The 288358-nt window shown below is 39.6% G+C and overlaps 3 protein-coding genes and 1 non-coding gene across 12 annotated transcripts; 3 read left to right on the top strand and 1 right to left on the bottom strand.

The window, feature by feature from the left end:
- Positions 1-49987: 49987 nt before the first annotated feature.
- On the top strand, positions 49988-50090 carry LOC132392041 (U6 spliceosomal RNA). Its single transcript, XR_009511419.1, has one exon. It is a non-coding gene; the product is annotated as a U6 spliceosomal RNA (small nuclear RNA).
- Positions 50091-62988: 12898 nt separating this feature from the next.
- On the top strand, positions 62989-174218 carry mtmr2 (myotubularin related protein 2). Of its 5 annotated transcripts, XM_059964643.1 has the most exons (15): positions 62989-63254; positions 77941-78040; positions 99818-99893; positions 105900-105994; positions 117224-117334; positions 126009-126110; positions 126565-126648; positions 130632-130781; positions 134517-134705; positions 141775-141960; positions 146439-146645; positions 151752-151844; positions 152869-152982; positions 157704-157880; positions 169278-174218. In XM_059964643.1, the coding sequence occupies exons 1-15, from the start codon at positions 63157-63159 to the stop codon at positions 169437-169439; spliced, it is 1944 nt and encodes a 647-aa protein (XP_059820626.1). In that variant the 5' UTR covers positions 62989-63156; the 3' UTR covers positions 169440-174218. The 5 variants fall into 5 exon arrangements, with proteins under 5 accessions (XP_059820626.1, XP_059820629.1, XP_059820628.1 ...); XM_059964646.1 differs by lacking the exon at positions 77941-78040; XM_059964645.1 differs by lacking the exon at positions 146439-146645.
- LOC132391442 (centrosomal protein of 57 kDa-like) lies at positions 173891-209150 on the bottom strand. Of its 4 annotated transcripts, XM_059964649.1 has the most exons (12): positions 208684-208995; positions 204146-204302; positions 197455-197634; positions 195925-196046; positions 194742-194858; positions 191588-191665; positions 191037-191150; positions 190564-190641; positions 185229-185473; positions 182385-182529; positions 177540-177677; positions 173891-174023 (listed from the first exon to the last, which is right to left on the bottom strand). In XM_059964649.1, the coding sequence occupies exons 1-12, from the start codon at positions 208708-208710 to the stop codon at positions 173973-173975; spliced, it is 1452 nt and encodes a 483-aa protein (XP_059820632.1). In that variant the 5' UTR covers positions 208711-208995; the 3' UTR covers positions 173891-173972. The 4 variants fall into 4 exon arrangements, with proteins under 4 accessions (XP_059820632.1, XP_059820633.1, XP_059820631.1 ...); XM_059964650.1 differs by lacking the exons at positions 173891-174023; positions 208684-208995 and adding an exon at positions 209021-209150 and having other exon boundaries at positions 174368-177677; XM_059964648.1 differs by lacking the exon at positions 173891-174023 and having other exon boundaries at positions 174368-177677; positions 208684-208990.
- Positions 209151-209250: 100 nt separating this feature from the next.
- Positions 209251-258270, top strand: fam76b (family with sequence similarity 76 member B). 2 transcript variants are annotated; one of them, XM_059964653.1, is made up of 10 exons: positions 209251-209512; positions 217233-217297; positions 217386-217440; positions 223935-224090; positions 225671-225834; positions 233741-233788; positions 238092-238175; positions 251183-251315; positions 251693-251794; positions 254971-258270. In XM_059964653.1, the coding sequence occupies exons 1-10, from the start codon at positions 209432-209434 to the stop codon at positions 255058-255060; spliced, it is 978 nt and encodes a 325-aa protein (XP_059820636.1). In that variant the 5' UTR covers positions 209251-209431; the 3' UTR covers positions 255061-258270. The 2 variants fall into 2 exon arrangements, with proteins under 2 accessions (XP_059820636.1, XP_059820635.1); XM_059964652.1 differs by having other exon boundaries at positions 223935-224099.
- The last annotated feature ends 30088 nt before the right edge of the window (positions 258271-288358 follow it).

The following is a 288358-nucleotide window of genomic DNA, read 5'->3' as shown; positions in this document are numbered from 1 at the left end:
GTCGGTTTAAGTACTTTGTGGACGGAGTTGGTTTAAATACTTTGTGGAAGGAGTCAGATTAAATACTTTGTGCAAGGAGTCGGTTTAAGTAATTTGTGGAAGGAGTCGGTTTAAGTACTTTGTGGAAGGAGTCGGTTTAAGTACTTTGTGGAAGGAGTCGGTTTAAGTACTTTGTGGAAGGAGTCGGTTTAAGTACTTTGTGGAAGGAGTCGGTTTAAGTACTTTGTGGAAGGAGTCGGTTTAAACACTTTGGGGAAGGAGTGGGTTTAAGTACTTTGAGAAAGCTGTCGGTTTAAATACTTTGTGGAAGGAGTCAGTTTCTTTGTGGAAGGAGTCGGTTTAAGTACTTTCTGGAAGGAGTCGGTTTAAATATTTTCTGAAAGGAGTCGGTTTAAGTACTTTGTGGAAGGAGTCGGTTTAAACACTTTGTGGAAGGACTCGCTTTAAGTACTTTGTGGAAGGAGTCGGTTTAAGTAATTTGTGGAAGGAGTCGGTTTAAGTACTTTGTGGAAGGAGTCGGTTTTAATACTTTGTGGAAGGAGTCGGTTTAAATACTTTGTGGAAGGAGTCGGTTTCAACACTTCGTGGAAGGAGTCGGTTTAAATACTTTGCGGAAGGACTCGCTTTAAATACTTTGTGGAAGGAGTCAGTTTCAACACTTCGTGGAAGGAGTCGGTTTAAATACTTTGTGGAAGGCATCGGTTTAACTAAGTTGTGAAAGGACAGTTTAAATAAATTGTGGAAGGAGTCAGTTTAAGTACTTTGCTGAAGGAGTCGGTTTAAGTAATTTGTGGAAGGAGTTGGTTTAAATACTTTGTGGAAGGAGTCGGTTTAAGTACTTTGTGGAAGGAGTCGGTTTAAGTAATTTGTGGAAGGAGTCGGTTTAAGTACTTTGTGGAAGGAGTCGGTTTAAGTACTTTGTGGAAGGAGTCGGTTTAAGTAATTTGTGGAAGGAGTCGGTTTAAGTACTTTGTGGACGGAGTTGGTTTAAATACTTTGTGGAAGGAGTCGGATTAAATACTTTGTGCAAGGAGTCGGTTTAAGTAATTTGTGGAAGGAAGCGGTTTAAGTACTTTGTGGAAGGAGTCGGTTTAAACACTTTGGGGAAGGAGTGGGTTTAAGTACTTTCAGAAAGCTGTCGGTTTAAATACTTTGTGGAAGGAGTCAGTTTCTTTGTGGAAGGAGTCGGTTTAAGTACTTTCTGGAAGGAGTTGGTTTAAATATTTTCTGGAAGGAGTCGGTTTAAGTACTTTGTGGAAGGAGTTGGTTTAAACACTTTGTGGAAGGACTGGCTTTAAGTACTTTGTGGAAGTAGTCGGTTTAAGTAATTTGTGGAAGGAGTTGGTTTAAGTACTTTGTGGAAGGAGTCGGTTTAAGTAATTTGTGGAAGGAGTCGATTTAACTACTTTGTGAAAGTACAGTTTAAATTCTTTGTGGACGGAGTCGGTTTAAATACTTTGGGGAAGGAGTGGGTTTAAGTACTTTGAGAAAGCTGTTGGTTTAAGTACTTTCTGGAAGGAGTCGGTTTAAATATTTTCTGGAAGGAGTCGGTTTAAGTACTTTGTGGAAGGAGTCGGTTTAAACACTTTGTGAAAGTACAGTTTAAATACTTTGTGGACGGAGTCGGTTTAAATACTTTGTGAAAGGAGTCGGTTTAAACACTTCGTGGAAGGAGTCGGTTTAAACACTTTGTGGAAGGAGTCGGTTTAAACACTTTGTGGAAGGGGTCGGTTTAAGTACTTTGTGGAAGGAGTCGTTTTAAATACTTTGTGGAAGGAGTCAGTTTAAATACTTTGTGGAATGTGTCGGTTTAAGTACTTTGTGGAAGCAGTCGGTTTCAACACTTCGTGGAAGGAGTCGGTTTAAATACTTTGTGGAAGGAGTCGATTTGACTACTTTGTGAAAGTACAGTTTAAATACTTTGTGGACGGAGTCGGTTTAAGTACTTTGTGGAAGGAGTCGGTTTAAGTAATTTGTCGAAGGAGTCGGTTTAAGTAATTTGTGGAAGGAGTTGGTTTAAATACTTTGTGAAAGCAGTCGGTTTAAGCACTGTGGAAGGAGGCGGTTTAAGTACTTTGTGGAAGGAGTCGGTTTAAGTAATTTGTGGAAGGAGTTGGTTTAAGTACTTTGTGGAAGGAGTCAGTTTAAATACTTTGTGGAAGGAGTCGGATTAAGTACTTTCAGGAAGGATTCAGTTTAAACACCTTCCGGAAGGAGTCGGTTTAGATACTTTGTGGAAGGAGTCGGTTTAAACACTTTGTGGAAGGAGTGGGTTTAAGTACTTTGTGGAAGGAGTCGGTTTAAATACTTTGTGGAAGGAGTCGGTTTAAGTACTTTGTGGAAGGAGTCGGTTTAAATTCTTTGTGGAAGGAGTCGGTTTAGATACTTTGTGGAAGGAGTCGGTTTAAATACTTTGTGGAAGGAGTCGGTTTAACTACTTTGTGAAAGGACAGTTTAAATACTTTGTGGAAGGAGTCGGATTAAGTACTTTGTGGAAGGAGTCGGTTTAAGTAAATTGTGGAAAGAGTTGGTTTAAGTACTTTGTAGAAGGAGTCGGTTTAAATACTTTGTGAAAGGAGTCGGTTTAAACACTGTGGAAGGAGTCGGTTTGAATACTTTGTGCAAGGAGTCGGTTTAAATACTTTGAGAAAGCTGTCGGTTTAAATACTTTGTGGAAGGAGTCAGTTTCTTTGTGGAAGGAGTCGGTTTAAGTACTTTGTGGAAGGAGTCGGTTTAAGTACTTTATGGAAGGAGTCGGTTTAAATACTTTGTGGAAGGAGTCGGTTTAAATACTTTGTGGAAGGAGTCGGTTTCAACACTTCGTGGAAGGAGTCGGTTTAAATACTTTGCGGAAGGACTCGCTTTAAATACTTTGTGGAAGGAGTCGGTTTCAACACTTCGTGGAAGGAGTCGGTTTAAATACTTTGTGGAAGGCATCGGTTTAACTACTTTGTGAAAGGACAGTTTAAATACTTTGTGGAAGGAGTCGGATTAAGTACTTTGTGGAAGGAGTCGGTTTAAGTAATTTGTGGAAGGAGTTGGTTTAAATACTTTGTGAAAGCAGTCGGTTTAAATACTTTCTGGAAGGAGTCGGTTTAAGTCCTTTGTGGAAGGAGTCGGTTTAAGTAATTTGTGGAAGGAGTCGGTTTAAGTACTTTGTGGACGGAGTTGGTTTAAATACTTTGTGGAAGGAGTCGGATTAAATACTTTGTGCAAGGAGTCGGTTTAAGTAATTTGTGGAAGGAGTCGGTTTAAGTACTTTGTGGAAGGAGTCGGTTTAAACACTTTGGGGAAGGAGTGGGTTTAAGTACTTTCAGAAAGCTGTCGGTTTAAATACTTTGTGGAAGGAGTCAGTTTCTTTGTGGAAGGAGTCGGTTTAAGTACTTTCTGGAAGGAGTCGGTTTAAATATTTTCTGGAAGGAGTCGGTTTAAGTACTTTGTGGAAGGAGTCGGTTTAAGTAATTTGTGGAAGGAGTCGGTTTAAGTAATTTGTGGAAGGAGTCGATTTTACTACTTTGTGAAAGTACAGTTTAAATTCTTTGTGGACGGAGTCGGTTTAAATACTTTGGGGAAGGAGTGGGTTTAAGTACTTTGAGAAAGCTGTCGGTTTAAATATTTTGTGGAAGGAGTCAGTTTCTTTGTGGAAGGAGTCGGTTTAAGTACTTTCTGGAAGGAGTCGGTTTAAATATTTTCTGGAAGGAGTCGGTTTAAGTACTTTGTGGAAGGAGTCGGTTTAAGTAATTTGTGGAAGGAGTCGATTTAACTACTTTGTGAAAGTACAGTTTAAATACTTTGTGGACGGAGTCGGTTTAAATACTTTGTGAAAGGAGTCGGTTTAAACACTGTGGAAGGAGTCGGTTTAAATACTTTGTGGAAGGAGTCGGTTTAAGTACTTTGTGCATGGAGTCGGTTTAAGTAATTTGTGGAAGGAGTCGGTTTAAGTAATTTGTGGACGGAGTCGGTTTAAGTACTTTGTGGAAGGATTTGGTTTAAATACTTTGTGAAAGGAGTCGGTTTAAACACTGTGGAAGGAGTCGGTTTAAATACTTTGTGGAAGGAGTCGGTTTAAGTACTTTGTGGAAGGAGTCGGTTTAAGTACTTTGTGGAAGGAGTCGGTTTAAATACTTTGTGGAAGGAGTCGGATTAAGTACTTTGTGGAAGGAGTCGGTTTAAGTACTTTGTGGAAGGAGTCGGTTTAAGTAGTTGGTGGAAGGAGTCGGTTTAAATACTTTGTGGAAGGAGACGGTTTAAGTACTTTGTGGAAGGAGTCGGTTTAAGTACTTTGTGGAAGGAGTCGGTTTAAGTAGTTGGTGGAAGGAGTCGGTTTAAGTAATTTGTGGAAGGACTCGCTTTAAATACTTTGTGAAAGCAGTTGGTTTAAACACTTTGTGGAAGGAGTGGGTTTAAATACTTTCTGGAAGGAGTCGGTTTAAGTACTGTGGAAGGACTCATTTAAGTACTTTCTGGAAGGAGTCGGTTTAAATATTTTCTGGAAGGAGTCGGTTTAAGTACTTTGTGGAAGGAGTCGGTTTAAACACTTTGTGGAAGGAGTCGGTTTAAACACTTTCTGGAAGGACTCGCTTTAAGTACGTTGTGGAAGGAGTCGGTTTAAGTAATTTGTGGAAGGAGTCGGTTTAAGTACTTTGTGGAAGGACACGCTTTAAATACTTTGTGAAAGCAGTCGGTTTAAACACTTTGTGGAAGGAGTGGGTTTAAGTACTTTGTGGAAGGAGTCGGTTTAAGCAATTTGTGAAAGGAGTCGGTTTAAGTCATTTGTGGTAGGAGTCAGTTTAAATACTTTGTAGAAGGACTCGCTGTAAATACTTTGTGGAAGGAGTCGGTTTAAACACTGTGGAAGGAGTCATTTTAAATAATTTGCGGATGGACTCACTTTAAATACTTTGTGGAAGTAGTCGGTTTATACACTTCGTGGAAGGAGTCGGTTTAAACACTTTGTGGAAGGAGTCGGTTTGAATACTTTGTGCAAGGAGTCGGTTTAAGTTCTTTGTGGAAGGAGTCGGTTCAAATACTTTGTGGAAGGAGTCGGTTTAAATACTTTGTGGAAGGACTCGGTTAAAGTACTTTGTGGAAGGAGTCGGTTTAAATATTTTCTGGAAGGAGTCGGTTTAAGTACTTTGTGGAAGGAGTCGGTTTAAACACTTTGTGGAAGGACTCGCTTTAAGTACTTTGTGGAAGGAGTCGGTTTAAGTAATTTGTGGAAGGAGTCGGTTTAAGTACTTTGTGGAAGGAGTCGGTTTAAGTAATTTGTGGAAGGAGTCGATTTAACTACTTTGTGAAAGTACAGTTTAAATACTTTGTGGACGGAGTCGGTTTAAGTACTTTGTGGAAGGAGTCAGTTTAAGTACTTTGTGGAAGAAGTCGGTTTAAGTAATTTGTGGAAGGAGTTGGTTTAAGTACTTTGTGGAAGGAGTCAGTTTAAATACATTGTGGTAGGAGTCGGTTTAGTACTTTGTGGAAGGACAGTTTAAATACTTTGTGGAAGGAGTCGGTTTAAGTACTTTGTGGAAGGAGTCGGTTTAAGTAATTTGTGGAAGGAGTTGGTTTAAGTACTTTGTGGAAAGAGTCAGTTTAAATACTTTGTGGAAGGAGTCGGATTAAGTACTTTCAGGAAGGATTCAGTTTAAACACCTTCTGGAAGGAGTCGGTTTAAACACTTTGTGGAAGGAGTCAGTTTAAATATTTTCTGGAAGGAGTCGCTTTAAGTACTTTGTGGAAGGAGTCGGTTTAAACACTTTGTGGAAGGACTCGCTTTAAGTACTTTGTGGAAGGAGTCGGTTTAAGTACTTTGTGGAAGGAGTCGGTTTAACTACTTTGTGAAAGTACAGTTTAAATACTTTGTGGACGGAGTCGGTTTAAATACTTTGTGGAAGTAGTCGGTTTAAACACTTCGTGGAAGGAGTCGGTTTAAACACTTTGTGGAAGGAGTCGGTTTAAATACTTTGTGGAAGGAGTCGGTTTCAACACTTTGTGGAAGGAGTCGGTTTAAACAATTTGTGGAAGGACTCGCTTTAAATACTTTGTGGAAGGAGTCGGATTAAGTACTTTGCGGAAGGAGTCGGTTTAAGTACTTTGTGGAAGGAGTCGGTTTAAATACTTTGTGGAAGGAGTCGGTTTATACACTTTCTGGAAGGAGTGGGTTTAAATACTTTGTGGAAGGACTCGGTTTAAGTACTTTGTGGAAGGAGTCGGTTTAAATACTTTGTGGAAGGAGTCGGTTTAAGTACTTTGTGGAAGGAGTCGGTTTAAGTACTTTGTGGAAGGAGTCGGTTTAAGTAATTTGTGGAAGGAGTCGGTTTAAGTACTTTGTGGAAGGAGTCGGTTTAAGTACTTTGTGGAAGGAGTCGGTTTAAATACTTTGTGGAAGGAGTCGGTTTAAGTACTTTGTGGAAGGAGTCGGTTTAAATACTTTGTGGAAGGAGTCGGTTTAAGTACTTTGTGGAAGGAGTCGGTTTAAGTAATTTGTGGAAGGAGTTGGTGTAAGTACTTTGTGGAAGGAGTCGGTTTAAACACTTTGTGGAAGGAGTCGGTTTAAATACTTTGTGGAAGGAGTCGGTTTAAGTACTTTGTGGAAGGAGTCGGTTTAAATACTTTGTGGAAGGAGTCGGTTTAAGTACTTTGTGGAAGGAGTCGGTTTAAATACTTTGTGGAAGGAGTCGGTTTAAACACTTTGTGGAAGGAGTGGGTTTAAATACTTTGTGGAAGGACTCAGTTTAAATACTTTGTGGTAGGAGTCGGTTTAAATACTTTGTGGAAGGAGTCGGTTTAAGTACTTTCTGGAAGGAGTCGGTTTAAATATTTTCTGGAAGGAGTCGGTTTATGTACTTTGTGGAAGGAGTCGGTTTAAACACTTTGTGGAAGGAGTCGGTTTAAACACTTTGTGGAAGGACTCGCTTTAAGTACTTTGTGGAAGGAGTCGGATTAAGTACTTTGCGGAAGGAGTCGGTTTAAGTACTTTGTGGAAGGAGTCGGTTTAAATACTTTGTGGAAGGAGTCGGTTTATACACTTTCTGGAAGGAGTGGGTTTAAATACTTTGTGGAAGTGCTCGGTTTAAGTACTTTGTGGAAGGAGTCGGTTTAAATACTTTGTGGAAGGAGTCGGTTTAAGTACTTTGTGGAAGGAGTCGGTTTAAGTACTTTGTGGAAGGAGTCGGTTTAAATACTTTGTGGAAGGAGTCGGTTTAAGTACTTTGTGGAAGGAGTCGGTTTAAATACTTTGTGGAAGGAGTCAGTTTAAACACTTTGTGGAAGGAGTGGGTTTAAATACTTTGTGGAAGGACTCAGTTTAAATACTTTGTGGAAGGAGTCGGTTTAAATACTTTGTGGAAGGAGTCAGTTTACGTATTTTCTGGAAGGAGTCGGTTTAAATATTTTCTGGAAGGAGTCGGTTTATGTACTTTGTGGAAGGAGTCGGTTTAAACACTTTGTGGAAGGACTCGCTTTAAGTACTTTGTGGAAGGAGTGGGTTTAAATACTTTGTGGAAAGACTCAGTTTAAATACTTTGTGGAAGGAGTCGGTTTAAATACTTTGTGGAAGGAGTCAGTTTACGTATTTTCTGGAAGGAGTCGGTTTAAATATTTTCTGGAAGGAGTCGGTTTATGTACTTTGTGGAAGGAGTCGGTTTAAACACTTTGTGGAAGGAGTCGGTTTAAACACTTTGTGGAAGGACTCGCTTTAAGTACTTTGTGGAAGGAGTCGGATTAAGTACTTTGTGGAAGGAGTCGGTTTAAGTAATTTGTGGAAGGAGTCGGTTTAAATACTTTGTGGAAGGAGTCGGTTTAAGTACTTTGTGGAAGGAGTCGGATTAAATACTTTGTGGAAGGAGTCGGTTTAAGTACTTTGTGGAAGGAGTCGGTTTAAATACTTTGTGGAAGGAGTCGGTTTAAGTACTTTGTGGAAGGAGTCGGTTTAAATACTTTGTGGAAGGAGTCGGTTTAAACACTTTGTGGAAGGAGTGGGTTTAAATACATTGTGGATGCACTCAGTTTAAGTACTTTGTGGAAGGAGTCGGTTTAAATACTTTGTGGAAGGAGTCGGTTTAAGTACTTTCTGGAAGGAGTCGGTTTAAATATTTTCTGGAAGGAGTCGGTTTATGTACTTTGTGGAAGGAGTCGGTTTAAACACTCTGTGGAAGGAGTCGGTTTAAACACTTTGTGGAAGGACTCGCTTTAAGTACTTTGTGGAAGGAGTCGGATTAAGTACTTTGTGGAAGGAGTCGGTTTATGTACTTTGTGGAAGGAGTCGGTTTAAATACTTTGTGGAAGGAGTCGGTTTATACACTTTCTGGAAGGAGTGGGTTTAAATACTTTGTGGAAGGACTCGGTTTAAGTACTTTGTGGAAGGAGTCGGTTTAAGTAATTTCTGGAAGGAGTCGGTTTAAGTACTTTGTGGAAGGAGTCGGTTTAAGTACTTTGTGGAAGGAGTCGGTTTAAATACTTTGTGGAAGGAGTCGGTTTAAGTACTTTGTGGAAGGAGTCGGTTTAAATACTTTGTGGAAGGAGTCGTTTTAAATACTTCGTGGAAGGAGTCGGTTTAAGTACTTTGTGGAAGGAGTCGGTTTAAATACTTTGTGGAAGGAGTCGGTTTAAACACTTTGTGGAAGGAGTGGGTTTAAATACTTTGTGGATGGACTCAGTTTAAGTACTTTGTGGAAGGAGTAGGTTTAAATACTTTGTGGAAGGAGTCGGTTTAAGTACTTTCTGGAAGGAGTCTGTTTAAATATTTTCTGGAAGGAGTCGGTTTATGTACTTTGTGGAAGGAGTCGGTTTAAACACTTTGTGGAAGGAGTCGGTTTAAACACTTTGTGGAAGGACTCGCTTTAAATACTTTGTGGAAGGAGTCGGTTTACGTACTTTCTGGAAGGAGTCGGTTTAAATATTTTCTGGAAGGAGTCGGTTTATGTACTTTGTGGAAGGAGTCGGTTTAAACACTTTGTTAAAGGAGTCGGTTTAAACACTTTGTGGAAGGACTCGCTTTAAATACTTTGTGGAAGGAGTCGGTTTTCGTACTTTCTGGAAGGAGTCGGTTTAAATATTTTCTGGAAGGAGTCGGTTTATGTACTTTGTGGAAGGAGTCGGTTTAAACACTTTGTGGAAGGAGTCGGTTTAAACACTTTGTGGAAGGACTCGCTTTAAATACTTTGTGGAAGGAGTCGGTTTACGTACTTTCTGGAAGGAGTCGGTTTAAATATTTTCTGGAAGGAGTCGGTTTATGTACTTTGTGGAAGGAGTCGGTTTAAACACTTTGTTAAAGGAGTCGGTTTAAACACTTTGTGGAAGGACTCGCTTTAAATACTTTGTGGAAGGAGTCGGTTTACGTACTTTCTGGAAGGAGTCGGTTTAAATATTTTCTGGAAGGAGTCGGTTTATGTACTTTGTGGAAGGAGTCGGTTTAAACACTTTGTGGAAGGAGTCGGTTTAAGTACTTTGTGGAAGGAGTCGGTTTAAATACTTTGTGGAAGGAGTCGGTTTAAGTACTTTGTGGAAGGAGTCGGTTTAAATACTTTGTGGAAGGAGTCGGTTTAAATACTTTGTGGAAGGAGTCGGTTTAAGTACTTTGTGGAAGGAGTCGGTTTAAATACTTTGTGGAAGGAGTCGGTTTAAACACTTTGTGGAAGGAGTGGGTTTAAATACTTTGTGGATGGACTCAGTTTAAGTACTTTGTGGAAGGAGTAGGTTTAAATACTTTGTGGAAGGAGTCGGTTTAAGTACTTTGTGGAAGGAGTCGGTTTAAATACTTTGTGGAAGGAGTCAGTTTAAACACTTTGTGGAAGGAGTGGGTTTAAATACTTTGTGGAAGGACTCAGTTTAATTACTTTGTGGAAGGAGTCGGTTTAAATACTTTGTGGAAGGAGTCGGTTTACGTACTTTCTGGAAGGAGTCGGTTTAAATATTTTCTGGAAGGAGTCGGTTTATGTACTTTGTGGAAGGAGTCGGTTTAAACACTTTGTGGAAGGAGTCGGTTTAAACACTTTGTGGAAGGACTCACTTTAAGTACTTTGTGGAAGGAGTCGGATTAAGTACTTTGTGGAAGGAGTCGGTTTAAGTACTTTGTGGAAGGAGTCGGTTTAAATACTTTGTGGAAGGAGTCGGTTTAAGTACTTTGTGGAAGGAGTCGGTTTAAATACTTTGTGGAAGGAGTCGGTTTAAGTACTTTGTGGAAGGAGTCGGTTTAAATACTTTGTGGAAGGAGTCGGTTTATACACTTTCTGGAAGGAGTGGGTTTAAATACTTTGTGGAAGGACTGGGTTTAAGTACTTTGTGGAAGGAGTCGGTTTAAGTAATTTCTGGAAGGAGTCGGTTTAAGTACTTTGTGGAAGGAGTCGGTTTAAGTAGTTTGTGGAAGGAGTCGGTTTAAGTAATTTGTGAAAGGAGTTGGTTTAAGTACTTTGTGGAAGGAGTCGGTTTAAGTACTTTGTGGAAGGAGTCGGTATAAGTACTTTGTGGAAGGAGTCGGTTTAAATACTTTGTGGAAGGAGTCGGTTTAAGTACTTTGTGGAAGGAGTCGGTTTAAATACTTTGTGGAAGGAGTCGGTTTAAGTACTTTGTGGAAGGAGTCGGTTTAAATACTTTGTGGAAGGAGTCGGTTTAAACACTTTGTGGAAGGAGTGGGTTTAAATACATTGTGGATGCACTCAGTTTAAGTACTTTGTGGAAGGAGTCGGTTTAAATACTTTGTGGAAGGAGTCGGTTTAAGTACTTTCTGGAAGGAGTCGGTTTAAATATTTTCTGGAAGGAGTCGGTTTATGTACTTTGTGGAAGGAGTCGGTTTAAACACTTTGTGGAAGGAGTCGGTTTAAACACTTTGTGGAAGGACTCGCTTTAAGTACTTTGTGGAAGGAGTCGGATTAAGTACTTTGTGGAAGGAGTCGGTTTAAGTACTTTGTGGAAGGAGTCGGTTTAAATACTTTGTGGAAGGAGTCGGTTTATACACTTTCTGGAAGGAGTGGGTTTAAATACTTTGTGGAAGGACTGGGTTTAAGTACTTTGTGGAAGGAGTCGGTTTAAGTAATTTCTGGAAGGAGTCGGTTTAAGTACTTTGTGGAAGGAGTCGGTTTAAGTAGTTTGTGGAAGGAGTCGGTTTAAGTAATTTGTGAAAGGAGTTGGTTTAAGTACTTTGTGGAAGGAGTCGGTTTAAGTACTTTGTGGAAGGAGTCGGTATAAGTACTTTGTGGAAGGAGTCGGTTTAAATACTTTGTGGAAGGAGTCGGTTTAAGTACTTTGTGGAAGGAGTCGGTTTAAATACTTTGTGGAAGGAGTCGGTTTAAGTACTTTGTGGAAGTAGTCGGTTTAAATACTTTGTGGAAGGAGTCAGTTTAAACACTTTGTGGAAGGAGTGGGTTTAAATACTTTGTGGAAGGACTCAGTTTAAATACTTTGTGGAAGGAGTCGGTTTAAATACTTTGTGGAAGGAGTTGGTTTAAGTACTTTGTGGAAGGAGTCGGTTTAAATATTTTCTGGAAGGAGTCGGTTTATGTACTTTGTGGAAGGAGTCGGTTTAAACACTTTGTGGAAGGAGTCGGTTTAAACACTTTGTGGAAGGACTCGCTTTAAGTACTTTGTGGAAGGAGTCGGATTAAGTACTTTGTGGAAGGAGTCGGTTTAAGTACTTTGTGGAAGGAGTCGGTTTAAATACTTTGTGGAAGGAGTCGGTTTAAGTACTTTGTGGAAGGAGTCGGTTTAAATACTTTGTGTAAGGAGTCGGTTTAAGTACTTTGTGGAAGGAGTCGGTTTAAATACTTTGTGGAAGGAGTCGGTTTAAGTACTTTGTGGAAGGAGTCGGTTTAAATACTTTGTGGAAGGAGTCGGTTTAAACACTTTGTGGAAGGAGTGGGTTTAAATACATTGTGGATGCACTCAGTTTAAGTACTTTGTGGAAAGAGTCGGTTTAAATACTTTGTGGAAGGAGTCGGTTTAAGTAATTTCTGGAAGGAGTCGGTTTAAGTACTTTGTGGAAGGAGTCGGTTTAAGTACTTTGTGGGAGTAGTCGGTTTAAGTAATTTGTGGAAGGAGTTGGTTTAAGTACTTTGTGGAAGGAGTCGGTTTAAGTACTTTGTGGAAGGAGTCGGTATAAGTACTTTGTGGAAGGAGTCGGTTTAAATACTTTGTGGAAGGAGTCGGTTTAAGTACTTTGTGGAAGGAGTCGGTTTAAATACTTTGTGGAAGGAGTCGGTTTAAGTACTTTGTGGAAGTAGTCGGTTTAAATACTTTGTGGAAGGAGTCCGTTTAAACACTTTGTGGAAGGAGTGGGTTTAAATACTTTGTGGAAGGACTCAGTTTAAATACTTTGTGGAAGGAGTCGGTTTAAATACTTTGTGGAAGGAGTCGGTTTAAGTACTTTGTGGAAGGAGTCGGTTTAAATATTTTCTGGAAGGAGTCGGTTTATGTACTTTGTGGAAGGAGTCGGTTTAAACACTTTGTGGAAGGAGTGGGTTTAAATACATTGTGGATGCACTCAGTTTAAGTACTTTGTGGAAGGAGTCGGTTTAAATACTTTGTGGAAGGAGTCGGTTTAAGTAATTTCTGGAAGGAGTCGGTTTAAGTACTTTGTGGAAGGAGTCGGTTTAAGTACTTTGTGGAAGGAGTCGGTTTAAGTAATTTGTGGAAGGAGTTGGTTTAAGTACTTTGTGGAAGGAGTCGGTTTAAGTACTTTGTGGAAGGAGTCGGTATAAGTACTTTGTGGAAGGAGTCGGTTTAAATACTTTGTGGAAGGAGTCGGTTTAAGTACTTTGTGGAAGGAGTCGGTTTAAATACTTTGTGGAAGGAGTCGGTTTAAGTACTTTGTGGAAGTAGTCGGTTTAAATACTTTGTGGAAGGAGTCAGTTTAAACACTTTGTGGAAGGATTGGGTTTAAATACTTTGTGGAAGGACTCAGTTTAAATACTTTGTGGAAGGAGTCGGTTTAAATACTTTGTGGAAGGAGTCGGTTTAAGTACTTTGTGGAAGGAGTCGGTTTAAATATTTTCTGGAAGGAGTCGTTTTATGTACTTTGTGGAAGGAGTCGGTTTAAACACTTTGTGGAAGGAGTCGGTTTAAACACGTTGTGGAAGGACTCGCTTTAAGTACTTTGTGGAAGGAGTCGGATTAAGTACTTTGTGGAAGGAGTCGGTTTAAGTACTTTGTGGAAGGAGGCGGTTTAAATACTTTGTGGAAGGAGTCGGTTTAAGTACTTTGTGGAAGGAGTCGGTTTAAATACTTTGTGTAAGGAGTCGGTTTAAGTACTTTGTGGAAGGAGTCGGTTTAAATACTTTGTGGAAGGAGTCGGTTTAAGTACTTTGTGGAAGGAGTCGGTTTAAATACTTTGTGGAAGGAGTCGGTTTAAACACTTTGTGGAAGGAGTGGGTTTAAATACTTTGTGGATGGACTCAGTTTAATTACTTTGTGGTAGGAGTCGGTTTAAATACTTTGTGGAAGGAGTCGGTTTAAGTACTTTCTGGAAGGAGTCGGTTTAAATATTTTCTGGAAGGAGTCGGTTTATGTACTTTGTGGAAGGAGTCTGTTTAAACACTTTGTGGAAGGAGTCGGTTTAAACACTTTGTGGAAGGACTCGCTTTAAGTACTTTGTGGAAGGAGTCGGATTAAGTACTTTGTGGAAGGAGTCGGTTTAAGTACTTTGTGGAAGGAGTCGGTTTAAATACTTTGTGGAAGGAGTCGGTTTATACACTTTCTGGAAGGAGTGGGTTTAAATACTTTGTGGAAGGACTCGGTTTAAGTACTTTGTGGAAGGAGTCGGTTTAAGTAATTTGTGGAAGGAGTTGGTTTAAGTACTTTGTGGAAGGAGTCGGTTTAAGTACTTTGTGGAAGGAGTCGGTTTAAATACTTTGTGGAAGGAGTCTGTTTAAGTACTTTGTGGAAGGAGTCGGTTTAAATACTTTGTGGAAGGAGTCGGTTTAAGTACTTTGTGGAAGGAGTCGGTTTAAATACTTTGTGGAAGGAGTCGGTTTAAACACTTTGTGGAAGGAGTGGGTTTAAGTACTTTGTGGAAGGACTCAGTTTAAGTACTTTGTGGAAGGAGTCGGTTTAAATACTTTGTGGAAGGAGTTGGTTTACGTACTTTCTGGAAGGAGTCGGTTTAAGTACTTTCTGGAAGGAGTCGGTTTATGTACTTTGTGGAAGGAGTCGGTTTAAACATTTTGTGGAAGGAGTCGGTTTAAACACTTTGTGGAAGGACTCGCTTTAAGTACTTTGTGGAAGGAGTCGGATTAAGTACTTTGTGGAAGGAGTCGGTTTAAGTAATTTCTGGAAGGAGTCGGTTTAAGTACTTTGTGGAAGGAGTCGGTTTAAGTACTTTGTGGAAGGAGTCGGTTTAAGTAATTTGTGGAAGGAGTTGGTTTAAGTAATTTGTGGAAGGAGTCGGTTTAAGTACTGTGTGGAAGGAGTCGGTTTAAGTAATTTGTGGAAGGAGTTGGTTTAAGTACTTTCTGGAAGGAGTCAGTTTAAATACTTTGTGGAAGGAGTTGGATTAAGTACTTTCAGGAAGGATTCAGTTTAAACACCTTCCGGAAGGAGTCGGTTTAGATACTTTGTGGAAGGAGTCGGTTTAAACACTTTGTGGAAGGAGTGGGTTTAAGTACTTTGTGGAAGGAGTCGGTTTAAGTACTTTGTGGAAGGAGTCGGTTTAAATACTTTGTGGAAGGAGTCGGTTTAAGTACTTTGTGGAAGGAGTCGGTTTAAATACTTTGTGGAAGGAGTCAGTTTAAACACTTTGTGGAAGGAGTGGGTTTAAATACTTTGTGGAAGGACTCAGTTTAAATACTTTGTGGAAGGAGTCGGTTTAAATACTTTGTGGAAGGAGTCGGTTTACGTACTTTCTGGAAGGAGTCGGTTTAAATATTTTCTGGAAGGAGTCGGTTTATGTACTTTGTGGAAGGAGTCGGTTTAAACACTTTGTGGAAGGAGTCGGTTTAAACACTTTGTGGAAGGACTCACTTTAAGTACTTTGTGGAAGGAGTCGGATTAAGTACTTTGTGGAAGGAGTCGGTTTAAGTACTTTGTGGAAGGAGTCGGTTTAAATAATTTGTGGAAGGAGTCGGTTTAAGTACTTTGTGGAAGGAGTCGGTTTAAATACTTTGTGGTAGGAGTCGGTTTAAGTACTTTGTGGAAGGAGTCGGTTTAAATATTTTCTGGAAGGAGTCGGTTTATGTACTTTGTGGAAGGAGTCGGTTTAAACACTTTGTGGAAGGAGTCGGTTTAAACACTTTGTGGAAGGACTCGCTTTAAGTACTTTGTGGAAGGAGTCGGTTTAAATACTTTGTGGAAGGAGTCGGTTTATACACTTTCTGGAAGGAGGGGGTTTAAATACTTTGTGGAAGGACTCGGTTTAAGTACTTTGTGGAAGGAGTCGGTTTAAGTAATTTCTGGAAGGAGTCGGTTTAATTACTTTGTGGAAGGAGTCGGTTTAAGTAGTTTGTGGAAGGAGTCGGTTTAAGTAATTTGTGGAAGGAGTTGGTTTAAGTACTTTGTGGAAGGAGTCGGTTTAAGTACTTTGTGGAAGGAGTCGGTATAAGTACTTTGTGGAAGGAGTCGGTTTAAATACTTTGTGGAAGGAGTCGGTTTAAGTACTTTGTGGAAGGAGTCGGTTTAAATACTTTGTGGAAGGAGTCGGTTTAAGTACTTTGTGGAAGGAGTCAGTTTAAACACTTTGTGGAAGGAGTGGGTTTAAATACTTTGTGGAAGGACTCAGTTTAAATACTTTGTGGAAGGAGTCGGTTTAAATACTTTGTGGAAGGAGTCGGTTTAAGTACTTTGTGGAAGGAGTCGGTTTAAATATTTTCTGGAAGGAGTCGGTTTATGTACTTTGTGGAAGGAGTCGGTTTAAACACTTTGTGGAAGGAGTCGGTTTAAACACTTTGTGGAAGGACTCGCTTTAAGTACTTTGTGGAAGGAGTCGGATTAAGTACTTTGTGGAAGGAGTCGGTTTAAGTACTTTGTGGAAGGAGTCGGTTTAAATACTTTGTGGAAGGAGTCGGTTTAAGTACTTTGTGGAAGGAGTCGGTTTAAATACTTTGTGTAAGGAGTCGGTTTAAGTACTTTGTGGAAGGAGTCGGTTTAAATACTTTGTGGAAGGAGTCGGTTTAAGTACTTTGTGGAAGGAGTCGGTTTAAATACTTTGTGGAAGGAGTCGGTTTAAACACTTTGTGGAAGGAGTGGGTTTAAATACATTGTGGATGCACTCAGTTTAAGTACTTTGTGGAAGGAGTCGGTTTAAATACTTTGTGGAAGGAGTCGGTTTAAGTAATTTCTGGAAGGAGTCGGTTTAAGTACTTTGTGGAAGGAGTCGGTTTAAGTACTTTGTGGAAGGAGTCGGTTTAAGTAATTTGTGGAAGGAGTTGGTTTAAGTACTTTGTGGAAGGAGTCGGTTTAAGTACTTTGTGGAAGGAGTCGGTATAAGTACTTTGTGGAAGGAGTCGGTTTAAATACTTTGTGGAAGGAGTCGGTTTAAGTACTTTGTGGAAGGAGTCGGTTTAAATACTTTGTGGAAGGAGTCGGTTTAAGTACTTTGTGGAAGTAGTCGGTTTAAATACTTTGTGGAAGGAGTCAGTTTAAACACTTTGTGGAAGGAGTGGGTTTAAATACTTTGTGGAAGGACTCAGTTTAAATACTTTGTGGAAGGAGTCGGTTTAAATACTTTGTGGAAGGAGTCGGTTTAAGTACTTTGTGGAAGGAGTCGGTTTAAATATTTTCTGGAAGGAGTCGGTTTATGTACTTTGTGGAAGGAGTCGGTTTAAACACTTTGTGGAAGGAGTCGGTTTAAACACGTTGTGGAAGGACTCGCTTTAAGTACTTTGTGGAAGGAGTCGGATTAAGTACCTTGTGGAAGGAGTCGGTTTAAGTACTTTGTGGAAGGAGTCGGTTTAAATACTTTGTGGAAGGAGTCGGTTTAAGTACTTTGTGGAAGGAGTCGGTTTAAATACTTTGTGTAAGGAGTCGGTTTAAGTACTTTGTGGAAGGAGTCGGTTTAAATACTTTGTGGAAGGAGTCGGTTTAAGTACTTTGTGGAAGGAGTCGGTTTAAATACTTTGTGGAAGGAGTCGGTTTAAACACTTTGTGGAAGGAGTGGGTTTAAATACTTTGTGGATGGACTCAGTTTAATTACTTTGTGGAAGGAGTCGGTTTAAATACTTTGTGGAAGGAGTCGGTTTAAGTACTTTCTGGAAGGAGTCGGTTTAAATATTTTCTGGAAGGAGTCGGTTTATGTACTTTGTGGAAGGAGTCTGTTTAAACACTTTGTGGAAGGAGTCGGTTTAAACACTTTGTGGAAGGACTCGCTTTAAGTACTTTGTGGAAGGAGTCGGATTAAGTACTTTGTGGAAGGAGTCGGTTTAAGTACTTTGTGGAAGGAGTCGGTTTAAATACTTTGTGGAAGGAGTCGGTTTATACACTTTCTGGAAGGAGTGGGTTTAAATACTTTGTGGAAGGACTCGGTTTAAGTACTTTGTGGAAGGAGTCGGTTTAAGTACTTTGTGGAAGGAGTCGGTTTAAATACTTTGTGGAAGGAGTCTGTTTAAGTACTTTGTGGAAGGATGTCGGTTTAAATACTTTGTGGAAGGAGTCGGTTTAAGTACTTTGTGGAAGGAGTCGGTTTAAATACTTTGTGGAAGGAGTCGGTTTAAACAGTTTGTGGAAGGAGTGGGTTTAAGTACTTTGTGGAAGGACTCAGTTTAAGTACTTTGTGGATGGAGTCGGTTTAAATACTTTGTGGATGGAGTTGGTTTACGTACTTTCTGGAAGGAGTCGGTTTAAATATTTTCTGGAAGGAGTCGGTTTATGTACTTTGTGGAAGGACTCGGTTTAAACACTTTGTGGAAGGAGTCGGTTTAAACACTTTGTGGAAGGACTCGCTTTAATTACTTTGTGGAAGGAGTCGGATTAAGTACTTTGTGGAAGGAGTCGGTTTAAGTAATTTGTGGAAGGAGTCGGTTTAAGTAATTTGCGGAAGGAGTCGGTTTAAGTACTTTGCGGAAGGAGTCGGATTAAGTACTTTGTGGAAGGAGTCGGTTTAAGTAATTTGTGGAAGGAGTCGGTTTAAGTACTTTGCGGAAGCAGTCGGATTAAGTACTTTGTGGAAGGAGTCGGTTTAAGTACTTTGTGGAAGGAGTCGGTTTAAACACTTCGTGGAAGGAGTCGGTTTAAACACTTTGTGGAAGGAGTCGGTTTAAACACTTTGTGGAAGGAGTCGGTTTAAATACTTTGTGGAAGGAGTCGGTTTAAGTAATTTGTGGAAGGAGTCGGTTTAAATACTTTGTGGAAGGAGTCGGTTTTTACACTTTCTGGAAGGAGTGGGTTTAAATACTTTGTGGAATGACTCGGTTTAAGTACTTTGTGGAAGGAGTCGGTTTAAATACCTTCTGGAAGGAGTCGGTTTAAACTCTTTGTTTCAGGAGTCGGTTTAAAAACTTTGTGGAAGGAGTCAGTTTAAATACTTTGTGGATGGAGTCAGTTTAAACACTTTGTGGAATGAGTCGGTTTCCACACTTCGTGGAAGGAGTCGGTTTAACTACTTTGTGAAAGGACAGTTTAAACACTGTGGACGGAGTCGGATTAAGTACTTTGTGGAAGGAGTCGGTTTAAATACTTAGTGGAAGGAGTCGGTTTAAACATTTTCTGGAAGGAGTGGGATTAAATACTTTGTGGAAGGAGTCGGTTAAATACTTTGTGGAAGGAGTCGGTTTAAGTACTTTGTGGAAGGAGTCGGTTTAAGTAATTTGTGGAAGGAGTTGGTTTAAGTACTTTGTGGAAGGAGTCTGTTTAAGTAATTTGTGGAAGGAGTCGGTTTAAATACTTTGTGGAAGGAGTCGGTTTAAGTACTTTGTGGAAGGAGTCGGTTTAAATACTTTGTGGAAGGTGTCGGTTTAAGTACTTTGTGGAAGGAGTCGGTTTAAATACTTTGTGGAAGGAGTCGGTTTAAACACTTTGTGCAAGAAGTGGGTTTAAATACTTTGTGGAAGGACTCAGTTTAAGTACTTTGTGGAAGGAGTCGGTTTAAGAAATTTGTGGAAGGAGTCGGTTTAAGTACTTTCTGGAAGGAGTCGGTTTCAACACTTCGTGGAAGGAGTCGGTTTAAACACTTTGTGGAAGGAGTTGTTTTAAGTACTTTGTGGAAGGACTTGCTTTAAATACTTTGTGAAAGCAGTCGGTTTAAACACTTTGTGGAAGGAGTGGGTTTAAATACTTTCTGGAAGGAGTCGGTTTATGTACTGTGGAAGGACTCACTTTAAATGCTTTGTGAAAGCAGTCGGTTTAAACACTTTGTGGAAGGAGTGGGTTTAAATACTTCGTGGAAGGACTCGGTTTAAGTACTTTGTGGAAGGAGTCGGTTTAAACACTTTTTGGAAGGAGTTGGTTTAAATAATTTGTGAAAGGAGTCGGTTTAACTACTTTGTGAAAGGACTGTTTAAACACTTTGTGGAAGGAGTCGGTTTAAATACTTAGTGGAAGGAGTCGGTTTAAACATTTTCTGGAAGGAGTGGGTTTAAATACTTTGTGGAAGGAGTCGGTTTAAATACTTTGTGGAAGGAGTCGGTTTAAGTACTTTGTGGAAGGAGTCGGTTTAAGTAATTTGTGGAAGGAGTCGGTTTAAGTACTTTGTGGAAGGACTCGCTTTAAATACTTTGTGGAAGGAGTCGGTTTAAACACTTTGTGGAAGGAGTCGGTTTAAGAAATTTGTGGAAGGAGTGGGTTTAAGTACTTTGTGGAAGGAGTCGGTTTCAACACTTCGTGGAAGGAGTCGGTTTAAACACTTTGTGGAAGGAGTCGGATTAAACACTTTCTGGAAGGAGTGGGTTTAAATACTTTGTGGAAGGACTCACTTTAAATACTTTGAGGAATGAGTCGGTTTAAGTACTTTGTGGAAGGAGTCGGTTTAAATACTTTGTGGAAGGAGTCGGTTTAAATACTTTGTGGAAGGACAGTTTAAGTACTTTGTGGAAGGACTCAGTTTAAATACTTTGTGGAAGGAGTCGGTTTAAATACTTTGTGGAAGGAGTCGGTTTAAGTACTTTGTGGAAGGTGTCGGTTTAAATACTTTGTGGAAGGAGTCGGTTTAAATACTTTGTGGAAGGAGTCAGTTTAAACACTTTGTAGAAGGTGTGGGTTTAAATACTTTTTGGAAGGAGTTGGTTTAAACACTTTGTGGAAGGAGTCGGTTTAAACACGTTGTGGAAGGACTCGCTTTAAGTACTTTGTGGAAGGAGTCGGATTAAGTACCTTGTGGAAGGAGTCGGTTTAAGTACTTTGTGGAAGGAGTCGGTTTAAATACTTTGTGGAAGGAGTCGGTTTAAGTACTTTGTGGAAGGAGTCGGTTTAAATACTTTGTGTAAGGAGTCGGTTTAAGTACTTTGTGGAAGGAGTCGGTTTAAATACTTTGTGGAAGGAGTCGGTTTAAGTACTTTGTGGAAGGAGTCGGTTTAAATACTTTGTGGAAGGAGTCGGTTTAAACACTTTGTGGAAGGAGTGGGTTTAAATACTTTGTGGATGGACTCAGTTTAATTACTTTGTGGAAGGAGTCGGTTTAAATACTTTGTGGAAGGAGTCGGTTTAAGTACTTTCTGGAAGGAGTCGGTTTAAATATTTTCTGGAAGGAGTCGGTTTATGTACTTTGTGGAAGGAGTCTGTTTAAACACTTTGTGGAAGGAGTCGGTTTAAACACTTTGTGGAAGGACTCGCTTTAAGTACTTTGTGGAAGGAGTCGGATTAAGTACTTTGTGGAAGGAGTCGGTTTAAGTACTTTGTGGAAGGAGTCGGTTTAAATACTTTGTGGAAGGAGTCGGTTTATACACTTTCTGGAAGGAGTGGGTTTAAATACTTTGTGGAAGGACTCGGTTTAAGTACTTTGTGGAAGGAGTCGGTTTAAGTACTTTGTGGAAGGAGTCGGTTTAAATACTTTGTGGAAGGAGTCTGTTTAAGTACTTTGTGGAAGGATGTCGGTTTAAATACTTTGTGGAAGGAGTCGGTTTAAGTACTTTGTGGAAGGAGTCGGTTTAAATACTTTGTGGAAGGAGTCGGTTTAAACAGTTTGTGGAAGGAGTGGGTTTAAGTACTTTGTGGAAGGACTCAGTTTAAGTACTTTGTGGATGGAGTCGGTTTAAATACTTTGTGGATGGAGTTGGTTTACGTACTTTCTGGAAGGAGTCGGTTTAAATATTTTCTGGAAGGAGTCGGTTTATGTACTTTGTGGAAGGACTCGGTTTAAACACTTTGTGGAAGGAGTCGGTTTAAACACTTTGTGGAAGGACTCGCTTTAATTACTTTGTGGAAGGAGTCGGATTAAGTACTTTGTGGAAGGAGTCGGTTTAAGTAATTTGTGGAAGGAGTCGGTTTAAGTAATTTGCGGAAGGAGTCGGTTTAAGTACTTTGCGGAAGGAGTCGGATTAAGTACTTTGTGGAAGGAGTCGGTTTAAGTAATTTGTGGAAGGAGTCGGTTTAAGTACTTTGCGGAAGCAGTCGGATTAAGTACTTTGTGGAAGGAGTCGGTTTAAGTACTTTGTGGAAGGAGTCGGTTTAAACACTTCGTGGAAGGAGTCGGTTTAAACACTTTGTGGAAGGAGTCGGTTTAAACACTTTGTGGAAGGAGTCGGTTTAAATACTTTGTGGAAGGAGTCGGTTTAAGTAATTTGTGGAAGGAGTCGGTTTAAATACTTTGTGGAAGGAGTCGGTTTTTACACTTTCTGGAAGGAGTGGGTTTAAATACTTTGTGGAATGACTCGGTTTAAGTACTTTGTGGAAGGAGTCGGTTTAAATACCTTCTGGAAGGAGTCGGTTTAAACTCTTTGTTTCAGGAGTCGGTTTAAAAACTTTGTGGAAGGAGTCAGTTTAAATACTTTGTGGATGGAGTCAGTTTAAACACTTTGTGGAATGAGTCGGTTTCCACACTTCGTGGAAGGAGTCGGTTTAACTACTTTGTGAAAGGACAGTTTAAACACTGTGGACGGAGTCGGATTAAGTACTTTGTGGAAGGAGTCGGTTTAAATACTTAGTGGAAGGAGTCGGTTTAAACATTTTCTGGAAGGAGTGGGATTAAATACTTTGTGGAAGGAGTCGGTTAAATACTTTGTGGAAGGAGTCGGTTTAAGTACTTTGTGGAAGGAGTCGGTTTAAGTAATTTGTGGAAGGAGTTGGTTTAAGTACTTTGTGGAAGGAGTCTGTTTAAGTAATTTGTGGAAGGAGTCGGTTTAAATACTTTGTGGAAGGAGTCGGTTTAAGTACTTTGTGGAAGGAGTCGGTTTAAATACTTTGTGGAAGGTGTCGGTTTAAGTACTTTGTGGAAGGAGTCGGTTTAAATACTTTGTGGAAGGAGTCGGTTTAAACACTTTGTGCAAGAAGTGGGTTTAAATACTTTGTGGAAGGACTCAGTTTAAGTACTTTGTGGAAGGAGTCGGTTTAAGAAATTTGTGGAAGGAGTCGGTTTAAGTACTTTCTGGAAGGAGTCGGTTTCAACACTTCGTGGAAGGAGTCGGTTTAAACACTTTGTGGAAGGAGTTGTTTTAAGTACTTTGTGGAAGGACTTGCTTTAAATACTTTGTGAAAGCAGTCGGTTTAAACACTTTGTGGAAGGAGTGGGTTTAAATACTTTCTGGAAGGAGTCGGTTTAAGTACTGTGGAAGGACTCACTTTAAATGCTTTGTGAAAGCAGTCGGTTTAAACACTTTGTGGAAGGAGTGGGTTTAAATACTTCGTGGAAGGACTCGGTTTAAGTACTTTGTGGAAGGAGTCGGTTTAAACACTTTTTGGAAGGAGTTGGTTTAAATAATTTGTGAAAGGAGTCGGTTTAACTACTTTGTGAAAGGACTGTTTAAACACTTTGTGGAAGGAGTCGGTTTAAATACTTAGTGGAAGGAGTCGGTTTAAACATTTTCTGGAAGGAGTGGGTTTAAATACTTTGTGGAAGGAGTCGGTTTAAATACTTTGTGGAAGGAGTCGGTTTAAGTACTTTGTGGAAGGAGTCGGTTTAAGTAATTTGTGGAAGGAGTCGGTTTAAGTACTTTGTGGAAGGACTCGCTTTAAATACTTTGTGGAAGGAGTCGGTTTAAACACTTTGTGGAAGGAGTCGGTTTAAGAAATTTGTGGAAGGAGTGGGTTTAAGTACTTTGTGGAAGGAGTCGGTTTCAACACTTCGTGGAAGGAGTCGGTTTAAACACTTTGTGGAAGGAGTCGGATTAAACACTTTCTGGAAGGAGTGGGTTTAAATACTTTGTGGAAGGACTCACTTTAAATACTTTGAGGAATGAGTCGGTTTAAGTACTTTGTGGAAGGAGTCGGTTTAAATACTTTGTGGAAGGAGTCGGTTTAAATACTTTGTGGAAGGACAGTTTAAGTACTTTGTGGAAGGACTCAGTTTAAATACTTTGTGGAAGGAGTCGGTTTAAATACTTTGTGGAAGGAGTCGGTTTAAGTACTTTGTGGAAGGTGTCGGTTTAAATACTTTGTGGAAGGAGTCGGTTTAAATACTTTGTGGAAGGAGTCAGTTTAAACACTTTGTAGAAGGTGTGGGTTTAAATACTTTTTGGAAGGAGTTGGTTTAAATACTTTGTGGAAGGAGTCGGTTTAAGTAATTTGTGGAAGGAGTCGGTTTAAGTACTTTGCGGAAGCAGTCGGATTAAGTACTTTGTGGAAGGAGTCGGTTTAAGTACTTTGTGGAAGGAGTCGGTTTAAACACTTCGTGGAAGGAGTCGGTTTAGACACTTTGTGGAAGGAGTCGGTTTAAACACTTTGTGGAAGGAGTCGGTTTAAATACTTTGTGGAAGGAGTCGGTTTAAGTAATTTGTGGAAGGAGTCGGTTTAAATACTTTGTGGAAGGAGTCGGTTTTTACACTTTCTGGAAGGAGTGGGTTTAAATACTTTGTGGAAGGACTCGGTTTAAGTACTTTGTGGAAGGAGTCGGTTTAAATACCTTCTGGAAGGAGTCGGTTTAAACTCTTTGTTTCAGGAGTCGGTTTAAAAACTTTGTGGAAGGAGTCAGTTTAAATACTTTGTGGATGGAGTCAGTTTAAACACTTTGTGGAATGAGTCGGTTTCCACACTTCGTGGAAGGAGTCGGTTTAACTACTTTGTGAAAGGACAGTTTAAACACTGTGGACGGAGTCGGATTAAGTACTTTGTGGAAGGAGTCGGTTTAAATACTTAGTGGAAGGAGTCGGTTTAAACATTTTCTGGAAGGAGTGGGATTAAATACTTTGTGGAAGGAGTCGGTTAAATACTTTGTGGAAGGAGTCGGTTTAAGTACTTTGTGGAAGGAGTCGGTTTAAGTAATTTGTGGAAGGAGTTGGTTTAAGTACTTTGTGGAAGGAGTCGGTTTAAGTAATTTGTGGAAGGAGTCGGTTTAAATACTTTGTGGAAGGAGTCGGTTTAAGTACTTTGTGGAAGGAGTCGGTTTAAATACTTTGTGGAAGGTGTCGGTTTAAGTACTTTGTGGAAGGAGTCGGTTTAAATACTTTGTGGAAGGAGTCGGTTTAAACACTTTGTGCAAGAAGTGGGTTTAAATACTTTGTGGAAGGACTCAGTTTAAGTACTTTGTGGAAGGAGTCGGTTTAAGAAATTTGTGGAAGGAGTCGGTTTAAGTACTTTCTGGAAGGAGTCGGTTTCAACACTTCGTGGAAGGAGTCGGTTTAAACACTTTGTGGAAGGAGTTGTTTTAAGTACTTTGTGGAAGGACTTGCTTTAAATACTTTGTGAAAGCAGTCGGTTTAAACACTTTGTGGAAGGAGTGGGTTTAAATACTTTCTGGAAGGAGTCGGTTTAAGTACTGTGGAAGGACTCACTTTAAATGCTTTGTGAAAGCAGTCGGTTTAAACACTTTGTGGAAGGAGTGGGTTTAAATACTTCGTGGAAGGACTCGGTTTAAGTACTTTGTGGAAGGAGTCGGTTTAAACACTTTTTGGAAGGAGTTGGTTTAAATAATTTGTGAAAGGAGTCGGTTTAACTACTTTGTGAAAGGACTGTTTAAACACTTTGTGGAAGGAGTCGGTTTAAATACTTAGTGGAAGGAGTCGGTTTAAACATTTTCTGGAAGGAGTGGGTTTAAATACTTTGTGGAAGGAGTCGGTTTAAATACTTTGTGGAAGGAGTCGGTTTAAGTACTTTGTGGAAGGAGTCGGTTTAAGTAATTTGTGGAAGGAGTCGGTTTAAGTACTTTGTGGAAGGACTCGCTTTAAATACTTTGTGGAAGGAGTCGGTTTAAACACTTTGTGGAAGGAGTCGGTTTAAGAAATTTGTGGAAGGAGTGGGTTTAAGTACTTTGTGGAAGGAGTCGGTTTCAACACTTCGTGGAAGGAGTCGGTTTAAACACTTTGTGGAAGGAGTCGGATTAAACACTTTCTGGAAGGAGTGGGTTTAAATACTTTGTGGAAGGACTCACTTTAAATACTTTGAGGAATGAGTCGGTTTAAGTACTTTGTGGAAGGAGTCGGTTTAAATACTTTGTGGAAGGAGTCGGTTTAAATACTTTGTGGAAGGACAGTTTAAGTACTTTGTGGAAGGACTCAGTTTAAATACTTTGTGGAAGGAGTCGGTTTAAATACTTTGTGGAAGGAGTCGGTTTAAGTACTTTGTGGAAGGTGTCGGTTTAAATACTTTGTGGAAGGAGTCGGTTTAAATACTTTGTGGAAGGAGTCAGTTTAAACACTTTGTAGAAGGTGTGGGTTTAAATACTTTTTGGAAGGAGTTGGTTTAAATACTTTGTGGAAGGAGTCGGTTTAAATACTTTGTGGAAGGAGTCGGTTTAAGTACTTTGTGGAAGGAGTCGGTTTAAGTAATTTGTGGAAGGAGTCGGTTTAAATACTTTGTGCAAGGAGTAGGTTTAAGTACTTTGTGGAAGGAGTCGGTTTAAATACTTTGTGGAAGGAGTCGGTTTAAGTACTTTGTGGAAGGAGTCGGTTTAAATACTTTGTGCAAGGAGTTGGTTTAAGTACTTTGTGGACGGACTCGCTTTAAATACTTTGTGAAAGCAGTCAGTTTAAAAACTTTGTGGAAGGAGTGGGTTTAAATACTTCGTGGAAGGACTCGGTTTAACTTCTTTGTGGAAGGAGTCAGTTTAAACACTTTTTGGAAGGATTTGGTTTAAATACTTTGTGGAAGGAGTCAGTTTAAGTACTTTGTGGAAGGAGTCGGTTTAAGTCATTTGTGGAAGGAGTTGGTTTATGTACTTTGTGGAAGGAGTCGGTTTAAACACTGTGGAAGGAGTCTGTTTAAATACTTTGCGGAAGGACTCGCTTTAAATACTTTGCGGAAGGAGTCGGTTTCAACACTTCGTGGAAGGAGTCGGTTTAAATACTTTGTGGAAGGCGTCGGTTTAACTACTTTGTGAAAGGACAGTTTAAATACTTTGTGGAAGGAGTCGGTTTAAGGACTTTGTGGAAGGAGTCGGTTTAAATACATTGTGGAAGGAGTCGTTTTAAGTAATTTGTAGAAGGAGTCAGTTTAAGTACTTTGTGGAAGGAGTCGGTTTAAGTAATTTGTGGAAGGAGTCGGTTTAAGTAATTTGTGGAAGGAGTCTGTTTAAGTACTTTGTGGAAGGAGTCGGTTTAAACACTTTGTGGAAGGAGTCGGTTTAAGTAATTTGTGGAAGGAGTCGGTTTAAGTACTTTGTGGATGGAGTCGGTTTAAGTAATTTGTGGAAGTAGTCGGTTTAAGTAATTTGTGGAAGGAGTCGGTTTAAGTACTTTGTGGAAGGAGTCGGTTTAAACACTTTGTGGAAGGAGTCGGTTTAAACACTTTGTGGAAGGAGTCGGTTTAAGTACTTCGTGGAAGGAGTCGGTTTAAATACTTTGTGGAAGCAGTCGGTTTAAGTACTTTGTGGAAGGAGTCGGTTTAAATACTTTGTGCAAGGAGTAGGTTTAAGTACTTAGTGGAAGGAGTCGGTTTAAGTACTTTGGAAGGAGTGGGTTTAAATACTTTGTGGAAGGAGTTGGTTTAAATACTTTGTGCAAGGAGTCGGTTTATGGACTTTGTGGAAGGAGTCGGTTTAAATACATTGTGGAAGGAGTCGGTTTAAGTAATTTGTGGAAGGAGTCAGTTTAAGTACTTTGTGGAAGGAGTCGGTTTAATTAATTTGTGGAAGGAGTCGGTTTAAGTAATTTGTGGAAGGAGTCGGTTTAAGTACTTTGTGGAAGGAGTCGGTTTAAACACTTTGTGGAAGGAGTCGGTTTAAGTAATTTGTGGAAGGAGTCGGTTTAACTACTTTGTGGAAGGATTCGGTTTAAGTAATTTGTGGAAGGAGTCGGTTTAAGTACTTTGTGGAAGGAGTCGGTTTAAACACTTTGTGGAAGGAGTCGGTTTAAACACTTTGTGGAAGGAGTCGGTTTAAGTACTTCGTGGAAGGAGTCGGTTTAAATACTTTGTGGAAGGAGTCGGTTTAAGTATGTTGTGGAAGGAGTCGGTTTAAATACTTTGTGCAAGGAGTAGGTTTAAGTACTTTGTGGAAGGAGTCTTTATAAGCAATTTGTGGAATGAGTCTGCTTAAGTACTTTGTGGACGGAGTCAGTTTAAATACTTTGTGGAAGGAGTCGGTTTAAGAACCTTGTGGAAGGAGTCGGTTTAAACACTTTGTGGAAGGAGTTGGTTTAAACACTTTGTTTAAGGAGTCGTTTTAAATACTTTGTGAAAGGAGTCGGTTTAAATACTTTGTGAAAGGAGTCGGTTTAAATACTTTGTGGAAGGAGTTGGTTTAAATACTTTGTGAAAGCAGTCGGTTTAAATACTTTGTGAAAGGAGTCGGTTTAAATACTTTGTGAAAGCAGTCGGTTTAAATACTTTGTGGAAGGAGTTGGTTTAAACACTTTGTTTAAGGAGTCGGTTTAAATACTTTGTGAAAGGAGTCGGTTTAAATACTTTGTGAAAGGAGTCGGTTTAAGTACTTTGTGGAAGGAGTCGGTTTAAGTACTTTGTGGACGGAGTCGGATTAAGTAATTTGTGGAAGGAGTCGGTTTAAGTACTTTGTGGAAGGAGTGGGTTTAAATACTTTGTGCAAGGAGTAGGTTTAAGTACTTTGTGGAAGGAGTCGGTTTAAGTACTTTGTGGAAGGAGTCGGTTTAAATACTTTGTGGAAGGAGTCGGTTTAAGTACTTTGTGGAAGGAGTCGGTTTAAATACTTTGTGCAAGGAGTTGGTTTAAGTACTTTGTGGAAGGACTCGCTTTAAATACTTTGTGAAAGCAGTCGGTTTAAACACTTTGTGGAAGGAGTGGGTTTAAATACTTCGTGGAAGGACTCGGTTTAAGTTCTTTGTGGAAGGAGTCAGTTTAAACACTTTTTGGAAGGAGTTGGTTTAAATACTTTGTGGAAGGAGTCAGTTTAAGTACTTTGTGGAAGGAGTCGGTTTAAGTCATTTGTGGAAGGAGTTGGTTTATGTACTTTGTGGAAGGAGTCGGTTTAAACACTGTGGAAGGAGTCTGTTTAAATACTTTGCGGAAGGGCTCGCTTTAAATACTTTGTGGAAGGAGTCGGTTTCAACACTTCGTGGAAGGAGTCGGTTTAAATACTTTGTGGAAGGCGTCGGTTTAACTACTTTGTGAAAGGACAGTTTAAATACTTTGTGGAAGGAGTCAGTTTAAGAACTTTGCGGAAGGAGTCGGTTTAAGTAATTTGTGGAAGGAGTCGGTTTAAGCACTTTGTGGAAGGAGTCGGTTTAAGTAATTTGTGGAAGGAGTTGGTTTAAATACTTTGTGAAAGGAGTCGGTTTAAACACTGTGGAAGGAATCACTTTAAATACTTTGTGGAAGGAGTCGGTTTAAGTACTTTGTTGAAGGACAGTTTAAATACTTTGTGGAAGGACTCGGTTTAAATACTTTGTGGAAGGAATCACTTTAAATACTTTGTGGAAAGAGTCGGTTTAAGCACTTTGTGGAAGGAGTCGGTTTAAATACTTTGTGGAAGGAGTCGGTTTAAACACCTTCTGGAAGGAGTCAGTTTAAACACCTTCTGGAAGGAGTCGGTTTAAACACTTTGTTTAAGGAGTCGGTTTAAAAACTTTGTGGAAGGAGTCGGTTTAAATACTTTGTGGAAGGAGTCGGTTTAAATACTTTGTGGAATGAGTCGGTTTAAGTACTTTGTGGAAGGAGTCGGTTTCAACACTTCGTGGAAGGAGTCGGTTTAAGTACTTTGTGGAAGGAGTCGGTTTAAGTAATTTGTGGAAGGAGTCGGTTTAAGAAATTTGTGGAAGGAGTCGGTTTAAATACTTTGTGGAAGGAGTCTGTTTAAGTACTTTGTGGAAGGAGTCGGTTTAAGTACTTTGTGGAAGGAGTCGGTTTAAGAAATTTGTGGAAGGAGTCGGTTTCAACACTTCGTGGAAGGAGTCGGTTTAAGAAATTTGTGGAAGGAGTCGGTTTAAGAAATTTGTGGAAGGAGTCAATTTCAACACTTCGTGGAAGGAGTCGGTTTAAACACTTTGTTTCAGGAGTCGGTTTAAAAACTTTGTGGAAGGAGTCGGTTTAAATACTTTGTGGAAGGAATCAGTTTAAACACTTTGTGGAATGAGTCAGTTTAAGTACTTTGTGGAAGGAGTCGGTTTCAACACTTCGTGGAAGGAGTCGGTTTAAGTACTTTGTGGAAGGAGTCGGTTTAAGTAATTTGTGGAAGGAGTCGGTTTAAGTACTTTCTGGAAGGAGTCGGTTTAAGTACTTTGTGGAAGGAGTCAGTTTAAGTAATTTGTGGAAGGAGTCGGTTTAAACACTTTGTGGAAGGAGTCGGTTTAAACACTTTGTGGAAGGACTCGCTTTAAGTACTTTGTGGAAAGAGTCGGTTTAAGTAATTTGTGGAAGGAGTCGGTTTAAGTACTTTGTGGAAGGAGTTGGTTTAAATACTTTGTGGACGGAGTCGGTTTAAATACTTTGTGGAAGGAGTCAGTTTAAATACTTTGTGGAAGGAGTCGGTTTAAGTACTTTGTGGAAGGAGTTGGTTTAAATACTTTGTGGACGGAGTCGGTTCAAATACTTTGTGAAAGGAGTCGGTTTAAACACTGTGGAAGGAGTCGGTTCAAATACTTTGTGGAAGGAGTCGGTTTAAGTACTTCGTGGAAGGAGTCGGTTTAAGTACTTTGTGGAAGGAGTCGGTTTAAGTAATTTGTGGAAGTAGTGGGTTTAAATACTTTGTGGAAGGAGTTGGTTTAAATACTTTGTGCAAGGAGTCGGTTTATGGACTTTGTGGAAGGAGTCGGTTTAAGGACTTTGTGGAAGGAGTCGGTTTAAATACATTGTGGAAGGAGTCGGTTTAAGTAATTTGTGGAAGCAGTCAGTTTAAGTACTTTGTGGAAGGAGTCGGTTTAAGTAATTTGTGGAAGGAGTCGGTTTAAGTAATTTGTGGAAGGAGTCGGTTTAAGTACTTTGTGGAAGGAGTCGGTTTAAACACTTTGTGGAAGGAGTCGGTTTAAGTAATTTGTGGAAGGAGTCGGTTTAAGTGCTTTGTGGAAGGAGTCGGTTTAAGTACTTTGTGGAAGGAGTCGGTTTAAGTAATTTGTGGAAGGAGTCGGTTTAAGTACTTTGTGGAAGGAGTCGGTGTAAACACTTTGTGGAAGGAGTCGGTTTAAATACTTTGTGGAAGGAGTCGGTTTAAGTACTTTGTGCAAGGAGTTGGTTTAAGTACTTTGTGGAAGGACTCGCTTTAAATACTTTGTGAAAGCAGTCAGTTTAAACACTTTGTGGAAGGAGTGGGTTTAAATACTTCGTGGAAGGACTCGGTTTAAGTTCTTTGTGGAAGGAGTCAGTTTAAACACTTTTTGGAAGGAGTTGGTTTAAATACTTTGTGGAAGGAGTCAGTTTAAGTACTTTGTGGAAGGAGTCGGTTTAAGTCATTTGTGGAAGGAGTTGGTTTATGTACTTTGTGGAAGGAGTCAGTTTAAACACTGTGGAAGGAGTCTGTTTAAATACTTTGCGGAAGGACTCGCTTTAAATACTTTGTGGAAGGAGTCGGTTTCAACACTTCGTGGAAGGAGTCGGTTTAAATACTTTGTGGAAGGAGTTGGTTTAAATACTTTGTGCAAGGAGTCGGTTTATGGACTTTGTGGAAGGAGTCGGTTTAAGGACTTTGTGAAAGGAGTCGGTTTAAACACTGTGGAAGGAATCACTTTAAATACTTTGTGGAAGGAGTCGGTTTAAGTACTTTGTTGAAGGACAGTTTAAATACTTTGTGGAAGGACTCGGTTTAAATACTGTGGAAGGAATCACTTTAAATACTTTGTGGAAAGTGTCGGTTTAAGCACTTTGTGGAAGGAGTCAGTTTAAATACTTTGTGGAAGGAGTCGGTTTAAACACCTTCTGGAAGGAGTCAGTTTAAACACCTTCTGGAAGGAGTCGGTTTAAACACTTTGTTTAAGGAGTCGGTTTAAAAACTTTGTGGAAGGAGTCGGTTTAAATCGTTTGTGGAAGGAGTCGGTTTAAATACTTTGTGGAAGGAGTTGGTTTCAACACTTCGTGGAAGGAGTCGGTTTAAGTACTTTGTGGAAGGAGTCGGTTTAAGTAATTTGTGGAAGGAGTCGGTTTAAGAAATTTGTGGAAGGAGTCGGTTTAAATACTTTGTGGAAGGAGTCGGTTTAAGTACTTTGTGGAAGGAGTCGGTTTAAATACTTTGTGGAAGGAGTCGGTTTAAGTACTTTGTGGAAGGAGTCGGTTTAAGAAATTTGTGGAAGGATTCGGTTTCAACACTTCGTGGAAGGAGTCGGTTTAAGAAATTTGTGGAAGGAGTCGGTTTAAGAAATTTGTGGAAGGAGTCGATTTCAACACTTCGTGGAAGGAGTCAGTTTAAACACTTTGTTTCAGGAGTCGGTTTAAAAACTTTGTGGAAGGAGTCGGTTTAAATACTTTGTGGAAGGAATCAGTTTAAACACTTTGTGGAATGAGTCAGTTTAAGTACTTTGTGGCAGGAGTCGGTTTCAACACTTCGTGGAAGGAGTCGGTTTAAGTACTTTGTGGAAGGAGTCGGTTTAAGTACTTCGTGGAAGGAGTCGGTTTAAATACTTTGTGCAAGGAGTAGGTTTAAGTACTTTGTGGAAGGAGTCTTTATAAGCAATTTGTGGAATGAGTCTGCTTAAGTACTTTGTGGACGGAGTCAGTTTAAATACTTTGTGGAAGGAGTCGGTTTTAGAACCTTGTGGAAGGAGTCGGTTTAAATACTTTGTGGAAGTAGTTGGTTTAAATACTTTGTGGAAGGAGTCGGTTTAAGTACTTTGTGGAAGGAGTTGGTTTAAATACTTTGTGGACGGAGTCGGTTTAAATACTTTGTGGAAGGAGTCGGTTTAAATACTTTGTGGAAGGAGTCGGTTTAAGTACTTTGTGGAAGGAGTTGGTTTAAATACTTTGTGGACGGAGTCGGTTTAAATTCTTTGTGAAAGGAGTCGGTTTAAACACTGTGGAAGGAGTCGGTTCAAATACTTTGTGGAAGGAGTCGGTTTAAGTACTTTGTGGAAGGACAGTTTAAATACTTTTTGGAAGGAGTCGGTTTAAGTACTTCGTGGAAGGACAGTTTAAATACTTTTTGGAAGGAGTCGGTTTAAGTACTTCGTGGAAGGAGTCGGTTTAAGTAATTTGTGGAAGGAGTCGGTTTAAGTACTTCGTGGAAGGAGTGGGTTTAAATACTTTGTGGAAGGAGTTGGTTTAAATACTTTGTGGAAGGAGTCGGTTTAAGGACTTTGTGGAAGGAGTCGGTTTAAATACATTGTGGAAGGAGTCGGTTTAAGTAATTTGTGGAAGGAGTCAGTTTAAGTACTTTGTGGAAGGAGTCGGTTTAAGTAATTTGTGGAAGGAGTCGGTTTATGTAATTTGTGGAAGGAGTCGGTTTAAGTACTTTGTGGAAGGAGTCGGTTTAAACACTTTGTGGAAGGAGTCGGTTTAAGTAATTTGTGGAAGGAGTTGGTTTAAGTACTTTGTGGAAGGAGTCGGTTTAAGTAATTTGTGGAAGTAGTCGGTTTAAGTACTTTGTGGAAGGAGTCGGTTTAAGTACTTTGTGGAAGGAGTCGGTTTAAACACCTTGTGGAAGGAGTCGGTTTAAACACTTTGTGGAAGGAGTCGGTTTAAGTACTTTGTGGAAGGAGTCGGTTTAAATACTTTGTGCAAGGAGTAGGTTTAAGTACTTTGTGGAAGGAGTCGGTTTAAGTACTTTGTGGAAGGAGTCTGTTTAAGTACTTTGTGGAAGGAGTCGGTTTAAGTACTTTGTGGAAGGAGTCGGTTTAAGAAATTTGTGGAAGGAGTCGGTTTCAACACTTCGTGGAAGGAGTCGGTTTAAGAAATTTGTGGAAGGAGTCGGTTTAAGAAATTTGTGGAAGGAGTCAATTTCAACACTTCGTGGAAGGAGTCGGTTTAAACACTTTGTTTCAGGAGTCGGTTTAAAAACTTTGTGGAAGGAGTCGGTTTAAATACTTTGTGGAAGGAATCAGTTTAAACACTTTGTGGAATGAGTCAGTTTAAGTACTTTGTGGAAGGAGTCGGTTTCAACACTTCGTGGAAGGAGTCGGTTTAAGTACTTTGTGGAAGGAGTCGGTTTAAGTAATTTGTGGAAGGAGTCGGTTTAAGTACTTTCTGGAAGGAGTCGGTTTAAGTACTTTGTGGAAGGAGTCAGTTTAAGTAATTTGTGGAAGGAGTCGGTTTAAACACTTTGTGGAAGGAGTCGGTTTAAACACTTTGTGGAAGGACTCGCTTTAAGTACTTTGTGGAAAGAGTCGGTTTAAGTAATTTGTGGAAGGAGTCGGTTTAAGTACTTTGTGGAAGGAGTTGGTTTAAATACTTTGTGGACGGAGTCGGTTTAAATACTTTGTGGAAGGAGTCAGTTTAAATACTTTGTGGAAGGAGTCGGTTTAAGTACTTTGTGGAAGGAGTTGGTTTAAATACTTTGTGGACGGAGTCGGTTCAAATACTTTGTGAAAGGAGTCGGTTTAAACACTGTGGAAGGAGTCGGTTCAAATACTTTGTGGAAGGAGTCGGTTTAAGTACTTCGTGGAAGGAGTCGGTTTAAGTACTTTGTGGAAGGAGTCGGTTTAAGTAATTTGTGGAAGGAGTGGGTTTAAATACTTTGTGGAAGGAGTTGGTTTAAATACTTTGTGCAAGGAGTCGGTTTATGGACTTTGTGGAAGGAGTCGGTTTAAGGACTTTGTGGAAGGAGTCGGTTTAAATACATTGTGGAAGGAGTCGGTTTAAGTAATTTGTGGAAGCAGTCAGTTTAAGTACTTTGTGGAAGGAGTCGGTTTAAGTAATTTGTGGAAGGAGTCGGTTTAAGTAATTTGTGGAAGGAGTCGGTTTAAGTACTTTGTGGAAGGAGTCGGTTTAAACACTTTGTGGAAGGAGTCGGTTTAAGTAATTTGTGGAAGGAGTCGGTTTAAGTGCTTTGTGGAAGGAGTCGGTTTAAGTACTTTGTGGAAGGAGTCGGTTTAAGTAATTTGTGGAAGGAGTCGGTTTAAGTACTTTGTGGAAGGAGTCGGTGTAAACACTTTGTGGAAGGAGTCGGTTTAAACACTTTGTGGAAGGAGTCGGTTTAAATACTTTGTGGAAGGAGTCGGTTTAAGTACTTTGTGCAAGGAGTTGGTTTAAGTACTTTGTGGAAGGACTCGCTTTAAATACTTTGTGAAAGCAGTCGGTTTAAACACTTTGTGGAAGGAGTGGGTTTAAATACTTCGTGGAAGGACTCGGTTTAAGTTCTTTGTGGAAGGAGTCAGTTTAAACACTTTTTGGAAGGAGTTGGTTTAAATACTTTGTGGAAGGAGTCAGTTTAAGTACTTTGTGGAAGGAGTCGGTTTAAGTCATTTGTGGAAGGAGTTGGTTTATGTACTTTGTGGAAGGAGTCAGTTTAAACACTGTGGAAGGAGTCTGTTTAAATACTTTGCGGAAGGACTCGCTTTAAATACTTTGTGGAAGGAGTCGGTTTCAACACTTCGTGGAAGGAGTCGGTTTAAATACTTTGTGGAAGGAGTTGGTTTAAATACTTTGTGCAAGGAGTCGGTTTATGGACTTTGTGGAAGGAGTCGGTTTAAGGACTTTGTGAAAGGAGTCGGTTTAAACACTGTGGAAGGAATCACTTTAAATACTTTGTGGAAGGAGTCGGTTTAAGTACTTTGTTGAAGGACAGTTTAAATACTTTGTGGAAGGACTCGGTTTAAATACTGTGGAAGGAATCACTTTAAATACTTTGTGGAAAGTGTCGGTTTAAGCACTTTGTGGAAGGAGTCAGTTTAAATACTTTGTGGAAGGAGTCGGTTTAAACACCTTCTGGAAGGAGTCAGTTTAAACACCTTCTGGAAGGAGTCGGTTTAAACACTTTGTTTAAGGAGTCGGTTTAAAAACTTTGTGGAAGGAGTCGGTTTAAATCGTTTGTGGAAGGAGTCGGTTTAAATACTTTGTGGAAGGAGTCGGTTTCAACACTTCGTGGAAGGAGTCGGTTTAAGTACTTTGTGGAAGGAGTCGGTTTAAGTAATTTGTGGAAGGAGTCGGTTTAAGAAATTTGTGGAAGGAGTCGGTTTAAATACTTTGTGGAAGGAGTCGGTTTAAGTACTTTGTGGAAGGAGTCGGTTTAAATACTTTGTGGAAGGAGTCGGTTTAAGTACTTTGTGGAAGGAGTCGGTTTAAGAAATTTGTGGAAGGATTCGGTTTCAACACTTCGTGGAAGGAGTCGGTTTAAGAAATTTGTGGAAGGAGTCGGTTTAAGAAATTTGTGGAAGGAGTCGATTTCAACACTTCGTGGAAGGAGTCAGTTTAAACACTTTGTTTCAGGAGTCGGTTTAAAAACTTTGTGGAAGGAGTCGGTTTAAGTACTTTGTGGAAGGAATCAGTTTAAACACTTTGTGGAATGAGTCAGTTTAAGTACTTTGTGGCAGGAGTCGGTTTCAACACTTCGTGGAAGGAGTCGGTTTAAGTACTTTGTGGAAGGAGTCGGTTTAAGTACTTCGTGGAAGGAGTCGGTTTAAATACTTTGTGCAAGGAGTAGGTTTAAGTACTTTGTGGAAGGAGTCTTTATAAGCAATTTGTGGAATGAGTCTGCTTAAGTACTTTGTGGACGGAGTCAGTTTAAATACTTTGTGGAAGGAGTCGGTTTTAGAACCTTGTGGAAGGAGTCGGTTTAAATACTTTGTGGAAGTAGTTGGTTTAAATACTTTGTGGAAGGAGTCGGTTTAAGTACTTTGTGGAAGGAGTTGGTTTAAATACTTTGTGGACGGAGTCGGTTTAAATACTTTGTGGAAGGAGTCGGTTTAAATACTTTGTGGAAGGAGTCGGTTTAAGTACTTTGTGGAAGGAGTTGGTTTAAATACTTTGTGGACGGAGTCGGTTTAAATTCTTTGTGAAAGGAGTCGGTTTAAACACTGTGGAAGGAGTCGGTTCAAATACTTTGTGGAAGGAGTCGGTTTAAGTACTTTGTGGAAGGACAGTTTAAATACTTTTTGGAAGGAGTCGGTTTAAGTACTTCGTGGAAGGACAGTTTAAATACTTTTTGGAAGGAGTCGGTTTAAGTACTTCGTGGAAGGAGTCGGTTTAAGTAATTTGTGGAAGGAGTCGGTTTAAGTACTTCGTGGAAGGAGTGGGTTTAAATACTTTGTGGAAGGAGTTGGTTTAAATACTTTGTGGAAGGAGTCGGTTTAAGGACTTTGTGGAAGGAGTCGGTTTAAATACATTGTGGAAGGAGTCGGTTTAAGTAATTTGTGGAAGGAGTCAGTTTAAGTACTTTGTGGAAGGAGTCGGTTTAAGTAATTTGTGGAAGGAGTCGGTTTATGTAATTTGTGGAAGGAGTCGGTTTAAGTACTTTGTGGAAGGAGTCGGTTTAAACACTTTGTGGAAGGAGTCGGTTTAAGTAATTTGTGGAAGGAGTTGGTTTAAGTACTTTGTGGAAGGAGTCGGTTTAAGTAATTTGTGGAAGTAGTCGGTTTAAGTACTTTGTGGAAGGAGTCGGTTTAAGTACTTTGTGGAAGGAGTCGGTTTAAACACCTTGTGGAAGGAGTCGGTTTAAACACTTTGTGGAAGGAGTCGGTTTAAGTACTTTGTGGAAGGAGTCGGTTTAAATACTTTGTGCAAGGAGTAGGTTTAAGTACTTTGTGGAAGGAGTCGGTTTAAGTACTTTGTGGAAGGATTTGGTTTAAATACTTTGTGGAAGGAGTTGGTTTAAATACTTTGTGCAAGGAGTCGGTTTATGGACTTTGTGGAAGGAGTCGGTTTAAGGACTTTGTGGAAGGAGTCGGTTTAAATACATTGTGGAAGGAGTAGGTTTAAGTAATTTGTGGAAGGAGTCAGTTTAAGTACTTTGTGGAAGGAGTCGGTTTAAGTAATTTGTGGAAGGAGTCGGTTTAAGTAATTTGTGGAAGGAGTCGGTTTAAGTACTTTGTGGAAGGAGTCGGTTTAAACACTTTGTGGAAGGAGTCGGTTTAAGTAATTTGTGGAAGGAGTCGGTTTAAGTACTTTGTGGAAGGAGTCGGTTTAAGTACTTTGTGGAAGGAGTCGGTTTAAGTAATTTGTGGAAGGAGTCGGTTTAAGTACTTTGTGGAAGGAGTCGGTTTAAACACTTTGTGGAAGGAGTCGGTTTAAACACTTTGTGGAAGGAGTCGGTTTAAGTACTTCGTGGAAGGAGTCGGTTTAAATACTTTGTGGAAGGAGTCGGTTTAAGTACTTTGTGGAAGGAGTGGGTTTAAATACTTTGTGCAAGGAGTCGGTTTAAGTACTTTGTGGAAGGAGTTGGTTTAAATACTTTGTGGACGGAGTCGGTTTAAATTCTTTGTGAAAGGAGTCGGTTTAAACACTGTGGAAGGAGTCGGTTCAAATACTTTGTGGAAGGAGTCGGTTTAAGTACTTTGTGGAAGGACAGTTTAAATACTTTTTGGAAGGAGTCGGTTTAAGTACTTCGTGGAAGGAGTCGGTTGAAGTACTTTGTGGAAGGAGTCGGTTTAAGTACTTTGTGGAAGGAGTGGGTTTAAATACTTTGTGGAAGGAGTTGGTTTAAATACTTTGTGCAAGGAGTCGGTTTATGGACTTTGTGGAAGGAGTCGGTTTAAGGACTTTGTGGAAGGAGTCGGTTTAAATACATTGTGGAAGGAGTCGGTTTAAGTAATTTGTGGAAGGAGTCAGTTTAAGTACTTTGTGGAAGGAGTCGGTTGAAGTAATTTGTGGAAGGAGTCGGTTTATGTAATTTGTGGAAGGAGTCGGTTTAAGTACTTTGTGGAAGGAGTCGGTTTAAACACTTTGTGGAAGGAGTCGGTTTAAGTAATTTGTGGAAGGAGTCGGTTTAAGTACTTTGTGGAAGGAGTCGGTTTAAGTAATTTGTGGAAGTAGTCGGTTTAAGTACTTTGTGGAAGGAGTCGGTTTAAGTACTTTGTGGAAGGAGTCGGTTTAAACACTTTGTGGAAGGAGTCGGTTTAAACACTTTGTGGAAGGAGTCGGTTTAAGTACTTTGTGGAAGGAGTCGGTTTAAATACTTTGTGCAAGGAGTAGGTTTAAGTACTTTGTGGAAGGAGTCGGTTTAAGTACTTTGTGGAAGGAGTGGGTTTAAATACTTTGTGGAAGGAGTTGGTTTAAATACTTTGTGCAAGGAGTCGGTTTATGGACTTTGTGGAAGGAGTCGGTTTAAGGACTTTGTGGAAGGAGTCGGTTTAAATACATTGTGGAAGGAGTAGGTTTAAGTAATTTGTGGAAGGAGTCAGTTTAATTACTTTGTGGAAGGAGTCGGTTTAAGTAATTTGTGGAAGGAGTCGGTTTAAGTACTTTGTGGAAGGAGTCGGTTTAAACACTTTGTGGAAGGAGTCGGTTTAAGTAATTTGTGGAAGGAGTCGGTTTAAGTACTTCGTGGAAGGAGTCGGTTTAAGTACTTTGTGGAAGGAGTCGGTTTAAGTAATTTGTGGAAGGAGTCGGTTTAAGTACTTTGTGGAAGGAGTCGGTTTAAACACTTTGTGGAAGGAGTCGGTTTAAGTAATTTGTGGAAGGAGTTGGTTTAAGTACTTTGTGGAAGGAGTCGGTTTAAGTAATTTGTGGAAGTAGTCGGTTTAAGTACTTTGTGGAAGGAGTCGGTTTAAGTACTTTGTGGAAGGAGTCGGTTTAAACACTTTGTGGAAGGAGTCGGTTTAAACACTTTGTGGAAGGAGTCGGTTTAAGTACTTTGTGGAAGGAGTCGGTTTAAATACTTTGTGCAAGGAGTAGGTTTAAGTACTTTGTGGAAGGAGTCGGTTTAAGTACTTTGTGGAAGGAGTGGGTTTAAATACTTTGTGGAAGGAGTTGGTTTAAATACTTTGTGCAAGGAGTCGGTTTATGGACTTTGTGGAAGGAGTCGGTTTAAGGACTTTGTGGAAGGAGTCGGTTTAAATACATTGTGGAAGGAGTAGGTTTAAGTAATTTGTGGAAGGAGTCAGTTTAAGTACTTTGTGGAAGGAGTCGGTTTAAGTAATTTGTGGAAGGAGTCGGTTTAAGTAATTTGTGGAAGGAGTCGGTTTAAGTACTTTGTGGAAGGAGTCGGTTTAAACACTTTGTGGAAGGAGTCGGTTTAAGTAATTTGTGGAAGGAGTCGGTTTAAGTACTTTGTGGAAGGAGTCGGTTTAAGTACTTTGTGGAAGGAGTCGGTTTAAGTAATTTGTGGAAGGAGTCGGTTTAAGTACTTTGTGGAAGGAGTCGGTTTAAACACTTTGTGGAAGGAGTCGGTTTAAACACTTTGTGGAAGGAGTCGGTTTAAGTACTTCGTGGAAGGAGTCGGTTTAAATACTTTGTGGAAGGAGTCGGTTTAAGTACTTTGTGGAAGGAGTGGGTTTAAATACTTTGTGCAAGGAGTCGGTTTAAGTACTTTGTGGAAGGAGTTGGTTTAAATACTTTGTGGACGGAGTCGGTTTAAATTCTTTGTGAAAGGAGTCGGTTTAAACACTGTGGAAGGAGTCGGTTCAAATACTTTGTGGAAGGAGTCGGTTTAAGTACTTTGTGGAAGGACAGTTTAAATACTTTTTGGAAGGAGTCGGTTTAAGTACTTCGTGGAAGGAGTCGGTTGAAGTACTTTGTGGAAGGAGTCGGTTTAAGTACTTTGTGGAAGGAGTGGGTTTAAATACTTTGTGGAAGGAGTTGGTTTAAATACTTTGTGCAAGGAGTCGGTTTATGGACTTTGTGGAAGGAGTCGGTTTAAGGACTTTGTGGAAGGAGTCGGTTTAAATACATTGTGGAAGGAGTCGGTTTAAGTAATTTGTGGAAGGAGTCAGTTTAAGTACTTTGTGGAAGGAGTCGGTTGAAGTAATTTGTGGAAGGAGTCGGTTTATGTAATTTGTGGAAGGAGTCGGTTTAAGTACTTTGTGGAAGGAGTCGGTTTAAACACTTTGTGGAAGGAGTCGGTTTAAGTAATTTGTGGAAGGAGTCGGTTTAAGTACTTTGTGGAAGGAGTCGGTTTAAGTAATTTGTGGAAGTAGTCGGTTTAAGTACTTTGTGGAAGGAGTCGGTTTAAGTACTTTGTGGAAGGAGTCGGTTTAAACACTTTGTGGAAGGAGTCGGTTTAAACACTTTGTGGAAGGAGTCGGTTTAAGTACTTTGTGGAAGGAGTCGGTTTAAATACTTTGTGCAAGGAGTAGGTTTAAGTACTTTGTGGAAGGAGTCGGTTTAAGTACTTTGTGGAAGGAGTGGGTTTAAATACTTTGTGGAAGGAGTTGGTTTAAATACTTTGTGCAAGGAGTCGGTTTATGGACTTTGTGGAAGGAGTCGGTTTAAGGACTTTGTGGAAGGAGTCGGTTTAAATACATTGTGGAAGGAGTAGGTTTAAGTAATTTGTGGAAGGAGTCAGTTTAAGTACTTTGTGGAAGGAGTCGGTTTAAGTAATTTGTGGAAGGAGTCGGTTTAAGTACTTTGTGGAAGGAGTCGGTTTAAACACTTTGTGGAAGGAGTCGGTTTAAGTAATTTGTGGAAGGAGTCGGTTTAAGTACTTCGTGGAAGGAGTCGGTTTAAGTACTTTGTGGAAGGAGTCGGTTTAAGTAATTTGTGGAAGGAGTCGGTTTAAGTACTTTGTGGAAGGAGTCGGTTTAAACACTTTGTGGAAGGAGTCGGTTTAAACACTTTGTGGAAGGAGTCGGTTTAAGTACTTCGTGGAAGGAGTCGGTTTAGATACTTTGTGGAAGGAGTCGGTTTAAGTACTTTGTGGAAGGAGTGGGTTTAAATACTTTGTGCAAGGAGTAGGTTTAAGTACTTTGTGGAAGGAGTCGGTTTAAGTACTTCGTGGAAGGAGTCGGTTTAAATACTTTGTGGAAGGAGTCGGTTTAAGTACTTTGTGGAAGGAGTCTTTATAAGCAATTTGTGGAATGAGTCTGCTTAAGTACTTTGTGGACGGAGTCAGTTTAAATACTTTGTGGAAGGAGTCGGTTTAAGAACCTTGTGGAAGGAGTCGGTTTAAATACTTTGTGGAAGGAGTTGGTTTAAACACTTTGTTTAAGGAGTCGGTTTAAATACTTTGTGGAAGGAGTCGCTTTAAATACTTTGTGAAAGGAGTCGGTTTAAGTACTTTGTGGAAGGAGTCGGTTTAAATACTTTTTGGAAGGATTCGGTGTAAATACTTTGTGGAAGGACTCGGTTTAACGACTTTGTGGAAGGAGTCGGTTTAAGTACTTTGTGGAAGGAGTTGGTTTAAATACTTTGTGGAAGGAGTCGGTTTAAGTACTTTGTGGAAGGAGTCGGTTTAAGTACTTTGTGGAAGGAGTCGGTTTAAGTACTTTGTGGAAGGAGTCGGTTTAAATACTTTGTGGAAGGAGTCGGTTTAAATACTTTCTGGAAGGAGTCGTTTTAAACACTTTGTGGAAGGACTTGGTTTAAACAATTTGTGGAAGTAGTCTGTTTAAATAGTTTGTGGAAGGAATCAGTTTAAATACTTTGTTGAAGGAGTCGGTTTAAGTACTTTGTGGAAGGAGTCGGTTGAAATACTTTGTTGAAGTAGTTGGTTTGAATACTTTGTGGAAGGAGTCGGTTTACGTACTTTGTGGAAGGACTCGGTTTAAATACTTTGTGGAAGGAGTCGGTTTAAATACTTTGTGGAAGGAGTCGGTTTAAGTACTTTGTGGAAGGAGTCTTTATAAGCAATTTGTGGAATGAGTCTGCTTAAGTACTTTGTGGACGGAGTCAGTTTAAATACTTTGTGGAAGGAGTCGGTTTAAGAACCTTGTGGAAGGAGTCGGTTTAAATACTTTGTGGAAGGAGTTGGTTTAAACACTTTGTTTAAGGAGTCGGTTTAAATACTTTGTGGAAGGAGTCGCTTTAAATACTTTGTGAAAGGAGTCGGTTTAAGTACTTTGTGGAAGGAGTCGGTTTAAATACTTTTTGGAAGGATTCGGTGTAAATACTTTGTGGAAGGACTCGGTTTAACGACTTTGTGGAAGGAGTCGGTTTAAGTACTTTGTGGAAGGAGTTGGTTTAAATACTTTGTGGAAGGAGTCGGTTTAAGTACTTTGTGGAAGGAGTCGGTTTAAGTACTTTGTGGAAGGAGTCGGTTTAAGTACTTTGTGGAAGGAGTCGGTTTAAATACTTTGTGGAAGGAGTCGGTTTAAATACTTTCTGGAAGGAGTCGTTTTAAACACTTTGTGGAAGGACTTGGTTTAAACAATTTGTGGAAGTAGTCTGTTTAAATAGTTTGTGGAAGGAATCAGTTTAAATACTTTGTTGAAGGAGTCGGTTTAAGTACTTTGTGGAAGGAGTCGGTTGAAATACTTTGTTGAAGTAGTTGGTTTGAATACTTTGTGGAAGGAGTCGGTTTACGTACTTTGTGGAAGGACTCGGTTTAAATACTTTGTGGAAGGAGTCGGTTTAAATATTTTCTGTAAGGACTCGGTTTAAGTACTTTGTGGAAGGAGTTGGTTTAAATACTTTGTGGAAGGAGTCAGTTGCCAAAACTGAAACAGTGAACAGCTTAAGTGCAGTAACAGAACGTGTTGCTTTGGAAAAATGTTGTGGTGCCAAGGAATGTGAATATCAAATTGTTGAAGGTTTTTGTCAACCCCACTGCTGAATGGATACTGACTGGCAAAAATCATGTAAAAGTTCAAAGTTGAGATGTTGGGATTGTAACTGAATGAAAATGCAGTACTGTATTGTGAACTAGGTCATGGAGAAACAATGATAGCATTCTATTCTCACTTGTGACATTAGCTTTATTTATTACATGTGATGCTTTGTGTCATCAACGAACACAGTCAGAGGATGTGCTGCGGACAGCTCTCATGTGTCACTCTGAGTCCTGGCCTGGGGTTGCGGCTCGAAACGTCAACTGTGCTCTTTTCCATAGGTGCTGCCTGGCCTGTTGAGTTCCTCCAGCATTTTTGTGTGTCGCCTTGCTTCCAGTGACAATGTAGCAAGCCCACAATTCACTAACCCTAACCCTAAACCATGGCTTTGGAACATGGGAGGAAACTGCAGTGCCCAGTGGAAACCCACGTGGTAACAGGGATAATGTACAAACTCCTTACAGACAGCAGCGGGAACTGAACTGCGGGCATCGTAGAGCGTTGTACTAACCGTTGCTCTCTTGTGCCAATGTGGGCAATATGAAATGTGAGCAGCAGCACGGACTCGAGGTCTAACTTCAAAATGCCCCTGCCTTCCTCAGTGCTGTCACTAAAGTGTTCCACATTGTTCACAGCATCACTGCTATTCTGAATTCTAACTAAACCATACCTATTATTCCCAGCACTGACTTTACATTAGCCCCAGCTGTTGCCAGCACTAATGTTACATCACATCCAATAGCCACAGCCCTTCCCATCACTGGAGTTACCGTGCCTACAATCACTGCATGTCACCATCTTCTGTTCCCAGCATTTGATCCACATTGATCCCAGCAGTGGCTGGCACTCTCTCTGCAGCATCACAGCTGCCCCGTTGCCTGTACCCACTCCAGCATTCTCCCACCTGTCCCCACAGGCCCTCAACTATTCCACCCATTAACTTCACGTTTTTTCCAGCTGGTCTGGACACCTAACACAGCTTTTCTGAGCAGTAATGTAGAAGTGCCTCTCCTGTTCTCAGCACTCTCTCTACGGTTGTTCCAAACGTGAATTTTCAAGCCCATCCTGTTCCCAGCATGGAGTGTATGGTGCTCCATCTGCTGACACAACCCAGTACCGAGCTGACTTTACAGCATCCCAGGTATTCCCAGCACTGATCCCACAGCACTGCCGGGTTGCTCTCAGCATTTTCTCCACCTTGCCCCAGCTGATGAGAGTGCTCCCTTTTATCTCCAGCACTACCCATAGCAGCACAGCTGTTCTGAACAATAACGTGAAAGCACCCCTCCTGTTTCCGTCATTGAGTTTCGAATGACCACATCTGCTCCCAGCACTGACTCCAGAATGTCTCCAGCATTCTTGTCAAGTCACCACCGTTGTTCCCACACTAAAGTGCCCTCCTATTCTGAGTGCCGACTCTAGCATGGCCAGCCTGGTGTTGTTCACCACACGTTGCTCCATCTGTTCCTGGCACTGACACCATGGCACACCCAGCTGTTCCCACTGCTTCGACCACACCCACAGTGTCTCTACACCACCACAGTTGCTCCAAGCACCAACTTCAAAACAGCCTCCCCTTCCCATTCTGCAGATTCACAGCCCACAGTTCAGCCAGATGTTCCCAATTCGGACTTGCCGTTGCCTGGTTCCAAAGTGATGCCAGCTGTTCCCAGTGCATCCACAAACCCCACATCTGTTCCCAGTATTCAGGTGGGTGTCAACAGCATCATTGTTGTTCCAAGCACTAAGCTCAGATTACCCTCCCTGACCCCTGCACTGCCTCCACAGTACCCCAGATGATCCTTGGACAGACTGGGGAGCAGCTTACATCCATCTCAGCACTGGCCATTGCATGCCCACAACTAATCTCAGCTACTAACCTCACAATATTGAACGAAGTACTGCGCAGATGCAATAGAAGGGTTCTTGCGCAGGTCCAGGAAAGAGCTTTAAAAACCCAGTCTCAATAGAGAGGTACCACCTAGCGCAGTGGTCATCATGGCAGTGGCTGTCGTCGGAGTTGTCTGAGTCAGAGTCGTAAGGCTTTGATTTAACAAGGCTTCGGTGGAAAAGGTGGAGGTAAGGTAAGTAGGTAAGTTCATTTCTTATTTCTTTTTTTCTGAATTAACTCTTGAGAGAATAGGGGGTATGTCTACAGAGCCGGTATTCTATTCTGGGTGTAGGATATGGAATTTCCAGGGAACTACCAGCCCCCCCCCACCCCCCGATGGCCACAGCTGCACCAGGTGCATGAAGATGCAGCTCCTTAGAAACCATGTTAGGGAACTGGAGCTGCTGCTCGATGACCTTTGGCTTGTTAGGGAAAGTGAAACAGTGATAGACGGGAGCTACAGGGAGGTATCCACCCCAGGACAACGTGAGTCAGATAAATGAGTGACTGTCAGGAGAGGGAAGGGAGAACATCAGATAGTGGGGAGCACCCCTGTATTTGAGTACTGTTTGGTGGAGGGGGGGGAACCTACCTGGGGGAAGCAACAGTAGCTGTGCCTTTGGCACTGTCTGACCCTGTGACTCAGGAGGGTAGGGTACTGAAGAGGATGGCAGCAGTAAAAGGGGATTCTATAGTTAGGGGAACAGATAGGAATTCTGTGGACGTGAAAAGGAAACACAGATGGTAGTTTGCCTCCCAGGTGCCAGAGTCCGTGACGTTTCTGAACACGTCTACAATATCCTGAAAAGGGAGGGTAAGCAGCCAGAGGTCATTGTACATATTGGTACCAAAGACATAGGAAGAAAAAGGGAGGAGGTCCTGAAAAACGAATGCAGGGAGTTAGGAAGGAAGCTGAGAAACAGGACCTCAGGGATAGTAATCTCAGGATTGCTGCCAGTGCCACGTGACAGTGAGAATAGGAATAGAATGAGGTGGCAGATAAATACACGTCTGAAGAATTGGATCAGGGGGCAGGGATTCAGATTTGTGGATAATTGGGGCCTCCTCCGGGGCAGGTGTGACCTGTACCAAAGGGACAGGTTGCACTTGAATCTGAGAGGGACCAATATTCTTGTGGGCAGGTTTATTAGAGCTGTTGGGAGGGGTTTAAACTAACATGGTAGGGGATGTGAACCAATGTATAGAGCAGAGAATGAGCCAACAGGTTTACGAGTAGATGATGGATGAATATAAGGAAGGACAAGCCAATGATTGGATACACATGGAGACAGAGCAAAGAGTTAAATTGTACCACAAAGGCAACATTCAAAAGGGCAAAGAATGCAGGACTGAAGGTGCTCTATTTAATGTGCATAGCGTTTGGAATAAGGCAGATGAATTCGTAGCCCAATTGAGAGATTGTTGGTATGATGTTGTAGGCATCACTGAGTTGTGGCCAAAAGAAGGCCATAGTTGGGGGCTTAACATCAAGGATATACTTTGTATCAAAAGGACAGGTAGGAAGGTATAGGTAGTGGTGTGGCTCTGTTGGTAAGGGATGGAATTACATCTTTAGAAAGAGGTGACATAGGGTCAGAGAATGTTGAATCTTTATGAGTGGAGTTAAGAAACATGCAAGGGTAAAAAAACTATTAAGTCCATGTACACCACTTTGACTTCACTCAGGCTGGTTAAGCACCTTCAGCCCTCAGCAATTCCATACTGGACTGCCATTTCCGTTGGTGTTCCTTAATCCTGTCCTGCATCGATGTTTCTAAAACCTTTCCCACTGTGGATATTAAGCTGACCAGCCTGTAATTATTTCCTTCCTCTCTATTTTGAAGAAGAAAGTAACCTTCACCACTCTTCAGTAGTTGACACTGCAAAAGAGCAATGAAAGATTATGATCTGGACATCTGTGGTTTCATGATATGCTTCACTTAAAATCTTGGGATGCATCCCATCCAATCCTGGTCACTTATCATTTTCACTTCAACCAATTTCAATAACACTTCCATGCTATCAATTTTTAATGCATTTAATGCCTCAACCATTCCCTCCTTCATTATTCATTTGGAAGCATGTGGTGAACATACACACAAATTATTTATTTAGTACCATAACAATGCTCTCAATATTTATGTACAAGTTCTGATTTTTATTCCTTCTTAGTACTATCCTTCTTTTATATTGGAAGCAAATCTTTCCTTATTAGTTCTTTTTACTTCTCATGTTAATTTTCACTTCCTTCCTACCCTTGATTCTGCCTCAAACATGGCATAACATATTTTTGTCTTATTTTCCTCTTTTGACATTCAAGGACCTCTTGATGTATTTTAATCTTCATCAGTCCCTCATGGGAGAGTGCTATAACTCTACCTGTTACTTAAGAGCAGCCCATTTTCTGTTACAGTTTTGCCTGTCAAACTTACCTGGAACAGATCCGCTCTAATGCCATTGAAATAAGCCTTCCTCCAATTCAGTACTTCACTTTGGCTTCATCCTCCTCTTCCTGAGGTAACAACTTGTATCTCTGCTGCAAATTCCACTTATAATTTTCCTCAGGTAGTTCCCAGCAATAACACCACAATATATTCTAATCATTCCTCTGCACTCTCTAAAACTTTTCTTTGGCTTCCAGGGTTGTGGTTAAATATTAAATTCTCTACTGAGAAAATAAAAGGAATTTTTTTTCCTAAATGGGAAAAACAAAAAAAGTTTATTTGGTGTGTGATGAGAGTATCTAACTCATTCTTTGTAAAAATGGTTTATTAATATATTTACGATACGTACAAAATGTACATCAAATTGAAACAGTGATATCTTTATCCAGTGGGTGAACTCCAGTCTATGTGGCACCCACTGGTCCAGGAAGTCTTCCAGAGACTTGCTTTCTCTCCAGAGAAACTCACAGACACGGACAACTTTCTGCAGTGATTCTTTACAGTAACAGTGAATTGTCCCCTGGTGGTTCCTAGTACCTCAACAAACTCCCTGACGATTTCCTGCAGCACTGTGTCATCCCCTGGTGACTCCCAATGGTTCTGAGCGCTCAGTCCAGTGTCTTCTGGTGATCAGCCCAACATCACCCTCTAGTGGGCACCAGTACTAATCACAACCCCCACAAACATTTTCCCTTTCTGGTTAAGAAGCACCCTTGTGGTGATTCCCAGTACCAACTCCCAAGCCCACTGGCTTTCTTCTGTCCAACATTGATTCCACAGCACCCCCAGGATCCTTACTCTGGATCCACAACATGTACAACTTGCATAAGAAGGGCAAGTTGCAGCTAAATTGGAAAGGGACCAATATCGGGCAAGATGCTTGTCACTGGGATGGTTGAGATGGTTTAAACTGGTGATGCAAGGGGCTGTGACCAAAAATTACTGTGTAGCAGGACAGGAGTGAGAAGCATATCTCATCAATAGAGCAGGCAGAGCAGACAGAGATGGGTAGGGGAACATAAGATAGCTGGAAGACTTAACTGCATTTACTCTTGCCAATAAGATGCATGAGGTCAGAGAGTGAATCAGCACATGTGATTATGACAATGTGGCAACCACAGTAATGTGCCTGAAGGAAGGGCAGAAATAGCAGCTCAGTGTTCCTGGGTACAGATGAATGGTGGGGAGGAGAGTGCTCCAAAAGGGAAGGGGGTGTTACACTACTAATAAGGGAGAGCATTACAGGAGTACACCTGAGGATATACTGTTGAGAAGTAAGGGGTGATCACTTTGTAGAGATTATGAAAATAGTCAATGTTGTTTGCAAGAACAAATAGAGCGATAAATGGCAATAAAATGTAAAAGTATGTGGATGATTTTAACTTTCTCTATTGATTGTGATGACCTTATTCTAAGGCACCTAGATGGCATGTGATTTGTTGAATGCATCCAGGAAGGACTTTAAAGCAGCAGGTAGAGAATCTGACTAACGAGAGAGGAATACTTGATTTTATTTCAGGGAGTGAGCATGGGGAAATAGTGCAAGTGTCTTGGCAAACAGTGACCGTATTTCAGTAAATTCTAAGATATTCACGGAGAAGGATAAAATTGGACCTAGAGCCTAGGTCGTAGATTAGGGGAGGGCTGACTTCAATAGCATAGGCCGGACGTGGTGAACATAGATTGGGAGCAGTCACTAAAGGGACAAAACAACATCTGATAAATGGGAGACATTTAAAAGAGGAATAGAAAGAGTTCAGAGACTGCATGTCCCTAGTAAGAAGCAAAGCGGCAAGGTTCAAGAACAAAGGAAATTGAGGGTTTGATCAGATGTGTATATCAGGTGTAGGAAATTGTTATTGACCGAGTCCTTTGAGACTTATAGAGGATATAGTAGCTATCTTAATTAAGCAATTGGGGTGGGGGGAGGGGGTCAAAGAGGGATGGGAAATAACCCTGTCCAACAGAATTAAATAGAATTTTGTTATTCTTTCACTCATTACCAAATACATTTATATATTTTCCCCCAAAGCCTTTGATAAATCTATTATCAAAGAGGGTAGCTCAGAATCAGACTGATTTTGTTTTCCCCAAAGCCTTTGATGAATATATTAGAAGCAAGAGGGTAACTAGGGAAAGAATAGGTCCCCTCAGGGCCCAAAAGGGAAGTATTTCTGTGGTGTCCTGAATTAAAACTTTGTGTCACTATTTACTAGGGAGAAGGAAATCTAACCCAGGGTGTTATTGGAAGCAAGGGAAGACGTTACTGGGGTTCCGGCAGAAATTTTTGCATCATCTTTAGCCACAAATTAGGTACCAGAGGACAGGAGGGTAGTTAACATTGCTCCAGTTTTCAAGTGAATGATAAGGATAGACCAGGAAATTACAGGCAGGCTAGTGAGCCATATCTCAATAGTAGGGAAACCATGAAAAATAATACTTAGGGAAAGAGTTTATGATCATTTGGAAAGACAGGTCCTGATTTGGGATAGAGCATGGTTTTGTGCAAGGGAAATCCTACCTGAGAAATTTAAGAATTCTTTTGAAAAGATTATTAAGAATGTTGTGTCGATGTTTCAGGTTGAGACCCTTCGTCAGGACTAGACTTTGTCCTGACGAAGGGTCTTGGCCCGAAACGTTGACAGTGCTTCTCCCTATAGATGCTGCCTGGCCTGCTGTGTTACACCAGCATTTTGTGTGTGTTGTTTGAATTTCCAGCATCTGCAGATTTCCTCGTGTTTGTTTAAGAAAGTTGTGCTAATTTCGGCAGCTAAAATTGGAATGATACAGAGAAGGTTAGCATGGTCCCTGAACAATATTTCTAATTTGGATGATGAAATTGATGGTTTTATGGCCTAGTTTGCAGATAAAATGAAGATAGGTGGAGGGGCAGGTAGTTTTGAGGAAGTAGAAAGGCTGCAGAAAGACTTGGACAGAGCACAAGAATGGGCAAAGAAGTGGCAAATGGAATACTAGTGTCAGGAAGTGTATGGCCATGCACTTTAGTAGAAGGAATAAAAGCATAGACTATTTTCTAAATGGAGAGAGAGTTCAAAAATCTGAGGTGCAAAAGGACTTGGGAGTCCTTGTGCAGGATTCCCTAAAGTTTAATTTGGAGGTTGAGCTGGTGGTGAGGAAGGCAAATGTAATGTTAGCATTCATTTTGAGAGCACTAGTATATTAAAGCAAGGTGAGTCCTCACTTGGAGAATTGTGAGCAGCTTTGGGACCCTTATTTAAGAAAGGAACCACTGGAGAGGGTTCAGAGGAGGTTCATCAGAGAGATACCAGGAATGAAAGGCTTGTTGTTTGAGGAGCCATTGATGGCTCTGGGCCTTTACTCATTTAGAAGAATGAGGAGGGATCTCATTGAAACTTATCGAATGTTGAAAGGCCTAGATTGAGTGGATGTGAAGAGGATGTTTCCTATGACTGGGGAGTCTTGGACCACAGGACACAGTCTCAGAATAGAGTGTTGTCTATTTAGAACGAAGATGAGAAGGAATTTCTTTAGTCAGAGAGAGGGGAATCTGTGGAATTTGTTGCCACAGGTAGCTATGGAGGCCAGGTCACTGGGTGAATTTAAGGCAGAAGTTGATAGGTTCTTGATTAGTAGGGGCTGAAAGGTTGCGGGGAGAAGGCAAGAGAATGGGGTTGAGAGGGAAATGGATCAGCCATGATGAAATGGCGGAGCAGACTCAGTGGGCCAAATGGCCCAATTCTGCTCCTATGACTTAAGCTCTAAAATTGAAGAAGAAAAGTTGGTAGATGTGATATTGTAAGGAAAGAGTTAAATGTGATCCATCCTCAATATATGCTAAAATTAAATGGAAATCTGAAAGACAAACTGATTTTTGGATTTGGATTGTTTTGAGAAAGTACAAGAGAACTAGTCCACAGCAATGTTCTGAGAAAGTTAAAGGACAGTACAAGTCTACAAACATACACGGTTCTCTCTCAGTTGTGCAGAAGTAAAATGCTCCCGCACACACAACCTTAAGTTGAGGGAATATTGCAGCCATATTAGTGGATAATGGTGAAAAACATGTTTGCCTGGGGAAGCTGAGGTTGTTGTGGAGGTGGAGGTACCAAATACATGGGAAAGTACTAGTGGAAGGGGTTTTGAAGGGTGTAAAAGAGAGAGGATAGTGGGAGTGACAGGGAGGGAGGGGGATGGAGGGGGGGAAGAGAGAGAGAGAGAGATGAGTATTTGACAGCACTTTGCAGATCACTTGTTTAGTGAACAATAAGTATTAGTTTGTTTTTTCTACTGTTATTTCATTAACCCTTTGTTTTCCTTTTTGTACTGCATGTTTTATACAACTCTAATAAAGTGATTTCTTGTGGTTTAACGTGTACATTGTCTTCTTTGTTTGCCAAAACATATGCGTATCCCCTGAGCTGAATAAAAAAAAGTGATTACTTTTAGAAAAAGAGTAATCTTCATTAGAGGTCTGCATGAACTTTCATAAAATTTTTCACATGGTAGACAGATCCAGAAAGCTAGGACACTTGGGATCCAAGTTGTTTTCACAAACGGGATCCTAAATTGGTTTGGTGATAGGAAGCAAGGGTAATAGTGGAGGGTTGTTTTACTGAATGGAAGTCAGTACCCATGTTGTACAACATGGATCTGCATTGGGAGCCTTTCTGTCTGTCATATATAGGATCAGTGGCCTCTTTATTAAGAACCTCCTGTGTATCTGTGAGAGCATATCCATGGTCTTCTGCTGTTGTAGTCCATCCACTTCAAGGTTCAACGTGTTGTGCGCTTAGAGACGCTCTCCCGCACACCACTGTTGTAATATGTGGTCATTTGAGTTACTGTTGCCTTCCCATTAGCTAGAACCAATCTGGCTATTCTCATTTAACTTCTCTTACTAACAAGGCAAATTTGGCCACAGGCTGATGCTCACTGGAGATTGTTTCATTTATTCTCTGTAAAACTCTAGGGACTGTTGTGCATGAAAAATCCTGGGAGATTGGCAGTTTCTGATTCAAACCGCTCCGTCTGGCACAAACATTCATTCCACAGTTGGTCACTTAGATTACATTTTTTGCCCATTCTGATGTTTAGTCTTAAAAGCAACTGACCCTCTTGACCATGTCTGCATGCATTTATGCATTGAGTTGCTGTCACATGACTAGCTGATTAGTTATTTTCATTAACAAACAAGCGTACAACTGTACCTAATAAAATGACCACTGAATTTAGATATAAATTATTCCAATAAGATTCTCAGGCGTCCGCTAAGTTTGCTTGCTACATGTATATTAGTGGAATTATAGAACATAATAGAATATGAACAAATAGAATATGGAACAAATAGAAATAGAACAACATAGAATAATACAGCACAGTACAGGCCCTTCGGCCCACAATGTTGTGCCGACCCTCAAACCCTGCCTCCCATATAACCCCCCACCTTAAATTCCTCCATATACCTGTCTAGTAGTCTTTTAAATTTCACTAGTGTATCTGCCTCCACCACTGACTCAGGCAGTGCATCCCACGCACTCTGAGCAAAAAAACCTTCCTCTAATATCCCCCTTGAACTCCCCACCCCTTACCTTAAAGCCATGTCCTCTTGCATTAAGCAGTGGTGCCCTGGGAAAGAGGCTTTGGCCGTCCACTCTACCTATTCCTCTTAATATCTTGTATACCTCCATCATGTCTCCTCTCATCCTCCTTCTCTCCAGAGAGTAAAGCCCTAGCCCCCTTAGTCTCTGAATTATGGATAGTAATACGTATCTAAGAATACAAATGGATATAGATAAACTGGAAAGTTGGGTGGAGCAAGGTGCTGGCGATGTTTAATCTAGGCAAGTATAAGGCAGTACATTTGGATCATCTAATAACGGTAGGGCATATAGAGTAAACAGCAGGATCTTAGAAGCATTGGTGTATACAGGGAGGTTGTGATGCAAGTTCATAGGTTCCTGAAAATAGGCTAATGAAGGTGTTCGGCTTGTTTGCTTGTATAGGTAGGACACTGAATATTAAAATAAGAACATCGTGTTGTAGCTTGAACAAGACATTGGTTAGGTCACAAATGGAATATTGTGTACAGTTTTAGTCACTGCATGAGGGATTGTTCTCACTGGAGGATAGGGGGTAACCTGATAGCGGTTTATAAAAATTATGAAGATCATGAATACTGTAAGTATTCACAGGGTAGCAAAACTAAAACTAGAAGACTCAAGTTTAAGGTGAGAGAGGATCTTTATGTATAAATAAATAAATAAGAGAGATGCGAGTGGATATAGGATTGTTAGGAAATGAGGCTGGAGAAATAATAATGGGGGACAAGGAAATGGCAGATGAACTAAATGAGTATTTTGCATCAGTCTTCATTGTGGAAGACACTAGCAGTGTGCCAGATGTTGTGAAGGAAGAGAAGTGAGTGCAGTTACTATTACAAGTAAGAAAGTGCTCAAAAAGCTGAAAGACTTAAGGGTACAAAGTCACCTGCGCAAGATGAACTGCACTCTAGGGTTCTGAAAGAGGTAGCGTTAGAGATTGCGGTGGCATTAGAACTGATCTTTCAAAGATCATTGGACTCTGACATGGTGCCAAAGGACTGGAAAATAGCAAATGTCACTCCACTGTTTAAGAAAGGAGGAAAGCAGCAGAAAGGAAATTATAGACCAGTTAGCCTGAGCTCAGTGGTTGGGAAGATTTTGAAGTTAATTATTAAGGATAAGGTTATGGAATATTTGGTGACACAGGACAAGATAGGACAAAGTCAGCAAAATCTTGCCTGATGAACCTGGTGGAATTCTTTGAGGAGATTACAAGTAGGATAGATAAAGGGGATGCAGTGGATGTTGTACATTTGGACCTTCAGAAGGCCTTTGACAAGGTGCCACACGAGGCTGCTGAACAAGTTAAGAGCCCATGTTATTACAGGAAAGTTACTGGCATGGTTAGAGCATTAGCTGATTGGTAGGAGGCAGTGAGTGGGAATAAAAGGATCCTTGTCTGGTTGGTTGCCAGTGACTAGTGGTGTTCCACAGGGGTCGGTGTTGGAACAGCTTCTGTTTACACTGTATATCAATGATTTAGATGATGGAATAGATGGCAAGTTTGCAGATGGTGGAGGGGCAGTTAGTGTTGAGGGAACAGGTAGGCTGCAGAAAGATTTAGACAGATTGGGATAATGGGCAAGAAAGTGGCAGATGAAATACAGTCCTTTACTCTCTGTATACCCAACTGTGTCACTACCCACAGATCTAACCTGCTAATTAAATTTGCTGACAATACTACTTTGATTGGCTTAATCTCAAATAATAACAAGGCAGCCTACAGAGAGGTCATCACCCTGACACAGTGGTGTCAAGAAAACAACCTTTCCCTCAATGTCGCTAAAACAAAGGAGATGGTTGTGGATTAAAGGAGGAATGGAGACGGGCCAACCCTTATTGACATCAATGGATCTGGGGCTGAGAGGGTGAACAGCTTCAAGTTCCTCAGCATCCACATCACCAAGGACCTTGCAGTCTGTACACACCAGCTGTGTGACAAAAAAGACACAACAGTGCCTCTTTCATCTCAGACGGTTGAAGAAGTTTGGTATGGGCTCCCAAATCCCAAGGACTTTCTACAGGGGATCAATTGAGAGCATCCTGACTGGCTGCATCACTGCCTGGTATGAGTCCCTCAATTGCAGGACTCTTCAGAGAGTGGTGCAGACAGCCCAGTGCATCAATAGATGTGAACTTCTCACTATTCAGGACATTTACAGAGACAGGTGTGTAAAAAAGGCCCGAAGGATCATTGAAGACCTGAGTCACCCCAACTACAACTGTTCCAGTTGCTACCACACAGCATAAAAGCCAGGACAGCTTCTCCCATCAGGCCATCAGACTGATTAATTCACGCCTATACAATTGTAATTCTATGCTATATTGACTGTCATGTTGTACATACTATTTATTACAAATTACTATAAATTGCATATTGGACAGTTAGACAGAGATGTAACAAAGATTTTTACTCATGTATGTGAAGGATGAAAATAATAAAGTCAATTCAATTCAATTCAGTGTTGCAAAATGCATGGTCATGTACTTTGGTTGTAGAAATAAATGTGCAGGTTATTTTCTTTCTTTTTCAATCTTTTTATTAATATCAACATGATAAGATTAGTACATAGATAATGGGATTACAAACTTACAAAATTAAAATGAACATAAAAGGATACATAAGCAATAAGTACATTATAGTTGTCTTCCCAAATCATGAATGATACAAATATCATATAAACGAGACAAAAAAAAGTAATTCATGTTGAAGAAAAACAGAAAAGAGAAAAAGAAAAAAATATATAAATGGGCTGTTTATAGTATCTATAAAAAAATTACAAAATCATCAGTGTCCCCACCTCCAAACCTCTCAACATATATATATAATCAAAACCAGAAAATCAAATACGATTGGAACAGGGTCAAATTACATCATGTGAAAATATTGAATAAATGGCCTCCAAATCTTTTCAAATTTAATAGAAAGGTCATATATGACACTTCTAATTTTCTCCAAATTTAGACATAACATAGTTTGAGAAAACCAATGAAAACCAAGGAAATCCAATTCAACAAAGTAGATCTTCTAGCCATTAATGTAAGAAATGCAATCATCCGACAAGCAGAAGAAGATAAATGGATTGACCCCTTCATTGGTAAACCAAAGATTGCAGTAATAGGATGAGGTTGTAAATCAATGTTCAATACCGTGTAAATAATATCGAAAATGTCTTTCCAATATTTTTTCAAAAGCGGACATGACCAAACTATATGAGTTAAAGAAGCTATCTCAGAATGACATCTGTCACATATAGGATTTATATGGGAATAAAAATGAGCCAATTTATCATTGGACATATGAGCCCTGTGCACAACTTTAAACTGTATCAATGAATGTTTAGCTCATATAGAGGATAAATTAACTAATTGAAAATTTTTATCCCAATTCTCAATAGGGATAGTAAAGTTAAGTTCTCTTTCCCAATCATTTTTAATCTTATAAAAGGCCTCTGAACGTATTTTCATAATTATATTGTAAACATTTGATATTACACCTTTCTGAAAAGGATTTAGTTCTAACAATTTCTCCAAAATACCCGAAGAATCAAGATTTGGAAAGGTAGGAAGTACAGTGTTTAAGAAATTCCTAATCTGTAAATACCTAAAAAAAAATAAAATCTGGGCAAATTATATTTATTAGATAATTGTTCAAAAGACATAAAACAATTATCCAAAAATAGATCAGAAAATTGTAGTCAACCTTTAGTCTTCCAAGCTGAATAAGCTTGGTCCATAATAGAAGGATGAAAAAAGAAATTGGATACAATAGGAATAATTAAAACAAATTGATTCAACCCAAAAAATTTCCGAAATTGAAACCATATATGTAAAGTGTGTTTGACTATCGGATTGTCAATTCGTTTATGCAATTCAGAAAGAGCAAACGGAAGAGAAGTCCCTAAAATAGAACCCAGTGCAAATCCTTGTACAGATTTAGTTTCCAGATTTACCCAATGAGGGCTAGGAGATAAATCCCAATCCCTTAACCAATATTTCAAATATTAAATATTAATTGCCCAATAATAACATCTAAAATTAGGCAATGCCAATCCACCTTCCTTCCTTGCCTTCTGTAAATATCTTTTACCTAATCTAGGATTCTTGTTCTGCCATATATATGAGGAAATTTTTGAATCAACATTGTCAAAAAAGGATTTTGGAATAAAAATTGGTACCGCTTGAAATATATATAAGAACTTGGGTAAAATAATCATCTTAATAGCATTAATCTGACCTATCAGAGATAAAGACAATGGTGACCATTTAGTGAACAAACATTTAATCTGATAATTGATCAGATTAACCTTGAATAAATTAACCTAAAAAAATTAACCTTGAGTAACTCCTTCTGATTTTTTGTAATTTTAATCCCTATGTATATAAAAAAAGTCATTAACTAATTTAAAAGGTAAATTTCCATAAATTGGAACTTGTCTATTTAAGGGGAACAATTCACTCTTATTAAGATTCAATTTATACCCGGAAAAATTACTAAACTGAGCCAACAATGATATAACTGCAGGAATGGATTTCTCTGGATCAGAAAAATATAATAACAAGTCATCTGCGTATAATGATAACTTATGTATATCCATCTCATGAGTGATGCCAAAAATGTTAGGTGATTCTCTAATAGCAATTGCCAAAGGTTCTATAGCAATATCAAATAATAATGGACTAAGAGGACAACCTTGCCTGGTACCCCAAAATAAACGAAAAAAGTGAGATCTTTGATTGTTAGTAAAAACCGAGGCTACTGGAGTATGATATATCAATTTAATCCAGGATATAAATGTCGGACTAAAATTAAACTTCTCAAGCACAGTAAATAAATATGGCCATTCAACTCTATCAAATGCTTTCTCCGCATCTAATGAAATGATACATTCTGAGGTGCTGCGTGAAGAAGTATAGACAATGTTCAATAATCTCCTAATATTGAAAAAAGAATAGTGATTTTTAATAAAACCAGTTTGATCCTCCGAGATAATTTGAGGTAATACCTTCTCCAGTCTGGTCGCCAGTAACTTGGAAAAGATCTTGGAATCTACATTCAATAAGGATATTGGTCTATAGGATGCGCAATCAGTAGGGTCTTTATCTTTTTTCAATAGTAAAGAAATGGAAGCTCTATAAAAAGATTGCGGCAATTTACCTAGTCTAATTGCTTCTTCAAAAACCTTGCATAACCAAGGAGAAAGAGTAGAGGAAAAACACTTCAAAAATTCCACTGTATACCCATCTGGACCTGGTGTTTTCCCAGAATTCATAGAGGAAATAACACCTTTAATTTCTGCATCCGTAATAGGAGTTTCTAATATTAAAAGTTCTTCCGATGATAATTTTGGAAAATTCAATTTCCCAAGAAAATCATGCATGGTATTATGATCATGAGGAAATTCAAAATGATACAGAGAGGTATAAAAATCTTGAAAAGATTTGTTTATCTCATCATGGTCAACTGTCAGTTCACCATTCTGTTGACGAATCTTAATAATTTGACATTTAACCGAAGCATTTTTCAATTGGTTAACTAACAGTTTACCCGATTTATCACTATGTATATAAAAATCAGTTCTGGTTTTCATTAATTGATTTTCAATTGAAGATGTAAGTAATAAACTGTGTTCCATTTGAAGCTCAACCCTTTGTTTGTAAAGCTCCTTACTAGGAGCAATCAAATATTTCTTGTCAATTTCTTTAATCTTATCAACCAATAAAAGAGTTTCCTTCTTAATACGTTTTCTCAAACCGACAGAGTAGGAGATAATCTGTCCATGTATATATGCTTTAAAAGTGTCCCAAAGTATTCAGCAGGAAATTTCATCCATGAAATTAGTTGAAAAGAAGAAATCAATCTGTTCCTTCATCAATTTAACGAAATCCAGATCTTGCAGTAAGGTAGAATCAAATCGGCATTGCTTAGTACTAGAAGCTGTATCCATTAATTTAATAGAAAGTTTCATTGGAGCATGATCAGAGATGGCTATAATGTCATGATTACAACCAGTTACAGATGCAATAAAATGATTCAATAAAAAGTCAATTCTCGAGTAAGAATGATAAACATGTGAGAAAAATGAAAACTCTGTCCTTAGGATGCAGAAATCTCCAAATATCGAAAATTCCATTATCAGTCAAAAAAGAATTGATGTTATTTTCTAAGCAGGGAGAAAATCCAAAAATCTGAGATGCAAAGGGACTTTCGAGTCTTTGTACAGAACACCCTAAATATTAACTTGCAGGTTGAATTGGTGGTGAGGAAAGCAAATGCAATGTTAACATTCATTTCAAGAGGTCTTGAATGCAAGAGCACTGATGTGATTCTGAAGCTTTAAAGGCACTGATGAGGCCTCACCTTGAGTATTGTAAACAGTTTTGGGTTTCTCATCTAAGATGTGCTGGTATTGGAGAGGGTCCAGAGACAGTTCACAAGGATGATTCTGGGAATGAAAGGTTTATCATTAGAGGAATGTTTGATGGCTCTGGGTCTGCACTCACTGAAATTTAGAAGGATAAGGGGGGAATCTCAATGAAACCCTTGAAATGTTGAAAGGCCTAGACAAGTAGATGTGGAAAGGATGTTTCTCATGGTAGGGTAGTCTAGGACAAGAAGGCACAGCTTCAGGATAGTGGAGCATCCATTTAAAAGAGAGATGCAGAGAAATTTCTTTAGCCAGAGGGTGGTGAATCTGTTACCACAGGCAGCTGTGGAGGCCAGGACGTTGGGTGTATTAAGGCAGAGATCGATATTTGCTTGATTGGACATGGCATCAAAGGTTACGGGGAGAAGGCTGGGGAGAAAAGGATCAGCCATGATTGAATCATGGAGCAGACGATGGGTCAAATGGCCTAATTCTGCTCCTATATCTTATGGTCACATATTTAATGGAAATCTGAAGGTCATGGAGGGGAGCAATCTGTCAGAGGAGATGGTAGAGGCAGACTCCATCACAGTTTTAAAAAAAGCATTTGGATACATAAACTTGTAGGACAGGAATGTAGAGATATGAGCCAAAAGAAGGAAAGTGGGATTAGCTTGTATAGGCATTTTGGCTAGCATAGACCAGTCGGGCAAAGGGCCTGTTTCCCAGCTATATGAATCTGTGACTTCAGCCATAATCTAAGTACTGCAAATAAAAAGAAATGCAAATGTTGGAAACCTTAACTAGAAACAGAAAATCCTGGAGATACTCAGCATATCACAAAGCATCAATGGGGAAAAAATAACATTTCAGGTATTAGAAGATGCCCAACTGTAACCATATTTCCCTTGAAGGTCACTTGTGTTAGCTGTACATCCCTCCCTGATGCATCTAACACTGAGCATAAAGCTACACTAATAATGCTTGGCACTAACAGTTCCCCTGTTTGAAAAGTCCAGCACAGACCCCATGCTGTCTCAGTCATAGCTTCCATCCCTGTCTTGGCTGTAGCATCTTGTGCTGGCCAGCCCCCCTTAAGGGATTAGGCCTCCCCTCACTGCCACTCGCAGTTTCCCGACAGTCCAAGAAAAACAAAGCAGGAGTGCAAAGTGGAATTATCACTGGTAGACAAGACTAAGAAAAATCCCAATGCACTTTATCAATATATTTTATAATACACTGTATTAAATATACAAACATGTAGCCAGGGAAAAAGCAGGGCTATTAAGAACCTAAGGGCCATTACTTGCATAGAGCCAGGTGAAATCTTAAATGCATATACTCTTACCTATATTCTCTAAAGGAAGGACATTATTTATTCTTGGAAAATTCAGGGAGGGGTGGTAAAATTCCTGCAACCATTTTCATGCTCTATAATCTCACAGCTAAAATGATGTCTTGTTATTGGATTAGCTGTCAGGTTGGAGGAGCAACACTTCTGAGTAGCCTCCAATCTGATGGCATGAACATCGATTTCTCAAACTTTCAGTAGTTATCCCACCTCCTTCCCCATTCCCATTTCCCTCTCTCACCTTATATGCTTCCCTGCCCATCACCTCCTTCTGCTACTCCTCCCACTTCCCTTTCTTCCAAGGACCGAAAGTCCTCTCTTATTAGATTCTATTTCTCCAGGCCTTTATCTCTTTCACTAATTGACTTTCCAGCTCTTTTTTTCACCCCCTCACCACCTCTCCCCAGTTTCACCTATCACCTACTACCCTGTACTTCTCCTCCCCTCCCCCACCTTCTTACTCTGATTTCTCATCTCTTTTTCCCTCCCAAGTCCTGATGAACGGTCTTGGTCCAGAAGATTGATTGTCTACTCTTTTCCATAGATGCTGCCTGGCCTGCTGAGTTCCTCCGACATTTTGGGTGTACTAAATGTCTTAGCAGGCTTAAAGATGGATAAATCCTAAGGCCCTGATGAGATATACCCAGACTTCTATGGGAAGGCAGGGATTTTGGTAGCCACTGACAAGATGCCAAATGACTGTGGGGGGGGGGGGGGCACGGGATAGCAAATGTAGTATTTTTATTTAAGAGCAACCGTGACAAACTGGTAAGAGAGGACAGAAGGCAACACACTGTGCAAATACAAAAGACAAGAAAATAATAAATAAGCAATAATTATCAAGAATGTGAAATGAAGAGTCCTTGAAAGTAAGTTCATATGTTGAGGGGACATTTCAGTGATGGGGGAAGAGAAGTTATCCCCTTTGGTTCAAGAACCTGACGGTTGAGGGGTAATAACAGTTCCTGAGCCTGGTGGTGAGTCCTGACACACCTGTATCTTCTTTCTGACGGCAGCAGCGAGAAGAGAGCACGGCTGGGATGGCGGGGGTCCCTGATGAAGGCGGCTCCTTTCTGTGACAGCGTTCCGTGTAGATGTGCTCAATGTGGGGAGGGCTTTAACCCTGATTGACTGGGCCGTTTCACTACCATTAACCCTTTAACTACACTACACTGTATTAACCCTTGCCCTGCCTGCCATCCCAACGGGGCTTCCTGATACTGACTTCGGCCGGAGCCAACAATATGCTGCTGAGATTCGTGGCACCGACGGCCCGTTCCCCTCCCCCATTCCCAGTTGGTGTCTAGTACAGACAGTTCACCACCCCCCCACCACCACCAGTTGGTGTCCACCACGGATTGGTTCACCCCCCCCCCCCCCCCCGGTTGGTGTCCCGCGCACACCGGTTCACCCCCCCCCCCAGTTGGTGTCCCGCGCACACCGGTTCACCCCCCCCCCCCCGGTTGGTGTCCCGCGCACACCGGTTCACCCCCCCCCCCCGTTGGTGTCCCGCGCACACCGGTTCACCCCCCCCCCCGTTGGTGTCCCGCGCACACCGGTTCACCCCCCCCCCCCCCCGTTGGTGTCCCGCGCACACCGGTTCACCCCCCCCCCCCCGTTGGTGTCCCGCGCACACCGGTTCACCCCCCCCCCCCGTTGGTGTCCCGCGCACACCGGTTCACCCCCCCCCCCCCGTTGGTGTCCCGCGCACACCGGTTCACCCCCCCCTCCCCGGTTGGTGTCCCGCGCACACCGGTTCACCCCCCCCCCCGGTTGGTGTCCCGCGCACACCGGTTCACCCCCCCCCGTTGGTGTCCCGCGCACACCGGTTCACCCCCCCCCCCCGTTGGTGTCCCGCGCACACCGGTTCACCCCCCCCCCCGGTTGGTGTCCCGCGCACACCGGTTCACCCCCCCCTCCCCGTTGGTGTCCCGCGCACACCGGTTCACCCCCCCCCCCCGGTTGGTGTCCCGCGCACACCGGTTCACCCCCCCCCCCCGTTGGTGTCCCGCGCACACCGGTTCACCCCCCCCCCCGGTTGGTGTCCCGCGCACACCGGTTCACCCCCCCCCCCCCGGTTGGTGTCCCGCGCACACCGGTTCACCCCCCCCCCCCGTTGGTGTCCCGCGCACACCGGTTCACCCCCCCCCCCCCGTTGGTGTCCCGCGCACACCGGTTCACCCCCCTCCCCCCCCCGGTTGGTGTCCCGCGCACACCGGTTCACCCCCCCCCCCCCGGTTGGTGTCCCGCGCACACCGGTTCACCCCCCCCCCGTTGGTGTCCCGCGCACACCGGTTCACCCCCCCCCCCCGGTTGGTGTCCCGCGCACACCGGTTCACCCCCCCCCCCCCGGTTGGTGTCCCGCGCACACCGGTTCACCCCCCCCCCCCCGGTTGGTGTCCCGCGCACACCGGTTCACCCCCCCCCCCCCGTTGGTGTCCCGCGCACACCGGTTCACCCCCCCGCAGCTCCCGCCACCGACTCCACATCGCCCCCGCCCGGCTCCTGCGGACGTCGCGCTGCGGCCTGGGTGTCGATGATTCCGGCTAAGTGAGGAGCTGCGGCTTTGGGAGCGGTTCTGGATCCACCTCGTCCGCCGGGCGAACCGAGCGCTCATGGAGAAGAGCATCAGCTACGACAGCATCGCGTCCAAGCGGTCGCCGTCCAGGAGCGGCTCCGACTCCAGGCCGCCCAGTGCCGGCTCCGTGAGCAGGTGGGAGTGGGCAGCGGTCCCAGGGGCGGGGAGGGGAGGGGAGGGGAGGCCGGAGGGGGTGCAGGCGGAAACCGCTTCAACCGCTGCGGTATTGGTGTCGCAGGAAGAGCGGTATTTATTGACCATTGCCCGTGAATGAAAGGAGATGGATGTCTGAGTCTTACTGAACCTTCTGGTGGACTAACGGGCAGGGTGGAAGTTCCAGCATCTGGATCCAGCGACGGTGGTTATCCAAGTCAGGGTAGTGTTCGGCTTGAGGGGAGACTTATGGGCGATACGGGGTCATGTTTCCATGCACCTACTGTCTCTGCCATTGTCGGTGGCAGAGGTCATGTATTTGGAAGTTGCTGCTGGAGTACTCTAGGAGAGTAATTCGGTATCAGGTTTAATATCACCGGCATATGTCGGGAAATTTGTTGTTCTGCGGCAGTAGTACATTGCAATACATAGTCATTAAACACTGCAAACTACACTATATACTGTATATTAAAAGTTAAATAGTGGAAAAGGAGGGAAAAAGCAGTGATCACGGTTTCGGTGTCCCTTCAGACATCAGAAGGCAAAGGGGAGGAAGCTTCCTGGATTTCTGTGTGTGCTCCTTCAGGCTCCTGTACCTCCTTCCTGATGGCAACAAATGAGAAGAGGGCATCTCTTGGGTGATGGGGGTCCTTAACGATGGATGCTGCCTTTTTTAGGCATATTCCTTGAAGATGTCCTGGCTGAGGATGGAGTTCACAACTTTCTGTGGCTTACTTCAATCCTGTGCAGAGCACCCCCCTCCCATGGTATACAGTGATGCACCCAGTTAGAATGCTATCATGGTACATTTGTAGAAACTTGTGAGTGACTTTGGTGACATACCAAATCCTCTCAAACTCCTAAGGAAATATAGCAGCTGTTGAGTCTTCTTTGTAGCTGCATTGTTAATTTTGATGCATTTTGTGGATGAGTGCTGGAATGGTGGGTGATAAACTTAATTTAGTGTTGTGGAGCTGCATTCATCCAAGGAAGTGGAGAAAATTCCATCGTGTTCTTGATGTGTATGATGTAGATGGTAAGAAGGGTTTGGGCAGTAAGGGAAGTAAGTTACTCGATGCTGGAGGTACCCAGTCTCTGTCCTGATCCTGTGGTCATTGTGTATTTGTATCCGTTCTGGGCAATGGGAATCCCCAGAATGCTGATAGGGTACCCAGTAATGATAATGCTGTTGAATGTCTGTAAATAAATGGCTAGGTTCAACATGTTGCAACTGTTCACTGTCTGGCATTGTTATGGTGCAAATGGTATTTGGCACATATTAGCTCAGCATGGGTGTGGTCACAAGCTTGCTGTATTTAGTGAGGGCTTGACCCATTTTCACAGAAGTTATGAATGAAATTGAAGATGCAGTTGACATCAAAGATTCTCGATGTATCTGCAGTTGGTTGGGTTTTCTGAAGATCAGTTGCAGGTCTGACCTCCAGGAAACGCCAGCATCTTCCTTTGCATGACTCCAGTCTGTGTAGTCTTCCCTTATTTATCATACAGTTCTCTCCTGGTGATTTGATGTCATATTTAATGCTACTTTTTGTCAAGAGTAACTTACATCTGTGGAAGGTACATGAGTGAATCTGCAGATGCTGGAAATAAATAAAGACACAAAATGCTGGCAGAACTCAGCGGGCCAGACAGCATCTATGGGAGGAGGTAGTGACGACGTTTCGGGCCAAAACCCTTCATCAGGAGTGGAAGGGTGATGAAGGGTTTCGGCCTGAAACGTCGTCACTACCTCCTCCCATAGATGCTGTCTGGCCTGCTGAGTTCTGCCAGCATTTTGTGTTTTTACATCTGTGGAAGATTGTTTTTTTTTCATTCATGGGATATTGACATTGCATTACACCATTCGTCATCCATCCCTAATTGCCCCCCCCCCAAGGTAATTAAAAATTGATTATGTTTGTATGTTTGATGTCACATTTCACCATACAGGGTAAAGATGGTTGATTTCCTGCTCAGTGAGGCCCTCTGTTGGTTGGGGTTGTGTCCTGGTTGTCTATGTGATACGCAAGCTAGGGCAGTAGGATATTAAAAGCAAGTTGTTGCCCATGCAGCTGATGAATCCAAAAGAACGTCAGAGACCTATATAGTTTGGCACCAGTGGCATCCCAGGAGTTGCTAGTCAGCATTGAACTCAATGTAGGACTACCTTAGGGACAACATCTCTGATTTTTTCCTCGGAGTTTACTCCCGATGCCTTCTCCATGAGTGCGCATATTTTCTATTTGAGATCAGAGTTTTCTTTCCAGATGAGCTGCCAACCACAGCTGATGAACGCAGTCTGCCAGAAGCAAATGGTTTTAAGGGGTAAAGGCCAGAAACCCACCTTTGCCCCTTTTCCTGTCAGTAGAAATGGTTCTGCTAGGCTTAGTAGCTAAGCCACACGTGAAGGCCAGGAGCTGGACTTGGTTATCAGAGATTATTTGAGACGCAGACCATTGGGACAATTTAATATGTTATCCCCACTACCTCCACTGGCTATGACAACCTAAGGGAACTAATCAATGAGGAGCAATTTTAGTCTAAGAGTACAATAATAATCCTAAAGGTTTCTATGGTCCCCTGATTTCAATGTTATCATTTTGTAATTTTATTTGTTTGCGTTCCAGATCTATTTATTTGAATTTGAGTTTTCCAGCTGCCTTGGTGAGATTTTATCCTCAAGTTACCAGTCTAGCAATCTGAATGAACCACAAGGCCATAATGTGTAGGACATTGTGGACTCATGAGGGAGAGGAAGGAATCAGGGATCGACATAGGGTAGAGAGAGTTTGAGCGGGTATGAGGGAGGCAGTGGAAAGAGGAAGGGGAGGAGGAAGTGGGGGAAAAATTTTTTAAAAACTCTTAAGCCAACATGGTTTCAGTCTGATTTGTATAGGCAAGATGGCACACTTAATATTGTGTGTGTGTGTGTGTTAACATTATAAAGTTTATCAATTACTTTTGCATGAGCAAATGTTTATAAATCATATTATTTGCCTTAGAGTTCCAATGTTTGAATATTTGAATTGAAAATAAAATTCATTTTATTTATGATAAACATGTTGAATGTGCTTGATAGTTGCATGTATCTCTTGATATTTTATAGTGGTGTTGGAATTTGCTACAGTATTCTAATACTAAGGAAATGTAGAAAATTAATGTGCAAGAAGCTGAAGTATTTCAATGTCATTCTTGCCATAGGGTTATGTAATAACCAGTAAGTTGATCCATGAATTGTAGCTTTAAGTAATATAGAATAACTTATAGTATTTAGACTGTTTAAAGTTTTGAGTGTTCAGAATGTCCTTTTAAAGAGCAACTCAGCCTTTATGTTGGCTGTAGGCAGTTTTGATGACACCCAAGCTCTTTTTTCATGTTGAAAACATGTTAATGGATACTAAAATTTTCTTTGGGATAAATAAAGTTTTGTCTTATCTTAAAAGTAATAATTAGCTATACATTTCTCTATTTTTCAACTGAAGAGTGCTTTCAGAACATTTGTAATAATTTTGTTTGAAGCTTATTTGACCTGCATTAGTAACCTGTTTTTGCAATACTAAGAGGATTTTTGCTTTTATGAAAATTTTTCCCATGTAAATTAATGGTTCTTTGCTTCATGCCATTTCCGCTTAAGAAAGGTTTCATAGGAACGCTCTACCTTTGTAAAGGGGGGGGGGGGGGCACCTGTAGTACAATTGTGGCTGATAATGGAAGTCAAAGGTCATGTAAAAGAGAAGGCATATAACAAAGCAGAAAATTGATAGAAAATAGAAATGAGGGTGGATATAGGACTGCTAGAAAATGACGCTGGAGAAATAATAACGGGACAAGGAGATGGCACATGAATTAAATGAGTATTTTGCATCAGTCTCACTTTGGAAGACAATAGCAGTGTGCCAGGTGTTGAAGGGTGTAAGGGAAGAGAAGTGAGTGCATTTACTATTAGAAGGGAGAAGGTGCTCAAAAAGCTGAAAGACCTAAGGGTACATAAGTCACCTGTACCAGATGAACTGCACCCTGGGGTTCTGAAAGAGGTAGCCGTAGAGATTGTGGAGGCATTTAGTAATGATCTTTCAAGAATCATTGTCCTCTGGCATGGTGTCCGAGAACTGGAAAATTGCAAATGTTACTCCACTCTTTAAGAAAGGAGAGAGGGAGCCGAAAGGAAATTACAGACCAGTTAGCCTGACCTCAGTGGTTGGGAAGATGTTGGAGTCAATTGTAGGTGACACAGAACAACTTAGGATATAGTTTCCTTTAGGGAAAATTCCTGCCTGCTGAACCTGTTGGAATTCTTTGAGGAGATTACAAATAGGGTAGATAAAGGGGTTGTTGTACATTTGAATTTTCAGGAGGCCTTTGACAAGGTGCCACACATGAAGCTGCTTAACAAGCTACAAGCTCATGGTATTACAGGGAAGTTCCTAGCATGGTTAGAGCTTTGGCTGATTGGTAGGCAGCAGTGAATGGGAATAAAAGGATCCTTTTCTGGTTAGCTGCCAGTGACTACTGGTGTTCTGCAGGGGTCGGTGTTGGGACTTCTCCTTTTCATTCAATATATCAATGATTTAAATGATGCAATAGATGGCTTTGTTGCCAAGTTTGCAGACGATATGAAGATTGGTGGAGGGGCAGATAGTGTTGAGAAAACAGTTTGGCTGGAGAAGAACTTAGACTGATTAGGAGAAGGGGCAAAAAAGTGGCGAATGAAATACAATGATGAAAAATGCATTGTCATGCACTTTGGTAGAAGAAGTAAATGCGCAGACTATTTTCTGAATGAGAGAAAATCCAAAAATCTGAGGTGCAAAGGGACTTTAGAGTCCTTGTGCAGAACACCTGAAGGGTAAGCTTGCAGGTTGAGTCACTGGTGAGGAAGGCAAATGCAGTGTTAGCATTCATTTCAAGAGATCTAGAATATAAGAGTAGAGATGTGATACTGAGGCTTTATAAGGCACTGATGAGGCCTCAGCTTGAGTATTGTGTACAATACCTTTTGAGTATTGAGTAGCGTTAAAAGGCCTAGACAGAGTAGCTGATGGAAAGGATGTTTCCCATGGTTGGGGAGTCTAGGACAAGAGGACAGAGCCTCAGGACAGAGGATTGTCCATTTAAACAAAGATGCAGAGAAATTTCTTTAGCCAGAGGGTGGTGAATCTGTTACCACAGGCAGCTGTGCAGGCCCGGTCATTAGGTGTATTTAATGTAGGGATTGATAGGTTCTTGATTGGCTTTGGCATCAAAGGTTATAGTGAGAAGGCCATGGAGTAGGCTGAGGATGGTTTTAAACAAAAGATCAGCCATGACTGAATGGCAGAGGAGATGCGATGGGCCAAACGGCCTAATTCTGTTCTGGTGTTTTATGGTCTTTTATTTAATTAGTAGTGCAGTAGTGCTTTCTTGCTACAATGAAGGGCAGAGAATGCAAATAGAGACTTTTCAAATATGGGCCCTAATACCTACTGTGTCCAAACCCCTCACTTTTTAAAGTTTTTCTGTGCATTCTTTCTTCAATCTCATCTAAATAAAACAATCTCAGCCTAAGTTATCCTTGTGACCGTCAGCCTTCAACAGTGGCAGGGTGGGGAGGGGGCAGGAAGAGAAGGTTGTGGGAACAACTTGTGATCACCAGTAGTTGTCCATCTGACACCTATAGACAATGGGTGGTTTGGGTTATAGGCTTCACTTGTTTAAAAAGAACAGTTTGCTTCATGTCCTGCTGTGTGATATTTTGCATAGCAAAAGTTCCTTTGGGAGCCAACTCTTTTGGAGCTTATCTGGGTAGATCTTTACTAATCCTCAATCAATAAAACTGAATTCAGAATGCAAGTTGTTTATTGGCTTTTTCTATTGACCAAGTTTGTTCTTGTTTATCAGTAATTCAGTTTATCCTCTACTGTTTATTATACTTGATGTCATGGGTATTTTCACAGTTAACTTTGATATCATGCAATGTCAGATAAAATGCCACTGGTACTACTATGTAAATCTGACTTCGATTTTACCTTATTGTTGAATTTCATTCCTGTTACTAGCAATCTCTGATTTCATAGATTGTAGTTATAAGATTAATTTAAAACATTTTTCTACAAAAATCTAAGGTGATTCGCTGCATAATTCTTTTAAATAATGTGCTATATACCTACTCTGCCAGTATGCTGAGAAATTGTGACGGTAGTGGTAAACCACAAACCAAAGTTGACTGCTGACAGGCCACAGATGTGGTTAAAATCACACATCGATCAAATTTAGTGGAAAAGCTTCAAACGATGCAGGTAAGTACTACATATGAATAGCAACATAAGAATTAGATGTAGACACAAGAGACTTATAAGAATTCGGAGTAGACATTTTTGAGTGTTGTTGATCTTCTACCTCAGCCTCGTTTTTTCTGCATGTTCCCTATTTCCTTTAATATCCAGAAATCCTTTGATCTCTTTTGAATGAAATGACTGAGCCCTCATGGGTAGAGAATTCCTTTGATTTGCCACCCTCTTCAACTGCCTGTTATGCTGCTGGTCTTTAGGGCAGCATTGAAGATCCTTCATCTCTGTCTGTCCTTGGTTGTACACAGATAATGAAGGATTCTTCATTGCTGTTTCTGTAAGATTAGTTTTTGACCTGTCAGGTTGTTAGACCTAAGTTGAACCCTCAAACTGGAGGACCGGTGGAAAACTCTTAGTCTGGACTCTACCCGTTGACCTGTTTGGCATGGGTGACCCTATCCTGCAAGGCCCTGACTCCAGCCAACATAGCTCTCCGGGTCATTGAGACATACAAGCCTCCAAACCCTAGACAAGGTTGTAGTACTTTTGGAGGATCTGCTACTCTCTGAGTGAAGAATTTCTCTCATCTATTCCTGTGACCACTGGTTTTGGACCACTCACTGGCTAGGGAAAGCATCCTCCCCACATTCAGCTTGTCAATCCCCAAATGAATTTTGTTAAGTTTCAGTGATATCATCAGAGGGAAAGTACATTCATTCACTATTTAAAGAGCAAACATGAGGAAATCTGCAGATGCTGGAAATTCAAACAACAACACACACAAAATGCTGGTGGAACACAGCAGGCCAGGCAGCATCTGTAGGGAGAAGCGCTGTCGAAGTTTCGGGCCGAGACCCTTCATCAGGACTAACCGAAAGGAAAGATAGTAAGGGATTTGAAAGTAGTGGGGGGAGGGTGAAATGCGAAATGATAGGAGAAGATCGGAGGGGATGGGATGAAGCTGAGAGCTGGAAAGGTGATTGGTGAAAGTGATACAGAGCTGGAGAAGGGAAAGGATCATGGGACGTGAGGCCTCAGGAGAAAGAAAGGTGGGGGGAGCACCAGAGAGAGATGGAGAACAGGCAAACAACTAAATATGTCAGGGATGGGGTAAGAAGGGGAGGAGGGGCATTAACGGAAGTTAGAGAAGTCAATGTTCATGCCATCAGGTTGGAGGCTACCCAGCTGGTATATAAGGTGTTGTTCCTCCAACCTGAGTTTGGATTCATTTTGACAATAGAGGAGGCCATGGATAGACATATCAGATTGGGAATGGGACGTGGAATTAAAATGTGTGGCCACTGGGAGATCTTGCTTTTTCTGGCGGACCAAGTGTAGGTGTTCAGCAAAACGGTCTCCCAGTCTGCATCGGGTCTCGCCAATATATAAAAGGCCACAGCGGGAGCAACAGATGCAGTATACCACACCAACTGTCTCACAGGTGAAGTGTCGCCTCACCTGGAAGGACTGTCTGGGGCCCTGAATGCTGGTGAGGGAGGAAGTGTAAGAGCAGGTGTAGCACTTGTTCTGTTTACAAGGATAAGTGCCAGGAGGGAGATCGGTGGGAAGGGATGGGGTGGGGGGGGGGGGACAAGTGGACAAGGAAGTCACGTAGGGAGCGATCCCTGCGAAAAGTAGAAAGGGGGGGGGAGGGAAAAATGTGTTTGGTAGTGGGATCCCGTTGGAGGTGGCAGAAGTTACGGAGAATTATACGTTGGACTTGGAGGCTGGTGGGGTGGTAGGTAAGGACAAGGGGAACCCTATCCCGAGTGGGGTGCGGGCAGATGTGCGGGAAATAGGAGAGAGGCGTTTGAGAGCAGAGTTGATGGTGGACGAAGGGAAGCCCCTTTGTTTAAAAAAGGAAGCCATCTCCTTCGTCCTGGAATGAAAAGCCTCATCCTGAGAGCAAATGCAGTGGAGACGGAGGAATTGTGAGAAGGGGATAGTATTTTTGCAAGAGACAGGGTGGGAAGAGGAATAGTCTAGGTAGCTGTGAGAGTCTGTAGGCTTATAGTAGATATCAGTAGATAGGCCGTCTTCAGAGATGGAGACAGAAAGATCAAGAAAGGGAGGTGTCGGAAATGGACCAGGTAAATTTGAGGGCAGGGTGAAAGTTGGAGGCATAGTTAATGAAGTCGACGAGCTCAGCATGCGTGCAAGAGGCAGCACCAATGCAGTCGTTGATGCAGCGAAGGAAAAGAGGGGGATGGATACCGGTATAGACTTGGAACATGGACTGTTCCACAAAGCCAACAAAAAGGCAGGCATAACTTTGACCTATATGGGTGCCCATGGCTACACCCTTGGTTTGGAGGAAGTGGGAGGAGCCAAAGGAGAAATTATTGAGAATAAGAACTAATTCCGCTAGACGGAGGAGAGTGGTTGTAGAGGGGAATTGGTTAGGTCTGGAATCCAAAAAAAAGCGAAGAGCTTTGAGACCATCTCGGTGGGGTATGGAGGTATATTGGGACTGGACGTCCATGGTGAAAATAAGGCGGTGGGGACCAGGGAACTTAAAATCGTTGAAAAAATTCAAAGCATGAGAAGTGTCACGAACATAGGTGGGAAGAGGTTGAACAAGGGGGGATAAGACAATGTCAAGGTATACAGAAATGAGTTCAGTGGGGCAGGAGCAAGCTGAGACAATAGGTCTACCTGGACAGGCAGGTTTGTAGATCTTTGGTAGGAGGTAGAAACGGGAAGTGCAGGGTGTGGGAACGATGAGGTTGGAGGCAGTGGATGGGAGATCCCCAGAGCTGATAAGGTTGGTGATCGTATAGGAGACAATGGCCTGGTGCTCCTTATTGGGGTCATGATCAAAGGGTAAATAAGAGGAGGTATCAGAGAGTTGTCGCTGTGCCTCGGCCAGGTAGAGGTCAGTCTGCCAGACAACAACAGCTCCCACCTTATCAGCAGGCTTTATAGTGAGGTTGGGATTGGTGTGGAGGGAGCGGAGAGCAGAGTGTTCGGAAGGAGTGAGGTTGGAATTGGAACAGGGTGTGGTGAAGTCAAGATGGTTGATATCCTGTTGGCAATTAGCAATAAAGAGATCCAGAGCAGGCAGAAGACCAGAGCTAGGTATCCATGAAGAGGAGGAGGGTTGAAGATGGGAGAAGGGGTCATCGGTGGGAGAGTCCTTGTCAAAGAAGTGAGCTCGGAGATGGCGGAAGAAGAGTTTAGCGTCATGGTGTACGCGGAACTCAGTGAGGTGTGGGCGAAGGGGGACAAAGCTGAGGCCCTTAATGAGGACAGAGTGCTCTGCCTCAGAGAGTTGAAGGTCGGAGGGAATGGTAAAGTCCCGGCACGGATGAGAGATGGGATCAGAGGGGGGAGGGTGGCTGGTAGTGTCCGTGAGAGGAAGATGGAGCCTCTGAGGGCCCAGGAGTTGACGATTGGATCTGAGGGAGAGGGGATTGCAGAGTGTAGGTGGGGGAAGGGGAGTCACAATTGCAGCATGTGAAGATCCTGCCTGGAGTTCAAGGCTGGAATCGCAGTCTGTGGTTGCGCAATCACTTTGAAGCTGTCCATGGTCGTTGAAACCCGCGTTGATGGTGCTGGAGTCCGGATTTTCAAAATGCCCTGGGTTGCTGGGGCAGCCGAGATCGACGGCCGAGGCCAATCCATGGCCGTTGGAACATGCGGTGATGGCTCTGGAGTCTGGGTTTTCAATATGCCCTGGGGCGCTGGAGCAATAAATAAGGAATTAAGAACAAAGTACTTGCCCACACAGTTCTCTACCTTACCAAATATACAAAAAGGTCAAAATGCTCATTCATGTGATTAAATATTGTGATTATAAGTCTAATTGTGCCCCACGGTTGAGAAGATGTGATGAGCCAGATAGCTTGAAGATACTCCTGCTTTGAGTTTCAATGTAATGTTTACTTGCATCAGAAATGCAATTAGTCACCTTTCGATTTAGCCCGTGATTTAATGTTTGACAGAACTGTTGTGTACTGTTTTCACACTTTCTCCTGGGCCACCCTGTGGTTGGTGGAGCAGTCTATCAAACAGATCCTCTTGGTGACTTCAACATTGGGCAGGCAATGTTTGATTAGCAAGGAATAAGTAAGGTAGGCTCACTCAAATCTGGTCCTTAGAAAATGCATAGTGCCTGGTCCTGTCATAACCAACACTATTTATTACAGAGGCAAAGCACAAGATCTCATGGGAATACTTCCAGTTCTGAAGACGATGTTTCTTTAATGCATTTATCTTAATGTGTATCTGTAGAATGTCCATGTCACCCATGGCAATGATGACTGATCAGAATAAGGTTTAATATAACTGGCATATGTTGTGAAATTTATTGACTTTGTGGCAGCAGTACTATGCAATACATAATAATAGAGAAAGAAGATATGAGTTACAGTAAGGATCCAAACCTAAGTGAAATAACTAGTATGAAATGAAATTAAAAAACAGTGAGGTAGTATTTATGGGTTCAATGCCCATTTTCCAATGGCAGAGGGGAAAATGCTGTTCCTGAATTGTTGAATGTGTGCCTTCCGGCTTCTGTACCTCATTCCTGATGGTAACAATAAGAACATGGGGGACGGGTCCTTAATGATGGACGCCGCCCTTTTGAGGCATCGCTGCTTGAAGATGCCCTGGATGCTATGGAGGCTAGTGCCTATGATGGAGCTGACTAAGCTTACAACTGTCTGCAGCTTATTTTGATCCTGTGCAGTAGTCCTCCCAAATCAGACAGTGATGTAGCCAGTTAGAATGCTGTCCACAGTACACCATCGGCTAATCAACCGATCATCAGCTGATAGATCATTAGCTAATCTGCTCTGTTATCGCCATCAACTTGGCCCCAAAGGAAAAACTTGCAAATATAAACTAAGATTTGAGAAGATAGCTTGAAGCCTTGATACTGTTTTCATTCACTTTTGTATCTATATTGAACGTTGAGGTCATATCATCTGCAATACTGAAGTCTAAAGAATGTAAAGGCCAATTAGATTCAATGAAAAGCTCTGGCAGATGGTAGAAGCAAATGGGGAATATTTTGACAAAGTCAGAAGACATCTGTGACAGCTTAAGCAGAAGCTGAACTGTTCTAGACATGTCATATTGTTAAGGAAAGGAACACTGAGGCTTGTCTTGTTTGGTAAGGTGGAAGGAAGAGGAGGAAGATGGTGAACGAAATGGAGAGCTATGATCTATGAAATACTGGTATATCTTTGCAATGATTTCAAGATGTGTTTGGTGGTTGGTTGATTTGGAGAGAAAATCAGTCCATTAATCAGTAGGAGTCAACAATCACTCTGTGGGATGAGATATCAAGTTATAAAATTTGAAATTGTGTATTTGTAAGAGCAGTGCTGAAAGAACTGTGTGCAAAGATTTCAATAATCCACCTAAACCATAATGTCCTGTTCAGTTTCTTACGTCTTTTCCTCAATAAAAGTAGCAGCTTTTCTTTGTTTTTTTCAAATAATGTTAGAAACAATGTTGGATTCAGTCCTTCAGGTTTTGAGCACAGAATCTTGTCTATAACTCTAGTTGAGTTCAAGGAGAATTGTTTTGTCAGAGGCCTTTTCTAGATCTGAAGTAAATTCAAAAATCTTGGATGGTGGTTTGAGTTAGAGTTTGATACAAGGAGGAAATTCACATGGCGTCCTATTAACATGACTTCTTCAACTAACATTAATTTTAAAAATGAAATGATTTTTCCTTCCTTTTTTTATGAGGCGTTTCTATTACTCCTGTGTAAATTATCATCTTTTAAAGTGAGCATTTGTGACATCTTGAGGGATACTTTGGAGCATTTTGTTTTAAAGGATCTGTAGATCAAGTTAACCCATTTTCAATTATCAGCTTGTTGAACTCTGAAGTGTTCTGTGGTTTGTTGCTGAAGTGATATTATGCCCCCCAAATTTAAAATATGGCATTTAACAATCATATTTGAATGAAATTTATTTTAATAGAATGGACTGTTTTCTTTTAGGGAGATTGCAGCGGTCCATTCAATCTAATTTTCAACTGTTAATTTCTGTTCGTTTTATTGTTAGGAGAATTTTATAATTTGGCTATTATGTCTTTGTATTGAAGTACTCGCATATGGCCAGATAAAATAACTATCACAATGCAACTTGACTTATTTTTGCCTTCAGAGGACGGAATTTGAATTCTGCCCTAGTTTTAGTCTGAATGCTGCTTCATTATGTGTGAGAAATCCTAGGTGACTGTATTTGCATTTTCAATAGATGTGATGCTAAGGACATTGTCTTTTAAAAGGTTACATTTCAATCAGTTGATTCATTAACCCTGTCTCATGTTATGAGAGATCTTTTTTAAGGCAACAATGGACTCTGTTGTTCTGCATTTGGATTGCTGTTTTGAAGAATTTTGCTGTTGAAAGGGAGGCCATTTGAACTATAGTAAATGTCAGATTTCCAAGAAGAGTTTCATTCCACTCTGCTCTTCTGTACCAGTAATATTTTTTCTATTGCATTCTTATCTGATTACCTTTTTTAAAATTATAGATTCTGCATCCAATGCTGAAAAAAAATTTCCTGACATTAATTTTGTTCTATTTGGGTATCGACTTTCCAACTATTAGAAATGTTGCTGTATTTACTATATTAATGTTTCTTTCTTTAAAGTTTCTTTCCTCTAATCTTCTGGCCATGCATCCTTGAGAGTGTTGTCTTCTTGTTTTTCATGTGTCCTCGGCTCCCAGTGGAGCACAGACCACTGATGATCTCTCGTCTCCATTGGCCCTGTTTCTTGAGGGTGGACCAGGAGTGTCTGCATCAACTAATTTTGGCCACAACGTGTATCTTCCATGTGTTCTTTGGATGTCCCTTTTTCCTCTTTCCTTGGGGTTCCATTTTAATGCCTGCCTGGTGATGTCATTGGTTGGCTTCCTCAAGGTGTGGCAAATTTGTTCACCATTTCTGTTTGCGTATTTGTAACTCCATGGATTCCTGCTTGATGTTTTCCCACAGTGTCTGGTTGGCGGTGACAAAAAGAGTTCTCCCCTGCGCAGGATTCTGATAACTTACCCTGCGCTGCATCATGTACTCACTTGATGATAAGCCTCTTCTCACAAAGTTGATGATAAGGTTGGAGTTCATCAATGTATCTACAGTGCAGGGGATTGGCCTATACAGATTGAGAGTCTTCCAAATTCATGCTTGCCCTATGTAAAACTTGTCAAAATCTTTCCTATCGGGTTTCCATCTCCACCATGTATAAGAACTTTAGAGAAGCAATTACAAAACTTGAGAGCTCAACCAGTTATGGAACAATGTTATTGATTCTAAAGCCTAACAACACCAAAATAATAAATAAGGTTCATGTGAAGATACATATTTTTTGGTTAGAAGTTATTAAAATTTGATTTATTTTGATTTTTTAAAATTCAAAAACACCCATGCCACCTTTTTCCTCCCCATGTATCCACCCAATCCATAATTTATTGCAATGAAAAATTTAAAAAATTCTAAATGGGGTAGAGGTGCATAGCAATCTGGGAACAAGCAATTTAAAATAAGGACATAGCTTAATCAACATGTTTATTTATTTTAAAAAGATAAATACCAAGGTTTAATTTTAGAGAATTAATACTGAAATGGAAAGAAGTTGTTCTTGTTTCTAACCTTGGTTAAACTATAGAGTACTAACTACACTTCTGGACTGAAAAGCAATTAGCAGCATTTCAAAATCCAGTTAGAGATTGCAAAGATACTAACAATAATTTTGAGTTAGGTAGATTTCTGACTAATGTTTTGTGGTCACCTATTTCAAGTGTAAAAATTAAGTAATATTTTGAAAAATTCGAGCAACGTCAATCTGGTAGCATCAAAGAGTTTAGGTTGAAAAATATTGCTGCTGTTGGAAATTGAGTTCTTTTTATGAAAAAAAGTAATTTGGGTGACTCAGTAGAAGTATTTAGGATTCTGAGAGGTCTTGATAGCATATATGGGGAAGTAATAGTAGCTTTTGATATAAGTCATTGAAAAATCTAAGGAATCTGGAACTGAGTGCCCCAAAAATTGTTAGGTAACATTAAGAAGCGTTACCAAAATGTGTAAGTGGGAAGGGAATAAAACCGTTATGCTAATAGGACTAGAGAACAAGAACTGAATGAGGCTGAATTGATGGAAAACTGGTGTAGATTGAATATCAAGCCCTTGAGGCATTTTTCCATGAACCCATGGGCTTTGGACTACCAGTTGCTTGCATACTGCTTCCCCTTTTCAGTCTATGTAGTTATAATACATTGAGCACAGCTGGGACTTCTGCGGGTTACTGAAATGCTTAGTGTCGTAAAGTCAAGATTAATTCCAACATTTGGTTATTTTGCACAAGTGTATAATCATTACAATGTGGATGACCTCTTTAATGCAACTTTTCACCTGAACAACCTTTGCCCTTTCTTTCCATAGTACCTCCTCGTCTGTATCTGAGCAGTCTGTGTACAACAAGACTACTACAGTTATGTCTTCTGATTCTGTTTCTTCTGCAGATTTTTCTTCAGATTTCAGGGTAGGTAACTATTCAACAAGGTGAATTTCACTGTATTTTGTTTGATAACTCCATGTAAGTGCCACGAAGCTTATTCTGGAGTAGTGTATTCTTACTCAAACTTATTAAAAGGATGAGCATTCACTGCATTTTCTGTTTTTCATATTTAAAACTTGTGTCCTAGATGTTAGATTTGCAAAATATTGTTTGACAATAGACTTGTAAGTGGTATAGTCTTAGAAGGATCTAAGAACCACAATTTTTTTTTACTTATTTCTGTTCAGTATGGCTGAATGTCATGGTGCCTCACCCATTATTTACACCTTTTTCCTATGTTCTGCAAGCTTTAGTTGTAAGTAATTACTGCCTGTTTAGTGTTTTCAAATCAACAATGTATCAAAATAAACTGTGTTAATGTTGACGAATGAATATGACAATGCATGCTGTGTTTTAAATGAGATCTATACCAATTGATTAGATCCAGTGGTATATGATTCAAGGTCAAGTTCCGTGTACTGACCTGATACTGGTTGAGTACCTCTTATCCAAAATTTCAAAATCTGAAAACCCCTGAAATCTGAAATTTATTTGAGCATTGACACGATGTCACAAATGGAAAATTCCACAGGGTGCTGTGAAGGTTCCCAGGCAATGTGCAAGTCTCTCCATATCACAGACAGTTCTGAGAAGTGATCTCATGTTGTGAATAGAAGTTAATTAAAAACAGAAAAACACTGCACAAAATGAAAGATGAAGATCTCGTTTGTGTATTGAAAGAGTGGATTCATCTGTAGGAGTGAACATGTTGTTTAATGGTATGTTGATCATGAAACAAGCAAAGATCTATCACGACAAACTGACAATTGAAGATAATTGAAAATAATCAGCAGGCTGGATGCAGCAATTTAAGAAAAGTCACGGAATTAAGTTTAAAAAAAAAATTAAAGATAAAGTGTCTGCTGATCACAAAGCAGCAAAAAAAGAATCATTGCCGAGTTTGAGAAGATTGTCACTTGATGAAAATCTAACATCTGAACAAGTCCACAATGCTTACAGAAAACGTAAAAATATAAAATACAAATACCAAGATGAGGCCACCCTCAGAGTGGAGGAGCAACATCTTGTATTCTTTCGGGGTGGCCTCTAACCTGATTGCATAATTATCGATTCCTCATTCCGGTAAACTAATTCCTTCTCTCTCCGCCCCTTCCTCTATTCCCAACCCCAACCTTTTACTACTCACCTACCTATTTACTTCCCCCTAGGTCCCCTCCTTCCCTTTCTCCTTTGATCCACGCCCATCTCCTATCAGATTCTTTCTTCTCCAGCCCTTGAATTTTCCCAACCACCTGTCTTCACTTAGCACCTTCCGGCTAGCCTTTTTCCCCTCACCCCCACCTTTTTACCCTGGCATCATCCCCATTTCTTAGTCCTGAAGAAGGCTTTTGGCCCAAAACCTCGACTGTTTGTTCATTTTCATAGGTGCTGCCTGACTTAAGTTCCTCCAGCATTTTGAGTGTGTTGCTTTGGATTTCCAGCCAGCATCTACAGATTTTCTCGTGATTAAAATGCAGTATATTCGAGCCTCTTAATTAAAACACAGCATTGTAGGTGGAGAATGAAAACCTGCAGTTGTTTAATAGCTGATTCAGGTGTTCTCCCGATGCTGTTGTGCTGCTTTTGTTACCCTGCACACATTATATTTTCATTATCTTAATGGTATGTATTAACTTTTACTGTAAGTTTATATATGAGACAAAGATTGGTAGCATACAAATTCAGAGTCAGAAGTAATGGTAATTCTAAGCTATCTCACTATATATTGAAAGTCCAAAAAAAATCTAATAATTTAACACTTCTTGACCTCAAGCATTTTGGACAAGGGGTACTCAGCGTATATATTGTATCTGAAAAGCAAATGGATGAAAAGTTTAAAAAAATTTTTTGTCTTAGGCTAGCTTCACTTAAATTAACAGCTATAGAAATTGAGTTTTAAAACTGAACTAATATAGAATGCACATTAGCATTTTATTTTTATATTTCATAGTTAAAGGTTGGGGAAAGAAAACAGTTTTCTTAATGAATGTCATTAGTCAAGTTTGTTGAATCTAATTTTTTCTAATAATATTCCAAAGTCACTGCAGGAGTTGATGATTTCATGTTCAAGACTTGTATATTTCATACCACCATAAGACATATGAAGAGAATTAGGCTGATTGGGCCAACTCTGCCATTATGGTTGATCTGTTATTCCTCTCTAGCCTTCTCCTTCACCTTAAGACCCTGACTAATCAAGAACCGATCAGCCTCCACTTTAAATATATCCAATGACTTGTCCTCCACAGTCATCTGAGGCAATGAATTCCATATATTCACCACCCTCTGACTAAAGAAAATCCTCCTCATATCTGTTCTAAAGAGATGTCCTAGACTCCCCCACTATAGGAAATGTACTGTCCAGGTCAACTCTATCTAGGCCTTTCAATATTCAATAGGTTTTGATGAGATTCCCCCCCCCACCCCCATTCTTAGCTCCATTGAATATAGGCTCAGAGCCATCAAGTGTCCTTCATACATTAACCCGTTCATTCCTGGGAACTTCCTGTAGATCCTCTCTAAAACCAGCATATCCTTTCCTAGATAAGGGACTTAAAACTGTTATAATACTCCAAGCCCATTCTGAACAATGCCTTGTAAACCTTCAGCATTATATCCTTGCTTTTATGTTCTGGTCCTCTTGAAATAAATGCTAACATTACATTTGCCTTCCTTACCACTGTCTCAACCAGCAAGTTAACCTTTAAGGAATCCTGCACAAGGATTCCCAAGTCCCTTTGCACCTCTGGTTTATGAATTTGCTTCCATTAAGAACATATTCTGTGCTTTTATTCCTTCTACAAAAATGCATTTCCAACACTGTATTTTGTCTGCCACATCTTTGTCCACTCTCTAAATCCAAGTCCTTCTGCAGACTGCCTGCTTCCTGAGCACTATCTGCCCCTCCACCTATCTTCATATCGTTTGCAAATTTGGTCACAAAGCCATCAATTCTTTTATCTAAATCTTTGAAATATAATGTGAAGGGAAGTGGTCTCAACACTTACCCCTACAGAACACACTAACAGCCAACCATAAAAAGTCCCCATTATTTCCACTCTTTGCCTCCACCGAAGTCAGGCTAACTGACCTGTATTTTCCTGCCTTGTTCCTCCATCCTTTCTTAAAGAGTGGAGTGACATTTGTGATTTTCCAATCCTCTGGAACCATTCCAGAATCTAGTGATTCTTGAAAGTTCATTACTAATGCCTCCACCCACCCATCCTCAACTACCCATCTGCCCATCCCATCACCTGTTCCATTAGTAGATTGTCAGTAGTTCCTATATTGCCATCTCAGAACCAACTGGAGTGGAACCAAGTCAAGAAAGTCTTCCTTGATCGTGAAGGACTTCTTCCCTTGATTTTGAGTGAAAAATAAAAACATACAAGATAATTCTTTATAGCTCCCATATTGGTATAATTTACTCAAATCAGAAATGAGTTATTCTGAGCATAAACTTTCAAGTTAAATCTTTTAAAATCAGCAGAGTTATCCTCCAACGGTATTCCAGAAATCAATTATATTATGCTTTCAATCTGTATATTCTGACAGTATATGTCCTTGCAGTTACCCTTGGCAAATAAACAATTTTCAGTTAATGTAATTCTGTATTAATTGAGGTTAAGACAGCACATCTAGTTCTAATTAAAATGGTTTTTTTTTGTCTGTAAATTCTTGTTTGTGAATTCTTCTGATTGGCACATGCTTCAATTTTGTAAGCAAAATTAGTAAGGCACTGTTACTATTTTTAAGAAATGTGGAAAGATGTCTCACTTTAGAGTCTTGTTTTTTTCTGTGCTTTCTATTTTGCCAGACAATATGTTTTCCTATTCTGTATATTGCCTGTAGTTGATTATTTTAGAAGAAAATGTTCCTTGATGGTTGACGAATTGAAACTTTGGATGCATTTGTTTCTTGGGGTGAGAGGGAGAGATCCAGAAAGTAAATAATCTGTTTATCAATAAAGATCCTAATTAAAATGTATTCTGTACAGCTCAATTGACTAATTGCTAACAGCAATTCTTTCTTTTTTTTCATGAAACAGTCTTAACATTTCCAGCACTGTCATTTCTTACTTTGGTGAGCTTGACAACAATTATTTCACATTTTGTCATTGTCTTTTTATACTCAGAATGATTATTCCCTGCTTCAAGTAAGTCATATTTACTTGGTAGTTATCATGCATGTTTTTCATCTACCTTCCTTTCTTCAGGAATTGCTTGGGATAGAGGAAAACTTACTTCCAATTTAGTTTTGTGAGTTCTGGCTTTTGAGGTGACTATGGAAGCTAAGGTGGAAACTAGAAACTCTACCACAGATAAGGGATGTTATGGTAGGAGGTTCAGATGATGAGGTGGTGCATTCCTTCCACCACTTTTGCAGAGCTTCTCTGCCTCCAATGCTGCCTTGAATGTACTACTTTTATTTAGAGCAGTTACAGACCAGAGTTCTGCGAGCCAGTGCGTACAACACACTTCTTCAAGGAAGGTTTAAGGCACATTAATGAACCCTTTCCTCTGCTAATCAGATAATCATTTTGCATGACAATGTGTCTTTTTCTGGAGTCTGACTTCAGGCACACCAAAGGATGCATGATGTAGCTAATTGAATGGAGCTAGTGTTTTAATACTAGGGATCTTGGCTTGGGCGAAGACGCAAACATTGGTTCATTCATCATACTGGTGAAAATTTTATCAGTCCTCAAAATCAGTGGACCCCAGGCTGCAGACTCGGGTCGTGAGTGCGGTTTCCCTTTCAATGAAAGGAAACGAGGAAAACATGCTGGGCTGCAAATAAGATTTAATTGCAGAGCCCTGAAGACCCTGTTCCCTACCGCTTGGCTGCTAATGTACAGTCTCTGGAAGATACAATTGAAGACCTCAGAGTAAGATTGCAGTACCGGAGGGACATCAGGCAATACAATATTTTTTTCACAGAAATATGCCCACCGCACCCAGCACTCCCGACACAGCTCTGCAGCCCGAGTGCTTCACCTTCTACTGCATGGACCGCACAGTGAAGTCATGTAAAGGTAGAGGAAGCAGAGTTTGCTTCATGATTAACTCATTGTTGTGCATAGACGTGGCAGTTCTGTCTCAGTCCTGCTTGTCCAACCTGGAGAATCTGGTGGCCAGGTGTCATCCATTTTATTTGCTGAGGGAGTGTTTCGGCATCATCCTGGTTGTGGTGTATATTCCATCCCTGGCCATCGAGAGGAGTCAGCATACTTGACCACTGCTATACCATCAGCAAGAACGTTTACTGTGCCATTGCACACCCACACTTTGTCAAGACCAATCATCTGGCAGTACTTCTTCTCCTAGCATAAAGACAGAGACTGAGGATTGCAACATCAGTGGTGAGGGCAAAGAAGCTGGAGGAGCACTTACAGAACTGCTTTGAATCTGTAGACTAGACAATATTTAGCGATACATCTTCAAATCTGAATGAATATGCACAGTTGTCACCAACTTCATAGAGACCTGGATGAATGAGTGTCTGCCTTTGAGGACATACCAGACATACTGAAACCAGAAGCTATGGATGAACCATGAGGTTCACAGTCTGCTGAGGGTGAGATCTGTAGTTTTCAAAACTGATGATCCAGAACTCTACTAGAAGTCCAGGTATGATCTACAGAAGGCTTCTTTAAGAGCATTAAAGTAATTCTGAAGTAAGATATAGAATCGGATGCACGTCAGCTCTGGCAGGTTTGCAGGCCATTATGTCCAACAAGGCAAAACCTATCATTGTAAATGGCTGTGATACTTCACTTCCAGATGAGCTCACTCCTTTTATGCAAATAAACTACACCTGTGCAACTCCCTACTGCACCTGGTGACCTTGTGATCTCTATCTCAGAGGCTGAAAACAGGACATCTTTCAAGAGGGTGAATCCTCACAAGGCATCAGGCCCCAATGGTCTATCTGGCAGGGCACTGAAAACCTGTGCCAACCAACTGGCGGGAGTGTTCAAGGACATCTCAATCTCTTACTGCTGGCCAGTGATGTAGTGCATCAGCACCGGACTTTGAGGCGAATGGTACTGAGTCCAAATCTGGCCGGCTCCTTGCATGTTTTCCATCCATGCTGGGTTGAGCATCAAGCTAGCAACTCAGCCTCAACAAAGTCAGGGCAAAAATGCTGCCCGATGTGCCACAAGGCACAAGAAAGGAACAACAACAGTCTTTTTACTGCTGCAGTCAAAGGTTCCAAACTGCTTCAAAAGTGTATCAATCATGTCATTTGCCAAGAATAGCAGGGTGAGCTTGTGCAGTGACTATTGCCCAGTCGCATTCACAACTATTGTGATGAAGTGCTTTGAGAGGAGTTACAGGCAGTTGGTCACACCAGGGCCATGAGAGGCAGACAGGTGGGTCACTGTTAGGAGAGGGAAGGGGAAGAATCAAGTACTAGAAAGTATCCCAGTGGCTGTACCCCTTGACAATAAGTACTCCTGTTTGAATACTGTTGGGAGGGGGACAGCCTACCTGGAGGAAGCAACAGTGGCTGTGCCTTCGGCATAGAGTCTGGCCCTGTGGCTCAGAAGGGTAAGGAAAAGAAGAGGAAGGCATTAGTAATAGGGGACTCGATAGTTAGGGGGTCAGATAGGCAATTCTGTGGACGCATTCAGGAGACCTGGATGGTAGTTTGCCCCCCTGGTGCCAGGGTCCGTGATGTTTCTGATTGCATCTCAAGATATCCTGAAGTGCGAAGGTGAGGAGCCAGAGGTCGTAATATGATTAGGTACCAATGACATAGGAAAAGGGAAGAGGTCTTGAAAGGAGGATATAGGGAGTTAGGAAGGGAGTTGAGAAGAAGGACCACAAAGGTAGTAATCTCAGGATTACTGCCTGTGCCACACAACAGTGAGAGTAGGAATGGAGTGAGATGGGGGATAAATGTGTGGCTGAGGGATTGGAGCAAGGGGCAGGGATTCAGGTTTCTGGATCATTGGGACCTCTTTTGGGGCAGGTGTGACCTGTACAAAAAGGACGGGTTGCACTTGAATCTTAGGGGGACCGATATTCTGGCGGGGAGCTTTGCTAAGGCTACTGGGGAGACTTTAAACTAGAATGGTTGGGGGGGGAGTGGGAATCAAATTGAAGCGACTAGGAGAGAGGAGTTTAGTTCACAAATAGAGAAAGCTTATAGACAGTGTGTGAGGGAGGATAGGCAGGTGATAGAGAAGGGGAGAGTTCAGACCGAAGATGTAGGGGAGAAGAAAGAAAAAGAAAATAGTAAAGTTGTTTGCGCTGTTAGGGATAAATAGAGAGTAACAGGTGGAGCAAAATAAATGCATTTATTTTAATGCTAGGAGCATTATGAGCTTAGAGCATGGGTTGATACCTGAAAATATGATGTTGTATCTATTAGTGAAACATGGTTGCAGGAGGGGTGTGATTGGCAACTAATTATTCCTGGATTCCGTTGCTTCAGGTGTGATAGAATTGGAGGGGCAAGAGGGGGGAGATGTTGCATTGCTTGTCAGAGAAAATATTACAGCTGTGCTCTGGCAGGATAGATTAGAGGGCTTGTCTAGGGAGACTACTTGAATTGAGGAATGGGAAAGGGGAAGGTGTAGTAACACTTATAGGGGTGTATTATAGACCAGCTAATGAGCGAGAATTGGAGGAGCAAATTTGTAGGGAGATAGCAGATATTTGTAGTAAGCACAAGGTTGTGATTGTGGGAGATTTTAATTTTTCACACAGACTGGGAAGCCCATTCTGTAAAAGGGCTGGATGGTTTGGAGTTTGTAAAATGTGTGCAGGATAGTTTTTTGCAGCAATACATAGAGGTACCAACTAGAGAAGGGGCAGTGCCGAACCTCATCCTTCAGTTGCCTACAAAGCTGTAACTCAGGCACTTTCTCAGGATTGATAAAGGCCAAGGCTGGTGCTGCTTTCTGCAATTTTCTTGGGGTTACCATGCAGTGATGATGTCCACTATACCTTGGGATGGATGGAGTTAGGGAATCCCAACAATATCACTTCTGAGGACCCATAGGATATCCTGCTCTACCAGTTGCAGGTAATCAGACTGTGTACTGCTTATGTGACAGAGGCTCTTCAAGTAATGAGTTTTAGAATTTTAATCTGCTGCCACAGCCATATTTTTGAATTGGAATGTGATCATTGCGACTTTTCATTCAGGACTGGCCACATACCTGCCCTGATTAATTGCCTTGAGGATAGACTTATGGTTGAGGAAGTCTTCAAAGTCTTCATTCCATTGTGTGTTGATTCCCTTCCTGTAGTTGATGAGTTGCCCCATTCCCGGCTCTCCATAAGGTGGGCCCTTGGGTGCCTGTGCTATTAGTGATTTTTACAGCACTGCAAAACTTGGTACTTATCATAGCTGTTGCCAAATTGCCGAACCTCATCGTTCAGTTGCCTGCAAAGCTGTTCCTTTGAGGGGAAGTGAAGCTTCCAGTTCAGTAAAACTTTGCTGTTACAATTCAATTGCTCCTTCATCCTCTGGTCATTCCCACCAGTGCTGATTAAGGAAGCCAGGAGTATCTTCACATAAGCTGATTGTGACATACTCCAGGGCAGCCCATAAGATTGAATATTTAGCAGTTTCTGAAAAATGGGTGTTGCCAAGTTGTTTGTGAGTCACCATGAGAGAAAAGTGAGTTTTGTGTGATCTTTGGGAGCTTTGACACTAATGTTGACTGTTTGAAGGCAGGTTGAAGGAGACAGTGGAATAGACTGATCATTGGTTGGGCTAGCAGTCCTCTGTACGGGTGGCACAAACATCTTTATGGTGCCTCAAACTAGCAGGTTCCTGTGGTTGTACCAATGTGTTGTCATGATATCTTGTGCTCATTTCTGTTGAAACAGTGCAAGGCCATATTTGAAGCATTGAGTATGGAAAAACTCAAAAGGTTGAATTGCTAAGATGCCAGAACAACTCAATTTTGATAGTAAATTCATTCTGTGAAAATGACATTCCTTATTCATTTTGCCTCACCAGAAGAGAGATGCAATTTAAGCTGATCATCTTCTGCCTGTCTTGTCTCACTTAGTGTGGCACTGTCAATGTCAAAGCATCTGAGTTTGCTATCTATGATGACAAGGTTGTACTTGGGCCTGTCTTTATTGGATTATACATGAGGGTCTCAACATTACAGGTCTGGAGCTTTATATTGTGGAGTGAAAATATTTATATCTTTCTATCTTTAGTAAAAACAAATACAAATATTCAAATTCTTTCATATGTGTGGGCAACCTTTGAATCATAACCTGTTTTTGTCAGATATTATGCGTTGGCAATTTCTCAAAGATAAATGAAGGTACAGGAACCTTCTACCAAGTGGGATTTCAGATACACAATACAAACAAAGAAAGCCAGTAACCAATCCTGCTACAACATTTTCATTGACCGCATGGCATTATTAGTTTTAAATGACCACAACTTTATCTTATTACACTTGGTTAGGTATTGAAATTAAAATTTAGACCCTGTAAAGATTTTGTTTCCCCAATGAATTATCTTGGAGCTAAATGAGTGTGGGAATGGTTTACAAGCCTCCTAATAGTGAGTGTCATTGTTGTTGGAGAAAGCATTTCAAAGTTTTAGCTGAAGTAATGATGGGAGACCTCTTTCATGTAGACTGGGCAAATCAAATTATCAAAAGTAGCTTGGAGGAGGAGAAGATGGATTCAGGGTGCTTTTCTGAAGAAGTATGTCATGTAACCAACTAGGGAGCAGGCCTATTCTAAAAGCCTTAGTAGTAATCTCAAAATAAGGAATTTGTTTGTTCATTATACGCTATGTCGTCTGCCATGGGCGATCATGGCCCTTCCATGACCATGATTGGTTGTTCATGGCAATTTTTTCTACAGAAGTAGCTTACCATTGCCTCATTCTGGGCAGTGTCTTTACAAGACATGTGACCCCAGCCATTATCAATACTCTTAAGAGGTTATCTGCCTTGTGTCAGTGGTCACATAATCAGGACTCTTAATATGCAGCAGTTGTTCATGCAACTATCCATAACCTGCTCCCATGGCTTAACATGACCTTGATCAGGGGTCTTAGCAGGTGCTGCACTTTGCCCAAGGGTGACATGCAGGCTAATAGAGGGAAGGAGTGTCTTACACCTTTGGTAGAGACACATCTCCACCTTGCCATACAAAAATTAAATAATACAACAGGGAAAAATTATTAGAATATGGTTGGAAATCACAAGAATTTATATTTTATTGAACTGCATAATTCAATTGAAAATCTTGAAATTAAATAAGAGGCATCAAGGACAAATTAAAATGTTTGTCAGAAGTTAAAAGTGATACTCACTTGAAATGTTTGAGGTGATGCAATGAATGCACTTCAAAAATCAACATTTTACAAAGAAATAAAATTTCTACCCATTGGAAAAGCCATCTATTCATGGCATCTTTGCAGGTTAAGTGAAGTAATTTAAAAGAAATCAATAATGCTGCAAGGGCAAGTGTAAAGCCCAAGAATTCAGAGAGTTTTAAGCAGCACCCTTAGCTGACAAATGGATACAGAGCAAGAAACTAAACTTTTAGATTAAATTGGCAAGAAATTAAGTAATACAGAATATTTGTAAACAAAAATTGTTAAGTTACAGCAACTGGACATTTATTATGGGAGATATGGAGGTAGCATGCAAAAAATCGCTGCTGATGCAAAGGTCTGGATTTTTAGAGGGGTGCAGTCAAAAGTTCTGTGCACTTGTCAAACGCTGGCAATGCTCATTAATCTTAGTGCCCCAGCTGCCACTCATTCTTCGCTGAAGTCAAAGTAAATTAGATAGTTTATGCAAAAGTCAGGTTCCTAGATAGTCTCTGTCACAGTGAGCAGTCAATTAGAAGCCGTGTCAGAGACATGCTGCAATTGATTGGAAGAATTCTTCATTGAGAGGTTAAGAATCAGCATGAACTTAAGCACGATTTTGGGACCAGACCATGCACAAAAGTGTCTTTGCAAACTACTTCATATCTTAGTGATGGCAGTTTTAGAAATCTGAACATGCAAGGTACATCGTTAAAAAGAGTGTTCTAGATATGATCTAATGCCTCTAGAGACTTTGGGAGTCACACTGCCCAGCAATCTCCTGAATTAATCCAAGCAATTTACAATGCCCATGGACTGTGTAGGAAACCCAAGCAGTTATGGACAGAATAAACAAACTCTTTACAGGCAGCGGTGGGAGTTGAACCCTAGTTGCTGGTACTATAAAGTGTTGTGCCAATTTACTACATTACCGTGCCACCCACGTTGTAGGTGATTTTTGAATTTTCCTAGTTTAGGATGTGATACAATGTTAGTACTTGCCACTGGTTCATTATTTGACCTGTAATGTTTATAGACTGATTTAATAATCAGACCTAAATTCAAAATATCTTACTGAGTCAATAGATGATGGTAAGACCTGGACTGGAGATATTCAAACTAATTGTTTTGATCATTATAAGATTAAGTCAAGTATTAATAATACTGAATCACAAATACTTGGGTATTTTAAATTCTTTGATCTTACTGCACATAGGATAAAATTGGAATCTCACATACTGCTCTAACTCATGAGGGAAACTGAATATGTGTTGCTAAACCAAGCCTCTGAAATCTGTTTACTCTTGTATGACTAAGCACAGGCATAAACGGTGCAATAGAGAGGAAATTATTGAGGAGTACATCTTAAATTAAACAAAGCGTGAGATTACAATTAACAGAGGGCACCCTTGTAAAATGCAAGTGGTTTAAAATCAGAAATGTTTTATATGAGTGTGTGTGTATATATATATATTTTTTTTAAACAAATGCTTGCTGGTGCTCTGTTGGATCTAGGGTTTGCATTCCACAGGAATGAAGGGATAGCGACAGCCACTGTATGTGTTATATGTAGTGAACGTTTAGGGTGGCAAACTTAATCATGCTGCTGAATCTTGATTTTGAAATTCTGGGTGAACTGTTTTATTGTGGCTAGAGCAAGCTTCTTAAACATTGCTCGAGATGCATTCATTGGGCAAATGGAGAGTATTCTTTCCTGTTCTTGCCTTGTGCCTTGTAATAAAGCTTGGGCAGTTAAGGTTCACACGAGGAAATCTGTAGATGCTGGAAATTCAAGCAATACACACAAAATGCTGGTGGAACACAGCAGGCCAGGCAGCATTTATAGGGAGAAGAGCTGTTGACGTTTTGGGCTGAGACCCTTTGTCAGGACTAACTGAAAGGAAAGATAGTAAGAGATTTGAAAGTAGGAGGGGGAGGGGAAAAAGCTGATTGGCAAAAGGGATATAGAGCTGGAGAAGGGAAAGGATCATGGAACGGGCAGGCCGAGGAAGAAAGAAAGGGGAGGGGAGCACCACAGGGAGATGGAGAACAGGCAGGGTGATGGGCAGAGAGAGAAAGAAAAAAAGGAGGGGGAAAAAAACTAAATATTATCAGGAATGGGGTAAGAAGGGGAGGAGGGGCATTAATGGAAGTTAGAGAAGTCAATGTTCATGCCATCAGGTTGGAGGCTACCTAGCTGGTGTATAAGGTACTGTTCCTCCAACCTGAGTGTGGCTTCACCTTGACAGTAGAGGAGGCCACGGATACACATATCAGAAAGGGAACGGGATGTGGAATTAAAATGTGTGGCCACTGGGAGATCCTGCTTTCTCTAGCGGACAGAGTGTAGGTGTTCAGCGAAACAATCTCTCAGTCTGCGTCGGGTCTCATCAATATAGAAAAGGCCACACCGGGAGCACCGGACGCAGTATACCACACCAGCCGACTCACAGGTGAAGTGTCGCCTCACCTGGAAGGACTGTCTGAGGCCCTGAATGGTGGTGAGGGAGGAAGTGTAAGAGCAGGAGTAGCACTTGTTCTGTTTACAAGGATAAGTGCCAGGAGGGAGATCGGTGGGAAAGGATGGGGGGGGGGGGGACGAGTGGACAAGGAAGTCATGTAGGGAGCGATCCCTGTGAAAAGCAGAAGGGGGGAGGTGGCAGAAGTTACAGAGAATTATACGTTGGACTTGGAGGCTGGTGGGGTGGTAGGTGAGGACAAAGGGGACCCTATCCTGAGTGGGGTGGCAGGTGGATGGGTTGAGGGCAGATGTGCGGGAAATGGGAGAGCTGCGTTTGAGAGCAGAGTTGATGGTGGAAGAAGGGAAGCCATTTTGTTTAAAAAAGGAAGACATCTCCTTCATCCTGGAATGAAAAGCCTCATCCTGAGAGCAGATGCGGCGGAGACGGAGGAATTGTGAGAAGGGGATAGCATTTTTGCAAGAGACGGTGGGAAGAGGAATAATCCAGGTAGCTGTGAGAGTCTGTAGGCTTATAGTAGATTTCAGTAGATAGGCTATCTCCAGAGAAGAAGACATGAAGATCATGAAGAAAGGGAGGTGTCAGAAATAGACCAGGTAAATTTGAGGGCAGGGTGAAAGTTGGAGGCAAAGTTAATGAAGTCAACGAGCTCATCATGCGTGCAGGAGGCAGCGCCAATGCAGTCGTTGATGTAGCGAAGGAAAAGAGGGTGACGGATACCCTTACAGGTTTGGAACATGGACTGTTCCACAAAGCCAACAAAAAGGCAGGCATAACTGGGACCCATGGTTACACCTTTAGTTTGGAGGAAGTGGGAGGAGCCAAAGGAAAAATTATTGAGAGTAAGAACTAATTCCGCTAGACGGAGGAGAGTGGTAGTAGACGGGAATTGGTTAGGTCTGGAATCCAAAAAGAAACTGAGAGCTTTGAGACCTTCCTGGTGGGGGATGGAGGTATATAGGGACTGGACATCCATGGTGAAAATAAGGAGGTGGGGGCCAGGGAACTTAAAATCATTGAAAAAATTCAAAGTGTGAGAAGTGTCATGAACATAGGTGGGAAGGGATTGAACAAGGGGGGATAAAAGAGTGTCAAGGTATGCAGAAATGAGTTCGATGGGGCAGGAGCAAGCTGAGACAATGGGTCTACCTGGATAGGCAGGTTTGTGGATCTTGGGTAGGAGGTAGAAACGGGAAGTGCAGGGTGTGGGAACTATGAGGTTGGTGGCAGTGGATGGGAGATCCCCAGAGCTGATAAGGTTGGTGATGGTATAGGAGACCGTGGCTTAGTGCTCCTTAGTGGGGGTCATGATCAAGGGTTAAATAAGAGGAAGTATCAGAGAGTTGTCGCTGTACCTCGGGCAGGAAGAGATCAGTATGCCAGACTACAACAGCTCCCCCCTTATCAGCGAGTTTTATAGTGAGGTTGGGATTGGTGCGGAGGGAGCGGAGAGTAGAGCGTACAGAAGGAGTGAGGTTGGAATTGGAACACGGTGTGGTGAAGTCGAGACGGTTGATGTCCCATCGGCAATTAGCAATAAAGAGATCCAGAACAGGCAGAAGACCAGAGCGGGGTGTCCATGAAGAGGAGGAGGGTTGAAGATGGGAGAAGGGGTCATCACTGGGGGTAGGAGAGTCCTTGCCAAAGAAGTAAGCTCGGAGACGGAGCCGGCGGAAGAAGAGTTCAGCATCATGGTGTACGCGGAACTCGCTGAGGTGTGGGCGAAGGGGGACAAAGGTGAGGCCCTTACTGAGGACAGAGCGCTCTGCCTCAAAGAGTTGAAGATCGGAGAGAATGGTAAAGACCCGGCATGGATGAGAGATGGGATCAGAGGGGAGGGAGGCTGCTGGTGTCAGTGGAGAGGGGAGGGTTGGGGTGAGAGGAAGATGGAGCCTCTGAGGGCCCAGGAGCTGACGATGGGATCTGAGGGAGAGGGGACTGCAGAGTGGTGGTGGGGGAAGGGGAGAGGGGAGTCACAATCGCAGCATGTGAAGACCCGACCTGGAGTTCAAGGCTAGAGTTGCAGTCGGTGGTTGTGCAATTGCTTTGAAGCTGTCCATGGTCGTTTGTCTCCTCCCATTTCCTACGAACCAAAGGTGTAGCCATGGGCACCCGCATGGGTCCCAGTTATGCCCGCCTTTTTGTTGGCTTTTGGAACAGTCCATGTTCCAACTCTATATGGGTATCCGCCCCCTCTTTTCCTTCACTACATCGACAACTGCATTGGCGCTGCTTCCTGCACGCATGCTGAGCTTGTTGACTTCATTAACTTTGCCTCCAACTTTCACCCTGCCCTCACATTTACCTGGTCTATTTCTGACACCTACCTCCCCTTTCTTGATCTTTTTGTCTCCATCTCTGGAGACAGCCTATCTACTGATACCTACTTTCAGCCTACAGACTCTCACAGCTACCTGGATTATTCCTCTTCCCACCCTGTCTCTTGCATAAATACTATCCCCTTCTCACAATTCCTCCGTCTCCACGGCATTTGCTCTCAGGATGAGGCTTTTCATTCCAGGATGAAGGAGATGTCTTCCTTTTTTAAACAAAGGGGCTTCCCTTTGTCCACCATCAACTCTGCTCTCAAACGCATTCTCTCCCATTTCCCACACATCTGCCCTCACCCCATCCACCCACCATCCCACTCGGGATAGGGTCCCCCTTGTCCTCACCTACCACCCCACCAGCCTCTAGATCCAGCGTATAATTCTCCGTAACTTCTGCCACCTTTAACGGGATCTCACGACAAGCACATCTTTACCTCCCCCCTACCTTTCTGCTTTCCACAGGGATTGCTCCCTACGCAACTCCCTTGTCCATTCATTCCCCCCATCCCTTCCCACCGATCTCCCTCCTGGCACTTATCCTTGCAAACGGAACAAGTGCTACACCTGCCCTTAAACTTCCTCCCTCACCACCATTCAGGGCCTCAGACAGTCCTTCCAGGTGAGGCGACACTTCACCTGTGAGTCGGCTGGTGTGGTATTCTGCGTCCAGTGCTCCCGGTGTGGCCTTTTATATATTGGTGAGACCCGACGCAGACTGGGTGACCGTTTCGCTGAACACCTACACTCTGTCCGCCAGAGAAAGCAGGATCTCCCAGTGGCCATACATTTTAATTCCATGTCCCATTCCCATTCTGATATGTGTATCCATGGCCTCCTCTACTGTCAAGGTGAAGCCGCACTCAGGTTGGAGGAACATTACCTGTTTCAGTTAGTCCTGACGAAGGGTCTCGGCCCGAAACGTTGACAGCACTTCTCCCTGTAGATGCTGCCTGGCCTGCTGTGTTCCACCAGCATTTTGTGTGTGTTGCAGTTAAGTTTTAAATAGTTTGTTGCAGCCTCCTATCTGTACTTATAGCCAAGGCTAATGAATGGTGACCTCCTCTAGAACTATTCAGCATGGTAATGCCATCAAATGTTCAGTAGGAAGACTCTTATGAAAGATGATAGTTTTCTGGTGCTTGCTTGGTGCAATTGCCATTTAATGAATGCTGCATCAGGTTTAGTAGGATTCATTGTCTAATAATATTTTTAGGATGTGGATCCTTCTTTCATCCTAGTCCACAAATATTCTTGTAAAATATGTAGGATCTCTTGCTGTATATCGTGTACTATACAAAAACATTTTGGCAGCTAAGTGTCTTTGATCTTATTACAAATTCTTACAAATGTTTTATCTTGAAAGTAAATGTTTCTTTAATGCTAGAAGAATTATTAGGTTGGGCAGCAATTTTGGAAAGAGAAGCACTTAACATTGATGATTAATGATTCTCCACCACAGATGTTACTTGACTTGCTAAGTAATTAAAAAAATTTCCACTTTTATTTCAGATTTGCGACATTGCAATTTTTGTTTGGCTTTTCAATTAATGTTTTATTTAGGGATTTCTTCAGTAGTATGACTTTTCAAAAACAATTGATTATATTGATCAGAGTCTTGCTTTCCGGTTTTCTTTGAAGCCACTTAGTGTTGTCTTTTCCCATTACTACATCAAGTAGGATTATTTCCCCACTCTTAAGCTACCAGCAAATAAATAAGTAAGTGTGGTGCTGTAGCTTTGACTCTGATCCACATGTTCTTTTGGGGAATATGTTACTGCTTTATTTAGTACCATCAGACTCAGTGAGCGGTGGGGGAATGAAGAGTAAAAAGTGTATAAATCTCAACAGTGCAATTTGAACTTAAAAACACAATTTGTGATACTGTTGCTCCTGTTGGGGATTTCTTATAAAATATTTTAAATGAATGTCCATAAGACATAGGAGCAGAATTAAAGCCATTTGGCCCATCAAGTCTGCCTGGCCATTCAATCATGGCTGATCCATTTTTTCCCTCCTTAGTCCCACTCTCCAGCCTTCTCCCCATAACCTTTGTTACCATCTCCAATCAAGAACCTATCAAGCTTTGCCTTAAGTACACCTGGCTTCCACAGCTGCCTGTGTAATAAGTTCCACAAATTCACCACTCTCTGGCATCTCCACATCTCTGTTTTAAATGGACACCCCTCTATCCTGAGTTTGTGCCCTCTTGTCCTAGACTCCTCTACTAGGGGAAACATCCTTTGCACATCTACTTTGTCTGGGCCTTTCAACATTCAAAAGGTTTCAATGAGATCCCCCGTTGTCCTTCTAAGTTCCATTGAGTACAGACGTAGAGCTATCAAACATTCTCGTATAACAACTCTTTCATTTCCATAATCATCTTTGTGCACCTCCTTTGAATCCTTTCCAATGCCAGCACATCTTTTCTTAGATAAGGAGCCCAAAACTGTTCACAATACTCATGACGAGGCCTTGCCAGTACCTTATAAAGCCTCAACTTCGCATCCTTGCTGTTGTATTCTAGACCTCTTGAAATTAATGCTAATATTACATTTGCTTTCCTCACCACCAACTCTTACCTGTAAGTTAACCTTTAAGGTGTTTTGCACAAGGACTCGAAAGTCCATTTGCATTTCAGATTTTTGGATTTTTTTCCCCATTTAGAAAATAGTCTGCACATGTATTTCTTCTACTAAAGTGTATGACCATGCATTTTCCAACATTGTATTTCATTTGCCATTTTCTTGCCCATTCTCCTAATCTGTCTAAGTCCTTATGCAGCCTAACTGTTTCCTCAACACTACCTGCCCCTCCACCAATCTTCATATCATCTGTAAGCTTGGCAACAAAACCATCTATTCCATCATCTAAAGCATAAAAAGAAGCAGTCCTATGTTGACCCCTGCGGAACACCACTAGTCACTGGCAGCCAAACAGAAAAGGATCCATTTATTCCCACTTGCTGCCTCCTACCAATCAGCCAATGCTCTAACCATGCCAGTAACTTTCCTGTAACACCATGGGCTCTTAACTTGGTAAGCAGCCCATCATTGCACACTGCACTTCTAAAAGTCTATGGTTATTTTACTTATAAAGGTCAATGGTAGTCTCTGTAGTTTGGGAAAATCTGACAACCCCTTTGCTATACAAATGGTTTGCTAAAATCTTGTGTGGTTGATAGGAAGTTTAACATTCCAGTGCATTAATATCTTCAGTTTGTTCTGTGGTGCTTCTATTCTTGGGGAAGCTTATCTACTTGTGTTAATGGCTATGGAGAAGTATTTGCAATTTGGCTGTAGCATGTTTTTGAGTGATTTTACTTGTAACTTACCTTAATCTTTATTTTACTGCTGAGAAGAGAAGCTAACAATGTTTTTTTAAAAATTCTCTGTGATTCACATGATAACTTTATGTCATTATAAATCAGTGGACTGCTCTACAAGTTTTATTTTTACCAAATTATGTTACAATACAAGAATCTAAAGACATCCTGGTCATGTCTTGATGGTTGATGAAGATTGGGTATCAGTAGGCCCGGTGTTTGGCTTGGTTCTCTTCAGTCACATAGAAGGCAATTGGGCAGTAAAGGCATAAAACTGGTGAAGTTCCACAGGGATTTTTCAATGTCTTTGAAAATCAGAAAAAAAATTAAAATAATTGAAATAGATATAAATGATTTTAACCAAATATTAAAAATGTAATTTGCTGAAATATTGTTATAAACTAAACAAAGTGAGGTGAGGGCCTCTGTTGGTCAGAGTTGATCATGGATAATGTGTCCTAGCTGTCTAGATACGCCAGCCTGGCAGTACAATATGGAGAGCAAGTTTTTGCCCATGTAGCAAGCTCCCCCTCTCCACACATCTGTTGAACCCAAAGGAACGGCAGAGACAAACACTGTTTGGTACCAACAGTATCAAAGGAGTTGCCAGAACAGCAATGAACTCAATGTGGGACTGCCTTAGGGACTCCAGTTCAGGATTTTTCCCTCTGGTTTATTCCCGAAGCATTCCCTGTTTGTAGGTATAGTCCCCGGGTAGTGGAGGTTTGAAATCAGAGTTTTCCATCTAGATGAACTGTCAACCATGGCTGACAAGCTCCATCTCCCCAAAGCAACTGGTTTTAAGGCACCAGTAACCTGCCTTTCCACTTCTCCTGTCAGTAGAAACAGTTTCACTGGGCTTAGTAGTTAAACCACACGTGAAGGTCAGGAGCTGGACTTGGTTGTCAAGAGGTTATTTGAACTGCATGCCATTGAAAGCATTTAATAGGTAGTGGGAGCTTGTCCTCATTGCCACCCCTGGCTGTAACAACCTTAAGGAACATAAAGTAAACAAAAGTAAACAAGAGAAAATCTGCAGATGCTAGAAATCCAAGCAACACACACAAAATGCTGGAGAAACTCAGCAACCCAAGTAGCATCTATGGAAAAGAGTACAGTTGATGTTTTGGACCAAGACCCTTCAGTGGGACTGAAGATATCAAATAAACCACTTAATTGCATGACCCATTTGAACTAAATTTAGCAATGCCTGTATATGTAGGGCATCCAAAGCTCAGGAGACATATGAAGTATACCAAGCTCCTTAGCTCAGAATAACTGCTCTGAGCACACTGTTAACTCTAGTGATGGAAGAGGAGGTATATGACAACCAGTGCATTCTGAGCTTCTATGTTGCATTAGGTTAATAATGCTTGAAGATATGAGAAGCAATGATCTTCAGTGTTAATTGTATAAAATAATAAGTATGATTCCAGAATAAGATCTCGTCCAGCAGAAGAAAAATCTGGATGTAGTTGGTTAACATGGGGAAAACATGAGTCATACAATACTGTAGTACAGAAACAGGCCCTTTGGTTTTATGTGACTTCAACTGGAAAGATAAACCATTGCAAGAAGAAAAAAATATTTCTGGTCTAAAATGCTTTCTTGCTAAAAGAAAAGGGTTCAACTCATATGTGTCTTTAATACCTACTTTCAAAAAAAAAGATGTAGAGTGGTAAAACATTGTTCTTACCTATAATCTCTGAGCTGTGCAATGATGAGGAAAAACTGGATTGAGTACTTGTAGATGGTGCATTGAACTAAGAATCTCTGTATGAAATCCGTTTTCTTTTACTGAATAACACAGGACTACAGATGCTAGAATATAGAGCAACAGTCTGCTGGAGGAGCTCAGCGGGTCATGCAGCATCTGTAGGAGGAAAGGAAATGTTGACAATTCCTTTCCTCTCACAGATCCTGCTTGACGTGCTGAGTTCCTTTAGCAGCTGTTAGTTGCTGTTGATTCACTGGAATATAGTTCAGCACTTTTAAACAAGGAAGCTCATGCACTTTGGTTTCTTTATTTAAATTAACCAAATATTGCTAATAGCACAAGATGACACAAAACAGTATCTAACCTCTTGAAGTACTTGAGGTATTCATTGCTGATCCAAGCTCAGTAATGGCTTGCAAATCTGTAATGTAACTACTATTTTGTTTTTCTTTACACTTGTGTACTGGAAATGACATGAAACATCTTGAATCTTGAAAATAACAAAGTGGATCAACTGCTTAAGGATATGGCAACAAAGCAATTCTCAAAATGGATAAACAATATTAGAGACATTGGACTTAGTTTTACAAAGTTAGCAAGGAACAGCTGACACATTTGAGCAGAACATCATGTTTTTAGGGATCTTGGACTGTTACTCTGACTTTCATTTCCCATCTCCATAACTTACTCTGCCTGCTAAATGTCCTCTGCACATTATACCTTAATCTCAGTCATTGCAGTAGTGTATCAGATAAAGGAAAAACATAGTACAGACCCTTGAAAAACTGCATGCCCTGTCACACAAATCAGAGTTTTTCCTTTATTTTTGTTTTGGCTGCCAACTACCAGCCAGTTTCCAAACCATATCATAAAGTTATTCCGTCTTGCATACACAAACACTTTTGATTATCTTTCTGTGTCCTGAGTCTTTCTAGTACCTGATAGCAACATTCACATGAGCTTGCTAATTACCATGCTAAAGACCTCAAATAAAAAAACAATTGAGTTGGTCATGTAAGTTCTGACCTTTATAAATCTACACAGATAAGTTTAAGATTATGTAATTGAATCAGTACCTGGTTAATTGAATTAAAAATTGGAATTCTAGATTTAACACATCAGCTGGAGAAGGAAAAAGTGTTAAAATTTTTGGATTCATAATCTTTCATCAGAATTGTTTATTTGAAATGTGGTTTTAATTTTCCAGCTTTCTTTTTTTAATAGGCATATTATAATTATTGTCTTCCCTTTGTAATCCTATTCATATATGTGCAAGACAAAACATTTAATTTTCTCTTTGTAAGGACCACTCACTTAAACCATTACCCACTTTCTTGATTATTTCTTAGTATTACACCTTTTCAACCTATTGCTGCAATATAACATGGCTTAAGTCAGGCTGTGCCTTCTATTCCAGTAGTAAGTACTTACGTTGATGGTAGTTGTATAAGAATATTTTTCATTAAAAACCACAATTATCTATCTTTAAGAAACAAAGTTCTTTTGTCATGAGTTTCATGAGTTTGTATGTTCTGTTTTTAGACGTTCAGGGATGGCAACAAACTGGCTCAAATGGAGGAAGCACCATTATTACCAGGAGAAGCGATTAAAGATATGGGTATGTCCAAACAATTCAGATAAATGGCTAGCAGCACATATCAGCTATATTCAACTTTTAAAATACTTAGAAAATAGAAAGTTGATGATTACCAATTTGATAGCGTTTTTATTTTTAACCTATGAATATTTAAATTAACTAAGAGGAAGTTGGTTGCTATCATTATTTAATTACAAGATCCCTTCCAGGTGCTGAGGAATTGGATAACCTTTCCAATTACAATTATCTTCCCAAGCAAAATCAAGCTACAAGAGGATTTAAATACCTTAAGTTTCAAAAAAAAAGGGTAATCTTAGAAATGTGGTAAGCCATATTTCAACATATTGAAATCCAAAATCATATTTGCAAATCAATCAAATGCAGATTCACTATATTTAAAACCTAAGAAAATCTGCAGATGCTGGAAATCAAAAGCAACACACACAAATTGCTGGAGCAACTCAGCAGGGCAGACAGCATCTACAGAAAAGAGTAGATGACATTTCGGGCCAGGACCCTTCATCAAGACTGAGAAGAAAGTGGAAAACTCAGAGGAAGAAAGTGGGGGGGGGGGGGGGGGGGAAGGAAGAGTGGAAGAAGTACAAGGTGATAGGTGAAACCAGGAGAGGAGGTGAAGTAAAGTGCTTGGTGAAAGAGATAAGGGGCTGGATAAGGGTGAGACTGATTGGAGAGGACAGAAGACTGTGGCAAATGGGAAGGGGGAGGAGCACCAGAGGGAGGTGATGGGCAGGTAACGAAATAAGGTGAGAGGGAAACAGGAATGGGGGATTGTGGTGGGGGGGGGGAGTAATTACCTGAAGTTTGAGAAATCAATGATCATGCCATCAGGTTGGAGGCTACCCAGATGGAATATAAGGTGCTGCTCCTCCAACCTGAGTGTGGCCTCATCATGACAGTAGAGGAGGCCATGGAATGACATGTTGGAATGGGAAGTGGAATTGAAATGGGTGGCCACTGGGAGATCCCATTTTTTGTAGTGGACAGAGCGAAAGTGCTCAACATCAGTAGGGAGTGAGGGAAGGTGGGGGAAAGTGTGCCCTCACCCCTTCCTCTGGCCACCACACCAGCAACAGGATCACTCATCCTCACCTACCACCTCACTAGCCTCCACATCTGGCACATAATTCTCCGTAACTTCCACCATCTCCAATGGGATCCTACCATCAAACACATCTTTCTCTTTCCACCCCCTCCCCAAACTTTCCACTTTTCACAGGGATTGCTCCCTAAGCAACTCCCTTGTCCTCATGTCCCTCACTGCTGATCTCCCTCCTGGTACTTAATCCTTGCAAGCGAAACACGTGCCACAATTGCCTATTTACTGTGTCCGGTGCTCCTGGTGTGGCCTCCTGTATATTGGACAGACTTGATATAGATTGGGAGACTGCTTCACCGACCACCTTCACTCTGTCTGTCACAAAAAGCAGGATCTCCTGGTGACCACATTTCAATTCTTCTTCCCTTTCCCATTCTGACATGTCAGCCTATGGCCTCTTCTACTGTCACAATGTCACACTCAGGTTGGAGGAGCAACACCTTGTATTCAGTCTGGGTAGCCTCCATGAAGGCATGAACATTGATTTCTTGAACATTCAGTAACTGCACCCCCTCCCTTTCTTTCAGCATTCCCCATTTCAGTTTCTCTCTCTCCCTCTCCCTTTCTCTCTCCCTTTCTCTCTCCCTTTCTCTCTCCCTTTCTCTCTCCCTTTCTCTCTCCCTTTCTCTCTCCCTTTCTCTCTCCCTTTCTCTCTCCCTTTCTCTCTCCCTTTCTCTCTCCCTTTCTCTCTCCCTTTCTCTCTCCCTTTCTCTCTCCCTTTCTCTCTCCCTTTCTCTCTCCCTTTCTCTCTCCCTTTCTCTCTCCCTTTCTCTCTCCCTTTCTCTCTCCCCCTCTCCCCCCTCTCCCCTCCCTCTCTCTCTCTCCCCCCTCCCCCTCTCTCCTCCCTCCTTATCTGCCCATCACCTCCCTCTTGAGTTCCTCCTCCTTCAATGGTCTTCTGTCCCTTCCAATCAGATTACCCCTTCTCCAACCCTTTATCTCATTCACCAATCAACTCTCCAGCTCTTACTTCACCCCCATCTCCTGGTGTCACCCGACACCTTGTACTTCTTCCTCCCCTCCCTTAACGTTTTAACCTGACTTCTCCCTTTTCAGTTCTGATGAAGGGTCTCAGACTGAAACGTGACCATTTACTCTTTTCCATAGATGCTGCCTGGCCTGCTGAGTTCCTCCAGCATTTTGTGTTTTTTGCTCACTGTACTTAAAGCAAGATTTGATTGAATAGTTGTGATGTTTGGTTCTTTAGATTTTTATATCTTTCACTCACATTATTCAAAACATTATTAAAAACAGAACTGTGTTACATAACTAAAGATTTAAAAACTCATGCACTAATTGAGCAAAATATGTCTTGACACTCATGTTTGAGAATGATGGTCAGTGGATAGGTTACCAGGCTAGCAATTAGAGTCTTGGGATAGCAATGTAGAGAGCAAAATTCAAATTCCTCTACAGCAGATGTACAATTTAAGTTCATTTAATGGATTAAATTGGAATTTAACAAACTGTTCTATTAGTAAAGAATGTTATTTGAATTTTGTAGAGTCCCAACTGGTTAAGGAACATCCTTCAGGGAAACAAAACTTCTTGCTTTCACCCAGACCCACTTCTGAGTGGTTTAACACTGGGGCTTTCTGTGAAAACCACTTTGATCTATTAAAACTGATACAGTATAATACTGATTAGAGCTATAAGCACCATCAGGATGTGGACATAGCACTGAATTCATACACATTGCTATCAGCCCAGACCACCTTGTATCTACCTGGGAGGAAGAGAGGCCTGACATTTGGAAGAATTGTCTCTGGCACTCCCTGTTACTGACTCCAAACTCTGAAGTTTCTTAGCATCAAAGAAGATAACCCTGTGATTACCACCTACTGTTCATGCTTGACGAATTGTTACTTTGACCAATTCTTGGCAGATGGAATAATGGCAGCTCATAAGCAGTATTTATATACCAGTAACCTCTCTGATACTTTAATTGGGTTTTGCCAGACCCACTCATTTCCAGACCTCATTGGTCTTGTTTAAAACATGGGCCAGTGTGGTGAGAGTGACTTCCTTGGAATCAAGGTATTTTTTGACCCAGTTCGGCATCAAGGAACCATAGTGAAAATGAAGTCAATGGGTGTGAATGTTAAATTACACTAACTGTTTTTTTTCTTGTCTGGATCTGGAAGAAGAGCTATAGATGACCTGTACATTCAAGTGAATGTTCAGCATCCAAAGCAATTGTGTACAAACCTAAACCTATCTATTGCAATCTTGCCATGATGTTTGATCATTTAGTCACGAGAAAGTGAAGGATATTAACATAAGAAATTCTGCAGGTGATGGTTGCAAAGGATATCATTGAAATTCCAACCTTGAAGCATGTGCTACAAAATATCGACTTCCTGTAATGTGTTCTAATGTTGGTCTGAATTGATCTGGGTTCGATGCAATCCATGGCTTCCAGTTTCTCAGCCCTACTTGGATTGGATTGAATGCGGAGGGCTGATCAGATTGAAAACCCATATTGCAGGAAGCATCCTGCAAGATACACAGAGGCATACTGGCAAATATGTGTCAGGCGGGAGACTAATGAACCCCTGAAGTGCTGTGGTGGCACAGTTTGTATGCTGTCAAAGCCAGGACTGAAACCTAAAGATTGTTTAATGCTTCTGATATTAAGACATTTTAAAATCATTATAGCATATATACAGTAAGCAACTTCAAAGATTAAAAAAATAATAAACTTAAAACAATGAATTTAAAACCTAGCAACACACACAAAATGCTGGTGGAATGCAGCAGGCCAGGTAGCATCTCTAGGGAGAAGCACTGTCGATGTTTCAGGCCGAGACCCTTCATCAGGACTAACTGAAAGGAAAGATAGTAAGAGCAATTTAAAACCTAGATTCTTTTCTCATGACCTCTATAACTGATGTAAAATGACAGAGAGGAATTCTGCAGTGTAATGTAGGGAGAGATTCTCCCTTTGGATTTGGTAGACCAGAGTGATAAATATGCTCGGCTTGACACATGGTAAGTCCTGGACTTATTGTGGGCCTCTGGCTCTAGTACCTATTTGCTGGAGAGTTGCTGGCCACATTCTGCAGGCTTAGGCTGGATATACAGTACTGTGCACATGTTAAAAATTAATAAAGCAAAGATGCTTTGAAAAATAATGAAAAGGTTCTAAATATCAAAACAAACTTTTGTACAAAGAGCAGTAAACAGTAAAAAAATCAAATCAATATTTGGTGCGATCACCCTTGGCCTTTAAGACTGCATCAACTCTCTCAGTTTTATTAAAAATCAGCTAATAGGTTGTTCCAAGCATCTTGGAGAACTTACCACAGTTCTTCTGCAGACGTTAGCTGTCCTGCTTTGTTCTGTCTCTCCGGATAAGCCCAGACTGCCCTGATGATGTTGAGATCAGGGCTCTGTGGAACCTAAACCATTTGTTGTTGAACTCCTTGTTCTTCTTTTCACTGAAGATAGTTCTTTATGACTTGGCCGAGTGTTTAGAGAACCTGTTTGTACTCAGAATTAATGATCCATTAATTTTGACTAGATCATCAAGTCTTGCAGAAATGCAGATCCAAACCTGCAGGGCACCTCCACCATGCTTCACTGTTGGCTGCAGACACTCATCCAGTAGTGAGCTCCAGCTCTTCTATGGACAAACTACCTCCTTGTCAGTCCAGAGTACTTGCTGTCTTTGCTCAGTACCCTAGTCCTTACGTTACTTTGTGCATAGGTGAGTCTCTTGGATTTGTTTCCATTCCAGAGGAATGGCATCTTGGCAGCAACTCTTCCATGAAGACCACTTCTGACAAGACTTCTCCAGACTGTAGGGGGGTATACTTGGGTTCCAGTGGTTTCTGTGAGTTCAGAGCTGATAGCGGTGCTGGACTACTTCCGATTTAGAAGGGACGTCAGTTTGTGTATCTCTCTGTTTCTGTGGCCAACTACTGCTTGTCTGGTCTTCAACCTTGCCCATTTCTCTGTGCTTCTTCAGAAGAGCTTGGACAGCACATCTTAAAACTACTGTCTGCTCTGAAATTTCTGCTTGGGGGAGACTTTGCTGATGCAGGATGACTGCTTTGTCTCATGCTCACTTGCCATGGTGTAAGAATTGATGATTTGAGGGTTAGACTGTCACATCTGCCACATCCTCACCTTTCAGTCTGGTTATCCGGTTTGATTCCTTCGTTCCCCATTTCTGTTTTAGTTAATCAGTTTAGTTGATTCAGCTCATTATGTCTTCGATCAGTAGTAACTGTCTGTTAACTTTGTTTAATCATGCACTGGGCTATATACATCTGATTTCTAAATGGACATTGAGCCCATGAACTACTTTATTATTTATTCCTGATTTTTCACTATTTATTTTAAAGTAACTGTTTAATATACATGTATACTTATTGTAATTCAATTTTTTTCTATATTTGTCATGCATTGCATTATACTGCTGCTGCAAAGTTAACAAATTTCATGACATGCCAGTGATATTAAATCTGATTCTAATTTCTACATATTCAGTTTTTATTTGATATGTGGTTAGTAATAACCACAATTAATAACTAATTAATCTATTAAATAATGTTATTTTATTTAATGAATTACAAACATTTTTCTGTAACATTTAATTTTTTTGAAAAATGAATGTCTGGAAGTCTAAAATTTGCTATTTTTTACTGACGCGCTCTTGCAGAAGATGAAAAAAACTAAACACCTAAAACAAAATTTATATGAAAAATCTAGGGTGCCTAAGACTTTTGCACAGTACAGGTAAATGATTATTTTGCAGACTAATGGCAAATTTGTAATTTCAAATATCATATGTTTGAAGGTATCTTTATTACTTGTAATGTGATAATGTTTTATACTTGTTATCTGTTAAATGTAGAGTGCAACAAATTATTAACAGCAGTCCTGACTGACTTTTGTCTTCACAGCCAAAGATGTTACCTATATTTGCCCTTTTACTGGTACTGTGAAAGGAACACTGACTGTTACAAACTACAGACTGTATTTCAAAAGCTTGGAGCGGGTAATCTGTTAAAACATGTTTCTTTGCACAAGTTTAGAAATTCATTGTTTATGATGTTGTAACCTACACGACAACCTTCTGCACTATCCACACACGTCATCTGCAAACTCATTAACCTATCCTCCCGCCTCCTCATCCAAGTCATATGTAAAAATCACCAAGTGCAAGGGTCCCAGAACATCACTGATCACCGATCTCCAGGTAGAATATGCTCCAACCACCCTCTGTCTTTTGTGGGCAAACTAATTCTGAATCCAGGCAGCCAGGTTCCCCTAGATCCTGTGCCTCCTGACTTTCTGAATAAGCCTGCCATGAGGAACCTTGTCAAACACTTTACTAAAATCCATATACATCATATCCACCCTTCTACCTTCGCAATTTGTTTTGTCACTTCGTCAAAGAATAAATCAGGCTCATGAAGTATTACCTGTTCCTCACAAAGCCCTGCTGACTATCCCTATCAGTCTGTGCTTCTCCAAATGCTCTTAACTCCTGTCTCTAAAAATCCTCTCCAAAGGTTTGTCCACCACTCTCGTAAGACTGAATGGTCTGTAATTCCCAGGATCACCCTTATTACCTTTCTTGGCGAAAGAAATAACATTTGCCACCCTCCAATCTTCTGATACTACTCCTGTGGCCAGTGAGGATGCGAAGTTCATTGCCAAAGGTGCAGCAATCTCTTCTGTTGCTTCCATTAGTAACTTGGGATATACTTAATCTGACCCTGGGGACTTCTCTGTCCTAATGTTTTTCAAAAGTTCTAGGACACTCTCTCTTAACATTGACATGTTCCAGCATATTAGCCCTTTCTTTGCTATCCTCACATTCATCAATGTCCCTCTCACAGCTGAATACTGAAGCAAAATTATTCATTAAAGGACCTTCTGTACATCCTTCAACTCCAGGCATTTTTCTTCTTTTATCCATGATTGGTTCTACCTTCACTCTAGTCATCCTGCTGTTTTTCATGTATGTGTAGAACACATTGAGGTTTTCCTTAATCCTCACTAAGGCCTTCTTGTATTCCCTTCTACCCCTTCTAAATCCATTCTTAAGCTCCATCTTGGCTACCTTGTATCTGTGTAGAACCTTGTCTGTTGTAGGCTTATTTTATATAAAGAAGCGATGAAAGAACCAGCTGAAATCTAAAATCAGTTGTCAGGTCATTTAATGTACATCAAATGCAGTTCTAGAAACCAACAACAGTTTCTTTCTTTTAAAACAATAGCTTCAAGGTTATTTAAAGACCAAGCAGCACGAGTAGGCAACTAAGTAATTCTTTACCAACTTGTTTGAAATTACCTTTGAAACATCCACAAAAATTAAAGAATATTTCTCCACAGAACTATATGCAATAATCAGTATTTAATGTGTAATATGCATCTAGAAGTGTGGTTAGCTATCTGGGGTGATGATGTAATTTTCAACCCAACGTTAGTCTCCATGGTCAACAGTCCATTGCACATTATGTTACTTTACCATTCAGTGGCGTAAGCCCACAGCAAGAACATAGAACAAGTGATGAATTATATTTTTAGTCAGTAAGAACCTTGAAGCAAGGCCTTGTTGCTGAACACTTTACAAAAATGCCCCAGCTACTCTATGCAGGAAATGCTTCTTCACTGCTCCCCACCAGAAAATACCTTTAATATCCTATCTATAATGCATCCCATTTCTTTCTTCTAGCATTCCTCATGAGAAATCTTGAGTAAAAAAATTCAGTGCTCTATGTTGCTAGTGCCAGGTTTTCAGATGTCAAGATGGCGCTGATAAGGGGCAACTCTTTGCGTGCAGCACTGATGGGAATCATCTGATATTCCCGTTTAGGATACTACAGCTGAAATCCGCAGTCACATCCACGAGTACTTCAGTGAACAACATAAAGTATCCATACTCAAAATTGGAAGATCCCAGTCTGCAGAATCAGGTTGCGAGTGTAGTTCCCCTTTAGGAAAATGGAAGCCAAGCCAGTTCACAAGTACGATTGAAATGCAGAGGCTTTAGACCCCCACTCCCTATTATCATGCTGGTGAATGTGCATTCTCTGGAAAATAAAATTGAATGCCTCAGAGCAAGATGTTTGCACTCCCTGACTGATGTGTACTCTGTTTCATGGAATCATGGCTATCCCCAGCTGTTTTGGACAAAATGCTGCAGCTCGATGGCTTCACCATTCTCTACAAAGACAGAACAGTTGAGTCTTTTAAAAGTAGAGTAGGTGTGGTGTGGACATCTTTCAAGAAGGTGAAGTCTTGCAAGGTGTACCTGGTAAGGCTCTGAAAACTTGTGCTAACCAACTGGTGGGAGTATTTAAGGACATCTTCAATTGCTCTTTGAAGCAGGGAGGTTCCTACCTGCTTCAAAAGAGCAACAATCATGTTGCTGCCCAAGAAGACAAGGGTGAGATGCTTCAATGACTATCGCCCAGTGGCACTCATATCTGCTGTGGTGAAGTACTTTGAGAGGGTTATTATTTCTAGAATCAACTCCTAGACCCAATGCAATTTTTCTATCGCCACAATAGCCCTACAGCAGATGAAATTTCTGTGGCCCTCTGTTTGCACTACTTATTGAATTGCGACTTAAATTGAGCTTTGATTTGCAACTCCCTCTGTGTAGTTTGATTGTCAATGTTAGCCTCATTGTCTCTGCTATGCCTGATGCTGTCACGATGGCCTGAGTTTTTTTCTTGATTTTTTTTTTGCTAATATTTCAGTATGGTTTAGTAGGGCTGGATGCTGCATCGTCCTGAGTAACAGAATCTTTGTGCATCTTGTCTAGATGTGCTTGTGTTCCAGGTGCTTCAGCACTATCTGTAAAGGGCTAATCTCTTGTTTATTTTATTTAACCTTGGTAAGACTTTCTCAGAAACTGGAAACTAAAGTCCTTAAGACAACAAACTGTTCCAAACAAACATAGTGTGTGCAGATGATAGAAACTTGACAGATAATAAAGGCAATTGCCATCTTACCCTTTCCTTCATCTCCAGCGGGTCAGGTCCCAACATTCTGGCATCCCAACATTAAGAACAGGAAGGCAGATTACTATCTAAATGGAGTCAAGTTAGAAAAAGGGGAAGCGCAACGAGATCTAGGTGTTCTTGTACATCAGTCAATGAAAGCAAGCATGCAGGTACAACAGGCAGTGAAGAAAGCTAATGGCATGCTGGCCTTTATAACAAGAGGAATTGAGTATAGGAGTAAAGAGGTCCTTCTACAGCTGTACGGAGCCCTGGTGAGATCCCACTTGGAGTATTGTGTGCAGTTTTGGTCTCCAAATTTGAGGAAGGACATTCTTGCTATTGAGGGAGTGCAGCGTAGGTTCACAAGGCTAATTCCCGGAATGGTGGGACTGTCATATGTTGAAAGATTGGAGCGACTGGGCTTGTATATACTGGAATTTAGAAGGATGAGAGGGGATCTGATTGAAACATATAAGATTATTAAGGGATTGGAGACGCTGGAGGCAGGAAGCATGTTCCTGCTGATGGGTGAGTCCAGAACTAGAGGCCACAGTTTAAGAATAAGGGGTAGGGCATTTAGAACAGAGATGAGGAAAAACTTTTTCACCCAGAGAGTGGTGGATATGTGGAATGCTTTGTCCCAGAAGGCAGTGGAGGCCAAGTCTCTGGATGCATTCAAGAGAGAGTTAGCTAGAGCTCTTATAGAAAGCGGGGTCAAGGGATATGGGGAGAGGGCAGGACTGGGGTACTGATTGTGTATAATCGAAGTGAATGGCAGTGCTGGCTAGAAAGGGCCTACTCCTGCACCTACTGTCTAATGTCTATTGTTAACAGTCACAAAATACATATGGGAATTCAGAGTGTTTGTGCTCTGTTTTAGTAACCCAAATCAGATTATTTCTATCCTGTGTATCACCTGTCTCACCAATTCTTTTTTGTGATGGGCTATGACTATGCGCTGCATTTCTGGAATTAGCAGTGTTTTTGGGATAGCAGGAATAATTTCATAGTATAAAGTAGTTAAAAGCCATAAAATCCTGATTCAACACAGATCTTACAGTGACTTGAAAAAGTATTCAGCCCGTACAACTATTTCCACACTCTACTGTCTCATTTTCTAAATTTAAAATATATTGAAGTAGCATTTCTGAGTAAATCTACAAAACATTGTGCATCAGGTCAAATCAAAAGAAAAATTCCAAAACCCGTCAACAATTTATTAAAAATTAAAACCAAGATTGTGAGGCTGAGAAAGTATTAAAAACTAAAATTTTTGTGGCTAAAAGAGTATTCTTCCTTTTTGTAATTACTATGCTGACTTTCTGCAGCTGCAATATTCCTTACCAACTCACCCAGTTTGTTGATGTAGAAAATTGGAGGATCCCTGGAGCATAAAAGAATGAGGGGAGACTTGATAGAGATATATAAAATTATGGTGGGTATAGATCCAGTGAATGCAAGCAGGCTTTTTCCACTGAGGCTGCTAGGGGAGAAAAATATCAGAGGATATGGGTTAAGGTTGAAGGGGGAAAAGTTCAAAGGGAACATTAAGGGGGGCTTCTTCACACAGAGAGTGGGGGGAGTATGGAATGAGCTGTCAGATGAAGTGGTAAATGCGGGCTCACTTTTAACATTTAAGAAAAACTTGGACAGCTACATGGATGAGAGCTGTATGGAGGGATATGGGCCAGGTGCAGGTCAGTGGGACTAGGCAGAAAAATGGTATGGCAGAGCCAAGAAGGGCCAAAAGGACTGTTTCTGTGCTGTAATGTTCTATGATCACCTGTTTTCAATGAATTCGTTAGAATATATACCGCCACTCTCTGTAAGGTCCAACAGTGTGATTTTCAACAGATAAACTAAAATGAAGACAAAAGGGCATTCAATGCAAGTCAGGGAAATGACAATAGAGAAGCACAAATCTTGGGAAGGGTACAAGACCATCTTAAAGGCAGTGAACATATCTTGGAACTCAGTGCAGTCCATTGTGAAAAAGACAAAAAGATATGAAACCACAGTACAGTGCAAAGGTCAGACCGCCCTTCCAAACTTAGTCACCGGAGAAGAATGGTACTTATAACAAAAACCACTGTTGCACCAACAGTCATTCCCAGTGAGCTGTAGAAATCAGTGGCTGCAACTAGCGATGGAGTCTTGAACTTCATAATCTCTAAGGCCTTGCACAAAAAAGGTATTTATGGAAGAATGGCAAGGAAGAAGCCTTGACTTAAAAAAAACTCATATGCTTGCCTATGAAGATTTGCAAAGCATCACTTGGAAGATACTGTAAAAATGTGGAAGAAGGTCTGAGGTCAGATAAGACTAAGGTGGAGCTATTTGGCCTCAACTCTTTGAGGACATTTACAGCAGCTGGTGTGTAAAGAAGGCCTGGAAGATCATCAGGGACACCAGTCATCCCAAACATAAGCTGTTTCAGCTGCTTCCATCTGGCAACTGGTACTGCAGCATTAAAACTAGGACCAACAGGCTATGGGACAGTTTCTTTCTGCACACTATTAGTCTTATATATTCACTTGTATGTGCATTGAGACAGAGTCATAACACAAAGATTTTTACTCCCTCACGTTATGGGATGGATGTAAGATTTAAATAAATTCTAATACATATGTCATAAATCTAGTACTGTGCATCAGCCAGGTAATGGCATTCCTACTGTAAAGTATGGTGAAAGTAGGTAGCATCATGCTATGGGGATGCTTATTAGCAGCAGGGACAGAAAATATGTCAGGCTTGATGGGAAAATGAATGCTTCTAAATACAAAGAGATTCAGGATTAAAAATTTACTGGCCTCTGCCAGAAAGAATAAACTGGGGAGGAAGTTTGTCTTTCAGCGGGACAATGACCCAAAGCGCATGAAGTGGCTTCAAATGAAGAAAATTGATGTCTTTGAGGGGTCCAGTCAGAATCCAATCAAACATCTCTGAGAGGACCTCAAGATTGCTATCCACCACTGCTCCCCGATTAACCTGGCTCAGCTTGAGCAATTTTGCAAGGAGGAATGGGCAAATCTTGTCAAATCACCTTGTGCAAAGATAATAGAGAATTATCCAAAAAAAACCTACTACTGGCTGTAGTAGCTGTGAGAGGTGGTTCAACTATGTACTGAGCAAAACGGACTGCTGATGTTTCAGTTTTTGAATTTTAAATGTTTCATGTTTTACAGTTTTCCCTGTTCTGGGGCTCTACTGTGGTTGGGGGGGGGGGCAAGGAGCACGTGATTCAAAAAATAAAAATACTCAGTTAAGTTGATCAAAATCCCTGACAAGAGAAAATCTGCCGAAACTGGAAATCAAAGAAATACACACAAAATGCTGGAGGAACTCGGCAGGTCAGGCAGCATCAATGGAAAAGAGTAAACAGTCAACGTTTTGGACTGAGAAGGGTCTCGGCCTGAAACATTGACTGTTTGCTCTTTTCCATCGATGCTGCCAGGTCTGCTGAGTTCCTCCAGCATTTTGTGATTAAAAATCCATGGTTGTAATACTCACTTTTGCAAACAAAGGGTTGGCAGGGGGCTGAATATCTTTACAAGGCACTGTATGCAGCTGTGTCTGGAGAAGGCAATCAGAGCTGCCAAATGCCAATATTGAGTCCAACTGGAGAACCAGGTTTCTGCATGATGCACCATCAATAACTCTCGGAGATGTGAGGCGAGATGTAGGCTTTTATTCACTGGAAGAGAGCAGTCAGCAGCAAGAGATCACCACACTACATCCTGGAGACTGAGGGAGGAGCAGTGCCTCCAATCGCCTTTATACAGGGGTCTGTGGGAGGAGCTACAGGAGCAGTCAGCAGTGGGGGTGTGCCCAGACAGATATATGTAGTTCACCACACTGCAAACGACTGTTCTTCAGTCCATTACCAACTACAAAAAGAAGACACTTCTCCTCCTTGATGACTCCTCTCCTCCAGAACTGGTTAAATGAATTCTGCTGCAGATTTAACTCTTCACACTGCAAAGACCCCCTCTATTGCCCTTTAAGCCACCCATGCCTCACAAATTTTGTTGTCAAAGAAGAGGTGAGAAGGCTATTGAGGAAGCAAAATATCAAGAAGGCTGTTGGTCCTGATTCCATCTCCCCTGTCATCCTTAAACACTATGCTAACCAGCTGGCTACAGTCTTCACAGACATTTCCAATCATTCTCCTAAACTATGCACTGTTCCAGCATGTTTCAACAAATCTATAATTATTCCAGTCTCCTAAAAATCAAAGGTTATTGAGTTAAATTATGCAAACATGAGAAAGTCAGTATATCTTGGAAACCCAAAGCAATACACACAAAATGCTGGGGTCAGGAGGTCAGGCAGCATCTATGGAAAAGAGTAAACAGTCATCATCTTGACCCTTCTTCAGGATTGAGAAAGAAGAGAAGTCAGAGGAAGAAGGTGGAAGGAGGGGAAGAAGAATTACAAGGTGGCAAGCAATTGGTGGAAGAGATAAAGGGCTGGAGAAGGGGATGTAGCCATGGGCACTTGCTTAGGTACCAGCTATGCCTGCCTTTTTGTCGGCTAAGTGGAACCATTCAGGTTCCAAGCCTACACTGGCATCGCTCCTCAACTCTTCTTACACTATATCGATGACTGCTTCCTGCACTCATGCTGAGCTTGTCGATTCCATCAACTTTGCTTCCAGCTTCCACCCTGCCGTCAAATTTATGTGGTCCCTTTCCAACTCCACACTCCCCTTTCATGATCTCTGTCTCTCAGTCTCTAGAGACTGTCTATCTACTGATATCTTTTATAAACCCACTGACTCTCACAGCTATCTGGACTATACCTCTTCCCACCCTTTCACTTGTAAAAACGCCATCTCTCCTGTCAGTTCCTCCATCTCTGTCACATGTGATTCCCTTCCTCCACTGTCAATGATGCCCCACCAGCATCACTTCCATTTCATGCATATCTGGCTTCATCCCATCCTTCTGCTGCCACACCAGGGATAGGGTTCCTTCCACTACCAAGCACATTTTTCCTCCCCCCTCCCCCCACTTCCCACTTTCTGCAGGGATCAGTCCCTACATGACTCCCTTGACTACTCATCCCTCTCCACTGATCTCCCTCCTGCTCTCTTACTACCATTCAGGGCCCCAACCAGTCCTTCCAGGTGAAGTGACACTTCACCTGTGATTCTGTTGAGTTAATCTAGTCAGAATCAGATTTATTATCACCAGCATGTGTCATGAAATTTGTTAACTTTGTTAACAAATTTGTCATGAAATTTGTTGCAGCAGTACAATGGAATACATGATAATATCGAAAAAAAGCAAAGTAGATCAATTAAAATATGTATATATGTGCATATTAAAAAAAAAACTTGTATCTGGTGCTCCCAGTATGACCTCCTGTATATCGGTGAAACCAGACATAGATTGGGAGATTGCTTCACCAAGCACCTTCATTCTGTCCGACACAAAAAGCAGGATCTCCCAGTGGCCAACCATTTCAATTCTACTTCCCATTCGGATATGTCAGTCCATGGCCTCCTCTACTTCCAGGATAAGGCCACACTGAGGTTGGAGGAGCAACACCTTATATTCTGTCTGAGTAACCTCCAAACTGATGGTATGAACATTAATTTTTTGAAGTTCGGGTATTGATACCCCCTCCCCCACTCCACCATTCCCCATTCCTGATTCCCTCTTTCACCTTATCTCCTTACCTGCCCCATTGTATTAAGCATCTCAGTCCTGGGGACAACATCACTGGCTGTCCACACTATACTTCTCAACATCTTGTACAGCTCGATCAGGTCACCTCTCATCCTCCTTTCCTCCAAAGAGAAAAGCCCTAGATCACTCAACCTTTCTTCGTAAGTCATGCTCTCTAATCCAGTATGCATCTTGGTAAATCTCCCCTACGCCGTCCCTAAAGCTTCTTAATACTTTCCTATAATGAGGCAACTGGAACTGAATACAATATTACAAGTGTGGGCGAAAGAGAGTTTTAAAGAGCTGCAATATTACCTGTGGCTCTTGAATTCAATCTGCCAGCTAATGAAGACAGGCATAGCATGCATCTATCAACTTGTGCAACAACTTTGCGGGAACTATGGATGTTGACTACAAGATCCCTCTGTTCCTCTACACTGCTTCGAATCCTGCCATTAACCCTGAATACTACCTTGAAGTTCAACCTTCCAAAGTGTATGTCCACGCGTTCTCGGAGTGAGCCTTCTCGGAGTGAGTGTCACCCTTCAGCCCTGCTCTTCATTCTATCAAAATCCTGTTGTAATCTACAACAACCTTCTACACTTTACACAACATCACCACCCTCATGTTATCTGCAAACTTACTACTCACCCTTCCACTTCCTCATTCAAGTCATTTATAAAAATCTCAAAGAGCAGGGGTGCAGATTCTTACCGAGCATGACTAGTTATGGGCTGTCAGGCAGAACACGCTCCATCTCTTGCCATCTTCAACCTTCTTTGGGCATGTCAATTCTGAATCGATGCAGCAAATTTCCCTGAATCCCATGCCTTCTGACTATTTGAGTCTACTATGAGGAACCTTGTCAAACACCTTACTAACGTCCATTTATGCCACATCCACTGCTTTACTTTCCTTAATTTTGGCCTCAAAGAATTCATTTGGGCTCCTGAGGCATGATCTACCCCTCACAAAGCTGTGCTGACTATCTCTAATCAGTCTATGCTTCTCCAAATGCTCATAAATTCTGTCTCTAATAATACTCCCCAATAGTTTGCCCACCACTGATGTAAGACTCATTGGCCTATAATTCTCAGGGTTATTTTTATTGCCTTTCTTGAACAATAAAATAATATTTCTATTTTCAATACTTCAATCAGCTGGTACTACTCCTGTGGTCAGTGACAATACAAATATCATCGCCAAAGGAGCAGCAATCACTCTTTGCAGTAATCTGGGCAATATCCCCTCCAGCAATGGGAACTTATCTATCCTAATGTATTTCAAAAGTTTTAGCACATTCTCTTTCTTAATGTCAACATCTTTCAGCTTATCAGTCTGTTTTATGCTGTTCCGCATAATTGTCAAGAGCCCTATTACTGGTGAATTCCGAAGCAAAGTATTCATTAAAGAACCTCCCCAACCTCCTCAAACACATTTCGCCTTTTATCCCTCATTGATGACTCTAGTCATCTTTCTTTTCTTCACATTAATGTAGAATGCCTTGGGATTTTCTTTAGACCTACTTGACAAGGCCTTCTCATATTCTCTTCTACCTCTCCATTTTTAAGCTCCTCCCTGGCTGCTTTATAACTGTGCAGAACCCTGTCTGATCCTTGCTATCTAAATCTTAAGTATGTCTCCTACCTCTTGGCCAGATGTCCACGTCTCTTGTCATCCTTGATTCCTTCAGCCTACCATCCTTTCCCTCCTTCAATGGGACAAACCTATCCAGAACCCCTATGCAAGTGCCCCGTGTTGAGCACAGTTTTGAGAATTCAGAATGTTTACCCAGATGCAATTACAATTGAAAAGCAAGTGGGTAGGTACTTAGATGGGAAATGGGTAAGTGGATACTGGCCTAATGCAGGCAAATAGGATTAGCACAGATGGGTGTCACTGTCAGCATGAGCGATGTGAGCCAGAGAGCCCATTTTGGTGCTGTACGGCTCTGACGCTATAATTAACAAATCACTATGATTTGATGGTTTCCATTTCATGCCGCTAACAATGTTATCACCCATATTTTTCCTAGTTTTACTTTCTCCAGAGCCATTCCTCTAGGTTAGAAATATGACTTGTCATTTTGTGTCATAAATGTGAAAAAAGTTATGTCATGCATTTGTAAAAGGTAACTGATGCCTGCCAAACCTAAATTAATTTTTGAAGCTTTACTAGATATGAATGATAATTATATGGGCCTCCACATTATAGTTTAATGCATTATTTCACATAATACTTCATCTTCAATTCCATGAACTTACATTTTAGTTAAGGCAAATTTTAGAATTAATTAGGCAGCTGAATGGAAAGAGTAAAAGTATGGACAATTGGTGGTCTCCAAATGGCAAAATGCAAAAAGTTGTTGCCTGAATGGGTCTGTTTTGGTGCCTTTACTACATTCATTGTAATTGTAAATGAATTAGCTGGATGTATAGAAAGTGATATATTTTGTTAAATCGGTTGTGTTTCGCACTGGGTAATTTACCTACAAAATGTTTCTTATTATGAAGTAACTTTAATCTTCATCCTTTTAGTGGTAATGAACTGCTTTTATTTGTGTAATCTTGAGGTTGGGTTCTTATCATTTTTTAGGATCCACCTTTTGTTCTTGATGTTCCTTTGGGTGTGATCAGTCGTGTTGAAAAGATTGGTGGAGCATCCAGCCGAGGGGAGAACTCTTATGGTCTTGAAATCTTTTGTAAGGTTAGTGCTTGTGTTACAACAATATTAATTTGTTTCCTGTTTTTGGTTTATAAAATCTGCTTTAATTCATTGGTTAATTTAAAGGATAAGGATTGTTTGTATGTAGTGCTTCTAACAACTCTGGACATTCCAAAACAATGAAGCTGTTTTAAGGTGAAGTCATAATTGTGTATGGATAGCTTAATTTAATGTTAAGCTTTGTTAAATCATTAATCCAAAACATTTTACCTTTTTATTCTGTGTCTCACTCCACTGATCCTGGCCAAATTGATGCCTCACATGACTGTTTTCACAAGTATCCACAGCTTCATGTATTTGCAACATTAACAATTTATGTTTTGAGGACTTCTAGTGTGGACCAACATTTCAAACTATCTCTTGCAGTGCTGAGTTTATTAATATCACTCAAAGATCAGTTAACGTAAAATTTGTCTCCATGAAGCAGAGCTTCATACAAGTGGAAAAGTTATTTTTGTCATGCAGAAGCACCACCCATGCTGGCATATACACTCGATGTTATAGTAAGCAATGTACAATAGTTTCATTAAGCTTAAAGGGCTCATGCAAATAGATTTCAGTGTAGGTGGATATGAGATCATTCAACTTTGGACCTAAAAAGGATAGTCAAAGTTATTTCTGAATGGTCTAAGACTGAAATCACTGAAGGTTAAAAGAAACTTAGTGGTCCATGTACAATGATCATGGATTCATTAATTAGTAGAAATGACTACGGCAGATAAAGTGAAGCTCATAAAAACTAGTAGATTGTGTACTTGGCCTGAATTTGACTCTTTTTACAATGAGCATTAAAGCAAATATTATGCAAAAGGAAACTGTGGAAAGACCATGGAAGTGTATAATTTGAGAATAGAATTTTGGCCTCTTATATGTTGAAAATGATTAAGGCAATAGCTGTATTGTTGCACCAAAGCTTCTGCTTTAAACATAGCAGTTCTGCTCACAACTATGTATGTAGTTGAGCTGAAATTTAGGACATGAGTGAGGACAGAAGATAGTGGTATAGGGAAAACTGATTTCTCAGCATTTTCTTGATTAAACAGTAGATGATTCAGGATATTGTCTTCAATCTCAAAAGGTGTTTAATATACATTTTTAACAAATCTGGACTTTGCATTTCTCATGAGCTTGGAATTATTAAGCAGTAACTCAATGTACCTGTGTTTGGAAAATCATTTGAAGTTGTTAGGCTCCTGCCATCTGCTGAAGAAGTACATTGATCAGAGTTTAGCAACAAAACTGGGCCGGCGGGGGGGGAACTGAAGCCAGAAAAGAGAGCTTTTACAACATTTTCTTTAATGCTATTAGAGCAACAGTGTGCAATTCATGACAGATATTGTTATTGTGCTTTAGAATCGATTGCATGGAGCTTTGCTACAGTTGTCAATGAATTTTTAACTATTTCATTGGAACTCCAGTGCACTTATTGCCCATTATTGGCTTCTCTGAGATGCTTATGGTATGCCATAAACTATTGTAATCCTTTCAAAGATGGTTGTTTCACTGTGCTGACCTGAACTTTTAGCCAGACTTGCTGCCCTTGGCTAGTTGCCTATCCTACCTTCACAGCTGACTCTTTTTCAAATATGATGATGTCAGCTTGTTAAGTACTGACCCAAAGTAGTATAGCCCTGTTTTGTTAGCCAGTCTTCCTGCAACATAATTCCATTATGTGAATGAACCAAAGACCAGAACTGCCCATAAAATATCAATAAAATCTTTATCCACAGCCAAAGTGGCATCTCTAAACTTTGCCAGTTGTATAAATCTTTGCCTCTGAACAAATAACTAGCCCTCAAAGCTATTTTAAAAAGGTAATGTAAACAACAAAATAAGTCAAAAGATACCTCAAAGTAATTCAAGAACAAACATTTACGTTAAATTAAACTCTATTTTAAAAAACTATGAATTATCTTGTACAACCGTACTGGTTCCTATCATGGAAGTGCATGGAGTCGCAGTTTCTGCGTTTGTTCTAGTATAGTACAGATTCATTTGCACATTCCTCAGAGTAAAGTCTAGCGAATTTTGACATATTTGCACTGTACCCACATCAAGGTGCTGATGGGAAATCATGGGAAGGCTTGGCCAACAAATCTGACACCCCACATTCAAGTGAGGTTAAATGTTGCATTTTAAGGGTCTGCTATGATTCCATCTTAGACAATTTAAAGATGTAAGATTCTCTGAATATGTTACATTGATACCATTAATGTGTAGGACTATGCAAGGGATCATTTTTTGGTACATGAACATTGCCTGTCTATATTATGTAAGGCACTGATGGGCCTTTCAGATTTGTAAGCTGATCTCATCCATTCCTTTTATTTTCTGTTATGAAGATACCATAGCTTTTATTCCCCATTTCTTCTTCCAACAATGCTTCACCAATTAGCTAAAGAAGCTGCCAGGAATGCAATAATGTGACCTTAGCACACCAGCCCAGGTGCCAGGCACCCAATGCTTCCTCAGCATCAATGCCCCCCTCCACTCTCCAGTTCACACGTGGATGAACAACTTAGGCTACCACTGTCTACATCCCCTGCACCTGCATCTACATACCAATCTCTATTGTCCTGATTTTTACTTCCCCCAGCCTTCATCTTCCACCAACTCCCCAGTTATCATGGGCTCACCTTCATTACTGAGCAGATGAGAAGGGCTCTGGGTCAAAGCATTGGAACAGGATGGTGTGAATCCCAAGTTCCTGAAGGGGTGTGCTGTATAGCTGTCTGGAGTTCTCCAGCACATTTTCAGTCTGAGACTCAGCCTGGTAAGTGGCCCAACTGTGTGGAAAACATCATGTGTGGTCCCAGTACCCAAGAAGGACCAACCAAAAGTCTTACGTGACTACTGTCCAGTGGCACTGACCTCACACATCATGAAGATCCTAGAGAGGCTGGCCCTGGCTCACGTCCAACCCCTAGTCAGATCAGCCTTTGATCCCTTGCAGTTTGTCTACTAGGAGCACAATGGAGTCAACGATGCTGTCGTCTATATGCTGAACAGAATCTACTCCCATTTGGATAAGCAGGGCAGCACTGTGAGGATCATTTTTTCAGATTTCTCAAGTGCCTTCAATACTATACAGCCCTCATTGCTAGAGGAAAAGCTCCATTCAGTGTAGATTGGCACTTCCATTGTATCCTGTATAATGGTTTACCTGACTGGCAGACCACAGTTTGTGCGGCTTCAAAGCTGTGTGTCAGACATGTCTATAAGCAGCACACTGGCTGTACAGGGGGCTGTATTGGCTCCTTTCCTGTTTACCCTATATACCTTGGATTTTAGATATAACATTGATTTATGTCATCTACAGAAATTCTCTGATGACTCAGCAATAATTGGGTGTATAAAGAGCACCAACCCAGAGACTGTGTACAAGAAGGGCCAGAGTTGCCTCTAAGTCCTGAGGAGACTGAGTTCCTCTGGAGCATGCAGGCCTCCCCTTCACGTGTTCTACCAGTCTGTTGTCACCAGTACAATCTTGTAATGGCATCAACATGGGTAACATCAATAAACTGACTAGAAAGGCTGGCTGTGTTATAGGAGTCAAAATGGACACAATAGATGCCCTTCGGAAAATCCTGGCAATTCCGGACAATGTCTCTTACCTTCTGCATGCCACCTTGGCTGAACAGAGGAGCATTTTCAGAAATAGACAGATAACTGCGCTGCTCTAAAGAGTGTTATATGAGGTCATTCTTACCCTTGGCCATTAGGCTCTACATTGAGTCGATTTTTAGTTGGGGAAGCGATGACCTCCTCCTGTTACACTATTAACCTTTGTTTAGCAGAGCTCTGTTTAAGCTCTGTTTACCATACCCTGTTATCGTGGACACCCTGTGCAATACTACCATCACTTCTTATCTGGACGGTGTGAATGTGCACACATTAATTATAATATTATGGTAATTCTTGCACTACCATCTTATCAGTGTAATCTTGTAATCTTTGATTTGTAAATCTTGTACATTTTATTTGTTATTCTTCTCTTCTAATATTTGTATATTTGTGTACTTGTAATGCTGCTGCGACACTGTAATTTCCTTTGGGATCAATAAAGTATTTGTCTACAGTAGTGCTAGAAAGTTTGTGAACCTGTAGAATTTTCTCTATTTCTGCATAAATCTGAGCTAAAATGTGATCAGATCTTAACATAAGTCCTAAAACTAGATTAAATAAATCTATTTAATAATTAAATAAATAACACAAAAACGTTATACTTGTTCATTTATTTTATTGAGAAAAATGATCTGATATTACATGTATTTGTTAGAAAAAGTATGTGAACCTGTGGAGTAATGCCTTCTACAAAAGCTATTTGGAGTCAGGTGTTTCATCAGTGAGATAAGATTTGATGTGTGTGTTGTGGAGATACTCTTTCCCCATAAAAAATAACAAAGTCAGTTTACTGACAGAGCCTGCTCATCTCAAGAAAGATCTGTTTATGTGCATCATGCCTTGATCACAACAACTTTCAGAGGATCTTAGAAGAATTGTAGAGATGTATCAAGTTGGAAAAGAGTACAAGACCATTTCTAAAGACTTGAGTGTTCATCAGTACACTGTAAGAGAAATTGTCTGTAAATGGAGAAAAGTCAGTACTGTTGCTACTCGCCCTAGGAGGGGGCATCTTGCAAAGATCACACCAAGAGTAGAATGTGCAATGCTGAAGGAGGTGTAAAAGAACCCAATGGTAACAGCAGATGACTTGTGGAAATCTCTAGAACTTGCTGAAGTCTCTGTTCCTGTGCCCACTATAAAAGAAACACATGGAACGAGAATGGTGTTCACAGAAGGACACCAAGGAAGAAACCATTGCTCTCCCAAAAAAAATACCTGCACATCTCAAGTTTACAAAAGACCACCTGAATGTTCTACAACACTTCTGGGATCGTGTTCTGTGGACAGAGGAGACAAAGGTTGTACTTTTTGGTAGAAATGCATATTGCTATGTTTGGAGGGAAAAGGGCACTGCACACCAACACCAGAACCTCATCCCAACTGTGAAGCATGGCGGAAGAGGCATCATGGTTTGGGCTGCTTTGCTGCCTCAAAACCTGGACAGTTTGCAATTGTTGAGGGAACAATGAATTCAAAATTGTATCAAGACATTTATAGGAGAATGTCAGGGTAGCAGTCTGTCAATGATAAGTCAAGACAATGATCTGAAAGATGAGTAAATCAACAACAGCAACACACACAAAATGTTGGAGGAATTCAGCAGGCCAGGCAGCATCTATGGAAAAAAAAGTAGAGTCAAAGTTTCAGGCCGAAAGCATTTTGTCTGTATTGCTCAGATTTCCAGCATCTGCAGATTTTCTCGTTTTAAGTCAACAACAGAATAATTTGAAAAGAAGAAAATTTGTGTTTTTGAATGGCCAAGTCAAAGTCTTGACCTTAATTCTATAGAAATGTTTTGAAAGTACCTGAAGCAAACAGTTCATGTAAGGAAGTCTACCGGCAACCCAGAGTTGAAGTAGTTTTGTAAGTTTTGAATGACCTAAGATTCCTCCAAGCTGTTGTGCAGGACTGATCAACAGTTACTGGAAATGTTCTAGTTATTGCTGTACAAGGGAGTCACACTAGTTACTGAAAGCAAAGGTTCACATACTTTTTCCAACAAATACATGTAATATTGGATCATTTTTCTCAAAAAATAAATGAACGAGTTTAATTTTTGTGTTATTTATTTAATTGGGTTCTCTTTATCTTGTTTTGGACTTGTGTAAATATCTGATCACATTTTAGGTTATATTAGGTCATATAGGTCATGCAGAACTAAAGAAAATTCTGCAGGGTTCACAAACTTTCTAGCACCACTGTATCTATCTATGTATCTATCTATTTTCTGTGCACTTTCTGAAACAGCAACTGTGTTTATGAAATAGTTTTCCTAGTTGCTATTTGATCAGCTTCCAGCTCTGGACATTCTGCAGAGAAACTGAAATGCACATTTCCTGGTTTTTAAAAAATGACTGCCGTGGTATTCCAGACTGCTACAGAAAGTGGAATTAAACTCATTTGTGTTAATGACCCAGAAATGGAAGCTGAGCAGGAACAAATAATGTATATTACTGCCACAGTGTACTGTCCAGGAAAATGTAACCAGTGGAGCAAGAGTATAAGGTGTTATAAAGACTCTTCATTTTAACTGCTAATTAGAAATCCAAATCATGGCTGCTGAAGTAAGTTAGCATAGTTAGTGTAGAACAGTACAGCACAGGAACAGGTCCTTCAGCCCACAATGTTGTGCTGAACTAATTACATTAGTAATCAAATACCAAACCAGACTAATACCTCTATCTACACAATAATTCATATCCTTCCATTTCGTGCATATTCATATGTCTATCTAAGAGCTACTCTGTTACATTTGCCTGCAGCATTACTTCAGGCAGCACATTCCACCCTTTGTTCTAAAAAAGCATTTGCCCCACACATATCCTTTGAATTTACTCCTTCTCGCCCTAAGAGCATGCTTTCTGTTGTCAGATATTTCAAATCTGGAGGAAAAAGATATTAACTTCCACTTTATTCATGCCCCTCATAATCATATAAACTCCCATCAGATCTACCCTCAGCTTGGTCAAGAGAAAATGTTTTTTTAACTTCTCCTTATGGCACATGTCCACTAATCCAGAAAACATTCTGATAAACATCTGCATCCTCTCCAAAACCTCCACATCCTTCTTGTAATGGGGCAGCTAGAATTGGTTGCAATACTCCAGATGTGGCCTAACTGGAGTTTTATCAAGCCGCAACATAACTTTCTGACTCTTGTACTCAGTTGCTTGACTAATAAAGGCAAGCATGCCATGTGCCTTCTTTACCCCCATAAGAAACCGTGCAGCCACAGCTATGGACTTGGAGCTCAAGATCCCTCTGCGCATCATCATTCTTTAGGATTGCACCATAAACAGTGAACTGTATCTTTTGACCTACCAAAGCTCAACACTGTACATTAGCTGGGTTAAACATATACCATTTTTTTTCACCCATTTTGCAATGGATCCATATCCCTTGCTATCCTTTGTCAGACTTGCGCTGTCAAGAACACCACCAATATTCATATTGTCTGCAAACTTACTAATCTATCCATCCAGGATATTTATGCATATCACAAACAACAGAATTCCCAGTATGGATTCTTGCAGAACGCAACTAGTCACAAACCTCCAACTAGAATAAATCCCATCAACCAATACCTTCCATCTTCTATAGACAAGCAAATTCTGAATCCAGCTGGCCATGGATCGTATATTTATTTTGGATAGCCTCCCATGAAGGATCTTGTCAAATCCATGTAGATAACATCCACAGCTCTACCTTCATCAATCATCTTTGTTACTGCCTCAAGAAACTCAGTTGATAGTAAGATTAGTAAGACACAGCTTGCCCTGCACAAAGCCTTGCTGACTAGGTCTATTAGGCCATTGTTTTCCAGATACTGATGAATCCTCTCCAGGATTCTCTACTGATATAAGATTCACTGGTCTATGGTTTTCAAGATTATCCCCATTTCCCTCTCGAATATTGGAACAATATTAGCTATTTGCTGGTCTTCCAGGACCTAGTCTGTGGCCGGGTAGGATGTGAAGATGTTAGTCAAGGTCCCAGCAATCTCATCTCTGCCCCTTTTAACAACCTGGGGTATATCCCATCAAACCCTGAGGACTTATCCAACAATGTTTTTTAAGAGGTACAACACTGCCTCCTCCTTTATCTCAAAATGTCATAGCCTGTTAGCATGCTTCACACCGATTTCTCTACCCTCCATGTCTTATTCCTTGGTAAACTTGCAGAATCTTTGAGTTAATTGACTTCCCTTAAAACCTCCTGATAGAAAATCTGAATGTTTGAAGAAATTAATCGCCATTGTAGAGTTGTATCAATTAACTATACAAGTAACAGCTTTCACAATGTTTCGGAGTATTATATATGCAAATAACCTGTTATATTTAACTCTACCTTGCTGGTGGTCCTAACCAGTTTCTATAACTTTGCTCTTTGTTTTTGATGGATTTTCTAGTTCTGGAAAAGTAACTCTCTATATTTATTAAACAAAAAACTTCTCCATTTCCCTACAAACTGCTACAATAATTACCAATGGAAATGGAACTAAGGCAAGGAGTCAAACCTGGCCTGAAGACTAAACTTTAATGTTATGTAAAAGGCTACAGTCCTTTCATAAAGTTCAGTAAAGGATACAAATGTGATCTGCTGCCTTCACTGAAAGGGAAGAAATTGATATCTATCTTCCAATTAAGCCAATTTTTAATACTGATAGCATGAACTTGTTAGGAAATTGCCAGCATGTTCTTGTCAGGGTACTTGAAACTTGAGGAAATAATTGAGAATCCTATGCCTCCTGATAGGTGATTCCAGCTTTTCCATGTGGATCTTGGCAATATTTCTCTGAAAATCTAGGCTGATGATCTTCTGTTCTTTTCATTTGAAATAAGCATGAGTGAAAGTGTCCATGTATTCTGAAAAAGGATCAACTTTTAATGTGTTAGTTGCTACTAACAACACAGAGTATAGTTAAACTCAATTATGAAATAGGGAACAATGCTTACTATTAAAGAACTACTCTTTGTACTTTTGAGTAAAACTGTTGTCAAAATTTAATAATCCTTCCTTTCAATTGCAGGATATTCGGACCATCCGTTTTGCTCATAAACAAGAAGGTCATACTCGGCGATCTATTTTTGAGAACTTAATGAAATATGCATTTCCCACATCCAATAATTTGGTATTGTTTTCATATCTAATTCATGGTGTTCTCTGCATGCTTTAAAAAGCTTGGTGATCTAATGTAAAGAAGGTATTGTTAGAAAGTAGTTTTCAATTAGCCACATAAACAATATATCTAAACTATCTGCTAAGCAATGGTTATTTTAAAATAACAGAAGGTGCTTATTTTGAATCAATATCAATTTAATATGCTACAGTCCAGTCCTGTTCTAGTAAAAAAACACTAAATGTAAAACCCAAATCCATTACTTAATTCATGTATGGTCTTCTAACAGAGATGCTGAGGCGGCTGTGATCCATAAAGATTCTTCACATTTGATAATGCAGATAAATAAAATATAACTGGACAAAACAAATCTTCTAATTTTAGTCCAATTAAAATGATGACTGTTTGGATGTTGTGGACTCTAATTCTAACATGGTGGTACCATAAGATTATTTTTTTTCTTCAGCCATTATTTGCGTATGAATACAAGGAAATATTTCCAGAGGATGGCTGGAAAGTTTATGACCCTGTTGCAGAATATAGGAGAATGGTAAAAGCTTTTTCTTACTTGTTTACTGTAGGGTTTGCAAGTTCCATCTTGTGTGACCTATTGAACCTTGGTCAAAATGTGTGTGTGTGTGTGTGTGAGAGAGAGAGAGAGAGAGAGAGAGAGAGTGTGTGTATTTGTGTGTGTCTTGGAATTTATATATATATTTCCTTTATTATTTATTTACTGGATTTGTTTAGTAAGTTAACCTAATGATGTAAAGAGAATGCATTCAGTCCAGCTCCAGTTGTCAGCTTAAACTCTGATTTTTAAAAAATCTACATTTGAATTTTTATTAGGGCTGCTATCCACTCAGTCTTTATATTAGAGGAATATATTTATGTGGAGATACTTTCATATGTTTAAAGTTATTTATCTTGTTTGTTGTGCTTGTAATGTGACAAGTGAATAGAAATTAAAAATTTGCTAAGATCCCATATGTATTACACAGGAATTCAAATGAGTAATGGGAAATTGTGTGAGTATATAATCATTACCGATTATTCCACTTGAATGAATTATAATAAAATTTAAATCCACCTGAATGACCATCATTATGTCTGTTGTGTTTTACTGTGGCTTATTTTTAGAAACACAAGGACACAGTAAATATTTTAATTCCCTAATGATATGGTCTTGGGACTTAATGATCTAGACATGGATTGGGTGCCCAAAAATTGATATTGCATGTACCAAGTACTGCACATCGGTCATGTGGTAGTGGCAGTGAATTCCACAGATTCACCAACCTTTAGCTAAAGAAATTCTTCCTCATCTCTTTTCTAAAGGGATATCCTTCTATTCTGAGACTCTGCCCTCGGTCCTAGATTCCTCTACTACAGGAAACATCCTCTCAACATCCACTCTATCTAAGCCTTTCAAAATTCGATAGGTTTCAGTGAGATCTGTCCTCATTCTTTTAAACTCCAGCAAGTACAGGGCCAGAGCCTCAAATGCTGCTCATACCTTAACCCTTTCATTCCTGGAATCATTCTTGTGCACTTCCTCTGGACCCTTTCTTTCTTTCTTAGATAACAGGCATAAAACTGTTTACAATACTCTAAGTGCAGTCTGACCAAATGCATCATTGCTTTTAAATTTTAGTTCTCTCAAAATCAGTGCTCACATTGTGTTTACCTCCCTGATTGCTCAACGTGCAATTTACCTTTAAGGAATCTTGCATGGGAACTTCTTTGCATCTCTGATTTCTGATTTTGTTTTCTATTTAGAAAATAGTCCAAGGCTTTATTAAAGTGCATGACCATACACTTAGGTACAATGTATTCCATCTGCCACTTCTTTGCCCATTTAAGTCCTTCTGCAGACTCCTTGCTTCCTGAACATTATCTGTCCCTCCACCTATCTTTGTATTGTCCACAAAATTGGTCACAAAGCTATCAATTCCATCATCCAAATCAATGACATAAAGTGTAAAAAATAAGCTGTCCTAACATTAACCCTTGTGGAACACAACTTGTCGCCAACAGCCAACCAGAAAAGGCAGCCTTTATTCCCACTCTTTGCCTCTTGCCAGTGAGCCACTCTTCTATCTATGCTCATATCTTTCCTCTTCTAACTTGCTTAGCAGCCCCATATGCAGTTCCTTGTCAAATGACTTCTAATAAGCCAAGTAAATGACATCCGCTGACTCTCATTTGTCTATCCTGCTTATTATTCCTCAAAGAATTCCAACAAATTTGTCAGGCAATATTTCCCCTTAAGGAAACCATGCTGACTTTGGCCTATTTTATCATGTGCCCCCCCCCCATACCCCAAAACCTCACCTTTAATAATGGAGACCAACATCTTACCAACTACTGAATTCAGGCTATAATGTCCTATCTTCTGCCTCCCTCCCTTCTTAAACAATGGAGGGATGTTTGCAATTTTCCAGTCCCCCGGAACCATTCCAGAATCTGGGTATTCCTGAAAGATCATGACTAACACCTCCACTATTTCAACTGCCCCTTTCAGAACTCTGGGATGTAGTTCCTTATCTACCTTCAGACCTTTCAGTTTCCCAAGCACCTTTAGTAATAGCAACTACATTTACTTCTGCCTCCTGATTTGATGACCAAACTAATTGGAATATCTGTTGTAGTTGTAGGGCACCTCTGGGTAAAAATGCTGATCTTATTTATGACTTGTCATATGATAAACCTGACCTGCAAGCAATCTATGTGGATGTTGGAGGACATTGTTTAAGACACTTATCCCTTTCATACAAATTAGTTGCTACATTGCTTTTAAGCTGCTTTGAGCTTTTGGGGCTTTTTTGGCTGTTTCCTCCATTTCACCACAAACTTTCCAATATCTGGAATTACTGTAACTTCGTGCTGGGACTGTATTGGAAATATTTTATTTCACCACAGACAATTTGATAGATGGTATCTTTGTCTCTGAAAGGAATCAGGATCTGCATCTCAAACTAGCAACAAACAGAAACTAGCAACTAGTACCACAGAAATGATCCTTCACTTAAATCATTGCAAGCTTGCTGACAAGCCTGCCCCAGTGCACTTGGCATTTGTTGGTGTAGGCCAGTCACCCTTCATCAGAATGCTCTCCACTATACATCTGTAAAAATTTGGGAGTCTTTGGTGACATACCAAATCTCCTCAATTATCTGTTTGAGGTTCTATTCACTTCATTTCATTCTTGCCTGTCCATTCAACTGGAACATACCTCTGGAAATGTTTTATTTTATCACCTGTTTTTTTTTCTTGTTGATCCATTCTTGACACCTCCTTTGTTAAATGTGAATTTCACAGAAGAAAAAAGAATATTGAAAAAATTTTAGGCAGTGGACTTTTTTTCTGGTTAGTTGATTAGGGAACAAAGCTAGAGCTGTGGGTAAGAAATGTGTGCCTGAGCTTGTAAGTAAGTCTACTCATGATGCTCCAGCCTTCAGGCTTGTTAAGTTATCTAGTCTTTACCTAGTTTTATGGTTAATCTACATTCCATTATTGACATTATGACCAGGAATTGTGTCAGTTTGCCTAATGTTCTGCTGGCTTCCTACTGTACCTTGTCAGCTCCGTGATTCCTCCAGCATCCAGAGTTGAATGGACAATGAATCCAATCCAAAAAAAAACTGTTGAAAGTTCGATAATATATTTGCCTACACAAGAGACTGCAGATGCTGGAAATATGGAGCAACACACACAAAATACTAGAAGAGCTCAGCAGGTTGAGCAGCATCTTTGAAGGGAAATGAACAGTTGATGCTTCGGGCTGAGACCCTTTCTGAAACTCTTCATTTTCCTCCATAGATCATGCCTGGCCATAGATACTCCAGCATTTTGTGTGTGTGTGTCTTGTCATGTCTTTGCTTCTGCCACAAATTCTGTAACCACCATTCCTTCTGTTTCATTCTCCACCTAGTGGTTCAAGCTGCACTAAACAGTTTACAATTGGTATGTAAAGTATACTCTAAATTCTATTTCCAGCCTTGCATCATCTCACAGTAAAATTGTCTGTATAACTCTTAATAGTATTATCTGTCACTACTCCACATTAGCTTATTTGATATCCTAATTACCATTTCTATCAGTTTCAAAACTAGTGACGCCTGTCTTTTCCACGTATCCTCTATTTACTATTTATAAATTCCAATTTATCCAAATCTTGCATACTACTAGTCACACCCAACACAATCTTTCAGACCCCACCCCATCTCTATTCCTTTAATCATGAATGACCTTCCCCTTTCCCACCCAACTGTTATTAGCAGTGACATTCACTGCCTTGGCCAGCACACTTTGGAATTTCATAGCCTTTGTGACCAGTCGTCCTGTCCCCTTTCAATTTTTTTCACCCCACCAAACTTCTCTCCTGTGCTGGGTGACGCTTTAGATTGGACAATTTTATAAAGCTCATGTTTTGATGAAGGGATTTGTGACTTTAAGCAACTCTTTTCTTCTACATGGACTGTTAAAAAAACCTTTTAATTTATGAAGAGTCACTTTTTCTGTCTATTGTTTCAGGGTCTACCCAATGAAAGCTGGAAATTGAGTAAGATAAATGAAAACTATGAACTTTGTGATACTTACCCTGCTGTACTGGTTGTCCCTGAAAATGTCCCAGAAGATGAGTTGAAGAGAGTAGCAGCTTTCAGGTCAAGAGGCCGTCTACCAGTAAGTACAAAAGTATGATTGGACATCAGTAGACACAAAATGTATTGCAGATGCTGGAACTCTATAGGAGGGGGGAAAAGGATCAGCCATGATTGAATGGCAGAGCAGACTTGATGGGCCAAGTGGCCTATTTCTGCTGCTATGTCTTATGGTCTGGAATAATGCACACAATGTGCTGGAGGAGCCCAGCATGTCAGGCAACATCTATGGATGGGAGTAAGCAGTCGATGTTTCAGGCCAAGACCCTTCATCAGCACTGGAAAGGAAGGGAGAAGTCAGAATGAGAAGATGGGGGAAGGAAAGGATGAAGTACAAGGTGGCAGATGATAGGTGAAACCAGGAGTGGGGGAGGAGGTGAAATAAAGAGCTGGGAAGTTGATTGGTGGAGATATAAAGGGCTGGAGAGGGGGATATCTGATGGGAGAGGACAGAAGCCCATGGAAGAAAGGGAAGAGGAAATTGCACCAGAGGGAGGTGTGAGCAGGTAAGAAGAGAAGATGTGACAGGGAAACAAGAATGGAGAATGGTGAGTGGTGGAAGGGGGTGGTAATTACCAGAAGTTCAAGAAATCGTTCATACCATCAGGTTGGAGGCTTCCCAGACAGAATATAAGGTGTGGCTCCTCCAGCCTGAATGAGGCCTGATAGTGGCAGTAGAGGACGCCACAAACTGACATGTCGGAATAGGAAGTAGAATTTAAATTGAATCCCCTATCAGAAGGGTCTTAACGCTCTCTGCTTCTTTCTGGACAACAGACCCAACCAGTTCCTCTTCAGCACTCTCCTCTATCCGGCCGAACTGCTCCTCACTCTCAAAAATTTCTCCTTCGGCTCTTCCCACTTCCTTCAAACCCAAGATGTAGCCATTGGCATTGACATGTGTCCCAGCATGCCTGCTTTTTCATCAACTATGTGGTACGGTCTGTGTTCCAAGTCTAAATCAGCATCGCTCCCCAATGCTTGCTACGCTACATTGACTACTGCATTGGGATTGCTTCCCACAATCATGCTGAGCCCATCAATTTCATAACTTTGCCTCAACTTCCACCCTGCCCTCTAATTTACTTGGTCAATTTCTGACACCCTCTCCCCTTTGTTGATCTCTCTCTGTCACCTTCTCTGGAGACAGTCTGTCTTTTGATATAGAACATAGAAATCTACAGCACATTGCAGACTCTTTGGTGCACAGTGTTGTGCCAACCATGTAATCTACAGTAAAACTGCCTAGAATTACCCTACCGCATAGACTTCTATTTTTTCTAAACTCCATATACCTAAGTGTCTCTTAAAAGACTCTATTGTATTCGCCTCCAACACCGTTGCTAGCAGTGCATTACACGCACCCACCACTCTCTATGTAAAAAACTTACTCCTGACATTCCCTCTGTCCTTAATTCCAAGCACCTTAAAACTGTGCCCCCTTGTGTAAACCATTTCAGCCCTGGGGAAAAAGCCTCTGACTATTCACATGATCAATGCCTCTCATCATCTTATGCACTGACTCTCAAAGCTATCTTGAATATACCACTTCTAAAAAATGCCATTCCCTTTTCTTAGTTCTTCTGTCTCCGCTGCATCTTTACTCAGGATGAAGCTTTTCATTCCAGAACAACTGAAATGTCCTCCTTCTTCAATGAAAGGGGCTTCCCTTGCTCCACCATCAACACTGCCTTCACCGCCATCAATTCCATTTCGCGCACATCTGCTCTCACCACATCCTCCAGCCGCCATACTAGAGGTAGGGTTCCTCTTATCCTCATCCCACAAGCCTCCACATCCAGCACATAATTGTTAGTAACATCTGCTATCTCCAACAGGATCCCGTCACCAAGCACGTTTTTCCCTCACCCTGCTTTCCGTTTTCCACAGGGATTGCTCCCTATGCGATTCCCTTGTCCACTTGTCCCTCCCCATTTATGTCTCTCCTGGTACTTTGCAAATGGAACAAGTGCCACCACACCTGCCCCAACATCTCTTTTCTCATTACCATTCAGGGCTCCAAACAGTTCTTCCAGGTGAGGTGACACTTCATCTGTGAGTCTGTTGGGATCATCTACTGTATCTGGTGCTCCCGGTGTGGCCTCCTGTATATCACTGAGACCTGACTTAGATTGGGAGACCGCTTCACTGAGCACCATTGCTATGTCTGTCAAAAAGTGGGATTTCCTGTTGGCTACTCATTTCAACTCCAATTCCCATTCCCATTCCTACATGTCAGTCTATCACCTCCCAACTGCCACAATAAGGCCAAACTCACCTTACATTCCATCTGGGTAACCTCCAATCTGATGGCATGAACACCGATTTCTCAAACTTCTGGTAATTACTCCCCCCCACAACCTTTTCACCATTCCTCATTCCCATTTTCCTCTGTCACTGTATCTCCTTACCTGCCCATCACTTCCCTCTTGAGCTCCTTCCCCTTCCCTTTCTTCCATGGTCTTGTGTCCTCTCCTATCAGATTCCCACTTCTCCAGACATTTATCTCTTGCACTAATTGACTCACCAGTTCTTTACTTCACCGCTCCCCCTCTCCTGGTTTCACCTATTACCTGACACCTTGTACTTCTTCCGCCCTTCCCCCCTCCTCATTCTGACTTCTTCCTCCTTCCTCCTTCCTTTCTGTCCTGATGGAGGGTCTTGGTCTGAAACTTCCACTGTTTATTTCCATACATAGATGCTGCCTGATCTGCTGAGATCCTCCAGTACATTGTGTGTATTGCACTGAATATTAAGGTTTCATAAATTAGAACGCCCAGAATGTATTTTTGAAGATGTGGAATGGTATCTTCCATTCCTTGCCTTAGTTATACATTTAATATATAAAGTAGTTTTAGTTTGCTGTGAGGTTATTCCTGCCCTGGTGAGTATTGCAGAAGGAGAAAAACTGAACTTTGAATCAATAAGTTGTCTGCCACTGGCTGGATTTATAGAAAGCAAATTTAGGGCATCAAATAAACTCCCCATTCATTTTTGTAAGTGATTGACATTTGTAGCAGAAAAGCTAAAGAGATAAAAATATTGAAAAAATGAAGGAAACTACTTACAAATATTTTAATTAAATATAAATACAGCTACAGTTTTCTCTTTTAAATTTGAGACTGAACTCAGAAATATTGATAAAGACTTGCAGTTACCATACTTTGGGATCTTTGTAACTTATACCACATTTACAACTGCTTTTTTCCTTTGATTACTGTTTTAATTTTCGGTCTGAGTGCAGTTTGAGTTCTTTCCAGTTTCACACTTCTTAATAAACTGATCACGTGGATTTACCTTGTGTGTTCTGAAGGTTTGGATTTGCCTGTACAGTTCAGTGCTTGAATTGTAACTGAAGATTAATGCAATAACTGTAGCAATCAAATAACCTGACAATTCTTGTCATGATTCCTTGAGCATAAATGGCTATATTAGCAAGATACTAATTTTTCTAACTGCAACACACACAAAATGCTGGAGGAACTCAGAAGGGCAGGCAGCATCTATGGAAAAGAGTCGACGTTCAAGCCAAGACCCTTCATTTTTCTAATTATATAATTTTGTTTTAATTTAAATTGTCTGTTGCAGAAATACATCATAATTCAGTCTTAAAGAATGCAACAATTTTGAACATAGTAATCCTTAAAATAAAAGTACATCCCACAGGTGTTAGGTTAGTTTTGTAAATGGAATTTCTGATAAATAAAGTTATGTTTGAATTTACAATTTTGTGATAATTTCTTCATGTTCTCTGTAGGTAATATCATGGATACATCCAGAGAGTCAGGCAACAATCACTCGCTGCAGTCAACCTCTGGTTGGTATGAGTGGCAAACGCAGCAAAGATGACGAAAAGTTTCTACAGATTATAATGGACTCCAATGCACAGTCTCATAAGATCTTTATCTTTGATGCTAGGCCCAGTGTTAATGCTGTGGCTAACAAGGTAACATAGATTATATTAATATTTCCTCACAATGTGCTAGGTTTATGGTCAGTTAGCATCCAGCATTATGATCCAGCTATGGGGGGGGGGGGGGGGGGTGGAGTGGAGGGCGAGAGACCGAAACCCACTGATATCTGAGCATTAATCTTCATCTTTTCTCCACCTCTCTTGGTGCCCTTGCCTCTGTGTTAGGATGTAGTTATCCCATGTGGTAGCTAGTGTACATAGGCTACAACACTTAATAGAAACCCTGTATGCAGGCAACTTCTATTTCACAATATGAAGTTCAGACCTTGAATGCCTGTGATGTTCAAAGTAAATTTATTATCTAAGCATGTATACCTAACCATATACTACCCTAAGATTCATATTTTGTGAGCATTTACAGGAAAAATAAAATACAATAGAGTTTTATGAAAAACTATACATAAAGATGGATAAACATCAATGTGTAAATGAAAACAAACTCTGCAGGTAAAAATAATACTGAGAGCATGAGTTGTGAAGAGTTCCTGAAGTGAATCCCTAGGTCATAGAATCCATTTAGAGTTCTGGTGAATTAAGTTATTCACATCAGTTCAGGAGTCTGATGCTTGTAGCATAACAATTGTTCTTGAACCTGGTGGTGTGGGAGCTAAGGGTCCTGTACCTTTTGCCCAATAATAGTAGCAAAATAAGGGCATGGCCCAGAAGGTGAGATACTTTTATGATAGATGCTGCTTTCAGCTGGCAGCACTCCATGTAAGTGTACCCAGTGGTGGGAAGGGCTTTGCCTGAATGGACTGGGCTGTATCCACTAGCCTTTTCCGTTGCTGGACGTTGGTATTTCCATACTGGCCACTATGTAACCAGTTAGGATGCTCTCCACTGTGCATCTATTGAAGCAGTGTTAAATGTGATATATATTCCTATACCAGTACATTTTGGCCCATTTAAGCAGCTGCCCCAATGAGCCACAAATTTCATGGAAGTAGTTAAAAAGGTGTATAAACAAGACAAACTACTATTTAGCTGAGTAACAATTTATTTATTTAAATGAAATGCAGAACAGATTAGAACACTGCCAATTCTTCTACAGTACTATAAAAATGTGTATTAGTTGCTAATATTTATAGGTGGAGAAATTCATCTGGTGTACGCTGCCGTGTTCTTTTGATTGTAAACAAACAAAATCAGTACAGACACCTAGTGTAGATAGTGGACTGCCTTCATACAATGCTACTGATGATTGCATCCACCAAATCTTCACTTCCATTGTAACATTCAGGATGATTGTTGATACTTGCTGAAGTAGTGAAATTATTTCATTTTCACACTTGACGGTTTCTGGCATCTCCAAGCTTGTATGCTGGGAACGTCCGTGAGCAGAACTGTTCTAACTTAGCTTATTGCTTATTTTTTGCAACTATCAGTGACAAAAATCACTGCTTTTTGAACACAAACACGTGTAAAGACGCAATTTAAAAGCTATTCATTCTAAGTACAGCATAGTGCCCAACAGCCATGCAAGTGATGCAACCGAAGCTAGTTAGAAACAGTCCCCTATCACAATTAAGCGGTTTAATGTCCCAAATAAACAAAGGGAATCCTGGCTATTTTCTCAATTAGTTTTTGTTCTTTCAGAGTTGTCCCAAATAAGTGGCTGGTCCCATCAACTAATAGCCTAATTAGCCAGAATTCACTGCACATATTTTTTCTTTTTTTTCATATTTTGCATTATATGAAAGCACAAACATTGGAAGTTTTCCACTAAAATAGCATGGGATCTGATACATATTAACTTTGCCATCGTGTCTGTGGCACATTGGACAGAATATGGCCATCTTATTGAGCAAGGTCCTGGATACATAGTCTTCAACAGTGGAAAAGCAGGTGCAGAATATTGTTTTCATGGAGCAAGTTTTGCTATCAAGAATAAGCTAGTCTGCCAGGTCAGTGACATCTGTAGAATTAGAAAATGCATATAACCTAACAGTTCTTGGTAACATGGAACCAATGCTCAATAATCCCGAGCACAGATACACCAACAATGTAAGCTATCCTAACTTTGGGAACAGCTGTAACCTGTATTTCGGAGGGAGACAAAGTGATCATCTGTTAGATGACAGGACCCAACATTCCCTCTTCTCCTTTCTACCATCAAGGAGGATGTACAGGAGTCTGAACACTTAGACTCAACTTTTCAGGAAGAGCTTCATCCTCTCTGGCATCAGATTTCTGAATAGATAATGAACTATCTCACTTTTTTTGCTTTCATTTTGCACAGCTCATTTAATTTTTTATATATATTTCTTATCATAATTTATACTTTTTTATTATGATGTATTGCGCTGTATTGATGCTGCAAAACAACAAATTTCATGACATGTGCCAGTGATATTAAACCTGACTCTGATTCTGATTATACCATCTTAAACCTGATTCTGATTATACTATCATTTGGGTGTGAAAACATCAGCTTGTCTAGTTTATCCATGGACCTGATTGGTACCACCTCGTTTACTCTGTTATCACCATCACTCTGTGGAGTTGGGAGAATATGACTAGTAGAGTGCTGCAAGGATTTTGTTATTCGTAGTCGTATTCGCTGATGTGGATGAAAGTGCTAAGCATAATTTATCCACGTTTGCTCCTGTTTGAAAGTTGGGTGGGAATGAGCACCCCAAGGAGGATGCTTTAGGGAAATAGTGAATGGACAAGGATGTAGTTGATGGAATATAATAGGGAAAAATCTAAAGTTGTGTACTTTAATAGAAAAGCAGGTTTCCTTTTAGATATTCAGAAAAGAAAGTTGTTAGCATTCAGAAGGGCCTGGCTGTCTTTGTATACTTCTGAAATATATTGTACGCTAAGCATTTGAGAACTGAAATTTCATTTTGGCTTTTATTGCTCCAATTACATAAGCCCTGGAGTGACCTTTTAAGAGGGTAGATGAAGCAGACTGGGTCTATAGTACTGAGTTCAGAAGAATGAGATGTGATCATTGTAAAGTAAAAAAATACTTACAGTTTGGAAAGGGTGAACATAGGGCTAATGTTTTCCTTGTCTGGAATGGGCAGAACCATGGACCATAGTCTCAAAATAAGAGGTTTTTCTTTCTATACGTGGGTGAGGAGAATTTTATTTACCACCCCCTTCCCAACAGACAGTAAATCTTGAGTATCCTCTACCCATGAGTGTTGGGTTGCAGAAGCTCAGTAACTGAGTATACTTGTGACTGATATCAGATATTTGAGTGAACCGAGGGTTTTGAGGGTAGTGCAGGAATGAGATATCATTTCAGTCAGGGTTTTTATAGAGTGTAGAGTTAGCATGAGGATCTGAATGTTCTACATTTCTGTTTCTAGTGTTGTTTTTAGCATGCAGGTAAATATTCAACATTTCAATAAAATAAAAGTTAGTTAAATTTAGAGAGCGAGTTTTAAAGTAAAAATAGACCTGACATATTTAAATGAAATGCAGAAAATCAGTGGGATAGATGACAGTAAATGGGGGAGTAAACAAGGAAGAAAGGAATGTGAAACTTTAAACAGGAGATCATAAATATGAGAAAGTCTCCAGATGCTGGAAATCCAAAGCAACGTACACAAAATGCTGGAGGAACTCAGCAGGTCAGGCAGCATCTATAGAAAGAAATACACAGTCGATATTTTGGGCTGAGATTCTTCCCGAAATATTGACTCATTTCCATAGATGCTGCCTGACCTGCTGAGTTTCTTCAGCATTTTTCTGTGTGTTGCTTTAAACAGGAGGCTGCTTTTAAAAGCTAATGGCTATTTTAGTGAAAGGCAGTAACTTTTATGAGAAGCTAAGAAAAAAGTAAAAGATTTATTTGATTACAAAAATAGTTCAAAGGAGGAAATTGGGGTAACAAATAAAAACTTAGCAAAATATTCCACAGCTAATTACAGTAGGATGATGGAGACAGAAAAAATTGAAATGGAGTAGCAATGGATGTCAGAAGGGGAGATAAAAGGTACAATATTTTGTGAAGATTCATGACTGGCACTAAAGAAAATGGTTTTATTGAAATAAATAGAATAAAATTTTTAGAAATAGAATTTCAAAATTTGACAGGATTTCCAAAATATGAATAAATGGTATGGTCATGAATAAAGTAAAGGGAGGTGATTGCACAAAGGCAAGATGGCATAATCCAGGATTTAGGATGGGTGGAGATACAAATGTTATTGGAAATCATCATGTAAACTAGGATAAGGATTTTCTAATTAATATGTAAGGGAATAGGTACATCAATGTACTTACTGAAGTAGGAAAATGAAGCAGGATTTTCTATCAGAAGTATAATTATAAAGTCGTGTATTTGAAAAGTTGAGTTGAAGGATAGTGAGTTATTAAGAAAGTTTTGATGATGGTAGGCTGAGATACAACTGAAGAAATCATTAAAATGGAGTTCATTACAGGTGTGATGTTTTATATATTTTCAACTTAGGGAGGAACAAGGCACTGTAATTGCTTGCCTTCAGATGCATCCTAAACAAGTTAGTTGAGCTAAGAACAGAAATGGTTCATTGTATCATACTTAGCTGGATTTGCTATTGTTAAATTGAGATGTAATTAAGACGATTAATTAAGATTATCCCCCCAGCATGAAAAAGAATAAGGAACAAAACTCGCAAACTCCAGAGTGCTTAAGGAAGTAGCCCAAGAAATAGTGGATGCATCAGTGATAATTTTTCAAAACTCCTTAGATTCTGGATTAGTTCCTGAGGATTGGAGGGTGGCTAACGTAGCCCCACTTTTTAAAAAAGGAAGGAGAGAAAAACTGGGGAATTATAGACCAGTTAGTCTGTCATCGGTGGTGGGGAAAATGCTAGAGTTGGTTATCAAAGATGTGATAACAGCACATTTGGAAAGAGGTGAAATCATTGGAGAAAGTCAGCATGGATTTGTGAAAGGAAAATCATGTCTGACGAATCTTATAGAATTTTTTGAAGATGTAACTAGTAGAGTGGATAGGGGAGAGTCAGTGGATGTGGTATATTTAGATTTTCAAAAGGCTTTTGACAAGGTGCCACACAGGAGATCAGTGTGCAAACGTAAAGCACACGGTATTGGGGGTATGGTATTGATGTGGATAGAGAATTGGTTGGCAGACAGGAAGCAAAGAGTGGGAGTAAACGGGACCTTTTCAGAATGGTAGGCAGTGACCAGTGGGGTACCGCAAGGCTCAGTGCTAGGACCCCAGTTGTTTACAATATATATTAATGATTTAGTCGAGGGAATTAAATGCAGCATCTCCATGTTTGCGGATGACATGAAGCTGGGCGGCGGTGTTAGCTGTGAGGAGGATGCTAAGAGGATGCAGGGTGACTTAGATAGGTTAGGTGAGTGGGCAAATTCATGGCAGATGCAATTTAATGTGGATAAATGTGAGGTTATCCACTTTGGTTGCAAGAACAGGAAAACAGATTATTATCTGAACGGTGGCCGATTAGGGAAAGGGGAGATGCAATGAGACCTGGGTGTCATTGTACACCAGTCATTGAAGGTGGGCATGCAGGTACAGCAGGCGGTGAAAAAGGCAAATGGTATGTTGGCATTCATAGCAAAAGGATTTGAGTACAGGAGCAGGGAGGTTCTACTGAAGTTGAACAAGGCCTTGGTGAGACCGCACCTAGAATATTGTGTGCAGTTTTGGTCCCCTAATCTGAGGAAAGACATTCTTGCCATAGAGGGAGTACAGAGAAGGTTCACCAGATTGATTCTTGGGATGGCAGGACTTTCATATTAAGGAAGACTGGATCGACTAGGCTTATACTCACTGGAATTTAGAAGATTGAGGGGGGATCTTATTGAAACGTACAAAATTCTAAAGGGATTGGACAGGCTAGATGCAGGAAGATTGTTTCCGATGTTGGGGAAGTCCAGAACGAGAGGTTACAGTTTAAGGATAAAGGGGAAGCCTTTTAGGACCGAGATGAGGAAAAACTTCTTCACACAGAGAGTGGTGAATCTGTGGAATTCTCTGCCGCAGGAAACAGTTGAGGCCAGTTCACTGGCTATATTTAAGAGGAAGTCAGATATGGCCCTTGTGGCTAAAGGGATCAGGGGGTATGGAGAGAAAGCAGGTACAGGGTTCTGAGTTGGATGATCAGCCATGATCATACTGAATGGCGGTGCAGGCTCGAAGGGCAGAATGGCCTACTCCTGCACCTGTTTTCTATGTTTCTATGTAAGATGACAGCAAGTCTGATCAAACTTGGGTTTAATCACTATTTATACCAGTGATACTGTACATCCGTGAGAGGAAGCGTGTAATCGGAATTTTTAATAATTCAAGTAAGTTTTTAGAGCAAATTTTGAGTTAATTGGTTTTTCATTTTTCCTTAAGATGTGCTATTTATTTGCAGTGTTGTTCTTCAAAGGTTCAAAGGTTCATTTTATTGTCAAAAGTATGCATGTACAATGCAATTCTGCTATTTGTCTTCTCCAGATAGCCATGAAATACAGGAAGGCCATGGGAATTGTTGAAAGAAAAGACATCAGCCACCCCCCTGGCATGAAAAAGAATTAGGAACAAAACTCGCAAACCCCAACCACCACCCCACACCTTCCTTTGCCCAAAAATAACGGCGACTGTTTATTCCTGTAGAATAAACACACGGTGTATTCACCAAAATAAGTGAACAGTTTTAAAGTTTGCATGAAGGCTCACAGGTATTAAATGCAGTTTAGGTAATAATGATTTCTAGGCAAGATTCCCCATTACCTTTACCTTTTGATGTCCCTTCAATTGATGATAAATGAACTTGGTGTCAATAACAATGCACCTTTCAGACCTGTAGCATTAGGCTTGTCTAGATGGAGCTGCTGAGATCTGTAACAGCAACTCTGAGTTTGCAAACATTTTTCAAAGCACAAAACTTTTAGTCTTCAGTTGCTTCATGCATCTCATTGCTTAACAACAGGAAATTACACTGAAATTTAATTTAAAGACATGTATGTTTCTTTCCTTTGAAACTTGAGTCAGTGATGTATTAATGTTAACTTACTATCATCAATATTAGAAGTAGAAATGATTTTGCTTGAATCATGTTTTGCACAGGCCAAAGGAGGTGGCTATGAAAGTGAAGATGCCTATCAGAATGCAGAACTGGTCTTCCTTGATATCCACAATATACATGTAATGAGGGAATCCTTACGGAAATTGAAGGAAATTGTTTATCCCAACATTGAAGAATCACATTGGTTGTCTAATTTGGAATCCACACACTGGTTAGAACATATTAAGGTAAGTGTGACTACAATACAATTTTCAGGTTTAGAATGAGAGATGCAACTAAATTTTTACCATCTTGTTTGGTGAAAGGTTGATTAATCCCCTTCTGGGTTTTATTCATTAAAAAACGGCATCCAAATAATTTTCCATATAAAAGTAAACCTTCTTTGTGTGTTCTTCTTTGGCGAAGAAAGGTCAAGGCAAAGAACTGATTTGCAGATATTCACAGCCTTCAACTTCCCCAGTGGACTCTTCCCTTTCTCCCATGGTCCTCTTCCGCTAACATCCGTTGTTCTGTCCTGACAGGTGAGCTCAGACCCATGCCATGCTCCTCCTGTGACATGTGGCAGCTCAGGGAGGCTTGACAACATCCCTGAAGACTTTGTGTGCAGGAAGTGTGTCCAGCTGCAGCTCCTGATAGACCACATGGCAGCACTGGAGCTGCGCATGGACTCAGTATGGAGCATCCGAGACGCTGAGAATGTTGTGGATAGCACAGTTAGTGAGTTGGTCACACCGCAGTTTATGGATCCAAGGAAAGATAGGGAATGGGTGACCAACAGGAAAAGTAGTAGCAGGAAGGTAGTGCAGGAGTCTCCTGTAGTCACCTCCCTCCAAAACAGATATACCGCTTTGGAGTCTGTTGGGGGAGATGGCTCATCAGGTGAAGGCAGCAGTAGCCAGGATCATGGCACCGTGGGTGGCTCCGCTGCGCATGAGGGCAAGAAAAAGAGTGGCGGAGCTGTTGTGGGAGGGGATTCCATGGTAAGGGGAATAGACAGGAGCTTCTGTGGCCGCAAGTGAGACTCCCGTATGCCTCCTGGGTGCAAAGGTCAAAGATGTCTCAGAGAGGCTGCAGGGCATTCTGAAAGAAGAGGATGAGCAGCCAGCTGTTGTGGTGCATGTAGGTATTAATGATATAGGAAGAAAGCAGGATGAGGTCCTACAAGCCGAATTTAGGGAGCTAGGGGATAAATTAAAGAGTAGGGCCTCAAAAGCAATATCAGGATTATTACATCTGGGCAGGGCTGGAATCAATGTCCTAGGGAAATTTTAAACTAATATGGCAGGGGGATGGGAACCCGCACAGAAGAGGGAAGTGATGCAGAGACCAAAGCTAGAGTTAGTGAAGAAAAAAGTATGAGTCGAGTGCATAAAAGTAAAAAACAAAAATTGCATAGATCACTAGATTCTAAAAGGATAATGAGTGCAAGGGTACTTTACCTAAATGCCCGTAGTATTAGAAACAAGGTTAGCAAATTTGTGGCACATATCAGTACCAAGGCATATGATTTAGTGGCCATTACAGAAACTTGGTTGCAAGGTGGTGATGACTGGGAATTAAATATTCCAAGGGCATCAGGTAAAATAGAGAGATAGGCAGGAAGGCAGAGGAAGTGGAATGGCGCTCTTGATTAGGGATGAGATCTGGGCGATTGTGCGAGACGATATAAGATCTATGGAGCAGAATGTTGGGTCCATCTGAGTAGAGATTAAGAACAGTAAAGGGAAAAAAATATTGTAGTGGTAGAGGCGATTAACCAAGAAATAGCAGGCTTGTAAGAATGGAATGGCAGTTGTCATTGGGGATTTTAACTTCCACATAGATTGGGTGAATCAGGTTGGTCAAGGAGGTCTTGAGGAGGACTTCATAGAATGCATCCATGATGGCTTTTTTGAGCTGCATGTTAAGGAACTTACAAGGGAAAATGCATAGATATCTAGTCTTGTGCAATGAGACAGGTAAGACTGACGATCTTGTAGTCAGGGATCCTCTTGGAAAGAGTGATCATAGTATAATTGAATTTCACATACAGATACAGGATGAAATAGATCTAAAGCTAGTGTATTATACTTGAACAAAGGATACTACAACAGGATGAGGGAGGAGCTGGCTAATGTGGTTTGGGAACACAGGCTATTTGGTAGGACAGTTGAGGAACAGTGGAATACTTTCAAAGAGATCTTTCACAGTGCTCAGTGCTCAACAAAAGTATATTCCAGTCAAAAGTAAGGGCAGTAAGTGTGGGGAGAGCCTGCCTTGGATGACTAAGGAAATAAAAGATAGTATCAAATTAAAAGCGGATGTGTACAAAGTCTCAAAGAGTCGTGGGAGACTGGAAGATTGGGAAAACTTTAAAAAGCAGCAAAAAACAACTAAACAAATAAGGAAATGGAAGATGGAGTATGAAAGTAAATTGGCACAAAATATAAAAACAGATAGCAAAAGTTTTTATAAATATATAAAGCGGAAGAGGGTGGCTAAAGTCAACGTAGGTCCCTTGGAAGACGAGAAGGGGAAATTGACATTGGGTGATAAGGAAATGGCCGAGGCATTGAATGATTATTTTGTGTCCACATCTAATATGCCAAAGAATAATGTTATGGATGAAATGGGAGGTGAAGACCTCGATAAAATCACTGTCACTAAAGAGATAGTGAGGAGCAAACTAGAGGGCCTAAAGGTAGATAAATCCCCTGCTTCTGATGGGATGCATCCCAGGGTGCTGAGGGAACTAGCAGAGGTTATAGTAGATGCGTTGGTAATCATTTACCAAAATTCTCTAGACTCTGGGCGGGTCCCGGCAGATTGGAAGACAGCAAATGTCACGCTACTTTTTAAAAAAGGATGTAATCATAAGTCGGGCAACTATATATACAGCTTGACATCTGTAGTTGGTAAAATGCTTGAAGCTGTCATTAAGGAAGGAATAGCGAAACATTTGGAAAGGAGTGGTTCCATTAGACAGATGCAGCATGGATTCAGAAAGGGCAGGTCCTGTTTGACAAACTTACTGGAGTTCTTTGAGGACATAATCAATGCAGTGGATAGGTATATGGACAGGAAAGGAATGGAAGGTTATGGGCTGAGTGTGGGTCAGTGGGATTAGGTGAGAGTAAGTGTTCGGCATGGAGTAGAAGGGCCGAGATGGCCTGTTTCTGTGCTGTAAATCTTGTATGGTTATATGATAGAGAGGAACAGGTGCATATCGTATACTTGGATTTCCAGAAGGCGTTCAATAAGGTGCCGCACAAGAGACTTATAAATAAGGTACAGATGCATGGAGTCGGAGAAAGTGTATTGGCATGGATAGTGGATTGGTTAACCAATAGAAGACAAAGAGTTGGTATAAATGGGTGTTTCTCCAATTGGCAGTCAGTAGTGAGTGGGGTGCCACAGGGGTCAGTGCTGGGCCCGCCCGCAGCTGTTTACCATTTACATTGATGATTTGGAAGGGGGGTCTGAGTGTAGAGTAGCAAAATTTGCTGATGACACTGAACTGAGTGGAAAAGCAAATTGTACAGAGGATGTGGAGAGTCTGAGAGGGATATAGCTAGGTTAAGTGAGTGGGCCAAGTTCTGGCAGATGGAATACAACGCTGGTAAATGCGAGATCATCCACTTTGGAAGGAATAATAGAAGAGCAGATTATTATTTAAATGGTGAAAGATTACAGCATGCTTTTGTGCAGAGGCACTTGGGAGTGCTTGTGCATGAATCGCAGAAAGTTGGCTTGCAGGTGCAACAAGTTATTAAAAAGGTAAGCGGAATGTTAGCCTTCATTACTAGAGGGATTGAATTCAAGAGCAGGGAGGACATGCTGCAACCATACAGGGTACTGGTGAGATCACACCTGGAGTACTGTGTGCAGTTCTGGTCTCCATACTTGAGGAAGGAAATACTGGCTTTGGAGGCAGTGCAGAGGAGGTTCACCAGGTTGATTCCAGAGATGAAGTGGTTAATTTATGAGGAGAGATTGAGGTGCCTGGGACTATACTCTCTGGAATTCAGAAGAATGAGAGGGGATCTTATAGAGACATACAAAATTTTGAAAGGGATAGATAAGATAGAAGTAGGAAAGTTGTTTCCATTGGTAGGTGAGCCTAGAACTGGGGGACATTGCCTCAAGATTCAGGGGAGAAGATTTAGGACGGAGATGAGGAGAAACTGTTTTTCCCAGAGAGTGGTGAATCTGTGGAATTCTCTGCCCAGTGAAGCTGTAGAGGCTTCTTCATTAATTAAGATACAATTTGATAGATTTTTACATAATAGAGGAATTAAGGGTTATGGGGAGAAGGCAGGTAGATGGAGCTGAGTTTATGGACAGATCAGCCACGATCTTATTGAATGGCAGGGCAGGCTTGATGGGCCGGATGGCCTACTTCTGCTCCTATTTCTTATGTTCTTATCATATTAAGATAGAATGCAGACATGCAGTGCCTCTGTAAATTGATTAAATAACTTTATTTGCATTATTATCTCCTGTATGTCTGCCTCACGTCATTGCAATGAAGAGTACTGAAACTGTTGGAAATTGATTGATGTTATGCATCTGCTGAAGAGTTTATTGGGGATTATTACATAGATTGGAATGTATTACTTGCAAGTATTAGGTTGACTCTTAAGTAATCTGCAATTAAAGTAAAAAAAATTTTCCATTATTCAAGTAGCAATTTACAGATTCAAGGAAACACTTGTTACTCTTGTAGCTAATTCTTGCTGGTGCTTTGAGGATCGCTGACAAAGTTGAATCTGGAAAGACATCTGTTGTGGTGCATTGCAGTGATGGCTGGGACCGAACAGCTCAGTTGACATCTTTGGCTATGATTATGTTGGACAGCTATTACCGTTCAATTAGAGGCTTTGAAGTTCTTGTTGAAAAAGAATGGCTTGGCTTTGGCCATAGATTTCAACTTGTGAGTATTCATGCATTATGAAATAACTTGATGCAACATTCATTTTACCCTACCAGAAACACACGAAGCAATTACACAAAACTATCCATTTAATTCATTGAGATTTTGAATGAAGATTTACACTCCATTTGGAGGAATTATCTACATTTTAAAAGCTTCTTTCAGGAGTTGGGTTCTTTTTGTGCACCTGTTTTAAGTGTTTTAGTTGACATCATGCTACAGTGCATCATCCAACTGTTTACAGTAAAATATTCTGGATATTTGTTGTAGTGTATGGTCCTAGCTTTAAGTGCCAGTGTTCCAGTGTTAGTGAGTCATCCTGACTGGAAACAGATTACTCAACCCAACCACTTGTCATGTATAATACTTTGGTTGCTGTTGGAGGGATTGATGTAACAGAGGAAAGTCACAGTGGTCAGATCTCTGGCACTGAGTCTGCTTCTGTGACTCAGAAGGGAAGTGGGAGAAGAAGAGGTATGCTGCGGTGATAGGGGATTTGTTTGTTAGGGGAACGGGCAGGTGGTTCTGTGGGCCAGAACGAGATACCTGGAGGAGAAAATGAATCAATCAGGGAACACAAATCTAGAAAGTGCAGAGAAGGTCCAAGCACGTGTTAGGTGTTAGGCATAATCTGATACATTGGGAGCAAAGTAGGAATAGTAGTATAAATAGTAGTTTGCTTTTAAGAAGTTAAATAAGTACAATAACTTAATCTTCATTAGTTCTTCCCCTCTAAAAGTATAATAATGTAGCATCTGCAGTGTCAGACTTCTCTTATGTTCAGATTCACAGAAACTTGCTCCTCTGGAGTGTTCATATGTGAGAAATGTCAGCTAATCCAACACCTCGGGACAAGGTAGCTGAACTTGAGGAGGAGGTAGCTGACCTGTGATATTGTAGAGGATCAGCAGATATCCTTTAGGGAGATAGTGTGCACCCCAAGAGAGCTTTGGATTAAGACTCCAAACAAGAAAGGGAGAGAGACATGAGTGACTGGGAAGGAAGTTCAAGGTAAGAGGTGCATACTGTCCTGGGGCATCAGCTCCAGAGTTGGAAGTGTCCAATCATTTTGAACATTTAGCAATGCTTGACAACGACCATGAATCCTCTGAGGTGGTAGTCAGGACAGAAAAGCCCCACAGGGCCCTCTCTAATCCTCTCTACCACACAGAGCCCCACAGGACCCTCTTTAATCTTAAGCCTAAACACCATAAAGTGAGAGTAGGGGTCTCAATTATTGGGGGGGGAGGGGGGTGGTTGAGAATCAGGTGTGTACTGGCAAGGAGTCTTGTACTGTGTGTTGCCTACATCAAGTTTATGTTATAGACCCCCTAATGTTGAGAGTGATTTTAATGAACAACTGTATCAGAATATTATAAAAGCAAGTTCTCAGGTTGATGTTATAGTTGCGGGTGACTTTAATTTCTCAGAATATTGAGTGGGAGAACCCAGTGACTAATGGATTACAGGAAAGTGAATTCATTGAGTTATTAACTGATTGTTTTTTTTTGACCCAGTATGTTAATACACCAACAAGAGGGGAGGTCTCTATAGATTTGATATTCTGTAACAATCAGGTTAGAATTTTGTGCACAGAAGTTGTTGATCCTGTAAGAACAAGTGATCATAATATTGTTAGTCTCGAAGTGTTTCAGAGATATCAGTAAAAACCAAAGCCATTAAATTGAATTTCAGAAAGGCAAAGTTTGTGTAGCTGCAGCAAACACTTCAGAAGGTAAACTGGAAGGAAATGCTTGACATTGAGTCAGTTGAAGAACAATGGGGTCAATTTAAAGAGGTAATACACACAGTGCCGGAAATGTTCATTCCCAAGGTCGGGAGAAGCAATATAAACAATAGCAATATGCCAGTAAGTGTAGAGGGAAATAAGGTTGTTTTAAGTTACTTACAGATCTTAGAAAGTGAATTCTATGAAGAGGCAATTAAACTTTATAACAATAGAGTGGTTGATTTAATTTACGTGGACTTTCAGAAGGCTTTTGACAAGGTACCCCACGAGAGGTTAGTAATCAATTTATAGGAGGCAAGGTAACTCATGTGAATGGGTGCTGAATTAGCTCAAACACAGAAAACAGTGAGAGGTTAATTTTCACATCTAGAAGATGGTAAAAGTGGGATTCTGCAGGAATCTGTTTTTGGGGCTGCTGCTGTTTTTAATTTATGTTAATGATTTGGATAAGCACGTAACAGATAAACTAGTAAAGTTTGCCGATGACAAAAACTAGGGGGATGGTCTGATAACATTCAGGCAGCAGAGTCAATACAATTAGATCTAAACAAAATCCGGAGGTGGGCAGATAAATAGCAGATGAAATTTAATATGAGTAAATGTAAAATATTACATATAGGAAGTAGAAATATTAGATATAAGTATACAAGGGAAGGGGGGGGGGGTCTTGAGTTAGAAAGTGCACTGTATAAGAAGGATTTGGGTGACCTGGTAGACTCATCACTATCACAATGCACAGAAACGATTAGGAAAGCTAATTGAATGTTGGGTTATTAAATACACTCAATGGAGTTCAAGTCAAGAGACGTTCTCCTTGAGCTGTATAATGCGCTTGTGAGGCCACACCTTGAATGCTGTATACAATTTTGATCTCCGTATTGTGTGAGGGATGTGAAGGCATGGAGAAAGTCCAGAAATGGATGACTGGACTCATTCCTAGGTCTGCAGGAAATGATCTATGAAGGAAGATTGAAAGATTGAAAGAATTTTTTTTAGCCTAAGTCAATGCAGAATGAGAGGAGACATGATAGAAGTGTTGAAAATCATTAAGGGTATAAGTAAAGTGGCTGCCAACTGCTACTTCAACATTAATCCATCATCAAGGATACAAGACCATATGGTGGAAACTGGTTAAGGAAGATTTAAGACTAACATCAGGAAGCATTTCTTTACACAATGAGTTGGGTAGTTGAGAGTAGTACCTTAGAGACTTTCAAACACTCTGAATAGGAATTCGACAAGCTTTGCTGGACCAAATCACCTGTTCTTGTCAAAAACTTTCTGATCTTCTAATGTATGTTGCCTCCCGGGTGCTAGGGCCCGGGACATCATAGATCAATCCTCAGCATTCACGAGTGGGAGGGTGAACAGCCTGAGGTCGTGGCCCATGTAGGTACCAATGGCGTGGGTAGGACGGATGACGAGGTTCTGTTTTGGGAGTTGAGAGAGTTCGATGATAAGTTAAAGGGCAGGTCTTTGCGAGTTGTGATGCTAGTGAGGTCAGGCCTGCTGCCTGTAAGTTCTCCCTGTGACCGTTTAGGTTTCTTCTGGGTGCTTCAGTTTCCTCTTGGTCCAAAGGTATACCGGTTGGTAGGTTAATTGTTCATTGTAAATTGTCCTGTGATTAGGCTTCAATTAAATCGGGAGTTGCTGGGTGGCATGGCTCGAAGGGCTGGAAAGGCCTATTCGGCACTATATCTCAATCAATAAATAAACAAACAAACAAAAGCTTATACGTGGCTAAGGAGTTGGTGTAGGGGGGAGGGCATAATATTTTTGGATCATTAGGCTCTCTTCCAGGGAAGGTGGAAGCTGTACAGAAGGGATGGTTTGCATGTGAACTGGAGGGGCACTAATATTCCAGTGGCAAGTTTGTTAATGCTGTATGGTGAGGTTTAAACTAGAGTTGCAGTGGGATGGGAACCAGAGCGCCAGAATAGTTCGTGGAGTGATTGTGGAGTCAGATGTTGGTAAAATCTCAGACAGAGTCAGGAATCAAAACTGGATGAAACTGAGAAATAAGAAAGGTATGACCATGTTAATGGGGCTATATTACAAACCACCCAACAGACCTGGGGATTTAGAGGACGAAATTTGTAAAGAGATCACACACTGTTGAAACATGAGGTTGTGATAGTGGGTAATTTTAACTTTCCACATATTGACTGGGAATTCAATACTGTAAAAGGGCTAGATGGGATAGAGTTTGTCAGATGTGTTGAGGAAAGTTTCCTTCATCATTAAGTAGAAGTCCCAACGAAAGAGCGTGCCATACTGGATCTGCATTAGGGAATGAGACAGGACAGGTGACAGAAGTTTGTGTAGGGGAACACTTTGCATCCAGTGATCACAATGCTATTAACTGGTCACCTCAGTACAGTAAGGATGTGGATACTATAGAAAGAATGCAGAGGAGATTTACGATGATGTTGCCTGGATTGGAGAGCGTGCCTTACGAGAGTAGGTTGAGTGAAATTGGCCTTTTCTGCTTGGACAGATGGAGGATGAGAGGTGACCTGATAGAGGTATATAAGATGATGAGAGACATTGATTGTGTGGATAGCCAGAGGCTATTTCTCAGGGCTGAAATAGCTAACACAAGGTGACATAGTTTTAAGGTGCTTGGAAGTAGGTACAGAGGGGATGTCTGGGGTAGGTTTTCACACAGAGAGCGGTAGGTGCGTGGAATACCTGTTGGCAACCATGGTGGGGTCAAATACAATAGGGTCTTTTAAGACACTCTTAGCTAGGTACTTGGAGATTAGAAAAATTGAGTGTTATGTGGTAGGGTAATTCTAGACAGCTTCGAGTTTAGGTTACAAGGTCAGCACAACATTGTGGGCCGAAGGGCCTGTAATGTGCTGTAGATTTTGATGGTCTATTAATTTCAAAATGAATAAGCAAAAAGACCAGTCTGGTCCACGAGTTGAAATCCTAAATTGGAGAAAAGCCAGTTTTGATGGTATCAGAAATAATCTAGCAAGTGTGGATTAGGACAGGTTGTTTTTCTGGCAAAGGTGTAATTGGAAAGTGTGCATCTTTGGAATGTGGGAGGAAACTGGAGCATTTGGAGGAAACCCATGCACTCATGAAGAGAACATATTAGCTGTTTTCATACAGTGGCAGAATTGAACTCATGTCACTGTTACTGTAATAGTATTACTCTAACAGCTACGCTACTGTGACATCCCCATTATGGAGCAGCTACAACCAGTTTCTCTGCTGATTTTTCTATTTGTAGCATACTTGGTGTATTTTTTTTAAAAAATGTTCCACCCCCCTTTTGTCATGATTTAAATTGTGTTCTTGTTTGTTTCTGGAAAAGTAAACTCTCAATGTGGAACAATTTTTTTCAGCGAGTTGGACATGGTGATAAGAACCATACAGATGCAGACAGGTCACCTGTCTTCTTGCAGTTTATTGACTGTGTGTGGCAGATGACAAGACAGGTAATACCTTTCCATTCTTCAAATGTTTTCCCCATATTTTCTGTCACTGTACCATGAAAATTTGGCACTTGTATTACTAATGCATTTATTTGGTTTCCTTTCTTTGATATATAATTATATTTTCAGTGGCTACTTTATTAGGTATACCTGGACACCTGCTCATTAATTCAGGTATCTCATCATTGTGGATTGGCATGATGGTTGGCACAGACATGATGGGCTGAATGGCCTGTCCCAATACTATACAGTTCTATGTTTTGAGTGGCAAGTGATGTCATTAAACAGAACAAAATTTACAAATCATAAAACCATCCCTGCTCAGTGTGTAAAGCAAAACTGATGCACCACATCCTCCTTATTCTATAAAATAATCTCATTAACAATCCAGATGGTGTTTCTGTGTGGGTGCAGTGGGCAAGATGGTTCCTGCTCTAAACTCTTAAGCTTGATAAGTGTCCTTCATAGCTCACCAGCTAGTAATTCTATTTCATGTTTCAAATTTGGCTAAGGCAAATCCAAGAATAGATCAAGTTGTTACAAAAATTAACCAAACTGCTCTTCTTAGCACAGGCAGCACAATAAGTCTATGTGACAAGTGCAGATGAAGTTCAGAACAGGTTTATCCAGTTAGTAATTGGACAAAAGGTCCTAAAAGATGGCAAAGTACTGTAAAAGTTAGGAGTCAAATGTTTGCAAAACATTTACTTCAGCCTTTTCACCTGTAAATTGTAGTTGTTTGCACTTACAATCCATGATGTGTTTATTTAAGAGACAAATAAAATGGGAAAATAAAATTTAAAATTGAAACTTGAAATTAAATCCTATAAATATTAAGTTTCTTAGTTTGAACTTGATTTATTTTATTTTGTGTGATTTAAATTGACTAGCTCAGTAATATGAGATATATTGGAATTGCTGAGTTTCAGTTTAGTGTATATCCAGTCAATTTGTTCAGTTTTTAGTACAGGTTTTTAAAAATATTAGTCAATTTAAATTGGATGTCTACTAACTTTTATTTCTTTAGTTCCCAACAGCCTTTGAGTTTAATGAGTTCTTCCTCGTAACAATCCTTGATCATTTGTATAGCTGTTTGTTTGGAACATTCCTTTCAAACAGTGAACAGCAAAGAGTAAAGGAGGTGAGTCTGACTGGTTCTAGATGTTAATTTGGCTTTCATTATCATGGTCCAGGGTTTGTTGACCTTTATAATAATGTGATGAACTGAGACCTAAAGACTTGTATAATATAAATGAAAATGACTTGTAAAATGTATTAAACATATTAGCTTTTTTAAATAAACACAGGATAGGTTTCATTTATATAACAGATTTCATTCTCTAGCAGTTTTTATGGTGCATATATTGCAAAAGTAGCTTTTCCATTTACAGTAAAAGAACAATGCGAAAGTGCATTTAAACAGAAGTTCCAGTCATTTTTGTTTACTGTACCTCATTTCAAGAGCCCTTCTTCTGTGCGTTCCTCTCCTCATTCTCCAAAGCTATAAACATGGAATAAAATGTATTTTTTATAATTGTGCCTCCTCTTCCCTTCCATTTTAAAAAGATGGCACTAAATCATTTGTTGATATCTTCTCACTCACCCAACCCTATGCTGCAGTTTAAAGTAAGGAATTGTCCATTTTTATCTGGGCACTTCATTCATTTAATTACAAACTCGCATTATGAATTACACAAGCAAAATTAAGAGCCTTCAAATTCTGGAAATGCTCTTTCAGGTGGCATATGCAATAGTTCTGATTCATTAAGTTGTTTTTCCTCTATAACTCCATTCGCATCATTTACATCTTTAAATCAGAATATTCCAGAGTGTTTTAGTATACTTCAGAAAGAGTGAAATGCTGCCCTGTTAGAGGTTCTTTTTCTATACTTCAGACACATCACTTTCTATACTGTCACGTATATGGAGGTATGGCATTATTACAAAGAAGAGCAGGAGTGTTAGCATTTTTGTTGCATTACTGGTAAAGAAATTAGTTATCTGATTATTACTCCATTGCTGTATGTGACAGTATGCTGTATATAAATTAACTTCCAAGTTTCTTACATTTGGCAGTGATTACACAACTTTTATTAGATAGACAGTTTTAAAATTTTGAGCTGGTCAGCATAAAAAATATTGTACCCTATTATAATGAATGAAGTCATTTTATGATCTGTATACATCATCAGAAATGGATATCACTAGCAGAACAGGCAGAAAGTAATAGGTGTCTTTGAGGAAATACTGTTGATAACCAACTTGCCCCTTGCAAACTTGTATAAGCAACATTTTTATGATTGAAGACCAGACTCTTTCCATACACTCTTTTTCAGTGTTAATGTGAGTGATGTAGATCTGAATTAGGTTTAATTTCACTGGCATATGTCATGAAAATTGTTGTTTTGTAGCAGCAGTACAGTACAATATATAATTTTTAAAAATTACAATAAGAAACATATATAATATAACTTAAATAAGTAATGCATAAGAAAACAAAACAGAAATAGTAGGTGGTGTACATGGGTTCACTGTCCGTTCAGAAACCTGATTGCGGAGAAGAAGAAGCTGTTCCTGAGAGATTGAGTGTGTGCCTTCAGGCTCCTGTACCACCACCTTGATGGTAGCAATGAGAAGAGGGCAGTTCTTGGGTGATGGGGGTCCTTTATAATTCATGCCGCCTTTTTGAGGCATCACCATTTGAAGGTGTCCTTGATGGTGAGGAGGCTAGGACCCATGATGGAGCTAGCTGAGTTTCCAACTTTTTGCAGTTTTTTTCCAATCCTATGCAGTGGCCCCTCCATACCATGCGCTGATACAATCAGTTAGAATCCTCTCTACAGTACATCTGTAGAAATTTGGTGGCATATCAAATCACCTCAAACTTCTAATGAAATATAGCTGCTGTGTGCCATCTTTGTAATTGCATCAGTGTGTTGGGCCCAGTTGTTGGCACCAAGGAACTTAAAACTGCTCTTCCTTTCCGCTGCTGATCCCTCGATGAGGACTGATGTGTGTTCCCTTGGCTTCTCCTTCCTGAAGTCCACAATCTATTCCTTGGTCTTACTGAAGTTGAATGCAAAGTTGTTGATATGACACTACTCAATCAGCTGATTAATCTCACTCCAATTCGCCTCCTCGTCACCATCTGAAATCCTGCCAACAATAGTTGTGTCATCGGCAAATTTAGAGATAGTGTTTGAACTGTGCCTAGCCACACAGTCTTGGGTGTATTTGTATTCATTTAAACACAATCAATTCAGATGGAAGGGAACACTGCTGTTGTGCAAAAAAGAGGAGCTTTTTGGCAGGATGACCAACTCATTTTTCCATGCTTCCTTTCCATTTCACGATCCATATCATCTCTTCATTTTGAGCTTTATTGTCATCATTAGTAAATTGAAAGAACCAAAGAAGCTTCTGATTATATCTATTCTGACTCTGAAACAGCAATCCAAATTTAAATTAATCTTGCTGTTACTGTAACTTTCCAAGATCCAGCAGTTTTTATCTCCATCTGTGATAGAGCATCCGATGTTCACCTTTACTCCAAGTCATTTCCCCTTAGTTTTAATTAGTATTAAGTGATATCAGAATCAGCCTTTAATCGCCAAGTACCTGTGCACATACAAGGAATTTACTTCCGGCAGATGTTGTCTCTCTGCTCATAACAATAATAAAGATAAATATAAATGAAAATATAGATTTTACATACAAGTAGTGCAATCCAAGTAATAGTTAGCCGACAGTTAACCGGCGGTTAACTGTTCAGCAAAGTGACAGCAGTAGGGAAAAAACTTCTCCAGTGCCTATTAGTCTTAGTCTAGAGGGATCTGAAGCGCCTACCAGACGGAAGCAGTTCAAACAGTCCGTGCGCAGGATGGAAGGAGTCCTTTATGATGTTCCCCGCCCTCTTCTTCAACCTGGAAGAGTACAGGTCCACAATAGAGGGCAGGGAGGCTCCAATGATGCGCTCGGCAGTCCTCACTGTGCGCCGTAGTCTGGTTCTATCCTGCTTGGTGGCGGCTCCAAACCACACAGTGATGGAGGTGCACAGGACAGACTCAATGACTGCAGTATAGAACTGCAGCAGCAATTCCTGAGGCAGACCATATTTCCTCAAGAGCCGCAGGAAGTACATCCGCTGCTGGGCCTTCTTCAGGATGGAGTTGATGTTCTGCTCCCACTTCAGATCCTGAGAGATGGTGGTTCCCAGGAACCTGAAGTTCTCCACGGTGGACACAGGGCTACCGAGGACTGTGAGGGGGGACATAACGGGGGATGTCTCCTGAAATCCACTGTCATCTCCTTTGTCTTGAGCGTGTTCAGCTCCAGATTGTTCCGACTGCACCAGAGCGCCAGTTGGTCCACCTGCTGTCGATATGCAGACTCATCACTGTTCTGGATGAGTCCGATGATGGTAGTGTCGTCTGCAAACTTCAAAAGCTTCACATAGGGGTTGGAGGAGGTGCAGTCATTGGTGTAGGGGGAGAACAGCAGTGGAGAGAGGACACACCCCTGGGGGGCGCCGGTGTTGGTGATTCGAGTATCCGAGGTGATCTGTCCCATCCTTACCTGCTGACTTCTGTTGGTCAGGAAGCTGTAAATCCAATCGCAGAGGTCAGGTGGCACAGTGAGGTGAGACAATTTGGAGCAGAGGATATGAGGGACGATGGTGTTAAACGCCGAACTGAAATCCATAAACGGCATCCGAGCATAGGTCCCAGGACGATCCAGATGTTGCAGGATATAGTGCAGTCCCAGGTTGACTGCATCGTCTACTGACCTATTTGCCCGGTAGGCAAACTGCAGGGGATCCACCAGGCTGCTGGTGAGGGTCTTCAGGTGGTTCAACACCAAGCGTTCAAAGGATTTCATGACCACAGATGTCAGTGCGACAGGCCTGTAGTCGTTCAGTCCTGTGATGGTGGGTTTCTTGGGGACCGGGGTGATGGTAGAGCACTTGAAGCAAGTCGGAATCTCACTGAGCTCCAGAGATCTATTAAAGAGCTGAGTGAAGATGGGAGCCAGCTGATCAGCACAGGCTCGTAGACAGGAGGGGGAGACCCCATCTGGGCCTGGAGATTTTCGGGTCTTAAGTCGCTGGAACAGTCGACATACTTCTCCTTCGCTGATTCTAAGCTGTGATCTAGGGGGGCTGGGCAGAGATGGTGGGGAGGTGATTGCAGTGATTGGGGGATGAGTGCCAGTGAGTGATGGTTGAGGGAAGGCAGGAAGAGAGACCGAAGAGGGGGGAGGGACAGATGTAAGATGGACCCTCTCAAATCTACAGTAAAAGGTATTAAGGTCGTCAGCCAAAGCTTTGTTAACCTCAGCAGGGGGGGCAGTGCGTCTCCTGTAGCCAGTGACCTCCTGCAGGCCTCTCCACACCGACAATGAGTCGTTAGCTGAGAAATTATTCCTCAACTTTTCGGTGAAGAGCCGCTTGGCCACTCTGATTTCTCTGGTCAGTGCATTTCTGGCCAGCCTGTACAGGGCCCTATTCCCACTCCTGTGGGCGTCCTCCTTAGCTTGGCGAAGATGTCTGAGTTTGGGGGTAAACCATGGCTTATTGTTGGCGAAGGTCCGGAAAGTTTTTGTGGGTACACATGCATCCTCACAAAAACTGATGTAGGATGTCACAGTGTCTGTCAGTTCATGTATATTGGTGGCTGCAGCTTCAAAGACACCCCAGTCAGTGGTGTCAAAACAGTCCTGAAGTTGCTGTTTCGCCTCAATGGTCCACTTCTTCACTGTCCTCACCACAGGCTTAGCAGATTTAAGTCTCTGCCTATAGACTGGGATGAGGTAGATCAGACTGTGGTCAGAGCGTCCTAAGATATACGATCATTATTCTTTCAGGGACTTCAAAGAAGTACTATTTCACTATGGGCTTATATAAATAGCCAGTTGGAAGAGTTTACTAACCCCTTCTATGTGAATTACTCGAACCACGTGTTGTATCCTGTGGCAAGCATGCGTCATCTAGAGCTTTGGATTGGATACTATATCCGTTGGAACCCAAGGATGAGACCACAGGTAACCAACTTTAAGTGCTTTTGTATAATTCTATGTACTGTGAATGTAATTGATAAAAATAGAGGCTAATATACTACAAACTTACTTGTGAAAGCTATTCATCTCCCAAACTATTATCTTGGGTTCAGTTGAACTTTCTTCTCAACCTTGGCATCTGTTCTTGAGCTGAAGGTCTAATCTGGCTTCTCAAAGACAATTGCCTATATCTCTGTCCATCTCAGCTCATCTGCTGCACCTGATTACATGACTATTCCAAGTAATTGGACAAATACTTTTATAATAGAAAAGGAGAACAAGCTAAGTGTTCTAAGCAAAGTAGACGAGGATTGAATATCTAGTCCAGAATAATTATATCCATGCATTATAGAATAATTTAGCAAAGAGACATGCTTACATTTGGACATTTATGAAAAGCTGTGTAAATTTGCTGAATAATGAGGAGATAGGGATTAGCCATGCGATGTGTAAGGCAATACATTGGGAAGGAAAGGAAATTATATATTATTTGGAATGTGCAATACTAGGTGTAAAATACACAATGCAATCTTGGAATACAAATAACACATACAAAATGCTGGAGGAACTCAGCAAGCCAGGCAGCATCTATGGGAAAGAGTGAGCAGTCAACTTTGTGGGGGACGAAGCACCTCGGCCCACAATGTCGACTCTTTATTGTATTAGAGAGCATTCCTTATGAGAATAGGTCTGAGTGAACTTGACCTTTTTGCCTTGGAGAAACGAAAGCTGAGAGGTGACCTGACAGAGGTGTATAAGATGATGAGAGGCTTTGATTGTGTGGATAGCCAGAAGCTTTATCCCAGGGCTGAAATGGCTAACATGACAGGCCGTAGTTTTAAGCTGCTTGGAAGTAGGTACAAGGGGAATATCAGGTAAGTTTTTAACACAGAGTGGTGGGTGTGTGGAATGCACTGCCAGCAATAGTGGTAGAGGTGGATACAATAGGGTCTTTTAGGAGACTCCTAGATAGGTACATGAAGCTTAGAAAATTAGAGAGCTATGAGGTACAGTAATTCTAGGCAGTTTCTAGAGTAGGTTCCATGGTCAGCACAACATTGTGGGCCAAAAGTATGCTGTAGCTATCTATGATTCTATGATTTTCCATAGATGCTGCCTGACCTGCTGCATTCCTCCAGCATTTTGTGTTTGTTCCTTGGATTTAAAGCATCTGCAGATTTTCTAATGTTTGTGACTGGAATACAAATACATCAGTTACTAAAAGTTGTGCCTCAGGTTAGCAAGGCCATTAAAAAGTCAAACCAAACATTAGCATTTATTTCCAGAGAAATAAAATTAAAAGCTGAGAAAGCTGTCTTACAATATTGTGTACAGGTTTGTTTGCCATATTGGAAAAAGGTACAAAGTGTTGGCTTAAGATCAGAGAAGATTTATGTAGATGACCCTTAAATATAAATATTCAAATAAATGAAAAGGATGAAAGAACTCGACTCCTTTTTTTCTTGAAAACAGAAGGCTTGAAGGGTGACAAATTAGAGAGTTTCAAAATTATTAAAAATTAGGGTAGAAGGGATATTATGAGGAGAGGCTGAATAGACTGGATTGATTTTCCTTGGAGTGGATGAGATTGACCTGATAGGACTGTACAAATTTATGAGGGACCTAGCACAAATAGTAGAAACATTTTCCCTTTTGGGGAGGTATCGAAAACTAGAGGGCATAAGTTTAAGGTAAGGGGCCTTGAGGGGCCTCAAAGGGAAAAGAAAATCACTCAGACAGTGATTGAAACCTGGAACCCACTGCCTGAGTAGGTTGGTGGAAGCAGAGATTTTCATAGCATTTATGTAAGTGCATTTGAATCACCAAGACGTAGAAGGATCTGGACCATATGCTGGTAAATGGAATTAATAATGATGGAACTTGATGGGAGTTGTGGACAAGGTGGGCTTCTGTGTTTTGTGATTCATTTTGACCCTACTTGTGGGATAACTGGAGGCTATAAATATAAAATGATCATAATGAGATGAAATAAAAGTGGTGAGAATTTAGGAGTGGTACCATGCTATGATTGTAGCAAATAATATTAATGTAGCTAATGGGAGGGTGGACAAGCATATGAGCGAGAAGGGAACAAAGGCTTATGCTGATAGATTTAGATGAAGAAAGATGGAGCATAAAAATCTGGCATGGACTAAGTTGGACCAGTAGGCCTTTTTTGTGCAGTTTTTCCAGTGCTAATAGACTACTAGCTAACCTCTCCTCTTCCCCATCTTCTGTAAAGTTAAAGACTTTTAAAAACCTGCTGCCAATATCCCACACCAAGTCCCTTTCATTCATCACCCCTGTCCTGTACAATTTATTCCAATATCATGGAGGGGTTATATTCCCAGAAAACTATTCCTATACCAATTTCCATCTAAGACAAACTCTCTTTTTCCCATTGAATCCCATGCTCTCTAAGTTGAATCCATTCCTTTGGAAAGTCTCTCTCTCAACAGTTTTGCCTCCACGGCTGCACAGTCTATAAGAAAGGAAATTCTGAATATAAAGTGGGCAGAAGAGAAAGCATTTTTGTTTTACTTAATTAGAAATAAATGTTACCTTGTTTGATAAAGTATTGTAAGTATCATTAGAAGAGATGGCTTTTTCAGTTTGCAAAGTAAATACCTTAACTACCTTCCTACTGTGAATCTTCAGCCTGCAATCATTACCCTGGGTAAACTAGATCAGTTTGCGTATATTGTGTTCATATTTTTTTTCATCTCATGGGTGCAGTCTCTTAACTTGAAGGCCTCAAGTTTAGGCAAGAGTTCAGTATTTATACTTCTATGGAGAAAATGAATCTCAGGGTAGAAAATGGAGACATATGTACATAGGTAAATTTACTTTGGACTTCGAAATTCCTATGGAATCTGTACACTAAGTTCTTGACGGAATTCAATACTAGTGTTCAGAATCCATAAGGCCATAAAATATAGGAGCAGAAGTAGGCCATTTGGCCCATTTACATCAGAATCAGGTTTAATATCACTGGTATTTATCATGAAATTTATTGTTTTGCAATAGTAGTATATTGCAATACATTGTAAAAATACTATAAATTACAACAAGAAATGTACTGTTTATAAAAATTGAATTAGTGCAAAAAAAAGAACTAGAGAACTAAAAAAAAAAGAATAGTGAGATAGTGTGGCAACCCACTTCCTAGCGCACTCGAACCGGCTCACAAATAGCCAGTGCACCGGAACAAAGGCCAGTCCCAAAGGGGCGCCAGGTCTGCTTCACCAACAAAGGGAAAAGCCTGCGCGGGATTGTGAGTATGTGCCCCCTACAGCATCCATGCCCGGGGAGGGCGGGATCAGGGAAGCTTTAAAGCAAGGCTGTGAAGTTCGAATAAAATCTTCTTTAACTGCAGTTTACCGACCCCGTGTCGTTATTTTAGCGCTGCGTGTAGCACACCGCTACAATTGGTGACCCCGACGGTCCAAACGATTTTTGGACCGGAGATGACCGACGCCGCATCTGTTCATGCGGTTTCGTTGAAACTGCCAAGCTTCTGGACGCTGCGACCTCACCTATGGTTCCAGCAAGCAGAAGCCCAATTCCACGTTTGGCAGATAACCTCAGAGGACACACGTTACTACTAAGTGGTGAGCTCCCTCGACCAGGACACAGCAACCCAGGTTGAGGAGCTCGTACAGTCTCCCCCAGCGGACGGCAAGTAAACGGAATTCAAAGCCCTGCTCATAAGGACTTTCGGACTCCCACAGCGCGAGCGGGCTGCCCGTTTACTGCACCTGGATGGCTTGGGAGACAGACCTCCATCGGCTTTAATGAATGAGATGTTGTCTCTGGCCAGTGGACACAAACCCTGCCTCATGTTTGAGCAGGCATTCCTGGAGCAGCTGCCCGAGGACATACGCCTGCTGCTGTCCAACGCGGATTTCAGCGACCCCCGGAAGGTGGCAGCCGGGGTGGACTTGCTCTGGAACGCCAAGAAGGTGAGTGGGGCGTCCGTCGCACAGATCACCAGGCCACGCTCCCAGCAGCAAACCAGACCAGGCTCGGCCACAGAGCCTGCTAACCCCAGAGGCAGGGGTGAGGAGCCCAACGAACAATGATGTTTCTACCACCAGTGGTGGGGCGCAGAAGCCTGCCGCTGTAGCCCACCCTGCAAGTTTCCAGGAAACACCAGGGCCAGCTGCTGCTGATGGCTACAGCAGCTGGCCATCGGGATAGCCTCCTGTATGTGTGGGACAAGAGGTCAGGACGCCATTTTTTGGCCAACACCAGTGCTGAGATCAGCGTCTTACCTCCGACGAGTTACGACACCCGTAACGGGGCACCAGGTCCCCCCTAAGGGCCGTGAACAGCAGCACGGTAAGGACCTACGGCACCTGTATGGTGCAGCTACAGTTCGGCTCCAGCCAGTTCACGTGGGACTTCACACTGGCCGCCGTAGCCCAACCTCTTCTGGGTGCGGATTTTTTGCGGGCTCACAGCCTGCTGGTCGACCTGCTGAGGCAGAGACTGGTCCACGCCAAGACCTTTCAGACGTTCTCCCTGGGAGAAGCCCAGTTGCCAGCCCCACACCTCGACTCCGTCACGCTGTCCGACAATGACTTCACCAGAGTCCTGGCGGATTTCCCATCGGTTCTGGCACCGTAGTTCACGGCAGCCATGCACCAACACGGCGTACAGCACCACATCCCGACCCAGGGACCACCCCTCCATGCCCGTGCTCGGCGGCTTCCCCCGGACAAGCTCCGACTGGTGAAGTTCAAGAGGATGGAGGAATTGGGGATCATCCGGCGGTCCGACAGCCCATGGGCCTCCCCCCTGCACATGGTGCCCAAAGCGACAGGGGGCTGGAGACCATGTGGCGACTACCGCAGGCTGAACGAGGCTACCACACCGGACTTTACAGCAAACCTGCACGGCGCACGGATCTTCTCCAAGGTCCGGGGATACCATCAAATCCTGATGCATCCGGACGACGTCCCCAAAACAGCTCTCATCACCCCGTTCGGCCTTTTTGAGTTCCTCCACATGCCGTTCAGCCTGAAGAATGCTGCACAGATGTTCCAGCGGTTAATGGACGCGGTGGGACGCAACCTGGACTTCGCATTCATCTATTTGGACGACATCCTCATAGCCAGCAGCAGTCGTCAGGAGCATCTGTCCCACCTCCATCAACTCTACGCCCGACTGAGTGAGTACGGTCTGTAACGTACCCCGTAACTGGGTCACTTACCAGCAAAGATAGAGAGGTCCGTTGAAGTCTGATGGTACTATTTTTAACAGTATTTATTGATAAAAATACACAAAAATAATATCAATGCAAACGTACAGATAATATACGTCGTCAATACTAAATCTAAAAGCGCGGGTATAATAATAATCAATAAGAAATAGCTCTATCATTGTCTAGGGGATAATGTATTGATATAAAAGTCACTCAAGTTCATTCAAGCTGCAGCTTTTTGGTTGGAGAGAAAGACGGAGGTTTAACTTGCCCATTCCTTTTATGATGTCAATCCTTCGAGAGTCGTTGGGGCTGATTTCCTGTCTGTGGTTAGCTAAAGCTGTGCTTCCGTGGTAAAAGCCCCACCAATTCCGAGGCAAATGGAAAAGGACGCACGTGAGCTTTTCCACCAGCTTTCGCTATTACGCTGTTACAGGAGTTCTAGCATTTCTTCTGGTGCGTCTCAAGGGGCTGTTCCCCAGACCCTCTTTTATCCTGACTCAGAGGGTCTCAGATGTCAATCAGGTTGGGATGATGCAATCCCTCCACCAAGCCCCCCTCGGTTCATTGCCTGGGGCTTCGATGCATCGTGCAGTATTCAATACACAATTCTGTCTCCAAGAGACAATAGCCGTTATCAATGGTTCCGCCTTTCGGAGGCCAGGACACATTCCAAACTCTTTGTGGATTCTGCATGTCTTTCTCTCATTTCCTGGGTCTCCTGAACTGACTTAATAGTGATCTTGCGATTCTCAAAAAGGAGGGGGCCACAGACGTAACAGGTCTAACAATCAACCCGGCCGAATGCCAGTTCGGGCTCGACACCATCGACTTCCTGGGCCACAGGATTACTAAAGACGGGGCGACCCCTCTGCCCGCTAAGGTAGACGTGGTCTGCCATTTCCCCCGACCCACCACAATCAAAGGCCTTCAGGAATTCGTAGGTATGGTCAATTTCTACCACCGCTTCCTCCCTTCAGCTGCCCAAATCATGCGCCCCCTGTTCGCCCTAATGTCGGGTCCGGGCAAGGACATTACCTGGGACGAGGAGTCTGCCGCCGCTTTCATTAAAACAAAAGAAGCCTTGGCAAACACCGCGATGCTAGTGCACCCCAGAATGGACGTCCCTACCGCCCTCAGTGGACACATCTACCACGGCAGTCAGTGGGGTACTGGAGCAACTCATCGTAGGTTGCTGGCAACCTCAGGCGTTTTTCAGCAAACACCTGCGGCTACCCGAGCTCAAATACAGTGCTTTTGACCGGGAACTATTGGCGCTATACCTGGCGATCCGGCATTTCAGGTACTTCTTAGAAGGTAGGCCCTTCACCGCGTTCACAGACCACAAGCCGCTTACCTTTACGTTCACGAAGGTGTCCGATCCCTGGTCGTCCCGCCAGCAGCGCCATCTGTCCTACATCTCTGAATACACGACGGACGTCCGGCACGTCTCAGGTAAGGACAATGTTGTGGCGGACGTGCTCTCTCGCCCTAACATTCATGCCCTTTCCCAAGGGGTAGACTTTGAGGCGCTGGCAGAGGCGCAGCAGGCAGATGAGGAGATCCCGAGTTACAGAACCGCAGTCTCCGGTTTGCAGCTGCAGGACCTCCCCGTAGGCCCAGGTGAGAGGACCCTACTCTGTGACGTCGCCACAGGCCAGCCCCGTGCCGTGTGTCCCGGCACCTTGGCGGCGACGCGTTTTCAACTCCATTCATAACTTAGCGCACCCCTCCATCAGGACAACTGTCCAGATGGTCTCCAGCAGGTTCGTTTGGCACGGACTCCGCAAGCAGGTCAGTGAATGGGCCAGAACGTGCATGCACTGCCAGACGGCCAAGGTGCAGCGGCTCACCAAAGCTCTGCCGCAGCAGTTCCACCCCACCCACTGGCATTTCGACCACATTCATGTGGATATCTTGGGCCCCCTGCCAGTGTTGCACGGAGCGCAGCACCTCCTGACTATCGTGGACCGGTTCACAAGATGGCCAGAGGCGTTCCCGCTCACCGACACCACCTCCGAATCTTGCGCCCGGGCACTGATCGCCACCTGGGTGTCCCGCTTTGGTGTACTGGCCCACATTACCTCCGACAGAGGCGCCCAGTTCACCTCCAGCCTGTGGTCAGCTATGGCCAGCCTTTTGGGGACACAGCGCCTGAGAGGAGCTAACTGGGTGGACGAGCTTCCCTGGGTCCTACTCGGCATCCGCACGGCGCCCAAAGACGATCTGCACACCTTGTTAGCCGACTTGGTGTACGGCGCACCCCTGGTCGTCCCCAGGGAGTTCATACCAGCCCCAAGGGGGCAAGAGGAAGAACCCACAGCAGTCTTGGGCAGACTACGTGAGAGGCTCGGTGACCTGGCCCCCATACCCACTTCACAGCATGGACAGAACCCGACCTGCGTACCCCAAGAACTGCAGAACTGTAAGTTTGTTTTTGTACGAAGGGGCGGGCATCAGCCACCACTGCAACGGCCCTACGAGGGGCTGTTTACGGTGCTCAGGAACAACGGGTCCACGTTCGTGCTGGACTTTGGGGGGAGAGAGGAGGTTTTCACGGTGGACCGACTCAAACCGGCCCATGTGGACTTGGCACAACCGGTTGAGTTTCCGGCACCGCGGCGCAGAGGCCGGCCTCCCAAACAGGATCTGGCCCAGACTGTGGACATTGGGGGGTGTATCGCCGGTTCTGGGGGGCGGGGGGGTTATGTGGCGACCCACTTCCTAACACACTCGAACCGGCTTACAAATAGCCAGCGTGCCGGCAGAAAGGCCAGTCCCAAAAGGGCACCAGGTCTGCTTCACCAACAAAGGGAAAAGCCTGCGCGGGATTGTGAGTACGTGCCCCCTACAGCATCCGCGCCTGGGGAGGGCGGGATCAGGGAGGCTTTAAAGCAAGGCGGGGAAGTTCGAATAAAATCTTCTTTAACTGCAGTTTACTGACTCTGTGTCGTTATTTTAGCGCTGCGTGTAGCACACCGCTACAATAGTGTATATATATTAATTGTCCATTTAAATCTAAAGCCGGAGAGGAAGAACCTGTTTCTGAAATGTCTTCAGGCTCCTGTAAATCCTCCTTGAAGGCAGCAATGGGTAAAGGGTCTGTACTGGGTGATGGGGGTCCTTAATGATGGATGCCGCCTTTTTGAGGCATCTCCTTTTGAAGATGTCCTCGATTCTGGGGAAGCGAGTGCCCATGATAGAGCTGGCAGAGTCTGCAACTCTTTTCCAATTCTGTGCAGAGACCTCTCCATGCCAGATGGTAATGCAACCATCTAGAATGCTCTCTGAAGTTCATCTGTAAAAAAATTACTGGCGTCTTTGGTGACATATAAATCCCCTCAAACACTTAATGAAATATAGCTCCTGTGATGCCTTCTGTATAATTGCATCAATATGTTGGGTCCAGGATACATCTTCAGGGATGTTGACACCAAGGAACTTGAAGCTACTCACCTTTCCCTTTCTGAAGTCCACAATCCATTTCTTGATGTTCAGTACAAGGTGGTCGTTGCAACACCACTCAACCAGCTGATCTATCTCACTACTGTACATCTCCTTATCTCCATTTGAAATTCTGCCAACCATAGTTGTATAGCTGAAATTTGAGCTGTGCCGAGCCACACAATCATGGTTACATGTTCATTAAATTTAATTCCATTACTTTTCTCTTGTCATCTGAAATTTCTGTCTTTTAAGATTCTTGGAAAATCACCGCTGTTTTATCAAAAACAAGAGAAAATCTGCAGATGGTGGAAATCCAAGCAACGTACACAAAATGCTGGAGGAACTCTGGAGGCTTGGCAGTACCTATAGAAAAAAGTCAAAGGGTCTTGGCCCAAAATGCTGACTGTCCTTTTTTCCATAGATGCTACTTGGCCTGCTGAGTTCCTCCAGCATTTTGTGTGTGTGTTGCTGCTTTATCAAAGTTTTTAAGACTCTTGCTTTTACCTCCTCATTATAATAATAATAATAATAATAATTACTTTATTGAGCACATGTGGGAAACTCTTTTGTTACAGCAGCAACATTTAAAAGCACGCATAGCAGTGTGCAGAATTAATTAATAAAAACAGAGAATATACACAATAATAATGTAACAATATACACTAATGTGCAATAATACTGTACAAAATAATAAAGCAGAGACTTTTATACTTTGACATGTGTTCTCCTGTCACTCAGAGGTAAGTTGTTGTATATGCTTATTGCATTTGATAGGAAACATCTTCTGTAACGATCCCTGTGACAGCGGAGCTGAATGAGTGTTTAAAAAGGTGCTCTGCTGCTTATTCAGTAGGTCATGGAAAGATGTGCCAGATTTTCCATAATGGATAACGGTTTCTTTAGTGACCTCCTCTTCAACACTAACTCAAAATAGTCCAGATTGTAGCCAAGGACGGCTGCAGCCTTTCTGATGAACTTATTCAGTCTTTTTGCATCACCAGCACCGATGCTGTTCCCCCAACATAAAGCTGCAAAGGAGACCGCACTCACTACAAACAGACGGGTAAAAGATCTCCAACATCCTGCTGCTCGCGTTGAAGGATCTTAGCTTCCTTAGAAAATAGTCTGCTCATCCCCTCCTTGTAAATAGCCTTGGTGTTAGTTTTCCAGTTAAGTCTGTTGTCAAGCTGAACACCCAGGTATTGGTACTCCTCCATTATTGCAAACTCTTCTCCCTGAATTTATACAGGACTCATCACAGTCCTCTTCCTCTTAAAATTAATCACCATCTCCTTGGTTTTGGCCATACTCAGGAGCAGGTGATTCCTCCCGCACCACTCCACAAACTTGTCCACCAGTGCCCTCTACTGTGACTCCTGCCCACAGAGAACTTCTGCAAGTGGCAAGACATTTGTACTGAGTAATGTGGTTTGGTGTTGAATTTTGTAGCTTGAGCTTTAATGAAACCTTTAATGAAATGCTTGTTGTAGTTATGTTTTCGTGCATGCAAAAAATATATCAATTGCTTGTCCAAGTCTGCTATATTCATAGTTAGTTGCTGAGTTTATGATTTAAAAAAAGTTACAATATTTTCATTATCCATTAAAATTAATTACTTGGGATGAAAACTGATTGGAAATTTCCAGTTTAAGATGTTGCTGGTGAAACACAGTGATGACTTGCAGGCAGCAAACAAAACTACTAACTACTTTATTAATCACCCTTTTTCTGGCAAATGATCACGGCAGTTAGTAGTGTGTAACTTCCTTTTCGGAGCTGAGCTTTTGAACCTCCTGTACAAGCTGGCATTTTTGTTGTGTGAACTGAAGTCTCGAAGGTGCAGGATGGTTGCAGTGTGGTGTGTGTGTGCCAAATTGAGGCATTGGGGTCTGGGCCCCAAGAGTGGGGTAGAAGCCAATATTTGACCATTGATAGAACAGAGTTGGAGGCAATTTGAAATCGAAGAACCGAGGTAAGACAGAGTTAAGTCAGCAGGGCCTGGCCCGAGAGCAAGGAAAAAGCCGTTGTTTGACTGACTTAAGCGCTGGACCAGATTGGAAAGGTCGAGTATGGGCCAAATCAAGGCGTCGGGTCCCACACCTGAGAGTGTATGGAAGCAGCAGGGGCTGGTTCTGAGAACAATGAACAACCTGCTGTTTGACTTAAGCGCTAGGCCAGATTGAAAAGGTCAGGGTGTCAGGGCGGGTGGCAAAATAAAGGCTTGTGAGGTTTACTCATCTTTGTGCTGAAACCTACAACTAACTAGCTCCTGAATCGGCTGTGGACTCACTTTTGTGAACTTCAGTTCTGAATGTTATTTGCTTACTTTTACTGTTTGCACCATTTGTTCTTTTTTCTGCACAGTGGGTCTTTTTAAAATGGGTTCTATTGGGTTGCTTTGTTTTGTGGCTGCCTATAAGGAGACGAATCTCAAGGTTGTATTTAGTATTTATACTTTATTAACAAATGTATGTTGAACTTTGAAATTTAGGTCCTCTTTGGACATGGAACATAGTACAGCATAATAAGGCATTTTGGTACACAGCACAGATGTTGTGCTGAATTAGATAAGTGAAGCCCGCTTGGTTTACTTAAAGAATTGCTCCCCAAATTCATGTGATTTCTTGGGGGTGGGGGAAAGCTAAGTAAATTTATAAATATTGTCAAAGAAAACAAATTTGCCAATGGAAGTACATTGCACTATTTTAATCGTTCCTTTCTGAATACAGGAGCCTATTCATCAGCGTTACAAGGAGCTTTTGGCAAAGCGAACAGAGCTTCAGAAAAAAGTAGAAGAATTACAGCGAGAAGTTTCTAACAGATCTGCTTCCTCATCAGAGAAAGCGGGCTCACCATCACGTTCAGTTACACCAGAGCAGACTGCTGTTTGAAACTTGAATACATTAAAGAATATATTAATAGGTGAGGGCAATATATACAAGGCTCTTCTGAAGCTTTAAGAAAAAAATATTCATGCATTCAACCAAGGATATATATGCAAGATTACTTTAACTTATAAATATATCTTTTTAGTAAGAACAATAATTGCTATTTGAAACAAATATTTCAAGTGTTGCAAGCAGATAGACTATGAAGCAGTTTGTTGATTTGGAAGCAAGTTTTATTTTGTTGCACTGATAAGATTAACTACCATTGTTCTCTTTAATTCTAAGATTAGCATTTAAACTTGTAGCCAATAATCAGTGTGTTCATATGTTTTAGATCTGTTTGCTTTCTGTAGTTTGCCACTACAGTTCCCAACTGTTCCATACTGGGTTTCTTGCCTCCCTCTCTTTTAACAGGAGGGATAATAAAACAAATGATAATTCAACATACCTGGTAGGTAAGAAACATGTTAAAGTATATGTGTGGTAAAATATATATGGAAAAACTATTGTAAGGGGAAAAATGACTTCTATAACTGTGCAGGTATGTTGACTGTGACCAGAAATGGTAATTTACTCACTCTGTGCTGTGTAGACTTTTTAAAAAATGTTAGTTTTATATCTTATTCAAATCAAATTGCCATTTTGGTATTGCAAAAATATTGCTACCATTGTATTGTAACTCAGTTCACATTTGCACTGGATTGATCAGTACAACTAAAAGTACTGAAAATCAGTTATGTATTTTTCTATCTGAAATATATTGTATATTAAACTATGACAGCCAAGTTTCCATTGACCAAAACCAACTGTCCTGATGGCAAGGCACATGAGAAACACAGCTAGTGCCACCTTGTTTTTTTTTGTGTGTGTGTAAACAACCAGCTTTCTTGAATCCTTTCTTTAATCTGGCATTAGGCATGTACTTGAACAGAGCATTTTTTAATGCACAAAAAAATTATTTTGTTAAATTGTATTTTCATATATATATATAGAAGCTTTAGAAATTAGTTACGTTAGTAAAATGTCTAGTTTTTTTGAATAAATTGGGAAATGTATCTAAAACATGAAATTTGTAGTGTAGGCTCAATCATTAAACCAAACCTGTATTTCAGGATTATGTTACTGGGGTGTAAGTAACCAGATTACTGCTGTGTGTAAAGGTATTTCAGGAATTACTGATATCAATTTAGAAAGCTAAATTATGATGAATCTTCTGTATGTATCTGTCCTAATCTTAAAAAAAAACAATTTATGATTAATTATATTGAAAATGATTCAGCCCATTTTGGGGCTGAAAACTACACTCAATGACTTCAAACATTTAGTTTTCAGGTTAAATTCTTGCTACATTTTGCCTGATTAGCAGTTTCACATTTTAGGTCCAAGATTTGTCAAGAGTGTTAATCTAAATTAGCATATTCCAAATAATACTATCATATAGTCTGCTAATGTTGGTCTATTGCAAACCTTGCTGCTAAGGTCATAAAAGGTTACTGATTATTGCAAATTCAACAGCACCAAAGCATCAGCAATCTATCTCCTTTGAAGGAAAAGTAATTGGATTTTAGAATTTTAGCTTTTATGTGTTAAATTTAATAGATCTAATCCAAATTTAATCTAGTTAAATGTACTGATGTGAGTACAAGAATTTCTGCTGCTTTAATCTAACTTGCACAGAAAATATGTATATGTAAGTAAAAATATTTACTTCCTTAGAATCTTTCTTAAGCAGTAGAGCATGACTGCGGGTTTAAGGATGCAGGAGGTTTTGGGCAAAGATGAGAGGGGATCTGATTGAAACGTATAAGATTATTAAGGAATTGGACACGCTAGAGGCAGGAAACATGTTCCCGATGTTGGGGGAAGTCCAGAACCTGAGGCCACAGTTTAAGAATAAGGGTAGGCCATTTAGAACAGAGTTCAGGAAAACTTTTTCACCCAGAGAGTTGTGGATCTATGGAATGCTCTGCCTCAGAAGGCAACGGAAGTCAATTCTCTGGATGCTTTCAGGAAAGAGTTAGATAGAGCTCTAAGATAGCGGAGTCAAGGGATATGGGGAGAAGGCGGGAACAGGGTACTGACTGTGGATGATCAGCCATGATCACATTGAATGGCAGTGCTGGCTCGAAGGGCTGAATGGCCTACACCTGCACCTATTGTCTATAATAAATTACACATGGATAAAATCATTTAATTCTCATCATTCCCTCAATTACAACGAGCAATAGAAAAGAAGTGAAAGAAAGAAAGACTCCAAAGTGCAGGCTTTACTGCATTTTATTGATACTAAAGCATCTATGTAATTGCAAAAATAACCATTTTATTTTTATCATATCAGAATTTATTTTGAATTATTTAGGACATAAATTACCTTTCAAAGTGGGCCAAAATAACATTGTAATTGTGCAAATATTTTTATAATTTTAGTAAAAAAGACTGGTTTTGACTAATTGATGTTCTTTGAGTAGATATTCTGGGAGAATATTTAAATGACTGATGTTCATACATTGCCAGAAATTGATTTGACTGTCTGAAGGTAGTTGGATTGAGAGGACATTTTCAAATTGAAGCTAGAAATCTGCTATAAACAAGGCAAGCCACTTATAACTGAACATTATCAGATCAATTGAAAGTATTTTTCTTTCATGTAAGTTATCTCCTAAATGTGTACTACTATGTACAATATTATTTAAGGAAACAAAATCTGAAACGTCTCAGCTTCATTTCATTTTCTAAAGTAAGACTGAGCTTAACTCTGAAAACCTGTAATCATTTTTCCCCAGAAAATGGTTGGTTTGACATCTGACACACCTGGTTATGTTTCTTGCATAGCCATTAAGCTTACTAGGTCCATCTTCCAGTGCTCCCTTTAAATTCACCAGAGGGCCTGTCCCTGTTCCCCCGTTTAAACATGGCTCACTGAAGAATTATTATACTACAGCATAACAAAAATAGTCATTGTGGTATTAATAGGAATAATATATAGTCTGGAAAATCTGCAAATCAGGTTCCTCCAAAGTTGCAAAAGTGAGGAATTATCAGAATTTTACTAAAATAATACGAGAACATCTATTAACACCAGGCCCATGCAAGTATACTTCAAAAACAGTTGGGGAGAGAAAGAAAAATACCAAATAGTCATATTGAGTGTGATTTGTTATTGAAGACAGTTGGGACAGGATTTCCGAAAAGAAACACTGTAGGTTTGAATGCTATAAATAGTGAGCATGTTTTTGTTTTATAAAAGGTCTCCTACCTGAAAGTCAGTCTAATTGGCTCCCTAATGTGCAGAACGCTCCAAGGATAGTACAGTTTATGAGCAAATATTTTTCCTGGTGTTTAAGTTGCACATTGCCACAGAAGGGAGGTACATTGTGGGATGGGTCAAAGTTAAGTGAATGACAGGTAGAAACAATTTTTGTTGTACGAGCAGTAAGTAGAAGCTTGGTTTCCTGAGCACCTTGCAACTAACTGTATTTGGCATGTACAAAATCTGTAGCCGATGTAGCAAAGTGAGCACCCCACCTCTAAGCGTAGGTAGGGTATCCACTTAACTGAAACTTTGCGTGTTTGTTAAAAACAGAAGAAGCCAAATTCAAGACTTGGATTTGAATAATTTTACACCTTAATACAATTTTTTTTCAGTGTTAAAATTACATTTGTGCGGTTGCAAATGGAAAATTCTCAACTACATGGAAAGGTGGGCAAGTCCTGTTCCCTGAGATGTATACCTTAAGATGTTTATCGGCAGATTGCAATTAACTCTTATTACTTCCTTTATTCTGGATGAATTTCATAATTAATGATGAAACAAATCAAACTCATCTCAGTCTGTAGTTTTAGGTTTCACAAATTACCATATAAGACTTCTCCTTTTGGTTGAATATATTATTGTTAAATATATGTAAAACAGAAGTAAACAAAACTAGAATTGTTAAAATGTTCAGTTAAATCCTGAATGTACTTTGATGTAATTTATTAGACAGTTCTAATTGATAAGGTTTACCATTTTTGATGTTTGTCTGAATGATCTTTTACTATATCCCTGATCTATGTTGAATTTTCTGATTTGAATAAGCAGGAGCAATGAAGAGTGTTAAGGAAAGATAATTAGGTTAGAGTATAAATTCCCATCTTATTCTCTAGTGACCTTTGCTTGAAGTAAACACACATTTTAGAGGGGAATAAGAGCACATTTGATGTGATATTTTCCATTTCAACTGACTTACCAACACAAATGAATGCCAGTCTGCTGTGCAAGTTTTTATTTATTCATTTTTCAGGATTTGAATGCTGCTGGCAAGGCTAGCATTTATGAGACATTCCTAAGTGTCCTTGAGAAGGTTGTGCAAGGGCATTTAAGAGTCAACCCCTTTAGTTGGCTGTGAAGTATCAGCAAGATCATGTCAGGATAATAGGTCTTCTCCCCTTTTAATATTAATTTAACTTACGCAGTTGTATTGGTGGATTTAAATGTTTTGTCCCTCTGTCTGATTGATAATCTCATTATTGGTCTGTCACTGGAGTTTGCAATCCTTAAATCCACAAAACTGTCTTTCTTTCGATGACACTTTTAAAGAGGTTTATCTGAAATGTAAGAATAGAAAGGATAGAGGTTTGCAATCAAAAAGGCATGCTGTGATTGATCAAAAAAACTTTTTAGGAAAGTGATTTTGCTACTTGCCCCAAATCATTGAAGAACAGTGCTAGTTAGAAAAGCTTTCTTAGTGAACCACCTTGCGATTATTGGACATAAGTAACATCTTGTGTTCTTGTCAACTCTCCACATAATATGGTGTGTAAAGTGTGATTTATTAAAATTCTCTAGGTAATCACCTACATTTATGCAATATAGAAACCAACATTTGGTCTATGCAAATGTTAAGATTTTTAATTTTATATCTAACAGTAAAAGTACAGCAACATTTCATAACTTCCTTGAATGTGCAGATTAGTATAAAAATAACATTGCTTCATCCCTTATCGCAGCTTTTATTCCACAGTATTTCTTCTTTGGTGCGGGCTTATGTTGAAGTTCATCATTTTGTACAATGGATACTTTAAAGTAAATTCAAATGAAAAGTAAGTTTTTTATACAAGCAACAATGTATTACAAAGCCCGCTCATTGTCTTCAATTGAGTTGAATTATTTCAAAAATGTTTACCCATGTTATAATTTCTATGGATATATTGTTGATTTTCTTAAAATTGTACTACAGCTGAATCCAAATGGGCACAACTGTTCTGAGATCATAGAGGGCAATCCAGTTTGTCTGCTGAACCCTCTGGAAATCTGCAATCATCTGGTCAACCATTTCTTAAGTAATTTTTTGCTTCTGTCTTGGAAATGAGGTGCTTCCTACTTATTTTTACCATTTGTAATAATCTGTATTGGTTTAAGCATTGTTTAAAAACTCAGGATAAATCTCCATATTCCATAAGAATGCTAAATAGCAAATTCTCAAAGTAAGCATTAAAAAAAAAGTTATGATGGTTTTCAGCTTGGTTAAAAATTTAGATAATGTCTAGTTTATCGCCAGTAACAATTAAAATTACTCTGCTGTATTCCCAGCTTCAAGCTGTAAAAACAATATGCACTATGTATTGATAGAAGCAAGTTATATGAATTATAGAAGCAGAAATTACTCTTAAAGTGCACTGTATTTTTAAACCATATTCTTCCAGCTGCTGCTATACTATCCTAATAAAGACTTGTGTGAGGCAGAAGATATTGCTGTCATTTATTACAACACTCTCCACAAAGCCCTATTTGGTGAGCTTAGAGCAATTCTAACAAAAACTGCAGGAAGTATTCAGCTGTGTCAGTGGGAGATTATGTCTTTTATCATTGCCCCACTGTACAATCATAATGAAAGAGTTGCCTTCATCAGATTACATTTGGACCCAACCCACTTTAAATTAGCATCTTCTCCAAGTAATTTTGCTGTTTTCTGTTGTTTCAAAAATGTAATTGATTTCTGGCTATTAAGGGAATAAAAGAGATCCAGGGATAGGGCTAGAAAATGGCTTTGAGGAAGATCAGCCATTACCTCACTGAATGAAATAGGCTGTAAGGGCTAAATGTGTTCATAAAAAAGACAATTGCCACTAAAGAAACTTAATATGAAACTTAAGCTAGCTATTCAATAATCACAAAAACCAAGCTCACTAATGGAATATTATTGAGTTGTTCAAAATGCAAGATTTAAATATTTATAATGTTTTCTTCCAGTTCATGTTTGACATACATTCAGATTTTGAATTTAGAAAACCCTGTTTTATTTCACATTTGATCACAAGATTACACTTCCAAGTAAAATCACTTACACCTTTAGCAATTTCATATCCTTATCTCCACAGATGACATGTTGGCCTGTACTGAATTACATTCCATTTCCCACTTAATATAAATACAGTTTAACCATTCTTATAGGTGTGCAAAGAAAAAATAAATGACTCAAACCTATCCAAAAGATTTCACATATTCAGGTGGGTGCTCAAAAGCAGTCTAAAATATTAGTACAACTTCATCATAAGTTACAAAAGAAGCATTATATAAGCTTGAATATGGAAATTTAGCTACTAAACTAAACTAATGTTTTAGTAACTTAGTAATCTCGTATGTTGAAAAATTCCTGTGAGCTCAGCCACCATCTTACTGACAGATGGGTAAATGATACAATCCATTCAAGCCAAAGAAATATTAAAATCAGGACAATCATGATACTTATCACCATTAATATAGTACAAATCCCATTAAATTATGGCATGTATTGCATAATACTGTATACTTAGGAAACAAACCACCTGCTACAAGCAAAACAAGAATAAAATCCCATTTGGTGAACTTAATGCAGACACTACAAATAGTTCACAAGGCAAGTCACAATAAGCAGAGTTAGAAAGAGCTCTCTAAAAAGGTGCAGCAAAACAGTTTTTAAAAACTCACCACCCACTTTTTCAAATTATTCATTTATCTATTATATAATGAATGGAAAAATGTAGAACACATTAGGTCCTAATAAGATTAATTTGCTAGACACACTGCTTCATGTGTGCAAAGCCCTCAAGAAGAATTGAAGGATTTTCCCACACTTAAAAAGAGGTCCAGCATAAACAAAATATCATCCAGTCTTAAGAGTTCAAAATAGATGAAATTAGTTGTTCCAATCTTACCTAAAGCAAAAATTTAGGTTTAATTAATAAAGTGCTGCAAGCACACAGGTTTTGTATAAATAGTTAACAGCCACCCATCAAATCGTGCAAGAATGTAACATAGACTTAAAAAGTTGTGGAGGGGATAACTTTTTGCTGTACAGCATCATCAAAAATATAAAAATATTAACATGGTCTATTAAATTTTAAAAACCAGATCAAAAACTCTGCATATTTTATATACAGAAAATTATCTGCAATTGTATACTTAACAAAATACAAAAAAAATGCATTGTCACTTTAAATGAGTTTATCTTCTGAATACATTATTTGGATAGGCTTCCCTGAGTACATCAACCTGCAGATAAAAATTAAGTTCAGTTGCAGCTTAAAATTTAAAAGCATTGCTGAACTTTGGTCCATATTAATTGTCATCAAACTTTGCTTAAATATAAGGGCAGTATTTATAGGAGAAAATAATGTTAAGCTGCAAGTGACCAATTTGAGTCTTTGATTCATTTTTCAACTTCCCAAATAAGTGATATACATGAAACTGTACACCTGCAACTTGGAAGAGCACATGTGCAAAAGATACAACACTGAAATTACAAGGCATCATTACAGAAATGCACTGGTCCACTCAACTAGGATCAATTTTGTTCTTATAAAAGTGTATGGTCTTGAAATTTTGCATTCAGAAGACATAATAACTTAGTCTTACTGTGAAGAGTGGAATTAAATAATTAAAATTCTTACAGCCCAGAAGTTGTTAACTTCAAAAAGAATTTCATTGGCTGTAAAGATGACCAAGTTGGCGTAAACAAACATAGTGTGAACTTTATGACTTCAGTAACCCCAATTCACATCATCTTTTCGGAGTGTAGTTTGTAAAGTCTGCATATCCCTTAACAAGCAAAGGTTGCCCTTTGTTTTATTTCCTGGTCGTACTTTAATAGCAGAAGCATCTTTTCCTTTAGTTGTTACAGTTGTTGTAACTTGCACTTCATTTACACCACGTGTTTTTCTCTGACTTGTCATTCCTCCGGCAGAATGCTTTTTCCTCATTGTGTCCTGGAATTTTTTGAGCTAAAAGAGGAAAATAGACTTTGAATCAAAGAACTAAAGGAGGAAGGATTCAGCAAATATTATTAATTTATTATTTAATTTAGCATCATCCTGGTTCAGTGGTAGTAAACCTGCCCCAAGGCAACAGGTTGTGGAATGAAGTCCTATTCCAGAGTTACCGCAAGGTGTTCCAGATAGAATCTCCAGTGTAACTTGAGTGTTGCACTATTAGTGATGCTTTCAGACAAGACTTTAAATTCATGTTCTGTCTATAGCATCAGACATAAACACACTAGTATTTGAAAAATATCCTCAAAGATTGGCAGTTCTATTTTCTGCATTCCAATAGTTCATGTACATAGATGATGTACATCTACGTTCATGTACATAGAAGATATCTTTGGGATGAGGCAAAAGTTCAAGTAAAATATCAGATTTTGAATTTGATCAGGCACTGTTAATCAGTATAAACCAGAAATAATAGTACTCCACATCATGACAGGCTTGACTAAATAATACCCCTGGTCAGCAATGGCATTAAATGATAAACTTCAAAGTGTTAAGTGATAAAATATAAATTATGTTGTGAATTGAATGAGAAATAATAGCAGAAGACTATACAAGCCTGAGTGCGCTTCACCATTCAATGAAGTCCTTTCTGATCATGGCCTCAGCTCCATTTCCCTTATCATTCTCAACTCCCTTAATTGATTACCTTTATCTAATACAGGACACTAGTGTTTAAGCATTTTTTTCTGCTGCAAAGACAAATCCTTGAAATATATGGGGTACAAAAATATTTGATTTTGTTGTTGGGGAGAAAAATATCAACCAATGACTAATTTTGTGTTTTGAAAGTTCTACTTACATATCAAGGAGATAGTTTAACCTCATATTTCCAATTTTTAATCGTCTTGTGTGCAATTTCCATCTACAACAAAAAGTGCTCTTTATTTCTTCCTCCTCCTAATTTTTCAGCCTCAGCAAGCAGTCTTTAAATATCATTCAGTATCACTTCATTATATATAGGTATTCTATTCCCTCTTGTTTTTAAAAAGTTACTGTGAATGATAACCAAATGAAGCCTGGGAATTCTTCTCTGCACCAACATATTGGAGCATTTACTTTTAAATGGGGCCCTTTCATACATGGTACAAAGTTGAGATAAATTGGAATTAAAAAAAACATTTTCTTATTGAAGAACATAAAAAACACTTAAACAGCTCAACTCATTTAAACAGTGCAGAAACTCAGAACCATATGAAATTCCAAGCTATTAAAGGGTAAAGATGATGCAGAACTCAAGTCTCAAATCACCCAGTTGTACTGAAAAGTAGTATACTTACATTGATGTAAAATCTTTCCAATTTTTGCACCTGAACTTGAGGGGGAGTAACATTCTTGCAGGTAGGTTTGCTAGCATGGTTCGGGAGGGTTTGCAAGGGGGATGGGACCCGGAGCGATAGAGCAGTGAAAGAAGTGCACAGAGTAAAGCCAGATCTATCATATAAAGAGGTTTTGAGGAAAGAGAAGCAGAATAAAGGGTGTAAAGGTAGTAAGGTAGAAGGGCTAAAGTGTGTGTACCTCAATGCAAGAAGCATCAGGAACAAAGGTGATGAACTGAGAGCTTGGATACATACATGGAATTATGATGTAGTGGCCATTACTAAGACTTGGCTGGCACCAGGGCAGAAATGGATTCTCAATATTCCTGGATTTCAGTGCTTTAAAAGGGATGGGGGGGGGGGGGGGAAGGGAGGAGGGGTGGTATTACTGGTCAGGGATACTATTAAGGCTGCAGAAAAGGTGGGTAATGTAGCAGGATCCTCGAGTCAGTATGGGTGGAAGTCGGGAACAGGAAGGGAGCAGTTACTCTACTGGGGGTATTCTATAGGCCCCCTGGTAGCAGCAGAGATACCGAGGAGCAAATTGGGAGGCGGATTTTGGAAAGGTGCAAAAATAACAGGGTTGTTATCATGGGTGACTTTAACTTCCCTAATATTGATTGGCACATGATAAGTTCCAAGGATTTAGATGGGGCAGAGTTTGTTAAGTGTGTCCAGGATGGATTCCTGTCACTGTAAGTTGACAGGCCGACTAGTGGGAATGCCATACTAGATCTAGTATTAGGTAACGAACCGGGTCAGGTCACAGATCTGTCAGTGGGTGAGCATCTGGGGGACAGTGATCACCACTCCCTGGCCTTTAGCATTATCATGGAAAAGGACAGAATCAGAGAGGACAGGAAAATTTTTAATTGGGGAAGGGCAAATTATGAGGCTATAAGGCTAGAACTTGCAGGTGTGAATTGGGCTGATGTTTTTTGCAGGGAAATGTACTTTGGACATGTGGTCGATGTTTAAGAATCTTTTGCAGGATGTTAGGGTAAATTTGTCCCGGCGAGGAAGATAAAGAATGGTAGAGTGAAGGAACCATGGGTGACAAGAGAAATGGAAAATCTAGTCAGGTGGAAGAAGGCAGCATACATGAAGTTTAGGAAGCAAGGATCAGATGGGTCTATTGAGGAATATAGGATAGCAAGAAAGGAGCTTAAGAAGGGGGCATGAGAACGCCTTGGCAAGTAGGGTAAAGGAAAACCCCAAGGCATGACAGAAGTGAAGGTAGGACCGATTAGAGATAAAGGTGGGAAGATGCGCCTGGAGGCTGTGGAAATGAGCGAGGTCCTCAATGAATACTTCTCTTCGGTATTGACCAATGAGAGGGAACTTGATGACGGTGAGGACAATATGAGTGAGATTGATGTTCTGGAGCATGTTAATATTAAGGGAGAGGAGGTGTTGGAGTTGTTAAAATACATTAGGACAGGTAAGTCCCCGGAGCCTGATGGAATATTCCCCAGGCTGCTCCATGAGGTGAGGGAAGAGACTGCTGAGCCTCTGGCTAGGATCTTTATGTCCTCGTTGTCCACGGGAATGGTACCGGGGGATTGGAGGGAGGCGAATGTTGTACCCTTGTTCAAAAAAAGGTAGTAGGGATAGTCCAGGTAATTATAGACCAGTGAGCCTTACGTCTGTGGTGGGAAAGCTGTTGGAAAAGATTCTTAGAGATAGGATCTATTGGCATTTAGAGAATCATGGTCTGATCAAGGACAGTCAGCATGACTTTGTGAAGGGCAGATCGTGCCTAACAAGCCTGATAGAGTTCTTTGAGGAGGTGACCAGGCATATAGATGAGGGTAGTGCAGTGGATGTGATCTACATGGATTTTAGTAAGGCATTTGACAAGGTTCCACACAGTAGGCTTATTCAGAAAGTCAGAAGGCATGGGATCCAGGAAAGTTTGGTCAGGTGATTCAGAATTGGCTTGCCTGTAGAAGGCAGAGTGTTGTGGTGGGGGGGAGTACATTCAGATTGGAGGGTTGTGACTAGTGATGTCCCACAAGGATCTGTTCTGGGACCTCTACTTTTCGTAATTTTTATTAATGACCTGGATGTGGGGGTAGAAGGGTGGGTTGGCAAGTTTGCAGACTACACAAAGGTTAGTGGTGTTGTAGATAGTGTAGAGGATTGTCGAAGATTGCAGAGAGACATTGCTAGGATGCAGAAGTGGGCTGAGAAGTGGCAGGTGGAGTTCAATCCGGAGAAGTGTGAGGTGGTACACTTTGGAAGGACAAACTCCAAGGCACAGTACAAAGTAAATGGCAGGATAGTGTGGGGGAGCCGAGGGATCTGGGGGTACATGTCCACAGATCCTGAAAGTTGCCTCACAGGTAGCTAGGGTAGTTAAGAAAGCTTATGGGGTGTTAGCTTTCATAAATCGAGGGATAGAGTTTAAGAGACACGATGTAATGATGCAGCTCTATAAAACTCTAGTTAGGCCTTACTTGGAGTACTGTGTCCAGTTCTGGTCGCCTCACTATAGGAAGGATGTGGAAGCATTGGAAAGGGTACAGAGGAGATTTACCAAAATACTGCTTGGTTTAGAGCGTATGGATTATGATCAGAGATTAAGGGAGCTAGAGCTTTACTCTGAAGAGGAGGATGAGAGAAGACATGATAGAGGTGTAGAAGATATTAAGAGGAATAGACAGAGTGGACAGCCAGCGCCTCCTCCCCAGGGAATCACTGCTCAGTACAAGAGGACATGGCTTTAAGGTAAGGGGAGGGAAGTTCAAGGGGGATATTAGAGGAAAGTTTTTCACTCAGAGAGTGGTTGGTGCGTGGAATGCACTGCCTGAGTCAGTGGTGGAGGCAGATACAACACTAGTGAAGTTTAAGGGACTACTAGACAGGTATATGGAGAAATTTAAGGTGGGGGGTTATATGGGAGGCAGGGTTTGAGGGTTGGCACAACATTGTGGGCCGAAGGGCCTGTAATGAGCTGTACTATTTTATGTTATGTTCAAAACATGGTTCCTTTGAATCAAAATTTCCCATACCTCAACCTGGTAATCACTACTCAGTTTCAAGACAGGATACCATCAAGTATTGTACTCAAACATTCATGGAGGGAGTCTTCATTGTTCTTATCATCCATAACTATCAAACAGAAGTTAAAGGGGAACATTTATAGCTAAATGTCAGTGCCTCTTGACAGCAGCTATTGAGAGCATCCTAAATTACTTACAATTAAAGGAGCTCAAAATTCAAGCCAATGAGGTATCACCAAATTCAGAAGCTTGGTGATACTTCATTGGCTTGAATTTTCCAGGTTAAAAGAAATAAATTATTTCAGAAATGCTTAAAAAAAAAGTCCCTTTAGTCTTACCGATGCTTGATGCTTGCGGACTTTAGCAATCTGATCTCCTTTTGCTTCCATTCTTTTCACCAATGTTTCTAACTCTCGCTCCAAGTCGTCTCTCATTGCATTTGTTTTTGCTTCATGTATCTGTTTAACTAATTCCTGATGTTCACTTGATTTAAAAAAAAATTGCACACATTAGCTGCAAGGAAACTATAGATTATATTTTAACGAAGAGGATTCATTGATTTTCTTGCTCAAGTTCAGTAATATAAACATGAGACAAACAGTAGGACCACAAACTCATTGTGGTTTGGAGGTTTCTGTGTCAAGTGACCTGGAGAGCTATGTTGGATGAAGTCAGGGTTTTATGCTGTGGTTCTTGGTCGGGTCACCCACAGGTGAAGAGTGGTCCATCAGTCCTCCAGCTTAGGAGGTTCAGCTCAGGGCTAACAACCCTGGCTGTTCAAACAAAACTGTTACGGAATAGCAATGAACAATCCTTCTACATCTGAGTGGCCAAGGACAGACAGAAACGGAGGACCTTCATTGCTGCCCTAAATGCCAGCAGTATAATGGGCAGTAAGTAAACAGGACACAGGAAAACAAAATAGGGAATGGCTTGTAAAGTTAGACAATCAGGAGAGGATGCTAATATACACATGGCCATATATTTTCCATTTGGTTTGCTTCCCACGAAGCCAATTGTGTTTAAAAGACACAAGATGAGCAAAATCATCACCACACCACCAAAAAACACAAGCTGATTAACTTGCTATCACATCTCATTTCCTCTGCATTTCTGCTATGCCACCCTCTAATGTGCTAGGCTGGAATTAATTGCTAATAGTAAAACCGCTCCCACAGCTACCTCCTGGCAGGGAGAAATGTGACACCTAAACAGGAAAGGCCAAGGGCAGTGGTATGAAACCAAATGAAGCTTGGCTGTCAGAAGAGGTTGCTGCAATCAGCTATACACTGCAAAGGTATCAGTGTGGCTTTGTGAAGTTCTTTTTTGCAAAAATACAAAGGAAATTTAAAATCTAATCAGCAATGAATCTCAGTAATATTATTTATTATAGGCCATCCTACACTTGCTTTCAAAAATTATCATTTAATCTGACATGGTAAACATTAAAATATATTTTCTAAAATCATAATCAAGACAAAAATTGCATACCAAGTCCCTTCAACAAGAGATAATAAAATAAGCTGTCAGAAATAGATTTTAAAGAGTGCCCTACAGGAGATACAGAACAGCAGAAAAGTTTACCAAGCCCACAACTTCGTACCTCAACAGCTAAAAACACAACACTAATAGTGGAAAAATACAGATCAGATAGTTGAAGGGTGAGTAAGTAGTTATGCAGAGAGAGAATAACTAACCAGATCCTCAATTCTCTGTCTGATTCTAAAAAGAGTATCCCTCCAACTTAGCATTTGAGTTATAACTTTTATTGCCTATTATTTTTATTGTCAGAGAAACAATAGACTTCATGAGAGCCAGGTTGTGGTACCTAAGGCAGAACAAAAAAAGAGGAGGAATAATATACATTTCAGCTTTACTATCACGAGGGCAATACTGAAATGTGAGCATCTTTGGTGTGATATTACCATGGACAGTATGCTAAATTCATAAACTGTCTCATCTATTTTCAGATTATCTAGAATCTTGTTCTCCCATTCCATTAGTAAAATATAACCACGAAGGACAAACTCAGTGTCTTCCTCCGCCTGCACTGTAGCCCTACTTGGAATAGTTTTGCATTATTCTCCCTGCTGCAGCTCAAACCCTTGACAGTATCTTTAATTTTTATCCCATATTCCCTTTTGCAACATTCCTAATTCAAGTTCAAGTTTGTCATTCAACCATACAGAGCATATAAGACAGTCACACAAAAAAATATAGCCCAAGCCCCTGAATGTGGCAGCGGTCTGCAGTCAAACACAATACATCTTGTTTTCTGCCGAGCAAACACCAGAGCACCAACTCCAGTACATACGCCAATCCACACTGCCTCCACCACTCCCGTGGAGCATACCGACTCCGATACCTCTCTCCTGAGCAGCTGCAGATAAATGACACTGTAGCTTGAGGCACTAGGATGAAGCCATGCAGCTCCCCCACCGTTCGTAAACCAGTGAATTAGACTTGCAGCATTCCACGTTAACAATGTCCAACAGGGTCTCATGATCACAAGAAAAGCAACTAAGACAATCACTCACTGTTAGACTGCACACCTACTTCGTGCACCCACTCCAACACCACTGCACGATCTGCACAAAGAGCAGCTCCTCTAGTTCTCCACCAATCAGCAACTTGCTGTTGGAGTAGACTTTAAGTTCTTAATGTCCAGCAGGGTCTTACAATCATAAAAAAATGTTTCCTTTATTCTTTTGCCTTTCAACATCTTCCCTATCTACTTGTTTCTGCTTTCCTTTTATTTTAATGTAATTGTTTCTGTATTTTATCACTTACTGAAGCACATACTGGAATTATTGAATGAAGCGAGTAGAATGAATTTTAATTCCCCTTCCTCAGATTTCTTCCTTGAAATCTGGAGCATGGAATACAAATCTTTTCTGTAACTGACAAACAAGTTCATGACAGCTTCTTGAGATTAATTCATCTGGATGGAATATGACCTTTATCCTATCCCAACTATTTCATCTAGAAGACAAGTCAACGTTTACACAAGTGTACCTCTGAACACATTGCCGAGTCCACATCCATATTGTAATGAACTTTGAGTTATCATGTTTTGAGTGCAGCAATATTATACAGGTGAAAATTTAAAAGCTGTTAAGCTATAAATTCTAACAATGATGAATTAACATGCTAAATACAAGGCAGATGAAGAGAATACTTACAAACTCATTTGTCCAAATTCATCTTGTAATGTCAGCAATAGTTCAGATAGTACCTCATGGGAATTGGAAGATACAGTAGATCCAGAGGAACTTTCAGTCATTGAATTAGCCATTCTGCAGACTTTTTTTTTGACCATTGGCTGCTCACTGACCACTCGGTCATTGCACAAGATTTTGTTATGTTGCTTCAACAGATGCAACACATGCTGAACATTAGCACTGACTGAATGACTTGGACCAGTTGACTAAAAGACAAAAACAACAGTACGCTTAAAAAAAAAGTTTTTTAAAAACTTGGAAGCAAATGATTTTAAATTGATGTTTGTTCTTGACATTAGTTAGTAACAGGTACACATCCAAGCACACCATGCCTTAAAATACATTTAATTTTAAATATTAAAAAGCTAAACATATTTGAGCTCTTATCGATAAGTATTTTTGAAATAAACAAAAAACTTTTAATATAAAGTAATGTACAGTTACTATGTGGAATGAATGTGCTTACAAACCAATTTTATTTTTTTGTCCCAGGTAAGGCTCAAATTCATCAGATATCTCTACAACAACCGTAGATTCCGGACTACAGAGCGCACCTGATTAAAAGCCGCACACTCTAATTTTAGAAAGTAAATCAATTTTGTACTTGTACAGGCCGCACCGGATTTTAAGCCGCAGGTGTCCCACGTTGTAATATGAGATATTTACACAGAAAGATATTACACGTGACGATTTTTTAACTTTTAATTAAATCCGTATGGTAACAAAACAAATACATATTGCAAATGCTTTTTTTTGAACAGTGCCTGTAACACAGCTACTTTTAAATATACATACGTATCGGTAACACACAACTTACGTTGCGTATACTTTTTTACTGAACAGTGCATGAACAACATTCCAATATCTCCTAACGACTGGTAAAAAAAATATATATACTGCAGCCTACCAGGAAAAGTTATTGATCGCCTTTAACTTAAAAGCTGCATCATATGCTTTTCTTCGAGTGTTTTCCATGTTGATGAGGGTGAGTACAAATGACTGATTTACAATAATTTAATTGTGAAAGTGCTTTTGATTTATCGTACAATTTCATTGGACCTCTGTGAACTACTCATCAATTTTATTGGTCTTGCTATGATCCCAGCCCCCTCCTTTGTGAGAATCGCAAGAGCACCCGTTGGGGGGGGGGGTCAGTAGACCCAGTGGAGAGAGAGAGAGAAACGTGCCAAATTGCACATTCACCCGGGATACAGAATAAGACGACAGCGACTATTGTCTCATGGAGTCCACGTGAAAAGCCCTCGGACAAGGTGGGCTGGTTGAGAAAGAGATTGCATCATCCCAAACTGATTGACTCCTGCGACCCCGTGAGGAAGTATAAAGGAGAGTCTCAGGGGGACAGCCCCCTCAGACGCACCAAGAAGACACGAGAGTGTTCCCACAGCAGCGGGAAGCCATTCTGAAGGAAGCCACGTGCGTTATTCCGGGATTGGAATTTGTGGCTGGAATCACAGAAAACCGCTTTTAACTAACATCGGGGAGAGGAAACCAACGCTCCCCCGATTTCACGGAAGATTCATCAAGACTCGGCAAGTTCTTTCTCTTCTCCCCCAATCTCTCTCTCTCGGTCGCCCCACGTGAAACCCAGCGATTTTCAAAGGGCTGAGGCCTGTAGACTTTCTGAGTGACTTTTATATTTCCAACGGACAATCTATTAACCCCTAGACAACAGCAGAGCTCACTTAATGATGAGTATTACTATACCCGCGCTTTAGATTGAGAGTTGACGATGTGCACTATCTGAATGTATGTATTAACCCTACTTTTGTGTCCCTTTATAAATAAAACATTTGAAAATAGTGACATCAGACTTCAACGGACCTCTCTATCTTCGCTGGTAAGTTCTCCAGTTACGGGATTCATAACAGTCTACTGTTATGAGGCAAAATGTTTTTGGCAGCATGAAAAAAAAACATGCATTAGCAGCACCGTAGTATAGGCCGCAGTGTTGCTGCAGTGTTCAAAGCGTGGGAAAAAAGTAGCGGCTTATAGTCCGGAATTTACGGAAATTACAAAACCAGCCACAGTTCTACCATTTCCAATGGACCTCATCTAATCCGGCTGACCTGATATAACTTTAAATGGACTCAATCCAATCTGAAAGTCTGGAATACAACAATCCAAATTGAGAAGCAAAAAAATGCAGTTGTTGAAATTCTGAGTATTTCCAGCATTTTCTGTTTTTATTTAACTAAAACAGTATTTCCACGCAGTACCAAGAAAAGGCTGTGCTGTTGGAGTACTTTTAGATTAAGTTATATTGAGCTTCTATACCTTCTCAGGTGAGCATAAAAGGCTAAACAACACTATTTCAAACAGATGAGTTCTCAGTTAAAATCATTATATACTGTGTATATATAGTTGCTGTTTGTGAGACCCAAGCAACAGTGAATTTTTATTTCAAATATTTAATTGGTTAAAACGTACATTGGTACATTGAGGATCAGAATTTCAGTTAATTGTTGTATCCATTTTATCTAAATTTAAAGACTTACCAACTCATATGCTGGTAAGGAATGATTTCCTGCATTCTTTTAATTGCCAATTTAACTTGTGAGTGAGGTACTTAAAGGGTAGAGAAACCATACCAGAATAGAAGAATGGCTGTGTTTTCAGTTTGAACCAACATTTGGAGGTTTGCACATTGCAAAGATGGCTAATGGTCAGTAAAGTTCTCTGAAAATATGAAGAAAATATAAGCTAGGAGCTTGACAACAACTTAACTGAAGTGAATCTCCAGGACTGATAAGTCATAACATAATCAGGGCATAAAAGACAATATTGCCTTGTAGTATTGTCTCACTATCTTTAAGCAATAGCAATGAAATGGTAAGTTAGCTTACAAGATCAAAGTCTCAGAGGCCGAATAAACTGGAAACAGTTGTCTGGTTGTAATGAGATAGAAGCCATCTGGTTACAATAAGATAAGAAACACTATGTTATCTCCACTGGCATCCAAGGCCTCAACAGCAGCAGCAGAGTTGTATTTCACTTTAGTAATAAGACATAACTAGAGGCTTAGGTTAAGACAAGCCATGACGCACTCACATGTTATGCAGTTGTCAGACTTGTGGAGAGCAAGTTCCTTCTCTGACCTATGAAGGGAAATTGCTGTCCCTAAGATACAGCACAGTTAATAAAGAGGAAAATGCAGATGGATACTGCAGCAACCAATATTCCAGCTGCATCAGGTTGAAGATGATTAAAATGGGTCGGATCTGGGCTGGATTGTTGAAGTAGTATTATCTGAATGCAGCAGAACATAAATAGGGAGATAAGTTTTAGAAACACCATTTTTAATTCCTTATAGAACCCTGGAACAGCAGGAAGGCCTGGGATCTCAGAGGGACCTTTAAACAAATACTTACAAGGAGGAATCCCAAGTCTGAGAGAGAAGGATGGCATGGTAGCACAGCAGATAGTGTAACACTATTACAGCAATAGCAACCTGGGTTCAACTCTCCCAATGTCTACAAGGAGTTGATACATTTTGCCCATGATTGAATGCATTGCCTCCAGGTGCTCTGGTTTCCTCCCACATTCCAAGGAGTTAATAGGTTTGGCCTCATGAGTGTAATTGGGCAGCGGGCCATTGGGCCAGTTACCATGCTGCGTCTTTAAAAAAAAATCAAAAGCCAACCACAAGTTTAGGTGAGACATGTCACCCTGTATCTCAAAGAAATGTACAAGTACAATAAGTAAAAGCTTTCGGTTTGGTTACCTTTGTGAGTAACTGAATAAAACTATATAGTATGTGTCTCTAATGTGCATGCAAATTGAGCACTTAAGGCTTTCCTCATATAACACAGCATGAAATTGGAGTCATATGCAATTAAGAGCAAAATCAAAGGCGGAAGTAGGAAGTTTGCTTGCCATAGACATTATTGATTCAATTAGTGAATATGGTCTTCATTGTCAAAATTTCCAGTTCTAGTGCGCCATTTACTAGACATGCATTCAAAGAGGTGTTTGTTCTAAATAATAAGACAAATTGACATTGGGTATTGTTGGGTTTTCAAAGCAGGAAGAGTAAGTCTAAAGGAGTTAATCTTCAACCAAAATGAACTGATAAACAGTGGTAGTCCTTCAATGGGTACAGGGAATCAAGAATCTAAAGAGCATGGGGTGAAGTTAGAATATATTCAAAAAATAAATCTTAACACTTGATTGAACCTGCAAATCCAAGTTTCTCCAGTTTCACACAATTTATGGTGTTTATAATGCCAGGCTTCTCTGGTGGGGAACTATATTTTTCAGAAGTCTGAAGATTATTCATTCAAGTTTTATTATAGAGACTTCAGTGCATAAAGGAGCAGAGCCTTTTCAAATTGCTTCCAGCATCATCTTGGCAAGATTCCCACTGGGATGTTGTTCAGAGGTTTAGATGAGTACAAAACAGGTCAGGGGATGAAGTAAGTGATGGTCTCCTATCTCCACTTGCTGGCTGCAGACCCCTCCCTAGGCTCACCAGCTGAACTGAAACAGAATATCTTTGACAACCAAGAGGATCTGTGAATTATTTAGAAATACTAAAATAAAAATTAAAAGTTTTGACTCAAAAGGCCTACTTGCCATTCTTTCAGCAGCCTCTCCTTCTCATCAGTTAGGCCAACTTAGTCTAACCTGGTTACTTGGGAAATCTGCACAAGTCTACACCATACCACTGAATTCAAATGCAGTTAAAGGCACCCTCAGTCAGGACTTAACTGTTGCTGAGTCTGCATTCCAGCCTAGGTTTCAGAACCCCAAATATCTGTCCAGGACAAAAGGGCACAACTTCAGGATTAAAGGATGTTCATTTAGAACAGAGATGCGGAGAAATTATTTTAGTCAGAGGATGGTAAATCTGTGGAATTTATTGCCACAAACGGCTGTGGAGGCCAAGTCATTGGGTGCATTTAAGGCAGAGATAGATAGGTTCTTGATTAGCCAGGGTATGGGGAGAAGGCAGGGGAGTGGGGATGACTGGAAGAATTGGATCAGCCCATGATTGAATGGCAGAGTAGACTTGATGAGCCAAATGGCCTACTTTTGCTCCTCTATCTTATGGCCTTATCTGCTCAGTTATCTCCTTAAATAAGCACACTTGCAAGAATAAACTGTAGGAATATTTGGGTTACATGAGAAATCCTAGATAACTAGCCAACACCAACAATGGAAACAATCAATGAAGAGGTTGGGTAAAATCAATAGAAACAATATTATGATAGAGAACAATGAAACACAATAATAAAAAACTTGAACATGCAAAACTAGTGCAATTACTAGTACTCACTTTTCCTGCAACAAATGGAATATCACCCAGATTAAAGCGGTAATGGGGTTGCGCATGAGAATGGATTGTACAAGGCTTCTAAAAGACAGCAAAGAAAACCATATTAGACAGTCATATTGAATTCTGCTCATTAGTTATCCTCATAACCGTCAAGCACGACTACGAAAACTTAAAAATCATAATCATCTTATTTAAACACCAGTAGCATATGGGTTAATTGTTAGCACTCTCCCCCAAGTCAGAGGGGCCTAAAGCCCAGGCATTAGTAACTAAGAACATTTGATACTCAGGTTCAGTAAATAGACCATAACACCTAGAAGCAAATGAGGCCATTCGGCCCATTGCAGCTTCGTTAACACAGCTAAGAAACGATCACATCTAGCAATTTTCACATTAAACCACAAACCTGTTTTAGAGCATTTTAAATGCTTTCAACCCAAATATTGATAACTGTTAGCAACGATTAAATTTACCTTCACTAGATGCTGTTTCTTGTTCTTTACTTTCTTTGCCCTTGGTTGTGTTGATGGTTCTACTGGTGACACTGCTTGTAACAAAATTCTGTTTCTTTCCAGGCCAGTCTGCAACTAGATACAAAGAAAAACTTTTAAATATAATTATATTGGTACCAAGTATAATGTAGACAATCAATATTATCCTATAATTTACATAGTATCCTATAATTTAACTGAATTATAAAAAATCTTCAAATCTGCAGCTCCATTGATTAGTATTTCATCTCTCTATATTATCCTTGCAACATATCCATAACATCTTTAGCAGGTGCCTCATGGAAACCAATGAAATGCAGTCATTATCATTTTGAGTACATCTTAGTAGTACGAGTGTGAAATGTTATAACTATATCTATTTGAGCTATACAAAGCAAAGCAGTTATAAATATTTCCCCAAAAATTTTCAATAAGGTCAGAAACAATATTTTAGTTGTATAAAATTGAAATGCTGATGGTTGAATAATGGCTCTGATTTGCCTAAAAGGAGTGTATTAAACACTTGCACAAACCTGCGCAGCTTTATCCTGTATTAATTTTCGTTGATGTTCTTCCTCTTGCAACTTTTGTTCCAATTCACAGATTTTTTTCTGGATAGAAGAACAAATTAGCTGTCAAATTATCATGACCATGGAAAGGCAAATTTTTATTCATAGTTTTACTATGGGTCATTTGATCTTCTACTCCTGCAGACTTTGCTGCTGCTCTGAATGGCAGATTTTTTGAACTAACCCATGGCATTTCTATTAATATTACAATACACTTTAGATAAAGCTTCTCCAAGATGTTACAGTTGTATAATAAAATCTGAACAACCTGATGAGTTGAAAGTAATTTTAGGAATCAGGGCCTTGGTCAGACAAGAGGAAGCATGGCAAACATCTCCTGGCAAGCCAGATAGCAAAAATTAATGGATTATCAATGTTATTGTACATGTACGTTATAGAAACATATCAGAAGAAAGGATTTCTGTTACAATGGCTCAGAAAACCACCTGTGAGCACAGATTTTACACTTTTAACACTGTGAACCTTTAGTCATATGTAGTCTCTCGATGGAATATATAGGGGATTTATTTAATGCTGAACTAGCTTCTCACTGCTCATTGAATTCCAACTTCATTTCTAATTGGCGTTCTAAGTATAATTTAATGTTGAATTAGATTCAATTTAGTCTCTGAAGACTCTATCCCAATAACTTATACAATCACAGTATTCCTTTACACATGCAACAAAACTCTAGTAAAAAACTAGTGGATACAATCAAATGTCCAACAAAAAAAAAAGAGGATAGTTAGTAAAATCCCATCTGGCCCAGAACATGTTGGTGCAATTCTACACTGTCATTAGAAAACATCCTCACATCAGCCACTACTCTCTGGTTTAGTGCAGCATCCTCACACAATATAAGAAAACAACATCAAACTGTCAGACCATCAATACAGGACTTGCATGCATCCAGGACAAAGAAACAGGCAGGAAAAATCATTGCAGTCACTACACACATCCAGCAAACTTTTCCCCCCCAAAAGATTACCCTTCTGGAAAGCACCACTGGGCTATTAAAACAAAAACTTCATGCCATCTTATAAGTGTCTTTTTCAGGCAATTAACCTGATCAACCATTCTAGTCACACCCCACACCCCCCCCCACCCCATCCATTACCTCAGTCACTACACTGTAAATATTTTAAACCACTTTTTATAATGCTGATTACATTTCCAATATATGCTGGTATTTATGCATGTTTTATTCCATATCTGTACCAAGCTCTAACTTTATTTTAATATAATTATTTAATTGTTAAATGTTGTTGTTTCTGCTGCATTTTGCACCAACACACCAAAACAAATTCCTGACATAGTGTATTCTGTTTAATTGAGCCACATTGGGACCGATACATGTTGACCCAATTAACTGAAGTTTCATGGAAATAGTTAAACAGGTATAAAAAAGGCAAACTACTGTTCAACTGAGTAACAAATTATGTATTTAAATGAAATACAGAACAAATCTGAACACTGCCAATACCTCTACAATACTATAAAACTGTGTAATGGTTCCTGATAGTTATTGACAGAAGAATTCATCCAGTGAACACTGTCGTGTTCTTTTGACTGACTGTCAGTAATCAAAATCAGCGCAGACACCTGATGTAGATAACGGACTGCCTTCACACAATGTTATCAACGATTGCATGCTTCAAATCTTCACTTTCAATGTAAACTTCAAGATGATTGTCAATACCTTCAAATTTTTCATAGGTCCTAAGTTGTTGATGTAATAAAATTGCTTCCTTTTCACTCCTGGTGGTTTCTAGCTCTCCAAGCCTGAAAGCTTGAAGCAGCAGTAAGCAAAACAGTCTGAATTGTCTTAGTACTTATTGCTTGCCAATTATCAATGACAAAAATCACTGCTTTTTGAACAGAAATGTAAGCGACTGATGCTATTTAAAAAAATGTTCAGTGTAGTGTAGTCCAGTGTAGTGTCTAATAGCCACAAATTACACCACTGACGCGACTCAGTGCACACGACTGACACAAATTAGAAACCGTTCAGCAATAGTCTCCTGTCCCAATTAAGTGGAATAGTGTCACAAATAAATGAAGCAAATCAAATCCCTGCCATTTTCACTTTTTTTGTTCTTTAAGAGTTGCCCAAATAAGCACTGTATGGCAGGGGTCCCAAACTAGAATCCACAGACCCCTTGCTCAATGGTATTGGTCCATGGCATAAAAAGATTGGCAACCCCTGGTATATGGTGAATAAAGTTGATCTTTTATCCTTAACAAACTATCAGCATGAAGAATGGCAAGTGACACTCCTTTGCCACCAAATGCAAAATCTGGGTAATTTGCATTTCTCTTTAAAAAGCACAGATTCAAGGCTTAACAAGGATAGCATATATCATGCAAGACTGATATTTTCACTTACCTACCTAATAGCAAGGGCAGGAGTGTGGAAGCCTTGTCTATTAACTTGAAATTACTTGATACAGTAAAACTATAATTCAGTCTCCTCAGGACTCTAGTAGTGCAATTATTAGTGGACTATTAGTTATTTCTATTAATGACACTCTTAATTCACCTCTTTTTCTTTAAATGGTACATAATAATATGATAAAATCATCAAGTGAACCAGGGTCATGGCCAGTAGAATACAAGTGTGCTAATGGGGCTCTAGCCAGCAGAAAGGCTGTATGTTGAACATCACCTGATGACCAGATGCCAAACCATCATAACTTCCAAATGAGTGGATAACAGAGTTTTACTCAAGTATTACTCACTATGTTACATGATAGAATTATACCTTCCTTCTAAAATGACAAACGATTATGGTCACATGCCACTTGGAATGTTTTCAGAATCACTTTAATTATTTCCATAAGGAAATAAAATTTTTATTTTATCATATTTTATTTAGAGATACAACACAACAACAGGTTCTTCTGCCCCAACAAGCCCATGCCACCCAGGTACACCCATGTGATCAATTAATCTACTAACCTGTATGTTTTTGGAGTGTGGAAGGAAACCAGAGCACCTAGAGGAACTAACATAGTCACACGGAGAACGCACAAACTCCTTGCAGATAGTGGCTGGAAGTAAACCAGGGTTACTGGGACCGTAAAGCGTTGTGCTGGCCCATTATAGAGAAAACATTTACCTCTGCTGCAGTTTGTGTTGCTGTAAGTTTGAGATACTCTCGTTCAATTAAGTCAAGTTTTTCAAGCTTTGATTGTAGATCTGTTTGGTCCATAGAGCCCTTCTTTTCCAAAGATGCCTGTTTTAACAAGAATGCAACAGATATTATTAGATTTATTATATTTACACCAGTTGCTACTTCAAGGAATGAAGTTTTATGTATATGAACCTACAGAAAAGTGGATTATTTTATCAGATCCCTTGACAGGACCTGCATTTCAATTCTATCTTGGTGGCGTAATCCCAAATATTGCCTTATAACAAACTATCAGCTTTAAAAATTTTAACTAACATAGCATCAAAAATTTCCACAGCCAGGTTATCACCCAAAAACTGCACAGCTGTAATTTTAAAGTGGCCTTCCTTTGTTTTGATCAAACCTGGAGGATCAGTTCACCACCATCCTAACAGTTCCTTCCACAGTTTTAAATAATTTGATTTGATCTCTCAGTCTTATTTGAATAATCAAGTCTATTTTATGCAACCTGGTTTCAAAGCATAACAACACTGTAGATCTAGTGAATCAGAAATAGTTCCCCCAAGGCCAATATATCCTGAGTTGTAGTGTTGAGAACCAAGTGCCTTACTCCAAATGGCACCTGAACAGTGCACTTTACATATTTAAGAACTTCCACCCTGTCATATCCCATAAATGAAAATTTTTATATACTTCAGAGATTTGTATTTAGAGGTCTAGGTATTCCTCAGGTCTTAACATAAACAGTTAAAAAATTCTTAGATCTACACAATCCAAACTATTGTCTATGAAAGTGAGCAACTCTAGTGCCTTAGATTGTAAAATTGGTACAATTAATTTCAATATACACATTGTTTCAAGACTTATCACTTAATAATACTACATATTTTATTTCTGAAACAAAGCATAAACAGAAAGCCCAATCAACAATTATACACATTATGTAACAATTACCCAAACTGAAGCAGACTGCCATGGCTAATAAAAATTGGAATCCTCAATTACAAAATTGGGGTCGACTTTTCTTGATTCTAGCATGAAGCAATAATCAGTTCTTAAAATGATATGCAATGTGATTTGAAGTGGTATTTAGTACAAACAGCTTTAAGATTTTGGATAAATGTTCTTTTGCGTGTTTAGATCTGCTTGACAATCTTATTAGCATTACCTGTCTCTGTAACATTACTCCTCGTTCCATTTCAGCATTATGAACCATTTTTCTCATGTACTCTAGCTGTTTTTCCAGAATGTTACAACGAGACTCAGCTGCTGACAATTGAATTGTCAATGCTGGAAATGAACCAAAGCAAATAATAATAATAGAATTATGGCAATACTTTGCTGCAAGGAAAGGCTTCTTTAACAAGTGGGTCATTCTCACAAATCCACTTTCAAACATCAGAATTGAACTCTGTAAACAATATATTATGTGCAGAACTGAAGTAAAATTCACTAATGTTAAGAAAGATGCAATTTCAGAATCCATGCCACTGCTAACAAAAATTTTAAAAACAAAATTTAGATAAAAGTCAATCAAATATCAGCAAGCATGTGAATGATTCTCAATTACTGTTTAGGACTGAAAAAATACCAGTTGATTTTGAGCTCCCCTTTCCTCCCACCAATATAAAACAGATTAAAGCTTTCAAATGACTGATTAACAAAAGAGAATGTGTTCCTAATTGGGCTATCATCTCCAATACAAACAAAATTCCCTATTTAAATTGAAGTAATTCATACTATCTAAAATTCCATTGATAAATTCACTGTACAATTGTTTTCCTTAATGGCATACAAGGTTAATCTTGACCTTGAGGAAGAAGGAAAAAAATTAATCAAGGAATTAGGAGAGCTACAGTAGATAGTTAACATAGTTGAGAATCCAAAGGTATTTCATATATATATTAAAAGCAATAGTGTACCCAAGGAAAATATGGACGTGATCTGCAACAACTGCACATATGACCATCCATCTGCTGTACACATGGCTTCACGTATCCCTGATCAGAGGGCTAAGCAGGTGCTAGACCTTACCCAAGGGTGATCTGCAAGCTAAAACAGGGAAGAAGTGCCATACACCTGCTTTGTTAAAGACATATCTCCAACCTGCTAGTAATTAATAAGTATGCTGTATATTTTTTTTAAATATATTAAACAAGTAGTGCAAAAAGAGAAGAAAAATTACTGAGGAAGTGTTCATGGGGTTCATTGTCCATTCAGACATCTGATCATAGAGGGGAAGAAGCTGTTCCTGAAACATTGAGTGTGTGACTTCATGCTCCTGACCAACCTCCTTGATGGTAGCAAAGGGAAGAGGGTATGTCCAGTGTGACTGGGATCCTTAACGATGAACTTTTGAAGATGTCCTCGATTCTGGGGAAGCTAGTGCCCATGATAGAGCTGGCAGAGTTTACAACTTTCTGCAGCTTTTCCTGAACCTGTGCAATGGCCCCTCCATACCAGACAGTGATGCAACCAGTTAGAATACAACCAGATACAATACAAAATCACCTCATCTCTGGTACAAAGGATATATCTATTGAACTTCTGTTGACACCTTAAATTAGTTGAGCTCTTAGGTTGATCTTCATTATGCAGAGATGGGAAAAATTCTCATACAAGGATTGTGACAAAATTCAATTACAAGCACAAGTTTTGTTTTGCAAATCTTAAAACAGAAATTGCACTTCCAACAAACCTCTATTATGTTGTGTTACTTCTGTTGGTGTGTCACCAGCTTTTTGTTGGCTCTTATCTAACATTTTTTTATACTCTGCTGTCTCCTTAGAGATTCGTTTCAAGTTTTCCTCTGCCTGTGTTCGTTCAAACTCCAATTTGCGAATCTTTTCTTGAAGGTTTCTTAATGCTGAAAGTACCGCTAAAATAAATCAAAGTCAGATTAGGAAAATTTAGATAGTAAATCTTGATAGATTCTTCAAAATTGTCTAAAATTAAAGAAAGGTTATAAAATACACTTGCTATGGAGAAAAGTACTTTGTGTTCAACCTTATTGTTATATTTAGCTAAGTGTACTCTGGTGAATGTTGATAGAGAGAACAAGCAGCCCACAAGTTTCTTTGAAAGCAAGGCTCCAAATAGTTTAGAAATAAAAAAAATATTGGGGGGCACAAGTACACAACCAAATGAAAGTAGGAAAGATGATTAGGAATATCATGCAAACAAATGAATCATCCTTAGTGTTCAGACCCACAACCTTGAAGTTCATCTGCAAATATCCTCAAGTTCCCATGGTAAGATTTACAATTTTCTAACACCACTGTATTTGAAAAAAATTCCTTCATTGATTATCTTGTATATACAGCCAAGAAAATTAACAGAACAGAATAATGTAATTTAGAAGAAATTATAAGAGTAGGGATGGAAAAGGGTTAAATGCAGCATAAATATCAGTTGAAATGAATACCTTATTCTGTGCTGTATAGATGACACACGTTATGATTATTTGGGTCATGAAAATTCACTCAAAGAATTCACACAGATTTGAGATAGAGAATACAATTCATTCCAATGGAATTTACATGAAAAAAGTCACTGAACTTGTATTTCCCGAAATATGTGCAAATAATACGACTTTGTGTTACCATGAATCACAATAGAGTTATTTACGAAGGCAATAACTCTATTACACAGGTACGTCAGAGTCATACACCATGGGTTGGGGGAGGGGGACAACACCCTTTGGTCCAGTTCACTCATGCTGACCAAGATGTCTATCTGTGCTAGTCCCATCCACCAGTGCTTGACCCATATCCCTATAAAGCTTTTTCGTTGAACTTTCCAAATATCTAAGTGTTGCTATTGTACCTGCTTCATCTATTTCTTCAAGCATCATTTCACTTACATACTATCATCTGTGTAAAAAGTTGCCCCTGAAGTTCACCAACAAGAGAAAATCTGCAGATGCTGGAAATCCAAGCAACACACAAAATGCTGGAGGAACTCAGCAGGCCAGGCAGCATCCATGGAAAAGTGTACAGACTCTTTCTAGCTTACCAGCACCTTTCCTGTAGCAAGATGACCAAAACTGAATATAATACTCCAATACTGCCTCACAGGTGTCTTTAAACAATTGCAACATAACATCCTAACCACCCTACTCAGTGTAATGATCAATAAAGGCCAGACAGCTACCTTGTCTACCTGTGATGCACCTTATTGGGAATGAAGTATAGTGGATTCCAGTTAATTGGAACATTGGTTAACTGGAGCAGACACTTATTTGGGACGACTCTTACAGAACAAAAATTAATTCAGAAAATAGCTAGCATCCTTTCATTAATTTGGAATACCTTGCCACTTAATCGGAACAGGAGACTGTTGCTGAACAGTCTCTAACTCCTGTCAGTCAAGTGCACTTGTGTGGCTGTAAGACACTGAGGAATTGAGGATATAAAAAAATTATTTTGAACCTATGTAACCTCTGGTTAAAAGAATAATTGGGACTGAATAGGAATTTTTCAACTGAAGTAAATTTTGTCTTCAGCAGTTAGCTAAAAAGAACAGCTTATACTGGTTCTCCCTTGGTGTGCAGACACTAAGAAGTTTGTTAACATTGTACCCCCGTTTGAGTAAGGGGAGGAGGACTCATCAATAAGGACAGGAATGAACATCCATCTGTAATTAAGTTAGGGCCTATTAAAGGGAATAACTGATAAGGACTGGACAGAACAACCAACTGTCATTAAGCCTCGATTTAGTAGACTCTCTTATCTAAGTAATTAAGTTTTGCACCAACAGATTTGGTGGGCGTACCAGTTCTAATAACATCTTGCAACAGTAATGTATGGGGCTTACTGTGTATAAATATACGGCTGTAACGTGACTAAGTAGGCCCACTTGTCAGATGGTGGCAGTACTTGCATGCCTTCCCTTCAACAACTAGGTCTCAAACTCCTGCAGGAGGATGAGCAATAAACTGTTGTAACTACAAGAAGCTAGTCTCCCGAGTTTTATTCAGATTTGACTTTAACAACAAAATAGTGTCAGTTGCATGTGTTTGTGTTCAAAAGCAGTGTCATTTGTCACTGATAGAAATAAGCAGCAAGCCAAATTAGAATTGTTTTGCTCACTGCAGTTTCAAGCATTCAGGCTTGGCGATGCCAGCAACAGCCAGGAGTGAAAATGAAATGATTACTCTAATTCAACAAGTTAGGACTATGAAGAATTCAAAGGTATCAATAACCATCTTTAACATTACAATGAAAATGAAGATTTGGAGGATGCAATCATTGCTAATGTTGTATGAAGGCAGTCCATCATCTGCCCTGGGTGTCAGGGCTGATTTTGTTCATTTACAGTCAATCAAAAGAACACAGCACCACGTTAGTTGTCCATCGTACCCAACGATGACTGTGAAACCTGCGTGGGAGTTTTTAAAAGTGCAAAACCCATTGCATTGGGACAGTTCCATTCACTCAACTTTGGAAGCTGGGGTCGAATGGTACGAGTATTTGTCACAAACTGAGGTCTTCTTTGGTTGCAGTGGGTAACTATGACTTCTCCTGAGGCTATCATGCCCTTTGCTCTCTACGAAGCATTGCTGAATTGCCATCTTGGCTGTTGATTTCATCTGTCCACTCCGCAGACCTAACTTCAACATGCTAGGACAGACGTGTCCCTATTTCACTAGGGTACGAGGCCTGCTGGCTACACCCAGCTGGTTTTGCCCAACTGTCAAAGCAGTGTACCAGAGTGTAATTGCTGTCACATGCAAACAGCTAGTTGGAGCCACAGATGCTAGCTGAGCGTCCAGTGGGGACCGAAGCTGAATGAGCTGCCCTGGAATGGACAATACAAGCCCTTTCACCAAAGGTGCTACCCTTCCCTGGACACCACACATGTTGCAGCAAAAACTGGATGAATTCCTCTGTCAATAACTATTAGGGACTAACACACAGTTTTATAGTACTGTAGCAATAGTAGTGTTCTAATTTGTTCTGTATTTCATTTAAATATACAATTTATTCCTCAATTAAATAGTAGGATTCTTTGTTTTTCTTTGTACCTTTTAAACTATTTCAATGAAACTTCAGCTAATTGAGGTAGCAGCTTAAGTGGGCCAAAATGTACTGGTCCCAAAGTGTCCCAATTAACTGGAATCCAGTTATGAGGAGCTCTATGTCCCTCTATTCTGCAAAACTCTGCTGAACCCTATCATTGACATTGAGAGTCTGACCCTGGCTTGATCTCCCAAAATCCAAAACTTTGTACAGATCTGAATTACACTTTCTCATTCCATTTACCAAGCCGATCAAGTTCCCAGTATAATTCTGGATGATCTTGAGACAGTCTATTTTAGTGCAATCTGTAAATTTACTAAGCATGCCTTATCTATTTTCATCTAAATTCTTGATATAAATTAAAAGCAACAATGGACCCAGTATAAGCTCGAAGTACATATAAATCAGTCACAGGCCTCTAATCTGAAAAAAATACAACCTTCCACCATCATCCTTTGCTTCCTACCATTAAGCCAATTCTGCATCCAGTTAATTAGCTGTTCCTTGATCCCATACAATTCAATCTTTTAGAACACCCTACCATGCAGGCCTTAAAGGCCTTGCTGACTATGCCTACCATCCTACACTTGTTAAACTTCTTCAAAACACTTAATCAAGTTCATGAGATATTCTCCCACCACAAAGCCATGTTGAATTTCCCTAAGTGACCCACTTTTCCAAATGTGTATGTTGTACGGAAAAGAATAATCAGAGCTAGTAACCAGTAACTAGGGATGTGGATAATATGGTAACAGGAAACCACAGACAAAGCCCAGAAGTAGAGAAATGGAATGCAGCAGTGATGACATCCAAGGTTTACGAGTCTCATTAATTATGTTATTGCGTGCACCCATTGTTGTAATAGAAAACTGGATTTATTGTTGGACCTGTAGACCAATGGTCCCCAACCACCGGGCTGCTGTAGACAATCATTTTACTCTGTAATCAGGACCTAGTTCATAACTTACTTAAGTCTTCCTGTAGCCACCCTTCTGTAACATATAGTTTTACTGGTAATCAACTGAGAATGTAAAAGCTCTACCAAATTCATGCTCAGGTTGATCAGCTTTGACTGGTCTCCTGGGGTGTCCGGTTTTTAATAAATTGCCCATTACTTCAAACATCAACTTCATGTGATCTTTCAATTTGTTCCTATATGTGTACAAATATAGGGGATTCTTTACCCTCAGAATCCCCTCCAATAACTTACCTACCACAGATGTTAAGTTTATTGGTCTATAGATCCCAGGTTTTTCATTACATCCCTCAAAACAACATTAACCTCCTTCCAATCTTCCATCACCTCAACCATTGCTAATGATGGTCCATATAATGCAAATACCTCAACTTGGGCCATATAATGCATACATGTCAGCAAGAGCTACCGTAATTCCTTCTCTAGTTTCCCACAGTGTTTTTACACATACCTGATCAGGCCCCAAAGATTTATTTACTTTCATACATTTTTAAATAGCCACCACCTCCTTTATTGTAATGTGGACTATCCTCAAAGACATCTTTCCAGTTTCCTCATCTTTACATCTTAATTCACAGCAAAAACAGAAGGGAAATACTCATCCCCTACAGCTCCTTACATAGATCACCACTTTGGTCTTCAAGAGATCCTATTCTGTCCCTAGTTATTCTTTTTCTTTTTATATAATGTGACATTCCATTTTATTTACTCAGGTCCATCACCCATACTGGGGCATAGGACACTGACAGCAGCTCACCAGAATCCTCTACCCTGGGCCAGTCTTTCAAATTGTATCTCATCTTCTTGGTATCCGAAGATCCTTTCTTTCCCAGCGCTGAGGTTATTGTAGTTTCTGTAGCTCTGGGTTTTTATGGGTCGTGTTGCTAACTCATGCCCAACTCTCCTCCTTTTGCAGCCAAGCTTGGGACCATCCATGGCAGAATTACATTCCTTGTTGCCCTCCTGAGTTCTTAAAGTATATTACTGCATTCCTAGAACTCCTCCAGCAGTCTGTACCTGCTCCAAGTTGTCTCCTTTTTCCTGATCAGAGGCCAATATCTCATGCTCCAGGATTCCCTACTCCAACCTCCATTCTATCAGGTATATGCAGATCTTAAAGTCTCACTATCTCACTTTTAAAGCTCTCCCACTTTTTGGATGTCTCCTTGCCCGCAAACAACCTATACCAATCAACTTTCACATATTCCTGCCAAATACATTTAAAATTTGCCTTGCTCCAGTTTAGAGCATTAACTTGTGGGCCAGCTCTGTCCTTTTCCATAAATATTTTAAAATGAATAAAACTATGGTCATTAGGCCCAAATTCCACCCCTACCGATACTTCACTCAATTAGTGGTCTTTGCCTATTTCCCAGGAGAGAGTTGAGTTTTGCCCTGTATATTGCCTGACAAAACTTTCCTGAACACATTGAACAAATCCCATCCCATTCAAGCCATTTGCTTTATGGCAGTCTCAGTTTATATTAGGAAAATTACAATCCCCTGGGACGACCCTATTATCTGTGCAATTTTCCACATGTTCCTACAGATATTAAACACAAAAAAAAATCTGCAGGTGCTAGAAATCCAGAGTAACACACACAAAATGCTCGATGGAATGGAATAAAGTATTGAAGTTTTGGCTTCAGACCCTTTATTGATGCAGTTTGTGTAGGTTTACCCCCTACATTTATTCCTCTAACTCAGGGCTTCCCAAGCGTTTTATGCCACGGAAAAATACCATTAAGCAAGGGCACTGTGTACCCCAGGTTAGGAAACACCGCTCTAATTGCTTGTTGACTATTTGGGAGTGTATAGTACAAACCCCAACAAGATGATCATCTCCTCATTTTTCACCTCCATCCATGGTGGATAATCCCCCTGTAATTTAATCTCAGACTACTGCTGTGATATTGTCCTTAACCAAAAATGCAACTCCCCCTCATTTCCGCCTGTAGCATTTGCACCTTTCCGTGACACAGATTTGCATTATGGAAAATTATGCTACAGACTGCTTTCTAGGAACACAACACCCTGTAACACTGTGAAATTTGTACTTTTGTTGCATCTGTTCCTTTTTTATAAGCAGAGCTGTGGGGCTATTACAATCCCTATTGAACCACACAGAGTTTAATGGTGGATTTGAAACTATGGTGCTTCTGACAAAAACATAATATTACTTTCATACTACAACTATATTGTGTATTCAAGCAGAAAAAGATATTCAGATCCACAACTCAGGTTAGCTGCACTAACTACACAATGAAAATCAAATAAATTACATTATATCTTTACTTATTATGATGCAATAAATAACTTGTGGAAGTAGTCACAACTGTCTGCAAATGAAATCAAACAAATCCTTTAATTTTCATACTCTCTTGATTACTCACCTCTACTATTACTCTCTGGATATGCAATAACAGGCTTCTCTGGGGATCGACTCAAGTCAACATTGAGGAAGGGCTTATCCATTGGGTATGCAGCAAATGACGGCATGGACAAAGTGTCAGACATTGGTAACACTTGAAAACTCCCATCCAAAGAGTGCTGCAGGGATTTAATAAAATGCAATTATAACACAATAAAAGACAAAGCTTGGAAACAAATAAATTGCCACTGTCGAAAAGATCTTGGACACTTGAGATATATACATCTGGTAACTTTACTTGGATGCTCTTTTATGCTTGGGCAGTACAGTTGATCAATTCTACTTTGAATGCAAGAAATTACGAATTGACAAAAGCCAAGTTGCTTGATAATCTATATTGAAAATTAAAATAAACAGAATTGGTGAAGTAGCTTCTGAATCCTTCGTGTGTCAGCAAAATTGAACCCAGGTCACTGGCATTGTAATAGCATTACGCCAATCACCATGATCCTCCTAAATACAGCGAATTGTTCAGAAAGGCTTTAATTGTCACATAAATTTCTGCAAGGTAGCTTAGTGGTTAGTGTGATGCTATTACAGCTCGGGACGTTCTGGAATTCAGTCCCAGCTCTGTCTTTAAGGAGTTTGCATGCTCTCCTGTAGTCACACATTTCCTCTGGGTTCTCCAATTTCCTCCCAACAGTCCGAAGATGTTACCAATTAGTAGAAAACTGGTCACTGTAAATTGTCCTGTGATTAGGCTAGCGTTAAATAGGTGGGTTGCTGGGTGATGCAGCTCATTAGGCCGGAAGGGCCAGTTCCGTGCTGTATCACTAAATAAATAAAATCATATTGCACTTTGCAAAAATGTAGTTGATGCATACAATTTAGATTCCAGCAAAAAGAAATTGCATCCCTCGGCTGCTTCAGTTTCATATTTTATCTAATCCAACATTTATGGCTATGATATATATGACAAAAGACTAAAGCAATCAAATAAATGCTTACATCAATAAATTATAAATTGGTACATTTATAAAGAACCTTTAATACACCTAAATGCTCTAAAGGTACTTGTATCAAAGCACCATCAAAACTGGCATTGGACGATATAAGCAAATATTAGAGCAGATGACCAAAGCTTGGATGCAGAGTTTTAAGGAACTTTTTGTAAAAAAATAGGAAAGCTAGGTTCAGGAAGGCAATTCCAGAGATTAGGTCCATCGACAATAGAAAGTACGCTTCTTAAAAGTGACATAATCACAGTTAAAAGACAAATCTGGAGGCATCCACGTTATTGTAGAATTTTACAACAGGAGAAGATTGCAGAGATAAAAGGAAATGTATGGATTTAAAGTCAATGTGTTGATAATTGGCAAAAAAAATTGATTAATTAGCATAGAAAGAATGGGTGCAAAGGATCTGGTTATATCAAATTCTTGTCACCAAGTTCACAACCAATGTTTCCAAGTTACAAAGGACAAGATAAGATTTGGTCTAAAAATCATTGTATATGCTGAGGGGCCTGAACTATGTATATTAATCTCACTTCTCATTACTACCATCAGGTAGGAGATACAGAAGGCTAATGATGCATACTCAACCTTTAACAAACAGCATCTTCTCCTCCACTATCAGATTTCTGAATGGTTCATGAACACCACCTCACTGTTCCTCTTTTACACAATTCATTTAACAAATGGTAATTTTTATGACTTGCAGTGTACTGCAGCCGCAAAAACAACAAATTTCACAGCATGTTAGTGATAATAAACCTGATTCTTGGGTTGACCCCACATTTAAGTTGAATACTCCTTCGCTGCCCACATATTCCACTGCTTACAGGCGCCTTTATTCAAGAACATTTGTCAGAATCAGGATTATATCACTGGCATGTGTCCTGAAATTTGTTATCTGAACAGCAGTTCAATGCAATACATAATACAGAAGAAAAAAAGTAATAATAAATAAATCAATGGCAGTATACGTATAATGAATAGATCAAAAATGATGCAAAAATAATACATACTTAAAAAGTGAGGTAGTGTTCACAGGATCAATGTCCATTTGTCATCAAATAATGTATAAATTATATAACCATGAGATCTGCTTGCTCACAGGTAGCCACAAAGCATGAAACCCAAAAGAACCCAATTGAAAATGAAGAATCAGGAATAAAAATAAAAGACCAACACTCAATGTGTACGAGAAAGAAAAAAACACAAATCATGCAAACAGTAGAAGCGAACCGCAGCATTCCAAACCAACACTGAGTCCTCAGATCCGAACCCTAGAGCAGCTCGGAGCAGGTCCAAAACCTAGCTTATCAGTTCACCATATTAGAAGCACGAACACAGCAGCCGGGGCAGTTGTCATAGCCTCAGCACCATGGAGATGACCATCTTGGAGATGACCATCTTGGAGAACACACAAAATTGACTCTCATCCTGACCAAAACCCTGTCTTTACCGTCTATTTTAGCTGGCAATTAAATAAACCCAACATCAGAACAGCAAAATACTTCCGCTTCGGCACACTGGAGAGAGGAGTGAAGATTGTGGAGAGAAGCAAAAATTGGCTGGCATCCAATCTGGGCCAGCGTTTAAATTGTCTAAGCAGCAAATCGTACCACACACTAGGACCCAGGCACTGTTACTGCGAAAGGCTCTTGGCCTAGACCACATGTACAAACAAGCTGGATGAACTCAGCAGGTCAGGCAGCATCCATTGACTGCTCATTTCAACGGATGCTGCCTGACCTGCTGAGTTCATCCAGCTTGTTTGTACGTGTTGATTTAACCACAGTATCTGCAGTGTACTTTGTGTTTACTTGGTCTAGACCACATCGTCCAGTGACTCACTCCAGGTCCAGATTTCGCTGCACTGCCTGAAGCAACTCTCAAAAACTCTTCAAATCAGCTCAGTGCCCAGAGTAATCCAACCTCACACCCAATTGTACTGGCACCAGTCTCCTCTGCCTGGGCCCTAACTTCTCTCGCCACCCAGACTGATCCAACCTCACTCATCAGAACTCCATCTGCAAAGACCCGGGAACACACCATCTCACCTCATCCTCCGAACTTCCCTCACCCCTTCAACATTTGCAGCGATAATTTAACACAATTTACCTCAAAAAATGTATCCTAGTTATTTTTAGTTAGACTTCTCAGCTTTTTGACTATCAGAAAGCTGTCACACACATTTGGTAGCGCCACCTTAACTGGAAGGACTATTAAATGGACTGTTCATTGAAAGCAAATGGCCGGTTCATTAATTTGCTTTCTTTTCTTCAGTCAATATCTATATACCCAGTGCAAGATGGGCATTCAAATATCTCCATGTGCTGCTGCCAGGTCTGATCTAGCTTCAGACTGTAAGCTTTCAAGGAATATATCAGATTGACTGCTTTCCACAATTCTGTGTCCTGGAGCGCAAGAATGATGTGTCCAGCAATTTGCTTCAGGCTTCTTGTCACTCTGGGTACCAAATGAAATTTCAGTGGTTTATCTCAATTTGCTTGTAAAATCTGAGTATAACTGGGAAGAACAGCCTATTGTTATTTGTCCTTGAAATTAGTGGTTTGCAGAAGTTAATCAATTACACCAGAAGATCTGGAGAAGAATTGGATAAACACTGCAGATTTTCTCATTAACCAAAGCATGCAATCAAATTTACTTGGAAATCTCTAGATTTGTGCAATGCCACTACAAACATCATATGGATGAGATTTAAGAACTTTCATAAATCAAGGAGTTGGCTTCTCACTATGAATAAACAACAGACACTATTAAGTAGAAAATTTATCCCAAAGGCATTACTGACCAGAAATATTTTGACATTTAGTTTTCTACATTAACCATATTTCACAAAAGCCACAGGAGGATTAGAAATCATGTCTTGGCTTCTAATTTACCAATCCACTTTATGACTACTACGCTTTGGAAACGAGATTGATTTTCATTAAAAATACTTTTAAGAAGGGGCATGTGCCAGGACACAATTGGCGTTTTGTATTCTCTCAAGCTTAAAGAAGCCAAAGTTTAAACTTGCCAAAGGTAGTTTAAGAACAGTAAAAACTAATGGCTTCAGTGGCAGATCAACAGATGCAGGGGCATCCCAAGGTAATGTGAATAGTTAAAAGTACAAATATATAGAATTATCGATATACAAACAAATGTAATTCAAAGAGATTTTATATTCTGGTTTTGAACCAAGGAGGTTCTCACCACCTTAACAGGATATTGCAACTGAAAAATAAGACGAATATCCGATTAACAGCACTATAATTCTCCCTGTGTAGGGAGTTCCCATCTGCTGTTCCTAATTCTGAGCTCCTGTCAGAGGAAAGGCAAAATGGTCAGTAGAGTGCTGGAGGAATCCAGCGGGTCTGTGAAGGCAGAGTGTCGTTGTTCCACCTTGGGGTTCACGGACCCCTCGCTAAATGGTAGGGGTCTGCGGCATTATAAAAAAAAAGGCGGTGAGCCAGCAGAAGAGGACATACCCGCAGCGGCTGTCACTGAACTAGTCTGCAACCCCATTTACGCTGGAGGAGGACCTCACCTGCCGGTTCCCGTGCACAGCTGCCATGTCCGGGGGCTTCCGCTGGCAACTTCAGCCCAAGGGTCGCCCACCCAGCCGCGCGCATGCGCGCCCAGCCGGAAAAGCCGCGCGCAGCGCCGTGAACGCGCTCGGGCGAAGCGGGCAAAGTCACCGCGCGGACGCGCCTGGGGTGTTACCCAATGAGCTCGACCCGCCGATCGCGGTGAATCCGAACGTTTCCTTTTCTGTCGCTATTCTTGTTCATTAAAACACATTGTTGTTGAAAAATTGTTGTGCGAGCTAACTAATGTGGGTGTGACGCGAATTTTTAGAAATACGATCGTGGTTTTTTTCGGACCTGTGTCTCGAGCTTTTCAAACTGCCCAAGTTTGGTTGCGCCGCACCGGCCGTACAACCGCTCGCGCGCCTGGGCTTCCAACCGTCAGTTTACATCGGTGGCCGCGCTTGTAGGAAGCTGCGATCTGACTGGATGGAGCTGTCTGAGCGTTCGGGGCACTTCGCCGTATGGAGTCTTCCTATTGGCTCAAAGGTCATGTTGCGTTCACCAACGTCCGGTTCTGATGTCGCCGGTTCGTGTGGTGTGACGCCGGGAGGTCAGATTCGTTCTATTATTCTTTATTTGGTTGATTGCCCCTTTGATTTTTTTAAAGGGAAGATTTTTTTTCATCTACCCTATGCGTGAAGAAACCGGTTGAGGTGTTGAAATTTGACGGCGGGTGGTTGCGGCTATTGATTGGTATTTGAAATAATGGCCGCGCTTTACGCCTGCACCAAATGCCACCAGCGGTATCCGTTCGAAGACCTGTCTCAGGGCCAGCAGCTGTGTAAGGTTCGTAGTCATCATCAGCCCTTCCTCGAGGTTACTGCGCTGTCTATGTGATTTCGGCCGAAATTAATCGGCGCTGAAATCCGATTAAGGCCTTTGCTTTCGGAGTCTGTGTTCCTTCCTTGTCAGCGGCTTCCCTGGTATGGCACCACCCAGGTACCCGGTCTGTTATGTACCACAGCTCGCAGTTAAACTTTCAAAACGGCAGGGGGGTTTTTCCATAGCGCATGTTTACTTGTAAACAGTAGGGTGGAGATTTGGTTGAGCTTTTAATTTAAACGCAGCTTTACTTATTTAACCGCTGTATTCGAACATGAACACACTTTCTGTTTGTCTCTCTCCCTCTCTCCCTCTCTCTCATACACACAGACACACTCAGTGCATTAGGGTGAACAAAGAACATAGGGATAGGACAGGAAAGCGGTCCAAGGCATTTTTCCTCTTTCTCCTTACGGCACAGGAAGCTGTTCCAGCCCAATGAGTTTTATAGATCAGCTCATAGGATCATCCCATCTTATTCTTTTCATCCTGTTTTTCACACACATCACCGCTTCCCAGATTCTACACTTAGGCAATTTGTAGTGGCTAATTAACCTACCAATCTGCATTTTTTATGGGATGAAAGTGAAACGTAAGACGGAAGTCCACAAGGTTATTATGAGAACGTACGTAGATAGAACAGTACTGCACAGGAATATGCTCTTTGGCGCTCAGTTGCTATGCAGACTATGATGCCAATTTAAACTGCACATCTGTCTACACATGGTCCACCTCTCCATTCATGGCCTGGCATGGTTCTTAAACATTAGTGTTGTATCCACATTCACCACCTTCCACCTTCCCCTGCAGTACGTGTAGGCACATACCATTCTATTAAAAAATCTTGTTTTGTAAGTTTAAGAAAAAGAATCTTTCCCCTTGTCATCTTAAAGCTATGTCCTCAAAAGTTTGGCATCAGAAAATACTCAGGCTATCTACCCAATCTTTGCCTGTTACAATTTTATAGACTTATATCAGGTCACCCCTCAGCCTCTGATGTGTCACCAAATGCAATCCCAAGTTTGTATAACCTCATAGCTAATGTCCATTTGGGCAAATTCACAATGAACCTCATCTGCACCTTCTCCAGATCTTTCCTGCCGTGTAGCAACCACATCTGCGCACACTACTCCAAATGTGGTTTCATACAGATGCAATGTGGCCTCCAGACTATGAGCCTCAATACCCTGACTTTTTTTTCCATCATATCTACTTGCATTGCCTCTTTCAGGGAGTTATGAGTGCACTTCAAGACCCTGTTCAGGTACACTGTTTTTCGTGTTGCTGTCCTGATGCAGTATTTCATCCCAAAATGTTTAGAAACCCTGCCCCCACTCCATGAATGGATGCTGCTCAACCCACTGAGTTCCTTCAGCAGATTGTGATCCAGATTTCATCATCTGCAGTGTCTTGTGTCTTAAAGAGTAGTGCCATTTACTACATACTTTCCTCTTACAGTGTGCAACATCTCCCACTTGCCCAGATGAAACTATCTGCCATTTCTCTATCTTTATTTCCAACTAGTCCATATCCTTTTGAATCTTTTGACAACTAACCTCACTATCCACAACTCTATCAAATGAACTTTTATGTCATCTGGAAACTTGCTAATCAGCCCACCTAGATTTTTCTGTTGTTCAGAAACAACAGAAGTCCAAGCATTGACCCTTGCAGTACACCACTGCTTACACACCTCCAGTCAGAATAACATCCCTGCACAGCTACCAGAGGGTCTTTCCAAACTATCCATATAGAGAATCATGGGTCAGGTTTGAACCCAGGTCACTGAACTATAAGGCAGTTCATGATTATATTTGAACAATAGAGCAGTCAGGAGGAGCTGAATTAGCCTATACAGTTGTTTCTGTTTTACATTTTCAAATAGATACCTATTGAATTGCTTGTTTATTTGTTCTGTAGAAAATGTTCCAAAAGCAGCTACACTTGTTCAACATTATCTGTTCAAAGGCTGATTTTTAAAGTAACTTCAAGACTCGCAGAATACTCATCTACTATTAATTTCTTCACCTTGGTCAGGGATTGATGTTTCTGACTTGAACTGAAACTGGCGAATAGTTATGGGGAAACTATGATTTAGCATTCAATCTTTGTAAATATCCATATTAATTTTTATTTCTGTATAACTTGGAACTGCTTTTAAACCTATCCAAAATGGTAGTAAACATAGCTTTCATAAAGTTTTATAGCATGGTAGGACTATTTGGGCCATTGTACCTGTGCAAACTCTTCTGGAACAAGTCCCAGGATTTTAGCAAGTGTTTCCACTTTAAAAATTTACTCTCAATTCCCAAAGTTACGAAGCAAAAAAAAATGCTGATGCTATAAATCTGCAATAAAGAAATAGAAAAAAAGCTGGAAATATTCATTATGCAAGGCAGCATCTGTAGAAAGAGAAATAGTTAACATTTCAGGCCATACCCTTATCAAAAAAGGTAGAAGAGAAAACAAATTATTTTATTTGGAGTAGGATCAGCTTATGGTGATAAAGCTGTTGGTAAAGTTATTTGGGTGATGAAAGGAGTCCATACTGAAACATTAACTCATTTTCTCTTAGTTAGTGCCTGGCATGCTAATTCTTTCTATCATCTTCCAAGTTCTATATCCTTCCCAAAAAACTATATACTCTTTTCAAATTATCTTCACAGAAAAAATTCAAAAGCAGGAAGTATTTTTATTTGTTCAATAAAGATCCTTGTAATGGATGTCTCTTAAAAAGTAAATCTAGGCCCAAGATTATAACTGGAAGTATTTCACTGATGAAGATTTGTAATGTTTCACAATAGAGTACATACAGGCATTCTAGCAAATACTTTTAATTGTGCTCCAGCCTTATCCGATGACCATGAGCTCTTCAAGCTTTATGCTTGTGGGTTCTTGAGCCAGCAAGCAGTCCCATCTGCTTTCTGTAGGATTTGCTCTTCCTAGTCCAGGGCAGTAAAGAGTTAATTTTACCTGCTCTATTACTGTCAAGTTAAAATTAATTTATTGAATGAATCTGCCGTTTCTTTTCTGCTTCAGATTCCTGTAACAGAGATTTGGTGGCATCAAGAAGCTTCAATCTATTAATGGTGCACTTGCACTAAATCTACTTTTGCCTGGCTTACTCTTTAAAAAAAAGCTTATTAGATTTTTAAAGGTAGTTGCCAACAAACAGCCAGAATTGTCTTTGTCATAGACGTACAATACCAAAGCAAGCCCTCCAGCCCACTGTCCATGCCCATTATCGAGTCCAGATTTACCAGCATTTTGTACTTAAGCTTTTAATGCCTTGGTGATTCCGGTGATCATCTCAGCTAAAATATCATAGGAACACCTGTTTACTCCACTACTAAATGGGTTAATTGTGGTCACAAATACTGAGATACAGTGGAAAACTTCATACTCTTCATACAGATCAGTTCATTACAACAGTGCATGGAGGTAGAAAAGGGCAAAACAATAACATATTGCAGAATAAAATATTAAATTTACAGAGAAAGTTCAGTGCAAATAGATCAATGAGCTATGGCATAACTATTAGAGAAATAAATACCATCTAGATGTTATCAAACATTATAGGTAGTACAGATTGTAGTGGGAAATAATCATATCTATTCTATCTAACATACATTATTAAAATGGAAATTCAAAGCAAAACTTAATTTAAAATACTGTATCATAATATAGGCAGGTGATGGGTAGAGTGTATATGTTTACAAATTAATGTGGAGAGCAATCCTGAAGAACCAATAATTTACAGAATACAATTCTCCAGAGTGCCTAACATCTTCATTAAAATTTTCAGATAGCAATATTTTGTAGAAATTTGCTTGATTCATTGAGTAATCAAGTCATGTATTCTAAATATGTATTTTCATTCTTCTGATTATCAGTTTAACATCACAAATGTAACCAGGAATTGATGTACAAGTCCACAATCCCTTATCCAAAATTCTGAAATTCAAAAAGGTCCGAAAACCGAAGTTTTTTTTGCCAGCAGCTGATGTCTGGTGCTAGCAGAGGTTGCCAGACGTCAGTTGTGGCTCAGCGCTCGTACTGGTTACACGTGCATTTGCTGTTCGCTGATATTTTGTGTTCACTCAACACACACAAAATGCTGGTGGAACACAGCAGGCCAGGCAGCATCTATAAGGAGAAGCACTGTTGACATTTCAGGCCGAGACCCTTCGTCAGGACTAACTGAAAGGAAAGACAGTAAGAGATTTGAAGGTAGCAGGGGGAGGGGAAAGTGCGAAATGATAGGAGAAGACCGGAGGGGGTGGGGTGAAGCTGAGAGCCGGAAAGGTGATTGGCAAAAAGGATACAGAGCTGGAGAAGGGAAAGGATCATTGGACAGGAACCTAGGAAGAAAAAGGGGGAGGGGAGCACCAGAGGGAGATGGAGAACAGGCAGAGTGATGGGCAGAGAGAGAGAGAGGAAAAAAACAACTAAATATGTCAGGGATGGGTTAAGAAGGGGAGGAGAGGCATTAATAGAAGTTAGAGGTCAATGTTCATGCCATCAGGTTGGAGGGTACCCAGCCAGTATATAAGGTGTTGTTCCTCCAACCTGAGTGTGGCTTCATCTTGACAGTAGAGGAGACATGGATAGACATTTCAAAATGGGAATGGGACGTGGAATTAAAATGTATAGCCACTGGGAGATCCTGCTTTCTCTGGCGGACAGAGCATAGGTGTTCAGCGAAACGGTCTCCCAGTCTGGATCGGGTCTCAACAATATATAAAAGGCCATACCGGGAGCACCGGACGCAGTATACAACACCAGCCGACTCACAGGTGAAGTGTCGCCTCACCTGGAAGGACTGTCTGGGGTCCTGAATGGTGCTGAAGGAGGAAGTGTAAGGGCAGGTGTAGCACTTGTTCCGCTTACAAGGATAAGTGCCAGGAGAGAGATTGGTGGGAAGGGATGGTGGGGACAAATAGACAAGGGAGTCACATAAGGAGCGATCCCTGCGGGAAGCAGAATGGGTGGGGGAGGGAAAGATGTGCTTTGTAGTGGGATCCTGGTGGAGGTGGCGGAAGTTACGGAGAATTATACATTGGATCCGGAGGCTGGTAGGTTGGTAGGTGAGGACAAGGAGAACCTTATCCCGAGTGGGGTGAGGGCAGATGTGCAGGAAATGAGAGAGATGCGTTTGAGAGCAGAGTTGATGGATGAAGAAGGGAAGCCCCTTTGTTTAAAAAAGGAAGACATTTCCTTTGTCCTGGAATGAAAAGCCTCATCCTGAAAGCAGATGCGGCAGAGGCAGAGGAATTGTGAGAAGGGGATAGCATTTTTGCAAGAGACAGGGTGGGAAGAAGAATAGTCCAGGTAGCTGTGAGAGTCTGTAGGCTTATAGTAGATATCAGTAGATAGGCCATCTCCAGAGATGGAGACAGAAAGATCAAGAAAGGGGAGAGAGTTGTCAGAAATGGACCAGGTAAATTTGAGGGCAGGGTGAAAGTTGGAGGCAAAATTAATGAAATCAACGAGCTCAGCATGCATGCAGGAGGCAGCGCCAATGCAGTCGTTGATGTAGCGAAGGAAAAGATGGGGACGGATACCCGTATAGAGTTGGAACATGAGTTTTCCACAAAACCAACAAAAAGGCAGGCATAACTGGGACCCATGCGGGTGTCCATGGCTACTCCTTTGGTTTGGAGGAAGTGGGAGGAGCCAAAGGAGAAATTACTGAGTGTAAGAACTAATTCTGCTGGACAGAGGAAAGTGGTGGTAGAGGGGAATTGGTTAGGTCTGGAATCCAAAAAGAAGCAGCAAGCTTTGAGACCTTCCTGGTGGGGGATGGAGGTATATAGGGACTGGACATCCATGGTGAAAATAAGGCGGTGGGGGCCAGGGAACTTAAAATCGTTTGAAAAAAATTCAAAGCGTGAGAAGTGTCATGAACATAGGTGGGAAGAGATTGATCAAGGGGGGATGAAACAGTGTCAAGGTATGCAGAAATGAGTTCAGTGGGGCAGGAGCAAGCTGAGACAATGGGTCTACCTGGACAGGCAGGTTTGTGGATCTTGGGTAGGAGGTGGAAACGAGAAGTTGCGGGGTGTGGGAACTATGAGGTATTTTATGTTCACTGTTGACTTTGTGTTTAATTTCACTGTAAAAATGTCAAAAAGAGCTGCAGATACCCCTATTGGTAACAATGAGAAAAAGAGAAGGAAGTATCTATCATCAATAATGCAGAAAGTGGAGTTATTGCAGAAGCTTGATCGTGGTGCGGCATCTTACTAAAGAATATGGTGTTGGAACTATCACTGTATATGATTTAGAGAAACAGAAAGACAAATTACTGAAGTTTTATAGTGACAGTGATGTTCTACATTTATTCCAGTAAGTCATTTACCATGTATTTGATTCGGTTCGTTTGAAGCTATATATTTTTGTTTTATTGAATGCTTTTCTTGGAAATAATTTCTTTCTTGTCATTATTCCCTAAATGATACAGTATAACAACTATTTACATAGCATTTACATTGTAATAAGTATTATAAGTAATCTAGAGATTATGTAAACTACACGGGAGGATGTGTATAGGTCCGGAGCTTCACTGGGTCCTAAAGTCCACCCACACTGAGACAGGTTAAATAAGGGACTTGAGCATACGTAGTTTTTGGTATCCGCGGGGGGGTCCTGGAACCAATAAGGAGGGATTCTGAAATCTGGAAAACTGAATTCCGAAATGCAACTGGCCTTGAGGATTTCGGATAAGGGATTGTGGACCTTTATTAAGTAATTTGAAACCATTTTCTGTGTTGTATGTGTCTGACATTAACTTCACAATTTTCTAGTTGTAGAAATAACTTAAATATTCTCATGCTTTATATAGTAAAGAAAATACATAAAATAGATTATCTGTTTATACAATATTGATTTATTAGTTGATTTAACTGTTCCTTAAATTGTGCCCCCTACTTCCACAATGCCCCCATAACTTCCTGTTGTTCAGAAATACCAATGGTTGGGTATTTGGCCCCAGATTCCTAGCAGCCATCTGCTCCCCCACACCTAAATCTCAAAAGTACTAATTTCTCTGAATATTTTTTGCACTGTTATAAAAGAAAGTCTTAAGTGAGAATATTAACTGGAGTAATTTCCAATTTTAGCAATACTGTATCATTTACTGGGCACCACCAAAGTTCTGTTGAAAATGCTGGAGAATCGGAGTTGTAGTGTATGTACTTGCTGTGCGCATCAAATTTGCATATGCTGTGTTTGTAATTTGGTTATTTAATTAAAATTTGAATATTTCAAACTTTGTTTTCAATTAATTTGCTAGTTTTTTTCTGCTTCTAAATAATTCATATTCATATTGTACAATAATACCTTTTTGAGTTGCCAGGAATAAGCTGTATATCACATTGTATTCTATTCTTGAAGTGATCTACTGCTTAAAACATAATTTTTTCAAACTCTAGCTCTAAGGTATACGTGACAAGCTAAGTATAGACCCTATTATAAAATGCTTTCTCCTTTCATCAGTGGGGGAATTATACAGTAGACTTTTAGTTCCTATCCAACCTGATGAGCAGTTCTATCTAATGTTTTTCTTTTAATATCGAAATTTTCAGAGATGTTTTACAGTATCTCTAATAATGAGCTGCTTTGTTTAAAAAATGTTTCAAAAATGATGGGTTATATTACCTTATCTTATTTCTCCTCTAAACAGGAGTGTCGCATAGCACATCCAGTCGTCAAGTGCACATATTGCAGAACTGAATTCCAACAAGAAAGGTATAGTGATGGTGATGTGTTTTTATTTAGTTCCATAATCTTTGAAATAGTAAATATTTCTGAATTACGGGTTTCTTATTTTATGCAGCAAAACCAACACAATATGCAAGAAATGTGCACAGAATGTGAAGCAGTTTGGAACAGTAAGTTGATGCAGCACTTTTTATTAGATAACACAGTTACTGGAATTTTCAAAATCATAATAAAGCAGAACATGTCAATTGTGTTACTAATAAAGTTATTAGTACTTCACAATCAATGGTAAAACCTATGTTTATAAATTTAAATAATAATATTTTGTAATATTCAAAAATCTGGTTTCTGAGTTTGAATGGGTTAAGCAGGTTTTCTTTGATTACTTTTGCCTGTTTTTTTAAATTTTGTGTTTTTTCTCTGTTTTCATTTCCCTCGTGTTCTATCTGCGGGTTATGTGAGAATTGTCGCGTTAATCTTGCTCTGTAATTCAATCACCTGTGGTAATCAATCATAAAGTAGTTTTCCCTGCCAAAGGGTGTAGATAAAATTCCATTCCATAATCATGATGTTTACTGAAGTACTGATAGGCTGCTTTCACCTGCTGATCAAAAAGGAAAAAAAATCACATGAAAGAAAAATAAAATTCTACCTCATTTTAAACTATTGTTGAAAATTATCATTGTTGATCATTGAATTCCTGGAGGTATTTCATCTACAGAACAGATCTTCACCATGCTGCTGGTTATTTTTCAAAGTCATTTGCATGTACAAGAAAATTGCATGGTGATAATGATATAAATGTATCATTTTCTAAGTTTATTTGTGACTGACCCACCATCACTGATTAACTTCAGAGATAACCTTTTGTTACCACTAGTTTTATTTAAAAGAAAAATACATTTGAGTTGCCTGAGATAATATTTATGTCCTTTTGATACATTCATTTATATTTTCTTGTTTCATTTTAAGTATCTTTGGTATAATATAATTAAATTATAAACTTTAATTGTATCTTGTAACAAAACAACTATCAAAATGGTCTGTATAGTATAAATCTATTGATTATATATGATCTAGTATTTCCTTGTAAGAAAGCAAAATAATGTCTTTATGACAGAGAAATTCAGTAGAGTATAATTTGGTTTGCAAACATTATTGCATATTATCAATGGCAGTAGTCATATTTTGCATTATGTCTCTCAGTAACTCTGAGGTAACAATATTCACTGTATTCTAAAATGAAACAACAGTCTCTGGTGACCATGTTATATAGTTGAATACAGGTTTCCCCCGCTATTCAAAGGAAGAGCGTTCCTATGAAACCGTTTGTAAGCCGAAATGTCGTAAAGCGAAGAAGCAATTACCATTAATTTATATGGGAAAAATTTGAGCGTTCCCAGACCCAAAAAATAACCTACCAAATCATACCAAATGACACATAAAACCTAAAAGAACACTAACCTATAGTAAAAGCAGGAATGCTATAAATATACAGCCTATATAAAGTAGAAATATTGTATGTACGGTGTAGTTTCATTTATCAAAATCGGGAAGGCAGTGAGCCAAAATCGATTTGGAGGGGGATAAATTGGCACGTACATGCGCACACAACTGCCCGCACAAGGCTTCACGGTCTTGGTAGTCTTTCTCAGGGTAACCACACATATAAAGCGGGTGTCTTTTTTTCGTAAAAGCAAAAATCCTCTTTGGTTAGCGAAAGCAGGTACAGGTAGTCCCCAAGCTACAAACGTCCGACTTACGGACAACTCATATTTACGAACCGAGGAAGGAGAACGCCGTCCGCCATTTTAAGTTGTTGCGGTTGACACTGTAATGAGTGTTTAACTTTTTTATCTTTGTATTTGGCTTAAATTTTTCTTAGTAAGATTCACCCTGACCCCCCTCGCCCCCATTCTGGTCGGCTGAGATCAGTGCCGGGCTGGAGAACGGAGGTTTTCAAGTTCAATCCAGTGAGAGACAGCTCTTGTGCCGGCCTGATGTCGATCCAGTGACTCCCGTACCATCCGTGCCAGATGTCGAGCTCGCAACTTGACCTCATTAAAAAAAACACTGCCACCTCCAGTTTAAATTCTCACACAGAATATTTTGGAGGATCAAATACCCAAACCCAGCACAGCCCCCACTTGTCCCATTTAGCCTGTTTCAGTGCGGTGGTCCTTAAGACCCAGCGGAGCTCAGGACCCGCCGCCTGCAGTGTTTCTGTTCCATTGACGGGAAGCGATCGCGATTGAAAATAAAGTGGAAATAATAAAACATTTAGAAAGAGGTGAAATGCCGTCAGTCATTGGAAAGTCATTAGGCTACAGTCGGTCAACGATCGGAACAATTTTAAAGTGAGAATAATGGAGCATGTGAAAGGCCCTGCCCCGATGAAAGCTACAATTATTACTAAGCAACACAGTGGTTTAATTATTGGAATACATACGTTTCTTAAGTGTTTTATATGCATAGAAAGGTAAAATGTATACTATATACTAAGACAAACGTTTGACTTACTGACGCTAAATAATACCGGATGTACTTGTTCCGACTTACGTACAAATCCGACTTAAAGACGGACTTAGGAATGGAATTTGTATGTAACCCAGGGACTACCTGTACTAATGTAGGTCTTTCGTAACAGCGAGCTGTTGCGAAGCGAACGTTTGATAAAACAGAGGCCACCTGTTTTTCAATATGATTTCCTTGGTCCATGATAACTTCTACTGCACAGCTGTCAGACCTCTTTTAGATGTTTCTGAGTTATTTCATATGCCTCAGGATAGTAAGCCAAAAGCTCAGGAAAACAGCTAAAAGAGATGGATTCTCATTTGTCCACTAGTAAATTAAGGCAGCATGTTCATGTATTAATTCTATTAATAGGAATAAAATACTTAAAATGCTTACTTTGGAATGGAAATCTGAATAATGATGTATCAATTCAAATTGGTGAAGCTTCTTGGCAAAATATTAACTTTACTTAACAAATTAATCATGTAGTTTAAAGGAACCCAGACTACCTTTTCCTGTAAAGTAAGGAATTATGTATTCCTCATAATACTGACGTCCTGTAGAACTCTTCCAATTTGATCTGTCAGAAGAGAGAAAAAAAGGGCTCTTTTCAACTTTTCAAGAGTACTTTTCAACTAAGGACCTCTTGAGTTGCCATCCCTTTGATAATGTAAAAAAACGTGCTGTTACTTTGTGCACAGGACGTTCTCACAGTCAACAACTTCAAATTTCATTAGTCCATTCTAGAAAAGGATTGTAGGTCTCTGTTTCAAGTACTTAAATTAATACTCTGATCAATATTCAAAATATTGTATAGTTTATTGTTGGATACATGGTGGTTCTCTGGTCTGGATGTTATGAAATTTTATTTGCCATTTTCACCTTCTTCTGAACTGAAGAGGGCTGTAAAGTGACACCTAAACCAAACTTATTCACTAGGAAATGTAAAATCATAGAAATAGTACAACACAAAGTAGGATATTTGGCTATATGTCAATGTGTACACTTATACTGATATGTCTGATACATCAGACATTTATATCTTTCTCTTAGGCAATTCATTTTTTCCTCTGTTCCTCTCTTTTTCTGTGTGCCCTCCAGTGTCAACCTGTTAGACCATTCTAAAGCATGAGCAGACAATGAACAAAATTTTAAAACTGGAAAAAGCTGATTTCTCCTCTACCCCCCCCCCCCCCCCCTGTTTTCCGAACGTTTGCTTTACGACAGCTCGCTGTTACGGAAGACCTACATTAGTTATCTGTTTTTGCTGGCCAAAGAGTGTTTTCACTGTTAAGAAAAAAGACAGCGCGTGCCCCGAGCAGCCAGGCTCCTCCCCGGGAACTGCATTATAGCTGCCATAGCTTAAACACGTGTCTGTGAGCATCTGTGATTTATCTTGATACATTTTGTGCATCCATTAACAAGCTGAGTTTGAAGGTACTGGAAAAGCCTAAGAGAGCTCGTAAGGGTGTTATACTTAGCACAAAACCAAATGTAATGAAGCATTTCGATTGTGGTCAATGAAGTAAAGACATTATCTGTGCGTTGAACTTGCCTGCATCCACCGTTCACACTATTTACACACAGAGAGAAAGAATCTTGAAAGCTGCCGATGTTACTGTTGGTTCTGCTTGTAGCAAAGTGGTCTCTTAGTTGCCATCCAATAATGGATAAAAAGGAAAGTCTATTTCTTGAGTGGATTGATGGGTGTATAAAGTGTAGTGTTCTGTTAAGTTATACTTATGGAGAAATCAGTCAGTCTTTTTAATAAGCTGAAACAGAAAGCACTCGACAATGGTGATGAAAGTGTTGCGAAAGTGGAATTTAAAGGTAGTCATGGATGGTTTGATCGGTTTCTGAGGTGAGGGCAGCTTCATAGTTTAACGTTTACTGTAGAGAATGCTTGGGCTGATACTGAAGCTGTCAAAAAGTTCCCCGCAGAACTGAGGAAAATACTTACAGAAGGTGGTTATTCTTATAAGCAAGTGTTTAACTGTGATGAAGCTGCAATTTATTGGGAAAAAAGTTTTCCCATAAAAATTAAAGATAAAAAATAAAGATATTTTTGTGAAATGGAATTTAAAGATAGTCATAGGTGGTTTGATTGTTTTTGAGGAGATGACAGCTTCATAGCTTAAAGGTTACTGGAGAGAGTACTTCCGCCGAGAGCACTTGTGTCAGATTTTCGCTATACTTGACAGTGCTGCAGTGATTGCAGAAAAGTATTTCTACTTTATATAGGCTGTGTATTTATCGTGTCATTCCTGCTTTTACTATATGTTAGTGTTATTTTAGATTTTATGTGTTATTTGGTATGATTTGGTAGGTTATTTTTTTGGGTCTGGGAACACTCACAAATTTTTCCCATATTATTTGTTGGTAGTTGCTTCTTCACTTTACGACATTACAGCTTACGAACCATTTCTCAGGAACGCTCTACCTTCAGATAGCGGGGGAAACCTGTATCATATTTTATAAAACAGCCATGCCAAAAGAATATCAATTACTAAGTATGGATTTTAAAAAACATAATTTACTCCAAATATTGAAATTACTTCCAGGCCTCCAGTTATTAGATTATTCTACTTTGAACACACTGTTTAATACAAACCTGTTTCTACTTTTCCCTCCCAGCCTTCTTAGGCTACGTCCACACTACACCGGATAAATCTGTAACCGAAGCTTTTTCTCTTCGTTTTTACCCTCCATCCACACTAAAACGGCGTTTTCATCCCCCGAATCCAGAGTTTTTCAGAAACTCTTTCCAGGGTGGGTATTTTTGAGAACGCTGCTCGGGCAGATCAGTGTGGAAGGGGTAACCGGAGACTTCTGAAAATGCTATCAGATGACAGCGCACTATTTCATTGTTTTCTTGAACGCAACCTGACAGTTACAGAACAGACGGCAACGAGACTGAAGCCAGAAGAGTTAGAAATGTACTCACCAAATACTTTGACCCATAACTTACTGAATAAATAAGTATACTCACTCTGCAGTTTTCTGTCCTTGCTCAAATGAAGGTGGTTTACCTATTTATGCAAGTTCTTCTTTGACAATAGATGTGTAACAGCCTAATGTAACATTTATGGAAATACAAGATAACACTGATGCAGACATGTTTTACACATTTAACAAGGTGTTTTATTAGTGCAACAGAGTTAGTCAGTTTTTCAATGTTTGTTGTCAGCTGGGTCAATCTGTCCATGAACTCCCTGTCGGTTGCCTCCATACTCTCCAGTATTTGTTTTTTTTTTACTTTTATGTTCTCCTGCGCGAGAGCCAACAGCTGCCTGTTGTTTTAAGTTTTTCTAGTCTGTAACTACAGAAACGTGCACTTTTATGGTGAGATTCGACACCAAACATGTGGCTTGTTTTTGGTATATGTGTCCTGCGCATGCCCAGTTGGAGGAGATTCGCTGAAATCTCCATTTCAGTGTGGATAGAGATAACTCTAAAAACGCATAGTGTGGACGCCAATCATTTTTATGCGATACCGGCGTTTTCAAAATTATCCGGTCTACTGTGGATGTAGCCTTAGGCTCTTATAGGCATAATACTCATCTGCAAAGCATGATTTCCAGCCAGAAACCTGACATGGTTTCCGATCTTATTTGTAATGTGCAGTCATTTACAGTCTTTCAATGCCAGATAACACATGGTACATCTTGACACATTAGGGATGTATCTTTAAATTACTTAATGCCTAATTAACTCAGCTGGAGCTGATTTGAACTCCTATGCCATTTGCATGCCTCTTTTTCACCTTTTCTAAATTAGAATGTATGCCTATTCAATTAGCACTTTACAAAGTTATTTTACTATTTTTGTTTATAGGAAAATAATCAGGCACTAGATGTCCTTGCTTTCAATTATTTTGCAAAATAATTTCATGTCTGCTTCTTTAAAACAACATTTTTTTAATTCTCTGATAAGGAAGAAAGTCTTTTTTGTGAATCTCAATATGAATCTGAGAAGTATCTCAGTGTGAAATATGTATGTTAGAACATTAGGAGATTGCTTTCTTTATCTCTTATGCTATGGCTACCAGATAACCAATACAAAATCTTTAAAAGTACTGAAGAAGTACAGGATTTTGTTCCATTATCAGTGTTTTCTGTTTAAGTCATAATTTTATTTTTAATGCCTGCAGCCCAAACCCTGTCAATATTGTAACATCATAGCAGCCTTCATTGGCACCAAGTGTCAGCGTTGTACAAATTCAGAAAAGAAATATGGGCCTCCACAGACTTGTGAGCAGTGCAAACAACAGTGTGCCTTTGATCGAAAAGATGAGAGTCGGCGAAAGGTAACGGAAGTGAGCAAAAGTTAATTTTTGTACATTTTAACTTTGAAGTATCTAACTTAGAAATTTTAAGTTTGTTTAAAATTGTAGATAAGAAAGTTAGTTTTAAATTGCAAAGAATGATTTTTGTATTAGTTCACAGGGTGTTGACATCTTTGACCATGACCACATTTATTTCCAATCCTATTTGCCCTTAAACAGAAGAGGCTTTAAGTCTGGTATAGGCCACTGGGTAAAAGATGGTACATTTTCTTCCCTGAAGGAGTTTTGTGAACTAGGTGGGCTTTTACAACAGTCTGAGAGTCTAATAGTTACTGAGATAAGCACTTGTTTTAAAATTTCAGATTTTTTTATTCTGTCTGCCCACAAATGAAATTTGTCTTTGGATCAGTGGTCTAGAGCTCTTGCTGCTACTGCTGTATAACAACAATTTTGGTACTCTACTTCCCAGATACAACATTTTGCTATTTATTCATAGATATAACTGTAAGAATTTAATACTCAGTAAAAATATTTTATTATAACTGATCTACTATTCCTGTGTTTAAATGAAAACATTACACCATTTTAGCATAAATGGATTGATAGAAAATTAAGACTGAAGTATTACGTATTATTTGTTATAACTGAAATACTCTACCTTCAATTGAGCATTCCATCAATATGTATGTGACAGCACTAATGCATGTGCATGACATATATCGTAAGCCTGAAATGACTTAATGCTGTCTCACATTTGTTTTTGTAACTATTGGATGGAGTAGACATTATTCTATGGATAAAACTATCATAACTGAGTTTGTCATGGTATAAAATACTCCTTTTGCAGCTGATGATTTGCAATTTTTTTCCACTTCTATCTAACAGTTGGTTCCAGTTGTACTTAATTGCTTTGTTGTTTATGTGAAGATTAATGGAAGAATTGAAAAGCTGTTTATTTCTTTAAAATCTCATTTATCCTGAAAGATGTTATACCTCAGTACTTCATTTTAAAATATTATTCATATATTTAGTAAATCCTGAGATTGAATTGGCTTTTATTTTCACATTTGAACCCCTGGTATGATATTGTTAGTCTGGGTCTGGCATTTATATTGCTAGCTCTAGTACCATTGGCACTTGGGTTAGCCTTGACTTTTGAAGGCAGTGCTAAGTAACTGGAAGAAAAGTATATCAAGTACTTGGTGTTTTTCAGAAACTTAAAAAGTTGAATATTTGGAAATGAATAATAGATGATTTGTTTGGTTGATATGTATGCATGAAGACTTGAAATCCATGTTTTTTTCCCCTCATTCCTGAAAATTTTACTTTTTTTTGAAAAATTTACATTTCATTAGTATTGTATCAATGTAAAAAAAGAGGTAACAACATCTTAAAGTTACAAGTATGTTTGCATATCTAGCTGAAACAGATTGGTTGCAAAAATTCTTATTTAAAAGCAGGAAATTTTGCAATGTGGTTTGAAGTTCTGGCAAACTCTTACAATCAGAGTTTGCATTTTTCTAAAATGACGAGGTATATATCAGATAAACCATTTTCTCACCACATTTTGCCAAGGTTTCAATTTGTTTTGTTTTATAAAGGTTGATGGGAAATTGCTTTGTTGGCTTTGTACACTTTCCTATAAGCGTGTTCTGCAGAAAACAAAAGAACAGAGAAAAAACTTGGGTTCGCACTCCTCATCATCTTCAGCTTCACTGCCTGAGAAAGACCTCTCAAAACATCACCACAGTACTAATCGTCACAAGTGAGTGCCATTCAATATCATAATACTTTTGTTGCATGGCCTCATTATTATATTACATCTCTTCAGTTACTGACTTGAAATTTTGTTTTGTAGCATAACATTTTATGTGCACTATAAAATTGATTTTTGTTTTAAAACCTGATTGTTAAATGTGATTAGTGGTTTGAGAACAGTTAATGCACTTCCTAGTTTTCTTTCAGTATTCTCCATTGGCTATTTAGTCTTTAAGTCTTTCAGGGCCCTCCCACATAAAACTTATATAATTTGCATTTCAATTTTTACCCCGTCATCCCTTTAGACATCACTTTCTTAGCTTTTGCAAAAATTGAAATCCTATTTGAACCTCTACTTAAATTGCAGGAAGAAGTTCAAATAATTGTATTGGTGTTAGAGCCAACTTGTCAAAATTGTGGAAAATTAATGTTAACATTTTATTAGTAGCAGTAATTTATGCCTTTTTAATTGATGTATTCACTTTAGGTGGGAAGGCAACATTGCTTAAATTGCATCAATATTTTTAAGTATTTTACTTATTCTAAAATTGAGTTGTATTTTACTGCAAGAAAACTAGTTACTGCACTCTGTCAGCAATCTGTCATGGTTCACAAGTGAGGGCCAGGGAATGAGTGAGGACCAGAGATTTGGGAGGGAAGGTATGGGTTGTTTGCTTCCAGGCAACAGACATTGTTGGAATTGCTCAGATTCATGGGCAATATAACTTCTCTTGTGTGAAAAATGTTGAAAATCATTACTTAAGTTGGGCCTTAATCATCTTAAAGCTTTACATTATGGAACCTTGAAAGCTATATAGTTCTAACCAAAAAATTCAAATAACATTTTAAAGAATAATCTTAAAGATAATATGCATATAAATCCTTTCTATGTTCAAATTCATATTTAACATCCTATGTTAATGACTTAATTGCAAAAAGTCCATTTTAATATAAGATTGCATGTTATATGTTTTTAATAGAATGTTACAAATTGATATAGTTTGCTACATTAGTCATGTGGAATATTTTAGCAAAATGCATCCAATAAGAAATTTTAAATAAATAAATTGGGCTGAAAACCAATGTTACTTGATTCATGTATGTTGTACTTAATTTGGGAAAGATGCTACTTTGTTCTTTTAGCTATTTCATTGCAGAGGATACCCTTATAATCCTTAGTGTATCCCTAGATACATCCTATCTTCCCTCCTGACCTCCATAATGGGCATTCAGATTGCAGCGAAATTGATGTGCTAACGATGCAAGTATAGCTGGCTCCAAGCTTATGAATGAGATCTGGATTGTGTCAATCTTCAGATCTTTCAGCTTCCCAAGCTCCTTTTCCTTAGTAATACTCACTTCTGCCCTCTGACAGTCTTGAATTTCTGGCATGCTGCTTGTGTCTTCCATGGTGAAGACTGACGCAAAATACTTACTCAGTTCATTCGCAATTTCTCTCCTTCCCATTACTACCACTCCACGTCATTTTCCAGTGGTATGATATCCACTATTCCTTCTCTTTCCTCTTTATATGTATATCTTTTTTTGAAAACTTTTTTTATTGCATTTTTAAGTAGTTACAAGGTAAAGTATGAAAAAAATGTATATAACCCTTCCCCCCTCCCCTTAACCCCTCCCCCCTAACTGCCCTATAGGAAAAAAAAGAGAAAGAAAGAGAAAAAAAAGAAAGAGTGCCTGGTTGTTGGAAGATCTCCACATGCTCCATGGAGTTCGTAATAACTTTAATATATATATTTATTTCTTTCCCCAAATAACCAATTGTTTCATCTTCAGAGCATCTATATATTTATTTGTAAATAAGGGCTCCAAGTTTTCAGAAATGTTTCATATTTATCTCTTAAATTATAAGTATTTTTTTCTAATGGAATATAGCCATAGATTTCTTTCTTCCAAGAGTCTATACTTAAATATGTATCCGATTTCCAAGTAACTGCAATAGCTTTTTTGGCTACTGCCAGTGCAATTTTTTTGAATTCTTTCTGATATTTATTTAGTTTGAGTTTCGGTTTTATCCCTTCAATATCACCTAGTAAGAGTAATATTGGATTATGAGGAAATTGTGTTCCTGTAATTTGTTCCAGTAAAAGTCTTAAATTTGTCCAAAAAGGTTGAATTTTAGAGCAAGACCATGTAGAATGTAAAAAAGCACCAGTTTCCTGGTTACATCGGAAACACTGATCCGATAAATTTGGATTTAATTTATTTATTTTTTGTGGTGTAATATATATTTGATGTAGAAAATTATACTGCACTAATCTTAACCGAACATTTATTGTATTTGTCATACTATCAAGACATAGTCTTGACCAATTTGTTTCTTCAATTTTAATATTCAAATCACTTTCCCAGCTTTGTCTTGACTTATGGACTCCTTGTTTAATTGCCTGTTTTTGCATCAAATTATACATACAAGATATAAATTTTTTAATATTTCCTTTTTGAATTAAAATTTCTATTTCATTAGATTTTGGCAATAACATTGTTTGTCCTAATTTTTCTCTTAAATAAGCCCTTAATTGAAAGTAACAAAGTAATTGATCAAATGACATTAATATACCTCCTTCAAAACAATCTCCTATATATCTAATCCCTTTTTGAAACCAATTATATAAAAGTTGATTGTCCATTGTGAAAGGACTAAGTCTATTTTGAATTAAAGATCTCTTTGCTAATAAAAAATTTTTTGTCTCATCATCAACATTTATCTTATTCCATAAGTCAATCAAATGTTTTAATATAGGAGATTCTTTTCCCGTATCCATTTAGATTCCCATTTGTATATAAAATCTTCTGGTACGTTTTCTCCTATTTTATCTAGTTCTATTCTAACCCATGCCGGTTTATCTTTCTCGAAAAAAGATGCAATAAATCTAAGTTGATTTGCTTTATAATAATTCTTAAAATTTGGAAGTTGTAATCCTCCTAGATCAAATTTCCATGTCAATTTTTCCAACGATATTCTTGACATCTTACCTTTCCAGAGAAATTTCCTCACATATTTGTTTAACTCTTGAAAAAACTTCTGGGGTAATTGTATTGGTAATGATTGAAATAAATATTGTAGTCTAGGGAATATATTCATTTTTATAGTATTTACTCTACCTACTAATGTTATTGGTAATGCCATCCATTTATCAAGATCTTCCTGAATTTTTTTCAAAAGTGGTGAATAATTTAATTTGTATAATTTTTTTATGTCATTATCAACTCTTATACCTAAATATTTTATACCATTTGCCGGCCATCTATATTGAGTTATTAATCGACATTGATTGTAATCTCCGTTAGTAAGAGGTAAAATTTCACTTTTATCCCAATTTATTTTATAACCCAATATTTTCCCATATTCTTCTAATCTATAAGATAATTTACGTAGTGAATGTAATGGATCTGTTAAATAAAGTAGAACATCATCAGCAAATAAGTTAATCTTGTATTCTTCCTGATTAACTCTGAAACCCTTAATATCTGGGTCCATTCTAATTAATTCAGCTAGTGGCTCTATTGCCAACACAAACAAAGCAGGTGATAATGGGCAACCTTGCCTAGTTGATCTTGTTAACTGAAATGATGTTGAAATTTGACCATTTGTCACTACTTTAGCTTTGGGATTTGTATTTAAGGTTTTAATCCATTTTATAAATGATGTTCCTAATCCATATTTTTCCAATACCTTAAATAAAAAATCCCATTCCAATCTATCAAATGCTTTTTCTGCATCTAAAGCAACTGCCACACTCGTTTCCTCCCTCTTTTGCGCTAAATGGATTATACTAAATAACCGGGTTACATTATCTGCCGATTGTCTATTTTTGATAAATCCTGTTTGATCCATATGCACTAATTTTGGTAAGCATTTAGATAATCTATTAGATAAGATTTTTGCTATTATTTTATAATCGGTGTTTAATAAAGAAATAGGTCTATATGATGCTGGTTTTAAAAGGTCTCTATCTTTTTTTGGCAATACTATTAAAATAGCTGTTAAAAAAGATTCTGGAAGTTTATGCGTTCTTTCCGCTTGATGTATTAACTCCATAAAAGGAGGAATTAATAAATCTTTAAACTTTTTATAAAATTCAGGCGGAAAACCATCTTCTCCTGGAGATTTATTACTTTGAAGTGATCCCAGAGCTTCTTCAACTTCCTTCAATGTAAAAGGCATATCTAATCCCTTCTGTCCTTCTGTATTTAATTTTGGAAGAGTTATTTGTGATAAAAATTCTTCTATCTTAACGTCATCATTCTTTGATTCTGATTTATACAACTCAGAATAAAAATTCTTAAAAGCCTCATTAATTTCTAGAGGCTTATAAGTAATTTCATTCACTTTTGTTCGAATTGCATTTATTGTTTTAGAAATCTGATCTGTTTTTAACTGCCATGCAAGAACTTTATGTGATCTTTCACCTAGTTCATAATATCTCTGTTTAGTTCTCATAATTGCTTTTTCTGTTCGATATGTCTGGAGTGTATTATATTTTAACTTCTTATTAATAAGTTGTCTTCGTTTTTCTTCTGTCATATTTCTTTGAGATTCTTTTTCTAATTTTATAATCTCTTTTTCCAATTGATCTATTTCTATCATATATTCCTTCTTAATTTTAGAAGTATAACTTATTATCTGGCCTCTCAAATATGCTTTCATTGCTTCCCACAATATAAAATTATCATCAACTGAATGTAAATTTGTATCTAAAAAGAACTGAATCTGCTTTTTCATAAATTCACAAAAATCTTGACGTTTTAGTAGAATTGAATTAAATCTCCATCTATAAATTGATTCCTCTTTATCTATCATTATCATTGTCATTATTAAAGGAGAGTGATCAGACAATATTCTTGCTTTATATTCCACATTTTTCACTCTATCTTGAGTATTTGTTGATAATAGGAAAAAATCTATCCTTGAGTATGTTTTATGTCTATTTGAATAAAATGAATAATCCCTTTCTTTTGGATTGATTCTTCTCCATATATCAATCAAATTTAAGTCTTTCATCAATGATAGAGTTAATTTTGCTACTTTTGATTTTGTAATAGTCTTTGTTGATCTATCTAAAACTGGGTCTAAACAAAAATTAAAATCTCCACCTATTAATATTTTATCATGTGCGTTAGCCAAATTCAAAAAGACCTCCTGTATAAATTTTACATCATTTTCATTTGGTGCATAAATATTCATAAGAGTCCATAGTTCTGAAAAAATTTGACAATGTATAATTAAATATCTTCCTGCCAAATCAATTAATACATTTTGTATTTTAATTGGTAAATTTTTATTAACCAAAATTGCAACTCCTCTCGCCTTTGAGTTAAATGAAGCTGCAATAACATTTCCAACCCAGCCTCTTTTTAATTTCTGATGTTCTATATCCGTTAAATGAGTTTCTTGTAAGAAAGCTATATCTATTTTCATATTTTAAATAAATGTTAAAATTCTTTTTCTTTTTATTGGTCCATTAAGCCCATTAACATTAAAACTTAAAAAATTCAATAAATCAGTCATTATTTTTAATTATGTTACTCCAATCTATAATAATACCTAATCTTTCAACTTTCATGGTATCCTGGGAAGTCTTTTTAGAAGTCTCCATGTTTCTATGTGTCCCCACCAATCATCCAGGCAAAAGAATAGAAGAAAAATAGAAAATAAAGAAAAAAACAAAATACCCCCCTACTAATGTTGTGAAAGAAAAAAAACACAACATTACCCCCCTCTATTGTACGGGTCATGGCAATCGCCATGATTACACACGTGAATCCCGTAGTAACCGATCCAAAGCTCCCCAGCCCTCCCGCAACATAAAAAGTATATATATAAAAAAAAGAAAAAACATACTATTCTCAATTAGTATTTCTAAAATTTTACTTTTCTCCCTTATATCATCTTTAAATGTCCATCAGTTCCATTCCCTATCTCTGTCTTCATCTTTAACCATTACCTTTAGAAGTCTCTACGTTTAATTAGCGAATAGATGGAAGTTTTTGTGCGAACACCTCCGCATCTCGATAATTTGGAAAAAATCTTTTTCCCTCCTCCAAAAAAATTATCAGTGTTGCTGGGTGAAGCATTAAAAACTTATAACCTTTTTCCCATAAGACTTTTTTAGCTGGATTGAATTCTTTCTTTCTCTTCAAAAGGTTATAACTTATATCAGGATAAAAAAGAACTGGTTTCTCTGCTATCATCAATGGACCTTTTCTTCTTTTAGCACCTTGGGCAGCTGCCTTCAAAATCTTTTCTTTATCCTGGTATCTTAAACATCTTATCAAAATTGATCGAGGATTTTGATCATCTTGAGACCTTGGCCTTAAGGCTCTGTGCACCCTTTCAATCTCAATTGAAGTTTCTTCTCCCATTTCCAATTTTTCAGGAATCCATTTTTGAAAAAAATTTATTGGGTCTTCTCCTTCAGTATCTTCTTTAAGTCCAACAATTTTAATATTGTTGCATCTACTAAAATTTTCAAGCTTATCAATTTTTCCCACGAGTTGTTTTCTTTCTGATGTCCAGGCATCATGATCATCTTCCATATTCTTCATTCTTCCATCCATTTCTTCCATTTTGACTTCCAAATCTGTAATTTTCTTTCCCATTTTTTCCTGTTTCTTTGTTATTTTATCAAGCATAGCCTCCATATTTATTATTTTTTCTTTAATTACTTTTTGGTTACTTTTAATGCATTTAATTTATGCATTATTTGCCTCAATGTCTTTTTTGTATTTTCAGAGGAACTTTCATCTCCATCTTTGTCTGATTTTTCCAGAGAGTCCGGCTCTCTCTCAGATTCACTTTCACTGTCGGTTTCAGTCGCTGCTGGGTTTTGTAGTTCTGGTTGCTCTCGTTTGCGCATGCTCGTTCCTTTACGCTTGCGCAGTTCTCGTTGATCTTTTCCTTTAGAAATGGCCGATGCTGCCGCGGTCTCCTGTTCTATTTCACCAGTGATGTGTTGTACCTGAGTCTGCGGTTTTTCAGTAGAAGTAGGCCTTGATTCTGTTCCAACTTGAGCTGTCTTCGCGGTAGTAGTTTTCTTCGTCCTCTGTTTATGAGGCATAGCTTAAAACAATCCGGAGTAGTTTATAAGTAAGCTTAAAAAAGTATTGATTAACTTTTTCACTTAAACATTAATTTATTAACTTTTTTACGGGAGGGCTGGGTTCCAGCGTCTCGATCCTACATCATCACGTGACGTCCCCCCCTTTATATGTATATCTGAAAAAGCATCCTCTTTTCTATTATTGGGTAATGTGCCTTCATATTTCATCTTCTCTCTCCTTATTGCTTTAGTTGTTTGCTGTTGGGTTTTAAAAGCTTCGCATTACTTTTTTCTGTATTGTATGCCATCTCTTTTGCTGTTATGCAGTATTTAACTTCCCTTGTCAGCATCAGTTGCCTCATGCTCCCTTCAGAATGCTGTTTTTATTTGCAATATAACTACCTGACCCTTCCGAATTGCTCCCAGAATCTCCAAATATTGACGTCCTCCCATCATTCCTGCTAGTGTTTTCTTCCAATTGACTTAGGCCAGCTCCTCTCTCATGCCTCTGAAGTTATCTTTACTCAACTGTAATACCAATCATCCAATTTTAGCTTCTCCCTCAGACTGCAGGGTGAATTCTATTATATTGTAATCACAGCTTTTTAAAGGTTCCTTTACCTTAAGCTCCCTAATCAAATCTGGTTCATTACACAAAACCCAATCCAGTATTCCTTTTTTGGTTTTTGATGGGGTGGAGACTGGGACAGATAGAATGATATGTGATGATACTAGTTGAAAGAGGGTAGTGAAAGCTCTTGGGGGAAAAATGTTACCTGGTCAGTGGCATTTCCACGTTTAACTTCAATAATTTCCTGGAAAATAGCAAAGACTTACCCCTTTATCTTTCAGAATCAGCAGCTTAAGTCCAGAGCAACAGCATGGAGTATGGAAAATGAGGTAACTATTTTGTTGTTCTGTTTAGAAACAAAATATTCTTATTTTCATATTTTTAGTCACATTTGTATTGTACATTTCTACCTGCTTTGAATGCTTGAATTGTTTTATGTCATTACCTGTTCATTGCCCAGTTGATAATGAGCCATATAGCATAGTAAAGTTCAAAAAAAGCTTTGTCTCCATTTTAAGAATTCTGCATTGTTTGACTGCCAGATAATTGGAATGAAATTGTCTTTTGTCTCATAAGGATCTTCATTGAAATCATTTGAGTGTTCTGCATGCACCTGTTTCTAATTTATTTGTTGGTCATTGGTTTAAATGGCAAAATAAAATTGTGCTAACTTTCTAGAATGGATGGCGTTATAATAAACAAAATAAAAGGTGGGTTGTTATAATAGTGCTTTGAGGAGTTGCTTTGTTTTATCCAACTTGAGCAAATTTGTTCCTAACTATGATCAAAGCAACACGAAAAACACAAGTACCTTGAACATGGTAAAAGATCATACGATGCTGCATAACATTAACCAACAAAATTTTTATACTGGGAGCCATCCAACACAGAATAGTCCTCAGTGATCAGATACCCATTTGTGTTAACATTTCCTGTACTGCTCAGTATTGTAGGACTAAGACGAGTGGAATTTGGTCATTATTAGTAAAGTATTTTTAAAAAAGTAAGGTAGAAATCTGGGGTTGGAGTGCCAAAGTTGGTATGTAGGGCAAAGCTGTCAGAAATAGAAACATTTACGATATACAAGAGGACAAAAGTGGAGCGGTGCAGAGAGTTTGAAGCATTGTAGAGATGACGGGTAGAATGATGCAAATCTAGTAGGGTTTTGAAAATATACTGTATTTAAAGTTGTAGTAGATGAAAATGTATTTGACTTCCTTAGTGGACATTAAGAAATGGTTAGCAGTTTTGGATAAATTCCAGTTTATGATGGATAGAAGATGGAATACCAACCAAGTAATGATTGGAATAGATCAATTAAAATTTCAAAAGTTGATAAAATAAGATGGGGTTAAGATTTACAATGCTATGGAGTTAAAAGTAGATTACTTTGGTGTTAGCGAAGATATAGTATCATTAGATGAAGTTAATAATGGAAAAATTGAGCATTCTGTGTGAAATATTAAATCAGCTATAATTGTCACTGAACTTCAAATCAATTTGAATACTAATTTTAAGTTTGATGTTTAACAAGTCTGCATAAGGTTATTATTTTATACGTACTGTTTAAATATACTTCAAATAATACATGTAGGAATTGAAGGGACACATTCTAAATGGCTTCAGCAAAATTTCAACTACTTAATGGTTACATTTCACTTGAATGAAATTGAGATGTTTGAATGGAATTTCTCTGTGATTTGTATGTTTTAATACATTGGAGCTAAGCAGTTTTGTAAGTGGGTGCATATGCTATTAGACTAAAAGGCTTCTGTTTAGTATAAGATTAATAGGTTTAGATTTTCTGATCAGTTTCCTTTTTTAATGTAGTACCTGCCTTAGTTGCAGTTTAGCTTTATTCTGTGAGGTCTCATTGTCGATGTGCTTAACCATTGCCTTAGCACATGTTGCAACAGGTTATATGTGCTTTTTTTCCAGCTACTGCTGTGAAACTAGCCTCCAGCAGATGGCATAGCCTCACCAAAGATATTTGGCTTAAAGACATTAAATGCAATCCGTAAAAATTAAATATACATCCAGATTTGCTCTCTAATCTCCACAGAAATATAAAGGAAGATATCTACATTTGTTGATATCTGAGTTAGTCCTTGTTTCAATGTTTTATGCTTTAGAGTTGCTGGTAATAGACGGCTTGGGCGCAGCCATGACAATAAGAACAAGAAGAGTAGGTTACGGGCAGCATAGTGCCCATAGAACGGAGCTTCTTCATATTCCCAAAGCATGAAGCAGAATAACAAGGGCATCAGAGATACTTGTATAGGGTAGGTATTCAAACAAGTTCAATTTAGTGGGGCAGATTTGGCAGATTTCAGATCATTTTGTTGTTTGTTAACTTGTAAGCACATGATTCATATTACTGTTTCAAAATGAAATACGTTTTCTGGAGTCATGGTACTCTTAGTTAGCCAATAGTGTGCCAATATTTTCAGGGTGCCCAGGGAGAGCAAATTCTTAGAAATTTGTAGCAGACATAAATAAATGCTTCTGGTTTTAATATACTAGCAATTTCATACTTCCTCTCATTCAGCAACACTTGGAAGAAATTAAGCAAGTGTGTTATAGAAGATTGTAGAAGATACTGAAGTAATTTTCAGTTGACAGAGCCTAATTGATAAGTTGTCCAATTGAAACCGTAATTGTTATCTCCTAATTCTTCCATACCATCATAATAGATTTCAGATTCTACTGCTCGAAGACCATTTACCATCCAGTTCAAATACCTGCAACCACCTTCCATCAAAGTAGTTGGCAGAACCTGGCACTCTCTTCCATAACTCCTGTAACAACACTGCCAGTCTACTTGCATCTCATTCTACCCATTTTCTATGAGTTTTACTTTATACCTTGGACTTCTGTTTCCTTTCATTATTCATTAAAAGTTTAACTTTTCCAATCTCATAGATAGCTGTCCTCTTCAAATTTGCTATCAGCAGATTCTGTAACTGCAGCTTTTTCTGCTCTTTACTTCTTTTAGTATTTTCTTATCTCATTTAATATAGTCTTCCTATTTCTGTACTGAACTCTTCACGTTCAATTTCTTTGGAAGCAAGTTTTTTCATTTCACAGTTTTACCAAACTAACCATTAAATAAAAGGATGGAAAACTGGGCAAACTTCAGAGCATCCTCAGTTCTCTTTGGTGTCTGAATTATAAAATCTGCCAAGTGATTCAACTTTTTGTCTGCTGACATATACTGAAATATTTTACAGCTTTCATTTTTATTGCTATAGACGTTTAAAACCTAATAAGAAATATTCAATTTTTCCATTTGAGTCTGTGTAATTTTAATGTTGTTTCTTTTAACTAATATTGCTATTCCCTTGTATCTTAAAATGTGCTACATTGATGTTGCATTATTACAGTTCCTTATTAAATACAGTAAATGTGTAGCTATGTTCATTATCACAGAGTCCTAAATTGAAACTAGCCTTAATACTAACTGTTAATAAGCAATGTCAAATTGATGCACAGTAATACAGTTTAACTTTGTTATTACGTGTGAAGCTTTTATTAGGTTTGTACTAATATTCAACACATTATGAATGCATTTTGAAGATCTACAAATTATTGGTTGATACAACAAAAATTTGTTAACTTGACTGTTTCCTTAGCTTAGAAGCATCCACTCTACACTAATAAGCTCTTGACTGAAATGTTGACTTTGTTACTTTTGAAATATGTGGAAATAATATTTTTCTTTGGAAAATATTAACATGGACACTGATAAAATGTTATTTCCTGATCATATTGGGATTTAGTGGCTGAGTAGGGAATGCTCTTCCAGCTATTTTTTAGAGCTGCAAGAAAAGTCCTAACTTTGTAAAGTTCAGAAGCCCGTAATGAAATCTAAATCTTAATTAGGTACGCTAAAATAAAAACACGATATCCTTAATGCATTCATGTGATAAATTGATTTTTAGATGTCATTGAGATGTGCTTTGACCAGTGATTATAAGTAAGCACAGAATTTTGATTGATGGATTCATACTATTATATTAAATTAAAATTGGCTCCTTGTTTGCTGTGAGGTTACTAATATCCATAATGTGTTGATCCATAGGCAACAGTAACCTTCTACTCACCTTAGCCTTATTTTTCATCTCCCTGGTATCATGGGAAGAGATGGGGCCCTCGCCACCTCACAACTATGTGGTTTGAGGTCTTATTACTTTAGAATAAATCCGCTTAAAATGCAGAGGCATAAAATAACTTTTTCTTCCCAGAACAGAGTGACTTAGGATTTGAATCCCTTTTTATACCAGCTGGATTTGAATCACCTTAATTCACAGTTGGTTTTAGATGGGCATCAAGAGGTGAGATTTTTGTTCTGAGTTGGAATCTGGGTTGTTAACTTCATGTTAAACAACTAATACATATTTACAGCTGTCCAATGAATGGAACTATAAATTGTAATTATTGAGTCCATTCTTCTGTGCTGTGAGAGTCCATATTTAGTATTGCCTCCTGAGACTAATTTTACAATTTTCAGCAAATTTAATTAAGTTTACTGTAGCTTATTGGCTCTTTGTTCTGCCTGTATTTTTGGAGTAAGGTCAACCATGATGTTATGTAAGAGTTGTTAATATGTTAAACATTTCCTATTGCTTGCAGCCATAAGTCATCATCAACTAGTATTCAAAATGAAGCTCCAAAAAAGAAGCCAAAACTTGAAACAAAACCCTCTAATGGAGACAGGTAAACTATATCACAGCTTTTTAGTTCCAAATATTTTTTTTTAGCCATATGTCTGGCGCTCACTGGATCTCTTTTCCTCTCTGGCAATTAACGACACTGTCCTTCTTCTCCCCCCTCCCCCCCCCCCAACACCCAACCTTGGCTCTTATTAGAGCTGATTAAATCAAAGTTCTCAAAGTAAATTTATTATCCATGTACATATATGTCACAACATAACAATCATAAGATTCATTTTCTTTTTTTTAAACTTTTTTTATTGCATTTTTAAGTAGTTACAAAATGAAGTATGGAAAAACAATGTATATAACTCTTCCCCCCTCCCCTTATCCCCTCCCCCCTAACTGCCCTATAGAAAAAAAAAGAAAGAAAGATTGCCTGGTTGTTGGAAGATCTCCACATGCTCCATGGAATTCGTAATAACTTTAATATGTATATTTATTTCTTTCTCCAAATAACCAATTGTTTCATCTTCAGAACATTTATAGATTTAATCCTGTCTTTTGTAAATAAGGGCTCCAAATTTTCAGAAATGTTTCATATTTATCTCTTAAATTATAAGTAATTTTTTCTAATGGAATACAACCATAGATTTCTTTCTTCTAAGAGTCTATACTTAAATATGTATCCGATTTCCAAGTAACTGCAATAGCTTTTTTGGCTACTGCCAGTGCAATTTTTATAAATTCTTTCTGTTATTTATTTAGTTTGAGTTTTGGTTTTATCTCTTCAATATCACCTAATAAGAGTAATATTGGATTATGAGGAAATTGTGTTCCTGTAATTTGTTCCAGTAAAAGTCTTAAATTTGTCCAAAAAGGTTGAATTTTAGAACAAGACCATGTAGAATGTAAAAAAGTACCAGTTTCCTGGTTACATCGGAAACACTGATCCGATAAGTTTGGATTTAATTAATTTATTTTTTGTGGTGTAATATATATTTGATGTAGAAAATTATACTGCACTAATCTTAACCGAACATTTATTGTATTTGTCATACTATCAAGACATAGTCTTGACCAATTTGTTTCTTCAATTTTAATATTCAAATCACTTTCCCATTTTTGTCTTGACTTATGAACTCCTTGTTTAATTGCCTGTTTTTGAATCAAATTATACATACAAGATACAAATTTTTTAATATTTCCTTTTTGAATTAAAATTTCTATTTCATTAGGTTTCGGCAATAACATTGTTTGACCTAATTTTTCTCTTAAATAAGCCCTTAATTGAAAGTAACAAAATATATTTATTCTTTAATTGATCAAATGACATTAATATACCTCCTTCAAAACAATTCCCTATATATCTAATCCCTTTTTGAATCCAATTATATAAAAGTTGATTGTCCTTTGTGAAAGGAATAAGTCTATTTTGAATTAAAGATCTCTTTGCTAATAAAGATTTTTTTGTCTCATCATCAACATTTATCTTATTCCATAAATCAATCAAATGTTTTAATATAGGAGATTCTTTCTTTTCCTGTATCCATTTAGATTCCCATTTGTATATAAAATCTTCTGGTACGTTTTCTCCTATTTTATCTAGTTCTATTCTAACCCATGCCGGTTTATCTTTCTCGAAAAAAGATGCAATAAATCTAAGTTGATTTGCTTTATAATAATTCTTAAAATTTGGAAGTTGTAATCCTCCTAGATCAAATTTCCATGTCAATTTTTCCAACGATATTCTTGACATCTTACCTTTCCAGAGAAATTTCCTCACATATTTGTTTAACTCTTGAAAAAACTTCTGGGTAATTGTATTGGTAATGATTGAAATAAATATTGTAGTCTAGGGAATATATTCATTTTTATAGTATTTACTCTACCTACTAATGTTATTGGTAATGCCATCCATTTATCAAGATCTTCCTGAATTTTTTTCAAAAGTGGTAAATAATTTAATTTGTATAAGTTTTTTATGTCATTATCAACTCTTATACCTAAATATTTTATACCATTTGCTGGCCATCTAAATTATTAATCGACGTTGAATATAATCTCCTTTAGTAAGAGGTAAAATTTCACTTTTATCCCAATTTATTTTATAACCCGATATTTTCCCATATTCTTCTAATCTATAGGATAATTTGCGTAGTGAATGTAATGGATCTGTTAAATAAAGTAGAACATCATCAGCAAATAAGTTAATCTTGTATTCTTCCTGATTAACTCTGAAACCCTTAATATCTGGATCCATTCTAATTAATTCAGCTAGTGGTTCTATTGCCAACACAAACAAAGCAGGTGATAATGGGCAACCTTGCCTAGTTGATCTTGTTAACTGAAATGATGTTGAAATTTGACCATTTGTCACTACTTTAGCTTTGGGATTAGTATTTACGGTTTTAATCCATTTTATAAATGATGTTCCTAATCCATATTTTTCTAATACCTTAAATAAAAAATCCCATTCCAATCTATCAAATGCTTTTTCTGCATCTAAAGCAACTGCCACACTCATTTCCTCCCTCTTTTGCGCTAAATGGATTATACTAAATAACCGGGTTACATTATCTGCCGATTGTCTATTTTTGATAAATCCTGTTTGATCCATATGCACTAATTTTGGTAAGCATTTAGATAATCTATTAGATAAGATTTTTGCTATTATTTTATAAGCGGTGTTTAATAAAGAAATAGGTCTATATGATGCTGGTTTTAAAAGGTCTCTATCTTTTTTTGTCAATACTATTAAAATAGCTGTTGAAAAAGATTCTGGAAGTTTATGCGTTCTTTCCGCTTGATATATTAACTCCATAAAAGGAGGAATTAATAAATCTTTAAACTTTTTATAAAATTCAGGCGGAAAACCATCTTCTCCTGGAGATTTATTACTTTGAAGTGATCCCAAAGCTTCCTCAACTTCCTTCAATGTAAAAGGCATATCTAATCCCTTCTGTTCTTCTGTATTTAATTTTGGAAGAGTTATTTGTGATAAAAATTCTTCTATCTTAACATCATCATTCTTTGATTCTGATTTATACAACTCAGAATAAAAATTCTTAAAAGCCTCATTAATTTCTAGAGGCTTATAAGTAATTTCATTCACTTTTGTTCAAATTGCATTTATTGCTTTGGAAATCTGATCTGTTTTTAACTGCCATGCAAGAACTTTATGTGATCTTTCACCTAGTTCATAGTATCTCTGTTTAGTTCTCATAATTGCTTTTTCTGTTCGATATGTCTGGGGTGTATTATATTTTAACTTATTAATAAGTTGTCTTTGTTTTTCTTCTGTCATATTTCATTGAGATTCTTTTTCTAATTTTATAATCTCTTTTTCCAATTGATCTATTTCTATCATATATTCCTTCTTAATTTTAGAAGTATAACTTATTATCTGGCCTCTCAAATATGCTTTCTTTGCTTCCCACAATATAAATTTATCATCAACTGAATGTAAATTTGTATCTAAAAAGAACTGAATCTGCTTTTTCATAAAATCACAAAAATCTTGACGTTTTAGTAGAATTGAATTAAATCATCTATAAATTGATTCCTCTTTATCTATCATTGTCATTGTCATTATTAAAGGAGAGTGATCAGACAATATTCTTGCTTTATATTCCACATTTTTCACTCTATCTTGAGTATTTGTTGATAATAGGAAAAAATCTATCCTTGAGTATGTTTTATGTCTATTTGAATAGAATGAATAATCCCTTTCTTTTGGATTGATTCTTCTCCATATATCAATCAAATTTAAATCTTTCATCAATGATAAAGTTACTTTTGCTACTTTTGATTTTGTAATAGCCTTTGTTGATCTATCTAAAACTGGATCTAAACAAAAATTAAAATCTCCACCTATTAATATTTTATCATGTGCGTTAGCCAAATTCAAAAAGACCTCCTGTATAAATTTTACATCATTTTCATTTGGTGCATAAATATTCATAAGAGTCCATAGTTCTGAAAAAATTTGACAATGTATAATTAAATATCTTCCTGCCGAATCAGTTAATACATTTTGTATTTTAATTGGTAAATTTTTATTAACCAAAATTGCAACTCCTCTCGCCTTTGGTTAAATGAAGCTCCAATAACATTTCCAACCCAGTCTCTTTTTAATTTCTGATGTTCTATATCCGTTAAATGAGTTTCTTGTAAGAAAGCTATATCTATTTTCATTTTTTTAATATATATTAAAATTCTTTTTCTTTTTATTGGTCCATTAAGCCCATTAACATTAAAACTTAAAAAATTCAATAGATTAGTCATTATTTTTAATTATGTTACTCCAATCTATAATAATATCTAATCTTTCAACTTTCATTGTATCCTGGGAAATCTTTTTAAAAGTCTCCATGTTGCTATGTGTGTCCCCACCAATCATCCAGGCAAAAGAATAGAAGAAAAATAGAAAATAAAGAAAAAAACAAAATACCCCCCTACTAATGTTGTGAAAGAAAAAAAACACAACATTACCCGCCTCTATTGTACGGGTCATGGCAATCGCCATGATTACACACATGAATCCCGTAGTAACCGATTCAAAGCTCCCCAGCCCCCCCGCAACATAAAAAGTATATATATTAAAAAAAACATACTATTCTCAGTTATTATTTCTAAAATTTTACTTTTCTCCCTTATATCATCCTTAAATGTCCATCAGTTCCATTCGCTATCTCTGTCTTCATCTTTAACCATTACATTTAAAAATCTCTACATTTAATTAGCAAAGAGATGGGAGTTTTTGTGCGAACACCTCCGCTTCTCGATAATCAGAAAAAAATCTTTTTCCCTCCTCCAAAAAAATTATCAGTGTTGCTGGGTGACGCATTAAAAACTTATAACCTTTTTTCCATAGAACATTTTTAGCTGGATTGAATTCTTTCTTTCTCTTCAAAAGGTTATAACTTATATCAGGATAAAAAAGAACTGGTTTCTCTGCTATCATCAATGGACCTTTTCTTCTTTTAGCACCTTGGGCAGCTGCCTTCAAAATCTTTTCTTTATCCTGGTATCTTAAACATCTTATCAAAATTGATCGCGGATTTTGATCATCTTGAGATCTTGGTCTTAAGGCTCTGTGCACCCTTTCAATCTCAATTGAAGTTTCTTCTCCCATTTCCAATTTTTCAGGTATCCATTTTTGAAAAAAATTTATTGGGTCTTCTCCTTCGGTACCTTCTTTAAGTCCAACAATTTTAATATTGTTGCGTCTACTAAAATTTTCGAGCTTATCAATTTTTCCCACGAGTTGTTTTCTTTCTGATGTCCAGGCATCATTATCATCTTCCATCTTCTTCATTCTTCCATCCATTTCTTCCACTTTGACTTCCAAATCTATAATTTTCTTTTCCATTTTTTCCTGTTTCTTTGTCATTTTATCAAACATAGCCTCCATTTTTGTTATTTTTTCTTTAATTACTTTTAATGCATTTAATTTTTCTAATTTATGCATTATTTGCCTCAAAGTCTTTTTTGTATTTTCAGAGGAACTTTCATCTCCATCTTCGTCTGATTTTTCCAGAGAGTCTGGCTCTCTCTCAGACTCACTTTCACTGTCGGTTTCAGTCGTTGCTGGGTTTTGTAGTTCTGGTTGCACTCGTTTGCGCATGCTCGTTCCTTTACGCATGCGCAGTTCTCGTTGATCCTTTCCTTTAGAAATGGCCGATGCTGCCGCGGTCTCCTTTTCTGTTTCACCGGTGGTGTGTTGTACCTGAGTCCGCGGTTCTTCAGTAGAAGTAGGCCTTGATTCTGTTCCAACTTGAGCGGTCTTCGCGGAAGTAGTTTTCTTCATCCTCTGTTTATGAGGCATAGCTTAAAACAATCCAGAGTAGTTTATGAGTAACCTTAAAAAAGTATTGATTGACTTTTCTTCACTTAAACATTAATTTATTAACTTTTTTACCGGAGGGCTGAGTTCCAGCGTCTCCATCCTACATCATCACGTGACGTCCTCCCCAAGATTCATTTTCTTGTGTGCATACTTAAGAAATACATAATAGAATCAGTGAAAGACTACACCAACTTAGGCGTACAAAAAACAACAAGCTGTTCAAATACAAATATCTAGAGCATGAGATGAAGAGCCCTTGAAAGTGAGTCAGTAGGTTGTTGGAACATTTCAATGACGGGGCAAGTGAAGTTTTCCCCTTTGGTTCAAGAGCCTGATGGTTGAAAGGTAATAACTATTCCTGAACCTGGTAGTGAGACTCCTGTACCGTCTTCCTGATGGCGGCAGTGAGAACAGAGCATGTTCTGGCTGTCCTCTTGTAGATACATTTTTATTTTTGGCAACTAGTAATCCATTTCAGTTGCTTTATCTGCAAAGGTATTGCCTTGTGTTATGATTTGTTTTAAATGCAGGTTCCCCTTTACCTTTATTCTTTGTTGTAATCATTTCACCTACCTAGTGTTTGCAAATCCTTGTCATTTCATCAAAATACTTTTTGATCTATTGTCATAACCTTCTCAGCTTTTTCACTATCACCATTGTGTGATTTCTTCCAACCAAATGTGTGTGGAAAGCCCAGAAAGATTCCAGTTACCAATAAATGACATTTATTTTCTTTCAAAACTTAATTGGGTGTTATGTTAGTCATACTGTTAGAAATTGATCCCATTACCTTGGGACACTAGAAATAGTTTGTACCATTGTTGGGAGTGATCTGTACAATGTCTTTTTGAGCACGCAGTAAAATGTGTTGCTTGACTTGATGCATAATTTGATTTGATTAAGGTGTATAAATACTCTCCATCTATCCAGTCCTTTTGTTCAACTACATGCCAGCCTGAAGTTTGGGATTTGAAGTGACCACACTTCACTTCAAAGTCAACAGGTGGTGAGCGCCTGTTTCAGGAGTCTCACCATCTGGACAATGACTGTCCAATGATCTTGAGTAATATCTTTCCCATTACAAATCCATTTAATAATACTTTGTTCTTCACTTAATGAATGAGGTGTTGCTCATATCTGCTACACAAAAATGACCAGAAAACATTCCTATATAGATCAATAAAATAAGTTGGAGTGTGTCAGCTTTCTTTCAGTCTAACGGTGCTGTAGCTGTGGAAACAAATTAACTGGATGTTAATGGAGACTGTTTTAGGATTGTCCTTTGATCTGACGTTTTGTATCATTCGTAATGGCTTGTACACGGAATAATTATTCTCCCTATTGATAACTTCTGTTAGTAAATTGTCCTAATAGCAGCCACTCATTTAAGGTGGTGGGGATTGATTACTATTACAGAAGCCTTGGGTCAAGCAAATATAGGAAGGAAGCGAAAAATTAGGACCTCAATGATGGCCATCTCTGTATTGTTGTTTTGTACCATTGAGGGTAAGAATTTGATGATATGGCAGATGAATATATGACCATAGAATTGGTGCAGGGGGCAGTTTTTCAGATTTGTGAATCATTGGAATCTCTTCTGGGCGAACTATGACCAGTACAAATGAGATGGGTTACACTTGATCTCGGGAGTGACCAATGTCATTGCGAGCACATTTGCTAGAGCTGTTGGGGTGGGTTTAAACTAGGTTGGCAGGGGTTTGTGAACCAGAGTGTTATGTCAGATGATGGAGCAGTTGGGGCAAAGCTAGATCCAATGTGTAGAGGAAGGATAGACAGTGGATAGAACATAAATGCATGCGGTCAGTTGGTTTTATGAAATGTGCTTACTTTAATGCAAGCAAGAATGATGAACATAGAGGATAGCTCAGGACATGGAACGACAACTTTGGCAGGAGTAGCTGCTGGATCTTCTGGGTTTCAAAATGGGCAGGGAGGGAGGTATCACAGCTCCAGAATGGGAGGACATCAATGGAGGGATCATCTGCTGAGTCAGTGTGGGTGAAACTCAGAAACAGGAAGGGAACAATCACTGTGTAAGGAATATTCTATCTACCCCATTCTCCACTCCTCCCCCCACCCCAATACAACAGGGACACTGCAGAGCAGGTCAGTATTTCAGAAAAGTGCAAAAATAACAGGATTGTTGTCATGGGTGACTTTGACTTTCCTAAAGTTGATTACACCTACTCAGTGCAGGATGTTTAATGGGGTAGAATTTATTAGGTATGTCCAGGAAGGATTCCTAATGTAATATAGATGGCCAGTTGAGAGAGGCCATACTGGATTTGGTGCAAGCAAACTCAGTGGGTGAGCATTTCAGAGATGATGACCACAACTCCCTGAACTTTTGGACAAGAATAAGGGGGAAGTATTTAATTGGGGGAGGGTTAATTATGATGCTATTGCGCAGAAGCTTAGGAGCATATATTTGGAACAGATGTTCTAAGGGAAATGTAGAGAATGTTAAGGGAGCACTTGCATGTGGTTCTTGGTAGGTTTGTCCCATTGAGGCAGGGAAAGGATGGAGAGTGAGGGAACCATGATTGACAAGAGAAGTAGAACATTAATCAAGATGAAGAAGTAAGCATTCTTAAGATTTAGGATGACGACACAGGGCTCTTGAGAGTTGTAAAGTAGCCAGGAAGGAACTTAAAAGGAGATTTTGGAAACCTAGAAAGGGACATGAGAAGGCCTTAGTGAGTATATTTAAGGAAAACCCCAAGTCTCTCTACATGTAAATTAAGAACAGGAGGATGGCTAGAGTGAGGTTAGAACTGCTCAGGAAATTTGCCTGGAGGTTGAGCAGGTCCTTAATGAAAATGTTGCTTTAGTATTCACCAATGAGAGAGACCTTGACAAATGTGAGGACAGCGTAGACAGTTGATGTGGTGGAGCATGTCAAGGTCAAGAAAGAGGGTGTTTTAGAACTTTTTTTTAAAGTTAGGATAGGTCCCTGGGGCCAGGTGGGATATACCCCAGGCCTTAGGAGTATTACCAGAAGGTTGGAGGATGGCAAATGTGCTTCCTTTGTTCATGAAAGTTAGATAGGGATAACCCTGGCAATTGTAGACCGGTAATCTTGTATCAGTTGTGGGCAAACTACTGGAAAGGATTCTTAGAGTCAGGATTTATGAGCATTTGGAGAGACATAGTCTGATTAAGGATATTCAGTATGGTTTTCTGAGCGGCAGGTCATGCCTCACAAGCCTGATAGTTGACTTTGAGAAAGGGACTGAAGGTAGAGTGGTGGATTCATTGTTTATTTACTTTTTTAAATTTATCTATCCATCCATGCACCTGCCCTTCTGGCCCAGCATCCTACCTATTTAACACTAGTCTAATCACAGGACAATTTATAATGACTAATGGGCTCCACAGTGATTTGTTCTGGAGCTCATGTACTTTGTGTCCTGGGGTCCATGTCCATAGATACCTCAATGTTGCTGTGCAGGTTGACAGACTGGTTAATAATGTTAATGGTATGTGGCCTTCATTAGTAAGGGGATTGAGTTCAAAGCTGCAAAGTGAGATTGCAGCTTTATGAAACTCTGTTTAGACCAATCTTGGAGTATTGTTTTCAGTTCTAGTCGCCTGATTACAGGAAGGATGTGGAAACTTTAGAGAAGGTGCAGAGGAGATTTACCAGAGTGCTGCTTGGAATACAGAGCGTCCCTAATGAAGAAAGGTTGATCTTTGGATTTTCTCTTTGGATCGAAGGAGAATGAAAGGTGACTTGGTAGAGGTGTATAAGATGATGAGAGGTATCGTGCTTTTTTTTGCGGGGTGGCAGTGACATAATTTTAAGTTGATTGGAGCAAAGTATAGCGGGGAATGTCAGAAGTAATTTTTTTATACAGTAGCTAAGTCGTCAGGAGTGGTGATAGAGGCAGATACATTAGGGACATTTGAGGTACTCTTAAATAGGCATGTGGATGAAAGAAAAATGGGGGCCTATGTGGGATGGAAGGGTTAGATTGATCTTAGATTAGGTTAAAATGTCGGCCCAACATTGTGGGCCAAAAGGCTGTTTCTGGCATCTCCAAGCCTAAATGCTTGAAGCTGCAGTGAGCAAAACAGTTCTGAATTGTCTTACTGTTTATTTCTTGCCAAATATCAGTGATGAAAATCACTGCTTTTGCAATTGGTGCTATTTAAAAACTGTCCACTGTATCCCTATTAAGTGGCATATTGTCCCAAATCAATGAAGTGAATCTCAATTAGTTTTTGTTCTTTTAGAGTTGTCTCAAATAAAGACTGCCCCTTGTTAATCAATGGCCCAATTAACCAGAATCTATTGTATTCCACTTCTAGGATTTCCTTCCAATGATTTTTTTAACATGGACATAACTAAGTCAAATGTTTAGATTAAATGTTTAGCACTACTGATTGGAAGAATAATTTATTTCCCTATATCATAAAATCATAGAGAACCACAGCACAGAAGCAGCACTTTGACCTGTGCTGAACTGTTAGTCTGATAGTCCTTTCAACTCACAACTGGACCATACCCCTTACATCCATGTACTTCTCCAAACTTCTCTGAAGTGTTGAAATCAAACCTCCATCCACCACAATCACACTACCCTCCGACTGAAGAATTTCACTCTTAAATATTTCACTTTTCCTCCTTAACCTGTGACCTCTAGTTCTAGTCTTACCTAACCTCAGTGGAAAAAGCCTGCATGTATTTACCCTATCCATACCTCTCATAATTTTGTACGCCTCTATTAAATCTCCCCTCATTCTCCTACACTCTGGCGAAATAAAGTCCTAATCTATTCAACTACTTGCTATAACTCAGGTTCTCAAGTCACAGCAACATCCTTCTCAATTTTCTTAATGCTCTTTCAATCTTATTGATAAATTTCCTGTAGCTAGGTGACCAGAACTGTTCTCAATACTCCAATTTAGGCCTCACCAACGTCCTAGATAACTTCAACATAAGATCTCAACTCCACCATGCAATATTTTGATTTATGAAGGCCAAAGTTCTCTTTACAACGCTATCTATATATGATGTTACTTTAAAGAAATTGTGGATCTCCCTTCCAAGATTTCTTTGTTTTACCATACTCCTCAGTGCCCTACCACCCACTGTGTTTGTCCTCACACTTGTCTGTATTAAATTTCACCGGCCATTTTTCGCTCATTTTTCCATCTGGTCCAGATTCCGCTGTAAGCTTTGATAATCTTCCTTGGTGTCATTTGCAATTTTGCTGATTGTTTACCTAATGATGATCCAGACTTTTGATACAGATGACAACAACAGACACAGCATCAATCTCTGCAGCACACCACTTGTCACGGGACTTCTGTCAGAGAAGCAACCATCTACTACCATTTTGGCTTCTCCTCAAAGCCTTTGTTGAATCCAGTTTACTATTTTATCTTGAATGCCAAGTGACTGAATCTTCTGGATTCCTAAAGCCCATGTAGACAATGTCCTCCACCTTTCCTTCATCAGTTTTCCTAGTAACCTTGAAAGAGACTGGTTAGATATGACCATGCATAAAGCTATTTTGTCTATCCCTGATCAAGCACTGTATATTCAAATAACAATACAGCACGTCCCTTTGAATACCTTCCAGTAACTTACTCACTAAGGCTCATTGGCCTATAATTTCCCCATTTTTTTTATTAGAGCCTTTCTTGAACAATGGAACAACGTTAGCTATCCTCCGGTTCTTTGGTACCTCATCTTTGGTTAAGGACTTTTGAAATAACTTTAGCAGGGCCCCTACAATTTCTGCACTATCCTCACACAAGGTCTACAGGACACCTAGTCAGGTCCTGAGGAAATAATTTACCATTATTTACCTGAAGACAGTAAAGCACTTCCTGTTCTGTACACTGGGTCCATGTCCTTAATATGTTTTGACTCATTTCTATAGACTCTGCCTCCCAAACAAATACAGATGCAACATATCAATTTAAGATCTTCATCTCTTTTGGCTCCAAGCATTGATGACCATGCTGATCTTCCAGTGGACCAATTTTGCCTGTTGCTATCCTTTTGCTCTTAATATATCTGTAGAAGCTCTTGGGATTCTCTCTCACCATGTCTGTCTGAGCAACTTCATCTCTTTTAGCCCTTCTCATTTCCCTCTTAATTGTTCTCTTGCATTTCTGATGCTCAAGCACCTCAATTGCTCTTTACTGCTAACATTTCTTTACTGCTAACGCTTCTTTCTTCTTCACCAGGACCTGAATAGCCCTGAAACTAAGTTTCCTGAATCCTGTTAGCCTTGCCACATGCTTATGGTATCATCATAAATTTATGTACATAAATTAAAATAATTTCGTAGCTTTGTTATTTAATGGTTTATTATTTGTATTTTCCAATTGCCTCTCATATCTATGAATAAGTTACTGGAATACCTTTGCTTTCACTTAGCAGGTGGCCTTCTGATCACCAACGCACCCAATCCTCAACTGGCCACTTGCCTGCCAAACTCTGCCACTGGGAATAGAGTGTCAGGCCTTTAATGTGAATAGATAGTCCTTGTTGCTTAGGAATCTAGATCCACCAAGACTTTTCAGTGTGACCAGAATGCTGATTGACAAGAGTCCTTCAAATAAGTGCAAGCCTGACCTTTCCAAGGCTCTTAGTAAAGATATAGGGAATTTGGTTAATATGCTCCATGTAGTTGTTTTCCCATAAATAGCAATCAACAAGATAAAGTATTTAAGCCTGCTGCACTCTAGCCAACTCCTAGATGCTCAGTGTGAAATTATGTAGTATTTCGAAAAAGGGTTCACTTTTGGGCTGGTAGATGAGTGTAAGACCATTTTCCATTCAACAAAAAGATACTAACAGAAACAATCATTAATGTGTACCAAGTCATCTTCCCTGTGTATGTTGATAAATGCTAAATGGTACAGAACTTAGGTCATGTTAGTCTATCTAATTTGGTCAGGAATTCCAGTAGGCTCCCTGAAGAACAATGAGTGACTTGAGATGCAATCACAACTAGCCTGTAAGTAACCAGTGGATGTTGGATCAAATGATCCAACCATATTTTGTTGTATTTAGCTGCAATTACGTGTTAAAGTGATGGGTGAGAATTGTTCTCAAAACTTTTTGGCTGAACATGTTTAAAAACCTAGCCCATCTATTATTGCAACGATAATGTGAGTTAAGGATATTTGCACATTGTTGATTTGGTTTTATGTTAAACTATATTTTGTTTTCTCAACAGCTCACTGACCCAATCAATGGACTCTGGTGGGACAGACAACTTTGTTATAATCAATCAATTAAAAGAAGAAGTGATGTCTCTGAAAAGGCTTTTGCAGCAGAAAGAACAGACCATTTTGGAAAGAGATAAAAAGGTTAAAAAAAAATCCATACTGTGCACTATAATGGCAGGAGATGTAGATCAGAAGATTTCATGTTTGAATCCAGTCTTTGCTGAGTTAATTGCTGAATCCTGAAATTGCAATGGGTTATTGTATTTATTGCACTCTTAATTAAAGAACAGAAAATTAGTAGTATTTCATGGATGACTTGTGCTTACTTCTTTTTAACAGAAGCTATTAAAGCATGAATAGAATTCAGTGTGATTGCTTTTATAATAATGATATAGTCAAATAATTACTAGTGCTCACTTATGAAAAATTTTATACAGGAAAGAAACTTGGGAAACATTACTTAGAAAAAAATATACTTTTTGTATGTTTCTGTGCTTATTTTGTTTTATTCTTTAAAGCTGACTGAGCTGAAGGCAGATTTTCAATACCAGGAAAATAACCTAAGAGCAAAAATGAATAATATGGAAAAAGCTCACAAGGAGGTGGTGGAACAGCTACAGGTATTTACCAGTCTTTCCTTAATATTTGTTGTTTTTTTTATCTGCACTTACCTGACTTTACACTGTTACATAATTCAACAACTTCTAGGCAATAATGCTTAAGCATATATCTGGCATGAGTTTTACCCAGTATTTTGCAATTATTTAACTGAAGCTTAATGAGTAACACCTAAATCTCCACAGACAACTCATGTTCTCCTCACCTGTATATTATTTTTTGTTATAAAAAATATGATTATAAATATCTTTAATAAATAAGCTGGCTATAAATTGGATGCTTTCATTTAGTAGCTGGATCCTGCCACCATCTCAAGACGAGCAATAAAAATATACTTGAAAAGTGTTAGTACAAGAGGTTGTTGTCGCTGATTAGCTGGACTCTGAAACTCACCCATAAGAGATAATCATACCATTGGCCTGTCTGTCAACTTTCTTCTGAAACCTATTTTGTGTCTTCAACAAATTTCCTTCTATTTCTCCCCACTGCTACCTGTACTGCCTTGGTCAGTTGCATCCAACTTTTGTGGCCTCACATCTGAAATAGAGCAGTCGATGTCTACTTCCGGCAGATTGATGATTCAATGTAAGTTGATACAGTAGCAATTGTCAGATAACCTGCAGTTAGGGTACATGCCATATGTGGGTTATTTTGCACATTGTTAAATGGATAGCAGTGTTGAAACCGTATTGGAGCAGGTTGGTTCATAGAATCATACGGCGCAGAACAGGGGCATATGGCTCACCAGCTCTGTGGCAATCATTAAGTCCCACATTCTACACATCTCATTTCATTCTCCCCACATTCCTGTCAATTCCCCCCCCCCCCCCCCACCCCGAAGTTCTACCGCTCACCTGTTCAACCATTGTGCTCTTGAACCAGCTTGGATAGGGTACAACAGCAGCAGTTAGCGCCACACTATTACAGCTCGGGATGTTCCAGAATTTGGAGTTCAGTTTCACTGCCATCTGTAAGGAATTTGGACGTTCTCCCATGAGTGCATAGGTTTCTTCCAGGTGCTGCGATTTTTTTCCCACGGTTGAAAGATGTACTGGTTTTTAGGTTCTATGATTAGGCTAGTATAGGTGGGTTGCTGGGCATTGCGGCTGGAGGGGACTGTTCCATGTTATATTTCTAAATAAATAACTTCACTCACCTCAATACTGAACTGATTCCACAATCTATCTACTCACTTTCAAGGATTCTACAGCTCACATTCTCAGTTTTCAGTTTTATTTATTTAGTTACTTTATTATTTTGTAATTACTGTGTTGCACATTGGTCTTTTACCAGCCTTTGCTTATGTGTAGCATTTCAGATTGTATTTCTTTTTTCTACTGTGAATGCCTACAAGAAAATGAATCTCAGTGTAGTATATGACATGTAAATTTACATTGAAATTAGAACTTTGAACTTGGAGCAGGTAACTTGGAGTTGGTTGAAACCGGGTCACTGAATTTAAAGCAGCAGCTTTATTGCTATTCTGCCTCTTCAGCGTACCAGAATCATAATATTTTTAATTACTACTTCATCCAGTTTTAATGTTATATGATGGTTTACCTAGCAATTAAAATTGGTCTGCTTAGCAATTTTATCCTAAGCTTATTGCCGCCATTGGTTTTTTACATTTTATATTTGAATACTTGCCCGAGCATCATTTCATTTATCTACTTGTTTTTTTTTTAATTGACATCATTATATATGACTAGGCATGATCTGTCTGAAGAGCTCAGACTCTGTTGATTGATTAGGTAAACAAAAACTGCAGATAATAGAAAGCTTAGCAGTTCAGTGGACATCTGTGGAGAGACAAAACAAAATGTTTGTTTCAGGTTCATTGAGATCCCTTGGTCCTGACTGATTGTGAGGTTCTGGTGCTGCTCTTCAAGATGTCATCCACTGTAGCTTCACCAAGCTTCACTAGCGACACCTCTTGTTGCTTTTGATAGATAGTGTTGCCTTTTAGAAGCATTTATTTGTTTGATAGTTTAATTTTTTTTTTGGTTTTTCTTAAGTATAATCAAAGAAGTACATATACCTCGTTTAAGATACGTTAACCTCAAGTTTGTTTCACAGCGCTTAGAAAAAGCAAAGAAATACTCTTTTGAAGATGTGCCCTTCATTTCCTGTTGGTGCACAGACTACAGAATAAATTTGGCAAAATACATTTCTTTTGACCATTAAGAAGGAATTTAAAACTTTTTCAAATTGTTTGGTTAAAGTATAGATAGGTATTAGGGACATTTTATCATCTCAGAATTATTTTTATTAGTACTTTAAAAGGGAAGTCAAGTGAGTAAACTCTGACCTTGTTTAAGATGTCTTGTCTTAATAATCTTTGACAGATTTCTTGCTATGTGTAAATTACAAAGAATGGCAAAATACAATCTATTAGCAAAATATAACAGTGTTCAGTGGACTGGGAGGAAATGTTACAAAGAATTTCTAGCATAGCAATGGGTCATTTAATTAGTTTTTATTCTTTACATACTACATCTACTCTTTAATTCATTGCTTCTTGCTCAGTTTCTATTTCTGTATAAATTACATTTTGACATTTTGATATAATTGGAAAGAGTATTACCCACATACTTAGTGGTATTACAGGTTATCTTTAAAATATTTAGATCTATACAAATGATATAGTACACAAAATACAAAAGTATGTTTACTTTAGTTAATAAATCAAAAAGTGTACTCACCAGCAGAATTTAAAACTGCCACCTTTATCATTAATGGCTTAATAACTTTGGAGATAGTTGTATTTTTCTGTTTTAAATAAATCCCATGTGTAAAGTGCAGAGAGAAGTCCCTGCAGTACTAAATCAATGAAAATATCTGGACAGTAATTTTTTTAAAAAGTCTTGCAATGTGCTTTTGCTATATTTTCACAGTTAACAGTATGGGGTACGTTATTAAACCTTGTATCTTTTATCATTAACCGTACAATTTAAATCCAGTTATATTTGAACCTGTATCATAATGTAGAAAACATCTTTTAATTGATCTTTTAATTTATTAGCTTCAGTGGTGATACTTTATTATTAAATACAGATATGAAATATGCTTTGAATGCACCTGTAAAATGTTTGGAATATTCTTCTGTGATGCATGTTTTTGTTAATTTAGCATGAATGTTCTTTTAACAGAATTGTTACGTTATCCCAATTTTTAATAGGCCAAAAATCGAGAATTGTTGAAGCAAGTTGCAGCATTGTCCAAGGGTAAAAAGATGGAGAAAACCGGAAACATCCTGCTGTCTCCTTGAAGAATTCCTTGGCAGGTCCATCATGCAAGTGAGAGTAACAACTGCCACGTTTGTTGAAATTTACTGTGAAGCCTTTAAATATTTTTGCACCCTAATTTTTAAAGTAGTTAGATTAATCTTTTTTTAATATTTTAACCAGCAATAAGAACCCGGTTTGTCTTGTGTAAACAGCACTATTTGACAGGCCCAACACCGAATCCATTTTATAATCTTAAATTTGAGGATTTAAAAAGGGACTAGGAGGAAAAGTTATATTAAAAAAAACTTCATATTATTACTTCCTGCAGAGAAACTATTTTAATGCAAAAAACACTAAAAATAAGTTACAAATGCAATGGCTATTTTTTGATTTTACAAGATTTCCTTTCTTTTACTTTATAGAGGTCTGACAAAATATTTCTGCCGATCAAGATTGCTCTCATCCAGAGTATAATTAAATTGACAGAAACTAGATACAAAAAAAAAGTTATTAATTGGCAGTTCAAATGTAAAATGTATATTTTGATGTCTTTCGGGGTTATTGGAAATAAATTTAAGCAGCTATGCTATAGGACTGTATACTTCATGCAGATTTGAATTAATATGTAAACTTGTATGTTGAAAATGATTATCTGCCAAGAGCTGATTTTCATTCTCAAACGCTGCAGAATCTTGAACAGTGGACTTTCCTGATAATCTGTCAAAAAATGACATATTTATGTGAGTAGATACTCATTTTCAGCAGAATTTTGTTCTGTTTTCACCATAATTAACAAAATGCTTTCGTGGATATATCTGTAAAGAATTATTGAGAAACATTACAATATTACAAACTGATCTTTAAAAACAGGAACTTTGTAGGTATTAGGTGGTAAGTGTACCTGCTTTAAATGGCACTAACAACTTGTTTTCTCCAAAAACTTAATTTGGAAGAGCATCTTCTGGATGCCACAAAAATTATTTCAGTCCATCAGAGAAGCATTTGTATTATTCTTGTGCCTTTTGTCTCGTTTTTCCATAGTCGTCATTTTCTGGTAAATAAACATTGTGTGCTTGAACGTCAGTCTAACATTATGGATGTCTGTTTACAAAGTTACTGTTTTTGTTTTAGGAATGAGGCTTAATGAATGGATGGGACTTTTGCTTTGTGGTGGTATTGTTGTGCCTTAGGGAAATTAGCTGTAAGTTGTGCATCTTATTAAAGGACAAACAAGTTAACATTTTTAATGGACATTTTAAAAAGTCACTGTTAATAATCTGTGATTCAAATTATATAATTGAAATAGCCCATCAACTAATGAAAAGAATTATATAGTAACAAATAGTTCTTCGATCTCATAAAATTGTTACGTGGAAAATAATTGTTTTTAAACAGTTTTTTTGCTATGCTGTATATAGCAAAACCATAAATTGTGTATAAAAAGGTTTATACAACTTTTTAAACTCAGCTTTTTGATAAAATTGAATTTTTATGTAAAGGTGCTTATAAATAACATAAAATCAACTTATTTCATTATTAGACATAGCCAGTTTTATTATATTTATTTGAAAACAATATTTAAATTTTTAAAACTGAAGATTTTTTAAAATTTTGTACCATGACTTTTTTTATTGCCCAATTATAAAAACATAATGTTGCTCATAGGATTTTTTAAAAAAAATTGTTATAATAATGTAGTAATATAAGAAACAATAAAAGCTCTACAACATTCATTTGTACTTCTGACAGCTTGTTGGTCAACAGGCTGCTGAGATTTCTTCTACATACAGACCTTAAAGATATATTTATGCACAGTAATCCTCTACATTTTGATTTAATTCTGATTTTTTTTTTCAAAAAAGTAATAAATCTCTACCTGGGTCTTATATTCTGGCAGCACAAGAGCAGGCCTTATTTTCTTAAGCAGTATTCTCCACCAGCAAAAGGTTGAACTCTAGCCCATTAAAAACCTATGCATCTTAACTATATACAGTAAATGTCAGTGATGTTTGCTAAATGCACAAAGTGAGAAGTAGTAAAAACCTACACATTCTCAGGCTGATGCAATATCACTACTTGATAATGTTGCAGTGCTATTCAGAAAATAGGCTTTATAACTCCCATCAGTTAACTTTCATAATAGGGCATTATAGGAGTATCATATAGCAAAAGTAAGATCTTGTTTGAACACTTGTTTTCAAAGTGATGTGGAGATATTTGCTAGCTTGTTTTATTGTTGTGAGTATAGTTATCTTTGCTAGAAGTATTTGAATACTTGATAAAACTAATTTTTTTAAACGTGTTTGGTAAGGCGGGCTGGTGTATTTTTTTTCTGAAAATGGAGCATTTTACAAAGATTGGTAGAACAGAGTTAGAATGTGATACAACTACACATTACATGTCAGCCACCTCCACCAGTAACAGTGCCTTGTCATTCCACAGTTTTCAAATTTAGTATTTATTTTGGGGTTGTGATATCATTTGTATGAAATTCTGCTAATACATCAGTTTGCAAAATTTCAAAAGGAAGTTGTTTTAGGTGCTTCTATGCTTTTAAAAATATTGTTTAGTCGTGTAAATCTGCACATTTTCACTGAATCTAATCTTAGTTACATTGTGTGTATGAAGAATTATCCTTCATATTTTCACTACAACTATTGTAGTAAAAATGTAGACTATGTCATTTGTGAAATGGGGTGCATAGAATTAAAAGGCTTCACAGTATTTAAATCGGAATGATCAATTTTAATCATGTGTTGAGTTTTAATTTTTTTTGTTTTTACCTCCATTTATTACTTGAAAATTTTATGTTGTAATATAGTCTGGGATGTTTCCTTGCAACAATAGACGTAGACATGCTTATTTTTATTTTATTTTCAAAATTTTCTGTATAAGTGGTGAAACTGCAAGGTAAAACTGTACTGTACTTCAAATGTATGTAACCATAAACAAGTGTTTTTTCTAATGGTATAGGATTTAAGTCAAAGCTGCCAGTTGTATATTTTAAAGTTTCATAACTCACCTTGTTATTTCCTGTGTGTCTTCCTTAAAGCGCTAAATATATTGACATGCTTGGAATGTGTTCCTCTGAATTTGTAACCACACATGGGAATAGATTGAATTCTGTAATCATAAGTTGGTCAACAACTGAAATTTTATACTTGTTCTTTTTAAAATATTGACAATTTGAAATAAATCTTCTTAAATATTCTGCTTTAATATTGCATTGAGTCCTAGTCACAACTGATATTCATGAATTTCCTAATGGCTCACTGATAAGATGAGTCTTTAAAATCACCCTAAACATTATATGAGCCATTTTCGGCATACACTCTCATCACCAGTAGTTTGACTTGGGAAGAGAAAATTGCATCAGTGGTGTTGATTGTTATTCTTTGGGCCATCCTTTGCTGAAAACATGGATTTATTGGTGTTGAAGAGGATGGGTGTTTGGCCTTGACATGATGGTCTCAAATGGAAAACTAACTGTTGAATTTCTGCAGTTTCATGTTACTAGAAGATAACGTTCCTATAGATTTGTGTATCAACAATGAATGATTTTTATGGAAGAACGATTATTTGATCAGAGAAACCTATCAACTATTGAGTAATTTCAGTTGAGTAAGTTAATTGAATTGTCAACTTTCACTTAGAAGATGTTTTGAATTAAATTTGTAATCAAATAATAGGATGATATGAATTTAGTGGTCACCCTGAGAGCAATTTTGGTTTTCTTTCTGTAGTGGTATAACTGGTTCTGACATTATGAGTATAGTCCGTTTACCAACAATGGGCAAGCTTTGTATATTCATACAATTCAATATTAACTGTGAGAGATAATAGGAGCGCCTGGAGCCACGTAAAATGCATTTACAAAGTAAATCATGGTAAGCTTAACCAAGAGCTTAAAGCATGGTGCATTTTAGATGTATCATTCCCTTCCAAAAGTTACAAACTTGACTGAGCAGTTCCTCCTTATCTGTTTGCAGATACAGACTGAAACAAGGTTGTTTTCAAATCATTGCCAAATCAATTACATGGTTTCAACCCTGAATGATGCGGTGAGGAAACTGGAGTATAGTGACATTATTGTTGTGCCTTGTTTGCTATGTGTTAAGATATGAAGGCATGCTTGAGGCACTGTATAGTCTGTGTTGTAATACGATTATTAACACACTCCAGTGGATGAGTAGAAAAATAAAGATGGCTACTCTTCATAGTTAGCACACAGTTGTTGACCTCATAATAATTTCATTTTTACTTGATACTCTGATTCATTGTCAGGTGTTGTACGATAACATTAAACCATGAAATATCAAATATTAACAGTAAATGCTAGAAATATTTTCCAGGCTAGGCAATATATGGAAGAAGAAATCGAGTGAACATTTTAGGTCAAAAGCCTATTAATCTTGAGTATGAATTAGTTATGATTTAATTTTCCCAACCTAAATTGCCTTAATGGTAGAAAATTGGAAAACTGAAGAAACTAATGTTGCCAAGTGGGTGGGGGAAGGAAAGTTTGAATTCTGACAAAAAGATCTATGGAAGTGTCTATCTCTTTCCACGAATTCTGCCTGTCCTGAGCGTTTCCAATATTTTCTGTTTTTGTTAGGATTTCTAGCATACGCAATTTTTTTAATATTCAATATAATTATTACTTTGTTTTCTTTAGCAATTGGGTTGTAAGTCTCAATGTATTCCATGATTTGTGATCAATTTAAAAACATTTGTTCATATGCTGATCATTATTAGTTCAGGGTTAACTTTAATTTAGCATTAATGATTGTTGCAGTATTTGGTTAGGATGCGCATTGGAAGAATATTTGCTGTGTTTAGCTTAAGAAGCTTTGGGAATGCAAAGAAGTGTCCAGTCAGACTTGGGGGGAAATAGTATTGAAGTAAGAGTTGGCAAGAGGAATGTGTGGATAATTGTTTACAGCAAATCAAGTTTTTATGCATTTTGAGGGATAATGGTATATAGCAAGGTCATCAGTTATTATTTGCAAATGCTCTTAAGAAAGTGCTGATGAGCTACCTCCTTGAATTGCTACTTAGCTTGTCCTCTATAACTTATCCTCGTGTATTTTTGGTCCCACTTTATCAGAGAATTCCTTTTAACATCCACCTTGTCTACGAGTTGCACCTGATTTGTTTTCTTGCTTCCCTAGTTCTAGTGGAAGGTTGTCAACCTGAAACATTATTTCTGTTTTTCTTTCACAGTTACACTGTGACCTGCTAAGTATTTCCAGCGTTCCCTTTTATTTCCGATATCAAGTATCCACAGTATTGTGCAAAAGTCTTGGGCATGTAAGATTTTTAATATGGTTTCAGATGGTATGGCTTCTATAGAACCCCGATCTCAACATCATCGAGGCTGTCTGCAATTACCTGGATGGACAGAAGCAAGTAAGGTTGCTGAAATCTGCAGGATGGACGCCAGATCATTTGGGAGGCTGAGGGGATGATAGATAGGGCATACAGAAGTAGTTACACTCAAGGTGCAGGTCACAGGAGACTGGGTTCAGGAAGGGGAAAGAGTTAAACAGCCAGTGCAGAGTACCCATGTGGCCATCCCCCTTAACAACAGGTATACTACTTTGGAAACTGTTGGGCGGTGTGGCGGATGACCTACCAGAGGAAGTCACAGCAGTCAGGTCTCTGGCACTGAGTCTGTCTCTGTGGCTAAGAATTGCAGTGGGGAGAAGAAGAGGTGAGTTGTGATAGGGGAATTGTTAGGGAACAGAAAGGAGGTTCTGTGGACAAGAGCACTTCCCCGATAGTTTATTGCCTCCCAGGTGCCAGGCTCTTGGATTGAGTCCTAAGCATTCTTAAGTGGGACAGTGAACGGCCAGAGGCTGTAGTCCATGTAGTTGCCAATGGCATATGTAGGAAGAGTGACGAAGTTCTGCAAAGTAAATTCGGGGGAATTAGGTGCTAAGTTAAAGATCAGGACCTCTGGGGTTGTTCTCTCAGGATTGCTACCTATGTCATGTGCTAGTGAGGCTAGCAGTAGGAAGACCATACAGTTTAATATGTGGTTAAGGAGTTGGTGTAGAAGGGAGGGCGTCAAATTTTTTGGATCATTGGGCTTTCTTCCAGGGAAGCTGGGACCTGTACAGAAGAGACAGTTTGCACCTGAATGGGGGGGGGGGGGGGTCTAATATCTTTGCGGGAAGGTTTGCTCATGCTGCACGGGGAGAGGGGGGTTGTTTAAAATAGTTTTGGGGGGGTGGGAACTAGAGTGTCAGAACAGATAGTGGAAAGGTTTTGGAGTTATGTTGTTAAGACCTCAGACCAAGTCAGGAATCAAAAGGTTAAGCATGGTGTAACTAATGTCCTGAGCTGCATATATTTCAATGCAAGTAGTAGTGTAGGAAAGGCAGATGAGCTCAGGGCATGGATTGACACATGAATTATGACATTGTGGCGATTTGTGAGACTGGCAGCTCAATATTCCAGGGCTCCGCTGTTTTAAGCGCAACAGAGTGGATGGGATTAAGGTGTGAGGGGTGGCATTGTTAGTCAGGAAAATATCGTGGCAGTGCTCAGGACAGACTGGAGAACTCGTCTAGTGAAGATTTATGGGTGAAGCTGAGGAAAAAGGATACATTGTAGACCACCCAACAGTACACAGAATTTAGAGGAACAAATTTGTAAAGAGATCAGACTGTTGCAAGAAACTTAAGGTTATAATAGTAGGTGATTTTAACTTTCCATATATTCATTGGGGCTCCCATACTGTCAAAGGACTGGATGGATAGAATTTGTCCAATGTGTTCAGGAAAGATTCCTTAATCATTACGTAGAAGTCCAAATGAGAGAGTGCAATACTGGATCTGCTATTAGGGAATGAGAGAGGGCAAGTGACAGAAGATTGCTTAGGGGAACACTTTGGAGCTGGTGACCATAATGCCATTAGTTTCAAAGGAAATGTGGAAAAAGATAAGCCTGGTCTGCGTGTTGAGATTCCAAATTAGAGTAAGGCCAATTTTGATGGTATCAGTAAGGATCAGGCAAGTGTGGAATTGGAAAGGCTATTTTCTGGCAAAGGTGTACTTGGTAAGTGGGACACCTTCAAAAGAGACATTTTGTGAATACAAAGCTTGTATGTGCCTGTCAGAATAAAAGGTAAAGATAAGTTTAAGGAACCTTGCTTAAAAGGTATTGATGCCACAGTTAAGAGAGAAAAGGGTTTGCATAGCATGTTAGGCAGGTAAAAACAAATGAGGTAATTGTGGAGTATAAGAAATGCAACACTTATCAAGTGATCAGAAGGGCTAAAGGAAGGCATGAGATTACACTAGCAGACAATGTGAAGGAGAGTCTTGAGAGTTTCTGCAGATATGTTAAGAGCAAAAGGATTGCAAGGGATAATGGAAGATCAGAATGGTAACCTACTGCAAAGCAGTAGCATGTTGAGGACCCTATACAAATAACAGAGATGTTTGCTCTCTTGAGACAGATTAAGGTGGATGAATCCCCAGAGCCTAACAAGGTGTTCCCTTGGACTCTGTGAGATGGGCAGAAATTGCAGGGGCTTCAGCAGAGATACTCAAATCATACTTTGCAACAGGTGAGATACCGGGAGATTGGAGAACAGCTAATGTTTAAGAAAGGCTTTAAAAATAAACCAGGAAATTATAGACTGGTGAGCCTGACATCAGTAGTTGGAAAGTTATTGAAAGGTATTCTAAGGGACCAGATATATTGAGTGTTCAGATTGGCATGGACTGATCAAGGATAGTCAGCGTGGCTTTGTGGTAGGTGATGTCCAACTAGTCTTAGTTTTTTGAGTAAGTTAGCAGAAAAGTTGATGAAGGCAAGGCAGTGGATGTTGTCTATGTGAACAAGGTGTTTGACAAGGGTTCATGGGAGGTTGATCAATAAGGTTAAGTCACCTATGAAGGGTATACATACAGTAAATGCAACCAGGCTTGGATGTGACTACAATTGGAGGCCATGGGTTAAGGGTAAAAGATGAAAAGTTTAAGGAGAACATGAGGGGAAACTTCTTCACTTGGGGTTGTGAGAGTGGAACAAGCTGCCAGTTCAAATGGTTCATGCAAGCTCAATTTGAACATTTTAAGAGAAATTTGGATAGGTATGTGGATGGTAGTATATAGAGGCTATAGTGCACGTGCAGGTGGATGGGGGTAGGCAGATTAAATGGTTTGGCATCGACTAGATGGACTGAAAAGACTGTTTTGAGTTGTATTTTTCTATGGCTATAACTAGCAAGTTCGGGGATCCATGGATTAGTGTGCCACTTGGACACAAGTCGGGGGGCTGATCATCCCCGGCTGGGTCGCCTGGGCGAGTATGTCTGATGATTAAAGACCTGAAACATCCTACGAGCCTGGGTTCATCACTGAACAAGTGTAAAAGTAGCACCAGAAGGTGTATTCTATAACTAGTAAGATGCTTGGAATAACCTTCCAGCTGATTTTCTTGTAAGACTGCACAACAGTGCACCTAAGAGAATGATGCAGTTTTAAAAGCAAAGGGTGGTCACACCGTATTGATTTGATTTAGTTGTTTTCCAGTTTACTGATCTCTGTAGTAATTGGTTTGATAGAAGCTTTTCAATTCATTATTTTTGAAAGCATCTTCACTTTTCAGATATTTTTACTTGTGTCTAAGACTGTGCAGTATTGTATAGTTTCAATTTCAATTACTTTATGTTGCTGTTAATCATGGAGTTCCAGGATTTAGATATTAACAAAAAATGATTATTTATTTCCCAAATCACATTGTTGTGTGTCACACAAGGAAACTTATAAATGATACTCAAGACTTACTGCCATTGTACTTTGTATGGTAGTTGTGGGTTTGGAAAGTGGGATCTATCACTATTATCATTTAATAAATGACACATGCTTCCGAGTATTGGAGGAAATGAATATTTAGGATAATGAATAGGCTGCAAATGAAATGGCGTTGAAGTCCAGAGTTCAGTTCTCCCATCCTCTTTAAGAGGTTTGTATGTCATTCCTGTGAGAGTGCGGGCTTCCTTCCACCATCCAAAGATACACCAGTTAGTAAATTTCCCTAACTGTGGTGTGTTGTATCTCTAAATTAAATAAATAATAACAATGGTGGTAGATATTATTAATACAAATTAGAACTACTCTTTAAAAAAATCTTTCACATTGTTTGTTGAGAGAGCCATCTCTCTAAAGGAAGGTTGATTTGGGTGTCTGGATTCCCAACAAAAGTGTTTAGATGTGCAGGGGTGTGCTTGTGAGTTGTGATGTGCTCCCACTGTAAATATTACCTTTCTATGGAGCCTTTTGCCAGGATGCTAAATATTGAAATCATGTAATTGTAACTATTGAAACTGTATTTAAACACCTCATGCAGGGTCTTGGCCCAAAGTACTGACCATCTCTTTGTTTCCCCAAATTGACGGTTCCAGGCATTATATCAATCAGCAGGTAACTTCAGATACCACAGCCTGTCATACTTTAATGGGCTGCCAGGGAACAGTAGTGAATCTGAAACTTGCTAAACCATCCTGGTTTAAGGGACACCTAGTTGGTCCCCCAGCTCCCCACCACCTCTCTCCAAAACAGCCTTATCTCACAACTGCATTACTACAGAGTTTTTTGAATTTATTATCCCAGCTTGTAGTCTGTGAGTGAGGCCTCCATCAGTCAGGGTTGACTATGGATGTTGTGTCCTAGATATGCAAGCTTAGGCAGAAAGATATGGAGAGCAAGCTGTTGCCCATGTAAGCAAGCGTCCCCTCTCCACACATCTGATGGACCCAAAGGAATGGCAGAGAATGATACTGTTCGGTACCAGCAGCATTGCAGGAGTTGCCAAGTCAGCATTGAACTCAATGTAAGACCAGTTCCCCACCTTTGCCCCTTCTCCTCTTAGTAAATATTGGCTCTGCCAGGCTTAGTAGCTAAGCCACACGTGAAGGCCAGGAGCTGGACTTGATTGTCAGAGGCTATTTGAGGAGTATTTAATAGGTAGTGGGAGTTTGTCCCTGTTACTACCCCTGACTATAAAAACCTTAAGGAACTGGTAGTAGTGTCAATTCTGTTTTTAGTGAAGTGGCTCCTGAAATCTATTTTAGATCCATCCACAGGGGAACAAAGCATATGTTTTGGGTCAAGAAAGTTTAAATATATTTGTACAGATGAGAAATCACCTTTTCTGACAAATCACAAGCCTCTGTATAATATTGGGCAAAGTCAACAATATTAACTCTTGGAAAATCGAGAGTGCAACACCACGCCTTGACCTTATTGGCCCGTGACTATAATATGCAGTACAAATAGTCTCAGGATCCTGCAAATGCCAATACTCTGGCCCACTGTGCAAAAATCATGCTGTAAGTGTTAATGAGGGAGAAGTATTTCAAGTATCATATGCAGAATATATTTCTTCCAGCACAGATGGTGCAAGCATACAACTCTCCCTCAGTCGATATCTTCCAGATAGCCCACGAAAGTCTCTATTTTACTTCTTCTACTTCTGTTTTTCACCTTATGTGTGTTTCTGGAACTGTTAGAACCTGTGATTTACGGTCTGTAGATCGATTGAGTGATCCAGCATTTCATTGTTTCCAAGAGGATTCCAGGAAGCAAGCACATACTTGAATGGTCTCGATGCAAAGATACTTTGAGGTGAGGCACAAGCCAATGTTCAACTTCATTTCGCTGATAAAATTGTCGAGAAAAATTGAAACATTGAGGTGAATGCAGAAGGCAAGCGAGAGTTCAGAGCTGACTGCGTTCCTTATGTTGCTGCCAGAGAAGGAATCTAAGCAGGTTGTCACTGTGTGGCTCACTGCAGCAGACTGGTTGACCTCTGCATTCACGTGGTATCTCTCTTCATTGACGACGGAAAATGTCACCATTGTTCTGCGTTACGGATTGAACCGTTGTGTTTATGGACTGTGGACTTCAGACTTATGATGTTCATATTCTGTGTTTTCTGCCCATTCCTTTCTGCTTTATTGTGCGAGGGAAATGGGTTCGGGGATTGATGTTCTTCTTCTGTTAGTTTTTTCTGCCGGGGTGGAGTGGGAGAGTTTGATTCGATGTTCTTGTTCTGCTTCGTGCAGGGCGAGAGGGGTTTGGGGCAGTTGATGATTGGGATGCCATTCTTTTTTTCTGCGGGGGGGTGGTGTTTGATGTTTCTCTGAACAACTTTCATGTTCTTTCTTTGATTCATGGCTATCTGGAGAAGACTAATCTCAGAGTTGTATATGTATACGTACTTTAATAAGAAATAAGCCTTTGAACCTTTAGAACATTAAGCACAGTACAGGCCCTTTGGCCCACAGTGTTGTACTGATAATTAGAGATACAGTGCAGAACAGGTCCTCACGGCCCAACAACTCACCTATTTAACCCTAGCCTTATTCAAAGTACAATGATTATCGAAGTATGTATGCAATATATACAACCGTGAGATTTGTCTTTGCCACAGGAAGCCAGGAAATGAAGAAAGCCTTGGAGACTCTTCAAAGAAAAACAACCACCGTCACGTGCAAAAAAACAAATCATGCTAATGGCAACCAATAAAAATGAGTGAGAAACACAGAATACGAAACAAAATCCTAAGAGTCTATATATATATATTCAGTTCATCTCAGTGTTTATCTGAAGACCGCCCCAATTCAAAATTCCCCAAAAAAAGCAACTACCAAGGAGCGACCAGAAACGGATCATAACATGAACCGCAGAGTCCAATCCACAAACTGTGTTGATTAAACCTTGCCCAAGACCCAGGACCTTAAATGCCCCCCTTGCCTTAAATGCATAGTATTAGCACCACCCTCTGACAGCACTGAGGGGGAGAGAGAAACCATCCGAATGTAGGGATCTTCCTCCGGGAGCAGTGAGCAAGAACGAGAAAGACCGTCACATACAGACACCTTTCTTTGACGACAGTGAGCGAGAGGTTGATGGACAGTGCTGAACATGTCCTTGCCTTCTGCACTTGTCTCGATGCTTTCAATCTTCCTTGGCGCTTTAATTGTTGAGAAATGAAGTCAATCACGGGCTCATGCCCCATCTCTAGGCTTCTTGGCCTCAAGGCCGCCTGCCTTACAAAACACCCTAAGAGACATCAAAGCACCAGATCACTCAATTGGCCCGAAAACACACCACCAAAATGTAGATCACAGGGTTCAACATTGAAACACATTGAAAGGAAAAGAAGATGCGAATCAAGAGGTTTCGTAAACTGCCTGGGGGATGTTGCCCTTGGTTGTGTTGTTCACTGGCACCATTACAGGACAGCTTACAACGACCAATTAACCTAACTGATAAGTTTTGGACTCTGAGGAAACCAGAGCACCCAGAAGAAACCCACGCAGTCATGAGGATTGAAAATACAAATTCCTTACAGATGGCACCAGAATTGAGCTTTGAATTCCAAACTCTGATGCCCTAACCTGTAATAGCATTGAACTAACATGTGCCTACTTTTAATCTACTCTAACCCTTTTCTCCTACATAGCCCTCCATTTCTATCAACCATGTCTCTTAAATGCCCCTAATATATCTGCCACTACCACCACACCTGCAGGGTATTCCACGCACCCACCACTCGATGTTAGATTAATCTTGCCTCTGACATCCTCCCCCCATATTTTCATCCAATTATGTCCCCTCGTATCAACCATTTCATAGAAAGTTAGAAACATAGAAATCTACAGCACTTTACAGACCTTTCGACCTATGTCCTCTGAGCGGTAATGTTGCAGCTATTTAGGACCCTTGGTCAGATCCCACTTGGAGTACTGTGCTCTGTTCTGGTCACCTCTCTATAGGAAGGATGTGGAAACCATAGAAAGGGTGCAGAGGAGATTTACAAGGATGTTACCTGGATTGGGGAGCATGCCCTATGAGAATAGGTTGAGTGAACTTGACCTTTTCTTCTTGGAGCGAAGGAGGATGAGAGGTGTACAAGATAATGAGAGGCATTGATCATGTGGATAGTCAGAGGCTTTTCCCCAGGGCTGAATTGGCTAGCACGAGAGGGCATAGTTTTTAAGGTGCTTGGAAGTAGGTACAGAGGAGATGTCAGGGGTAAGTTTTTTTTATGCAGAGGGTGGTGGGCTCATGGAATGGGCTGCTGGCGGCAGTGGTGGAGGAGGAATCGATAGGGGTCTTTTAAGAGACTCCTGGATGGCTACATGGAGCTTAGAAAAATAGAGGGCTGTGGGTGAAGCCTAGGTAGTTCTAAGGTAGGGACATGTTTGGCACAACTTTGTGGGCCGAAGGGCCTGTATTGTGCTGTATGTTTTCTATGTTTCTATGACCCACAATGTTGTGCCAACCACGTAACCTCTAGAAACTGCCTTGAATTTCCCTACCGCATAGCCCTCTATTTTTCTAAGCTCCATGTACCTATCTGAGAGTCTCTATTGTATCTGCCTCTACCACATTTGCTGGCAGTGTGGCGACCCACTTCCTAGCGCACTCGAACCGGCTCACAAATAGCCAGCGCGCCGGCATAAAGGCCAGTCCCAAAAGGGCACCAAGTCTGCTTCACCAGCAAGGGGGAAAAGCCCGTGTGCGGGACGGGACTGTGAATACACGCCCCCTAGAGCGTCCGCGCCCGGGGAGGGTGGGATCAGGGAGGCTTTAAAACGAGGCCACGAAGTTCGAATAAAATCTTTTTGTAACTGCAGTTCATTGACTCCGTGTCATTATTTCAGCGCTGCTTGTAGCACACCGCTACAGCAGCGCATTCCGTCATGTGGGAAAAAAAAGTCTTTGATTATCCTGGGTTTCCTGGTTACCCAATCCTTTGAGTATCCTGGTTACCTGGGTTTCAGCACCTAAGTTACAGGGAAAGGTTGAACAAGTTAGGTCTTTATTCTTTGGAGCATAGAAGGTTGAGGGGGGACTTGATAGACTTGATAGAGGTGTTTAAAATTATGAGGGGGATAGATAGAGTTGACATGGATAGGCTTTTTCCATTGAGAGTAGGGAAGATTCAAACAAGAGGACATGAGTTGAGAGTTAGGGGGCAAAAGTTTAAGGGTAACACGAGGGGGAATTCTTTACTTAGAGAGTGGTAGCTGTGTGGAACGAGCTTCCAGTAGAAATGGTAGAGGCAGGTTTGGTATTATCATTTAAAGTAAAATTGGATAGGTATATGGACAGAAAAAGAATGGAGGGTTATGGGCTGAGTGCGGGTCAGTGGGACTAGGTGAGAGTAAGTGTTCGGCACAGACTAGAAGGGCTGAGATGGCCTGTTTCCGTGCTGTAATTGTTACATGGTTATATCCATTTGATCTATGCCTTTTGTACACCTCTATCAAATCACCTCTCATTCTCCTTCATTCCAAAGAATAAAGCTCTAGATGCTGAACATATCCTCACAAGACATGCTCTCTGGACCAGGCAGCATCCTGGTAAATCCCTGCATCCACTCCAAAGCTTCCATATCCTTTTGAAAATTGATGACCAAAACTGAGCACAATATTCCAAATGTGTTCTAACCAGGATTTTATAGAGCTGCAATGTTACCTCTCAGCTCTTGAATTCAATTCCCTGGCTAATGAAGGCCAACACACCATATGCTTTCTTACCATCCCTATGAACATGTGCGCAACTTTGAACGATGTGTTGATGTGATCCACAAGGACTCTCTATTCCACCACACTGTTAAGAATCCTGCCATTAATCCTGTATTCTTCCTTCAAATTCAATCTAAGTGAATCATTTAATACTTTTTCAGGTTGAACTCCATTTGCTGCTTCTCAGCCTAGCTCTGATCCCTTTCAATGTCCTGTTGCAACCTACACACAATCCACAGCTTTGCCAACTTTATGTCATCTGCAAACTTAATAATTCACCTTCCACTTCCTCATTCAAGTCATTTATAAAAATCTCGAAGAGCAGGAATCCCAGAGCAGCTCCACCAGTCACCAACCTCCAGGTAGAATACGTTTCATCTATGACCACTGCCTTGCCTTCTATGGGCAAGCCAATTCAGTAATCACACACCCAAGTTTCCCTCGATCCCATGCCTCCTGACTACCATGGGGGAACCTTATTAAATGTCTTCCTAAAATCCATATAAGCTACATCCACTGAAGTAAGACTTACTGGTCTATAATTCTTAGGATTATCCCTACTCCCTTTCTTGAATAAAGGAATAACATTTCCCACCCCCGATCACCTGTTCCTACTGCTGTGGCTAGTGAGGATGCAAAGATCATCGCCAAAAAAAGAAATTAATCTTCTTCCTTCGCTTCCTGTAATAACCTGGCTTATAACCCATCTGGCACCAGGAATTCATTTATCGTAATGTTTTTCAAAAGTTCCAGCACATCCTCTTTCTTAACATCAACATGTTCAAGCATATCAGCCTGATTTGTGTTGTCTTCACAAACATCAAGGTTCCTCTCACTGTTGCATACTGAAGCAAAGTATTCATTAAAGACCTCCCCAACCTTTTTGACTCCCAGCACCTGTTTCCTCTTCTATCCATTTTGGGTCCGACCCTCACTCTGGCTTCAATTCCTGTTCTTCAGATCTGTGTAGATCTTCAGTGAGAACGAGCCACAGTTATTTGCCTGGTACCAGGCCTCAAGTTCTTCCATCCCCTCTCCATTGCTGATGAGCCCTACCACAGTCTTGTCATTGGTGAACTTGACAATGTGATTATTCGGGTGTATGGCATGCAGTTATGTGTGAACAGAGTGTACAGCAATGGGCTCAGCCAACAGCTCTATGGGGCATCCATGATGGGGATGGAGGAGAGGTTATGCATCCTGATTCTTTGATGCCTGTTCATTAGGAAGTCCAAACCCAATTGCACAGTTGTGCATTTAGACCAAGGATTAGAGGTTTGTTCACCAGTGTTTGTAGGACGATAGTGTCTCAACCTCTATCAGATCTTCCCTCAGTCTCCAGCAATCCAGAGAAAACAACCCAAGTTTGTCCAACCTCTTGTTATAGCACATGCCTTCCAATCCCTGCAGGATCCTGTAAACCCCTTCTGCACCCTCTCCAAAGCCTCGACATCCTTCCTGTAGTAGGGCAGCCAGAACTACACAAAAATCCAGGCGTGGCGTAATTAGAGATTGATAAAACTGCAACATAACTTCCTGACTTTCGAATGCAATGTCCTGACTAATAAAGGCAAGTACACATAAGCCTTCTTAACCACCTAATCACCCTGTGTAGCCACTTTCAGGGAGCTAAAAACTTGGATCTAGAGATCCCTTTGCTCATCAACACTGTTAAAAGTTTTGCCTTTAAAGGTGTACTATCCCTTTACATTTGACCTATCAAGGTGCAATTACATTTGCCTGGGTTAAACTCCATCTGCCATTTCTCCGCCCATATCTATAACTGATCTACATCACACTGTATTCTTTGCCAGTCTTCTACACTATCCACAACACCGCTAATCTTTATATCATGTATACAACACTCAATCTAGAATTACCTTTCCCCTCACAAACAAAAGAAAATCTGCAGATGCTGGAAATCCGAGAGTATGAATGTATAGAGAACAGAGGGATCGTACAGACAGCAGTGATTAGTTAGGCATTTAATCACTCGTTTAATTAGTTCAGCACAACATCATGGGCTGAAGGGACTGTTCCTGTGCTGGGCTGTTCGAAGTTTTCCATTCTATATCTGATTTCTGCTATGTTGTAGCTAATTATGCACCCGATGCATATCTTCAAGAAGGCTGGCCTGCTCTTGCCTTCCAAATGTTTCAATTCTTATTTGCATACTGGAACACATTTCACAATGTCACTGTTCAGGAGGTAATTTTCTTACTCATTTTCAAGCTTGGCTCTAGTCCACAAAACAGCATAGTTAAGTAGTTTATTATATTGATTCCAGTGACCATGTTGAAAGTTCATTTGCAAAGGTGGCTTATAGCACCAGGCTTTTGGGTTAAATCCTGACCTATAGTGGCTAACTGTGGGGTTGTAAGCTCTCCATGTGAATCTGTGGATTGCTCCAAAATTTTGGATCTGTCATTTAGTAGACCACTCCGAATTGCCCCTTCATATTGGTATGTGGTTAATCTGAGAGATGTTGATTGGAATATGGGTTGGATGATGTTGTGCTTTGAGCTGGCATGGATTTCCTTCTCTGTCATTTTGAAATATGGAAGCTTTTCTTGCAGACGAGACGTGAAACACAGCAATAAAATGAATGATCAGCTAATCTAATTTTATCTTTTTTACACAGAGGAATGTTGACAAGGGTAATAGAGAACTTCTTGTTCTGCTATGAATAGTCTCAGGGGATCATTTGCACCCATGGAAACTGCTGCAACAGTGCTCAAGTTAACATGTAATGTCACTCGTGAATGATTAATGTTTGAATGGTTCCATTTCACTAATGTGCTGATTTGGTTAATATGTCAAAACTTAGGGGATCCGTTTCTTTATCACCACCTGGATAAGAACAGGACAGAGTAGGCAACCAACTTTTATAGAACCTGCCTGGTTGTTATTCCACTGAAATCAAAATTAGGTGGGTTTCTAAAAAGGGTAAGCTGTTGGCTCTGATAGATTACTATAATGAATGGAAAATTTTTGCCTGGAATCTTAACTTGAGCCTATAATTTTCCATTTCATTTGTGAAGTATTACCAATCCAGCCAAGCTGGCAATGATAAAAAGTAAACATAAGAAATATGTAAATAGTTTATAATTATTAACTTTGTAGTGTAAATCAGTGCTTCTTACCACCAAATGAATCAATCTTGGTACAGCAGTTGGAACAATAACATGTTTCAAGAGTTATACAGTTATAAATAATGCAAGCAGAAGTTAGCCAGATCATAAATAATACAAGCTATAGTTGCAATAGCATAAAGGCAACAAAAACTAAATAAATCTTAAAGCAGAATAAATCTTTTTAAGGAGGAATGAGAACTTGGAGAAAGACTGAGATTTGCATTAGTTTTGTCACACTAATTTGTTCAAGTAATGTATGAACGCCATCATGGCAGAACAGTTTAATGAAATTTATTGTAATATGTAATTTCCTTATGACCAATAACATAGCTTTGACAGGATAATTGATAATAGTATGTATTTGATAACAGAAGGACAAAAGTTGGCAGCAGTGCAGGAATTGTGGTGCCTGGTGAATCCCCATCCAAAGATTACCATACGGGCACCATTGCCAACCTTATGTTTCTACTCTTCATAATGAGTTCTGATTCCAGTTACCTTGCACGTATATGGAGAGAGCCCAGGATGGTAGCTTGCTCGCAAGTAGTAAAGGCAGTCTGCGCTGTTTAAAGCTGATTTATACCAGTTACAGAAGAGATGCTTTGTACCGGAGGTCTTCGTAGTAACTGAGAATGTCCTTCAGTACCCATTGTGGAAAAGTTACAGACAGCTATGGACTAAATCCCTGGAATCTAGCACTGAAGTATTGGATCCAGTTTGACTTCACATGAGTGCTCAATTTCAATACATTTTATGTTTATTGATATTTTTTATTAGAAGGCCAACATTTGTTACCAATTTTTTATGTTCCTGAGATGGTAGTGGTGACCTACCTTCCTGAACTGCTGTAGCTCTTTTCGTGATATCTTTCCCACAACTCTATTGGTTTTAAGTTCCAGGATCTAGAACCAATGACAACGAAGGAATAACAAAATATTTCCTAGTTAGGATGGTGTGCAACATGGAGGTATTCATTCAGTGGGCAGTATTTCCAAACACCCGTCCTTGTTCTTTGTATGATGCAGCTGCTTGTGGTGGAATTAGTGAATGGCAATGGCAAGGTTGGTTGTGGGCCAACAAACAAACAGACAGCTTTGACCTTGAGCTTTCTGAGTTGTTGTAACTGCACTCATCCAGCCAATGGGAGTGTACTCTATTACATTTCTGATTTGTGCTTTGGAAATGTTGAAAATGCTCTGACATGTCCAGAGGCAAATACCCTGCCCCTGACATCTGCCTGTATTCACTGTATTTATTTAGCTGATCCAATTAAGTTTTTGATCAATGGTGGCACCCAGGATGTTGATGCCAGGGAACTCAGTGACGTCATTGCCATTGAAAGTCAAGGGTAAGTAGTTAGACGTTCACTTGCAGCACACACAAAATGCTGGAGGAACTTAGCAGGTCAGGCAGCATCTATGAAAATGAATAAAGAGTCAATGTTTTGGGCTGAGGCCCTTCATCAGGACTGGAAAGATAGGGAAAAGACACTGGAAGAAAACGGTGGGGGGAAGGGAGAGAGGACAAGCTAGAAGGTGATAGGTAAAGCCAGGTGGGTGGGAAAGGTAAAGGGCAGGAGAAGAAGGAATCTGATAGGAGCAGAGAGTGGACCATGGGAGAAAGAGAAGGAGGAGGGTTCCCGGGGGAGGTGATAGGCAGGTAAGGAGGTTAGAGGCCAGAGTGGGGAACTGAAGAAAGGGGAAGGGTGACGGGTAAAGAAAAAAAAATACCAGAAGGAGAATTGTTGCAGATGCTCATTATCTGATAAGTTTGTGATATAATTGTTACTTGCCTACTCTTGCCTAAATGTTGTCCGAACTTTGATACATGCAGACATACTATAGTTAATTTTCTGGGACGTGTATAGAATTAAACCTTGTGTAATGATTAATGAGCATCTCCATTCTGAATTTATGATAATAGATGATCATTTATGAAGCATCTTTATATGTTTGGGCCTACTGAGAAACACCTGCATAGATGTCTTAGACATAGAATATAGGGGCAGCACAGTAGCGTAGTGGTTACACAGTACTGGCAATGCAGGTTCAATTCCCGCTACTACCTGTGAGGAGTTTGTATGTTCCCCCTGTGATCGCGTGGGTTTCCTCCAGGTCCTCCCACAGTTTAAAAATGTATTGGTAGGTAAGTTAGTTGGTCATTGTAAAGTGTCCCGTGATTAGGCTAGGGTTAAATCAGGGGTTGCTGGGCAACAGGGCTCAAAGGGCAAGAAGGGCCTATTTTGCGCAGTACCTTATTAAATAGCAAATGACTTCTGAAAATTGGAACCATCTTCTTTGATGTGAGGTGTAATTCCAGAAATTGAAGTGCTGTCTCCTTGATTCCAGATTCAATTAATTGTTACCCTTAAGTCAAAAGCAATCACTCTCAACTCTGAAGTGCCTGTTTGCTGCTTAGGTCAAGTTTTGTGGCAAGATGGCAGACTGCTTTGTCAGGCATCATTGCTCCGCCCGCCCCAAAAAACGTGATTTCCTGGTGGATCCCCCATTTCAGATTTACGTCCCATTCTCATTTTAGTATGTCAGTCCATGGCCTCCTCTCTCCTATGGTGAGGCTACGAACAGGTTGGAGGAGCAGCACCTTGTATTCTGTCTGGGTAGCCTCCAACCTGATGGCATGAATATAGATTCCTTGAACTTCCTGTAATTGCCCCACCTTCTCTCTTTCACCAGTCCCCATTCTTGTTTCCATCTCATACCTTCTCTTCTTACCTGCCATCACCTCCCTCTGATTCTCCTCCCCTTCCCTTTCCTCTATAATCTTCTGTCCTCTCCTACCAGACTCCTCTTTCTCCAGCCCTTTATCTCTTTCACCAATCAGCTTCCCAACATTTTATTTCACTCCTGCCCCTCTCCTGGTTTCACCAATCACCTGCCACCTTGTATTTCTTCCTCCTCTCCATTTCATTTCCAGTCCTGATGAAGGGCCTCAGTATGAAATATCGACTGTTTATTCATTTCCCTAGATGCCGCCTGGCTTGCTGAATTCCTCCAGTATTTTGTATGTGATGTTCTGGATTTCAATGTTCATGACAAAATCCAAGTTGGGCTTCAGAGATTAGGTTATTGGATAGTAGATGGTACTTGGATGTAATGTCAATCACTATTTCCACCCCTTTGCTAATGATTGAATGTAGAATGATAGAGTGCCATTTAACCAGATTTGTCCCTTGACAGACATACTTGTTCATTTTTCTACATTTTTGGGTAAACGTCAGTGTACTTGATCAGTTTACAAATTATATGGACTGGTATGATGTCACAACACTCCAGCAACTTGAATTCTTGTAGATTTACAACAATCTTGAGGCACCAGACCCAGGTTATGCTAGTGACTCATGGAACATAGAAAACTACAGCACTTTACTGGCCCTTCGGCCCACAATATTGTGCCAACCATGTAACCCACTCTAGAAACTGCTTAGAATTTCCCTAGTACATAGCCCTCTATTTTTCTAAGCTCCATGTACCTATCTAAGAGACTCTTAAAAGACCCTATTGTATCCACCTCCACCACTGTCGCTGGCAGTGTATTCCACACACCCACCACTCTGTGTGAAAATCCTACCCCTGACATCCCCTCGGTACCTACTTCCAAGCTCCATAAAACTATGCCCCCTGCTGCCAGCCATTTCAGCCCTGGGAGAAAGCCACTGACTATCCACACATTCAATGCCCCTCATCATCTTATACACTTCTATAAGGTCACCTTTCATCTTCCATCACTCCAAGGAGAGAAGGCCAAGTTCACTCAACCTATTCTCATAACATATGTCCTCCAATCCAGGCAACAACCTTGTAAATCTCTGCACTCTCTCTATAATATCCACAACCTTTCTGTAGTGAGGTGACCAGAATGCAACACAGTACTCCAAGTGGGGTCTGACCAAGTTCTTATATAGCTGTAACATTACCTCATGGCTCTTGAACTCAACCCCATAGTTGATGAATGCCAACACACCACACACTTTCTTAACAACATTGTCAACCTGCGCAGCAGCTTTGAGTGTATTATGGACACAGACCCTAAGATCTCTCAGGTCCTCCACACTGCCAAGAGTCTTACTATTAATACTATACTCTGTCTTCAAATTTGACCTACCAAAATGAACAACTTCACACTTATCTGTGTTGAAGTCCATCTGCCACTTCTCAGCCCAGTTCTATATCCTATCGCTTGCCAGCTGTAACCTCTAATAGATAGATAGATAGATAGATACTTTATTCATCCCCAAGGGGAAATTCAACATTTTTCCAGTGTCCCATACACTTATTGTAGCAAAACTAATTACATAAGTATTTAACTCAATATAAATATGATATGCATCTAAAATCACCCTCCCAAAAAGCTTTAATAAATAGCTTTTAAAAAGTTCTTAAATAGTTACTAAAGTGCATTGAGTGGTAACTTAAGCTCAGTCCTAACCCCGGCACTTTAACATGTCTTGCCCCTGGTGGTTGAATTGTAGAGCCGAATGGCGTTGGGGAGTAATGATCTCTTCATCCTGTCTGAGGAGCATTGACAGCAACCTGCCGCTGAAGCTGCTTCTCTGTCTCTGGATGGTGCTGTGCAGAGGATGTTCAGGGTTTTCCATGATTGACCGTAGCCTACTCAGCGCCCTCCGCTCTGCCACCGATGTCATACTATCCAGTTCTGTGCCCACGACAGAGCCCACCTTCCTTGCCAGCTTATTAAGACGTGAGGCGTCCCTCTTCTTAATGCTGCCTCCCCAGCACGCCACCACAAAGAAGAGGGCGCTCTCCACAACTGACCGATAGAACATCTTCAGCATCTCACTACAAACATTGAATGACGCCAGCCTTCTGAGGAAGTACAGTCGACTCTGTGCTTTCCTGCACAGGACATCTGTGTTAGCAGTCCAGTCTAGCTTCTCGTCTAACTGCACTCCCAGATACTTGTATGTCTTAACCTGCTCCACAGATTCTCCATTAATGATCACTGACTCCATATGAGGCCGAGGTCTCCTAAAGTCCACCACCATCTCCTTGGTCTTAGTGATATTGAGACGCAGGTAGTTTGAGTTGCACCATATCACAAAGTCCTGTATCAGTTTCCTATACTCTTCCTCCTGACCATTCCTGACACACCCCACTATGGCCGTGTCATCAGCGAACTTCTGCACATGGCAGGACTCCGAGTTATATTGGAAGTCTGATGTGTACAGGGTGAACAGGACCGAAGAGAGCACGGTCCCCTGCGGCGCTCCTGTGCTGCTGACCACCGTGTCAGACCTACAGTCTCCCAACCGCACATACTGAGGTCTGTCTGTCATGTAGTCCGTTATCCAAGCCACCATGTGTGAGTCTACTCCCATCTCCATCTCTGACATCCTAATAGAGTATTGAGCCATAATGTCCTTTCCTAGGATGCCCTTCAATAGTGCTTTTTCTGCTTTGTTACTGTCCTGTCTGGTGAGAAAGAGCTATGTATAGCTGGGTTTTCTAAATCAGAGTGATTGAGATTATCCTCCAAAGTCATTTTCCACCCATCCACGTCTAAAAGCCGGCAGCATTCTTACTAGCAGGAGTCAACAGAGGAGCATATCAACAGAGCACAAGAAAATAAAGACATTAGATATTCAGGCATGAAGGGTATGCCCAGGGGCAATTAGTTTATGTTTTCATTTATAATTTTAGTTTGGAATGTTTATTTCTTTAAGATTTTATTTTTATATTACACTACAGGGAGACTGATCAGTAACAGAGGGAAGCTGAGTCATAGACCTGTGAATGAACTGTAGATGTAATTGCCAGGATCACACTCAAATTAAACTTTTCAGTTAGCTGGGAAAGAAAGGTGCTGTCAAGATTGCTGTAGCATCATTCTGGAGCTATGAAATTATGGATATCATAATTCTGTAGTAATTAAAATGAGAACTGGTCTTCAAGAAATAAAACTTCTAAATGATGCTTTGTGGCTAATGAAATCAATCAGCTGGTGTAGGACATTCTCTGTCTCATTGGAACCACATAGAGAAAGACAATAGATGAAATGAATGATCCTATTAGCACATTGTTAAAGGTGTAGCTATGCCATTAAATGCAGGACAGATCTGTTTTGTCAATTAATCTTCTGATTGGTTGTATATTCTTGGAGTCATCCCTCAAACAAGTGGGGTATTTTTTGAGTGTCTGGCTTTCAGTACCAGAATTGAATATTCAAAGAGTTCAACTAATTGGGATGTGCTGCCATTGTAAATAAGCAATTCTGTAAATTTGCCTGACTATATTCCAAATGTTAAAATTAAATAGGTGATTATAGCAGTTGAAACTCTAGTTAATAATTTATAGCTACTTCTGTGTTGAACAAGCACACTATCTCTCTCCTGAAGGTTTGCTGTGTGAATACAGACTTTTATATTTCCCACTTAGTTCGATATGGTTCAGTTTTAGTCAGCCACAACAGTCATCTGCTTTCTTCCTCCCCAATCCTCCTCCTTCAGCGTCTGTTCCTATTTCTTATAAGATCATGGCAGAGTTGGAAGAAGCCAAATTTAATCCATTTAATTGTAGCATGCAATAAGTTAGTATGAATCTGTTGGAAGGCTTTTCCAGGATTAGTCTGTCATCCAAACCATTTGTTTCATTACAGGGATGATTTGACTTCCACACCTTGCATGATAGTATGCTTTTCATTATGCCTATAATGCACACAGGCATCTTGGTTGTATACTGTATTAGAGTTGTGATCCATACCAATAGTGGATAGTCCTTGTCACTTCTTAAAAATAAAACAACAGACTTTACAGAGTAAGGCATCACGATTACTCTCAAGATACTAGCATGATCTGCCTGATTCACTGTTGGCTGGGTGTTCTGACAGCAGTAGCCTTTTAGTTCTTTCGAATGGCAGAGGTAATATAAGGTGCCCACAAAGCCATGTCTTAGCACTAAATGACATGTTGAAAGCTTGTATTTTCATTCAACTTTTGTGCTCTTTCTACTAGCTAATCTGACAAAAGAGAATAAAATGTCAGCCTCTTTCAGAAACTTCATCCAGGCACACATTGGACATAATTTTGGACCATCTAACACTCTTAATGCTCTAGCTCTAGATTAAGTCAAATTTAATGCCCAGTGTACCTGTTGAAATTTCTTTTGACATACTATTAAAGTTGGCATGAAGGAGATTAAGTCTTTTCAGCACAACATGTTTGATGGATGAGAAGGGGCTCTTTTTTATTTCAGCTGTAGGGGGGAAAGAGTTACAAGTTCCTAGAATTTCTTTTTTGCTTTCCTCTACATTGCTGATAGAGCTGCTGAATTGATGATTTCTCTCATTAGTTATAAGAAATTAACAGGAGCACTACTTCAATCTGTTTCTACTATCTGGCATAGAATCTTTCTGAAGATAATGTAAAGATTTTTCTATCCTGCCTGTGTATATTAATGAGCACATTTGGATATAACCCACAGATTTTAGTACTAATTTCACACTTCACATTAAAATTAATATATATTTGTTGCATAAATATTCACTTTATGATTTCACTGCCATTGTGTGATTAACTGATGTTTCAGTTGGCAGTCATAGTATAATCCCATTGTTGAAGAAGAACAGGCCTCTCTGTTTATCCATCTGGTTCTTTGGACCCTGATGCCAAATTATTCTGTACTCTTATTGCTGGCAAGGATTTTTTTTAAAACTTATTTTGTTCTGAAATCTTGGTTAATAATTGTTACCAGCTGTGGAATAGCAATTTTCTGTTGTTTATTTTACTCCCAATGATCTATTTGTGTGAATTTGCCTTTCTTACATCCTGATGAAACTAGGAACAAGTTATGTTCTGTGATGTAATTAGAGTATTTTAACCAGATTAATTAAAAACTTAGTACTGTACATACTTAGTGTAAGCCTGGAGGATAGAATGTTCCTAACAGGTCCATGTTCAAATTATACTGATCACAAATCATTCCACAATTAGGCTTTCTTTGCAGGTATACAATTTGGAAACATACAATTGTCCCTTCATACCTCCGATTTTTCCCACAGAAGATTGATGTTCAGTTACTGTTGCTTGAGTGGCAGTAAGCATTTACGTCTTAATCCATTTTGCCCATGATTGTCAGCAGCCTATTGAACTATTTATGGCCAGAGTCAAATTTAATCTTTTCTCACCTGAAGTGCAGGCACAGCTGGTGGGTAATGATCACAAACTGAACCACTGTAAACGCATAAGCTATTTGTAATGTGTCCCTATACCAATCTAATTGGTGTCAACAAGTGGGCTAAGAATGGATCCTGGCCTTCCTGTTGTGTTTGGTCCGAATTTCAACTGTTTGTTGCTGAACCATTGAGAGAAATAGGTTGTATAATTTGATATTAATTATCAATAAGCAAATAACTTTATTTTTCTTTTCTACTATCTCATTATACTTACACATTGAATGAACTGTCTTGATGATTGATTTTGCTTTCTTGGAGTGGTGCTCCTTATAAATATGCTCATTGACGGGGAGGATCATTCCAGTCATTGCTATTGATTTCTGCCCCATCTCATAGCTGGCTGCTTGCTGCTGCAATAGAGAGTTCATCCAAGCTGCATACTCAAGGAAAGAAGACTTGGTCTAATTTCTTCAGCCCACAAGAGCAAGCAGAGGGATGTAGTTTCCCCCGTAATGTAGCTGTTCTGCATTCTCACGTTCTCCCTGAAGTCACCCTGAAAGAGCAAAAGGCATCCTTCATGTAGACAGTGTTCTTCAACAACTTGCCCTGGTTCTCCTGGCCTCTTAACAGCATCCATTCATTCCAAAGCAACACCCAGCTGCAACTAAGAGAATTTTCAGCCCTCTGCTGAAGTCAACATTGTCAATTACACCAATTATATATTACACCACAAAAAATAAATAAATTAAACCCAAATTTATCCGATCAGTGTTTCCGATGTAAACAAGACATCGGTACTTTTTTACATTCTACTTGGTCGTGTTCTAAAATTCAACCTTTTTGGACAAATTTAAGAGTTTTATTGGAACAAATTATTGAACCACAACTTCCACATAATCCAATATTATTTTTACTAGGCGATATTGAAGGGATAAAACCGAAAGCCAAATTGAATAAATATCAGAAAGAATTTATAAAAATTGCATTGGCAGTAGCCAAAAAGGCTATTGCAGTTACTTGGAAATCGGATACATACTTAAGTATAGATCATTGGAAGAAGGAAATTTATGACTGTGTTCCACTTGAAAAAATTACTTACAATTTAAGAGATAAATATGAAACATTTTTGAAAATTTGGCGCCCTTATTTACAAAAGACAGGATTAAATATATAGATGCTCCGAAGATGAAATAATTGGTTATTTGGGAAAATAAATAAATATATATACTAAAATTATTACGAACTCCATGGAGCATGTGGGGATCTTCCGATATCCAGGCACTCTTTTTTTTCTTTCTTTTTTTCCTTTCTTTCTTTTTTATATAGGGATGTTAGTGGGGAGGGGTTAAGGGGAGAGGGGTAGGGTATATATATTTTTTCTCTCATATATTTTCTTTTATTTCTGTAATTATTTGAAAACTCAATAAAAAAAGTTTTAAAAAAAACATTGTCAATTTCAATGCGACATTACACCAGGAACCCCAGAATGAAGAGTCGTAACCTAAAGCATCAAATGTCCTTTTCCCTCCACAGATGTTACTTGAAACACATAGTTCCTCTATCAGTTTTTTTCCCCCGTACATGCACTTAAGCTTTAAAAAAAATTGCAATGGAGAACAAAAATCCTAATCCAAATCTAGGGACAAATTTACCAATAAGTGCAAACGCACTCATACACGATTACGATTGTACGATTACTTATGTTGGACCAACTTGATTTTCAACAGCACAGCATTGATTTGGAGTTGTATGAATAACTTTTCAGTACCCTGTCTCTAGATGGCATTACTAGGTAACAGATAAGAGTACAGTGTTACATGTTTCATTAAAAAATATAGGCTGAAGATGCCCTGGAGTTCATTGATCTTGAATTATCCATTTCTATAAATCTAAGTTTTATGCCAAAAGAGTAGGACTTGGCAGCTGAGGAACCAAATTAACAATAAGAGATATTAGATTCCACAGTGGTATCAATGAATCTACAGGATTGTCTTAAAAATTCACTAATATCCTAAAGGGAAGGAAACCTCACGAGTCCAACTATCCATCCTCAAAATAAAAGAAATTTAGCTCTTAACTACCTCAGGGATAGATGATAAATGCCAACATTTCCAGTAATGCCCAAATCAAGGTACAATTTTTTAAAAAATCCAAGTTTACAGTATGCTTAAAATAGTTGGCCAAGTCCATGTTCACTTTCCTCATCACAGCTCGTCGCTGTGTGGATGAGCTTAACATTCTGGCAGCTAGAGCAGGGTACTTAGCTTCTTGAGCTTGAATAAACTAAAAGGTCTCATCTTGCTTCCTTTTTAAAATGTGTAATTACATTGCACAGGTAAAAGTCAAATATCAACCAAATAATTACTTTAAATCTAATTTTACCAATGTAATGAAATGAACATATTATGACAGCATATCATCACTTGAAACATTAATCTGCCTTTATTTCAAAAGATAGGCCTGATATGTGCACCTGGTATTCATGTTTTTATTAGACTGCCATGGTATGGATAAAACTTGCATAATTTTGAGTCAATACAATACACAACAAGATTTTCTAACTCAAAATATTTCACCAAGCACCAGTACATTAGAAATTATTATCAGTTTATAATTATAATTATCGAGGACATAGGACTTTATTCTTTGAAGCGTAGAAGGTTGAGGGGGGACTTGATAGAGGTATTTAAAATTATGAGGGGGATAGATAGAGTTGACGTGGATAGGCTTTTTCCTTTGAGAGTAGGGGAGATTCAAACAAGAGGACTTGAGTTGAGAGTTAGGAGGCAAAAGTTTAGGGGTAACACGAGAGGGAATTTCTTTACTCAGAGAGTGGTAGCTGTGTGGAAGGAGCTTCTGGTAGAAGTGGTAGAGGCAGGTTCAGTATTGTCATTTAAAGTAAAATTGGATAGGTATATGGACAGGAAAGGAATAGAGGGTTATGGGCTGAGTGTGGGTCAGTGAGACTAGGTGAATGTAAGTGTTTGGCACAGACTAGAAGGGCCAAGATGGCCTGTTCCTGTGCTGTAATTGTTATATGGTTATATGCTTATGGTTATTGGTGTAGTAATATCATATTTCTCCATTTTCTACTTTAAGCCAAGTTATAGAATAAATACCAAATTGCATCTGCTGAAATTACCAATTACAAGAATGTGCATAGGAACAAATCAACTTGAAATAACAATTCTTACTAACTTTATGACAAGTAATGTATGAAGTCATTGGATCAAAGGATTGAATTTACCGGCATTAAAATAGCAGCTGGAATTTCCAGTAGTTCTCTTCATTTCTATTGTTCAGTACCTGTAGAATGTGATATCTAATTGAATTCAAGGGAAAATCAAACAATGACTTCAAATGTGTTATCGTCAAAGCAATACGGAAAACTACTACAGAGGTGAACAAACCTTTGGCACAAAAAAATCCACAAATTATGATGCAGTTGGAAGGTGGGAGATGAGCACAAAATAAAATATAAAAACTATTACTGTTGGCAGTTTGCTGCCAGTTGTCAATTGACTTGTGTTAATATACATCCTCGCTAAACAGAGATTGTGGTCCTGGTAGATTAAAGGATACTGTAGAGAGAGTAAATTCAGGCCATAGGGTTTTCATGCACTTAGAAAACTATTGAAGGCAGTTCTTAGAGTCATAGAGTATTACAGCATGGAAACAGGCCATTCAGCCCACTGAATCTATTCTAATTGTGTTGCCCAGCAAGTTAGTCCCATATGTCCATGTTTGGCCCATAACCCTTTCTATCTTTCCTATCCAGATACTTATCTAGATCTGTTTTAAATGTAATTAACATGCCCATCTCAACCCCTAGCAGTTCATTCTCAATATGTATCACACTTTGAATGCAGAAATGGCAAATGATACCCCTTTTAAATTTCTCATCCTTGATTTTAAGCCCGCCTTGTTTTCGCACCTGCTCCCTGAGAAAAGTCTATGTGCTTTTGCCCTGTCTATGCTCCTCATGATCTTGTATATCTCAGTTAAGTTACCCCTCAATCTACTGCACTTCAGGGAGTAAAATACTTGTCTCTGCAACTTCACCTTGTGAGGCCCCCAAGTCCAGGCAGCATGCTGATAAATCACTCTTTCTAGTTTAATAACATATTTCCTGTAACAGGGTGAGCAAAGCTACACACAATACTCCAAGTGAAGTCTCACCAATGTTTTAAATAATAAGCCCTGATCAACAAAGGGCAGCATGCCAAACACTACCTGCTCCACTCTATCTACCTGTGACGCTGCTCTCAGCAAGCTATGGACTTGTATTTCTATGTTCCCCTGCTCCATAACATCCCCACCCCAGTCTCTACGATTCACTGAATAACTCCTACCCTGGTTCGATCTGCCAAAATCTAATTTATATGGTTTGAAAGCCATTTGCCTATCTTCAGACCACATGGCTACATGCCTAGTTAATTAAGAGCTCCCAGTAATTTTTATAATCCTCCCCACTGTCTAGAAGCAACTTTATTGTCATCCAGAAGCAGACAACAAAAGTCGCAGCACTGATCCCTGTGATTCACCACTCAACAGAGGCCTCCTGTCTGAGAAATAACCCTCAACCATCACCATCCGTTTCCTAGCACTGAGCCAGTTAGAAGTTCAAGCTGCTATCTACCCCTGGATCCCATGTAATTGAAATCTTTCAGACTAGCCTGCCACGGGGGTCCTTGTCAAAGGCCTTACTAAAGTCCATATAGGCAACTGCCACTGCCCTACCTTATCTGCCTCTTTGTTACCCCCGCGAAGAACTCCAAGAGATTTGTCAGACACGATTTCCAATGCATAAATCCGTTCTACCTGTCCCAAATCAGACCCTGTCTCACCAAATGTTGGTGGATCCTGTCCCTCAAATCCCCTCCAGCAATTTCCCACCACCAAAGTTCAAAGTAAAATTTATTATCAGAGTACACACATCATCACATCCAACCCTGAGATTCTTCTTCTGCAGTCATGCTTAGCAAATCTATAGAACAGTAACTGTAAATGGGATTTATAAACTGTAAACAAACTGTGCCACTGCAGGTAATAAATAACTAGCAAGGAATAACAAGCATGAAATAACAAGATAAAAGAGTCCTTAAATGAGTGTAGCTATCCCCTTTTGTTCAGAGCTTGATGGTTGAGGGGTAGTGACCGTTCTTGAACCTGATGGTGTGAATCCTGAGACACTTGTACTTGATGGCAGCAGCGAGAAAGAGCATAGCCTGAAGATAATGCAAATGCCAAAAGAATATTCCATGCTGGAGGACACACACCTGACACAGGTGGATTCATACATCCAATATACTGTATATACCTCAAATTAAGTCAGATGCATAGTTTCTTGCCGATCATCTTCATTATTTAAGCTGTTCACTTCAATGTATAGAGATAAGTTTATGCTCATGCAGACTTTTGCATTTAATCATTGCATGCTAATAGAACCTAAATTAACAGAAGTTTCATAGAGATTTGTGAGAGAATTTTAAAGATTAATAGGTGCTTATAAAATGTAAATGCCATAATAAAAAAATCAAAATTAAATTCCTGTTTTATGCCTGCCACTTCTTATAATTATAACAATTTCAGGCCATAGATATAGATAGAAAAGGGCAAATAAATCCAAATACCTGGAAAATCATAATTTCAACAATATTGCTTGTTTTGATTAGTCGATTTCAGTCAGGATCCATAGTTTGGGGCTGTTGATTGTGGAAGATTAAATCTTCTGAGGATCCCAATTTGCACTCCGCTTTTCATGAGATACAAAATACCTGGAATTGGGATGAAGGTTGGGAGGGTCAATTCCCACTATACCAGGAAATGACAAAAACATATGCTGTGCTAACACTCACTCAGTAACTGTCAGCTCCATATGGTTTCACAAGACAATATTTATTGCTTCCTCTCCTTTGCAATGGCTTTGAACTTTCTCTATGTCTAAGTCAGGAACGGACTGGTCTTGTGTGCAGGGTTGTCAAGACACCAGAATTGGTCTGGAGCTTCTGGGAAGAGAGAATTAAACTGTAAAGCATAACAGTGAGCAATCCTGGAGAAAAATCACAGAAATATTCAAAAACTGAATTTTACAACACCAGAAGTTGGATTGTGTTGTTTTAGCAGACCAAAATATGTCAATTCAGTTTCTATGTTAATCAAGGGGCAAATCAAGTTGAAGAACTTTGGTAGTGGGCTTAGATTTTTTTTGTATAATATTAAATTATCACATTTCAATATTATGATTTAATTTAATTTACATGAATATAGGGTAATGAGATTGCAAGTGTGATTCAAATATAATGTATTAGGTATTATTTTATCTTTTTTGACTTATAATATACATCTTCTTGTACTCTGTATTCTTCTATGTAGAAATTAATAAAAATATTGAAAGAGTTAAATGTGACTTTATAATTGACAGACCTTTTATTTTATTGCAATCATCCTGGTCCAATCACTTCGATTCATCTTCAACAAAACTCCTTACATTTGCAATGTATCTAATTTCTGTTCACACAGGCTTTCAGTGTACAAGGAATTGATTGTGATCTGAGGGATTATTGAATACCAAAGTTCACCTTCCAGCTCTCAGTGCCGTTGTTTGAAACTTTGACTATGTCTCCATGCCTATTCAGTAAAGTGTCCAGACGTGATGTTGCCATCTCTAAGATGGGTCTATTCCCATAATTCACTCGAATTTAACACATCTCAATCCTTATTCATCAGGCCTAGTCTATCACAGGGGTTCCCAACCTTTTTAATATCATGGACCCCTATCATTAACCGAGGGGTCCATGGACCCCAGGTTGGGAACCCTGGTCTATTACCACATTTTTTCATAGCTGTGGTAGCATCATTGACTGAACATTACACGTGGCTCAACATCTGGCTGGCCTATTCCTCCCAACACATCTTTAATTGACCTGTACTTTCTTTTGAAGATATACTGCTAAAATTTTCTTAATAAAGCAGTCCACAACAGGGTTTTAAAAGCTTGATTCACTGTTTATTTTATCTGATTACTACATGCATACTATGTGTAGCCCCTGTGTAGTGCTTGTCTTATCTCCTGTGACTGGTCACCATACTCTTTATGAGAAAAATCAAATTACGTAACACTACACTATGTGCTAGTAGGCCATCAAAAGCTCTAGATATCGGAAAGAGATAGTGAATAGAAAACACACATTTCTGGAGGTAAGTTTTGTTTATATAAAAAAGCAAGATAATATAAATATTTACATGAGTAAGAATAACTCAAAATTCCAACATTCTGTTTAAGTTCCAAATCTCAGATATAAACAAAAACCAAATTTCTGTTTAGTTAGAATCAGTGATATTCATTAGAATAACCTTCATCACTCCAATTTCTCTAGCTAATTAGATCTTCCCTATTTAAATGTTTACAGACTAACCTCTCCTTTTTATTTATCCCTAGTTAGTTAGATAACTAATTGAATTCCTATTTTAAGTATTATTGTTAACTTCAGTTTCAGTTCA

This window comes from Hypanus sabinus, chromosome 3 (genome assembly GCF_030144855.1).
Source record: "Hypanus sabinus isolate sHypSab1 chromosome 3, sHypSab1.hap1, whole genome shotgun sequence".
Taxonomy (NCBI): domain Eukaryota; kingdom Metazoa; phylum Chordata; class Chondrichthyes; order Myliobatiformes; family Dasyatidae; genus Hypanus; species Hypanus sabinus.
This window is presented reverse-complemented; position numbering and strand designations above follow the sequence as displayed.

Bases quoted from the DNA above. Each gene is read 5' to 3' on its own strand.
- fam76b (XM_059964652.1), top strand. From the start codon at position 209,432: ATGGCCGCGCTTTACGCCTGCACCAAATGCCACCAGCGGTATCCGTTC. The intron at 225,835-233,740 runs GTGAGTGCCATT...TTTATCTTTCAG, and splicing joins CACAGTACTAATCGTCACAA to AATCAGCAGCTTAAGTCCAG. The intron at 251,795-254,970 runs GTATTTACCAGT...AATTTTTAATAG, and splicing joins AGGTGGTGGAACAGCTACAG to GCCAAAAATCGAGAATTGTT.
- LOC132391442 (XM_059964648.1), bottom strand. From the start codon at position 208,710: ATGGCAGCTGTGCACGGGAACCGGCAG. The intron at 204,303-208,683 runs GTGAGGTCCTCC...AAATCCCTGCAG, and splicing joins CTGTGCACGGGAACCGGCAG to CACTCTTTGGATGGGAGTTT. The intron at 194,859-195,924 runs GTAATGCTAATA...TTGTTAAAACAG, and splicing joins GAGTAATGTTACAGAGACAG to GCATCTTTGGAAAAGAAGGG.
- mtmr2 (XM_059964643.1), top strand. From the start codon at position 63,157: ATGGAGAAGAGCATCAGCTACGACAGCATCGCGTCCAAGCGGTCGCCG. The intron at 63,255-77,940 runs GTGGGAGTGGGC...TTCTTTCCATAG, and splicing joins AGTGCCGGCTCCGTGAGCAG to TACCTCCTCGTCTGTATCTG. The intron at 78,041-99,817 runs GTAGGTAACTAT...TTCTGTTTTTAG, and splicing joins ATTTTTCTTCAGATTTCAGG to ACGTTCAGGGATGGCAACAA.